The 288,358-nt window shown below is 39.3% G+C and overlaps 4 protein-coding genes across 25 annotated transcripts; 2 read left to right on the top strand and 2 right to left on the bottom strand.

Annotated features, from left to right (window-relative positions):
• Nucleotides 1-42,427: 42,427 nt before the first annotated feature.
• ERMARD (ER membrane associated RNA degradation) lies at nucleotides 42,428-61,751 on the bottom strand. Of its 4 annotated transcripts, none has more exons than XM_054063592.1 (18): nucleotides 61,517-61,751; nucleotides 60,256-60,424; nucleotides 59,408-59,547; nucleotides 58,790-58,891; nucleotides 57,841-57,930; nucleotides 56,661-56,758; nucleotides 55,926-56,062; nucleotides 54,493-54,607; nucleotides 53,852-53,954; nucleotides 53,375-53,404; nucleotides 52,779-52,847; nucleotides 51,837-52,007; nucleotides 50,859-50,942; nucleotides 49,970-50,049; nucleotides 49,052-49,180; nucleotides 47,397-47,606; nucleotides 46,531-46,644; nucleotides 42,430-45,882 (listed from the first exon to the last, which is right to left on the bottom strand). In XM_054063592.1, the coding sequence occupies exons 2-18, from the start codon at nucleotides 60,422-60,424 to the stop codon at nucleotides 45,723-45,725; spliced, it is 2,001 nt and encodes a 666-aa protein (XP_053919567.1). In that variant the 5' UTR covers nucleotides 61,517-61,751; the 3' UTR covers nucleotides 42,430-45,722. The 4 variants fall into 4 exon arrangements, with proteins under 4 accessions (XP_053919569.1, XP_053919567.1, XP_053919568.1 ...); XM_054063593.1 differs by having other exon boundaries at nucleotides 61,541-61,751; XM_054063595.1 differs by lacking the exon at nucleotides 61,517-61,751 and adding an exon at nucleotides 61,330-61,388.
• A 6,414-nt stretch (nucleotides 61,752-68,165) lies between these two features.
• Nucleotides 68,166-87,050, top strand: PHF10 (PHD finger protein 10). 5 transcript variants are annotated; one of them, XM_054062391.1, is made up of 13 exons: nucleotides 68,166-68,694; nucleotides 71,219-71,325; nucleotides 71,881-72,011; nucleotides 72,790-72,873; nucleotides 74,253-74,386; nucleotides 74,501-74,650; nucleotides 75,808-75,917; nucleotides 77,466-77,619; nucleotides 78,051-78,104; nucleotides 80,048-80,203; nucleotides 84,916-85,024; nucleotides 85,286-85,474; nucleotides 86,913-87,050. In XM_054062391.1, the coding sequence occupies exons 1-13, from the start codon at nucleotides 68,260-68,262 to the stop codon at nucleotides 86,996-86,998; spliced, it is 1,899 nt and encodes a 632-aa protein (XP_053918366.1). In that variant the 5' UTR covers nucleotides 68,166-68,259; the 3' UTR covers nucleotides 86,999-87,050. The 5 variants fall into 5 exon arrangements, with proteins under 5 accessions (XP_053918366.1, XP_053918368.1, XP_053918367.1 ...); XM_054062393.1 differs by lacking the exon at nucleotides 78,051-78,104 and having other exon boundaries at nucleotides 68,167-68,694; nucleotides 72,796-72,873; XM_054062392.1 differs by lacking the exon at nucleotides 78,051-78,104 and having other exon boundaries at nucleotides 68,172-68,694.
• A 1,208-nt stretch (nucleotides 87,051-88,258) lies between these two features.
• On the bottom strand, nucleotides 88,259-90,383 carry C3H6orf120 (chromosome 3 C6orf120 homolog). Of its 2 annotated transcripts, none has more exons than XM_009567079.2 (2): nucleotides 90,045-90,383; nucleotides 88,259-88,867 (listed from the first exon to the last, which is right to left on the bottom strand). In XM_009567079.2, exon 2 carries the CDS (start codon nucleotides 88,824-88,826, stop codon nucleotides 88,269-88,271), a length of 558 nt encoding a protein of 185 aa, XP_009565374.1. In that variant the 5' UTR covers nucleotides 88,827-88,867; nucleotides 90,045-90,383; the 3' UTR covers nucleotides 88,259-88,268. The 2 variants fall into 2 exon arrangements, with proteins under 2 accessions (XP_009565374.1, XP_053918372.1); XM_054062397.1 differs by lacking the exon at nucleotides 90,045-90,383 and adding an exon at nucleotides 89,785-89,982.
• Nucleotides 90,384-93,086: 2,703 nt separating this feature from the next.
• WDR27 (WD repeat domain 27) lies at nucleotides 93,087-210,634 on the top strand. 14 transcript variants are annotated; one of them, XM_054063229.1, is made up of 24 exons: nucleotides 93,094-93,424; nucleotides 94,453-94,594; nucleotides 96,714-96,838; nucleotides 97,317-97,430; nucleotides 99,445-99,496; nucleotides 100,319-100,392; nucleotides 101,262-101,376; nucleotides 102,721-102,853; nucleotides 104,865-104,968; nucleotides 105,411-105,478; nucleotides 106,659-106,792; nucleotides 108,173-108,249; nucleotides 110,830-110,908; nucleotides 111,405-111,476; nucleotides 112,670-112,773; nucleotides 114,076-114,165; nucleotides 118,980-119,101; nucleotides 119,824-119,957; nucleotides 124,492-124,589; nucleotides 124,882-125,003; nucleotides 130,752-130,849; nucleotides 141,310-141,412; nucleotides 152,924-153,022; nucleotides 190,765-191,178. In XM_054063229.1, the coding sequence occupies exons 1-24, from the start codon at nucleotides 93,242-93,244 to the stop codon at nucleotides 191,170-191,172; spliced, it is 2,850 nt and encodes a 949-aa protein (XP_053919204.1). In that variant the 5' UTR covers nucleotides 93,094-93,241; the 3' UTR covers nucleotides 191,173-191,178. The 14 variants fall into 14 exon arrangements, 11 of the variants coding, with proteins under 11 accessions (XP_053919209.1, XP_053919206.1, XP_053919204.1 ...); XM_054063235.1 differs by lacking the exon at nucleotides 190,765-191,178 and adding an exon at nucleotides 209,914-210,633 and having other exon boundaries at nucleotides 93,100-93,424; XM_054063230.1 differs by having other exon boundaries at nucleotides 93,100-93,424; nucleotides 100,322-100,392.
• The last annotated feature ends 77,724 nt before the right edge of the window (nucleotides 210,635-288,358 follow it).

Genomic DNA, 288,358 nt, shown 5'->3' with positions numbered 1-288,358 from the left:
GTGTACTTGCAAAAGCCAAAAAGGTGTGTATGTCTGGGACTGGGGAAATTGGAACCTTCCAACCTTCCTGTCTTACCTTGGCTCAGTGTGACATTATTTCTACTCAAGTAAAAGCAACAGCTGATTATATATAATAAAGATAAATGCTACATTGCCGTACTGTGTTTATTAAATCACTGCATTTGTAGAGGAGTTCCTTGGCATTGTTTGTCCGTGACATAAATATTTTAAGTCTCTGTCGGTAAGTGAGGCTGGTGTGTATATATTACATAGTGTACTCTCTTATCCAGTTAAGAAAAGCAACAGATGCAAATTGTCCAAACAAACATTTTGTTTCTCTCTGCAGCTGACCTGATTGTCATTATTTCTTCCAACCTCAGGCTCCTTCTCCACTCTGGGTTGAACATTTTACTTTTACAGGTGCAGGCTGTGCAGTCTGAGTGATCAATTTCTCCTTTTCCCCTCTGCTCATGTTGTCTCCAGCAAATTTAACTCACTGCTCCACTTACTTATAAAGCCAAGGCTGCGTTCATCTGCAGTCCTCCACTACAGCCCATTTTTTGGTCCTATCCACAGTCAATATAGAGAAGTGTTTATTTCCTTCCTCTTTACGGTAACCACTTATGTAGATGCATTTATGTTATTGCATCTCCTCTCAGTCTTGTCTTTATTCTAAACAACCTCGGTTCTTTCAGCCCTCCCTCACAGGTTATGTTTTTGAGCTCTCATCACTATTCCCTGGACTGTTTCCAGTTGGTCCACACCCCTCTTGAAGTGTGGTGCTCCTGGCTGAACACAGCACTCCAGCGGAGCCCGTCAAGTGCAGAGGAATTATTTTGCTTCCCTTACTATGTTCAGCATTCCCATTGTACGTCACATTTCACACTGCAAGGACAAAGTGAAATTATCTACTACCAAGGGGAAAGCAAGCTTTCTCTATGTCAGAAATTACTGTTTCCCTACAAAAAAAAAAAAAAACCAAAAGAAGACCACACCAGTTGCATCTGAACTAAACTGTAGTCCTCTGTTACAGGTTACTTTAGGGTTCTCAGCACTTCACAGCCCTTGACAAGCCACTTTTTAATGAAACTGGTATGTGAGATACATTGACATTTGGGTGTTATCCTGCTCTTTGGTGACCTGGTAGCATTTCTGAGTCTTTCCTCAGTTTACAAAGAGAGAACAATGATAAAGCTGAGAAGAAAACTCAAGGCTGTCAAAATGACTGGCAAATTTAACAAAGAGAAGGGAGATGGTTGTGGGCAGTGACTGGTGGGGTCAGAGCAGCTACTGGCAAAGGACATCCTAATCCTGAAATGGGTCAGAAAGAAATGGACTTGAGGAAAGGTGAATTTCACTCAACATCACACAAATGCCTGTAAAAGGTTTTTTTTCTGGTTTTGGACACCATTGCACAGAACTGATCACAGGAAATAAACACCGTAGAATTGGAGAACCCCGCCACTAGAGACTGATGAAGAGTCTAGCAGCACTGACAGATGCCCGTGCTTCTACAACCCAGTTGTCTCCAAGTCCATAGAACAGATTTCATGTTATCAGAGAAAAATAATAGAGGATCTAGATGAATTTAAGGGTCTGAATGAAATGCATGCAGAGACAGACAAGAAAAATGGGATGGAAATACATTTTAAATGGATCACTAAAGATCTGTGAACACAGATGATTGGCATGTGATACTGAAAAAAAATATTAGCGTGAGCATTCTCTGTGTTGAAGACAAGGCTAACACGGGGGCTGTAAGATCAGGAGTGTCCCTGCTGGATTAGCAGCTGTGAGCTCAGGGTCCGGGGCGCAGGTGCACACAACTAGGTCAGTTCCTCATCTCAGAATCACCTCCCGCAGCATCCCCAGCACTGCTGCATCCCCAGGGCATATGGTGTTGCTTTATTTTAACAGCGCTATTTGTTTAACAAATGAAAAGGCACCAGAAGTACTTTGGGGCAAAGATGAGGAAGTGAACACTGTTTAAACAGTAAAAGGTAGCTTATTCTCTAGCTGCTGGAAACATATTTTCTCCTTCAAGATGTAAGCAATTGAGAATGACCTTCATCAACGTTTAGAACTTTAATTGAATCATTTTTCACCTTCTTATGTTATTAGAAAGCAGATTATTTTGGTAAAAAGCCAGGTGTCAAACTTATGTGAAGTCATAAACCAGAACCATTTTCTTTTGCAGGAGTGATTAAGAAAGATATTTGGCAGTGGCTACTGTAGCTAGAAGGCAAGATGGATTCAAGAATTGTCAAAGGAGTGGCCCAGGATCATTTTACTTCATTCATTCTGATTGTTATAAAATAAATCTTGATGCACGTGACACACTCTGATGTATTGGGAAAGATCTTAGTGTTGTATCCATATTAAAATTCTAAATTAGACAACCTGGTGTGACATACTGGAATGGTTCATATAAGAGGCAAGCAAGAGCTGAAACTTCATTACTGCCATTACCACAATCAACATCGGCTGACAAGAGACAGGTTTTACCTAACTAGTCAACTTTTAGACATCAAAGTTTAGGTAAACCACTAGATATTTTTTAATTCTGTTTTAACCAACAAGGGTGAAAGTGTTGATGAAATTAGTAATTCATTTCCCTCTTTTTTTTAATGTCATTTTGACTAAAGAAATCACTATGGCACAGAGTGAAGGGTCAAAGTCTGTTTCCTCCTTCGTGTTACCAGCTTATCACATTCTGAGGAAGTTTACAACCAGCAGGAGACACTGCTTTCTTTCTTTGGCTAGGTTATAATCTTCAAAACCTATGTTCGAACTTTTCTTTCTACCTCATGAGGACATTATAACTGTATTTGGAAAATGCCTCTAAAGTTTTCTCACTAACAGCCTCCACCTGCATGTAGCAGCCGGTGTCCCCAACCAGTTTCCAGCTCACGAAGGCAGCAGTGTAGAGAGGTGGTGACAGGTATCCTGTGTGTACAACAGTGCCTGCTAAACTCCTGAGGCCAGTACCCTAGAAACAAAGAACTAAAAAGCAGAACAAACCATAAAATTCTGGCAAAATCAGGATACTACATCTGTCACCCATTGCCAAGTATTTCTCAGCAGGTGCGCTGTTCAGTAGGTTGAGGAAAGTAAGTCTAAAAAATCAAGTTGAGGAGAAATATATTCTTGGAAGGGGTAAAAAGCTAATCCATCACCTTATGCTTCATTTTGGGAGTGACAAATATACCAGTGATTACTATCCCAGCACAAGATCACATGAGAGCATCTCTACAGTTAAGACTTATCATATGCATAATAACATGATGTCATTTGTCAACTCCTGAGGTAACATTACGTTTTTTTTACTCATGCTTTTGGCAGTGACTGTGCTTCCTCTGAACTTTTGCCATTAAAAAAGAGAGAAAAAATCAGAATGGGACATTTAAAACATAGAGTTATTTTAGAAATGAATATTATGCTGTTTTAATTGTGCTCATCATCCCAACTGTTAAAAGCACTTTGGATATAGCAGCTGCATTCAGCATTTGCTCAGCAGTGGCTTGGTGTGCAAAGCTTTTCAAAACCTTCCTGCAGGAGGCAACATGACTGCATTGGTAAGAAGTGAGTGATTGCTTTGGGGTAAACCTCTATGAAATGTGTACCTGTGTTATCACTTCTCTATTTGCAGATTGTGCCCGACCTGAACAACGCGCGATGTTAATGCACAAGCATGATACACCATAAGCCACAACAGCTGCTTTGTATTAGCAATCTAAACAGTGTCAGGGCCCATTCTGTGGTCCTGAGGCCAGATAACAATTTGCAGTGAAGTCAGTGCAGCTAAACTCTCCAATTGCCAAAAGCTGCAGGTTGCATCTGAGCTGCCTGTTAGGAACGGCCTGTGTTTCCTGCCAAGCCCTGGGTTATGCCCGGGACCTGTCTATCACACCAACACCTTGCCAGGTGACAGGCTAAATATTTATCGGTGTGCTTGTGTTCCAGTGTACTTGCACCCTGAGTCATTTCATATAGTGATATAGATGCAGTCAACAAATCCCAAACCTTAATTTAGTTACTATTGTGACTCAGCATCGTTAGAGGTACATAGGGATGGGAAGCCTGGAAGGGAACACAGCACGGGTCCTTAGGAATGGGCTGGTGCAAGGCTTCACTCTGCCAGCTCTTCCCTGTGGGAACAGCTGTGGGAGAAGATGCTAAGTTAGATTAAATGCTATCAAGGGAGAAAGAAAAATAGGAGAAACTAGAGAGGACATGGGGAAGGAGTAGGCAGAATGGGCAGTCTGGGTGAATGAGGATGAGAGGGGAGAGCAGACAGCCGATCAAGGCAAATTATCCCATCATGCTGGAGAGTAGTAGGAAAATAAAACAATAAGCCAAAGAGAACGACAGAGCAAAAGGCCAGGAGTCTTCAGCATGTTAGTACTTCATTAATTCCAATGGCCTTCTGCAAAGGTCCTACTCACTTTGGCTTTTAGTGTGATCCAATCAGAAGTATGGTACTAGATCCACTTTAACAGCCTGCAGCTATTTTTTCATATCACTTTCAGGCCGGGCAGCTATTGTACCAAGTCCCATGCAGAGATATGAGCTGAGGCTGAAGAAGGGAAAGGTCGTAAAGCGATGCTGGGAAGTGAGCCCTGTGTGTGGGAATACAGCTGCAGTTCTCTTGTTTAGTAAATAGTTCTCCTATGAAAAGTCAGTTCAGTCTCTTGCATTATTTCTCAGTCCATGACACACATTACCAACTATTATTGCTGGCAAAACTGTTCTTTAATTGCTAGAAAATACGTTTAACACTGTATTTTGTATATTCATTCCTGTTCTTCAGTGGATTTTATCCCCAAACTACATCAAGTTAAAAGAGATAGCTGAGTCTAGGTCCGCAGCTGACATTTGGATGTCCAAAATGATTTCCCTTATGCTATTCTTGGCTGCCAGCATGACTACATGGAGAGTGCTGGAAGAGGGAGTCCAGGCCATGTCCATGGCACAGAGATGGAAGGTTTGCTCTCAACCTCACCATGAGCAGGATTTGGTGTGGTGTAATGCTGTGGTAATTTGTCAAAAGTTTAGAGGATAGGCATCCCATGTGCAGCTTGGCAGGGATGTGAGGGCAGTTCATGTCAGCTCTCACCCCTCTGATGTTTCACTTCAGCTTTGTAGGGCAGAGACAGTGCTGGACAGGCAAGCCCAACTCTTGAACAAGAACACAGCAGACAATACAGTTAACATCCTTTTAGCTTACACTATATATATATCTTTGCATATATTATGGTGTTCCCTGGCACAGCCTTAGATGTGTGCAAATGCTGGTTGTGGAAGATTTACGTAGTTTTTCACTTTGCCAGCTACATCAAGCCAGCCACAGTTTCTGCCTCCACTTGAACTCCTCCTTTAGCTGTGTTATATGGAATTCTTCAATCTTTTAGCTGAAAAGGAAAGATAGAGCAAAGATATGATATGGTCAGGTCTCTGAACAAAGCTACAATAGCTGGAAATGTAAATAATCTGACTCTAGTCTCTTCCTCTGAGTAGTATTGGTACTACTTAAGTAGATTGTGTATGCTGGGAATGTCTTATAGAGAGTTTTATTCTGATTCAGGTCCTACTGAGCTTCCTACCTTGGTGGAATACCATGCAAAATTGAACGATACCTCCTCAAAGGGAAGTGAGTACTACGTGCAGCCACTGCTTTTCTTGTTCCCAGGAAAGTTTAGCATTAGAGGTATCCTGTGTAATAAGCAATGCACATCTTACCAGGCATTTCCCAGGAATGAATGTTGTTCTCAGAGGATGGCTTATTAACAAACAGAAAGCAGCCTGACAAATTTTGCATTCACATAAATCGACATAGGATTGTAACAGATGGGGTCTGTTTAGGTTTGGCTTTTTTTTAACAGCATGAGGAAAGGTTCTCAACTAAACTGCATTAGATGATCCATCAGCAAGTGGGTTCAGTCGAAAGGACTGAAAGGGGAGAAAAATCCCATTCATTTACAGCTACAGCCATCCAAGTTAAAGCCTCTCTCGCCTGACAGCAGCAAGTGGCAAACTTAGGGAAGCAATGGGTCATGGGAAAGGTCCTATTAGATCAGTGGGAGCACACACTAAACAAATACAGCCACATGGATGCACACATTTAAATACTGCCCAAGGGAATATGTGGACATATGTTCAGTGTGGCTGAGAGAGGCAGGCTCTAGGCATCAAGAAAGCTATGTTTAAAAAAAAAAAAAAAAAAGAATTCCATCAATCAGTCCCTGGGCCCTGTGAAGTATGAAGATGAAAACTGCAAAGGAAACATGTGCTCAGCTCTCTCCACCAGCTGCCCCATTAAGCAGCGCTGCTTCGCAGTACTGCCCTGGAGACCCCATGACTTCAATTCGAGCTTCCCTTTAAGCCCAAATGAGAGAAAGAGGGAGAGAGGACAAAAAGCAAGAATTACAAAAATAGACTAGTATCGTTTAGCTTTTTGTGTGACCTGCTTTTTCTGCCAGTGATAATGAAATTTATTTTTTGTGTTGGTCCCTGTCCTTTTGAGTGAGCTGACTGAGGCTTATATAGTAATAGAAACACTATTAGCACGGAAAAGCAGGAAAAAAAAAAAAAGACAGACAAACTTGAACACGATAATCTGACTGTGCCAACTCAGCTGGTGCCAGCCGGGGCTTTGTGATGCCATCTGCAGCGATGCTGTCACTGGGGCATTTCCCTGCTTAGGAAAACCAAATCAAATCAAAGAAACAGGTCTTCATCCCACAGCACTGTGCCACTTGCAAATGTTATTGTAAGAGTTGAGTGTGCTCCCTTGCTTTGCACCACTCAGGCACACTGCCCCCGTGTGCACAAGGACACCTCCTGGGTCTGCCCATGGGGCAGGCAGGGGAGGGTGGCCATGTGCATGGGAGAAAGGACAAGGTGGCTGTATCTATGGGGCAGGTAGGACAGGGTGACAATGTCTGGGTGTGGAGGGGCAGGATGGCAGTGCCCACACATGGGCTTCAGCTGTGTAACGTGGACCTTGCTTATTCCCATGATGAGGTGTCAGTGTGGCTTGGCTTGGAACAGCCCTAAATGATTGAACCATACAGTTCCGTATCCTTCTGGTGCCACAGGAAAGCCATGGAAAGAACATGGGGTGTATCAGCACCAGTTTTTGGCAGTAGTTTCAAAGGAGCTCCCTTGCAGTCAAAAGACTTCATTCTTACCTGGCTTGACTACCCAAATTGGACTCAGGGTTTGATTTCTTAGCTTATTCAGGCAGAGGAACCACCTCTGCAGCAGTAGGATGATGTCTGAGGATGCTTCAGACAACGGGCAGCCCCTAAACATTAAATGGACACTTTGAAGGCTGTCTTCTTGTTTAAGGGAGTGCCCACCCCTATATGCCTGGGACTACCTTCCCCGGGGAAAGGAGTACCCTGTCTTGTCTTTTCAGACCAGCCTTCCTGGTGCTGTGCACTATTTCTATTAAGAGTAATTCTCCACATCAGGACAAGGTCTTGATTGAGGCAAAGCTGCCTCGTGGGGCAGTGTGGTGGTAGGAGCAGCAGAGGGATCACAGATCTGCTGCCCAGTTTGTCCCTGCTGGAGCCCTGGGAACACTGCTGACCCCGTGAGCACTGGGAAGAAGCAGGATATCTGCTGGAGCAGTGCTGCAGGGAGATTTCCTTTTTATAGCATGTAGGAAAAGAAAAACCTAACCTTATTTGGATAGCCTGCAACTCTTCAGTCCCCTCAGAAATCTGTGGGAGCTATGTGGTAGGGGTTTTCCAACAGGTTCAGCTCACAGTGCTCAATGCTGCCATGGATGCTGACAAAATTGCACTTGGCTTCCACAGGACCTTTTCTTGCTGAGAAAACATGCTCTGGACTGTAGGATCATGAGGTGCAAAGACCAGTTTTCTAGGTTTACTGTGTAGAAGCTTGTAAGGAACATGGGAGGAGGTGGGAAGGCATTGTCAATGAGAGAAAAAAATCAGATCATGGAGAGTGATGGAGGGTGTCCCCCTCCATGTTCTTGGTGCTCCATGCCAAAGAGATTTTCAGGATCTCTCTCCTGGGAATGGCATCGGAGGGGTGGTTAGAGGATAGGGAAGACAGGTGTGTAGTAGGCAAGGTTTGGGCAGGTTAAAATTTGTCATTCTGCTTTACATTGACCTCCCAAAAGATTTCTCCCCCTCCTTCCCCAACCCTGGCCCCAGCTATTCAGAAGAAGGGAACCTCCAGTGTGGCTACCCTAAGGCCTTTGTGCTGGAGCACACAGAGAGAGATGGCCTGAGTCCCATCTACAGCACTGGGTACCCATCTTCTTACTTCAGGAGGAGCTAACCCCAAGCCTAAGATTTCCCACTATTTGACATTTTCCGTCTGAAAGACAAGAGCTTATCTATTAAGAAGAAATAAGCCTGCACTTGCTAGACTGCAGGCAGGAATACACAACTCACCTCCACCACAGACTTACCAAAATTTTAAAATAAATAAATTAAATAAAATCCATCTGTCTAATTTATACATGCTTAGAAAACTGCTTACAGGTAATTATCACTCCCATTACATACACAAGAGCACTGCTCCCCCCCCCCCATGCTCAGAGCCCTTCACGCACAACAAAGAGCTAGGCAGAAGCCTGCATTTTATGTCCCTTTTGACCTACAACATGGATCTATTCCAATCTAGCAGGTAATTAAATGATGAGCCATCTTTTTAATCCACATTTTATGTTCACAATCAGGTCTTTGGGGTATTGATATAATTAAATCATGTGATCCCTTATAATGAAATCCTTAATTAGGGAAAATATAATTAAACCGGGTTTCTTAAAAACTGAGTGTCACAGTGCTTAAGAGTGTTTTTCTTTTAAACACGCACAGCATTTTCTTTTAAACATGCACAGCAATCAGGCTAAATCTCCTGCTGATGCTTTGCTGAATTTTCTGTTTAAAACAGCACTATCTGCATTTATAAGTTTAAACGGAACAAAAAGATTTGAAACTAATTTTTAAATACAGCTTTTATTTTTTTTTTAATGCAAGATTAGCAGATTCTAGGTTTTTTACTTTGCAGATTAGCTGCAAACTCAACCCAAGCTGAGACCTGTATTTGGCAAACCTCATGCTCATAACGTTTATGCTTTCAATCATGAAATACTGAAAATGAGACACATTTTTGGCTTCTTTGTTTGCTTTTTAGCAATTGTCGCGGGAGTTATTCCTTCCCTGGTCCCTAACCTCATGCTGTAATATTATTCAGCAAGTTTTTCAGGTGGAGGCAGAGGAAGGGACTGCTGCTTCTTAGAGTTTCATTTTCTGAGGCAGAGGTGGTCCTTTTGTCCTGTGTTTTTACAGCAAATGGCACTGTACCAGCCTCCTTCATACTTGGGCTTTGTGGCTTCTCGGGTTGTGGGACCAATGACATCCAAGCAGTACTGAGGGACATCGGTCCCTGCCACAGGCCAGGTTTCTTGGTGGGTGCACACCTGATGCACACCTGATATGTAGCAGATGAGCACTGCAGAGACCTAAGAACGAGGTTTCCAGGGTAAGCTTGTGAGTACCCCAACATGACAGGAGAGAGACAGCCCTTCATGCTACCTGGCACATACTGTGCTTTCCTGAGAGGATATTGAGAAGGGATCCTGTTTGGGTTTTTTTCCATTTATGCTAATACATGGCAGGTTGGTGACAAAAAAGCTTTGAGTGTTCCAGAATTGCTAAAAAGATGAAGACCCTAAGTTGATAAGTTCTAGTTGCTTAGGGCTGCAGGATTTGCTCTGGGGCTGCTGATGCCGGGAAGGGGTTTGGTACCACCTAAGTAATAAGCAAGCAAAAACCCTGGCTGTACCTTTTGCATCCTACCCTAGATGCCATTAGACCTTTGCTGCCAGTCCCTCCCACAGGGACTAGGGGCTGATGGTGACATCGTGGCTCCCAGTGGGCCAAGAAAGATCTCTTTTACTGGTTTAAGTAGGAATAGAGTAATGGATAAGGCAGCAATACTAATGCCTTTGTTTGTGTCTAAAACTGGTGGAAAACAGTGTTTGAAATAAGAAATATATTTTTATGCTACAGTTGTGCAGAAAGCAAAGAAAGCTTTCTCTGTTTCTATTGCAACAAAATCAGCAGTAGCACCCTTGGTAATGAATGATATAAAAAAATTCTGTTCTGTTTTTGTTTGATAGCCAGTGAAATGCACTTTCTTTTCAATTAATTTCTTCATAAAGGCAGTTGCTTTGTCACTTTAAGGCAGTGTTTGCCTGGTTGTTTGGGTGCACGTAAATCTGTTGAGAGGATAAACATCACATTTTAGACTTGCCATTGACATTCCCCGAGGAACTGAGTTTGACAGAAGCTCTTTGTCGGTGACAGGTTTTCAGGTCCCACATTCTTCCTGACTCCTAAATACAAGCACAGAAAATATTTGCATTATTTCTGAGAATAAATATATACTTAAGAGAGCACAAGCTGCTGACCAGTCTCATGAATGAAGCAGGTGATACCCAAATTGGGTGTTGATGCTGACACTTCAAGCAACACTTATATTTTAGGATTCATTTTTCAGGAAAGCATTAACAGTTCTGAAAAGTAATAAACTTAACAAGACACATTATTTTACCCGAATCACTTCCTGACTGAAACTTGCAGCAAGATTGGCATTTCATCTATGGCTTATCCACGTCACTCTTCTCCCAAGGATGGGACACCTGGTTTTCCACTGACCTCGTCCCAAACTCCCCACTGCTTGCTGTGTGGCTGCTCACTGTTGTCGTTTCTTAAAGTGCATTTGCTCACACTATGTGGTGCTGCAGCACACTCCTAATGCCTAATAACCTTCTCAAGGCAGATGGAGAGAGTCAGGCTTCCCAGACGTCTCTCTGAGCTTCAGCAGCTTCTTGACAATGCAAATATGTAACAGTACCTATCTCAGGTACTTTCACATTTGTGTTTCAGTTCAAATCTGTAGTGAAATTCTGAAGTTAATTTTGTGGTAGTCCCTGTTTACCATGCTTCAGTTTGTACCAGAGACCAGTGCCAGAGATCCCAAATTGGGTTTGTTTTGTGCAAAACTAACTCAGGAGACACATTGCAAGAGCACAACCTAATTTTTTCTGACCATTAGTGGGCATTCAGTCCCTGGGATTGAATGAGGGCTAGACTCAAGAAACTCCAAAGAGCATATGAGGTAGGGGTCAGGTCGTCAGCACCAGCTACCCTTGCCTGTTAGTGCACTTGAGGAGGTGTCTCTGGGATGCCTGAGCAGGAAATGCAGCCAATGCTTCTTCCCAGCTCTGAAACACCCTGTCATTGCAGCTGGAGAACCTCTTACAGTAACCACAGACATGGCGTAAGGGTGCCCAGGAATGGGGGACAAGCCACATTTATGGGAGCTTGGTAATTTGTAATTAGAGAGTTTGAATGAAGAAAGAGGAGTGCAGTCCCAGAATCACAGCATAATCTTCCACCTGGCAACTTCAAGACTTGAAGAAAAACCACTGGCATCTGTGGTTTAGTCTCTGGGCCACAGGAAAAAAAGAAGTCTATTGTGGTTATATCTGCCTTTTACCACATTGCACCATCTCTGTGGTGCGGTATGAAAGAAAAGTGGCTTCGTTGCAGCTACGAGGATGGAAACAAGCAGGTGATGACAGCCTTACCTTAGTACTGGCTTTGAATGGAGTCATGCAGTGCTACGTGTTAGCCGAGGCTTTCCACATCTTACGGCTTCTGTGGTACTGACCATCAGCAAGTCATGGAAACCATATTCACAGGCCAGCCAAATATATAGCACATTCCTAATTGGGGCAGATGCAGGAGAAGGAGGCGATGCTTTGTTTTAGCAGGCTCATTCTTAACAGCCCCACAAGGCCAGCAAGAGGAGTTTCAGCATATTTCATTTTTTGGACTTTTTTGCTCTTCCCGCTTCTCCCTTCTCTGGTGTCATTGCAAATTAGGATGCAAAATACAGAGAGGAAGAAGAGGCAAGACCCAGCTTGCTTGGACTCAAATTATCAAAACTGGATCCCCTCCATGATGGTCTTCCTCTTGTCACGTTGTCTGCTCAAACCAGAAAAAAATAATACAGTAAACAGTAGCATTGCTGATAACACAAAGTGGTTACAGCACACCTCAAACTGACCAAACAGGGCAATGTTGCTTTTCAGAATTTTTTCTCAGAAAGTGAAAAACCACATCCTCAACTAGTCAACACACTCATCCTACCACAACCACTGAACATACTTATTTCAAATGCTTCTGAGGTGTCAGTTGGAGTAGTTAGCCTGACTTCGGGCTCTGAAGGCAGGTACTAGGAGGCAGGCCAAAAATATGAAGTTCAGAAACAACAAAATGCTGCAGAGAGAGGCTGGCAGAAAAGAGTCTGCCTCACCAGTGAGAAAAGAGAGTAAAACAGGCTACAAGGAGCATATCCCAGTGTATAAAGGGATGTTGTTTTAATGAGTGTGATGAGCTATTTCCCACCTCCGTTAACACTGTGACAAGATTAACTCATTATGGAAGCAACAAAGGAGATATAAGCAATGCAGAGGGAAAATATAATAGTTAGAAAGGTATAATAGGCTCTTTGGTTTGGTACAGGCATGGGTTACGTGATTGGAGAAGGGTAGCTTGTGAGACCAAAATCCTCCTCACTGGCATATAAGCAGAGGCTTGGGCAAAGCCATAGCCTCAGGGGAGCAGAAGCAGTCACCAGCCAGGAAGGTGGGCTACTGGGGATCCCAAGCTTCCTTCCACTCACTCATTTCTGTGGGTCTATACACAAGAGACCTGGAAAGAAACAGGAAGTCTGATTAGGTTTTTAGCATATGATTCTTATTTTCCTGCTGATTATGAAAGTACCAGTCAGGAATGGTGATGGCAGTTATTAGCATATTTAAAGAAAACTAACAACCAAAGTGGATGTATTTGGGTTATTGTTATTTTTAATCAGCACTACATTTTGGCAAACAACAAAATTTTTGTTTTCATGGAAAATGGTGTTGAGAAAGCAATCTTTGATACATTATATGTACCATCATGTATTAAATTAAACTGCTTTCATTATACACTGTTATTCATCTCTTACTCTAATTGTTTGTGTATAGCAAAAGGCAGTTTGAAGGCTGTTTATCCTCAACTCTGATTTGCAGCCTGAAAAGAAACAAAAAGCTTTCTCATGGCTTCATATCAGTTTAGCCAATTGAGTATAAAAGATAGTAAGTTAAATAAAAGATTCAACATGTTTCTCTGCTCCAAAAAGAGCATTTTTAGCTCGTGTAACCAAAGAGAAACTGTACTAATGCTTCTCTTTGCATTCTACTTTCCACAGAAAACAAGTTTACTTCAACAACAGGGAAATTTGTTTTCACATAGCAACACTGTTGACTGCTAAGGTTTTGCCAAGGTGCTCCACCTGTGGATGAATGTAGTGGCTACTATTTGTTATTTTGTTAAATCATCTCCATTTACAAAGTACAGACTTATTTTTTTGCTGTTGACTGCTTTATGATTTCTCTCATTTCTGAGGAGGATTTTAAGTTTCATCATTTTTCAGATGATGAAACTTTTCTACCAAAGAAAGAAAATCAACTTTATTGTCATCATCGTTGTGTACATATTGTGCTGATTTCAGCTTAATGAAACACCATGGCAGAGCAATACTTGGACAACAGCAGCATCCTCCACCAAAAGACCAAAACAGAGTCTCTTGTTGTTTGCAAATTTGAAGATCCTAGAGGAATGAACAATCTTTTTTTTCTCCAGTCAGCACTATCTTTAGTACCATGAGATGAAAAGTGTATGAAATACCCAACAAGTTCACAGGAACGTGACGCCTAATGTTAGTTTTTATGACACTGAATTGCTGCTGATGCACAGTTTTCTTCCATGGAATCAACACTCACAGCATAGTTTCTACACTTAACACATTTTGTGCAATAACTTAATGCAGAAATATTAACTGCTTAAAGGGATTATGATGCCAGGGTTCCAACTGCACCCTTGAGCTTCTTCACCAAGTACAGAACAACTTTGCAGGCTGTCAGCTATTTGTTTGATAACTGTCATATGCTTCAGGAAGATGTATTGTCAATAGTTGTCATCTCAGGAGAAACATTTAACAAGAATACACTCTTGTTTAGTAAAAGTAACAAAGGCTTGAAATGGAGCCCTCTTATAATACGCATAGCATCCCCCAGGACCTCATCCACCAGATTTGCTTCTATACACACACATCCCAAGCACAGCACTCTGAAGTTTTACAAAGTTTTCTCAGGCATTAATTTGATGCAACTCACAGATTTTTTTATTTTTTCCCCCCCTACTATTCAAAACTTGCTTGCTTTACCATTTGCTTCACCACCAACATGTTTGTGGCTTGAAACCGTATCCACACTGTTCTTCTCCTTCAAGCATTTGCTTCCAGCTCTTTACACTGTGAGATGCTCTTTAGTGGCTTCTTCATACATTCCATTCTCACAACCAGCTTCACATTTAATTAAACATACATCTTTTTTGCATCTAAACAGCAGTGTTTATTGACTAGTTTGTTCTGGCAGGGAGGGAGCATGGTGGAAGAAAGCTAAATACAAATTATTTTATAAGCAAAAAAAAAAAAAAAGCCCCACCACAGTCCATCAATGAGTCTTCTAGCAGGAAAATGCAGATGGAAAGAGGATTACTTCAGTGCAAATCACAAAAGAGCTGTATACGGGAGAGTGTTTATATTTATCTTTCCCCTGGAATTCCCATAGAAACAGATTAAGTTACAGTACATTTACTCATGTCTTCTTGTCAAGAGCCTTCTCCTCCAAGCAGTGAGGAAACTTCAAAAACTATGTAGCTGAACAGAGGATACTTTAGGGGCTCACCTGCCATGGTTGCAGAGAAGAGAAAACATAGATTAACTGAAACCTTCAGAGAACATGTCCCCTTCCCTTCTCACTTCTCCCATTTTCTAATCACACCCTCTTTTCCTTAGTATTTCTTTTCTTATGCACTTTTCCATTGCAGGGAAGAAACACCAGTAAATTGGGTGGGATCAGAGCTGTCAAGAAAGCTGCCACTGCACATTCCTAAAGCATCTTCCAAGACCCAGACAGCTTTACCTCTAAGCATCACATTTTTTTCAAGAGTCCTGCAAATAACTCACTTCTATTCCTCAGGAAACTTGCAAGCTTTGGTCCCACATCCTCTGCCTCTCATCTTATCTCCCCACACCTTCCTTATCCAATATACTCCTTCATTATGCGGATCTCTTTCATTATTGCTAGAGTCAACAATCTTGTGTCCTGTTGATTACATGAAGATAATGTCACAGATAAAAACCAAATAAATCTTTCCTTCAGCTGCAGCACTACCCTCCCCAGCATAAAATCCTCTTTGGTCCCCAAAACCGGGGAGCCTCCCTGTCCCCTATTTATCTGCACCTGTCCAATTAGCACCCTATTAAGAAACACACCTGCAGTGGCTTTACTTCCACCCACTGCACCGTAACCATTAACTCTCTGTGGTACGTTACATAAATAGCATCCTCTGCTCCAAAGCCTCTGAGACTTTTTATTGCCTTTTTCTTTTCTTTTGTTTTGTTTTTAGTTGTTAATTGAGAATTAACTTAGTCTGAGACTCCTACTGTAATAAATACATTGTAACTCAAACTCACACCTGAGTAACTCTGGAAATTCATGTTGGTGTGGTGAGGTGTCAGTCTGGGGCTATAGGCTGTTTCATGAGTTCTGCATATCTCAAACACAACCTGTCCTAGTGGTAATGCTGCTGGAAAGGGTGGAGGTATGCTATGTAGAGGACAAAGACACAGGCACCTCTAGGTACAGCAATGTGAAATTTCTTTTCCTTTGAATTATTTTCTACACGACAGCACTATTTTAAATTCACAGGCAATTGGAAAGGACAATAGTCTTGTATGATGAATCTCACAGGCAAAAAAGAAGAAGATATTCTCTCTGTACTGCTAAAGACATGCAAGTAGCGTTGTCTCTGATCTTTATTTTATTTTATGTTTTTGCTGGTATAGCCTCTGAGAGGGAAAAGCCAAGGGAATTTGTAACAGTAAAACCTGTGCCAGATCACATCACAGCTGACATCGTACCTCCAGCAGCGGCCTCCCACTAGATGCTTCAGGCAAAGACAACAACAAAAAGCTCCAACCCAAACCTCGCTCCCAGTGGGCAATCCGTCATCCTTTAGCTACAAAAATACCAGGATCGCAAAGATATCAAGGCCACTACTAAATAAAACTGTATGAGGACTTTGCTGATAGAAATTCTTAATAAAACTGGTGCCTTTCATGAAACAGGCTTAGGCTCAGCTCCCAATGAAGTGAGGGTTCTGAACGCCTCTCAAGGCATTCATAGAGCATGTATCGCTCTTTCTAAGATACCTGTGGGATAAATTTTCTTATTAAACCCTCTAGCAATTCATGCGTACCCTACAGCAAGGTTAGCTTATTATGCAGATGAACACAGTATCTCCTACCCTTTTTTATTAGGATCTGTTTAAAAAAAATTAACCGTTTGATTATTTTGCAGCCAATGTAGGTTGACCATCACTGTATGAATTAGCTTTTTCTTATTTTTGGCCAAAATTTTCTCCCCATTTGTTTAACATGATAGGTGCCAAAAAAAATCTCCAGGAGGAATGAAGTAGCCTTCCTTCCATATTTCTCAACTATCCCACAAATATTTTTTTGATAAATGAAGCTGAAATAAGCTGAATATTTTCACGTGTTTGTCTTCTGTTAAAATTGTTTTCTGATCAAATGTATTCATAGATTATGAAGCTACTGCCACTTTCATCATCCTGCCTGACCTTCCCTGTGACACATCATGTAAAAGTCCTCTGAATTTTTGAGTAAAGCATGTCTTTTTTTGAGGGGTAGGGGAAAACATGAGGAAACTCTGATATGATTTAAAAGTCTCCAGTAATAACAGAATCCATCACAGCTTTCAGTAAGTAATTTCAGTGGTTTATTACCCTCTGTTACAAATCTAGCCTTGATTTCTAGCTTGCACCTGCCTAATTTCGACTTCTTTCTCTAGATTGTATAATACTTTGGTAGACTGAGGAGTGATACATTGCCAGATTTCTTTTCCCCTTCCGATACACTGGAGAGAAACGCATTTCCATGTTTTTTACTCAAGTTTGTAGCTCTGCCCAGCTGCCTTCCCTGAAGCCTTCTCTTCCTTACCTACCTCCCTTGCAAACTTTGCTCTCTGCCAATCTTTGTACATAACATAGCTTTCATTTTTCTTCCAGATCACTGATAAAAGTGTTAAAAAACTTGGTTCAACAACACACCCTTTGAGAATCACTAGAAATATATTTTTTAGTTTTCTCTTATCTTTGGAGATGTATCAGCAGGTTCCTGTTCAATCCATTTGGTGCATTTTATATCTTTCTAGCTTCTTCATTAACAAACCTAGCAAAACCAAGGTTTCCTTACACAGCCCAAATGCCTTAGTCACCCAAATACACAAATTCATCAAAAATAAACCCAAGAGAATTCACTTTGCTTGTATTAAATCTGTTTTCCTTACTTCCAAATTTCCTGATACAGACTATTAAACTCCCTTCTAATTCCCCATTAAGTAAATATTATATTAGCTATTGACTCAACATGATTTGTTTGTTGCCACAAGAGAACAACCTCAAAAAAATTTAAAGGTCCAATGTAGGTAGGAGGCTGTGAGGAAGAAGAACATCTGCTCTCATTAAAAGCATCTGTTTATTGCGTAGCATTGATTGCCAGTAGCAGGACGATGCAGCAGTGCTTCAGAATGTAACCACCCAACACTTCAACGTTTCAATATCAGCACAGACCTTTTAAACAGCTGCAGGCAAAACGAAAATGCTTTTGCTTCTCTTTGCCTGCGTGAATAAACTTTCCCAGCAACGCACCTAACATGGAAAGCAAAGGGTTGCTTCTCCGGGAAATCAGAGGAAAAATAAACTCTGTTCAAACAACACCCAACATAGCCTTTTTCTCTTCTTCTTTTTCTTCTTTTTTTTTTTTTTTTTTTTCTCCTTTTAAGGGGAGAGGGAGCTGGGAGGAGGCTCAGGCAGAGACAAAAGACAAGATTTGTCTCCAAATAGCAGCACTTAAATGCTAAGCCCCAACCACAGCAGGTGTTTCAATCCTTGATGAGCAGGTGCAGCAAACCGGCTATTGGGCCTTGCAATGCCCTCCAGCCAGATTAGACCATTCATTCAGGGAAAGAAAAGGAATGTGCAAAGCCATCGGGGATCTGGCCAAACCCCGGGTGACTCTCAAGACGGCCACAGCTCCTAAAGCGCCCAAGGCCAAAATAACGGGAGCCTACAGTCTTGATGCCTGCCTTGCATCTGTCACCCTGTCTTCCCAAGAGAGGGACACGGTGAGCCCACTGCCAGCCACGCTGAGCCTGTACCACGCGCGGCCTCATCCTGCACACTATCTCTTCCTGGGGAGGAGAGCAGGAAAGAGGGCATTGCTGGGATGCTCCCTCCTTTCTCCTTTGCGGATGAGCGATGGGAGATGGCAGGCCTGGGAAGCATCCTGCATGCCCTGCCTGGTGAACGGGGTGTGTGGGCAAAGAGAAGAGCTGCACTGCTGGCCTGGAGGGCATAGCATAGTGCAGGACTGTGCCCACAGCACAGGCTTAGCCACTGCAGCCTCTGCATCTTGGCTCACCTAAAATTTTGGTGAGGGTTTTGCTTGATTTGCTTCAAGCCCCTGGTTTCCACTGGAAAAGAGTCCTGCCGTTTAGCGGGGCCATGAAGGCACCCCTCTGATGCATGGGCAGCCCAGCTGGGGTGAGTATGGGGAGAAGAGCTTCCCAGCATCACCTCCTCATCCAGCAGCTGGAACAGGCATCCAGCAGCTGGGACAAGCATGTCCCTGTGTGGTACAGTGGTAATGGGAGAGACACGCTTCTCCTAAAACACTCCACAAAATGCAAAGCAGCTGAGTGCTGCCTGTGCAGAGTGGCCAAGCCATCAGCAGCCAGCTGTACCCCACAGAGCTTCACGGCCGCCAGTGATAGGCAGGATGCCACACACGTGCTGAGGGGAAGCGGTGCCCTCACACAGGCCAGGGGGTTGCTGAGTGAGCATCACTCCTCAAAGCACATGTTGCTCTTGACCACATCCATGGGTGGTCCTTTTGCCCCTTTGCCTCCTCCTCGGCTGCTGGCCCCCATGCAGCTTCCTATCTCCCCTTACCTGACTGAAGTGAAGTGATAGGGGACATACTTAAGGTAGACCCCACAATCCTGCTGCTTCTCATTTGTGGATGGGATATGTGGTTGCCCAAAAGCCAGCCAAGAAATCAAATCCATTGGCAAAGGGCAGGATCCTTCCACCTCCTACTTATTAGCTTCACAGCTACCATTAAAACAGATACCTCATTAACAGCTAGTAATGAATGCCAATAAAGCATATGCTGGTAAATAATAAATATATGTGGTTACCCATACAGCAATTACAAGCATAGCTGATGTTGCTGGATGTCTCAGTTCTGGAATTTAATGGTTGAGCAGGACTGCACTAGCTAATCACAGCTCAGTAGTGAGGACCCAGTGGTTTCATGAGGTTTTCCTTGCCCATGGAGGATGCTGCATGCTTTCCTTCCATCCTTACTGGTGACATGAGCTGGGCTCAGTGGGCGTGATAAACAGCACATTCTCTGCTGTGGATTTGCACAGAAAATATCTTACTGTCTGTAATCTCAATCGTGCCAACATACATCTGTGCCGCAAATCATTTCTGCGAAGAGTCAAGGTATATAGCTAAGATCTTGGAAAGCCCTTGGCAGCACACTGAACTTCAAGCATCAGTTGCATCATTGCAATGGATGTAGAAGGAGGCACAGCCTAAATGTTTGCAGGATAGGGGCTGAGGCTCCATAAGTGCCTACCAAAGTGCAAATTAATGTCCCGAGTTCATAGGTATATAGGAACAGTACTACTCATTGTTTAGAAAAAGTCACCCAGTCCCAAGGAAGTAAAAACCTAAAGGACATCATTGCAGGATATCGCAGCAGGGCTGAGTGCAGCAATGGGTGATGGGCAGGGGACAGGCAGCAGCATGGCAGCTCCCTGTGTTTGGGAGCCAGCTGGCTACGGTTGTCTGCTCCCTGCTCATGGTTTGTCCTTATGGTATAGCTCCTGGAGGATTTTAAAAATTCCACCTGAACTTCCCAATGTGGAAAGCACAAAGGGTTGTTCTGACAGTGACTACACGGGGAACTGAAACCTGAAAGCCACATCTGTTATTCTTTTAAAGGCACTCTCCTGAGCTGTTTCTGAAGCAGTCATCATCTGGGTGGCTGCCCTGATGTCGCACATTTCAGGTCCATTACCTTTACTGGGGAGCACAGCATCCTGCCAGGCCTGTGCAGCTGCACAGTTACTGAGCACACTCAGGTCAGGGCAGGGCATATTCAGAGGCAGCTCAGGACAGATGCTTTTCCCCATTTTTCAGGTAACGGCAGAGGGAGCCTCGAAGGACTATTAGAAACCTGTCTCTGCAGCTATTGCGGCAGGCTTCCTATAGGCACAGACATGAAAGAGCATTTTGCTCAGATCCCACCACCTCTGAGCATTCGTGTTCTGTGAAGACTGCCTGTGGACTCTGTTTGGTGTGGAAGAGACAATCCATACTCAGCCTTCATTTTACCATGTTTTTACCAATCCTGTTTAAATTGCACCTATTCTGCCAACCATGAGATTGCTGGCTTAGAAAAGAGGGCTGAATTTGTCCCAGCTGGCCAAAGTACTATGAGAAAAGTTATTTCCATAATCTACCCAACAAGTCAGTGCTAGAAAACCCTTGAAGGAGCCTGAATGACTGCAGTTTTTTGTGAAGCTGCCTCATCAAAGTGAAAGGCTTTAAAAAAATGAATCACAGGCAAAGTAGCCTGCCTTATTCTCTCTCATGCAGGGGCAGGAGAAAAAGAAAACTGGTTATCCTCACAGCTGCCCTCCCAAACTGACCCCAGAGGCTGAACAACCGCCCCTAGAAGGGTGGGAGGGCATGAGACAAGGACAGTTCAGATCAGCGTGTGTGTGACAGCAGTGATCTTGTTCTGCAATCATAATAAGTATTCAGAGACAGGGGAAAGGGAAAATCAACAAGCTTTCATAGGGCAAACATACATCTCAGTCTGGCAGCAATGCACCACAGCCATATTCTCTCAGGCTCTTTGGGTGGGCATGTTTACAACAGAGAGCACAGAGCATGAGCAGGGGCATGAGGAAAACATCACAGCTGCAGTAAAGAAAAGTTTGGTTAGACCTCCTGAGTTCATCAGAGCATTCTTACTTTTGGGAGTCAGATGACACCTCCTATCTAAAGCAGGCGAGCCCTCATACACACAAGGTTTGGCAGTCCTGTGTCCTGTGCACCACAGCATCACCAAGCATGCAGTCCTGATCTGCTGACCCTTCATCTGCCTTGGTGCACAGCCTAATGCACACCTTAAAATGCTTTCCAAACGAGCTTCCTTGTGCAGTAGTGAATGAAAGGTGCAAAGTGGCACGTTTCCCTTTCATTTCTCATGCTCAGAAGACATCTCATAGTTCACATTTTGGAAGCATCTTTTACATGTTTCTCACCTCTTTCACCTACACAGCTTTTCATCTCTGTTAATCTTTGTTCAAAATGTCAAGATTTTGGGCAGCTCTCTTCATCCAGACAAGCTGTTCTGGGAGGCTAGGGAGGGAATGGAAGAGGGCAAAATCCCACTGAGTCAAGTTACTCTACGCCATCCAGGACCGTGGGATGGATGAGCTCTGTCATGCCTACAACATGCTGGGAGGCTGCAGGTCCAGACACACGATGACCTGGGTAATTTCACACAATCAAAAGGTGGTTGACAAGAGTGAGCTCAGATTCCTGCTGGGACAACTTGCATACTTCTAGGCTGCTCTCTTGCAAGCATTTTTTTTATCTCCAAAACAGTGTGACTAGAAAGTGAGACCAAAGAAACCCAGGGCTTGGAAAAGCTTGACACACTATCATTTTCACTGCCGGTGCTGCAAATGCCTCCTTTGATATGTTCCAGACGGATGCATTATTCGTGCTGTAATTTGGCATGGATTTTGCTTCCCTATTTATATAGTGTGCCAGGTGCCTTGCTGTTCATGAACCCAGCCCCGCTGCTACTAAGGAGCCAGGAAGGCAAACAAGCAGTGGTGACATGCCAGTGGTAGGAAACGCTCTCATCTCTGAAGGCCAGCAGCGAGGGCAGGGGCGTGTGGCATGAGCTAATATCCGAATGCCAGCCAAGAGTTTGAATGAGTCTTCACATTTCCTTTGCTTCAGGAGGTTAAAGGTGGGCCTTTCATGTTCCTTAAGCGTAGCTTTGGTTTTGATGACTCAAACTAATCATACATGGTTGGACACCCATATTTATAGTGGATTGCATCTCCTGGTATTTCTCCTGCCACCGCAGAGCTCTCTACACTTTCAAGGCAGAACCAGGAGTTATCAGCAAGTTGATACTCATTTTGAATTGTATACCCATTTCAAAAGCTTTATCCTTTTTTCTTTTGGCTGCTTGCTGCCAAAAGCCCGTGACCACTTATTTCCTCATCTTGCATTACCCTCTTACTTGCACGCTGCCCCCAGCTTTTTTGGCAGTGAGCTCTGCAGACACAGGACTGTCCATGTCCTCCTCCCAGCTCTCCCAGTAACCTTTGCAGGAAGAAGTGTCCCATTAACTGTGAGGTGTTAACTGCTCTCCTGCCTACATATTCCAAGATGTTTCCTGCTCATATTTCAGGAGCGGTCTGCAATGTTGCAACCCCCACTGGGGCCGTTCTGTCAGTCCAAGCATTTAATTAGCTAATTACAACCTGCTGACATGAATACACAGAATATGGTGTTCGAAGAGCAATTTTTTTTTTCAATTCATTTATTATTAACCCCCAGTAAACATCTGATATGCTCTTCCCCGAGGGGACAGAGTGGTAATTGGTCCCTTGAACACTGAGTTCCCTTTCTAATCTGCCTGAGCTGGAGCAGAGTGTCACCATCTGTCAGTGTTTGCACATACAGCCCACTGCGCGTTTCACATGGTGAAAGAGGAGAAAGAGAAAAAGGAAGAAGGAAAATCCCAGGGAAGGATTTTGAATGTAGTCAGGTCCAAGCTTCTCTGCCTGTCACTCACTGCTCACACATCTGCACCCAGCCTGGCGGGCGGTATGGAGAGCCCAGCTGAAATGCCCTGCCCAGGGTGCTGCGCTAATTGGGCTGGCCCCTGTTAGCCTTGCTTTCTTCTGTGCTTCATCGGGCATCTGTATAACATCTGAGGTAGGTGTGGAAATGACTCTCCCCTCCAGTGCTCTGACCAAGTGCTACAAAGCAGCAATAGCTGGGTTATGTTTTTGGAGGGAGCAAGGGTGCCTTACAAATGTAAAATGTTATGGGCATCTGATCCTGGGTGAAGCACCGTGGCTGGAGACTATCTGGTGAACATAAGATCTACTAAATCAGGCTTGGCTGGTCCACTTGGTGCTTCTGAAAGGAGAGTGAATGATGTTTGTACCAAAACAGCTCTTATGGCCTTCCTTGATCCTGTTATGCTCAGTGCTATGGAAAATGTCTCACATGGAGGGAGACAATCCCTGTCCTGAAGAGCCAGGTAGGACATGGGCAGCAGCGGGCAGGCAGGAGGGAGGAGCAGGGGTGTTCTACCACAGCAGGGTGGCTGCTGCAGTGTGCACAGCACATACAGTCCAGCTTCCCCCTCAGCTCAGCCACCTTGCTCCCATCATGCGAGGCTGCTTCCCCAGTGGTGTTGGAAAGACTTAAACCAAACTCTCAAGTATTGACATAAAAAAAAAAAAACCTCAGAAAATCTGCCAGAAGACTTGTTTATGGTGTTTTAAAGCACCTGGACTTCGTGTCACTCTGTTACCTTCTTTCTATGAATGCAGCACAATTACCAAAACAAAGTAAATGCTAAGAAATATCTGGAGAAAGTGAACTTTAAGACTTTGATTGTGCCAGTAGAGACATGTGATAAGGAGTCTCTCCAATAGGTACTTTGTCAGCAGCATTTTCTCTATAGCACTTGTCAGGGTCCCACAGTCAGACAGCAGTGAGTGGCAAGGTGGAGACATGGAAAGCAGCAAGTGAATCTGAGAAACCACAGGATAAGGGAATTTTCGTTCTAAGTAGAAAAACTTAGCTAATGATCTCATCAAAGGTTTTCAAAATTTTGCATCAAAGGTTTTCAAAATTTTGCATCAAAGGGTGAATAGAGGAAGACCGCGCATATCAAGCTAGTTGGCTGACAGGCAGATAGTTTGGCCGTAGACAGCTTGTCTTGGTGACATCCTGTGCAGATGGGGAGAGGGGCAGGGGTCTATTGGTTAACCGGAACTTGTCCTCTACAGGGTGAATCAAGCATGGGCAGGTGCTTGATTCATCTCTGAGCCTGAATAACACCCACATGTTCAACCCCGGGAGCAAAAAAAAATTATAGCTTAGTGGCTGGATGATTTAGAAAGAGTCTAACTCCTAGCTAGACGACTTCTTTGGCTCCAAACGCTGCCTGTACCAGTGTTCTGACTCTGGCCCCAGCATGGCTTTCTTGTGGTGGGCTATAAAGCATGTAGCATAGAGTCTATCACAAAGCCATTTAACGGTGTTTTCTAATGCAATATAGTAATTTCTAATTACTTCTAATACAGCATATGAAAAAAAAAGATCGTGTGGCACAAGATCTCTGCTTTAGAAGACCTTGCTCTACAGGAAACCTTGGGCTACTGTTCAGGTGACATTTTGGCATCCTGAAAGAGTGGTAGTGCTCAGGAGGAAAACCTAAGATGTAAAGCAGAAGGCTAAAATGTTTTTTCTACCCACTATGTAAGAGCAGAGTCCACTTCAGCCTTTAGAACTGTGAATCAAGCACGAAATTAATCTCCCTTCAGAAACATTTGAAATTGAATCTGGTCCATCTCCTCCTGCAAAAGAAAAGTTCAGTTCTTATACAATTCTATGCATCTGATCCAGTACATCAAAGGTGTATACACGTCTTTGGGAAATGCTTTCTCTTCAGGTGCCTACAGAGAGCTGGCAGAAGCCTCGGCGAGCAGGCTGGCAGCAGCCCCTCCTGAGAAGAACCTTGTAAAACCTTTCTTTTGGGTGCTGGGGCATCCCCTTGCATGTGACCACAGGTGTCCCATTTTGTCCTGCAGTGGAGCCTGATGGACACTATTCATCGTGAAGAGAGAAAGCTGCATGTTTATCCCCTGAGGAAGGTGGGATGGCTGTGGCAGTGGGTGACGGCAGAGGGCTGCCAGCAGCAGTACATGGGAAAGTGGCTGCTCTTGGCAATTCAATTAAAGATGCCAAGGGTGTTGAGGCATCCCTGACACAGCTCCATGGCCCCGCTGCTGCTCCTTTCTGCATACAGCTGCCCCCAGGGCTAAAGCAAAGCTGCCCTTCAGAACAAGGCTTGGGCAGGCACCAGGCACTCCCAGCTCATATTTTTTAAGCCTTCCTTCCATGAACTGGGTATTTCCACACACAACCCTGTTCCTTCTGGATGAGCAGAGGGCAGGGATCTTGTTGTGGGCCTGGGTGCATTTCTGTTAAGTGGGTTTTGGGTAGGTGCCATGCACAGATGGATACAAAACATTTCAGCTGTTCCCTTGTTGTTTGCTGTAACAAAGGGATGCAATAATTTCTCTGAACCCTGCTGACAGTGTAGAAAATGTTTCTCTTTTAGTTGCCCTGGTCTTTTTCTCTCTCCCTCCTTTTTTTTTTTTTTTTTTTTTTTTTAGCATTGTTCAAACAGGTTGGCTACTGACAACTGAGATCATGATAGCAAAGATAGTTTAAAAAAATATCATGAATTAATTATTTTCTCCCATGCCCAGCTGTATCACTTATCAGGCCTTCAATGGGAGCACTGGCCCAGCTCTCTTACCACGTGCACGCTAATGGCTTGCTCCTCTATTATCCCTTTTGATCAGACACAGGTGGACAACAAGGCCTCCTCCTTGTCTGTTGAAAAAGGTGCACACTGTTGTCAGGGTGATTATATCTAATTACATCCTGGTTAATTATCAGACATGAATAGTTATGGCAGAGCTACTCTCCTCCAGAGATAGGTGCATCTTCCAGATGTCACACTGCAGTCTCCACAGGGCAATTTCCTGAGACCTTTTGTTGGGATGTGCTGGCTGCAGGAAAGGGCTGCAGGGGAACCACTGAGACACATCAGAGACTGAACAGTCCAGTGGTCTTTGCCTGCCCTCCCTGACCTTACAGCTAACTGGGCTGGTTGCTTTCTGTTATTTCTACTGGTAATAAAGAGTCTCTACTTTTCCCTGACTGGGTTACATTCACTGATGTCATTGTGCTGGTATATGCCAAATCCTCTTTCTTTTACATTCCTTGTCTTCTCATGTTTCCTTTTTCTTTCATTTGATCCTCATCTCCCAAAAGTCACCTTCCCCTCTACCCATAATACTCTCAGCTTCTGCCTATGCTGAACGCAAAGAGAAATGTACATGAAGAAACAAAAATTGCTCCTGGGAGGGTTTGGGGAGAGTAGAATGGATATCCATAGCACCACAGCTGCTGGGGAATCAACCTACAGGCAAGGAAAAATGAGTGCTGGCTAAAATACTATTGCATAAACCTTCTTCTCTCACATTCCCCCTCCCAAGGTAGAACAGACCACAGTATCTCACCCATTTAAAAATAGGACTGTTACAGCCTCCCATGGTTTTTGGAACCCCCTAGCAGGAATAGGCATGACAGGACCATAATAGCTTTTTCCTGATGGGTTTCAAAGTCGTAGGCAAGACTGCAATAACCAAAAATCACCTAGGGCAGGAAGGGTGGAGTCCTTGTACAGCTCTGTGAGGCTGGGGCTTGCCAGAAGGGCACTCAGGATTCCTACAGCACCACACTGCAGCTGTGGGGTTGTCCAGTGCACGCACGCCTACCATCATGTTCAGTGCCACTGTGGGGGCAGATGCAGGAAGGAAAATATGTCCTCACCACCAGTGCTACACAAATGTCAACACACGGTTGGGCTGGCTACTGCCCAGTGGCTTGGGCATACACAAGTCTCATATCTGTCCCCTGTCTCCAAGGCAATGCCCATCTGAGTCCAGCACAGGAGGTCTCAGGCCCTCTTGAGTAAGTGGAAACCTTTCTTTTCCTGACAGAGTCCTAACACAGGTCTAACCTCCCCCAGTAAGACTTCTGACACCTGAATTATTGTGCTGGCTTGGCTATCAGAGCTGAGACGCTTCTTGTCCCTCCCGGTTCCATTGGTTGGTTGATAACTCATAGTGGGTAGATGGTTTCAGAGTATTATTAAGGCAAAATCTAAATAAGGAACAAATAGATACCATTTACATTAAGAACAGAAATGCCTACCTCCAGTTACATAAATTTAAGGTTGGGAGAGCTGTCACTACATGCGCTTGTCAGGTTAACTGAAACACAGTTCTCCTCAAAACATGAACCCATTTTCAAATGTGTTAGAGAGCCACCTATGGTGCACATACTGAGGTGCCTGTTGTGTTCTGGGTATTTGGTGCGTGGCACTGCTCCCACTCTAGTGACATTTACAAAAGCAGTCCTAATGTGTCTGTCTTGATGGACTAGATCAGGTGGCAGCAATCATCTCAAACCTTACTTGTTCATATAGTTCATATACTCCACTGTCCTACTCCTCACCCTGCAGCTCATTCTGTAGGATCTCCTCACCCTGGCTCTAGTTGTTCTGTGAAAGACAAGAATATCTCTGACAACATGAAAATGGCAAAACAATTTGTTTTTTAAAAAAAACCACCTATTGGATTTGGTGCAACATAGGACTGCCTTCACTTCAAAGGCCGCTCCAGAGTCTGCCTTGTGGACAAGGGCAATAAAGAAACAGTGATGCAAGAAGCTCCTAGGAATTTCTGAAAATAAATGCACATTAAGCATGGACAAGTTTATCAAATAATTTGTATTAAACATACTTAAATATTTCATTTCATGCCATAATTGACTAGATTTGTGGAGACACTAGAGAATTCTGTCATAAGTGTCTTTCTTGGTCCTTAAGCCAAAACTTTACATCCTCCTTAATGTAAAATAAAATAAAGTTAAATAAAATAGCTATCAGCTTCCAAATTTCTTTAGTTTAATTCTGGTATCCTTTTTAGAGTATAAATGCCAAGCCCCACTTTGAGTCTTAGTATGTTCTTGGCCTCAAAATCTACATCTACATTAACATTTGAGACTGGATCTGAGGTATGCTTTTGAATAATTTCTCCCCATGGTCTCCATGTATTTGGTTCACAGTGTGAAGTGTTCATTTCTATCTATCTGGTGCATTTGCACCAAATAAACCAGATTACGCACCCAAGGAGCACAATTCATGAGTTGCTGCTGATGGATGTTTGGTCTGTGGGATCAGCATAGGTCTAGTCCAGTGTAAAATCCCCAAAGGCACACAGCGTGGATGGTGAGTCCCTAGCACCAGCCAATCACTCTAAAAGCCCACTCCCCTCATGCCAAACCACTTGCTGCTACAGACTTAGCAACTGATGTCTGGTGCCACTGAAACCAAGAAGTGTGCAAAACATTAACTGTTCTTAATCAGCGCTGAAATTGCTACTTTTTCAAGTCATTCATTTCTCTCTTGCCCTAAGTTGTAACACGGGCCAAATAGGCTTTCTATTTGCTAGCTGTATATCACAATCTGCGTTTACATTATTTATACAATATTACCTCTTTTTTTACCTTTTTGAAAGATAATCTGTCCAATATTTTCAGTCTCTTCTCACATGAGAGATTTCACATCTACTTTTCCACTCCCGTCACCTTTCTCTGAACTCTCTTGCTTTGGTACAGGCATCTCGTGAAACCCAGGGAGTACTGGGTGTTTTTCCAAATGTGTTCCAAATGTGAATGCATCACCGACTTACATTATTAATTGTTTGTATTTTACACATTATTCTCTATCCTGTTCCTTTTTCAGTCTAATATCTTGCCTGACCAATAAATTAGAACTGTGCTCTGCATCCAAATGATCACTGAGCACATGTCCACAGTGACACACAGCTGCCTTTCCCAAGCCACTGCAGGTAATTGAGAGCCCTGTGAGGCACATGAGCACATCCATTTTTTTCCCCCCTTCAGTGTGCAACACTTTGTCTGAACAGAGATGAACTTTGTCTGACACCGTGTCACCCATTCATCTAGCTGGATTAGGTACCTCTGAAGTTTCTCACAGCCTTTTCAGAATTTGACTAATTCTGTATTCTTTGCAGGTTTGCTGGATTCACAGCCACCTTTTTTTCCAGATCTTTCCGGAGTATCCTGAGCAACCCAAGAGGCAGTATGGAACCTTAAATAACCCAAAAAGCAAATTTTTTGCGATGATGAAACATAGATGTTTAAATCCACTTTTTGTTTCCTATCTCAGTTAATTAAAACTCTTCTTTTGAGCAAATCTTATGTGTAACTTTTTTTTTTCTTCCTCCTTTCTCAGGATCCAGGGCTGTGCCACCCATATAGGTACAAGCAGAGAAAGCAAGAATCCATTAAGGTTAGCAAGAGAGGGAATCTTTTGCTAAGACCACTCCAAAACACTAAGAATAGCTGTGGCTCCTACTAACAGCCCTACGCCTCCTAGGAGAAATTTCACCATATTCTATTGTAATTAAAACCCCACCATTTTCCTTTATTCCTCTGTCAGCTGATATTTGCCTGAGGTTTCAGGATTGCCTTGTGTTTGTCCCTATTTTTACTTCTCTTTTATTTTATGGGAAGAACAGTGCATGATATGATGCTGCCCAAGAGTGGCAGACTCAAACAAGGCAAGCAAGAAACGGATAGGAAAGGTGCCAAGCACGAATTAAGTCTGCACTCTGCCAGAACAATGCTGCATCATACAGACGTGTCCCAGAGCACACAGCACCCTAGTGATAATTTCACAGAATTAATTTTCCCAAAATGAAAAAAAAAAAGCAACAGCACAGAAAGGATGAGGCAAATTACCAACACTAATCAGTCTCCTTCTCTCTCTTCCCTTCCCCTTGTATGATAATTATGATAATTAACAAGCTAACAAGCTTCTAGTAAAAACAGTTCCAGAATTTCAATGTATAATTAATATTTACATCCATAACAAGTTGTCATTTGTGGTGCATGTTGATTTTCTTTTTTCAAAAGAAACTGCATTTTATACTCAGAAGAGAAAAATCCTTCGAGAACACACACTAAAAAGGCATACTAAATTCAGAAACCTTGTCCTTATTTGCTATTTATTTATGCAACAATATGCAAGTGTTTTAACATCTGGGTTTATTACAAATTACAAGTACACATATGCAAACTAGTGCAGTTTCCTTCTTTTTCTTGATAGAAAAGAAGTACTCAAAGTCACAAAACAGAAACATTCACAAGGCACTTGTGTTTCAGGCAGGTCCTTGTATCATAATTTAACGACCTGTAAAGCCAAGTTCAGATGACCAGTCATTTACAGAAATTATGAACCCTTACTATGTGAAACTGTGCTGCTTGTTTTACATGTTTTTTTCCCAGGAAAGCTGGATATGTAGTTTTCCTCCTGCCAGGGAATACAAAGCAGGAGGCAAATAATTCACTAAAATAGGCTCAAATTTCTCAGTGCTTATGCAGGGTTGTAGCCATGCTCAGATATCACAGTGACGATGGACAGGAGTTGCATAGAGAAATAACAGTCAACAGCCACTTCTCTTCGGGTGTAGAAGCATCACCTATAGGCAGCTTGATAAACTGGCTGCAACAAACACCTCAAAACTGCATCTTTTGCTTTACAGTTGAGAGATTTAAACCTGAGAAGTAAGAACGGTACTATTTCAGGGCAGGTATTGATGGGGTGCCTCTTAACCCATTTGTATGCAATGGTCCCTGTCTCATCCTATGGCAAATAGTTGTTCCCAGACTCTTACAACATGATGGCACTTCAGTAACTGCAGGAGACAGGACAATGATTTACAGACATCAAAAAATAGGTTAAAAGATGAAGCAAATCAATACAGAGAGAGGAGAAGGAGAGATACAGTCAAGAAATATTCTGTGAAGGCTCATTGTCCTTAATCATTAATATTTGACCCAACAATGTATGTTCTTTGGACAGCTGGTTTTCATGTTTTGTACTCCCTATAAGTGCAATAATCAAATTTTCAAAGGAAGCATGGGCGGTGGGGTGAAGGGCTTGTTCCAGCAGTCCAGCCCTGGGGATGGGACGATGCTGCAGCAGGGTGGGAGCCAGCTCAGCCTCCAGCTCCCTCCGGTGGAGGGAGAGAAACTCATAGAAACAGACAACTTTAGAAAGGAGTCAACATCTGGCATTTAAGTTGAAACCAAAGATAGATTTCTATGAAAGTGAAGCTGGACCTGAATTCTGGCACTACTTCTTTGCTGGATGAGATGAAACGTGGTCTAGATATACAGTTAAGTCAATAGACCCTGAAGTAATTAAAACAATTAATTAAATCAGCCACTCACATCCCAACTGCAGAGGTGTGTGTGAGCATTCACCTACGCAATGATTTCGTACAATATTTCATGACAGTCATGAACCTTTGCTTCTTCCAAACTACTACGCAGACAGATCCCTAACAGATGTTGATAGTGGAGTCATCCTGCGTCTGTTTCCCAAGTCAGTGCTCCCACTGACACACTTTAAATAAATTCTCTGCAAATGATTACAGCCACCTTGGTCAGATACTTGCACAAAATTCACTAAACATCCACAAAAAGTCTGAACAGAAATAGGTCTTGTGTACAAACTTAGAAGACTACTCCTAAACACTGATTCCTGTAGTTATTTCAAGCCTGAAGGAGGGTACTTTGCCATAATGAAACTTAGAAAAAGTATTGTACAGAGGATGCTCAACAGCTGTTGGACCACACATTTGATTACTAAGGGCAAAATAATGACACGGGAGACTTGGATTTCTTCCACAAAGCATTTTACCTGGTACCATATGGCATTTTAATTAAGAAACTAGGACACTAGAAGATAAAATTTCTTATATTAAACTCATTCAAAATTTACTGATAGTTCTTGAAGTGCAATTTGAAATGGGAACTCTTCATCATAGGTATCAATCTAAGCCCAAGACTAACAGCAATTCTTTTATTCTCTGCCAGTTCCCATTCATGCTTTTTTCTCTTTCCTTAATTCTCTGAGACGTCTCTCTTAAGTCAGCCATCCTTGCTGTTAAGTTTCTTTAAATTGTAACCTCAGAGATCCCAAATGCGCAGATACCCTTTGAACTAATTTTCCTATACCCGTTCCATTTTTGCATTCTGAGTGTACACATGGCTCTTGGTCACATACAAAAAGCACACACCCCCCCCCAACAAATGAGCTTTCACAAGAAAAGGAGTGCAGGGATGTGTCAAAGACATGGCTGTAGCCCCCAGCGCCCTTGGCCAGGTTTCCCTGAATGCAGGCATGGGCTCGCTGCCTGCCTATCCCTCTACAGCAGGTTGGGCTTTATGGCATTTTCTCTGCATGTGCATGGAAGGAAAAATGCCCATCGCCTTGCCTTCTCACAGGCCATTCACATCAGGGAAATTATGAGCTTTGCCTTTAGTTGGGGCACGCCAGCATTTGAGTCAATGGCAAACCTGATTTTTTTTTTTTTTCCTCTCAGTAGGCAAGAATGTGCTTCTGTGCAGAGTAACAGAAGATATCTGCCACCACCTCCTCCTCGCTGCCTATTTGTTTTCTCCCAGTTAAGTCTGTGAGGAAATCCTCTTGGTAAAGCCAGTTAATAAGATTAGATAAATGTCTTTGAAACCAAAATGCTGATATAAAAATCAGAACAACAGAGCACCAGCTGGCTTTTCTTTTGCTCATTCATATGCAGCTGGAATGCTACAGCCAGTAACATGCAAACTGGGAGTGATAATCAATAAGCAGTGAAACAAGAGCGAGATGCCTCTGGAGGAATTTTCCCTTGGTGAGAAAGATGGATTAACTCTAATTCTCAAGGCAACTGAACAAAAACATTTGCCTAGAATCAGACGTAATTTAAATACTGCTCCAGAGAAATGTAACAGCCTGAAATAGCAGTTGAACAAGATCCTCCAGTCACAGCAAAAGATGGTATTTATGTTTGTACTGGGCTTTTTTTTTTAATGCAAGATAGTCTCTGCACGGTACAATAAGGAACACACATTAACAATGTATTATGATTAAAGGCTGTTTAGTTAAGGACACCAGGTGAGAGAATAATATTGCTGACTATTGCAGCTCAGTGCATACAGAGGCACACAGTTCTGGGCAGCTTATCCTGCAGGGTGCTGTGTACACAGCAGGCTAAAGACAGAAACATTAACTAAATCACAAGATTCGGATCATTTATCTTATCGTTGCATGGGGGAAGTTTATCTTTCAAGCAGGCACACCTGCTCTCCTTGTAAAACTTTACCCATGCCATTACCAAGTGTGTTATTGTTTCTTGTTCAAACATGCTGCTGCAGGAGCAGGACGGTGAACCGATGAAGTCTTCTTCCTCCAGCTACAGAAGGCTTCGCGCTCGCAAGCTTTCATCCTGGAGTGCATTGAGGATAATTTCTTAGTCCAGCTGATACAGACCCCTATCCGAGGAGATGCAATACTGGACCTTATGGTAACCAATACAAACTCATCAGTGACATTAGGATTGGAGGCAGCTTGGGCTGCAGTGATCATGCACTGGTGGAGTTCAAGGTCCAGAGGGATAAGGGACAGGTGAGGAGTATAGTCAGGATACTAAATTTCAAGAAATCAGACTTCCAGCTCTTCAAGGAATTACTCAGTAGGACCCCCTGGGACACGGTCCTCCGAGACAAGGGAGCAGAACAGAGCTGGAAAATATTTAAGGAAGTTTTCCATAAAGTGCAAGAGCTCTCAGTCCCTGTATGTAGAAAATCAGGCAGGAAAGGGAAGAGACTGGCATGGCTGAGTTGAGACCTGCTGACTAAACTAAAAAAAAGAAGAAGGAACTGCACAGGCAGAACTGCACAGGGGCAGGGAACCTGGGATGTGTATAGAGATGCTGCCTGGTTGTGTAGGGATGAAGTCAGGAAGGCCAAGGTGCAGCTGGAGCTGAACTTGGCAAGAGAAGTGAAGACTAGCAAGAAGAGCTTTTACAGGTATGTCAATCAAAAGAGGAAGATCAAAGAGAAAGTACCCCCAGTGATGGTGGAAATGGGGATCATGTATCAACAGATGAGGAAAAGGCTGAGGTACTTAACCATTATTTTGCCTTGGTCTTCACCGACAACTGCTCTCTTCACCCCTTCTGGGTCATGGGACAGCAAGGTGGTGACCAGGGGGGTAAACCCACTCCCACGGTAGAGCAGGATCAGGTTCATGACCACCTGAGGAACCTGAACATGTATAAGTCTATGGGACCTGATGAGATGCATCCCAGAGTCCTGAGGGAATTGGCAGATGTGGTTGCCAAGCTACTCTCCATGATATCTGAAAAGTCATGGCAGTCAGGAGAAGTCCCTGGTGACTGGAAGAAGGGTAACGTTGTGCCAATTTTTAAAAGGGTAGAAAAGATGACCCTGAGAACTACTGACCTGTCAGCCTCACCTGTGTACCTGGGAAGATCATGGAACAGATCCTCCTAGAAGCTATGCTAAAGCACGTAGAGGGCAGGGAGATGATTAACGGCAGCCAGCATGGCTTCACCAGGGGCAAATGCTGTATGACCAACTGAGTGGCTTTCTGTGATGGGGTAACCACAGCAGTGGACATGGGTAAACCCACGGATGTGATCTCTCTGGACATCTGTGAACCCTTTGACACAGTCCTCCACAACATCCTTCTCTCTAAATTGGAGAGATATGGCTTCTATGGGTGGACGGTATGGTGGATAAGAAACTGGTTGGATGGTCATATTCAAAGAGTAGTGGTCAATGGCTCAAAGTCCAGATGGAGATCCATGACGAGTGGTGTCCCTCGGGGGTCCGTACTGGGACCAGTGCTGTTTAATGTCTTTATCAATGATATTGACAGCGAGATTGAGTGCACTCTCAGCAAGTTTGCGGATGACACTAAGTTGAGTGGTGTAGTTGCCACATCGGAAGGATGGGATGTCATCCAGAGGGACCTGGACAGATTGGAGAAGTGGGCCTCTGAGAACGTCATGGGGTTCAACAAGGCAAAGTGTAAGGTCCTACACCTGAGTAGGGGCGATCTTCATTTCAGTACACGATAGGAGATGATGTGATTGACAGCAGCCCAGCAGTGAAGGACTTGGAGGTGCTGGTCGATGAGAAGCTCAACATGAGCTGGCAATGTGTGCTCGCAGCCCAGAAGGCCGACCATATACTGGGCTGCATCAAAAGAAGTGTGGCCAGCAGGTCAAAGGAGAGGATTCTGCCCCTCTATTCCTCTCTTGTGAGACCTCGTCTGGAATACTGTGTCCAGTTCTGGAATCCTCAATGTAAGAAGGATATGGAGCTGTTGCAAGAGGTCCAGAGGAGGGCTACAAAGATGATTGGAGGGCTGGAGCACCCTTCCTATGAGGACAGGCTGAGAGAGTTTGGCTTGTTCAGCCTGGAGAAGAGAAGGCTCCAAGGAGACCTTATAGCAACCTTCCAGTACCTGAAGGGGACCTACAGGAATGCTGGAGAGGGACTGTTCACAAAGGCTTGAGGGGATAGGACTGGGGGGAATGGGTACAAACTGGAGAGGGGCAGATTTAGACTAGACATTAGGAAGAATTTCTTCACCATGAGAGTAGTGAGACACTGGAACAGGTTTCCAAGGGAAGTTGTGGATGTCCCACCACTGGAGGTGTTCAAGGCCAGGTTGGATGGGGCCTTGGGCAGCCTGATTTAGTGGGATGTCCCTGCCCATGGCAGGGGCGTTGGAACTGGATGATCTTTAAGGTCCCTTCCAACCCAAACTATTCTATGAATCTATGATTCTATGACAGAGCCAAGGGTAGGTGTCCATCCCTCTTTGAGCAAACACCCAGCCCTGCATCTGCACATCCTCACTTGTGAGGTAACACCTGCTGTAGCTTGGGCCACCAGTGCATGGCAGCAGCAGACAAGCTCCATTACCCACTCAGCTTTTCTGCGAGAAGGGTGCCAAGCTAAAATCAAACACTCTTTAGAGAGTCTTACAGAAGCAACACACTTCTCATTTGTGCTTCATCCTATGGGATAATGTGATGGGAGTTAAATTTGGGAATATAATTAAATTTGAGAATTTAATAGGATGAGTTAGTGTATTGAACTGGGTTGAAAAATCTCATTGACCTGGATTTCAGAAGAAACTTAAAATGTCTTCAAGACAAAAAATTTATGTGAAATGTCAGACTTCTGACCAAAGTGACAACTCTGTAAGGGTGGCATCAAACCCATATGGATGAATCATCACCTTTAAAAACATACTGAATTAAGAGAAAACCACATAAATAGATGAAATTGGGATTGGCTTCTGAAGAAGTCACTTTAGGGATGAGAAACTGTGCCGAAGTTGAAATTATTCCAGTTAATATGACCTTGACTTTATCCAACAAAACAAAGTAAAATAACCCCAGGCATTAAATATTATGAAAACCATATAAAATTAGGCTCTTCTGAAACTAAAGACATCACAAATGTTCTAGTATAACCTGAAATCTAGATGAAGGCTTCGCCTTGTGAGGGAGGGCAATTTAAAAGGTGGAAGCAAAGGTAAAATGGCTACCGGGAAGGAAGCTGTAGAGATGGAAGCCACCACAAAAAAAAAAGCTAAAAAGCTGTAAACTAAGAAAGAGACTGAGGAGTCCTGAAAAAAAAAATGCATCATGGGAAGCTGTAAGATGAATGACACTATCTTTAACAAATAATTCAAGAAAGGAAGAGGCAAGGGAAATCTAAATAGGTGCATGGCATTGCTCCAGAGTGAAAAAACAAACCCTGCATGCCTACTTAAGGAAGACCAACGGGAAAAAGAATTTTGTTTATTAGATGATCATAGAATGACCAGGACCTTTAACATGATATTTGCAAAGGTAGATACGGTGCTAGAGTGTAGCATGTGAATTAAAGCCAGCATAGGCAGGCAGGCAGATATTTCTGCTGTTACACTAGATGGCGGTGCATCCTCCTTTGCAAGACCAGCAGGTTTCTGCAAGACTGCTTCCATGGATGATGAACTGAAACCAGAACAGGTGCCAGGAAAGGCTGCTGGATATATCCAGGGAATAATGAACCTATTTTATGAGGTTGAGCTTGTTTAGCCTACAATATAAAGACTGAAAAAGGATATGGTTCCTTATACGTACATCAAATTGATGCATAGACATTAGACAGAGAGAAGAACTACTCAATAAGGGGACCATAAGCAAAAGAACAAATGAATATGAATGGGCAATGAAAAAAATTTGATGCTAGAAGAGGCTTTCTAATCAACATGAGCAAGTTCTGATACAGCAGTACAGCAAACAGAAGAGCAGGAGAGACAAATTATTTTTGGTGATACAGCTGAAAAAGATAGTGTGCAGCCCCTTCTAGTCCTATCCTTAACATGTCTAAACAGTTTTCACTAATTGGAGGGGAAACTCCAAATACAAAGGTCAAACTCAGGATCTTTGGAAAATTTTGATAAAAACACCTGAATAAATAGAACTTGTACTAGGCCACTCTCTAAAACTCAAAAGGAAATGATAGCTTCCTCCTGATTGCTAACAGCTGCAAACCCAGCCATCCAGCAAGGGTGTTGGTAAGTGAATCCCCACTGTTACAGACCCACCGAGTACATGACCGGTGCACACATGCTCACACCCTGCTTCCCATGAGCCCGCAGAAGCAACAGCTATAGATTACTGTACTGCAGATGCAGAGCTCCTTCCCACTTGTGTCCTGTCTTCCCCACGGACAGGACTGCACCTTGTTTGAATGTCGATGAAAATAAACTATCAAAACTCCCATAGCACAGCTCTGACACAGTCCATGTTAAATTAATCTTCGTAAACAGAGTATCTGTATTTGCAGAGGTAGTTGCTCACTCGTGATTAACACACAATGAAACTGAGAAATCCAGTTCAGTTCAGAGGTTATAACCTCACTTAGGACATCCAGTCACAGCCACAGTGAAAATAATAAACAAAATGCAGTTTTAATGGTCAGGTCCCTCTCCTGAGATCAGTAATGTTTCTCTTTCTTCAGTATGTTAACCTGGTTCAAAGTAAGGGATGCTAAGAATCTCATATTACCTGGAACAGAGAGTCTACCAAAAAAACACCAACAATAACACCACCACCATCTCACCCCCCCACCCCGGCTTTATACACATGCAAATCACATGGGAGACTTCAGCCAGAAGGAAAAAAAAAGAAATAAAGGAAGATTATAGATCAGGTTAAATTGGCCAGTATTTCTAGCATGAATAATAGATTGTAAATAAATAAACAACAATGGTGTAATAAAGCTTTAAAGCTCACAATGTGATTGCTCATGTCAAGCAACTACTGATTAATCTGAATAGAAATTAACAGCAAACTGGAAGATAATTATGCAGCAGCTCCGTCTATCCTGGATCCAGAGCGCAGGTGCTGTGCCACATCTGCCCCTGAGGATAGCAGGGAGACCATTATTCTTACCTAGAAAACACCCTGTCCCACTATTACAGCAGAAGACTCAGGAGGACAGGGAAATGCTATCAATTTGATGATGATCAGTTCTGTAATCATTCCACAGCCATCTCCCCAGAGATGTATTTAGTATCAGATGCATTTTTCAACCAAATAAATATTCCAGACTTCAGTGTTAATACACCATTAAAATGACACCATGATGCTACGTAGAACTATAAATTAGACCCTGAATATAATGGGCCAGACAGAAACAGCTATTACTCTTTCCCCTGCCTCATTTCCCCCATCTCTGCCTACCCTCCCAGAGAAAAATGCTTGGAAAGGAAGCAGAAAAATTGCTTCCTTGTAATGTGACTTTGAGACAGACACCCTCTGCTGATGCAGATCCCTAAATACAAAGAAATAAGAGGGCCAATCAAGAGGGCCAGCTGCAGGACGTTTTCAGTTCAGAATACAATACTGAAGAGGTAAGATGGGTTTGCTTTATCTTCCCTCCTGCCCCTTTTACCCCTCCCTTTTCCCTCACCTCATCACTCCTTGCTCCCTCCCTTCGGCACTACATAAACCAGAGGGCAGGGCATCCAGCTGCTTCCACAGCAGAACAATGTTTGGGCAGAGTCCATGTTGACACAAGTCCATTATATCCTGCAGGGTCAACGGCAGCTTTTTTTGTATTTTTTGCTTTTTCTTTATTGACTGTGTAGAATTAACCTTCCACTTTTGCACAGATGCCACTGGTCCAAAATTTATGAGCTCATCTAATTGTCATCTCCTATCATTGTATTATCCTGCTGGTTTAAGTGTATTATTATTTTCCCATTAAAACAATTAGAAACCCTCCCCTTCCTTAACATTTAATAAAATTTAAACCTAGAAGATGTATGTATGACTGATTAGACAACCAAGACCGCCTTCTCCCACCTTGGGCTATCTTGGGCTTTTCTGAGGAAGGATTATCTCAGCCAAAGGTCAAACACAATTCCATGGTATACTAGCCCATGGTCCAATTGCTGGCTAACTTGCTACCTCAGTATCTACACCCTTGTGCAGTGGAGGGCTGTTCCAGGGCTTGGTAAACTGCATATAATCCCTCTCCACCGAACTCCTATGCTATTCAGTTCTGTGGTCCTTAGGAGTAATAAATTTTACATGGGAGGGCCTACCTACACCCTGTTTGAGAAGTACCTTGGTAAATACACCTTCCTAAATCTCTGAAGAGGCAAACAGCTTCAATAACCTAGAGGCAACAGACCAACCAAAATATTTTGTTTGACTGCTACTTCCAGGAAGCAGAAAAGTTCCTCATCTTTTCAGAAAACATCCCACTCCACAAAAATACACTTAAGGTTGAGTTTAGCTAAGGGAGTTACTTGCAGCATATCAGACAACTCCACCAATTACACAAGGAAGAAGCATTACTGTTAAAGCTCCACAGACTAGGGACAAGAGGCCCATGATTATTCTACCTATTCTTGGCATATTTTCTCCACACTCATTTTTTTTTCCAGTGGCAATACCCTCCACAGTCTAGTAAAAATGGACTATTGGATGGTGCTTAAATTTTCCTTCTCTAATGAGATCTCTACCGAAAGCATCATAAGAAACACGCCCACCTCACTTCAATACTGACTCCATGCCAATAGTTCAGTGTCCAGGCATTTCGGGTACATAACAATCCAACAAGTTAAAGGACAGGGTTTTGTGTTTTTTTTTTTTTAAGAGCAACTTCCACCATTCGTTTTTCCAGGCAAAGTCTCTTCCAAAACACAGTGCTGTGGTATCTCAGAGTTTCTGAAGTGGCAGTGCGGGCACTGTACTCTTATGTTTCATTGAGTGCAAAACAGCTGTATGTTCTATATAAAACGTGTTTACATAGTAAATGTACTTCCTGTAGACACAAAGAAACGTTAATGAATAACCATTCCTGCATTTGAAATTTTGCAGGGCTGTGGGAAGGATCAGTGCATGACAAAATAGTTAATGTTCACCCAGTTTCTGGCACATGAAATCTGTTACTACAACTAATCCCTTCCAGAGAAAAGAAAACATGGAAAACAAACCGGCACTGGCTGGTTCTACTATGCATTTTTTACTTTTTAAAAGAAACTGTGAGATGCACATACATGGGAGAGGGACAGAGGAAGTATTCAGTGGAGAATGCCAGAAGGCATGGACTTCTTTTGGTAAGCAAGGCTGTTGGCTTTTATTGTATATATTGTCTTGGATTCTCACCTTCAGATAAAACGCCAATTTGATCTCACACAGTATTCCCTACCTATATTTACATCCTATCGCCTGGGGCCCCTAGAAGGCAAACAACAGGCATTTTCCTTTCAGTCCATTTGTATCTGAAAATGTATATGGCTTAAATAACTCCTTAAATAACAGATCTGTGTTTATCCTTGAAAATTTTTAAAAAGCAAAAACCAGGTGATCACACATATAGAAAGAGCCTCAAAAAGAAAACTGATTTCTAGTCTAGGTGAAGTTCTTTCTGAAACACAAAAATATTACAGAATTTGGTACATAGATGGAAATCCCACACATGATCCCCACTTCCCTGCAAACTAAGCCACTAAATTAATTAGGTTTACTATACAGTAATTTTATCTGAAACATGTTTCAGTTCCCAGAATATACACAAGCCTGAAGAAGAAGCACGGATAAGTATCAATTCATTTTGAGGGAAAACCAAAGACCATGCAGCATTATCCTTAGTAGAGTAAAGGATCTGCTCTAAAGTAAATGTGACAGGAGTAGTTTGCACCCATCAGGAATCTACTCTGCATCTGCAGACCAATTTCTGGGGGAAAAAAAGGGTGATACACCATACATGGACCAGATGCACTAATGTAGCATAAGGAAAAAACAAGTTCTGCTGGGGGATGTTCCAACATTTCTACACAAGATTTCACAGTGTACAAAAAGTACTTCATGTGAACGAAAATCTTTAACTGCAATCTCTCTGCATGATTTTAAAGTGATACTGCGAACAAAGTTTTCAAAGGCCACCCAACAAGCAATGCTCAACTACGTCTAGTTCACAGGGAGGCATATGAATAGCACATTTCAATGTTAGTAGACTGAAATATCATTATTACAGCAATAAGGCTGAGATGTCAGAGCAATTTGCTCGATCAACACATTCCTTGACTATATTTTTGTTCAAAAGATATGTTTTGCTTTTAAGATTTTTTTGTGATATCACAGCAATTATAGGAAAATCTGGATTTTTTTCCTTTAGGAATGTCAATACCTTCTTAAGTTTTGTAATAAAAAATACCTTATTAAAATAAACTGTTTGTTAAATTCAAATAACTCATTCTCTAAAACTGCCTGAGCAGAGGGGGAGTTGATGATTTTCTGGCAAATCTGAAAAGTCACCACATTCCTCAGCAAGCAATGTGATGAACTTCCATATAATTATTTAAATGCTGTTGGCAAAATGGTTTTTTTTCAGAGGTGTTAAATTTATCAAAAAATCACCTGAAACAAATATAGAGAAAAAAGTTTCACCAAAAGTAACGGCCACAATTAAAGACACATGTAATGAAGCTGATGAAATATGAAGAAAACTTGATTCCTTTATATAAATTCTAAGAGCTAAGACATTAAGTGTCGAGATACAATGCTATTTTGATTTAGCAAACACTGCCACCGTGTGTTCATTTCAAAGATTATCAGGCTGCTTGAAAACGGCTACTTAAGTATTAAAAGATAAAGTAAATCAATTTTTTTTGCTCTATTTCTTACATAAAATGTTTCTGTATAGTGCAGTAGTGTAGAAAATCTTGAAAGGTTTTAAATATTTCTAGCCACTTGTGTTAGTGTTATAGTAACATATGTTATAGTAACATTCTCTAACATCATTTGGAGAGCACTAACTATACAATGACAGAGAGAAAATAACAGACAAGCTTTTTTTCCACAAACAGATACCTACAATAATCAATATTTCATTGTGTTTATGCAGTGCCCAACTTAGTAAAATTCTAGTTTATCTTGGTAGTCCCTAGCAAGTACCAAAACCCCACAAAAGTTCATAGAACATCATAATTCTTTCAGAGATGGTTTTCTTCAAATGTTTACACGTATCAACAAGACATTCATATAATGATGCAGACAATGGATTCAGAGGACTTCCTACGAAATTAATTTTCACTAGTTCTACTATAAGCAGCAAAGGATGTCTACTCTTCCCTGAAAACTTCCAATTTAATTCAATTCCATTGAATTAAAAGCATTCAATTTCTCATTAATACAATCTTTCACCTGAAAACTCCTCTTGAGGTGGAAGGCAGGCAGAGGAACCACATCTCACTACTGAAAATCTAAAATGATTAGAGATGCTCCTTTTCTCATTTAGATGGGCTATTCAAGAAGATGCAATGGAATTCCAATGACTTAGCCAAAAAGATGGACACCTGATTTTCTTTGAAGTTTCCAAAATTTCTGCCATAAATTCTTTGAGTTGGAATGCCTAACATTAACCTGTAAGACCAGGAAGTATTAGAAACAAATTCTCAGCTATTATTAATTAATATAGACACATATAAATTGATTAATTGAACTCGGAAGAACTGACTGAAGAACTATCACTCCCTCCTCAGCATTATCCAGCTAAACAAAATATTTCAAAGGTCTGCATAGGTTCACTGGGTGAATATTACCTCCAGGAAAATCCAGACTTCGGGAAGCAAGGTCAAAAACTGAAACAGGCACAAACAATACTTGGATGTATATACCACACTTGCAAGAAAACATTTTGTTGCAATTTTATTACTTGAAATTTCAAGAATGAAAGAATTTGAAAAATGACCGAAGAAACACATAAATGTCTAATGGATGACTATGCAGTTTTGGACAGCTCAGCTCCAGAACTATTTCCCTTCAGGACAACAAAAATCAGAACACTTGTATTTAAATGTGGTGTGTGTTGTCAGCATTAGTCATGCATGCACCTGCTGGATACCTTTGGTTATTCCAAGCTTTGTTTGCTCTCAGGAACATAGAGTGTTCAGAGTCAAGATTCTTTCTAACATCTTAAAACTCAAAAGGGGCTCCAAATAGGTGGCAAAGATGAATAACTGAAGTGGAGAAATCATTTCAAGTAACTGATAAAGGACAAAGCTTTGCCATGTCTCTTGTCATTCGTTCTTTAATGTACATTGTAGAATATACGTTTATTCTGCAGCTCTATTCTGCAAATCTTAAGAGCAGGAAGAAACCACAAGGGCTGCATGCAGCTCTACTGGCAAATGACAGCAACAGGTCAGAACAAATTGGATTGTCCCAGTCTGTTCTAGATTTGTCTAAGAATAGATGGCAGCAGCATTCCCATCAGAGAACTTCAGAGGTATGAAACAAACAAAACTGCCAGAAGTCCACCATGTTTCTTACTGAGGATTTGAAGGACTAAACCACATCTATAGCACCAGGCTGTAAAAGAGAAACTGTCATGTGCTCTGTTTTAGGTAAAAGCATATGAAGAGCACAGCATGCATGATCATTTTAGCAAAAATAAAGTACAGAAGAAAAAAGGAGAATTTGTTGTTGAAAATATACATCTGTGGTCTATAAGGTTCCTTTCAGTACATGAACATACTTTCAAAAGGAGAAAGTGTCAGCTGTTTATGTACTTTTAAGCCATGATTCTATGTTTTAATTTATTGATCTCTTTTCTACAATAAATACATAAAGCTTAAATATTTTTTGCCTTACAATAGCTATCTCTCACCTGCTTAAAATATGTTTCACCATCAAAGCCAGTCTCATCATAAATGTCACTACCAAACTATACTTAGCAGAAGTTAACATTTCTGAACAAAGTCAATGGCTACAAAAATAAGCCTTCAAAAATATAATTAGGAGTCGTCAACTCAGATGTTACAAAAAGCTGAAATTTCAGACTGTGGCAGATGCACTAGATTTGATTCAGTATTCTCAATTTCCTAGTTTTAGTCTTTTTTATCTAGTTCACACTTCTTCACATCATTTAGTCCCATGGTAACAAATCCACCTTGGAAAGTGATATAGTTAAATTTCACACACAATATAAAGAGTAGCATAAATAAAGCAATATGATCCTAGTTTACATATATCCATCCCCCATGCCAAATAAACTGAACTAGTAATTCTCTCATTGTGATTTCCAGTGAAGAAACATTGCAAAGAATCTTATTAAAAATGTAAATTGAATCTGTAATCCTCTGTAGAGCCAAACATTCTCCAGACATTATCCTCTGGTTTTACTCTCCATAGGAAAAAGCAAACAGATAGAGATTGATGGTCTTCTGTGAATATGTTTTTCAACTGATGCACTCCTTTGTAATTATGCTCCTTAAGGATGAGAAAGGGGCAGACTTTATTTTGAAAAAAATTAATCATTCAAATGAATGCTGTGTCCAACAAGAGGATACATTTTTGAACCACAATAAATGTGTCTGTGAGCACGTGCATATGTTTATCTTTAATGTGCATTAGACTAACTCACAACTTAACTAAACAGGTAGTGGGAATGAGCATATGAAATTAAATAGAAACACACATTCTGCAAAAGTTTTTCCGCCTTTCCTCCTTTAATTCCCAGTGTATAAACAACTGGATACTGTGTTATCAGCTCTACCTCAGTATGAGACATGACTATTTTGAACTAATAACAACCACCACAGCCACCAAGGAATGCTACTTGATGCCAAGTGTTCATCATTTCTCAACCTATTGATCACAGTGCCTGACATTATTTTCAGCATATTTCAAAGTAAAAAAATAATTTTTGAATGTGAAATTTTTCAGAGTTTTTATTTACATTCTTATGTATCTTCAGTATAACAGAAAACAACCACCAAAAAAAAAAAGAACCAAGCTACAAAACACATAATATACTTCAAGTTGAACTTGCATTACCCTCATTTAGCTCATAGTCAATCTTTTTCACTGGATTTGGTAAACAGTCCATTGTTTGGAAGCTTGATTACTCACCTCCAGTCTCAACAGCCACCTTCTAAGAAAAAGACTAACTTTTGCAGCCCAAACTTGACAATAAGTGATTAAGTTTGTCTTTGAATTACACTTGTCAAATTTGAGGACACCAGAACTCTTAAGATATAATGATGCTCAAATAATCTTAAAACTACTTAATTTATGTAGCTAGCTGTACTAATGTTAGCTTTCTGTCAAGGATTTTTCTGATTTTCATCAAAGCCTTGTTTGCAAGTTCCATGGTTTCCTCCCACTTGTTTTTCTCGAGGCTTGTGTATGTCACCAAGTTCTCAGTATACTGCAAGACTGACTTCAAAAACCTACAAGAAATAAAACCAAAAAAGAAAAACTCATTGAAGGATTTTAAAAAGAAAAAAAAAAAAAAGAAAGAAAAATATCTCAGTGCCTGATTTAAAGCTGCTAAGGTCTCCGTATTTCCAAATCTCCCTAAGTATTATCAATACACTAAGGTTTCTTCTACTTCTGGAAGAGACTTACTCCCTTATTCTCACAGTAAGAAGTGATGATTTTCAGAAATGCGATTAAACACTGTCACAGAATGAATGTGGTGATAAAACGTGTGATAGAATTTTCCCTGAACGGCTTCCTCTCCTTTCTCAGTTAAATTTTTCAGAGAGCCTATGATAGCCAACCAGCTGTTAATTGACACACAAGTAACATATTAAATTCAGCTTTAATGTATTAATATTTTTTGAGTGTGTGATCATTCTCTATCTATACTAAGGAAGAATCTAATAAAAATTTAAAATGGTAATAACTGGACCATATATCTCCAACTAAGTTACTTTTGTTTGTAAGTGAGCATTGTCTGAGATATAGTGATGATTATAATGATAGAAAAGATGATGATATACTAAAAGTCATGCTGTTCCTCTTTTTTTTCTCTACAGATCAAAAATGAATGTGTACAACTTCCTGTTTTCATAAAGTAAATCTTACATACTCACTTTAGATACTTCTGATAATCAAAAGGAGTCTTCTTACAAACCAAATGAATGTTGACTAGTTCCAGAGTAATCAACACCAAGATGAGCCGCAATACCGGCGACAAAAATTTAATGCTAGAAATAATAAAAAATATTTTAAAATAAATCAACTAAACCCAAATTAAATAGAAATCATTGATATAAAAAAAATCTTCAGACTTCTGCATACATCATAGTTTACTACTGCAGGGACAGAGGAAAGACAAGCTATGAAATATCCTTCAGCAAAGAGTAGAGCAAGTATCAAAACTCTAAGACTATAAATTACGAGATCTCAAAAAGAGGGAAAAAAGGGAAACACATATAGTTAAGATTCCACAGGAAACTCTACCAGCACCCATTACTCCATAGATTATTATCAGTGGATAAGGAACTGGTTGGATGGTCGCACCCAAAGATTTATGGTCAACGGTTCAATTTCCATGTGGAGACCGGTTACCAGTGGTGTTCTTCAAGGCTTGGTACTGTGGCCAGTGTTGTTTAACATCTGTTCCACAGACATGGACAGTGAGGGCACCCTCAACAAGTTTGCAGACAACACCAAACTGTGTGGCATGGTTGAGACACTGGACAGAAGACATTCCATCCAGAGGGACCTTGCCAGGCTCAAGAGATGGGATCTCTGCGAACCTCGTGAAGTTCAACAAGACCAAGAGCAAAGTTCTGCACCTGGGTCAGGGCAAACCCAAGCACAAATACAGGCTGGACAGAAAATGGATGGAAAGCAGCCCTTAAGAGAAGGACTTTGGGTGCTGGATGAGAATGGTGCTCTCATAATCCTAACCACAAACTAAATTAAAAATCAACCTGTTTAACATTCAGCCAACCTGTTTAACATTCGCAGATAGTTATGCCTCTGGCGAGAACGTAGAGTCTTGTTCATCCACTGCTTGTATCTCAACTCAGCGCTGGCAATAACTTGTTCAGACACTTGATGGCACTGTGTTGTTACTTTACGGAGTACCGCAACTATTTCCAGAACAGGTCTCGGAGCATAAAGTGTGCACATACGCATATCACAAAGTTCAATCAACAGTCTTCAAAACAGGAAGGAACTGTTACTTTGAAGCTTTTGTTACTTGGATTTAACATCAGATACATTTCATATTCTGTGTAGCTTACTTCATAAAGTTTTAACTCAGAAAACCTGGAATTACTCTACCCTCATGACTGAAAAAAGTAAGGATCTATGTAGTAAGGGTAGTGATTGTGTTCTCTATCACTTTACTGAATACAAATTCAAAACTGCTGGTGATGAATATGTTTCCAATTTCAGATCAAAGAAATACAACCACAATAAACAACATTGCCTGGCTGAAGTGATACAATGAACATATCAAATCACAGCAGTTTTGTGGTTGAAGCCTCCCACCATAATTTAATTCACAATGAATTAACACCCACCATAATAAAACTTACTCAAACAAATGGTATTAATTAGTACTCCCATTAGTGTGTGATCCTTCTTCTGGGCAGAACAAGCAGCAGACTTGAACATTTTGTAAAATGCAGGTGGTGAGGCCGTTGTTTTAATCAACACCTCACCAGATTATGCTTTGTTAAAGCACCCAAATATCTTTCTGCTGTCGTATTCTAATCTAGTAATCTCATGTGGCACACATCACTTTAAACACTCTGTCTGAAATGTTTCTTAATCTCCCTCATGCTCAAATTATCTCTGAGATAGCAAAACATTAATGACTAAGAGTGATACAAGCAGAAAACTCTAAAAATGCTTTAACACTTCAGTAATTAGGCTTCTTTTTCATAAAAGAGAAAAGTGTAGATTGACGGGCAGGAAAGAGAAGGCACACGTACTACATAAGTAAAGCAATAGGTAAATCCTCTTCGCATTATCCTGCTCTTGCCTAATGTGTTTGATTAGGAGAGTCTTGCTCCAACATATTCATCAAGTCATGGGACTCTAGACTGCTGTAAGAGTGCCAATTAAAAGTCAAACTGTTTTGACCATTTTTCCAAGTTGGATGTAATTGGAACTAACATATCTCCAAGTCTGACAATAAGTATAACAAGATATCTTCTATTTCTGAATCTTGACACTAACACACGTAAGAACAAAATTATGTAGTGGCATACTACTAACTTAAATGCCATGCACAGCCGTGACAACAAGCACACAAAATAGATTAACTTCAACTCAATCTAGTCAGTACATAAATATTTAAAACATTTTGCTTCTCCAGTCTGAAAGAGGAATGGTCATTTTTTAATGTTAATTTCCATGTCAAATCTCTACTGCAATAATACACCAAATCTACAATGTCTCATCTTCATTTTGAAGATCACGTTCAGTTGCATTCTTAAGATTTTTAGATTAAATCAGCAGCAACATTAGAAAAGTGCATGCAATATTTCAAAGATTGTTCTAAAACCAGGAAAATGAATAACTTAGATTTGTGAGGTTTTTTGTTGCTCTGCATGGAGAGGGTGACAGCGGGAACCAGTAGGACATTAAACTCACCTCTCCGTCAGGACACTGTTGATTAGGTCATCTGAACTACAGCAATTCTGGGGCATATATTGCCGCAATTGAGATATAATTTCATATATCATCAAAATTAAATTATTAGATTCAGCATTTCCTTCCAACCTTAAAAAAAAAAAAAAGAAAAAAAAAAGATTTAAGATGATGTAACTATGTAGTACTTATTATTTCTCAAATGGTATAGATCAAGACTCAGATTTTTTGGATAGCAGTGTATTCAATATCCTCTCTCACTATGTGATATTGTAGTTCTTTCCCCTTCACTATATAAGCTTGATTTTCTTTGTCCAAATAAACCCAACCTTTTCTCAGTCTCAGCAGTCTTCTGAATCCCTCTTAATCCTCTATTGATTCATCAAAATCCTGCAGCATATTGCGTATGCCCTGGATTTTTATCTCTCAGATCTAAACAAGTAGTTTCCTCTATTGATGTTATCAATGACTTCTTTTCACATATAAAGAGAATGCTACATTACTTTTCTAAATAACATCTCATGTAAAGTTGTCCATTGATTTGGTTATCAAGTGCTTTTCAGAATAAGCAATTGTTTTCTGGTTTGCATCTGGTGAGCCATCTGTGTGTTTTAATTATGATGGATCCAAGCTCTAGTTTAACTTCCTAACAGCCCCTTCTCTTCAGAAATAAGACTAAGGAGTCACTAAGGAGTCACAGGTATTTTCTCATTCCCTTCAAGTTAGCACACTGTTTATAGCTTTTATAGTATCTGTACTGACATATACAGCACAGATTAGGCTAAAAAAGAACAAAAGGATCTTTTCACAGCCCCTCTATCATCTTCCTAGTGAAGTACTTGAAAAGACATTTCACCATCTCAAATCTCATTCCTCACAACTATTTTAAGAACTATCTTTTTTTTTACTAAAAATACATACCCTTTAATTGTTGGAACTTGGTCCTCAGGCACCGTTGGCAATTCAGGCCATAAGTGAATGCTCTTTATACATTCCAGCACCTCAGAAACATAACATGAAAAACGGTATGTAAAGCTTAGCCTTTGACAGACAGGACAACACATTTTACTGTTTTTGGTGTCTACCTTAGAAAAACTGTAGCAGGCAAGTTACTTGTTCAGTAGTCATAATTGTGTAAGCCAATCTCAATTGTTAAGGTTCATGTTTGGGCAAAAAATGCTGACATACACTTTCATGCTAAAATATCATCCGAATAAACTAATCTACTATCATTTCTTCCATGTTTTCACATAAAAAATTAACTAATATGACTTCTGTAACATATAGTTTGAATGCTGTTAAACCCAAAAAGTATTATACTGTCTACTGCAATCTCAAATCAATAGAGGAATATCTTCAAGCAGTTCAGTAATTCTTAAACTGATCAGCAGAGAACTACCATGACACTTGAAAACAGACTTTGCTACAATGATAGAATCTCAGTCAGCTGGATTTCATACAATAAAAGCCTTAGATACACTCTAATCCAAGATTCCTAGATATTTGACCAGTGTTCCCGACACAGAAAAACAGAGGAAATTATGAAAACTATACAACAGCAAACATTTAAGTAAGAATAAAGCTATTCAGTGATCTAGAGCACAAACACAGCATCAATTGCATCAACAGGAGTGTGCTTAATGACATCTCATTTTAGAAATTATAAAAACCTGTGCATTCCGAAAGACAAAACTAAAAAAGCTCATTGAAAGATTTGTAAACTTTTAACTTTTTAGGACAATCAAAGCATAAAGACAATAATGAGACTAATTTTAAGGACCAAAATGTTTGCACAGTTGGAAATACCTACCTGTTTCTTGAGTCGGGAAATTGGATGAAATCGAGAACGGTAGCAATGTGCACAGTTCATCAGTGGTTTTATGACCGTGTGTTCCTGATTTACAAAATCATAGACAATACAGAACAGTTTCTTTAAACTCTCCTAATCATATGCAGTCCTAGATTTACACTTAATTTTACGCAAGCCACCTATAATTCTGAAGTCAATAGACTTCCAAATGTCTGAGGGCTGAAAGCAGTAATCAGCAGAGTGAGTGTCTAAAACTTGATTTTATTGATACATTTTAACTATGAAACCTGACAGCAGCTGAAAGAAAAGCAACCACGCACCCTCTTAATGCAGCAGCATGCATTATATCTTGAGAAACCAGCAAAAACTGCAAGTAATAAACAGAAGATACATCTCACAGGTTGCTGTATGCTACTGAAAGAAGTAATCCCAAACAGGAAACTGGGGGCAGCAAATATAATGGCTAGTGTTGAGAAACATGTATTGCTAGACAAAGTGATCACAAATCCACAGTATAGAGTGTGGATACGAATCACAACTTCATTAGTAAGTCACCATTATTCATAGTGCCTCATAGAAAGAAAATCTCAAATATTACCTACCTCAGTGCCTGAGCTACAGCTGCTCTATATACCTTCTGGATAATTCAGCTGATAAAGGTAGGTATTGTTACAAATTTGGCAAACAACATTAAGTGGAATCACTATAGTTTATGGATCAACCATGTGAATAAGGAGCAGTAAAGCAAACAAATTAAGGTACAGTAAAGGAAGGGTAAGCTTTCAGAAAATGTTCTGTACAGACTTCACTATAAAACTAGAAAAAACATATTTTCACAATTTTTTACTTTGAGAAATGCTTAATTTCCACAAAAAGCTGCTGTCAAGAAAGATTCAGTCATAAGACTCTCTAAGATCAGATCTGGCATCCAAGACAAATGAAAAAAAAATATTCCGAGAGAGTAATATTGATCATTACCTTAAAAGCAAACACGTCCTCATCTGAGAATCTGCAGAGAAGAGTAATTGCAAATGCAACTACCTGATTAGCTACTTCTCTGGGAAATGCTTCTAGATTGATCTCTCCATGGCTTAAACGATCTCTTATACGTGGACCCTCCTGATGGTTCAAGAAATCCCAAAGAAATTCCTGTGGAAACACACACTGAATGCATAGAATTCTGTGTACAGAATACCTCTGAAAGATAAATACGTGATCATGTCTGCAGGAAAGGAGCATTTAGATGGTCAGAACAAACTGCATACTACGCCCATAGCAAAAAAAGAAGGCAACTTATCCATCTTGGTAGCTTCCGAAGAAATTGAAAACTAAGGTGTGAGAGGTAACAACGGATTTCCTTCAGCCTTGTGTCCCAAGTCCTCCAGAACCCTACTGACACTGACAACAGGACAACAAAGTCAATTTTTCCCCCTACAGTCTCAAAAAGCCTCTAAATCAAACACTTCCAGTTTTCATCTTCACTGTCTGTTTGGGTGGCAAGATGCAGGATGTGCTCTGGTAGGTTTGCAGCTATGTTATTGTGCCATCTCCCCAGGTAGTGCAAGATGTTCCCAAGAACCAATCAGGAATAAGTTCTAATTTCTCCTGTATGAGGCATCAGTTTTCCTTCAGCTCCATTCAGCTGATCTTCAGAAGTCTGAAGAGAAATATCTCCGAGACTTCTACATTTCAGAAAGAAAAGAGTCTTACATCCTAATCCCATATGGTTTGTCAGGCACTACTTTCTATCTTTCACAGCTGAAAAACAGTAACAAGATTCTGGTTTTAAACTGCTAGAGACAAGCTATGCTAAATAAATGAGCGTTAGGTGTGATCATAAACATACTACTGAATTTAAAAACAAACAAAACATCATCAAGAAAAAAAGCCCACAAACCAAAAAACTTTCAAAACATTTACCATGGCAGGTTCTTCAAGAACTGCAGGAAGTTGGTTGACTTCTTCATTATCCAAATGCTTTGCTAGCATCTAAAATCAATTAATTTGAATAGAAACTTATTATTGAAAGACAAACAATCAAAGAAAAAGCAACAACTAAAGTAATTAGTTTCCCTGATTTTAACGAATTAATTCTACCACTGAAGAATCACGTTGCCTAATTATTCCTGACAATCTGAGATAATTAAAGAGTTATAAAATTGAGGATTTCTGCTTGCAATGTTTATTTGTATGTATTCTGAATAATGGAATCTAAGAAAAATGACAAGTGCTTGTTTCTGCGAGATTAGGAATTTCAAGATAAAAACATTTAGAAAAAATTAAAAGTCTGTTCATTAAATTTTTTATTAATTACAATATTTTGGGGGGGATTCCAAATTTAAAATGTTTACTGTCAAACATCACCTTCTGTTTGGAGAACATTTAGTAACAATGTCTTATCCAACAAAATAAAGTGCTTTCTGGTCTCTAATAATGGGAAACATGCAGGTGTTTAAATTCTGACATTTATATATATAAATATATATATGTTAAAAAAAAAAACAAACCACAAGTACCTCATCAAAAGTGGTGTAGAGAGCGGAAGGCTAAAACAAAAGACAATTAACATTATTTGCTTTTCAAATGAAAACAATTAACCAGACACATATACCAAACTTGTATTTATTCATTTGCAGGGGATACCAGAGATGCAGGAATCACAAAAAAAAAATCCCTTACAAATAAAAAATGGGACTGTTGGATTATGTGCCAGTTTTTTAAAAATAACTAGAAGATGATCCACTTCCCACCCTAAACTACTGCTTCTGAATGCTAGCCTTCAAGTACTTTTTAAGACCTCTTTTACTGGAAGACATCTTCAAAAATAAGAGCCACTCATGAAACTCTACTGGAAATTTGTAAATAATGTTCCAGAATTGATTGAAAATTTTTGGGGGGTAATAGATAAATGTTTAGACACTATGCTTCTAGAATAATTATTTTGCAAACATCGTTAGCACTAAATCGTAACTGACTTTAGACAGAAATTTTACCTCAGCTGTTAGCAATCGATTTGGACATTTATTAGTAGTAGTGAAGAGCAATCTAAGTCCAGCCTCCAGCTGAGGAAGTAAGAGAATCACACAGTCAGCATATCTGCAAAAAATAAGAAACCCAAAGGGATATCCCCCCCTTATAAATATAATCCAAATACAAATTAAAGCCATCTCAGATTACCCTCTCAGGAAAAACAACCCAGCCCCAAATTCCTTTTTAATGTACTTTGTAAACAAACAACAAATGACTATCTGTGCCCAACAGAAGCTAACCACCAAAACCAAAGCAGCTCTGAGATGAGAATAACTTACAAGAGGTGGAGTTTTTTAAGTCAACATGTTAACATCTAAAGATTTCTTTCCACTTGCTTTGTAACCCTCTCCATTTTGGTTACAACTGCAATAGCTATTTTTAGGTTTAAGCATATTGTTTATAAACCTAATTGGCACAACATAAAATAACATGCCCACAAACTTCCTGAGAGACCACCATAAGAATGCATAACTATATGTTGCTAAGCAGCAGATCTAGCAAAAATCTTTGGAATCTACAAAATTATTCTATAAAGATAGGATATATTTTTAATAGCAACAGTAATAACAATAATAATAATAATAATAATAATAATAATAGTTACCTGCTCTGCTTGAAAGCTGTTAAAGCGGCCATCCAAAATGGTAACATTGTTTTTAAAACAAAACTGGACAGTTCTACTAGCTCTTCAGCTAAGGAAAGTGTTTCATGATTAAGATCTGCAAGTTAGCAAAACAATGCTGATAAAGCACATGCAATCTACAGTTTACTAATTAATTCTTACTATTTCACTGGAAATATAAGATTGTTTCACCATTTGTAAAGGGGGAACTGGAAATTATCCAATTCATTTTAACTATGCAAAGATAATGATAGTCATATTTAAGATAAGCCATTAGAATGTGTAAGATTGTATTTTTAGTGATAATGTCAATTCAGAGTAAAAAACAGTTAAAAAGACATTGCTGCTTTTTACTGAGACTAAAAGACTACACAGCAACTAGACCTAGCTTCAGTTGAGTTGTTCTCCACTCACTTTGAATACTTTAAAAAAGTGTAATATATATTAGCCATTTTAATTCAGTAAACGTCAGGACAGTATTACGAATCTTTGAACATGAGCACATTGTTCCTACTTTATCAATTCTTCTGTTATGATATTTAGCACAATAAATTAACACTTCATACTTTGATGATACGATATTATGAAACTCACACTTATGATTTCACATAATAAATATCTTTTCCAAAAGAAAGCTTGAAATTTCAAATGCAAGTTGATTGAAGTAGGTGTTTTTTCAAAGCATATCAACAGCTACAGGATTTATACTACATGACGATTGGAATGTTATTGGCTTGATCTGGTTCCCAAAAGCCCTGCCTCAGTTTCATGAGCAGATGTTCTACTGGCAAATTATGTAGCAGAATCTGACCATGACCGCCACTGACACCAAGATACCCCATATGTTGCTGTTGCTTTAAAGACAGTAGGAATAAGCAAAATAAGGTCTGTAGCCAGAGAGATGAGAAGATTTTAATTTGACACTTCAGGTCCTTCCCTGAGAAATGCATCAGTGTACTGAAGATGTGCCTCCATTCTTTACTGTTTCAGCACTACCTTTTCTGCAAGATGCAGGACACTCCTGGGACCCCTGCAGCTGGAACCCACTGGTTCTGGAAAGAATTAGATTTTATAAAGGCAAACTAGATGACTGCTACATGAAACAAACTCCATTATCAAAAAAATGGAATTTGCAGTTGAAGTCTTTTAGAAGCAGTAACCTTACATGTTTCAACGTGTAATAATTATTTTAGAAAGCAGTATTTTTTTATTCAATAATTACTGGAACTGCATACATATTAAAAAGTTGTCCTATGGGCATGACTGATTCATCTAATGACAGTGTATATAGGTAACTTAAACTTAAGATTCTATTTTAGAACTGTAGAAAATGCATTATTTTCAATTGCATTTTTGGTCAATGAAACAATAACAAATACAGCATAATAAAAACTTAATAATCATTAAATACTTGCCTGGAAATACAACAAGCTCCTCTAAGCTAACGAAGATCATATAAGGTCGATGCACTAAAATGCATTGAGTTTTCAGAAGATATGTCTGTAACAACTGACCCAATCCTGCAGTTAAAAAAAGCAGCATAGCACAATATCTAGGGAGAATATCATAATATATTAGAAAAGCTTATTCAGCTAAATCTTTTGCAAAGAATCAATATTTATATGTTAGAGACTAGAGTTTGGTTTTTTTGATATTTCAAAGAACACTCAAAACCAGTGCTTCCCATATTTTTTGAATATGGACACTTAATAATTAATTGCATTCACAGGAATGAAAAAACAAGATAGAATTAGGGAAAAAAAAATAAAAATCACTGTTTTCTACAATAGCTGCTGTTGCTCCTCCTTCTATGCCATTCCTCTGCCTTTTAATCCTGACTGTCCTGACAGACAAGGTATCAGGTTTCAAAAAAAGACCTTAAGCTTTCTTGCTTTTCCTGCTAATAAAAAAACCACCGGTCTTAAGACTGATCAGCTTTATAATGATTTAAATATTCTATGGAAATCCCTTTCCAAAAGAAGTGGCAGCAGTAGGAGAAAACTGTCAGGATACTGCCAGAGACCTCTGGACATTTTCAGTTTTTTTAAAACTTTTTTGAATAAGAGCAGTAAGTTTTACTAACAGCTTTTCAAGCACATTTCAAGCACCAGGTCCGACTGGTAAGAAAAAGATTCTTTTTAGTAACTTACTTTGCAGGAATTTCTTGTGGGGATGCAAACCCATGCCACAAAACATTACGAAGATTCAGACCATATGGAGATCCAATGAATACCTTCAGTACATTCATCTAATTAATAAACAAAGAGATAACTGCTTAAGGAAATCTGTTACTTATTACATTGTATCTTCCCCTGACAGAAAATTTCAGAGTTATCGAGAAACTACACAAGTCTACTGTCAAGATTACTGGCCACAGTTTGTCACAGAAACAAAGCCTCACTATTTGCAGTTCCCAGTATTCTCTGAAAGGAAACCTTTCAGCTTACTTGTTCATGCTATAGAACACAGGAAGAAAAAAACTAGTTATACATTCCAAATAGTTATGACAAGCAAACAAACGATATCGAGTTTAGCTGTTACTTCTCGTAGTATGAATCCACAATAATTTAATACAAATTAACATAAAAATCAGAACATGAATTCAACTGAACCACTTCCAAAATCTTTGCAGATTCACGGATTACTATGTAATACAAAGGGAAATTTTTTAAACTGTAATAATAGAACTATTCCACATGCCATCGAAATTCAAGAAATAATCATTGCAACTCTATTAGTCTGGCTAACAATATAAGCTTCTACAGTTCATATTCAATATTTCGTCCCAACAAAGAATTTAGATTTGTAAAACTGCATGGAGAAAGACCATCTCTTCAAACAAGAGCACAGATGCAATCAGAGTTTTGTTTTTATTATTCTTCCACATGGGGAAGAACAAATTAGTTTCTTCTATTTTGAAAAATTCTAGTATAGTAAATGTTGTAGAATATCTTACTACGGTGCTGCTGAAACAGAACACAGCCTATCAGAAACAGCCAGCGCAGGAGCGTATTTTCAAGTAGTGCAACTCAGAAAATAGTACGAAACTCTGCAGCTTGCTCACTTCCTTGACAGATATGTGAAATTTCACATATATAGGTTTTTCAGGTAGAAGAGCAAATAAAAGCTTATGAGCTTACCTTAAAAAACATTTCCATAAGCAATATTCACTATTTTTGCCATATATGCCCCAGGATGTAACATGTATAAAATGAAATTTTTTTTTTAATATATGACAGAATTTACAAACTATTCTTCTTGGAAACCTGTCAGCTGGCAAGAAGAAAACCAGCTCAGTATTTATTACTTATTTCAAAATTATGCACTTACTACAGGTAGTCCAAAGACAACTGCAAGTTCCTCAGAGGCAAGCAAGTCTCTTAGAAGGAAGGGGCAATCTTTACCGATCAGCAAATATACCTATTTAAAAAAAGCAAAATAGATAACAGCAGTAAGTCAGTTAACTTCTTTGTATTTCAAACATGCAACTTGTCTATTTCACCCCATAACGATTTTCATTATTGTAAAAACACTAATCAAACAAAATCCACCAAATCTATAAAAAGGCTTTACATTCTGTAATTTCATAACAAATCAAAATTTATGGAACATATCAGGCAAGAGTGCAGTCAGAATCCCTAACTGTAAGTCCTACTGCATCTGCAGTCCTTGCCTTGCGCTGGTCATGGAGGTCCTGCAGTATTGCTCTTTAAACTTAACATAAAGTTATTATATCATCAGATCTTGGATATTAGGAAGAAATTTTTTACTGTGAGGGTGCTGAAGCATTGGAACAGGTTGTCCAGGAAAGTTGTGCATACCCCATCCTTGGCCAGGCTGGATGAGGCTTTGAGAAACCTGATCCAGCGGAAGGTGTTCCTGCTCGTAGCAGGGGAGTTGGAACTAGATGATCTCTAGGGTTCCTTCCAACATAAACCATTCTATGATCTTCTGTGGAAGGTATGCTGCTGTTTGAGTTAAATAAATATGTAACATGTATACCAATTAAACAAACTTTGCTCTTTTTTAAACTAAATTGGTTAGTAATAGCACTCACACAAGCAACTCTACCAGCACAGGTGAAGAAGCTCCAGAAGATGTTTCCAGCAGCACAACTGAATCCAGAAAAGAACACCTCTCCAATTCAAAATGCAGCTGGACTATTTATGAACAACTACAGTACAGGGTAATCTCACTTTATCAGCATGCAATTAAATCCGAAGCTCATTCCCATCTGGTAAAATGAAACTTGAAAAAGACTCCTCATGCTGGCACTTACATCACCCAAGGCTCGCTCCATGCATGATGTTAGTTTCATTAAGCCAAGAGCAACTTCTGTAGTTTGTGAATATTGTAGAACCTCAAATACTTCAAGAAATAACTGTACGATGGGAGAGAGAAAGAATGTTGTGTTCAATATTTAGAAGGAAGAAACAAATTTTCAAAAGCACATAGAAACCTAAATATTCTTCCGTGATAGTTGATACGCAAATATAGAAAGAAAACCATGCTAAGGAGACAAAACCATAGATGCCTGAAAAGAAACTGCCCTATAGCACCTCTTGTATCTTTAGTTGCAGTGTATCTAAGCGCTCTACATCTATAAAAATTATCAGCAATAAACTTTACATAGTAAAACTTGAATTAAACACAGATTATTAGAAAACCAAAATTCTACCATCTTTGATTAGAATAGGTCTAAAGCACCTCTTGTTCTCTTTGTGATAACACCTAAAATCTAATAACAAAGTCAGGAAAATTAGGAGCAAAAAAAAAGGACAATCAGTTACAAATTCTAAGCATTCTGGTTCATTGATATGTCTTTTGTCTTCTTATATTAAACTTCCATAAAAGATTCACATGCCAAAATATAAATTGTCAACAGACATTTCCATACCTCTGCATAGTTTGTCCAGTGGAACCACAACGCATACTGAATTACAAATTGCTCCTTGGTCAGAGATTTGAAGTGCAAATTAACAGATTCACATACAGGTCCTAAGGATCGTATGCTTTTGATATAATCCACACTTTGATCTTAAATTGACAAAAGCAGATGGTGATTAGAATACCAAATTTGCTGAAGGTCCAACATTTTAATACAGTTTGTCTACATATTTAGCTCAGAGAATTTTATTCAAACTATTTTAGCATGACTAATACACTACAATTTACTGCCCCAAAGACAACACACACGAGATGTAGAAAAGTAAAAGTGTTGTGTGAAACCAGGTAAAATCAAATATCTACTTACTCCAAATTTAAAAAAAATGCAAGAAACTTAATGCAAGAAAATATAGATTTAAAGAGGTTTATTATGTTCTAGCTTTGTTGAAATGGGAAGAACCTACTAGAGTACACAAATTTCACATAACGTAGCTGGAAGCCAGTGCAGGCTCCAAGGGCTCTAAAGGAATACAAAGAACACAGAAGAAAGCAATTATGAGGTAGGAGAGAAGTAGAACAGGCACATGAAGTTTGCAACCTAGATGAATGAGGAAGCAAGGGAGCAGCTACTTATGTAGCGTAGATTACATGAACCTTAGGAGCCAGCAACAACCAAATACCAAATGTGAATGAAAAATTCTAAGCTCCTTGTAGATATGAACCATATGTACTCTAACCTGCAGCAAAGCTAGTGCTGTACTGTAATAAAATGTTATTACTAAGTTAGTATTGCTATGGCTTGTACTGAGATTCTGCCTCAGTCTTAATGTATCACTGCTAAAGCAGGTAAACACCAACCTGATTCAAGGTAACACACATGCTTTGTAACAGCTTGCCAAAGTATTTCACCATTTTCAGACAAAATGTTACTAATATCATAGATGTCTTCTTTTTCAAATCCAAGTTTGCAAATCACATAATGCACAGGTGGAGAAAGACAAGTAGTGACTGAGTTTGACAATGCCATCTACAATTAAAAAAAAAAAAGTCTTTGTGTTAAAAAAGTAAATGAGAACAAAGAAAATTATTATTAAAGCAGACCCATAAGCACAAATAGACAGATAGCAATACAGCATCTATAAACAAGTCGTTAAGTTTTGCAATGCAACTTCTCAACATCTATACACATGATGAAAGGAATTCTGAGCAGAATCACCTTGTGGAAAACAGAGAAGAATGAGGCCGGGAACAATAGTTCTGCTTACATAATGTCAAGATGGTAACTTTCTAAATGGTTATATCTACTAAACTGATGCCAAGACAGACTGAAACAAAAGATCTCAGTCTGTATATATGTTCTTCCTAATCTCTGAGCTTGCAGGGAAACTGATGCTACTTCAAAATCAAGAGCCTTAGCCCTTACGACCAGAAAAATCACTGGTGGGGATAGGAGAAATATGAATTCTGCATGAACTGGTAGTAACAGTAGAACAATCCAAGCATAAATGATATTTGCGTATTAGTCTAAACAGAAAGACAGATTCAGAAGCACACATTTAAATTAAAGATTTTTCAAAGATAAAACTGTTCATTTTAACAAGGATGAATGCGCTTTTGATTTAGTACAAAAAGTCACGCTTCCTTGTTAGTCAAACAGAAAATAAATTGCTTGAAGATGAAGGATCACAGCACGTATAAAAATATTCCATTAAATTAAAAACAAAAAAAAATCTTCGACCAGGTGGTGGTATTGGCCCTCGCAGTACATAATTCCTGAACTCGTAGCTTTAAGGATAGACTACAGACTTATACGAGTAACAGCACAGAGCACATACGACAGTTTCTATAATGAACTGATACATCAGGAGCACCCTAGCTGCTATTTAAAAAATAATCTAAATAGTTCACAAAACATAGAATTTTGCTCTTCACCTTATTTTGAGGCGCCCCATGCTTCACTGTCAGAAACAGGAGGCCAGAGCAAAACTGGACCTGGCGCAGCCACCCTTTATTATTTAAAACAGACCAGAGAAAGAGCAGGGAGCTGACTTTTTGCAATATTAGTAGCGGGAAGGCACGCAAAATGTTTTTTTTCCCTTGAATAGTGACATTTACCTACCGGGAAATAAACAAGCAACGCTACCTATCGCAAACAAGATGCCCCCAATCAGAGGAGGGCAGCAACGAGACGATCTTTAAGGTTCCTTCCGGCTCAAACCATCCCATGATTCTTTTACTAGGGAGAGCACGTGACAACACCCCGGCTTTTCCACCCATGGCAACGCCGCACGGCAGAGGCGGGGCTGCCCCCGCCGCAGCGACCCGCTCTCGGTGCCGGCGGAGGCGGTGCCAGCAGCAGCCTCACCCCTCCCCCGGCTCCGGGTCACGGAAGGCCCGCCTTCCGCCCCGCCTTCCGCCCCGCCTTCCGCCCCGCCTTCCGCCCCGCCTTCCGCCCCGCCTTCCGCCCCGCCTTCCGCCCCGCCTTCCGCCCCGCCCCCTCTGACGTCACTGCGGCGGCGCGCGCGGCCGGGGCGGGCCTCCGGCACGTGGTCGCTGCCGCTCGACGGCGGAGCGCGAAGTTGGCGCTTTCCTCAGCGAAAGGGACCTTGTGTGGAAGGCGGCCGCGAGGCATGGAGGGCCGCTCCAAGGCGCTGAAGTTCGCCGCCGCCCCCCCCGCGGAGGAAGGGAAGCCGCGCCAGAGCGTGTCGGATAAAGAGAACGTGAGCGTACGCCGAGGTGGCAGCCCCGGGGGTGGGGGTGGGTTCAGGTTCCGGAGAGAACGGGCGCATAAGCCGCACGCACGATCTGCGCGCGTGGCCTCTCCGGGGTCTGGAGCCACTCCGCAGACGAGGGAAGGAGGAGGGGGATGGGGCTTGGCCTCGAGGGAAAGACAGTGCGGGGTATGGAAGAGCGTGGGGCAGGGGTGTGGTTAAAGGGCAGTGTGATCTTGTGGAAACTGGTTTTGGAAGTACTTTTCTCTTTTACTGATGTCATCTGGTTTACATCCGCATTGGGATACTTCGTACCCTTTGGAGAGAGTGGTCAATGGCTCAATGCCCAAATGGAGATCCATGACAAGTGATGTCCCTTGGGTGTCCGTAGTGGGACCAGTGCTGTTCAATATCTTCATCAATGATATTCACAGCGAGGTTGAGTGCACCCACACCAAGTTTGCAGATGACAGCAAGCTGAGTGGTGTAGTGGTCATACTGGAAGGATGGGGTGTCATCAACAGGGACCTGGACAGGCTGAAGGAGTGGGGCTGTGCGAACCTCATGAGGTTCAGTAAGGCCGAGTGTAAGGTCCTACGCCTGGGTTGGCGCAATCCCCATTTTTAGTACACGATGGTGGATGATGTGATTGAGAGCAGTCCTGCAGAGAAGGACTTGGGGGTGCTGGTTGATGAGAAGCTCAACATGAGCTGGCAATGTGTGCTCGCAGCCCGGAAGGCCAACCGTGTCCTGGGCTGCATCAAAAGAAGCGTGGCCAGCAGGTCGAGGGAAGTGATTCTGCCCCTCTATTCCTCTCTTGTGAGACCTCATCTGGAATCCTGTGTCCAGTTCTGGAATCCTCAATGTAAGAAGGATATGCAGCTGTTGCAAGGGGTCCAGAGGAGGGCTACAAAGATGGTTGGAGGGCTGGAGCACCTTCCCTACGAGGACAGGCTGAGAGTATTGGGCTTGTTCAGCCTGGAGAAGAGAAGTCTCCAAGGGGATCTGATAGCGACCTTCCAGTACCTGAAGGGGGCCTACGGGAAAGCTGGAGAAAAGAAAGAAAAGAAGCTACATTGCTTCCCTTATTCTCAAACTCCTGTGACTGAAAGATTTGTGAGCCCCTGTATAGTTCATCTTTTCAAATATTTCTCAGTAGACTTTTATATTACCTAGAAGTGTGTGATTTTTTTCCCATACTTATTTGTGTAAGCCTTGTACCGTGGTGCTTTATCACTTCTCATACTCTTTTCTGCCCTTCTGAGAAAGAACTCATGAGTTTCTTTCACCTAGGTTTGTAGTCAGGAAGCAGAACAAGGGGCTGAAGAGTCAGCAAAGCTTAGAAGTAGTTAGTTAGAAGGTAGCTGGTATGGAATACTACTGTAGCATTTGTTATGATCTCATTAGTTCCATGTGCTTTTCTCTCTCTGCCTTGTTTTGTTACCATTTTACAGTTGTGTTTTAAGACAGCCATGGAGGACAGCAGGTGACATCTATATGCATCATCAGACTTGCTGCTTGCATTCATAGAAGGCCAAATTTTGTTGTGTGTGTTGAAGAGATGATGTTACTCAAGCTGGATGGGGAGAAAGCTTGGATCTTCAGAGTTCTGATGGCAAATAATAAGAAATATTACTCTGTTCTTAACTTCCAAGCAAAATTACAAAGCTTGCAAATCAGAGCGTATTTATTCCTTTTTTTCTAAAAGAACAAATTAAGTCATTAGTACATAAAGCATTTGTTTAGTAGCTTCACAAGGAATGTAAGGACAAGTAAAATTGTGTAGTAAATGAATCAAGCGTATATGTTTGATGGTTTGTGTAGGCTGCTTGATTGAACAGCTTGAAGGTGTACTTAACTGTATGGGACATACATTTTAATATCTGTGGTTTTTTACTTGGTGAATGGAAGGGATTCAGAGTGTTAGTATGGTGCATCTGCTCAACTGAGTTTAAATGAGTTTAAATGCAAACTTCATCTGGATTTAGGGGGTAAAGAAATTAAAATTGAGCAGAAGCTAACCACTGGCTTTTTTTTTTTCCCCAAAGAATGGTCGTGTTAAAACAGGCAGAAGAAAATATACTGATTTTCTAGCTTTTCTTTTTTCGTAATGTATTCCTAGACTGTTTTTTTTTCCTCTTAACTGTATGCAGTACAGTATTATTTGGAGACTGTTAAAAGCTAAAATATTGGTGTGTGATGTGGTTGTTTTTATTTGCACAGATAAAAGGAAAAAGGACACAATCATATTATAAAGCAGAAGAAGAGCATTTGAGTGATTCAGTGAAAGCTAAGCTATTGGCATTCAGACCTAGTAGGGTGAAGATGAGATATGCTAATACATACAGACTGGAGCCACAGAATAAATTTAGGGATTATTTAGTCAGAGACAAAGCTCAAGCAATACTAATGGTATAGTATTTTTAAAACTAATTGTTTTATTTTAAGACAAAATAGCTTGTCTTGCAAAGATTATATTAATGGAACAGTTTAAGTTGCATATATTGAAACATATGACTAAATCTTTGTAGGCTTCAAGTTTTGGTGCACAAATGTAATTGTGAGTGTGCTCTGTTCTGCAAAGTGCAGAAGGCCCTCTGCAAGGTCCCCACTGAGCATGTGACTTCACAATTTGAAGTACCCTAGTCTGCAAAATATTCAGTTATCCGGAGATCCTGACCTTGAATTTGTTGACACCTGCTCCTTCAGTTAGTGCCTCTAGTATAACATGACCTGCATAGAGTATACTTTGTGTCCCTGACAGTCTGACTGCTACATACAAAAATTAAACAAAAATGAAGAACAATCTGTTGAGATAATATGTAGCTGTTAGTGATACCTTGAATAGTTATAATCAACCCTTTAATTCTGCTGTCTAGAAGACATGCCTTGGATATTTGGAACAGATATTTGTAGCACTGTTTTCCAGTGAACTGAGCCCAAATGATAAAGAAGAATACACTCGTGTTTTTAATGGAGATTGGCTGGATGTGTTTTGTCACTTAAACAGATAGAATATTTTAGAGTAAAAATAATGCAGCCTCTGCGCTTTGGGAGCATCATCTATATTGACTATTCTACTCACTAATTCTTGTAATGGAAATGACTGTAAAAGTTTTTGTTGGGGTTTTTTTTTTTTTTTTTTTGCAAAAAGCTAACAGGAAGAAAACTAAGATCTTTCAAAATTCTTTTTAATAGAATAAACTTCAACAAGCTACATATGATGGAGTTTCCAGTCCCTCCTTCTGTGCTTCAATCTCAGAAGAAATATTAAATGCTGTGAAAGTACTGGACTTTGACCGTTATAAGTACGTGGTGTCAGTACTAATTGTGGAAAAGGCAGATCAGGGAATTAAGGTGAGCTAACAAATTTTTCATAATGTTTTTTGCAACTAGAACTGTATGTTATCTCCTAGGTGTTATCTGCATTCAGCAGTTTAACTAGTTTGAGGTGGTCTTGAAGCTTTTGGATTATTTATCAGGGAAGGTTTGTCTTCTTTTTGAGTTCAGTAGCAGTGGTAAGCAGCCCATGCTGCTCTTCCCTTTCAACCAGTTCTTTCTGCTGTGTGCTATGCCAGTACAATTCACTGCAGTGAATTTTCTTTTTCTAACGTACTTTGATCTCCAGTTGAGTCACATTCAGCGCAAAATACTGTGCAGTCTGAGTGCGGGATGGCAAGGAAAGGGATGGAAATTGTTTCAGCTAGCTCCCACCAAACAGATGCTTCTGGGACTACAAATTAATATTAGTGATCTCAAGTTGGCACACCAAGACCAAAAGTATTCTAGACCTTCCTGTGTTGTATTTAAATTTCCAACAAATTACAAACTTCCATTGGCATTTGGAACATTTTGAGGTATGTTGCTGAGTGTCAGAGAGCACTTCTATTTAGGAGTGTTCATCATCAGCTCTTAAAACCTGATCAAACCATACTTGTTTTTAAGTGGGTTATGTGGTACCGCATTTGAAGGGTGGTCAGCTTCAGTAATGAAGCCAGTCTGTGAGGAGCCTGCATCTACCTACTTTTCTGGTGCTGTATTACAGTGCGCTGCCTCCGAAGTTGTACTTTTAAAAGCTGTAGGTTAAAATGAATTACTGAAATGGGCCATGTGAACTTTTTTCCTCTGAGGAGTCAGTTTATTCCAGCAGTGAATTTACATGTTTTAGATTTCAAAATGATGTTATCGAAAGAGCTGAGAGCCCAGCAAATGGTCACGAGTAGACTGGGGTAAGTTGGAGATGGAGGAGTGGGGCATATGACTTAATTGTGTATGTTCCCAAAACTAATGTCCATTCATATTTCTTTTGAAGAGAGGCTGTTAAGGTATGCTAATGTGCTAACAAGTGAACATGAGAGAATAGAGTTTTTTGTGTAGAGGTGTTTGGATCTATCAGGGTGGAAGCTTTACTGTGAAGGCAGAACATGTGTTTTAACATCAAATAGGGCTTGTTAATTTTCCCTGTAGTTTTGCAGTTCTTGTTACTTGTAAATTTCTTAATGCCATTGTGTCAGTACTTATATAATGCTGTGTGGTTTTTTTTTTTTTTTTTTAAATATAGAAACTGTGCTGTATATAGATTTACAAATAGCTGTTTCTTTTCTTTCCTTTAGGTTGCCAGCAGATGGGTCTGGGATGATCAGAGAGACACTTGGGTTTCAGCTAAATGTGAAACCAAAACATTTATTGCGCTGGCTTTGGTAATGGCTTGTTATTACGAGTAATACTCTGATGCACAGAATCAGCTGTGGCTTTTACAGTACGTTGTGTATTTGCAAATTTTCAGAGCATCATTATTTTTGTCCTGATGCTGTTGGCACGTTGCAATGGATACATCGTTGAGATAATTTTGCTTGTTTTTTCAGTTTTTTTTTAAAAAAAAAAAACAATCCCCCAAAATGCTTTTGAAATGTATATGGTTGAGTACATATGGGCTTCATCTGTTGTAATGCTTTGCAGTGGAAGTTGAAGCAGCTGGTGTAAGGCCACACTTTGCCAAATTTTGAATGTTGCTCGTCTGTTGCATGCCTAGAGTTGTTAATGAATGTTTACAATAAACTGCAGGTACTGCTAGTCTTAAAAGCAGTTCTTTCTAAGAAAAGGCAGTGTTTGGGGTTTTTTTTGTTCGTAGTACCCCTGATAAAATGCCGGTTTGTGTAGACACATGGGTGGGAGCGAAGCCATCTTTTGCACACTGAGAAATCTGTGCAGATTTCCAAGCGTTTGCAATGAATTAAGTGGGAATTGAGTAATTGACTTGCAACCCCCCCCTATAGCTGGGGGGTCGGAACTAGATGATCTTTAAGGTCCCTTGCAACCCTAATTATTCTATAATTCAATGATTAAATAGCAAGGCTGTTCAAGCCGGTAGTTAAGTACTGAACAGGGGGACTTTGGTCATTTCAGTTGCGGGGCTTCTGCTGGTGAAGGCATGAGGACAAAAGGGTGGGTCACAATGATACCGCTGACTGGCGAGAACGGCCATGATTATATTTTGAACAATATAGACTATGGCACATCCGTGAGGCGTGTAGCGGCTGCATGTGTGGGAATCGAGCGCCGATGCCTTCTCCTTGGCATTTGTATTGTCAAGCGGTGAAAATAAGCGTGCGCCAGCACAGACGGAGGTGGCAGTGCTTCCGAGCCCCAGGACCCAGGCATGCCTGGAGCCCGCGAACGAGCGAAAGGCGCGGGGCGGCTGCCGTGGCGAGACCCCGTGGGCGGTGGCCGGGGCGCGGCTTTGTGCTTTGTTCGCCGGGGCGGGGGCGGCGCGCGCCCACAGAGCGCGGCTGCGCGTGGGAGCGGGCGGGCGCGCGCCGCCGCCCCAGGTCCCCGCGGCGCGAGGGTCCGTCCGTCCCGGCGGAGAGGGGGGTGCGCGCCCCGCCCTCGCGCCTCAGCAGCAGCAGCGGCGGGAGCGGCATGCGGCGCCGCCGGCTCCGTGCGCCCCCCGCGCAGGGGCGAGCGCGCCGGTGCCGGCTCCTCCGAGCGCGCCCCCCGCCCCCCGAGCCCCCCTCCTGCGGGGGCTGATGGTTCACAAACGTAGCTCGGCTGACGTTCCCGGAGACGGGAGCCTGGCGGCGGAGCAGCCCAGCCCTGCCGGGCGCTACCTCCCGCGCCGGCCGGCGGCTCTCGGCGCTCACCGCCGCGGGCGATGCTGCCCCTTCGCTCCGCGCTGCCGCCCAAGCGCTACCGCGGCGCCTCGGCTTCGCGATCGCGCCCGGGCCGCGCCGCCGCCCGAGCGGCCCTGGCGGCTGGAGGAGGGCGCGGCGGCACCGGCTGCAGCCCGGCTTTGGGCCCGCGCGTCGGGGCGGGCCGGGTCCCGGTCCGGCGGCGCGGGCCGGGGTCGCCGCGGGCCGCCCGGAGAGGGGCGGAGCAGGAGCCGCCGCGCTCGTGCGCGCGCTGGCCGGTAGGGGCAGTTGCCACCCCCCGCAGGGGGAGGGGGGGCGGAGCCGGGCGCGGCGCGAGGCCCGGGCGCGCGGCGGCGGCGGCGCTTCTCCTCGCCCAGCCGGCGGCGGCCATGGCGGCCGTGCTGTCCCCGCGCCTCTGCGACAGCGACCCGGCCACCCCCGGCGCACAGTCCCTGAAGGTGAGAGCGGGGGGCGGCGGGCCCGGCTCGGCGGCAATGCCTGTCCCGTCCCGTACCCCTCCTCCCTCGCGGGCTCGGCTGAAGTTGGAGCGCGAGGCCCCGCTGTGCACCTCTGGGCTCCGACCTCTCCCCTCAAAGTCCTCGCGGGGGCGGTTCCGTGCCGACCGCAGCGCCCCCGCGTCCCGCCCGGCAAAGTTTGGGGCCGGAACGGGCTCTGCAGCGCGGGGGGTGAAATTGTGCCCGCGGCTGGCTCGGACCCGCAGTTACTTTTGGAAAGACGTCTTGGCCATTCAGGCTTTGAGATTGTTTGCCCGTCGCAGGGGGTTTGGAACTGGATGATCTTTAAGGTCCCTTCCAACCCAAACTACTTTATGATTATATAATAAAGAATCATTACGTAGCTCTTCTGAATTCCTGGTCCCTCTGTTAGTTACAAAGTAACGTTGCTTCTTAAGGGCTAACAGGTGTTTTATAGAAACGTGCGTTTTCAAGAGAAGAATGGGCTAGTTCGGGCAATGTTTGACTTTTCACGTAAAGGAAACCTAGTTGTTATTTTCGGTACATTTCAACACTACGGTGTGTCTTTGGTTGCAGTGCACATGTTTTCAATTTTTCTGCAAAGACCTCTGCAACGCGTTGTCTCGTTTCCTTATTCTAGTCTGTGAGCCTGCGTGGTTGCATTTGATAAAGTCTTCCAAGTAAGAAAGGAGAGATATAAATAGAGGACATGCATCTCGTATTTTGTAACTGTTTGATTTAATGAAAAAATTTCAAAGAAAAAAGGAGGGAGGGATGTGAGACGCTTCCTTTTAACTGTTAGGTTGAGAACTGCCTTTTAAAAATGTTTTGAAGTCTCGTGGTAGCTTTGCTATAGCAAAGCATTGTTTTGGCCCTGTTCATGTTTTTGTCTAGTAATTGAAAAGGTTTGGAGTGCACTAATGTTCTGTGTGGGAAGTAGGGATGAACTGCTGATGAGACATAGCTGTATCACAAAATACTCTAGTGTTATATTGTTTTGATCTGGGACTGCTAATTAGTTTGTGTAAGTTTATAAAGGTATTCCCAGCAATACTAGGAAATAGTATTATTAGTAATACTAGTGGAGGTGCTGCTTACCTGATTCTTTAAGTATAGCTGCATTAAGAAAGTACAGTTAAATGTTGCTTTTAAGTTTCTGTTCTTACTGTATGAGAGAGACTCCTTTCGCTGCCCCACAAGAAAGAAAAAAAAAATTGCTAAGAATTGGGGAAAACATGAAGTAAACGAAAAATACAGGGGACAGATAGTTTTTCCCTGTGACCTGCCTTGATTGTAGTATTGTGAAATGTTATATAACCAAAGTAATGTATTCTCATTTGCTGGAATAATTTTTTTTTTAAATGACATTTCAAGTGATATGATGTGTAAAACGTACTAGGATGAAAAACATCAGCTAAGGTAGACCTAATAATTGTTCTTGTCATTATTTAATACATTAACTATAATTGCAGGCTTGATGCATTTATTTCTGACAGGTTAAATCTTTTTTCTCAAACTTCTCACAAAAGTTATGAAGTGTGAGTCTTTCCTAATTCTCCCCTTTACAATTTGGGTTATTTAATAGAGCTCTTGTTCTCGGCTCTACTACTTGTGACAATAAGCAATTAATTTGAACACTTCTGCCTTTTGTTTCTCATTTATAATGATGCAAGGGTGATAACTAAACACTTTGAGAGTTGTTGGTGATGAGACCTAAAGAGGAGTTGCATAGCATTGTTAGGAATTAAAGCAGTGAAAAGCACAGGAAGGCCAACGGAATCATTGGTCTGCTATTTTTAATTTTTTTTTCTTCACCCTTTCCCCCCTTTTTTATATAGATCTCATGAAATCTGAATAGTGACACCTGTAAGTTAACTTCTCAATGTTCCCTTCTAATAGCTTTGTTCTGAAGATGAAATTTGGCTTCTGTATCTGTTGCAATACATCAGTCCACCCCCTGCCCCCAAAGACAAGTGTTTGCTACTTGCTGTAATCATATGTTTTTGTAAACTATATACTATGCCTTTTATTTCAACTGTATGTCCATAAACTCCTATGTTGGTTTTAGTAGTATTTCCCTTGATTTTATAAACATCAACTCTCAACAAGGGCTTCGTGTTCTTCCTCTGCCTTTGTTTGGCTTTTGAGAGTTAGCCTGATTAGGTGAATTAGTCTTGTCCTTGACTGTCACCAGTGAGGGAAGTTTGCTGGGTCTACAGCCACCTAGTTGTGCTGATGCCATAGGTATTTTACAGCAAGAATGATGAACTTGGTGATCAGAGCCACAGTTCTGTCTATTCACAACAGGTGAGAAACTACCCAATTCTCCTGTGCCAGCTAGTTTATAACAATGAATGATTTGCTTTGTAAACTGCCCTATGAGTTGTTTGTGAAGAGAGTTAAATGTCTCAGTTGGTCAAGTATTGCTTTTTGATGTTTTACATTATCTGCTGAATACCCTTAACTTTTTTTTTTTTTTAAATATTTATTTGAATTTTTATTTCAGGATGACATAGAAGAAAATTCCAATGATAGCAGCCAGCCATCCAAAAGACGACGTATGGGCTCAGGGGACAGTTCTCGGAGCTGTGAAACTTCTAGTCAGGACCTTGGGTAATACTTACAGTTCCCACTTTTTATTGCTAGTCTTATTGTGTTGTTCGAGTTACTGAAGTATTAGCTCCTCTTCTTGCTTTGCTTGTATGTTCTTCATATATCTCTGAATTGAGGCAATGTTCTGTGAGTAGCTAGCTGTCTCTTTCTTTCAGCATATTTTAAAACATTTTATTTTAAAATGATACAAAATGTGATGCATCTTAACTTGCAATCAGAAGCACAGCTTACATGGTTTTAAAATACTGCATATTTTTTGAATGAATTTTTGCACTGTGGTACCTGCTTTTGCTGGTGTCCTGTCTGCTGTTACGGGTATCCCTTTCTTCATGTTCTGTCTCTCGGTATATTGATGAATGCTGGTTTAGAGAAATATGTATGAAGTGGGGTATAACTAAATGACTTTGAAATGGGTTAACGGAAGGCAGTATTCTAAAGTCCTTGTCCAGCTTCATAGGTATTGTTCATTTAAATAATTAGGAATTAGTGAATTTTTAGAAATGTAAGAATTCGTAAGAATTCTTTAATTTGTTTTATTATCATTCTTCTATTTAGATACAGCTATTTTCCTGCTGAAAACTTGATAGAATACAAGTGGCCACCGGATGAAACAGGAGAATACTATATGCTTCAGGAGCAAGTCAGTGAATATCTGGGTGTGACTTCCTTTAAAAGAAAATATCCAGGTATTTATGTTTTTAAAATTTTTCTGCCAAAACATCTTTGTCTTCATACACTTTGTCTTTTTGACTACAGCATGAGCCTACTGATTAAAAAAAGACCCTAGCAGAAGTAGATCCGAGTTATGTATGTTGTACTTTTTGGTTTTGCTACTGGCATATTGAAAAGGTATCTTACAGTTTTCAAAGTAGTTTAAGACTGTTTGGTATTGGCACTGAAAATCTATAAACAAGTCTTACTTGGGTGTTAAATCAGCAAGTACCTTTTGAGAACTGACCTCAGTTTTATTGTTTAAGTATTTTATTGGTGTTTTACTATATAGCTATGTCTCCATTTTGTTTCCTGAATTGTGGCAACATTTCTACACTGTGTAAGAATTAGAAAAAAAGAAGAATTATAGAATTTGAGCCTTCATGATTCAGAGTTGTCAAATCTGCTTCTTCTGTTATGAAACTTACTTTTAATGCCATATTCAAAGAAAAAAAAGTACCTTCGGTGCTTGGTAGTGTGTTCTGCATGCAAGCTCTTGTGTCAGGTTTCTTCAGTATTTCTGGAAATTTTAACTGTGGGCAGGATACTCAGGAGAAAATGGCCAAGTCCCTACAGTGTATATTAAATTTGGAATTATTTTATAAAATTATCATGTTTGTAGGAAGTGATATAATACAGACTCTTACTGCCGGGAAATAAAATTGTCAAAATACTTTGACATTGTTTATGGGGGAGTTTGAGTAACCGTGCACATTTTTATTGCTTTTTTTTGTTTGTTTGTTTTCTTTGGAGATTTAGAAAGACGAGATCTATCTCATAAAGAGAAACTCTACCTCAGAGAACTAAATGTTATCACAGAGACTCAGTGCACGCTAGGTAAGTTAAATTGTTAGATTTCTTACTACATTATTAAAAATACAACACCCTGAAGATGTGATTCACTTTGGTAGAGAAGAATTACATCACACTCAACTGAAAACACAAAATAAAATCTGGCTTATATTTAATTTTTGCTTTGTGTAGATTGGCTGTGAGAGATCAGATTTTTTATTCAAAAAAACCCAAATTTTGGATCTATTCTGATTACTTAGCAAAATCCCTTCTATGCTGTAAGTTAACTTTTAGAACCTTTTTCTCCTAGAGAAGATAAGACTGTAATTTTTCAACTAAGAAGCACATCAGTCTTGTTTTTGTAAGTTAGTTGTAAGTCAGCAAGCAGTGCAGTTCGGCTTATATGTCAGAAGTTAGAAGGGTGTACGTTAAAGCACTTGGGTGTTCTTCAAGTGAAACAATGTCACTGACATGGCTTATATTGAAAGAACTTACAAGTATTTTTTTTTTCCTTCCTCTGCTAATACATGTGACTTGGAGCACATTAGAGATTAAATGATGCCTGTCACGTTTTCTTCTGTGTATCAAGGGTCTGTGCAAATGTTATGTCATTTTACATACTAATGGCCTTTGGCATAACACCTTTGTTGCTCCCCTGCTAACTCTCTTGGTGGTTTTGTGGTTTTTTTAACTTAAATATACGGGAAAGAACAGTATTTGATTTTTATCAATAGAAGTGAAATGCTATATTCTACCTTATATATCCAGTAGGTATGTGTGCTGAGTTAACTATCCCTGTTTTTAAGGTTATATTTATAATCAGTGATAGTAACATAAATGAGCCTCCATTCTGCTTTCAGGGCTTACAGGTTAGTTGTGTTGGAACTTCCAAAGGAGTTCGGCAGTGTAGCTGCAAACTGAGGCATTCTGAGTTCTTAATTTCAAATATTGTAATCAGGAGTCAGAGTTCTGTATGCAGTTCCCTGCTCTGAATTGCCCTTGTAGTGATTCCTCCTCGATTTGTATAGAGGTATTATATAAACCTCATAATTTCAGTTAAGGTTTTGCAAGTTAATGAAATGAACAATTCACCAAGATTGGAAATGGAAGCTGACAGTTCACCAGGTCCTGCTTATAACAAAGGCTCTGCATCACAGGGGAGTTCAGTAGGTAGCCGAATCAGTGTAGAGGAGCCTGTAGCTGTAAGCAGGAGATGAAATGAGCCTTGGCTCCTTAGGTAGAAGCAAACTCCTAATCAGCCTTGAAAGCAAAAGGGCACAAGTTCACTCCTACTTGAGAGCACTGTTGTGCATGGCAGGTTGCTGTCTTTAGCTGCCCAAAATCATGAGTTGATCATTGTAGGATATAAATAACCTACGGTTAATTTTACCAGATAGCATCATTATTACTTTTATCTATTTTAGGTCTAACAGCTTTGCGTAGTGATGAAGTAATTGATCTTATGATTAAAGAATACCCTGCCAAACATGCTGAGTATTCTGTTATTCTGCAAGAGAAAGAACGTCAGCGAATAACAGATCACTACAAAGAGTACTCAGTAAGTAACAAGCATATAAGTGAAACAGATCAGTAAAATCTGGAGTATAAAAAAAGGCTGTTCTCAAACTGATAGTGAAATGCATGTGAATTAATGGACTTGTTTTTATTCCAGCAAATGCAGCAGCAGAACACACAGAAAGTAGAAGCCAGTAAAGTTCCAGAATATATTAAAAAAGCTGCCAAGAAAGCTGCAGAATTCAACAGCAATTTAAACAGAGAGCGGATGGAAGAAAGAAGAGCCTATTTTGATTTACAGACACATGTAGGCAGATTTAAATTTCTTACCAATGTCAATAGGTAGCTCCTTGCTCCTTTTAGTAAAGTTGGTTTTGTTAGCATTTTAGCTAATTTATTGTCAAGAGTTTTGATTAGTCTTTTTTCAGTCGTATGGTGACCTAAATGATTTTGCTGTTGAATGGGTAATGCTGCCAAATATAATAGTGTTAAATATATTTAATGTGAAAACTGTTTTTAACTTAAAAATAATTTTCTTAGGAAGCTTTAAAAATTTCAGTGTTATTTTTTTGTCACGTGTTTGACCTACTGGGAGTAGCATAAAGCTAAGAGGGATGTTTAGGTTACTGAGAAGGTTCTACTGCTGTTGTATCTATCCGTATAAATGGCTAATTCTTTTTTGGAACACCTCCAAAATTTTGCTTGAACAGTTCCTAGAGTAAAAAAAGTAAACTGTTTATCCTCTAAGAGAGTGCTGCCTGACTGTGTTATACCCTTATTTTTGTATTGATATATTTCATGCTTCTGTGCCTGTTTGGAAAAAAAAAAAAAAAAAAAAACCGCAAAAAAAATCCACAAAACCCACACATTTTGAAGTGGGACAGTTCTGCTTGTGTAAAGACAGTAAAGCAAAAATGTTCTCTATGAAAATTATTACACGGCAGTCTGTTACGTTGAGTATGTGTTTTTTCTGGTATAGACCCATGTTAGAGACAAGATAGCGTAGTCTTACTTTTTTCTAAGGGAAAGAAGTCTTCTGTGTAAGCTGCTTCTTTCCTTATATTTGTTATATTAATGGGACTTCTTATACTACGGTTGGTTTTCAGACCAGTATGGACTAATGGTGATAATTCATGCTAAAGAAGCCACTCATACGTTTACTGTTTCAATTGTTAGATTTTAATTTTTAATATTATTCCAAATAATGTGCTGTTAGAAGTAGTCTTACCTAATATTCATTCAGTTCACTAGGTACTTAATGATTGGATTTAATCCCTAATGCTATTTTGTAAGTTCTCTTACCATTTTAATGAGTTAGATGTCCCCTGGGAGAACAGGGGTAGTTATTCCAACTCAATAAAACTGGCTAGTTAAAAAATATTGGACAGTGATGTAAGTGGTGAGGAAGGCTCAAAAGTTTCTATATGAAACAAAAATGTCATTGTTTTGTATTAAACAATACAGATTATCCAGGTGCCTCAAGGAAAATACAAAATCTTACCTACGGAGAGAACAAAGGTTAGTCCGTATCCAGTGGCTCTCATACCCGGCCAGTTCCAGGAGTACTACAAAAGGTATTGTAAAAGCATCCTAACTCTTGATTCTGTTGCACTCATCTGTTTTCTCTATGTCTAGGAGATGGAAAACATTTCTGATTATTTACTGTAAGGTTTTGAATTTCATATTTGGGATACTTGCTAGTGTAATAGATGCATAGAGTGACAGCTTTTGTCAACAAAATGGTACTGGCTGCAGGAGTACTGTCTGTGCTTATGTATTGCAGTGCCTGAGGCTTGGTCTACTCAGATACTTGCTATGGTAAAAGGAGATACTGATTTCACTCCTGCTCTCTCTCACATGTTTACTTATCACCTGCCTCTGCATGTGTGCTAGGATTACCATTGCAGTATCAAAATGTTGTAGTATGGGGTTCTGACATATGTGTTTTCCACCTGACAGTCTTACTATCCTTCTTTAAATTGTTAGAAAGTTTTTAATTAAAAAATTGTCTTTTGGGCTGAGTTTAATGTAGGGTTTTTAAGTGAGAAAGAAAGGTATTGCTAGTTGGATCTTTATATTTCATGAAAAATGTGTACTTTACTGTCTGTACAAACTTAAGGCTCTACCTGGTGGCCAGCTCCCAGTTGACAAATACATACTGATTTGAAAATTGTTGCCCAAGTCTTGCCAGCTGTACAGCAGAGATGGTACTCATCTTGTACGTGCACAGTTTTCTTCAGAGAAGCTCTTTATCTGCATATGCCTTGCTCATTACAGTGTGTGTACATATAGCCCATCCCAAATTTATGTGTTACAGGACATTCCTAAAATTCAGCTTTATGAAATTAATTAAGCTATAAATATTAGCTGTCTTGTTTATTTTGCACTTAAAAGCTGCAAATGAAACTACTTGTTGAATTTCTAATAAAGGGCACAACATTTGCTGCAAATATGCAGCAATATAATAACCTACTCCTTAACAAATCTTGTCCTTAATAGTATGAGGACTTTCACTTTTTTTCTTAGTATTTAAGGTTTGAAAAAAAAATGGATGGATTACATATGTTAAGCTATATCTGGCTATAAGCAAAGTCGTTAATTTTCACATTCTTCTGAAATTATATTTTTGTACGTATTTTTATTCTCCTTTAGTAATTGAGGAACTTGGGACATATAGCTATATTCTTATTTTGCTTTGGACGCTAGCTGTTTGCATACCCTGGGTTAGAATTGTTGTACACATGCTATGTGGGCACTGTACATTTTTAAAAACAGTGTATAGTCTGTTGAGCATAGTAACATGGATTGGTTAATTATTTGTAGGGGTTCCATGGGCTCTTATGATTATGTAGATTTCGAACATTTCAAATAAACTTTTCCAGTGTTATACAAATGTCTGCTAAACAAAGAAGACAAGTACTAGATGGTATCACATTTGGGAGAAGGAATGAGGAAGAATAATTGTTTCTTATGTTTTCACAACTGCATGTTTTTGTGTGCCTTTCTGAAAAAGGAGTTTTTCTTACTCTTTCTCCTTGAAGTCCTTTTATGCTGTGTGACTTAATATTTAAGCATAAAGTACGCATGAATTAAGTTTTTGTTTTGTTTTTTTTTACCTTTAGGTACTCTCCAGACGAACTTCGTTACTTGCCATTAAACACAGCTCTTTATGAACCTCCTTTGGATCCAGAGCTGCCTGCGTTAGACAGTGATGGAGATTCAGATGATGCAGAGGAAGGAAGAGGTGATGAAAAAAGGAAAACCAAAGGCAATTCGGTGAGACAAATTGAAAGTATCTTCAGCAGAAAAATCCTTTCCCTTCACTTCTGTTAGTTCAGTAGTTTCTTAGTAGAGTCTTTAGCATTTACAAAATGAAGAAGAATCACAAACTAAAAGTGTACTCCTTTTTTTAGTACTTTTTATATTATAATACTACTCTCCAGCTTTCTATTTGATCCAGTTTTAAAGTAAATCAAATATTTGAAATGCCAGGCCCTTTTTTCCTTCTTTTTAAGGAAATCTTGGAGAATCTTTTTAACCGCAGCTCTTTGTTATGCCCTTTTCCCCCTGGGGAAGCTGCAAGCATTTCTTAGGGGAATGAACGTTCTAGTTCAGGTCACAACCTATTTTTCTATTTAAGTGCCATAGAATCTGTTATTAAAGCAAAGGTATTGATAGCCAGATAACTCTTTCTTCTTGTGACATAGGAACAGGAAGTACTCAATGCAGAAACAGTTACTTTGTTCCAGTTTAAAGAGAAGGTAAAAAAGCACTGTTTTTTCACTTTGCAATACATCTTTAAAAAGATGTTTATGTTCTCTATTTATGCAAATGCAAAATTAATTCTTACTGGAATTTAAGGGGAACTTCTATATACCTAGCTTGGTAGTGTTTCAAGTGCTCAAGAGCAGCTGAGCTTCAAATGAGTCATCTGAGTGCAAGTAAACCGTTGGTCTGTTGGTAGAGTTGGTATGTTAGTCACAACCGCTTTCCAGAAGTCTAACCCGAATTTTAAGAGAAACAGAATTTAAAATCACAGATGCAATTAACAGTTCCTAGTTCAATTGATGAACCTGTTAGATGTTGATTATATGTAATGCTAAATTTTGCTATATAAACATTTGTTTGAATATTCGTGAGACACTCATAATCAAAGAAGAAAGGAAGGGATCAATTTGTAGGCTAACAAGGGGGAGAGAGCTGTTAATACACCCTTTCTGCTTGCGTATTTCGGAGAAAAAGAAATAAAAACTTAGCATGCTAAATGTCAACTCAAAATTTTGGTTTATTCATACTCCAGCATTTTCACAGTTGGTCTTTAACCGTTTCTTCCCACTTCACTTTTCCACTGACTTACGTAGCCCGTAAATGTTAAGTAACTGGACTGAGCAGGTATCCTTTAAATTTTCACAAAATTGGTTTTCAGAATTGGTTTTAGTGACAGAATGCAGACAGGAAAATGTCCTTGTGTTGGAAAAGCATAGGGAAAATTTAAAATGAGATTCCTGTGAAGTGGGTTTGGCTATGGCAGCAGGAGTTCTCTGCTTGTCATTTGGGCATGTTGTAAGGGAAAAATATCTGTTGAACACAAAGGTGGGTGGTTGTTAGGCCTCTTTTCCTGAGTTTTTGGCTACCTACCAGTCATCTCTCTGGCGAGTCTTACAAATGCTTTATGCTTTTTCCTTTTCGCCTTCCCAGTTGTTGGAGTCAGGTAGCAATTTCTCTGTTCTATAGTGTTTCAGTAGGCCTGTCCTAAATAGCCCTTCCCTTAAAATAACAGTGGAGTATAACATTTCTTGTTGCCGCATGGTTAGCTTTGCTTTTGTGTTACACTCCTCCCTTTGCCCTGTGATTGTTTTGTCTGTTTTGATTTTAGGCTCTGGGGCATAGGCTGATTACTGTTATGTTTGTACAGAGTGCCTTTTACTGTAGGAAACCATTGTTACTTGACCTTTTGTTTTATTGTAATAACTGTGATGAATCATACTGCTTTCTTCTGGAGCTTTTTTGGAGGCCTTTTATTAACACTTTTCCGAGAAAAATCTATTATTGCTGCTCTTAATTATGCTTACATTGATATCTCACTCTCCTTGAATCTCTTCCCCCTTTTCTTGCCTCCCCCTTCCTGGGGAAAAAAAAAAAAAAAAAACAAACCAAAAAACTTTAACTGCAGCATAAATTCTGTTGTTTGGTTCTTTGTTGAATATTGACATGTGTTTTGCCTTCGATGGGATTCTGCTGCTGCAATCCAAATGAAATATTTAGGCTGCTCCTGGTAAAAATACTAATGAGAGTGGCAGAAAAAAACCCCAACTTTGTTTACTTCAAGGCAGTGCTATATGGTAGTACACTTTAAAAGAATGGCAAGGGCACTTTTAATGGTTTGCTGGCCCTTTACTTTGTAAACAGCATCTGCTGTATAGTGGATTTCTTAATGTTTAAAGGAAAATGGTTCAAAGAATTGCACTGTCGTCTCCCTGCTCTGGTATCAAGACCAACTGGGAAACATGACTGATATTGCTAATGCCAGTCTTTCGGCAAGAGAAATAAATGAGCATAGGTGTTTTAGATTGTGACGTACCCCATGGTTTTGCAGAAGGAAAAATGTATCCTTCTCCTACCTTAGCTGGCTTTAAGGGGCATAGGAAAGACTTGTCTGTCTATACAAAAAATAAAAAATATAGCTATGCTATTTTTATTATAGGACAATTCATCTGGCAATGTATCTGAAGGTGATTGCGCCACAGACAACCAGGAGGATTCTTTTCAGGGAAGACAAAAAACAAGAGACAAAAGTGCTACTCCAAGAAAAGATGGTTCCAAACGTTCTGTATTATCCAAATCAGTTCCTGGGTACAAGGTAGAAGAAAAAAGCCCCTGACTGAACTTGTTTCCTGACCTGCCTCTCCTTGAAATACTTCAGTTTTCAATAATACGGAACTTCTGCTTGCTGTGCTTCACTAGCTGCTCTCCTGTTGTGTGCTCCACCCGTTTGCTTCTTTATTTCCTTTTTGCTTTTAGTTGTGGGGTTTTCCTTTACTCCAGCTATACAATGGCTTCCATTTCTGTTAACTTTTCAGATTCCCAGGCAGTAACGCCAGAAAAAAATCCATTGAGGATTTATCATAGGAACCCTACATCTTTCTGTCTGACTTAACATAGCAGTTGGAATTACTTGACAGTTCAAAACTAGCATCCAGTATCCATTTTTTCTACTATTTCATATGGCAGCATAGCAAGAGATCAGTGCTGTAAAGTGCAGTTATGTGGCTGAACATCTTGTTGTTATGTTGGTTTTAATTACAGTCTTTCATCATGAGATGTTACAATGTATAGGATGGAAGGCAAGAAGCTTACTAAAGTTGTATAGGTAACACTACGTAACCACTTTAACAGTATAGGGAATATAGCTTTTTGTGTAGATCATACTATGTATAAACACTTGTGGACACTATGCTTTTAGCCACACGAAAAACTTGATGAAGACATTAAGACATTTCAGTTGTCAAGCAGTGATTGCCAGACCTAAGACCCAAATCATCAGTATTACTGTATAATAATTTCAAAAATTAAGATAAAAATAAGATTAAGATAAAAATACTTTTCAGAAGAAATGGGAATTGATATACATTATTTATGTGTTGTAATTCTGCATACTAAGAGAGGATCTGAATATGGTAAAACACTTTGAGAGCACATTATTGCCTAGTCCTGTCCCACTGAAAGAAATGAGAATTTTTCATTGACTTATGTGGGAGCACGAATAAACCTATAAAGAATGAAAACACTACATTAAGATACTATTTAGCAATCAGGATAGCTTGATAAGAGCGCTTATGGAAAAACGAACTTTTTTGTCAGTGGCAAGATTGTACATATTGAGAAACTGCCTCAGCAGGAGAGCTGTTGATGGCTTACATTTTATATTAATAAATATTTACTATCTGTATTTACCATGATAGCAGTAGATGAACTATATTTACTCTAAGCAGCTAATTTCCAGCAAGAATTGAACAGCTTTGATAAAATTTCTCTACATACAGTATCTGTACAAGTTCATAACGGATAGCAGGCTCCAGTTGCATTTTCTGTTTTCTGGAACTTATTAAGAAATATGCAAGCTATGAAGATTTAGACTATGGTACCACATGTATATTTTTTTACATGTAACTTTGCAAGTTGTCATAGACACAGAGTGCGTACCAATATTCCCATGAACATGAAATCCAAAGATGGAGCTTGAAATTTTTTTTAGCTTTGTTTAACTCAACTTTAGAGATTGTGTGCCACTGGTTTACAGAAGTTTCACTTAGCTGTGAGATGCCTGAGTGTTTGGTTAGTCCAGTCTATTTGATGGCCTCATTGAGTGGATAAAAAGAGAAGTGATGGAGCAGAACTTTCTGCAGTGGGTTTTTTTTGTCTGTTTGTTTTTCTGTAATGGTCATATACAGCATTGCATTTCTGTAGCAATTACTGTTTCAAAATCGCCAGTTGTGTTAGTAAACAAGGTATTACTGTAAATTTACAGTGCAACATCTTTGCAATGTCAGCCTACCCTGCCTGCATGAGCCATTGCGCTGTTGAAAAGTCAAAAGTGGTGATGCAGTATTGGGAGGGAGACAGGTTTGGCTTTCTTGTCTGTGGGAATGTTTGAATGCTTTCAGTAAACCCAATTATATGAGCTGTTTTAGCTGATAAGACAGAAAGATTCTTGTTTGTTAGTCTATAAAACCACCAGATAATGATATGCCATATGTGCCTAAATGTTAAGGCACTTCGAGCTGAAGACTTAACTGATTTTAAATGGTGTCCCTGTGAATTCTAGATCTTTTTAATACTTTTGTTCTGTATTGTCCTCAAGCATGTCACTATTTTTGTAGGACAGCAATCTTTTGGTTACATGTAGTTAAAACTGAAGGATAATTGCTATGGCATAAACATGCAAATGTATAGTTATAGCCACATTATGAGTATTACAGGATTCACACATTTCCACTGAGTTATTTTTGAGTAAAAGAAATGTATTTTATATGGAGGCATTTTTATTGTCAGTTCTTTATCAAAGAACGGTTAGCGTGTGTTTTACATTTTGCCATGCTACAAGTAGTGAGTCTTTGTTGCTGCAGGACTGGCTACTACAATTGCACACACAGGGTACTGTTAAAAGTACAGGAGATTTTTTGCACATAAAACTGAAATGTATTGAGAAACTATATTTTACAACACTTCTGTTTCAGGTCACTGTATATGAAAACGGAACGGTTTGCATTCAGAATAAGATCTTGTAAAAATGGTGTAGTTGGAATGCTTACTTTGAGACCTGCAACACAGCAGCAGCATGGAAGTCAAAACTTACAGAGCAGGCAGTCAGAATTTTTATCCTGCATTTATTTTCCTTCCCTTCCTTATGAGAATAAGATGAGGATGTAGAAAACAAAATTTACCATAATCAGATGGGGATATTGTGACTTCCCATTTGGATTTCTTAGACTTTTTCCATAGCATTTCTAAAAGCCATTTATCATGGTAGAACTTGAACTGTTTTGAAATGTGAATAATCTTTTTTTTTTATTTTTCATTTTTGTAAAAAATACTTCCATACTGTTGGAACTTTATTATTGATAGGCTGTGATCCTTACCCCCTGACATGCACAATTTCTAATGAACACAATTTAGTGAAGTAAGGCTAGATGGAAGCATTATCAATACATGCATCTGTATCAGTGTATAACTTTAGAATTATGCGTATCAGAGTGTTAATTGCACGTAGCCCAGTGCAGGTACAGTGACCAAGAAGTAGCTCACCTTAGTTTCGCTAGAGCGCAAGGGAGTATGCTGCTGTGTATTAAAGGCAGTAAAATACAGATGCATAACAAACTAGAAGTCTGATTAGAAAAGTGCACTTGTTATTCTAGAAAGGATTGGTTTTCTTAGAAATAGATAAAAACACAAGAAAAAATTAGAATGTAGCCTGAACAATGAAAGTGTAAATGCTGCAACACTGACTAGGTTTTAGCATGTGCCACTTTGGTTGGGAGCAGCAGGGTATAAAGGTATACATGTAGGAGACATAGAATAGTTAACAGTAAAAGAGTTGTGTGGGTTTGCTTCCATTATATTTATTATTTTGTAGAGATGTTTGTGATGTTAGACTTCTTTTATTGTTTTATTATATTTATGTATAAAACAGGTTGACTCTGCTTTTTTTAAATAAATAAGCAAAAAAAAAAAGTCTGTATCAATGCCTCTGTCATCTTTTGAAGGAAGTTACCTATAGTGTTTTGTTTTCTTAAATAAAACTCCTTAGACCAGACGGTTTGAAGCAGGCTGTTAGCCATGTTTTCACTTAAGAAGGAGATTGAAAACTTAAAGCAATGTATCCTCACTACTTAAAAATGAGTCAAGATATGAATTATCTTGCTAGGTGCTAGAAAAAAAATGGCTGGGGAAATAGACGCTGTTAAAGATAGGTTGAATTGCAAAAGATGGTGTTTTGGTTTTTTTTCCCATCTATATATGTATATATATAAGTATAGTTCTGATTTCACTTTTTATTTATTTTAAAACTAAAGTTCATTTTTCTCCCCACATGTAGTTAGTAGATGACTGGAACTCTCCTTGCTTACTGACAAGCCATTTAGTTCCTTAGTAAACAGGACATGCCTTGAACTCCCTCTACGAGCTGCATCTTTGCAGCAATGTCTTTTTTTTAAACTCTGGCACTAGTTGATATAACATCGATAAGTATCATGTTAATTTTAAACTGCATTTCTCACTAATTTCATTATGCAAATTCGTATTGCCTTATTTCTCCCTTGGTCATCCGCATCAGGATAAAACCCCTTTGAATCTCTTGGGTTGGGCCACAGAATACATGCACAAACATTACTTGTTCTAACAGCCTGCTGTTTCTCTCTTACCTTTTAAATGGATCTCGTGGACCCACATACACTCCAGTTGATCACTTAAAAAGATGCTGAATGTAAAACTAGTTAAATGTAGCACATGTATTTCTTACAGTGATAATGACTGAATACAAGAAAGAGTAGTAAAACAGGTAGCCACGTACAGCATGGCAAACCAGATATTTTGAAACTAAAGATAGAAAAAATTGAGTTTATTGCTTTTGTAATGATTTTTCTATTTTTAAAGACAAATTTAATACAAATGGAAAACTGTATTTAATTTCTTCCATAAATGGGAAAACAGCATGGAGACTCATAAAGAAATAGTCTATATTGGAAAAAAATACTGAAATCTTTAATGCTCGGTCACATTTAATTTACGTTGAGGGGAGCGTTAGCTGGTGAATTCATAGCAAGAAGAAAGTATATGCTTCTGTTCCAGTTTGATTTACATATTAACTCGCTATGTATGCCAAACCCAAAATTTTGTGTGGTGAATCTAGAGTATTTTTTCAATGCCACTGCTCACCAGTTATTATAAGTTTTAAGGGTCACACATCATAACAGGTGGCTCACTAATTTTAAGAGTTAAGGCAATATATGACATTTCCTGTTAAATCTGTCAATTCTTCTGGAATGAATTTATAGCCCTCTTCTACCCTTCCAGCCAAAGGTCATTCCAAATGCTATATGTGGAATTTGTCTGAAGGGTAAGGAGTCCAACAAGAAAGGAAAAGCTGAAGCTCTTATACATTGCTCCCAGTGTGACAACAGTGGTAAGTATCTGCACACACTAAGTGGATTCCTAAGGAGGTTGGTTTGACAGATCTCTTTGGAAATATTTAGTGTACTGCAGTTGCCCCTCAACAGTTCAGTTGCCTTTTCTGTCCTTAACGTTACACATACTGGCACATTCATTGCACTGTGGGATCTTGCCAAGAGGTGAGCCAAGCTTCAGCTTCTGTAAAAACAATCAATCTTAACTAATTTCACATTTTGTTTCAGACACAAAATTAATAATATTGGTTTTAATCTAGGCCACCCTTCTTGCCTTGATATGACCCCGGAGCTTGTTGCTATGATTAAGACCTATCCTTGGCAATGTATGGAGTGTAAAACGTGCATTATATGTGGGCAGCCTCACCACGAAGAAGAAATGATGTTCTGTGATGTATGTGACCGTGGTTATCACACTTTTTGTGTCGGGCTTGATGCTATCCCTTCAGGTAATAAAGTAAGAGTTAATTGTTCCCTTCCTACCTCCTCCGAGTCCTGGACTTTCTCAGAACTAATATATGTGTTACTTTTAAAAGAATAATTTAAAACAAACGTGAAGGGTAGAAGTAAGCAATACTGTAGGCACGCATTCACACTGTAGGATCCTGTGTTTCGAATAAGCTTTATTTCTGAATATTTGGTTGTGCACAGTTTAATCTGGCAGTTCCTGTATAGGAAATGTAATTATCTTTTACAGCAGAATGCAAACAGACTCACTCAGAACTAAGTGTTTTGGTTTAGGTTTTTTTTTTTTTTCATATCTACAGAATACTGAGGATAATTTCTTCCTTTTCAAAAAGAAACCTGTAAAGAGGCTGTATTGCTGGAGTAGAGTTTTCACATTAGTAAAGTGTTTGTGCTAGTATTTCAATTTATAAATGAAAACGTATGCTCAATTTGATACTTGAAAACATCTTTTTAAACCCTTAAACCTTTTTTTCTTAAATGTTAAAGCTGGAGGTGAAGTACCTAGATATCAGGCAGCCTGTACCTTTAAATTCACTTTATCACCTGGCCAGCTCAAGGCGGTGTAAAGAAAGCTTCAGACATAGATAACTGGTAGTACTATTGCTTTTTGTGTAATACTAAATCCATGGGAAGTTAGTTCATAAATAAGTATTCAGTGGCTGCAAGTTCTGCACTAACAATATTGCCTGTAACTACAGTACTTCAAATGTCCTGCGTATTCCTATTTTGGGAAACATTGGAGTCAGCTATCACTTTAGTACAGGTTCTATGACTGATTTAACTTTCAGGTGGATTTGGGCACAGAATCTAAACAAAATAGATGATATGCCCACATAACTATAAAACTACCAAAGCAGCCTTTATGATCTCAGCTGTTGTAATAGAAACAGTTAAATGCTGCTACTCTTTACTCAACCCTCTACTGTTCCCCCAGTAAATGCGTTTTAATAAAAGGTCTGGTGATGAACCCTTGCCAGCAGTTTCATCTGTGCTGCCTGACTGCACTGAAATCACTGATGTTGGTTCTGGTACCTGTGGCATTGCCCAACCACCATTCATTTCTTCTCAACTCAGCTGCCCAGAACCTTGAACTGTGGTCACTCACATAACAATACAACTCCCAAGCTCAAGCACAGTTTGTCAAGTTTTTTCCTAAAGACCACCTCCTTAGCAATACTGAGGTCCATAGAGATTTCTGTAACCAGTTGTTACATGCAAGGAGTCTGCAAGGGAAGGGGAATTACTTGTGCTACTTATTCCTTTTGTAAAAGATGCTTAGGTCTTAAAGGATAAAGCACTAGTTGTTTACATTAAAGGAAGTACTGCAAGCAGATGAGCACCTATTAGAATGGTGAAAGGTGCGTAACTAGATGAGTAACAAAGGTAGTTTCCCAATAATTGATAACTTTCTTTTCTTAGGTCGCTGGATTTGTGATTGTTGTCAGAAAGACTCTCCTGTACCCAGAAGAGGAGGAAGAAGGGGGAAAAACAGCAAAGAGGGCTAAACAAACAAAGAAACAAACAAACCAACCACCTTGCTGTCGAAAACTTAATTGCACAAATTAAAGTGATACTTTGGTGCTATTTAACCAACCACTCAAAGAGGAACAATACCACTGTCTTTTTACCAAATAAACTTTTAATTTTGCCTATATAATGATTTTTTTGTGATACAAGTCACTAATTATGTCCTCTCAGATACCTAGATACAGACAGACAAGCCAAATTCCCACTCAAAAGAGGCTTTCAGTAATGAAATTTAACTTGTAGATGCACAGTTTGTATAAAATTATAGTAACGTACTTATTTCAGTGCACGCATCAGTAAGCTCTGTGAAAAGAAAACGAGAGCACAATTTTAATATACACTATTTGCATAGCAACCGGTTATTTTGAAAAACTCAATCAAAGCCAAAAATAGTCCTGGAAAGACTTAACTTTTGAGGAAGAGTGGGCATGACCTGACCTTACAATGTACAGCAAATTCCATTCAGCACAAATTTTCTTTGTAAGCTCATGACTTACAAGAAAACAAGTTCAATATAGTGTATGCTGCATTGCTTTCAAGGAGGAATGAAAATATTGAATTGACAAGTACCAACAGCTGACGGCTCACCCTCCCTGTAATAGTGGTGAAGCAGCAACATCCACTTGATTCAGGTCATGGATTTGCAGAAGTGATGATTGATGGGACAGATGTCTGCCTGACAGATGGCTGACTTAGTGTAGAGTACAAGCAGTCAAAACAGAGATCATCTACTGCCTTAGGGGATGGACTGGTGTTTCCTCCCCTCACTGTAGGCTCCTCAACCTGAATACACTCGAAAGCCATTACCAATTAGTTTTACTGGAGATGCTTGCTCAGAAAAGAAGTAATTTTTAAATATGCTCAAAATTAAGAGCGGGGCACTGAAGCGCAGCATTTTGTTATTTTACTCTTCTTTATAAAAGAAAGATAGAAAATACTGAATTGGTGTTGACTTTCCTAAGCACCTCTTTAAAGTGAATTTAACACGATCCCAACTGTACATTCATTTTTAAGCCCTGATATCTGAAGAATGCTGTAAATACTGTGCTCGCTGCTGATTTTACAGATGGGGAGGATTTACAATATAAAATTAGATATGGCTTTTCCCCCCACACTTCTTTTCTTGTTTTGGAAAAGTAACCTGAAATGCCTCTTCAGGAAACATAACAAAGAGTATTAAATATTACAGAAAGTCATTCATGTCCAATTTCACAGGCTGAAGTGTCACTTAGTCCAGTGTGTATCAATTTAAAAAAGAATTTCGAGTATTAATTTCAAGATTCCAATAAGTATAGTCCAGAAGATAGACTCCTCCTCCTGAGATTCATCTTCTGTAGTCTGTGAGTATTTCTGGTTTGCCTCCATCTCCTGGGGGTTGTAAGAAGCCTCACCAAATGGATACTGTACAACTGTTCGATCGTAGAATACTTTCATTTCAAACTCACTCTCCAGGTGAGAGGGATGACCATAAATCCCTATTCCCACTGGGCGGCGGAAGTGTGCAGGTACGTAGACAACATCCTGACCACAAGTTACAGACTGTAACTCGTATTCATCAAAGCTGGGGTGAAGCGTCATATCAGAGACATACAAGTCTGCATCACCTTTTAAACTCCGCATCTGAAGTACTATCTTTCCTTCGTGATTTAGTCTCAAATAGCTGTAGTTTCCTGCTCCAATCTGACCTTGAACAACATGAAGAAGAATCCATTCTTCAGGTACATCCTCTTCCTCAAAGGTATTTACCACAAATAGTACTTGAGCTGCCACGAGTGTTATCAAGATTGTTCTCCAGTGTGCTGCCATGATCTTAAGTTATATTCGAAGTCTGTGTCCTGTGCACGACCCTGTGGGTAGAGAACATAGTTCAGATTTTAGCATCTTATGTTCTTGGAAGGAATTTTTTTTTTTTTAATTTAATAATTTTTAGAAATCCCCTCTAGTTCATACAAAGTTAAGCAACTTCAATTATGTATCTTCATTGACTTTTCTTCCTTTTTAATAGTTACAAACCCCACTGCTAAGATTTAGACCTCAGCAGAATTAAAATGCCATGAATTTCTTAAAAGAAATTGAACAGAAATTAATCAAGGGGATGTTCTTTCATCCAGAAATAACAGAGACTTTAGTTTCATTCAGATAACCAGAAGAGATGAAACCCTATAATGATTTTAGACTCAGTTTAAAAAAAAAATAGTTAAAACTGAATGTTTTTGCAGACTTGAAGAAGCTTAAGTTTGTATCAGGGATCCTATTGGGCCTACAAGAAAGCTGGAGAGGGACAATTCATAAAGGCTTGTGGTGATAGGACAAGGGGGAAGAATGAGTATAAACTGGAGAGGGGCAGATTTAGACTTGATATAAGGAAGAATTTCTTCACCATGGGAGTGGTGAGGCACTGGCACAGGTTACCCAGGGAGGCTGTGGCTGCCCCATCCCTGGAGGTGTTCAAGGCCAGGTTGGATGGGGCCTTGGGCAGCCTGACCTAGTAGGATATCTCTGCCCATGGCAGGGGGGTTGGAACTGGATGATCTTTAAGGTCCCTTCCAACCCAAACTATTCTATGATTCTGTGATTTTTCTCCCATCCTCTTACTTAACTTCAGATGACAGTAACAGTGCAAATTGAGACATATGCATGAAGCAGTATGCATTCTGACTTGCACTGGGAACAGAGCTAGAAATAAGAAAGATTTATCTAGTTGGATAATAGATTATGATTCTGCTTTGTGGGTTGTTTCTAGGACTAAACTTGGCATAGTTACCCTGAATAAAGTGCATTTTCTTTCCTGAAGATTTTTTCAACCATGCATATACTCAGCTATTTCAACCTTCTGTTTTGTAGGCAAATGCTGTAAGTTACTGGTGCAAGGAGGGGAGGGAAAGGACTGCTGCAAGATTAAGGCACTTGCACCCTTTCCCTCCTCGTTGCGTGCTCTCCATCAGGCAGCCTGAGCACGCCAGCAGTGCTCCACTCCTTTGAAGAGTTGCACTAAGTGTGTGTACAAAGCAGCGAGCTCCAGACCTTGCTGAAGGCTTCCAAAGCACACAGCCGAGTGTACGTGACGTGCAAATCACAGTCAAATCCAGGAGACGCAAGGATCTGCTGCTTTCAGATGAAGATTCTAATGCTCTCATTCCTTGCCCAGGGAGGTGGTGGAGTCCTCATCCCTGGAGGTATTTAAAAGACGGGTAGATGAGGATCTCAGGGACATACATGGTTTAGTGGCAGACAGGAATGGTTGGACTCGATGATCCTATAGGTCTTTTCCAGCCTGGTCATTCTATGATTCTATTCTATGATTCTTCCATGCGGACACTACAACTCCGTTAAACATTAAAGGTATCAGTAAGTCGTTTTGTACCCAGCTGACACGAAAAAAAACCTCATTGCTCCCACTAAGACGTCACTTAAAAGATTTCGCAGTTCAACAAATCTAGGGAAAACACGCACAAGTATTCCTGTAGTTCCCATTTTTCTGCCCCAGTAGCCTTTATAATAAACACAAGGCCACAATTCGGCAAAGATGGCATAAAGGCAGGGCAGCAGCGGCAGAACCCGCCCGGGTGACGGCCAGGAGCGTCCCCCCCGCCCAGCGGCGACAGCGACACACCAGCCTCCTGCCGCCCCGTGCCCCGGCTCCCTGCCACTCGGAAACGGAACGGGGATGGAATATCCGAGCGCAGGAAGAGTCCCGCACCAGAGCAGAAAATAATCCGGTTACCTCGGGACACACAGAGCCCGCGGAGGGATCGTGGGAGACCTTGGACAGAGCCAGGGGCGCCTCCGCCCGCCCCCCTCTGCCTCCCGGCGGGCGGGGCGGCTCAGCTCCGGCGGGGCGAGACGGAACCACTGCCCCCAGAGCGAGCGGCGGGCAGGGCCGCACCCAGCCCGGCCCCGCTCCTGCTATCGCGAGAGCGGCCGGCGGCGCCGTCGTTATAGCACCACGCGTACTCGCCCCGCTGCAGCTCCGCCCCCGCCTGCGGCCCGCGCTCCGCCCCGCCCACACACGAGCTCCGCTCCCAAAGCCCCGCCCTCGCCCCGCCTCCTCTCCGTACCCCACCCCATCCGTACCCCGCCTGCACCCAAGCTCCGCCCCGTCCGATCTCCGCCCCCACATCGCCCGACCTCTGTGCCCGCCCGCCCCGAGCTCCACCTCCCGTCCTGCTCTAGCTCCGCTCCCTCTCCTGAGCTCCGCCCCCCGCCCAGCCCGAGCTCCGCCCCCGTCCCGCTCTAGCTCCTCTCCCTCTCCTGAGCTCCGCCCCCGTCCCGCCCCTAGCTCCGCCCCCGTCCCGCTCCTGAGCTCCGCCCCCCGCCCAGTCCGAGCACCGCCCGCCCGAGCTCCACCCCCCACCCCGTATCTGAGCTCCACCCCCACGTGCCCGAGCTCCGCCCCCCGTCCTCAGTCTTCACCGCTCCGCCCCCTCCGCTCCCGAGCTCCGCCCCTGGCTGTGGGCGATGCGGAGCTCTGCGCTGGAGGGTCAGCGGCCCCCGCGCCTCCCGCTTTCCTGGGGCGCTCGCTGTTCTGCAGGCGGAGATGCTGCCGTCCCGGGGCGTTATTAATGGGCAAAAGCTCTCGCTTCAGGTCCCCGCGGGAGTGGCGGTGAATCCCCCTGGCTGCTCGGGAGGGTGGGAGCGATGCAGGCAGGGCTCTGCCGGGACTGGGGAGGGGGCTTTGCCTAGGAGCAGCGCAAGCTCGTGTGGGTTTTCCTGCCCTGTCACCGCTGAGGTCACCCTGGGCTTCGGGAGGTGCCTTGGACTATGACCCGGGAAGAGGGATCGTAGATTCACAGAATGGTTTGGGCTGGAAGGGACATTAAAAGCCATCTAGTTCCAACCCCCCTTCCATGTAAAGGACACCTCCCACCAGATCAGGCTGCTCAAGGTCCCATCCAACTTGGCCTGGGAACACCTCCAGGGATGGGGCAGCCACAGCTTCCCTGGGCAACCTGTGCCAGTGCCTCAGCACTGTCGCAGTAAAAAAAAAAAATCCTCCTTATGCCTAATCTAAACCAACCCTCTTTCAGCCTGGAACTATTGCCCCTTTTGTCCTGCTCCTACAGGTCCTGATAAGGAGCTTCTCCCCGTCATTTCTGTAGCCTCCTTTAAGTACTGGAAGGCTGCTGTAAGATCTCCCTGGAGCCTTCTCTTCTCCAGGCAGAAAAGTCCCAGCTCTCTCAGCCTGTCTTCATTGGAGAGGTGTTTGCATCCCTTCTCTGGATCCACTCCAACAGGTCCGTGTCTATCCCTTGTTGGGGTTCCCACAGTGGGATGCAGTGCTCCATGTGGGATCATAGAATCATAGAATAGTTTGGATTGGAAGGAACCTTAAATATCATATGGTTCCAAGCCCTCTGCCATGGGCAGGGACATCCCACTAGATCAGGCTTCCCAAGGCCCCATCCAACCTGGTCCTGAACACCTCCAGAGATGGGGCAGCCACAACCTCCCGGGGCAACCTGTGCCAGTGCCTCACCACTCTTACAGTGAAGAAATTCTTCCTAATGTCTAGTCTAAATCTGCGCCAGCTTTCCCGTAGGCCCCCTTCAGATACTGGAAGGTCACTATAAGATCTCCTTGGAGTCTTCTCCAGGCTGACCAAGCACATCTCTCTCAGCCTGTCCTCGTATGGAAGGTGCTCCAGCCCTCCGATCATCTTTGTAGCCCTCCTCTGGACCCATTCCAACAGGTCCATATCCTTCTTATGTTGAGGATCCTAGAACTGGACACAATACTCCAGGTGAGGGTATCACAATAGAGGAATGGAGGGGCAGAATCCCCTCCCTCGACCTGCTGGCCACGATTCTTTTGATGCAGCCCAGGACAGGGTTGGCCTTCTGCTCTGTGAGACCACACTGCCGGCTCATGTCGAGCTTCTCATCGAGACCAGCACCCCCAAGTCCTTCTCTGCAGGGCTGCTCTCAATCACATCCTCATCGGATCCTACCGGGGTGGGTGGAGAAGAGCGACGAGAATCGCCTCCCTCCACCTGCGCTGCTTCGTGTGCACCTCGGCGTGCGGCTTTAGGGGGGCGAACATCCCCTTTGGTGACCCCGCCGTGCTTTGGAGGAGGAGCAAACAGCGCCGAGCGGGCGGCGCTGTCGTTGCGTTTGCGCTGAGTCGTTGGTGGCCCCGGGCGAGGATGCGGTAGCCTCGGGCGCCCCGCGCTGTCGGGCGCTTAGGACGCGGTTCTCCCCCTCGGGACCCTTCCCAGCCGGAGGATGGACAGTGACGGGGAGCGCCGTTCTGCTGGAGGAAGCCGGAATCCTGATGTTGTCTGCGAAAAAAGCTTGTTTAAATCCAGACTGTCTGAGTGTCTTGTTCAGCTGGCGTGTTGTCACCGTTGGTGCGCTTTCCCTTGGAATTGTAATGAGTTATGCATCTGGAATACAGTGACTGCTCAGGTAAAATCGGGATACGTCTCGTTATAGGCTGCCATTTCAGGGGACTAAGAAGGGAGATGTAAACAAAGCGTTTGAGAATAGTGTAGGAGCGTCAAGTTTCACTTTAAGGCTGGGAAGATGCTAACATTTGTTATGAGCTTTGTGCTACATCTGAACACCCGCACTTCCCGGCCCCCGCACGTGGAAGAGCAGGTGGTGGCTCATTAAAACCACCATTCTTAAGACAAAATATGAAGGACAGTTTATCTGCCCTTTACAGCACAGTCTTTGACCCTTTGTTATTGTGATGAGAATAATATAAGCTACTGTGGTGAGTTGACCCTGGCTGACAGCTAAAATACCACACGAGTCTCCTGCTCACTCCTTCCCAGAAGGGTGAGGGAGAGAATTGGATAGGTGGAAGTGAGGAGTCACAGGTTGAGGTAAAAATGGTTTGACAGATGAAGGGAAGAAGAAAGAAATGGTACAATGACAACCACTCATCACCTCCTACAAGTAGACCAATTGCCAGCCAGGCTTCGAGCAATGGTCAGCTAAGAAGATGGCCTCGCAATACCTTCTTCATCTAACAGCCCAATTTTATTGCGGAGTGCAACATCATATGGTAGGGAATATTCCTTAGCTGCTTCAGGTCAGGTGTCCTGACTCTTTCCCCTCCCGGTCTCTTGTGCAGCCCTAAATTATTTGCTGGCTAAGGGGGGAGCACAGGGCAGGAGCGGAAAAAGAGAAAGCTTTGGTGCTGTGCCAGCACTGTTTGGCAACAGCCAAAACATAGGCATGTTATCAATGCCGTTTGCATCACAAAATCCAAAGCACCACTCCATGCAAACTGTTAGGAAGAAAGCTAACTCCATCCCAGACGGACCCAGTACAGCTACATTGCCGTTGATTACATGTTTTTTAAACAATAAAGACATAATAGTTATTGCTTTGTTAATTTCACATCCATTGTCCATTTGTAATTTTATATAACTCATAATCTTAGTTTGAAGTGACTCATTTAACTCTTCTTTATCTGCATTTGTCAGCCGTTACATTTGTTTGGACATTGTAACTCAATTTCAGCGGTGTCATTTGGAACTAAAACCAATCCACTACTTGTCTGCTCTGCTTCTCGTGAGCGTGTGATAGTGTGGAATCTTGATGAATGCACGCAGAAGGTGCAAGAAGGTAGAGTATTATTTATATAACGTATACATAGTTTATATATATATGTAAAGAAGTGGTGCAAAGGCAATCACCACATCCTACAAGCAGACGAGTTCCCAGACAGTCTCTGAACAGCAACCACCTTAAAAGACATGTCCCCAGCACTTCCTTTTCTTCTACTACTGTTTCTATAAAGAGATGGTTATTTTTGAGTAGTGTGCATTAGCCACTCAGATTCAGCAGCCCTAACAGTGATAAATAGTCTTTTATTTCTCTGTTGCCCTCCTTCGGCAATGCCAAGCCGAATCAGGGCAGTATTCTAGCCAGTCTGGTCATCATACCTTCCTAGAAGATCCCGGGTTAGGGAGCGCCAGGCTCCCAGGTGCCCAACTGGGAAAGACAGGGAAGTGCTGCAAGGGCAGGGAAGTTCGACCACTGCGGAATGAAAGGGACAGACAAATCTGAAATTGTAGTGATACTGCATTTTTTTGCAATGCCAAAATAACTAAGTGCTAACCCTTTCTGGAATATCTGTAGAACTAGTGTTTTGCATCCTGTTTTGTCTGGTTCTGCCTCTGTTGTCATGTGTATGAGTGAGCAATGTGAGTATCTGATTTGGGAAGGAGAGTTATGATGGCGTAACACAAAAAAAAAAGCAGAAATTCTGGTATCCTGACCATCTTGCTTTGGAGCCTCAACCAGCAGAATTAGTTAGATTCTAGGGAGCAGTGCTGTCGGTCCAAAAGATATTGTTATGGCATGACAGCTGAGGGATATTACAGTCCTTCTTTGGTGCCAGTATTAAGAGTTGCATGGCATTGTCCAGCACTATTAAAAGTTTCCTCCTTGTTACGTGTAGTCAGAGATTTACTTATGATGTAATATGTGGGAATTGTCTCTCATACTCTACTCCATGCTGAATATGCAATTCTACACATTATGAAAATTAATGTTGTAAAGAAAAGTGAACATTTGAAGTATTTTTATAATAAATGTCACTATTACATTTTAGTCCATGTAAGAGTAATGCAGGCAATCAAAGAATTCTTCAAGGAGTGGGCATAAAATGGAACTATGAATTTGGAGGAGACAAAAATGGAAGTTAGACAGTCGGTAGTAGATGAATAAAGAGTATGTGTAGTTTTAATACAGACATCTGAAAGCCAGATTCTCTGGTGCCAGATTTTCTTCTTTCTCTTTTTCTCTCTATCCATAGGCTCTTCAGCAGATGCTGTATAGTCTTTCTCTCCCCAAACTATGCTCTGCACAGTCTTGGCATGTTTTCTCTGACCATATTCTTATCAACTATGTTGAAGTAGTTCAGGAGTTTTTTATGTGATCCCTCTCTCCATCCTGATTGATCTTGACAGGGTAATCAATTGCAGAAACACTCCACGGCATCTAGGATAAAGCCTAGAGAAGGACACCTTTTGCCTGTATCCTGGTTAATTTATTGCCTACGAAACCCTAACATTTAATGAGAAATCAGAAGTTTCCTCACATAGTTAAAGGTAGCATTGTAAAACGGGGATCTGCAGAAACCAGCCTGCTTGAACCGGTGAGGTGACTAGAATGAGGCTGTGAAGCAAGAGCCTGTTCTTAAAGCTAGTCGTATCATTTGACTTTATAGTGATATTTAGTGACGTACTTACCCTTTCTGCCCTTTCTCACAGAAGAATTAAAACCAAGAGCAGGAAAATACCCCTTACTTCGTGGCTGAGTGACTGGGATGTTCTCCTGGAGGAAGCATTTTTCAACCCCCTGTTTTGCTGGGTTTTAGTCATGTTTTCTTGCCTCCAAAATGAATGTGTCACTGGGTTCCTTGGGCACATAACCCTACTTGAAAAATCCTGTCCCTGTCAGTCTTCGATGAAAGTATGATTTGATGGGCACACTTATTACTAGTGTCTCAAAGAGTACTGGATCATGTCTAGACAACCAGGCAGATGGAGAAATCCTGCTCGTGCATAGTTCTGTGCTTTGCTTTCCAATTGCCTGGTAGAATTAAACTTCTGTACATCTTCCTGATAGAGACTGGGATAGTTCATGGTTAGATAACTGCTATGCAAAGTTTCTAAGAATCTTACTGCGTCATAGTTTTTTATTTCATTGGGTCTCAATAACAATAAAATTGCTGCAGGGTTAACACCTCGAGGAATTGTTATAGGAACTCTTTTGGGAATGGTGCTTCATGTAAGATTTAGTCCGGACGATCAACAAGTGGCAGTATGTGCTGGAAACCAGATCTACATGTTAAGTGCAAAGGTGAGGTACCGTTCTTTGTAGCCATGGTACTGGTATTTCTTTAACTTATTCACTTTCAAATAAAATCATGACACGGAAATGTCAGAATTATTAGGCAAAAGCATTATTTTTTATCATATAGGTGAAAATGAGTGCAAACTAATGATTGATAATGCATCATACACCACATAAAAAACTAGATTAAAAATTTGAAGTGAAATAATATGTCAACAACTTGGAAGAAGAAATCATTCTGAGGACATCTGAAAACATACTCCTATATCATTAATTCTGAAGAAATAAATGTAATGTGTAGTGGTTTTGCCAGCAGGATGATACACAGGCCTGCAGTTTCAATAAGAAGAATCTTATTGTAATAGTATTTTGAATCCAAATCTGACAAATTTTATCTACAGATATTAATTATTAAAACACTTAACTAATGGTCATTTTTAGTTTGAAATCTGTTCTGTTTTTATTTTGACTTGACTAATCACAGAAAGAAGCTGTCCTGGCTGAACTGAATGGCCACCTTGCTCCAGTGACTGCTGCTGAGTTTTGCACACGGGAGAAAAGTATGCTTATATCAGTGTCAGAAGACAGAACCTTTAAGGCAAGGAAATTGTAGACCTGTACTTTTAAAAATATTTTTTAGTGAATATGGGCATCTTTTTTTTTTTCTCTTTAAATATTTTCTGAAGATTAAGCAAAAGTCGCCTTCGACTCTCCAGAGATCAGGATGTTGTTCTTAGAGTTGCTTGGGAAACTATTGTAAAAATTTATTACTTTTAAAAAAGAACAATGCACGTTTTATATATTCAAAACTTTCTACAGGAAAGTGTTAACTGGTGACTATTATAATTAGTGAACAGAAATAAAATATTTTGATCAGTTTGGCTGTAACTGAAGTGTTGCAGTATGCTGAATTCAATGAAAGCATTTCACTTTGAGTCTGCTGACATTAATTGGAAATTTCCCTTTTGAGAACGTTAATTTGGGTTATTGTATGCAATGGCTGGGTTGTTGCATACTGGTAAGATTTTTTGCCAGGCAACATTTTATGTGATGACACCATGGATTGCTGCTGCTGTACATGATGACAGTTGAAGGTAAGTTAGACAGTAAGGGGAAACAAGGAACCTAAGTGAACTCAGGTATATATTCCAGGACATATTTGTGTGGATACCTTAACCTTAACTAGATACAATTTAGTCTACTACCAGTTGTTGTCTATATGATTCTAAACATTTCATTCTACAAGCTAATGTAAAATTAAAGTTTCTATATTAAATGTTGATTTTTTTTCCCCTTAAGTTTGCTTTTTATGTAACTCTTTGTTCTGGAAAAAAATGTGGTTTTGATTTTTTGCCCTGCTCTTGGGCAAAAAAAAAAAGGGCTAAGATTGAATTGGAATTTTAGGAAATAATAATTCTGACTTTCTGACTTATTGTTTCTTATTTAGTTTATGTTGATTTAAGAAATTAAATCAAGATAAAAATGACTGAAGGAAAAGGTCTATATCTTCCCTCATATTAATTTAATGAAGGCTTGATACATTATGACTTGATAAATTATGCAAAATCCTAATGAATAAGTTTTGGTTGTGTTTTTTTTTTAAACCTCACGAAATGTTGGGAATAAAATGACAATCAAATTGAAATACTTGGTAAGTCTCTCAGATAGTTTAGGAAGTCTTCAAGTTTTACTTTCTCTGCCTGATTCTGCAGATCAGGGGTAATTCTCTTGAGAGTGTTCTATGATAGTTGGCTCCTGTGATTGCAGGACTTGCAGTGTCCAAAACCTTGTGCTCTCCTAGCCTTTTTACTTGGGTAAAATGAAAAGGGAGATGGGCATGGTGAAACAGATGAGAATCTCTTCACATAAGTTTGTGAAACAAGATCTTAGGAAGAAACTTTTCAGAGAATGATGTTTAAATTCAGAGAGGAATGAAATGTGAACAAAGAGAAAAGCTTGGGAGCTGAAAAAAGCCTCATGACCATGTTCAGAAAGCAGCGACTGTCTGGCTCTAAATTTTTCAATCCCATCTGTGATAGCTACAATAAATGTAGTGGAAGTATTTGCGAAGAGAAGTGCTCATTGAAGTAGCAACATGAGAGGAAAAAAGTGATTTTATTTAGCTTTCTGAACTAACTATTAAGCATAGGATGCATCACTTAGAAACAGTCACGTTAATAATTAAAGTTGACTTATATGTGGGTTTATAGATCATAATAAGTAAAATTGTCATTAATAATGACCTCTTATCCCAGAGCCCAGTATGAAAATGGTGAAATTGTGCAAGCTTTCTCTGTGAAATCTAGAACCAATTCAGTCAAGCCTTTTATCATTAATTTGGCTTAGGTAACTCAGAGATCAACCTAAGCAAAAATGATAATAATTACTTGTAAGTACTTTGTGTATCCATACCAGATGAGTTTCACTTTTTTTTCACTATGGATGCTTATACATTAAACAAAATCCTACGTAGCTAGAAAAAAATGCTGAAAAAAATCCTTACCATATTGCATCACTATCAATGGCTACATTTCTCCACATTATGACCATTAAAATTTCTGTCTTCCTTAAAGATCTAAGTAGATGCCTATCTTTACTTTTTTTTTTCAAAGGTGTGGGACTATTCTACTGGCCAGTTAATGTATCAGTCAGGAGTACTAACAGGTGAGTTGTCTTGTTTATGTATACTTTTTCACAGCAAACAAATCCTCTCTCTAAACAATGATAGAAAATTATTCCAGAAGTATTTAGTTGTTTAAGTGAGAAATTTCTAGTAGACTAGGTACTAGTAAACATCCTTTAAAACCAGTAATAAATATATTTTCCTTTAAAGCGTGCTTCTGGGTAGATACTTTTAGTGTAATTTCATAAAAAGCTCTTTTTGTTTACGTTGTGGTCTAACTGTTGTTGTTTACTGAGATATACATCTCTCTCTTTTTTTGTAAATACAGTTCCATTGCCTGAGTACTATGTGCCTGTTTTCTTTTAAGTCTTGTATATGACATGGAAGAAAATACTTTAAGTATACAATGTGTAAATTTATTAACAGTGTCTGTAGCTCTCTACATATATTGACTTTAAAGGTGGGAAGATGAGAGCAAAAGTAGAGAAGAGGAGGAGGGCAAACGTCATCTCCAGTGCAGAAGGAACTCCTCCATCAATAGTTTTCCAACAGGAGCCATAAAAGACCTGCTCAAACTCCTTGTTTGTTGTTTCTGCTTGTGGTGCTCTTACTGGTGACTGGAGCACACACTGGGGGCATGAGCTGCATAGAGATTGGTTGCTAAGCTTTGTACATAGGTGTTATTAGATGACTTCATGTGAACTAAAAGCTAAAGCCACAAAGCATAGTGCAACCATGACAATTGCAGTAAGGGATTTTATCAGACATCTTTATGAACAGGAGGATTCAATTTTGAATCATGTATTTAATTAAATATCTGATTTTTGTCTACTCTGGAAATAATTTTATTGTTTTTTTTTAAGCAGCATGTCCTTTGCTAAGTCTGCTAATTGATGAAGAAAATAAACAGATTATCACTGGATGTGCTGAGGGACAGGTAAGTGTTACGCACTTAACTTAATCCCTATATCAAAACAGTCTACTACTATTAATATATCTGCTTAAAAAAAGCTTCACAATCTTCATACATGTTTAAACAACAGTTCAAACAACAGTTATTTTAATAAACATAATTCGTTTGTGCACAAACATATGGTATATGAGACCTCTATTGCAAAATGGAAACTTTTTCCTGAAAACCAGGAAAGTTTTTAAGAACACAATCAGTTATTATATGAGAAGTACACTCAGAAGCTATAAATATATCTCTTTTAAAAGAAAAATGGAGGAAAAAAGAATTCTCCTATTTGCGCCAAGGAATGAGACATGAGAATAAATGGAAGTGACTGTGATTTCACTATCTTGGAATTCTAATCAAAATTTGATAAATGTGAATATGTATTTCACCTCCTCTTTAATTTAATATTAAGAACATGAGATTTTCCAGTTGTTTTCCTTCAGTGTTACTACTCAGGGAATTGTGAAGAAAACTAAAGATTTGCATATAGTGATGACCAAAAATGGAAATCACGTTCTTGACTCAGCAAGGAATTTCATGCAGGTTACCTGTAATTTTTAACTATAGCAAACAGTTGATGAGGAGTTTTTTTCAAAGATATAAATTTGTGGGAATTGGATGTGCAGTTCAAACTAATAATGGCTGCTTTCAGTAATACTGAATATATTGTGATTATATGATATATAATTCAAACCTGTAATTGAATTTCTGGTCCAAGATGAGATTCTAGGTACAAAACTTTATTAGTTACATAAACAGTTTTAAACAGTGGATGTTTAGTCTGCATTCATATAATCTTTATGTTTGGTGTCAAAAGGTTATTGCAATTGCTTTTTCTTTTTTTGCAGCTTTGGATCTTCAGTTTAATCAGTGATCATAATTACCGTTTTGTGGCACGTATCAACTTAAAGAAAAAGCAAGAGAAATTCTGTAATAGAGTGTGGAAGTCTGGAAAAGAAATAGGTAGCACAGCACTAGAATTCTGTTTATGGTCTGTTCTAGTTGCTAATGGCTACTGAGTGTGTGGGTTTTATACCTTGAGTATGTATTATAAGTGATAAAGGTATGAGTCTCAGACTGTGATGTGGAAGTCTTACTGAAGCTGATGTCAAGTTGGTTATTGACATATATGGAAGGAATTATGCATGTATGTCTGCTATGTGTCTGCTTATAAAACATTGCATGATGCGAACTATTAAGTATTTGGGTTTTATTGAGTTCATTGCCCAAGGCTTTAGCGAGAACAGAATCAGTGCCTCAAAATTCTTCCATTGTTTAAGTGAAGTAGCATTTCACAGTTACCTTTGAAGCTTCTAGGAATCTCTCTATTTTATTTTATTTTATTTTATTTTATTTTATTTTATTTTATTTTATTTTATTTTATTTTATGTATTTATTTATTTAATTAGTACCAGTGCCTCCACGATATGACATTTCCCTGGCTGTGGTGTTTCTAGTGGTATAACACAGACTGCTTGTAAGTCTTTAAAGGCTGCACTAGTAACCTCAGTAAGGTGATTCTGTGTTCCCAAATGAGGCAATCAGATTACATGCACTCTAGCTGAAGTGAGTTGAGGTCCTCTTAAAGGCAAATAAGAGGGAGCTTTCTTTAGGGAGAGGGAGATCTGGTTTTTCCGTGTTTGCTCTTTTTCTGGCTTCAGTGACTGTTCTATTCTTAGCTGCCTAGTGGTCCAGCTTCAAAATCCTAAGGTCCTTACCTAGTGAGAAAGACTGCTACATTTCTTGTCATGCTTTTAAATATTTGGAGATCACTTTCATCTTTGGGTGTTTCAGAGAGTAATGTAGGGTCTATGCCTAACACTGAATTCAGTGCTAGTAGTTCCAAGGTGTGAACCTCACATGCATGGTGGATTAGAGACTCCGTGGGAAGATGAAACTGAGATGGCTTTACATCTTGGTTTTGGATTACTTTGTAACTTTAGTGTCAAGGGAATTTTCAGACTAAGAAGTGGAAAGGTAACCAGTGTTTTTAAAGGTTGTTGGAATATGGCTTTCAGAGTCACTATTTGAGTTGAACATAACTAAATTCTGCCTAAAGTCTTTAAGCAGGCTCTTTAGGTTTTATATATAGGTATTTGAATGAAGATGGTGCTAAAAATAACATAATAATTAGGAAAGGGATTTCAGGAGGCTGACTCTTTGGATATATCCATCTTTTGAAACAGAAAATTCTGGAGTGTAGTCTTAGTTTTTGCTACTTTACTACTTTGATTCTCCCTTAAATCCTGTCTGTTTCCCTTATTTAATTGTTTTTTGATAGGTAGTATTGCTGATTGTCTTTCTTAGGTAAAGAGCAAAATACTTCCAAGCTTTGCAAAACAAACAATGTGAGACCAGAAGGATCAGTGGAAACATCATTGCCTGTCCTCTTAATTGAACCCTGTGACTTTTTAGTATGTTTCCATAATGAAGAAAACAAGTAAGTCCTTTAAAATACCAAGTGTTTGGCTGGAATATTTTCCTAGCTTTCCCTGTTTGTTCTGAGATTATTTTCACTTCTATGTACTATTTTCAAAAAAAATTGAACAGGAGAGTTAGAATGCATTTAGTACAAGTTTCTGTGGCCTGCTTTTAAGTAGAAAGTATACACAAACATACGAAGTTAAAACTGACTTCTATCAGAGAAATAATTTTTGAAGATGGCATTGGGAATGTCCATTTTAGTATCTATTGATAGTAGTTGATCAGGGAAGATAAATTAAAACAAATAGTTGAGAAGCAAATTAACATTTAAAAGCCCAGGTTATTTTTAATTTGCTTTCCTAAGGAAATAAGTCTGATATAATCAATTTGCCTGTGTCAGACGGCCTTCTAAATTTAAATAACTTTTGAACTGCATAGCCTGTTCTAGCCAGACTTCTGTCAGAGAGACAGACATTTCAAAGCATGATGTTTTTACTCCTTCCCATAGAATTGTTAGGACATGTGGAGGAGAGATGCCTAAATTAATGCTTATATTACATTTCTTTCCTGAAGAGGAGTTTAGCTATATTATCAGATACCTGTGAATCTGTCCAGGATAGTGCCAGATACTTAGAATGACTTGGATTTTTTTGTTATTTATGATGGTCATTTTCATAAATTTCTCAGCCACACCGTATTTTAGGAAACACTTCTATCACCCTTTGCCCGGTGGTGGATTGTATGGGTATAACTGCCTGGTTAGATATATAAACATTTTTTGGTAAAAAGGCAAGGAAAATACCCAGCAAACTTAGATAATTTTGTTTGTCTGTATGTGAAACTGGATTTTTAAGATGCACATCTCAGATATACTTTATTGGAATGTTAGAGCTCTAAGGCCAGAATATGAATTATTACAGTCAGTTTTGTTGCTTGTATAATACCACTCTCAAATCACCAAAACTTTGTCTTCATTCACAGAATCAGAATCACAGAATCACACAAGGTTGGAAAGGACCCATTGGATCATCGAGTCCAACCGTTCCTAACACTCCCTAAACCATGTCCCTAAGCACTTCATCCACCCGTTCCTTAAACACCTCCAGGGAAGGCGACTCGACCACCTCCCTGGGCAGCCTGTTCCAGTACCCAATGACTCTTACTGTGAAGAATTTTTTTCTGATATCCAACCTGAACCTCCCCTGACGGAGCTTCAGGCCATTCCCTCTAGTCCTGTCCCCTGTCACTTGGGAGAAGAGGCCAGCTCCCTCCTCTCCACAACCTCCTTTCAGGTAGTTGTAGAGAGTAATAAGGTCTCCCCTCAGCCTCCTCTTCTCCAGGCTAAACAACCCCAGCTCTCTCAGCCGCTCCTCATAAGACTTGTTCTCCAGCCCCCTCACCAGCTTTGTTGCTCTTCTCTGGACACGCTCCAGAGCCTCAACATCCTTCTTGTGGTGAGGGGCCCAGAACTGAACACAGTATTCGAGGTGCGAATTAAAACTATATATTAAAACTATAGGTTTGATTTGAACTACAGGACAGCTTTAAAGATGGATAGTTTTCCAAAGATGAAGAATCCACCATGTCCCTAGTTAAATTGTTCCAGCAAGTGACTCATTCGATTTTACTTCTGATCTGAATTACCTTCTTGTATAGTTATTGGCTCTTAGTATGTTTTTCTATACTGATAGTCTAGAGCCAATTACTATCAATTCCCTCCTTGCATAGCCAATTATAGCTCACGAACAAGTTATCTCTACATGTCTGGCTAGAAGAGTTTGCATCTTGTATAAGGCATGTTTTCTGTAATATGTTATACATTTGCTTTTTCTGAAATTCAAAGTAATTTCTTTTTCAATGCCCTTTTTGGACATGGTTGCCACAGTAATAGATTAATTGTAATAATTGTCTGAATTGGCATGGCATCACTTTCCAAAACTCACCTCGTACTGCCTGGCATTGTACATCTAAGGACTATTTACCCTTTCAGCTATCAGAATAAATTTTTTCTCCTTTTTTTTTAATAGATCTTCTGCCCTAAATACTAGCTATTTTTGGATAGGAAGCTCTACTGGCTTGTTAATAATTAATATGGCAAACTTTGAATTAGAAGCTTCTTTGTCTTACAAAGGTATGATTCTAAAATATCTGGCTATACCATGAAGTGATTGCTTTTCTTTATTATTTGATATAAATAGTATAAGTATTTGTTTGTAAAATAGCAGACTACAGTAGAAATGAAGTGTTTTTTAAAACAATGTTTTTTTCTAATTAATTTCTGTATGTTTTTCTGGCATTACTGACTTGTCTCAGAATATATGTCAGCACTAGATTTCTGTAGTGGCTAGCAATGATTTTTTTATCTGATTTTGCAGTTTATGAATGCTAAATGCAAGGAGTGTTATTCTGTTCCTACTTTACAATGTGGGGGTAAGCTAGAAGGGTATACACCGAAGACAGCAGGTTATGATGGTGTCAGATTAGTATGAGTAATTTTTTTTTCTGTTTTAGTGATAGTTTTTTCTTTCAAAATGCAAATACAATTTTACAGCACTATGTTCTTTATGGTAAAGATTACAGTGACCTCAGCATTCGTTTTGCTGGATCGTGTGCATTGACAAGGAAGGCAGTTGATGGAAAGGTGAGTATATAGTAGACATTGATTTAATGGAATGTTTACATTTCCATTTACTTACAGATTAATGTACACATTTGTTTTGCTTTATGTGAATTACACATTTTTTTCTCTGAAGAAGGCTGATTCTTCTTTATGGAATCTACTAGTTTAAACAGTTGGGTAGTTTTAAAGCTCTCACAATTTATATACTGTCCAAAGCAATGAATAAGTGAAAGGTGAATTTTTTTTAATGGTGTTCAGTGTGTACCTTGAAAGCCAAGAATGACCATTAGAGGAGCAGAAGTGATCTTTTAGGGAAAAAAAGATATAAGCATTGTTACACTTTGTTTCTCAAACAAAGGGAGTTGTTTAGCCTGGAGAGAGGAAGCTGAGGGGAGTCCTGATTGCTTTCTACAACTACCTGAAAGGTGGTTGAGAGAAGGGAGCTGGCCTCTTCTCCCAAGTGACAGAGGACAGGACCAGGGGGAATGGCCTCAAGCTGCGTGAGGGGAGGTTCAGGCTGGACATCAGGAAAAAAAATTTCTTGGACAGGGTCATCAGGCACTGGCAGAGGCTGCCCAGGGAGGTGGTTGAGTCACCATCTCTGGAGGTGTTGGTCCTTTCCAACCTAGTGATTCTATGATTCAAATGATTTCCAAGAAACCTGTGAAAACTATTTGAGCTGTGAGAAAATTTCTGTGGAAAGTCACTAAAAGTGCTTTTGAAGAAATGAAAGGCATTCTTATTTTTATACTCCATTTTTGATGTTACAATTTTCCTACAGAACTGAGCTAAATCTAGGCCTTTCTGCATATTTAATGTAGGAGTGCTTTGTTTCAAAGAACATTTTGTTTTAAATTCTCTTCCTAGCATGTTCTCAGCATGTCTCTGAGACCAGTCTTTCTTCCATGGTTGCTTCTTTTCTCACAATGCTTACTGCAGAAATAACTCCATCGTAGAAAGTATTGGAATTCTTGTGACTGTTGGATGTGCAAGTCTGTTAAAACACATAATTATGCAACATAACCATATTTTTGAAAGACAGCACTTTTTACCATTTAATACTCTGCAAGACTATACCCATGGATATTTTTTAATAATTTTCATGAATGACAGTGATTTTATTTTCCATTACAAATGCTTCAGTGTGAGAACTTAAATTTTGAAGGTAATGAAGTGTTATGCTATGGTTTAATTGCTGCAGGTTTTCTGCTTGATCACCTCAATGTTTGAAGATATGATTGCTGTGTTGGAAATCAACCTTGCTGCATTGGTGAGAACTCAGCAGAGTGATTTTCTCCGACGTGAAAATGAGAACAGTCTGTCAGTTATTGCCAGGTGCAGAATAACTTTAAACTTTTTTTTCCTCTGAGTTGGATTATGCATTTGTTTTCCTGACACTGAAGTGCATCACATGGTTTTGTACAGTGCTGTTTGTTGACACGGTTTTATTTTGCTTGTTTTCCTGTCAAGGAAATGCTTTCCTTTTATCAAGTGGAAGAAATCACAGAATGGTTGAAGTTGTAAGGCACCTCTGTAGGTCATCTTGTCCAACTGCTCAGCTCAGGCAGGGTCACCTAAAGCCAGTTGTCCAGCACCAAGTCCCAACAGTTTTGGAATATCTCCAAGGAGGGAGACTCCATACCCCCTCTGGGCAACCCGTGCCAGTGCTCAGTCATCCTCATGGAAAAATGTGTTTCCTGGTGTTCAGAGAGAATCTCCTGTATTTCAGTTTTTGCCAATTAATTCTTGTCCTTTCAGTGGGAACTGGGCACAGAGCCTGGCTGTCTTTATTACAGCCATATGCTGGTGCTTGGGGTTGTTCCTCCTTAGGTACAGCACTTTGCACTTACCCTTGTTGAACTTCGTGAGGTTTCTGACAGCCCGTTTCCCCAGACTGTGAATGTCTGGATGGCAGTGCAACCTTCTGGTGTATCAAACACTCCTCTCAGTTTTGTGTCATCAGCAAGTATGGTAGTGCTAAACTCTGCTCCTTCATCCCTGTTATTGGTGTAGATGTCAAACGGAGTTGGAACCCATATTTACGCTGGGGGTACTCCACTAGCTACTGGCCACCAACTGAATTTTGTGCCACTCATCGTCACCATCTGGTCCTGACTGTTTAGCTGGTTTTCAGCCCACCTCACCGTGCGCTCATCCAGCCCATACTTTGTGAGCTTGTCTGTGAGGATCTTATGGGAGATAGTGGGGAGAGCCTTACTGATGTCAAAGTAGACAATATCCACTGCTCTCCACTCATCTACCAAGCCACTTATTTCATCATAGATGTTTATCAAGTGGATCAAGCATGGCTTCCTTGATGAATCCATGCTGAGTTCTGTTTTCTTGTTCTTCATATGCCTGTAAATGGTTTCCAGCAGTCTTGAATCAATGAAAAAACCCTACAATATACACTGAAGTACAGATTTCAGTGTTTGTAATAAAATAATTAGTGAATATTTATGGGAATGATATTTAACATGTAAATGCAATGGTCTGTGAATATAATAAGGGCCAAGGCTTGTTTGTGCTGTTGGGTCTCTGTGCTGATAACTAATACACTATGCCTGATTTATATTGATAAAAACTGCACTGGTATCACAGGTATACATAGACACATGTAGGCAAATAGATAAAAGGAAGTTCTGACACCTTTGCCTAATATGATGCTTTTGTTTGTTGCATTGATCAATTTTTGTGCTTGGGTTTATAATTTAGGTGTTCTTTATTGACAAATTCTCCATTGTGCAAAACCTTAAAGAAAAACGTGAAAGAACCTTCTACTAAAAAACTTGGTAGGTATAAACCAACCTTGAAATGAATTAATAAATTATAATTTAAATGACAGTAACTGACTCACCACTGGCTGGTACCTAATAAAATCAAAATGTTTATTTCTGTTTTAAATATATATTGTATGACATTTTTATTTTAGTAAGAAGAATTTTATACTTCTAGTAGTAATTCATATCCTACCTATGTGTTTGTATTGAGAATGATAGTTATAGGATATTATTCTTCTTTTAAAAACAGTTCTCTGGGAACTTTCCGTGGATGTTAAAAAAAAAATAGAGTGTAGAATGTTTACATTTTTCATGAGTCATTCTTTTTCCACAGGTTGTAATCAATTTTTCTGTATAATTTGTAATTTTTTTCTCAACTTTGATTACCTGTTTTAATTAATTTTATTGTCCAGAATAGTCTTTTGTCAATACAAGTTTAGGAAATTAATTTTTGCCTCAATGTTTGGAAACAAAAGGTCTGACTTCCAGTTGCTGTTCAAGCACTTGTATATTCTTTGCTTACCAACAGTAAAGCAAAGTCCAAAAAAATCTGCAAAATATTTTTTTCTTCATCACCATTTATTTAGGAAAGATATAAAAACACTGGTAGCTGTAGACATATAGAAATAGTCTGGTTTTACTATACTGATTATCCTTGTTGGATCTGTAGAATGTCAAAGGCTTGTCTTTAGTGTTGTATGATATTACGAGAATGCATCTATATTGCTTTAGCTAGAATTCCAGACTGCTTTGGGGACACAGCACTGATCACAGAATCACAGAATCACAGAATCACAAGGTTGGAAAGGACCCATTGGATCATCGAGTCCAACCATTCCTAACACTCCCTAAACCATGTCCCTAAGTACTTCATCCACCCGTTCCTTAAACACCTCCAGGGAAGGCGACTCGACCACCTCCCTGGGCAGCCTGTTCCAGTACCCAATGACTCTTACTGTGAAGAATTTTTTTCTGATATCCAACCTGAACCTCCCCTGACGGAGCTTCAGGCCATTCCCTCTAGTCCTGTCCCCTGTCACTTGGGAGAAGAGGCCAGCTCCCTCCTCTCCACAACCTCCTTTCAGGTAGTTGTAGAGAGTAATAAGGTCTCCCCTCAGCCTCCTCTTCTCCAGGCTAAACAACCCCAGCTCTCTCAGCCGCTCCTCATAAGACTTGTTCTCCAGCCCCCTCACCAGCTTTGTTGCTCTTCTCTGGACACGCTCCAGAGCCTCAACATCCTTCTTGTGGTGAGGGGCCCAGAACTGAACGCAGTACTCGAGGTGCGGTCTCACCAGTGCTGAGTACAGAGGGAGAATAACCTCCCTGGACCTGCTGGTGACCCCATTTCTGATACAAGCCCAGATGCCATTGGCCTTCTTGGCCACCTGGGCACACTGCTGGCTCATGTTCAGTCGGCTGTCAACCAGCACCCCCAGGTCCTTCTCTTCTGTGCAGCTCTCCAGCCATTCTTCCCCCAGTCTGTAGCGCTGCATAGGGTTGTTGTGCCCCAAGTGCAGGACCCGGCATTTGGCCTTGTTAAACCACTTCCCATTGGTCTCGGCCCAGCAGTCCAGCCTGTTCAGATCCCTTTGCAGAGCCTCCCTACCCTCCAGCAGGTCGACACTTCCTCCCAGCTTAGTGTCATCTGCAAACTTGCTAAGGGTGCACTCGATGCCTTCATCCAGGTCATTGATAAAGACATTGAACAGAGCTGGACCCAGTACTGAGCCCTGAGGAACTCCACTTGTGACTGGCCTCCAGCTGGAGTTAACTCCATTGACCACCAAATGATGCCTCTACTACTCTTGTTGATACTTCACACTCAAGTAGATTAGGTGCTGTAAGAAAATCCTATGGTCTTTTATAGGAAGTGGTACTGGGAGCTTCCCAGGAAGGACTTTTTTCTGCCTGGTTGCTACATAAAGAGAAAGGATAGTTGGTGGGAGTTGAAGGAACTTCTATTCTCAGCATAGTAAATGTGCCCATGACATCACTCCCCATGCACCTGAAGTTTTCCCTGTGGGAATATCAACAAGATTTCCCCCTTTACACCGTTCATTTAATTATGTTGTTTCTGCTGATATGAAATGCTCATATTTAGTTTTGGGCTGGAGGCTGCCCTTCGGGGTTCTTGTTTAGCAATGTGAATGCAGACACTGATAATGTGTTACTTAAGCCATGTAAAACCCCAAACATTTATGTGTACCCACCAGCCAGTTTGTTAATGACCTTTAGATTCATTTCGTATTCCAAAACCAAGGTTTGAAAATACTGTAGGTAGTGTGTGTAAGTCTAAGCATAAAATAGGCAACTACAAAACACATCTGTGAACAAATGATGAAAAAAGCTCCTCAGAGCAATATTCATGTTTATTAAACGTTTAAAGAAGTTTCTACTCATTGATGTTATTGGAAGATAGTTGTTATGTAGTGTAACAGTTTGTATTTTTTTCGAGGTATCATTATTTTAGATTGATTGATTATAAATGTGTTTTGTAACACACTATTTCTACTGCGGTAGCTTAACTAAGTATCTACCTTCACTGTAAAAATATAATGTTAATTTAATGAAAATTGAATTATTTTGCCACAGGAGTGAAAAGCACAGTGAAAGATCAGCCACTGGTTTTCCATAATAAAATTAAGTCATCAGGTTATACAGCAGTACCACAGTGAGTAGATATTGTCTGTTTTATGGAGGTATGATGTATTGTCACATAACAGAGCCATGTAGTCTCATGACCCGTGGAAAAAAAATGCTATTATAAACCAAAAAAAATTAGAAATGTCATAAACCAAAATTTTCACAGCTTCTGGTTAGTGTTTGACTCCTTTCAAAATCTATACTAGACATCCTATCTTTTTCATGTAATTAAACTCTTGTTTCTTGAGCTTGCAGAAAGAAATCTTAAGAACTTTATATGAATGGATTTTGACCTTCAGAATGCATTATCCAACTCACAGAAAGCAAAACCTAGGTGCAAACTCGAGCAATAGATAATTACAAATTTATATTGTCATCAATGTGTACATTATCTCACCTACTGACATTATTAATAGACATAATAATAATAAGAAGGAAGTAGGATTGCTTTTTTTTGATGTGAACTATTTCTCTCATGCAACATGTAATGTTTCATATAGAACAGTCTATGTGCTTTGTTGTAGAACGACCATGTTTTCTCCAAATAGTAACCTGAAGAAAAGTGAGGTATCAAAGAGGAAGACCAGTTGTAAATGGTAGGTAATCTGGCAAGTCTGTTAGGGGAGGAATAAATTAAAATGAGGATAAATACAGTTCTGCTGGAAAGATGGCTTGTAGTTCTTTTCTAATTGGAACTTTTTGGCTAGGAGTATCAGTGGAACTAAAAGTTTTTGTAAATTTGAAATAAAATGACTGTAGCAAGTGATTTGTGTTATCACTAGCAATTAAATTTGAGTAAGTCTTACATAGAAAAGAAAATGTACACATCTATTTTCTTGGATTTTTGTTGCTAGAAAGCTAGAAAGAATAACAGGTGCTAAATATGGTTGGAGTCTAAGTTGCAACATGTTCTTGAGCTGCAGTTCTAATTAGAAATACAACTGAATGTGGCGCAGTGAGACTTAGCTGATTCGTGTCATGACCCTAAAACCACTTTATATTAAGCTAATGCAAACTTACTTTAGTGGATTTAAACAGATTATACGTAATGGTACAATTTGACCAGGCGATTCATCATGACTCTGGACATTTGTGCTAACGGGTGAGGTATGTTAAATAGTGATATTACACATAGTTTTTTCTCTTTGGATTATATAGTGTCTTTGTTCTACATAATACAAACATAAAAGTAAAGAAAGAATAATGCCATCATTTTTCTTTTTTTAAAAAACCCTGTTTCTTAAACACCTAATAGCTCAAGACTGAGTTTTTGTTATCCCTGCACACATGGGCGAATCTTTAGATGAGCACTTCAGATGATTTCAAGATTGATTTGTGCTATTTTGTGATAAGTTAAGCTATTTAGCACTTTAAGTTTTGTGTGGGGTATTTTTAGTATCTTGTTGAATAGATGATCAATGTAATCCTTATTTTTACATATGGAGGTATTTTTCATATTGTTTATTGTCACAGCAAGGTAGAATTTGCATTCTTTAAATACTTTTAATATAGAGGTGTGCAACTTAAGAAGTTTGATTTTATGTGCAAGTCCATGTTAATTCTTGACCTCATGAATTTGTAACAGTTGGTGATAGGATTAAGTTAAGGATGAATTTAAAATTCATTCCGCCTCTTATTTTGGATTTAACATAACTTTTCCAGGAAATATTTATGTAACAATGTTTTGAATAGCTCCCAAAGCACATTTATTTCATAACTGAAATGAAAATGTAGTAGATTTAGATATCTTAATATTTTTCCTCTTTTTCTCTTTTTTCCTTCTTTGAAGTAAAAATAAAGACTATCCATTGGAAAGTTCTCCTCCGGTCAAATGTGAGAAAGAGATATCTGTTACTTGTAAACCAACCCCAATATGTTGCATCCAGTACTCTGGTATGTATAGGATTTGTAAAATGCACAGTTGTGCCAGTGTTGAGTAAGAAGAACAGTACTTATGTGACATGCTTTATTAAGGCCGTTGATTTACTAGACAAATTACCAGAAAACTTTCTGGCAGTACCATGTACTGTTAGATCATAATTTTTTAACTTGCAAAAGCATTCAAGCTGCTGACACGTATTGGATTCTGATTCTTCTCTGATTTTGTGTCTTGTTTCCTTTTGTACTTATTCTATGGCTTTCCCACTACAACTTGAATATTGGTAGCCTAACAAGTTCTTTCACTAAGGAATTTATTTTCTGAGACGTTTATTCAGTGTCTTTAGTATTAAAAACTTAAGTTAGGTTTCAAAAGAATCATAATACTTCTATTCCTTATGTCAAAATTCTTCAGTTTTTATATATATATAAGTATAAAAAAGGGAATTCTTGCATATAATCCAGAGAATGGTTTTTTTCATAACTGCTTTAGAGAAGTGAAGTCAAGCATGACATATTCCCTCTCCCTTTGTAAAGGTGCTCAGGAGATTTATGAAGGGGGTGTTCAGGTCATGTCTCTTTCAAAAATACTTTCCACAGTGAACCTAGTAGCATTGATTTGAATTCTGCACTTCATTTCCTTACTTCCTCTCACTACTGTTTCCTCTTCCTCCACCCTCACTTATTATTTCCCATAATTTCATTTATCTGCTCTTTATTCTTTTATTTTTTCAGAAAAAAATTTAAGTGAACAGTTAAATTTAACAAATCACTACCATTGTCTAAACATTAAGGGAGTTTATCCTGTTATTGTGTGCCCCTGCTGATTACCAGTATAAATGAAAAGTCTGACTGCACTTGGGTAGCTTTTGGGATGAGCTTATGAAGAAATGTACCATCTTTAAGAAGTGATTCAGAATGACTAATATGTGCTATTTATTCTTATGTGTACGGAAAGGTCATGTGACTTTAAAAAGATTGGAAAAAAAAAGACTGTAAAGAAGCAGTTTTAAATGACTGACTTCTAAACATTTCTGCACTTAAATTTCATAGCACTTTTTTCATGTAAAGTGAATTTCTGCCTTGTGATGAATAGCTCTTTTGAGACTATGTTAAGACAAGCAATGAATTGTGCACAAATTCCTACCAAATTATGCAGTATGAGTTTGTGATGTTCATACAAAATATGTGTTATATTAAATGAATATCTGGTCTATGTTTTGTGTAGTGGCATATATGAATTTTATGATTAAAAACCCCAGCATATTAGGTCCTTGTTTCTTTCAAATATAAATCATTATATACTCTTCTGTGTAGGTGATGGAGAGATGCTGGCTTGCGGCCTGACTGACAAGACTGTACTAATATTCCGTTCTGATCTCACTGATACCTATAATGTTTTTTCAGGTAAATGTATAAATCAAATTATTCAAGCAATAGTGTATAATTGAGTTTAACCTAAAAAGGCGTAGTAATTAAAAGGTCCCACTTACATCACCTTAAGAAGAATCAGGGAGAGGGGATACTTCTGCTTCAAGATGTATAAGTTGTTTCTCTGATTGGTTAATTTTATTCTGGAATTTAAGTGCCTACCAGGTTTTCCCATTTCTCATTTTCTGGGAGTCAGATAGTAATATGTCCTGATATATATTGCAATCTGCATCATGTGTATTGTATTCTGCATTGTGTATATAGATATTACAATAAGGAAATAAAAATAATAAAGCAAATATATGGTAATGATAATATATGTGCATATCGTAGTAATATATTGTAATAGATCATTAGCCAAAAAATTAGCTGTGATGACTTCACAAAAAATGTGTTTCGTTTGCTTCTAAAGAACGTCTCTCTGAATAATAAGGGACCATTCATATGGCGAAATTAGTATCTGCAGAAGTGTATGTGTCTGCAAACATGTGCATTACTTAAAAATGCAGATATGTTAAAAATGAATTCTAAATTTCTACACGAACTATTTGTTCAGGTTTTTATAACAGTATATATATTATGACTCAAAATTCATATAGCAGGGCTGATTTACAGTAGAAGTTCCTAGTAGAAGATGACTATTATCCACCAGCAGGCCTTGAAAAATATAAAAGTAGATTTTTTTAAGTTATTTTAGAAAATTATTTCTAATTAAAAAATCTGATAACCGATTTCTGAAAACTGGAGGATTTTTTTGAGTAACTGTCATTATATTTTGTGGAAGAAGCTGTGGCATTGTAGCCACTAGTGTAAGTAACATTACTGATACTTTTCGTATTAGGAACTCAATGAAAATATACCGTATGGGCAGGGTAGTTGTGTCTTTTTTTTCCACAACAGAAAGTTCATAAACTTTAAAAAATGTTTTTCTTCATGTAGCAACCAACTAATTTGAGCAAATTCACAGCGCAAGTACATAAACTGCAAGCAGGAATGAAATTTTCCAGTTTTATTGACATAATTTTTTAAGTTAACATTGTTTTAGATGATCAGGATTTCTAAAAAATGCAATTAACCAAAATAGATCTGATTTCTGTATTTCCATCCCTTACTTGTTACAAACATCCATAAAAATAATGATAGAGTACTGCTACAGTATTTGGTTTAATTAGTTTCCTTAACTTTTTCATTACTGTCTGGGTTTTTTTTTGTTGTTTATTCTGTCTTTTTTATGATGTATAGTTTGAAAAGAAGCATAAACCACGTTCTACTTCAGGCTCTTTAGGCAGCATAAGAGTGGACCGTGTTCATGCAGTTCTTTTCAAAAGCAACATAAATGTGGAACTGTCAGATACTGTGGATACTGTACTATAGGGGAGTAGGAACCACAAACCATCATTTCTGTGCTTGTTTCAATCATGTAGTTCTGTACAGTTCAGGTTATCATGAAATTATGTATTTATTTTCTACTTTAAATGCCTTTGGCTTTGAAGTGTGATAATAAATGTATTTTCTTGTCATTAAAAACCACAATGCAGTGCTCTTATAAGAGCTGCAATCAATGGCAATACAAACCTTCCTTTTTCAAGGAATGACAATGATATCTGTTGTGTTAAAAACTTTCAATTTCAATGCAGCATTAGCATGTGAATTATCAAGATCATATTGATTATCAAGCTGGTTATCAAAAATCATATTTTTATAATGCACCGTTAGAGAGGAGCAATTTTGCTATGAGCTTAATTTATTGAGTTTTGTTCCCTGAAGTGCTCAGTTACAGTTTTAAGGAACTACTACATGCATTCTTCTTCAGCGTTGGCTCTTCAAGTGTCGCTGTCCCATAGTGAAGCGCATGTAATATTGGCTGGCTTTGAAAGACAGCCAGCATGGCCTTTTTGAAGAAGTCTTTTTCAAAACCAGCTGCTGTCTTTCTCAATATGCGTCAGGACTGGAGAACCCTGAGTGATGCCTGTTTAGAATCTTACTGGACTTTTGCAAACCATCTGGCATCTCCTTGACTATGCTTTGCGATTTGGGCACCTGGTGTGCAGAGACTCTTAAGCTTTTTGCATGGCTCTTCTAATTTTCCAGACCTCAGATTTTCCTGAAATTTCTCATGTTCCTTAACACTTTGAAAACAGTTTTGTAGTATGTTCTGGTAAGGTTTTGTTTGTTGTCTTTTGTTTGTTTGTTGGGTTAGGGTTTTTTTTGTTTTTTTGTTTGTTTTTTTATGTAGATAGTTCAAAGCTTCCAAATGCTTTTACAAAACCAAAGCCTCCAAATAAGTCTTTATGTTAAGAATAAAACAAGTATAGTACTTATAAATGTACTTATGCAGTACCTATGCAGTTTTCTGGTGAAAATTCTACAGGTCTTTGGTAACTAGGAATTGAAATATCTTGCTCATAAGCCTTTTATAGATATTTGTTGTCATAGAAGATCTTACATGCTGAGATAATTAGATTAGCCTTCCTGTAATTTAAACCAATCAACTTTTTAATAGAAAACTTGAATTTGCTAAATTGAAAATGTGCACAAGAGGGCAGCATAAGAACTTTGAATGTTTTAAGTCTGCGTGAAATTATACAGACTTCATCTGGAAAAATTAGAATAATATGGGCGACGGTTTGTTAATTTTGTTTGACATGCTTTCACCTTTTTTTGACCTTTTATATTGTCTTCAATATAATTTTAGATCAAATTATTAACTCTAGATGGATGATGTTTCTTCTTTTGAAGTTCTTTCTTTGTAAGTTTCTAATCTTGCTTTTAATTGTGTGACATCAAACTGTGAAGTCTGTTTCTCGTAGAAGCTTTTTGCTTCTATGAGACTATTTTAATGATATTTGTGCGTGATATTATGGAGATCATAATACTTTATACTGTGAGTTTTACACAGGCAGTTAAATTTTGTTTATCTAATGAGACAGTCCTGCAGAAGCTGTTGTAGTAGCAGGTTCACTGTGTTGGCAAAAACAGTTCTCAGTAATATAAGCCTAATAAATAAAATAAAATATTGCAAGGTCTCAAGTGGTTTCCAGATCATGTTTAATATATTATAAAATTCTATTGTAATATAATACTCAGATTCGCTTTTTAAATAGTGTATCTTTTCTTAAATATAATTTTGAGGATGTGTCTTGAAAATGTTCTTCGAATAACTTCCTAAAATTTGAGTTAGAATTGTTATTATCTGTAGATACATTAGTTTGATGATTCTTCTGTAATTGCTCATATTTTTGTGTTTTAAAACACTGAACTTTGTCAAAGTCAGGTGTTCGCTTGCTGAGATTGCTACAATAATTATTTACTTGCCATAGCTATGGTGAATTCCTTTATTGCTTTATGTGATAAAATCCTTCTGCATCTCAATAGCCTTTTCTTCCTTCCCCTTAAGGCTTCATCCCATCACTTTGCAGCTCTGTAAAAATCAGTTTTGAAGCACTTGAAGTTAAGCATTCAGAATAAGATGAAGATCCTGAAGGCCTTCAATGCTTAAGTAACTATCCTGGGATTCAGGATTTTTCTTTGGGCTCAACCTTCCCACACCAGTACATTTCTTGCAGGCCCATGACAAAGTATAAACCAATCTTTGCAAGCTCCAGTGTGCTAACTGCAATTTTGCTAGACTTCCAACCCACTGTTACTAGGAATGTGCAGAAACCAAGCTCTCTAGGATGAAAATCTCAGGACATCTTACCAGTCAGAGCTAAATAAACACAGGAACATCAACACTGTGGGTTAGATGCCCAGTTTTGGGCCAAATATTGGCTAACAAACAGATGCAGAGCACTGTGGACTTATATGACAACCTTCCTGTTTTGCCATTTGGGTGTAGTAGCAAGTCATCAGGATCTTAATCCTTCCAGCTGTGCTTTGAAATCTTTGTTAGCTGTGTTGTCAGTGACAGTTGTTTTCTTCACTCTGTTATCAACAAAAGGATGAAATTAGATGAAATTATTGCCTGAATATTCCTCTTTGGGTAGTCTTTTTCAGACTGATGTTTGGACCTCTGTGCGTCAGGAGGCAGCTTTTCCCCACCTTAGAAACTTAATTAGAAACATTAGGAATTGATCAAACTTTTATTTTCTGTGGAGTGCTTTGGCACACTTTGGAATAATTTTAATGTAATTCAGCACTTCACTCTGAGATAGTCAGTATTTGATGAAAAATATCAGAAATAAAACTTCTGCAGTAAGACGCACTACTAATAACCTTATAACAACCTCTATGCTTCAAGTTCTATTTGGTGTGGAGGCAGAATTTTTTTAATATTATTGTGACAGTAAAATCTGTGAATGTGGTTTTGTTGTTAACTTGAAGGAATTTTATTTTTTTATTATGTATTTGTTTAGAACTCTTTTGTAGGTCTAGTTGAGACAAATCTGAATTGCAGAAAGCTGAATAAAATTTAGATACTAGCTTTTATTCTTTTAGAATGTGAATGTGTCCTTTATATTTATTGTGACATTTTCATATGAATTCCCTTTTAGTGAGGAAGGTAATGTCATACAAATGCATATGAGATTTCAGATAGAATAACTTGATATTTCTCTGACCTTATTTAATTTTGAAACTTGATTATTAATGAGAGACATTTTTCCATATTTTTTGATGGAAGAAAAAAATAACTGGTTTACTGTTACCAGTTTTAATCCAACCATTTGAGACCTGTATTTAGCATGTATTTTAATACTGTATAAAATTATATTGAAACAATACAATTAACTCTGGAGAAATGTAGAAATGCAAGAAACTAGTTTTATGGTATTTGGTATTATTTTTATTAGGTCATGACGGTGCAGTTAACTCTGTTGGCTGGAGTCATGACAACAAGTGGTTGGTTTCTGCTTCAGAAGATAGAACTTTAAGGATCTGGTCAGTCTGCAATAGTGAACCTGCCCTAATTCTGGTAATTAAAAACCCTGTGAGTTTTGTTTCATAGAGGATACTGTTTTGCACTTTCACCTACTTCCATTTTAACAATTCTATAGAATCACAGAATCACAAAATAATTTAGGCTGGAAAAGATCTTTAAGATCCTTGGGTCCAACCGTTAACCCAAGTCCACCACTAACCATGTCCCTAAGAGCCATGCCTATACATCTTTTAAATAACTCCAGGGATGGCACTTACAGACTGATTTTCAGACCTTCTGAGTGGTGGTGATTCAAATTCCCACTATGATCTGGGTGGTATCCATTGACTTCAAATTAGTCTTTTATTGTGACAATTTATGGGAAAAAAAAAAAAATCAGTCTCTAGACAAAACTGTTGGGCATTTCTGGGAGTTTTAGTTTTATTGTCTGCTCTGTATATCTTATTTTCATTGGCTCAGCTCTACTTGACTTTACAGTCTGCTCCACAATTCAAATGGAAGTTTAGATTATGAAGCTAGATTATATTAGATTCAATTAGATACTATTAACTTTGCTGCCAACTAATTTAAGCAGAAAAAAACCCCTTTATTTTTAGATTAATAGATGTCAAAACCAGGAAAGGCTTAATGTAGTAGGTTAACCTCCTGGCATACAATCAGGATGGAAGGGAGGCTATGCATTAACACCAGGAATCTCAGACAAAAAATATTCATAATCTTAGAATCCATTCTTACTATTTTTCTTTGTATTTCAGGGGAAAGAGAAGTTCCATAAGACCGTACGCTTTGCACAGTTTTATTTTGTAGATTCATTCATACTGCTGTGTTGTGGAGCTGAATTTCAGTTACTAAGTTTCCATCTAGACACAACCAAGGATGACATCAAACGGTGAGTAAAATTTCTCAGTAACAGACTAGTGAAAGATCTGGGAATCTTTGTATGGTGAGGTGGGGTGAAGGGCAGGAGTTTTACAGAAGAAAAAAAGTTGAATAAATAGTAAAAGCTAATTGTAAAAAGGTCTTTGTTCTGGCATAATAGAAAAAAATTGAAATATGAAATAATTTTTCATTGTGCAATTATTATTTGCATTTGGTGCAAATACAGCTTTACTATTACTATTGCCATTTGGGACCTTCTGAGCTCTACCTTGTTGTGCTTGTTTACATCTTAGTATGCATTAATGTCTTATGTTTGAGAAGTTGTTGCAAATCTTCCTTTTGTGGGAATATTTCTATATACTTCTTTCAGGGACTCCAACATGACATGACTGTTTTCTTCCTTCTCTGTCAAATGGAAGTAGATCACTTTCATAATTTTTGCTGACTTTCCAACTGTTATATTGTGTCTAATTTCTTTTCTTATTATCCTCTTTTGTCATTGTGTTTCTTCATTGTTAGGTATCCTTTTTTTCCTAACTTGCGATCAGTTATTTTATTAAATGTCTGATATACTTTTCTATTCATTTAGTTTATAATTGGAAATAAAACTGTATCCTTCTACTAAGTTTATCTGCTTTTCATTTGCTTTTGCTGATTTTCAGCAGCATTTGTGTATATAAGACTTTTATTACATTCAAAAAAAATATATGCGCATGTATATATGTATATGTTTAGACATAACAGTGTTTAATAAAACCTTGAAGAGATATTTTTCTTTGTGCGATAGTATGACTTTATATTTTTAGTGGAAGAACAAACAGAATTAAGGTTACGACCTTGAAGTCTATTAGCTGGTGTTGTGAATGGTGTGTCCTATCTGTTCATGTTATTAAGTAGTATTGTCCTCCGTCTTTAGGTGGGAAAAGCTGGTCTATTTCCTTGGTAGTTTTGCTGCAGTACAGAAAACCATAATAAGCACAGGCTTAAATATGTTTTTGAGTAGGAGTGCTTTTCTGGATTGAGGCAGGAACCTCATGGAACTTCAATGAAAATTTAAGCATTCATACAGGAAAAAAACCAGAGGAAAAAAATGCCAAATTATAATACACTTTAAAAATACACTTTTTTTTTTAAGGATAGCAATTCTTTCTTATTTTGAAAAGTAGCTAAGGATTATGATCTAGCTTCTGTTTGTAAATTCTTCAAAATGATTAATTGTGGCATTCAGTCACGTGCTTGGTTTTATAGTTAATCCACTGTAATTTGTGATTCTTTTCCTTCTGTTTCTGGTCAAAATTCTTAATAGAGGTTGTTGCTGTGGCTCTTACTTGTATTATTTTAGTCATATACTCTGTTTGGAATAGTAGTAAAACAAATAGACTGAAAAATTAAATATAAAGGAATACAGAATTTCCTGCTTTGATTTTGTAGTATATACATTACATTAGGAGGGTAAAACTAATAGAATAAAATGAAAGGAAAATACTGAAGTACAGACATAAGTTCTTTTGAAGGGATTCCCCTGCACCCTCCCGCCCTCATAACTAGTTCAACAGAGATCTCATGTTCTGAAGTGCTTACCCTGTAGCAAAGTGTAATAGTGCAGAAGGAACCTGGAACCTGGAAGGCGCAAAAAGTGTTTCCTGTTCCTACCTTTGCTTGAAATCTGTTCCTGGCCCAAACAAACAAGAGACTGAGGCAAGGAACTGCTTCTCTCATAACCGTTTTTAACTCTTAAAATTATACAGGCACTCATGGAGGAACTTAGAAAAAGAAGACAGAGAACAATATTCTGCTCTTCTAGATCCCTCCCTCTTCTGTTTACTTTAAGTTCTAAATGGTAATTCAACATTATATTTTCCTTCAAATTGTGGGGCTTAGGCTTTAATAGGGAACTTTTATTGTAGTATATAATGTGCTGGGTCTAGATATCTCCTGTTTTAACAAATACCCATGCCTCATAGAGGAAAGTATCCACGAAGCTGAAGAAAATCCATACTGCAGTAATTGTTGTGGAAGACTGGTCTGAATTACCTTCAAGGTAGTTCAGAAACTGAAGGCACTATGGAACTTGATGTAATTGTAGAATGCACTCAAGCAGTTTTGCAAAGATTTGGGCACTGAACTTTTACTGTGTTCTGTGTTGCTCCAATTGTTTTGGTAGAAGCACATAATATCCTGGTTTAAAGCTATTAAAAGTATGTATGTAAGATTGTACTTATAGCAGAATTTTGTTATTACGATGCAATCAATAATTCTTAATGCTTTAACACTAACGGAAAAATATGCAATTAGACTCTCTTGGTTATTAGCACCAAAAGACCAAACACACAGTTGTAGACATTACAATGAATCTATAAGTCAGTCTGAGACCTGGTTATTTAGATGTATTAAAAAAGGTCTTAAAGCTTAATTTGCTCTCATGTTTCCTTGTGAATTCCCTCCAGTTCATGTCCCAGCATTTCCTTCTTTTATGGAACACTACATAATTCCTGCTGTTTCTTGCAGCTCTCTCATTCAGTCTTCTGAGTCAAATTTGGAAGAGTGCTTGAATGGAACTGATTCAAGATGCTAGATATAACCCCAAAGCATTCTTAATTAGGACATGACAATGCACTCTGGCCAACCAACAGATGGCTGTTGTATATCAGAGGTGAAAAGAGTACAATGACAAAGCATATAATTCTTTCTTTATGCAATGTTCAGAGTAATTTAAATATTAATTAACTAAGCATCACAAGAACTTAATTAAATAGTTAAATGTTGATTCAGTGTTAAAGATGAAATTGAGATGTGGAAATAAGAAAATGAAGGTTATATTCCTTATTAGATTATTTAAACATATCCTTATTTATAAATGTTATGGAGGATATCTATTGTAGAATAGACTAAATATCTCCTGACTTCTGCGTCTATGATTAATCTTAAAATGATTCATGACCGAAACAATTTTCTTCACCTTCTCGAAAACTACTAACTCCTAATTTTCCAGTAACATCAGTAGTTGTGCATGCTAATGTGAAGTGCAACTGTTTGCGTCTTCGTTTTTTTAAATTTAAATTCTTAATTACTTTTGTGTCATGTAATAATAAGAAGAAAAGATCTGTGGGTTGTTACTTCATTTTTATAGTTTTATATGTTGCTTTAAAGATCAGCACGAGCAATTCAAAAGGAGTTTAAAAAGGAGAAACAGTGGCTTATAAAGCCATTGTATTTAGCAACAGGTTGTAGTAATCATACATACAGTAACGGAAGGAATGGTGAAATATCTACTGTAATGAAATGGGAAAGTATACCGGCACATATTATAGATAGATAAAGCAAAGGTCATGGTAAATAGGTTTAAACTTTAGCATGCTAATGACGTGTAGGATAGTGTTTGTTTCAGGTGCCTCTAGGAAGTTAACGTTCAACAGGATAGTTATTTTAGTGCAAACTACTTTAAGCCAGTTTAAATGACTTTCGGCAGGGTAAATTAGACCAGAGGAAGCATCCTGCTGTCTTCATTAGATTGTTCCTATTATCTCAGCCAGCTTATTTAAAGTTAGCTTGGATATCTTTACTCCAAAATCAGTTGTTTCTGAAGTCTAGAGCAGTTTAATTTTATAGTTTAATTGAATACTTATGGAAACCATAAAAGGTTTAAATTGCAAAATGCTGTATTTTACATTCTGCCTCACCATCACTGCTGAAGTAGATTTAGTGTCTACCTAGAAAAGCTCAGGAGATCATTGTTTGAGTGTGACAGAGAAAGGCAAAAGCAAATCATAAACTTTTTTCTTTTGAACTGATCCAGGTGATAAACTTATTGCTTTTGTCAAATTATCTCACTTTTGCAAACTTTTAGCACTGTTGGAAAGAAACAGTATTCCTGCAAGTGTATCATGCATGGACTTTTGTATTGTCATTAGACAGGCATGTTGAAATGGGTATATAATACTTACCATTACATTGGAATTATTTTACTGTCTAGAAGTGTCTGAATTTAGAATACAGTGTAGAAATTCTGAGTTGTTGTGGTGTGTTGGCAGCTAAGCAGTCACCCAGTTGCTCACTCATTCTGCTCTCAGTCGTATCCCCCAGTGAGACGGGGATGAGAATTGGAAGGGCAAAGGTAAGGAGAACTACTAGGATGAGGTAAAGACTGTTTAATAAGTGAAGAAAATAGAGAAAGAAAGAAAACGCCAAGTGATGCAAAAGTAGCCATCAGCAGACCAGTGCCCAGCCAGTTTCCAAGCAATGGCTGCTTTCAAAAAATTCCTCTGCCTTCAACATTTTCAGTAGAGATATAGAATTATTTCAGTGTTTCATGTTGATGGAAGATCTATCTTATGTATGTGAATATCATGTTTCTTTTCATCCAAGAGAGTTTTGTTACCAATTTTTTTTAGACTTCAGCAATGATTCAAAAAGTCTGTGGCTTTAAGTTTTCATAATGAAAGAAAGTATTTTGATTTTCTTTGTGATTCCACTGGGAGTTTACTGGGGGCCATAAATCATAACTTATTCCATTAACACTAGCATTCATTCAATATTTTTTGCAGATACAAACAAAGAAGTGTTTGCAAATTGGTGCAGAAATTTCCCATGGCTTCAACAGTGGAGATTACCAGCCTTTCAGCAGTTAATGATTTCTACTCATGTATCCTTTGTATTTCTTATTTTATTTGTAATTATTTGAACTCAACTATATGGCAACAACTTCAGTTAAAGAATTAGCACTTGATTCTTTACTACTCTTTTTCTGTTAGAGTAGAAATGCTTTTTTTTGTGATACTGAATTTCAGATTTTTTAGGACTATAAGATATTTGGTGCTGTTCATTGAGTGGTAAATACAACTGAGTCTAAATATCTATTTATCTGTCTTTTTGTCTATCTATATGCTTTCCCCCCCTCTTAGGTCAGTTTAACTTTAACACAGAGAACTGTACAGATATTGTGCTTACAGCTGGGAGCAATCGGGCCTTGGAAGTTTTTGACCTCAATGCTGGCTGCAGTACAGCAGTGATACCAGAAGTTCATACAAGATCAGTCCATCAGATCTGCCAAAACAAGGTATATAATTTATTGGATATTATTTGTAGTACCACTAGAATTCCATCAATAAAGAAACTGGAGGCTAAAAATATAATTGATAGCAATCAATGAGAGTTTTTTATATCTTGAGGAGGATGGGCAAGGTCGTAAGTCTGTCTAATAAAGGCACCTAGATTTCATTTGTTCTCTGCTGGAAAGCCGGGAGTGGTGAGAGTGACTGAACAGGCCTGCTATTAGGGACGTTCATATTACCCTTTGCCTCACTTGTGCCAGAATGTAATAGTGTAGTTCAGCAGGAACTTTTCCTTATGTAACTGTTCTTCTCTAAAGTTGAATCTGAAGTCATCATGATTTATTCTGAAACTTCAGAAACAGCAACCAAAAAAAGAAAGAAATTGCTCAGCACTGCAATAGAATAGGTGACTTAAAAAGCTAATCCTTGCTCTTCTTTTTATTTAACTTGAAGATTGATTTGATTGTTTGGAGGTCTTCTGATACCATACATACTAGAATGCCTGCTGCGTTAGGTTTGGCTGAGCACGGTTCCTCATTTCAAGTTGGAAAGTCCTTGCTTTTGTGGGTTTAAAACAGTTTCTTATTACTACTTTTGTGTAACTGTTTGTGGATTTTCCTGAGATGTGATCTGGTAAAACACTTAAAATTGTGCTAACTATTTCAGTACTATTTGTAACACATATAGGCTTAAAGATCTGGCTTTTCTTTTTGCTTGGTCAGCTTTGTGGCTTCAGGTTATTTAATCAAGAAAAACTTTGAAGCTGTGGGCAAGTATTCACTTCGCGGGGAAAAAAACTAGAAGCATGTGGTATAGCAAAAAATAAAAAATTGTTTGTTTTTTAAAATTATAGATCAAGGTTCTTTATTTTTTTCAAATATATAAAATCAATACTTTAGATCAGTCAATAGGAAAATTACATACCAACAATTTTGTTACAGTTGTATAGTTTAGAACTGTTAGAGTCAATCAGTGCATTTACATTGAGATCGTGTGCTAGAATATTTTGTAGACATAAAAATATGTAGAGTGCTATGTGTAAATTACATCCTGTTTAAAGTGCAAAACACATTGGAATCTAAGGTTAGTCAGTGATGAGGCATGCTGCGATAGAAGCAAATCAGTGGAGTGAAACAGTTGATACTGAAGATCCAGAGCCTACACTGTAAAATTTATGAAGGCTTTCCTTTGGACTAGCCCGACTCTTGTCTTGTAGACTGAACACTCATTAGTGATTGAGAGAGAGATATGTATTCTTAAAGTGCATTTTTTTTGTTTAGATTCATGCAAATCTTGTTCCAACACTATTTTGCAATGCTACCTGGACAGTGGTGAGTGGGGATGATCACGAGATATGTTCTTTAAATTATGAAAATAAAGAAAATTATTTAGAACGTCTTGTGAAATACTAAGGAAGATATGCTCTGATGAAGTGCATAATCAGAAACCTGATTGCAAATTATGAAATGCATAGGTGAACAGCAGTGACATTCTGTTATTTCTGGTTTTGGTCAGCAGCAGCTGTAAGTAGGCGTATATAATTCGCAATGTAATTACTTAAATTTTAATTTGTTCTTTTGATTTGTTCTAGAGGTTGTCTGCAAGAATTGGCAAAGTCTGAAATTGATCTCAGTCTTCAGTGTATTTGATTAAGTTTATTATATAATTTGGAATATTTTCTATTCACAGCAGACATTGTTTGATGTATAATAGAACATAATAATTCTGAATCTTCTGCCAGAACAGCTTAGCAGGAAATATAGCACACATATATATGTATTATATATTCATATAAAATACTTGGTTGCAGTCTTAGAAGAAGGTGGGGTGGAATATCTATTTTAATGGATGTCTAATTCCTGTTTCCTTTTAGAATTTTCGTACTCTAAAAGTGAAAATGTATTTAGAAGTTAGCAAGTATTGCTATGTCTGTGTGACTGAATAATCAAGAAGCCCTTCTTTAGCTTATCAGAATTTGCAATAATTAGAGTGAAGCCAGAATAGAATTCTTTATGATTATTCCTCTTGAAATCTGCCCAAAATATACTGGCTAAAGTCATAGGGTTCACCCACCCTGCCTCAAATTCTCTGATGACTGTAGGTGGTCAGAACCAACACTTCACATTTAGTAGAGTATAGCGCATCCTTTGTTGCTGTGACAGCTACGAGTGTGATGGAGCATTGATTCAGCAATGGTACGCTACAGATGATAAACCACCCTACTGAATCATTACTTGCCACAGTTTATCTATCCTTAGTAAGAGTGTGCTGAATCTTCCTGACTGTAATTAGGTTGTAAAATCAGAGAGTACCCATTCCTGAGATACTCAATCTGCAGCCAGATTTAAGTACAGTTGATGAACACTGGTCCCTTATCTGAAGCTTGAATTATGCAAGGTAATTTCTATTCTTATTAACATTTTGTGAAATATTGCAGATGAACGTAGAGTATGTACTCACACACTGTACTTACATAGAATAAGTACACAGAATATTTGCTACCATACTTAGGTTACCGAAGTCCAGGAAAGGAAACCGCAAAATATATGCCTAGCTCTTGAAGCTCCATATATGATTAAAACTTTCACAATTACATTGCTTGCAGAACTTTAGGCATTATGCTGCTTCCTTAGAACCTCTATGATCTTGATTTTATTGAGCACATGAATGTTTATTATTCCAAACTTCAGTGTTTTTGTTTCCTTAAAAAGCATTTTGGCACCAAATTCCCCTGAAGTGCTTGAGACATACCAATGCAATCTTGTTTTTGTATAGAGATTCTACCAGCAGTAACAAAACTAGTTAAGCATCCATTCTAAAGGTTTTAAGGCTGTGTCCCTAAAGATTAACTTCCAAATCCACCACCAGAAAGCCGATTTGATTACTCTGTTCTTTATTACTTTCACTTCCTCATCACATGCACTTTCAGGTTCATTTCCTATGTTTCCTAAACACTCCTCCCCTATCACAACATAACCTTCCTTATTACTAAGGAAGTATTACTAATTGTGTCCTTATTACTAGTTGACTGAGAGGCACACAGTATGGTGTGTTCCAAATTACTCTTGTGTTGGCTGGTTAATGGCTTGTCAAGCAAAATCACTTTTCTTAATGACTGTGCTGGTTTGAATTTCTGTCTGCTAATTTTTGGTTTATAAGTATCTTGTAGAAATGTAGTAATCATAAGACCTTTATCTCTCTGTCAGATTGCATTTAAATAGTGAAGCAGGTTAAAAAAATTCTCGATGGGAATCAACAGACAGGACAGTTGCATAAGAGTAATTTCATCAGGAAACTGAGCTTTGCACCTTGAATACTGTGTTGCATCTCGAATACTGTGTTCAGTTCTGGGCCCCTCACCACAAGAAGGATGTTGAGGCTCTGGAGCGTGTCCAGAGAAGAGCAACGAAGCTGGTGAGGGGGCTGGAGAACAAGTCTTATGAGGAGCGGCTGGGAGAGCTGGGGTTGGTTAGCCTGGAGAAGAGGAGGCTGAGGGGAGACCTTATTGCTCTCTACAATTACCTGAAAGGAGGTTGTGAAGAGGAGGGAGCTGGCCTCTTCTGCCAAGTGGCAGGGGACAGGACAAGAGGGAATGGCCTCAAGCTCCACCAGGGGAGGTTCAGGCTAGATATCAGAAAAAAATTTTGTACTGAAGAGATCATCGGGCACTGGCAGAGGCTGCCCAGGGAGGTGGTGGAGTCACCATCCCTAGAGGTATTTAAGAGACAAGTAGACAAGGAGCTCAGGAACATGATTTAGTGGCAGATAGGAATGGTTGGACTTGATGATCCAAGAGGTCTTTTCCAACCTGGTGATTCTATGATTCTACGATTCTAAATACATCGTCCTTTGGAGATGTGGTGGTGATGCTGCTGCAGGTTCATGTAGTAGCCTACTTCTTAGAGTGTTTACTTAGAAGATGAAGGAAAGAAGTTCATTGTTAGCCTGAGGAAACTGGTGGAAATTTCCCACTTTTTGGTGATAAGCTGGTGTTGAGGGACTCCCCACTCTTTTTCCCTGAAACTGTGTCTGGCTTCCAGACCCTACTCTCAGAACTGCTTATGATATTTTAGTGCAGGGTATCACTAGACCCAGGTGATGTCATTAAACTTCTTCTGAAGCAATGAGCAAATGTAGCCCTTCTGCCTGTAGTAGCTTCACCTCACTCTGATAAGTAGTCCTTAGCCATCTTATGCCAAGCCTGACAAGGAGAATATCGTAAGCTGATAATAGAGGTTTTACGTGGTTGTAAATTGTTTTATTCAACCAGTAATTTCTAACTTGATGATTTTGGTTTGATGTATAAGATGTCCTAATGAAAACTGATTATCAATGACTACCGAAGTATTGTGTGACTTTTCATGGTTCCATTGTTTTCCATGCTAACTTTTAAGAAACATAGTAAAATATCAATTGAAATATCAAAATTGTGTTTCTGTCTTAGAGTTTTGGAATCTTTGAGATACAGAAATAGATGGTAATTCAAGATCAGACCACAAAGATTCAGAGCTTTAGTGTTAGCAAAACATTTGTAATACTGCAAAACATGTTCTTTGAACAGGAATCTATCAATATCAACCACAAATATTTGGATGGTGTTATTTTCTGCTAGAAAACACAGTAATAAGTTATATTAATTTTCACAGAAACAACAAAGTTTCTGGTTTTCTGCCCACATCTTTTTGTTTCAAAATGATGGATGCATTAATAAGGAAATGTACGTTGTTGAATGCGAGATTAAAAGCAAGTTTGAAGCAGAAGTAGGGATGCCTGTTTCTGGCAAATTTCTCTCTCTCCCAGCACCTTGTGAAATGTCATGGCTTATCAGTATCCTCTAGCTGGAAAATTCGATTTTTGGTGAGCACCCCAACCCTTACTTGCTGCAGGACGCACAGGCCTCTTGTGGATCTCTGTATAGTTGCTCACTCTTTGAATCTCCATCTACATGTATGCTGATAAAGAGTCTTTTCACTCAGAAATTCAATAGGAAGACAAGAAAGGCTATGCTAATCCAGGACAGAGCATGGCCAGATGCACCGACCAGCCGTCTGTTTACACACAAACAGCTCATTTTATTCCCTTTCCCCTCTGTTTCTGTGACATGTTCTTCCATAATCCACTTTGATCCCTTCATTTCCCCAACTTTATTTCCTCCCCCAGACATCCAGTAATGCCTTGTAAAAGAATCTGCCCCTACATCCCATAATGGATCTCATATCTGATAGGTAGTAATCCCCGTCAGTCTGTTAGGTGACCCAGACAGCCTCTGTGGTGGACTTATCATGTTGGATGTCACCTCTGAAACAAAGGGCTCATGGCTGTCCTAGGACAGCACTAAGAGGAGTCGAGGCAGTGCTCCATATCTCTGACTGGGTTATGGGGGTTCCTCCACATGCCAGATTTCCTCTGTGCTCCTTTGTGTATGTGCAGACAGGCTATTTATCACATACCCTAACAAACATTTATTTTTTAATTTTTAAATGGACTAAATTCTTCACTGAGAGGCTGGTTGGTCACTGGAACAGACTCCCCAAGGAAGAGGTCCTGGCACTAAGCCTATCAGAGTTCAAGAAAGATCTGGAGGATGCTCTTTGTCATATTGTTTCGTTTTAGGTAGTCCTGTGAGGAGCAGGGAGTTGGACTCGATGATCCCTGTTGATTCCTTCCAACTTGAGATATTCTCTAATTCTAAGATTTTATAAATATTTAGTGCCACAAGAATAGTTATCTGAAACTGATTTCATATTTTTCAGGGGTCATCTTTCAGTACTCAGCAACCCGAAGCTTACAATCTTTTTATGACCACAGCTGCAGGTGATGGCATAAAACTGTGGGATTTAAGAACACTAAAGTAAGACTGAATTAAGTACCTTGGAATAAAAATACATGCTTTCTCTTTATTCAGAATTGTCATACTTGCTGTGATATAGCGGTAGAAACTTGGATGTGGAATCAGATATACAGTCGGGCCTTTGAAAAAAAAAACTGAAGGCTAATTGGAATTTTCTAATTTTAAGAGACCAAACAAAATGCTGGTTCCTCAGTTGTAGTTAGTTATTGTTATTATATTAATGGAAGCCATTAAGTGGTCAAGATTTATCACTCATGTCTTATCACTCATGTCTTACCTACCTTTGTAGATCTAATCGCATATATAAAACAACTTATTGAACTGACTTCTAATGGTATTTCCAAAACAGCATGTCATTGCTGCTAAAGGAGGTGAAAGTTATGATCCAGCTTTCAAAATGCAAGTGTAATTATAACAACATTATTACAAATCATGTATGTAGTGCAATAAATTTGCATAATATTTTATCAGAAACTCAAAATGCAATGCTACACTTTTTCTAAAAATGCTTCAGTGTTGTCCTTGGGAAAGATGTGAGACAAAAGGAAAGATTGGAGGCAAGGAAACATTATGCAGGAAGAGAAATATTTGTGGCAATCTGGATTGTGCAGGCTAACAGAACTGTATTTAAAAGAAAAGGGTCGAACTGGGAGGATGTTTAAATTTTAAAGAATAATTTCATATTTGCTTTGTCTATGTAAACATATATTTATTGAAAGATGTAATGTAATTTTTCTAGTACTAAATTTTCTGTTTAGGAAATGCTTAATGATCTTTTCATTTATTTCCATTTTTCTGTGCTAAGAATATGTTAAACCTGTAGGGGTTATATTAAACCTATAGGGGGCGTATATGTCCTGGCTGAAAGCTGCTGTATTGCCTGCACTGAATATCAGAAAGTAATGAAACTAGAGACTGCTAGGGTTGGAATCTGTTACCTTCTTATGTTTTTCTAATAAGCTGCTCGAACTGTGCTGCTGTAGAGTAATGAAAAAGTAGAAAGCTTTTCACAGATCACTTATCTGTCTCCTTGTTTCTAAATACTAATATAAGTAGAGCAGGTGAATGGTAAAATAGTTAAAGCGTAAGATCTGGGCAATCATTTAAATGAATATGCCCTGAGAAGAGGGGAATAATTTATGTATGTTCTTGCTGTATATTTAATTTGGCAAAGTTGTATTCTAGTGTCCACTGAATTCTGTTAGCCAAACTTCAAAAAAGTAATTCAAGTTCTTAATGACACATGCTTTAAGGGTGCTTATTAGGTATTATATGTATGTCTATGCTTGTTGCACATTACACAGTGATGAATGGTACTAACTGTTTTGGAGAAGAAATAGAGCAAACAAATAATTATTTTTCACTTGCTAGTATCTTTCAGGGGTAACTCCCCCCCCAGTTTTAAAAAATGACATTTTCTCTCGTTGCTTACATCAGAGACTGAGTCCTCTATATTTTAAAATTGATTCTTGAGCTCTCATACGGAAGAAAACTGTTCACTTTTTCCTAATGGGTTCACCAGATGGTTTTCACATAAATAAATTTGAAATGGTGAAGTTTGGAATGCTCTGTCTGGGCTTGGAACAAGTCTCCACTGAAGTGTTAGGTCTACTATACAGTTACACAGACTGAACATTTTCCCTATTTTTTTGTTCGTAGGTCTTGTCCAATCAAATCCAGTCCATCCCTTGCACTGTTGGGTGCTTACAGGAGAGATTAGTTCCTAAACAATCTTATGGTGGGCCAGTACCTTTAATCTTTTGAAGCTGTTGATGTGTAAAGTTGGTGCATCAGTCATTGCTGTGTTTTGAATGGTCCCTCTGGAATGACCTCTTTATTTCTGCATTGAGTTTGCCAGAATAGGGTTTGTTTAGTGATATCTTTGGCCAGTGTTCTTGAAATATAGCAAAGGTAAATCCACCTTCTCATTTATACTGTTTACAGTGTCGTGGGTAGTGACACTAACTGCAAGATCCCAACTTTACTGTTTGTTGATTTTGTTCTAAACATTTGCCCTAGACACCCACGGTGAAAACTATTTTGCTTTTGTCTAATTTGCTTGCTGCCCATAATGAGTTGTATCCATTGTTACTTTATTTAACAATACTGTACCATACAAAATTATGGTTAAATAGGAAAGAAGTCCTCCAGCATGGTGCTCTTGAAAGCTGCAGTTGAAAGCATGGGAAATAATTTTCAGAGGAACTCTGCACAATTTTCCTCATTCTTAGTTGTTTCTTTTATTTGATTTCTTGATGATGGTTCCTTTTTTTTATTCTTCTGACATGCATTCCTTCTCTCATAATTGACTGAGGAATGATAGCAGAATGCTCAGATTCTTTTTTGATCTTTGCTTAGGTAAATCTTCACACATGTTATCCTGGCCTGCAGCTTTATAGATTTTGAATATATTGATTGTTTTTTGCTCTGAGTTCCACAAGATTTTTTTCCATTCAGTCAGGGTTATCAAATTACATTTTTTTCCAGTGAAAATTCATTTAACTTATATTTCCTTTGTTCTTAAAGTTCATGAGAGTATTTTGCAACTTCCATTTTCATCGTCTTTGCTGGATAAAGCTGTGAATTGGTCTGTTTCTTTCACTATTGATGATCTGGAGGCATTCCAGTATTGCTTCAGAGTGTGCCAGAAAGTCTGATGGGTTCCTCTGAAGGTGGTACAAGAAAAGGCATTTCAACTTTCTGATGTTGTCAGCCAACCTCACACAGCCAGGTCATCTTGCCAATAAATGAGGGAATCTTGGACACTGCTAGTGACTTTTGGATTTACTCAGACTCCTACTTATTTGCTTTGAAATGCATGGATTTGTAAATTTTCATCTGAAGATTTTGGATATTTTTTATACTTCTCCTATATTCTCCTCATTTATAGCTGTAGCCAAGAAAAGCTTTAGACAACCTACACAGCAGACTTACGAATAAAGAACCAAGGAGAATAGATCTTTCTGGAAGAAGAACCAGCTCTGGCTACTTTTCTTCCAGGATAGGATAATGAACTATGAAGCTTTTTGAATACATACATTAACATAAGATAATGTTACGACCAACTTCTGAGACATTGTGAAGAGCTATTGAAGTCTGTTTTGTCTAAAAGAATGACTACTTGGAGAACAAGTAAAAATACTTTCTTCTGGGTCCAAGGTGGAAGCAGTGAACACAGGAATCAGACTGAAGTGCAATGGGAATCTGAAAGAGAAGAACATTACAGTTATGACCTTCGGGGTTACCAATAGTCATACAAACATTTAATGATCAGGAGATACAAAAAACTGATGCATGCTTAATTTTTTCAAAGGCTGTTAAGTGTTCTTTATGATGAAATATTGTAGACTCTTAATTGTCTGTAAGATGCAAGAAGCCGTCATTCTGCCTCCTTTTGCTGTCTTTCTTTTGAAGGCATTTTAAAGACATCACAACTTCTTCTGAAGTCAGGAATCTATCAATGATTCATAGGGATCTGTACCCGTTGTTTTCATCACTTGCTTTCAATCTTTTAGGAAAGACTGGGTTGGAATGACACAAGCTGGCGAGTGCTGTAGATCACCCAAGCTAGATATATCAGGAAATTCCAATACACTAAGCCTCCTTATCTGCCGGTCCTGCTTGTGTTTAGTGACTACGTTCATGAACATATAGGGCAGTGAGAGACAAATATATTTCAACATCCCAGTACTGTAAAACCAATGCACAGAAGGAGTGCAGAAACTTAGGAATTGAGGAAAATTCCATTCCCTTACATAGTAAACCCATAACAACCCAAAATCACAGACTACACTAAATACCAGCTGCTTTAGGATGTTCATATGTCATTTAAGTTTCACATAACAAATTTTGAATCTGTTTTACCAGACTGGATCCCTTCAATTTCTTATTTCCTCCCACTTGTAGATTAGATAATTCTGTGCATTAAAACGTTCAGAAGAAAGGAAGTTTCTTTCATTCATTATGTTAGGAGGAAACTATCTATTCTAAGTGTTGCCTTCTTCACTTTGTTAAATGTATTTAGAATATTGACCAACCACTTAGTTGTAGCACCAGCTCACATTCACTGGCAAAGTTACATGAATATTCTCATCTTCATGACTGCCTGATATTGATAAAAATCAGCTGTGCAAATTTCTGCAGGAGTTTACTGTTTCCCTTGCATGAGTCATTCCAAAGAATCACTTGCCTAAGAGAGTTCTACTTGCCTAGAACGTGAAGTAGTGTAAATTTTTCTTCCCCAAGGCATATTTTAGGTCTTCTGCAAAGCTTTTAGGCATGACATAGACCTTCCTTGCTCATCAGTAAAAGGTGGCTAAAGTCACGGTGCAGTAAAGTTCCATCCTTCTCTGTGACACTAATTGTATGACCTGAGTTGGTCTCAGATTTTCAGATGTATCTTTACTCAAGCTACAGACTGCACTGAGAGTCCTGAGTGCACCACAGGGCCCTAATTGCCCTGAGCAGCCTTGGATCCCCATCCATGCACATGCTGTTCCTTGCTTCAGGTACTCCATCTAAGCTTGGGACTTGCCTGAACTATGTTTCTATTTACCTGTCTCGAGTCCTGCCTCTCACGTTGTTTTCCGCATGAACCTTGACCCACATTCTAGGTAGTTTTCCTTGAGTTCTGTCTCCAGCAGGCCCATGTTGCCTCTAGCTCTGTATCTAGCTCCATCTTCTGCTGCTCCTGACTCCTGGATGGACCTTGGACCTGGTTCATGACCTCTCTTTTCCTCGTACTGTTGATGGACCTCATTATCAGCACACTACTCTGCCCACACTATTCAGATATAGTGGAATGTTGCTCTGGTTGGTGAGGACACTGTGCCGTGATCACCATTGGCTTCTCATACACTTTCTCTTTTGTAGCAGCCTTGCTAATGTTCTAAGCAATTCTCCTAACTTTCAAGCAATTACTTCCACTTCTGAAAGGGGTAGTAACATAGGTAGTATAAACACAGCTCTTTAATGTATTATATAAACAGACTAAGATAATACAAGGTCAGTAGATCTCTGCAGGGAAGCCATGTGCTGAGTAATTTACTGGATGGTGAGCACACTCACCATATGAATATGCTGATCATTCAAGCAAGGTGAATAATTGAATAAAGATTTACTGAGTTTGGAGAAGTTATCCCATAAAAACATTTTTGGGTGACTGAAGAGCTGCTCGGCTCTTTTCATATTCTAAGACATGAAAAAAATACCCTGCCTATGCTCTTTTCAGCCATTGCCTTCCGTTTGAAGGAGGAACACCTGTATCAACAGCAGACTTCTTAATCTGAGACACTTAGCATATGGCAGAAAATGAGATGAAACAAGGCATGAGTTGTCTCTGTAACTGCAGTTTGGGAGGTTTTTTTATTTTGCCCTACAATATCTGTCCAGTAGTTGTTCAGATCTCTAGCTGACCAAAAAGATGCAGTTTCTATAAATTTCTGAGGAAATTTCTGAATGGGAACCTCAGAGGTGTCAATCAGTGGTGTGAAATCTAGTTGGAGGTTCACCCCAGAGATCAGCACTGGTCCCAGTCCTGTTTAACATCTTCATTAACTGCCTGGATGATAAGGCAGGTAGAAACAAATCTGTTGGTGACAGAAAATTGGGAGGAATGTCTGATACACCAGAAGGTTGTGCTGTCATCCAGAAGGACCTCAACATAAGGAAGAAATGGGCTGACAGGAGACTCTTGAAGTTCAACAAGGGGATGTGCAAAGTCTGCTTGGCGTCAAATGCAGCCCCCAGGTACCAATTTACGCTGACATTGTGACTAGCTGGAAAGCAGCTTTGAAGAAGAGGACCTGGGGGTACTGGTGGACACCAAACTGAACGTGAGCCAGAAATGTGCACTTCCAGCAAAGATGACTAATGGTGTCCTGGGCTGCAGCAGGAGAAGTGTTGCCAGCAGCATGAGGAAGATGATGCTTCATTCTGTTTAGCATTGGTGAAACCACACTGGCTCTATGTGAGCAGGGAGGTTGGATAAGACAAACTCCAGACCTGCCTTCCAACCTCAGCCATGACGTGACTCTGTGATTCTATGAAATTAGCATTTGCTCTTCTCTACTTGCCACAGACGGGAAACTTGCTGGAAGAACTGATTTACTTGAATAAGAGCTGAAACTGGGAATTAGTCTAGAAGGAAATAATGGGACAATTGTGCAATGATGTCAGATGTGCTCTTTATCTACCCAGAGGTGGAAAGAGCAAGGAAGAGTTATTGCTGCCCAGATTAGAGGTCTGCTACTACTGTCAGTGTGGGGAGATATGTGTGTCAGCTGCTATATTACTGCAGGTAATGAGGCTGGCAGAGGCAAGGTGTTGGGAGGCGCTCCCAACCACCTCCACACTAACCTTTAGTGGCAGCAGCAGCCTACCTCTGACCCACTCAGAACGGTTGAGGAATAGAAGTTCAGCTGCACTATCAGTGTTTGCTGCTGAAATAGCCATTCCTCATCTCTTTCTGGAAAAAAGGCAGTGGGTGCTTATTGAATCACAGTGAAGATCTTTGAAGAATTTCAGACTGCTTGGACATACTGAATTTCTTCTGCAGAATACTCAGATGTATGATAATGCTTTGAGGCACAATCCCAGGGAGAATCAGTTTCACCCTCTTTCAGCCTCTGTAAAGATTTGCCAATTGCATAAAGATAGTTTTAGGACATTAAGGTAAAATCTCCACTAGTGTTACGATCCTTTGCAACTAGATCACAAGCTCCCCTGGTAACATATTGTAATAGAATTCCTGCAGCCACGTGGAACTAATCTCATACATTTTCTAACAATTACACTTTGAGACCCTTAGGTTCAGACATGCGTTTTTAATGAATGGCCCTTCAATTTTCAAATACTTTTCAGTTTGTGTCTCCATTGTGAGGTAACTGACACCTTCCTGAGCAAGATACACATATACATATATTTGTATATGCTTATCCTTGGTTTTTTCCGAGTGTAAGGGTCCCATGATTTGCCATCTTTTTTTCCCTGGAGGTCTCAGTCATGATATCTTGATCTTGAGGGAAAAGGGCTTAGAGAAGTGATTGGAGCTCCTCCAAGTTCGGGATTGGGGATGCATGAAAGTATACAGGATGGGGAACATCTGGTTTCTTCTGGATGCGGTTGGTGAAAACATGCCGAGCTTCTATGTGAAGGGTTTTGTGTGTATTTAAAATGAAACCCATATGCACAGAACATCCAAGGTAGCTACTACTGTCAAATTATATTCTGATTTTGTAGAGTCTCAGTGGATCTGCCAATACTGAAGGGTTTCTGAGCAAACCCTAGAGCGCTGGGACAAAGGAATAGAATAGAAGGAAAAGTGGTTAAAAAATAGAAAACTTTGGTTCACAGTCAAGATGTCTTTTAGTGCTGCAACTAGAATGAAATACTTATTTGTGAGAGTATTACCTGATTTATAAAGACATGCAGCATTCTGGTACCTTTCTCTTACAATGACAGAAAGCATGTTACTTTTTTTTTCCTAATATTCTGCAAGTTGTTTGTGACATGAAAAGATACATATTTTGGAATGTAGACTAAAAGCCATACATTGGAAAACATAGGAAAAACTAGGCTGTTTGCTGTCCCATGCATTTACCAGATGTTTGTCATGGTAACCCCTGAAAAGCTCTGACCAAAAGAGCATTCTTGCGAGAGTGGGCAGCATGCCAGCTGGCCATGTAAAGCTTGCAATGTCCAAAATAAGTTTGATCACCACCTGTTGTTACTTAAAAAAGTAAAACAGGAGGAAAAAAAAAAAGCCTGAAATAAGAGAATTCCTAGAATAAGCTAAAATTATATGCATAATATCTATGTTTATTGTATGATTTTTTTATCCATTTTTTTCAGTTGCTGTGATACCCGGACATATCTAGAGTTAATAGATTGCATAACAAAGTTTCTGCTGGATTCTGTGGAAAACTTAATCGGAATAAATTTTTTTAAAATGTGTTTCTATAGCAGGGTTTTGAGGGGGTGGGGAACTAGCTCTACTTGTAATAGAACATACATCCCAATTAGAATGGAAAAGTTGAACAGAAAGACAATTAAGAAAGTAGAATCCAGGATGTTAATTATTGCTGTGGCTGTGCTGGTGTAAGGAAATGTGGCACTGTCCTATGACTAAGGCATTGCTTTATGTTGCTGTGGCATAGCAGAGAAAAGATCATTGAAAGTCTTGGAATCCTGTTAGATTTTATGCATCCATTTGTAGGTGGAGTAATTGAATTATTGGTCACAAATTCAGAGGAGTCCAAATTCTTTTGAAAGGAAGTTGTTTGCAGTGTTTATTAGGAGACTATTCTGTGAGGAAGCACAGCCTCATTGAGGAAGTTAACCTTACAGGCCCTGAGAATGAAGTCTTAAACACTGTGAACTATCCATGCTCACAATAATGTCTTTGCTGCTTGATCACAGAATCACATAATTATTGCAGCTGGAAGACACTTTTGGAGGTCATCTTGTCCAACTCCCCTGCTCAAGCAGGGTCACCTACAGCTGGTAGTCCAGCAGCATGTATAGATGGCTTTTGAATCCAAGGAGGGAGATTCTACAACCTCTCTGGGCAACCTGTGCCAGGGCTCAGTCATGCTGACAGTAAAGAAGCATTTCCTGATACTCAGGCAGGGCCTCCTCTGTTTCATTTTTTTCCCATTGCCCCTTGTCCTGTCAGTGGGCCCTATGGAATAGATCCTAGTTCTATCTTCTTTAAAGCCTGCTTTCAGCTCATTGACAGCTGATGTCATTTGGAGGCCACTCGCAATTATCTTCAAAAGATCATGGTGATCAGGAGGTGTCTGAGGACTGAAGGAAAGTAAATATCACTCCTATCTTCAAAAAGGAAGAAGGAGGTTCCAGGGAACTATGGTCAGCCTCACCTTGATCCCTGGGAAGGTAATAGAACAAATAATTCTGGAAACCAGTTCCAGTGACTGAGCATAGCACAGGTTGCCCAGTGAAGCTGTGGAGTTTTTCAGCTTGGAGATATTCAGAAGCCATGTGGACCAAACCCATGTGCAGAAACCTGTAAATTTTTACACGTTTTTCTGTTTAGATGCTTTACGAAGTGATCGCCATTGCACTGGTCACAAAATGATATTATTGTTTAAGTATGCCCGTTTCACCTGAGTGAATAAAATCAACTTGGCATTCGGTGCATTCTTACACATGCATGCACATCTAAAACAGAACAATGTAGTATGAAAATTTAGAGGTTTCTCCACATGGGTTTGGTCAATTGAATTAACACAGCACTGTGATTTTGGTGAAAATGTATGTAGCACAGGTATTGGCAGGAGATGTTACTCTTTCAAATTTGTTCCTGGATCTAGCAAATGAAAAAATGAATGTGTGACAGGTGTATTATGGTGATATATGTGTATTTGTTTTGTAAGGAGTAGAGCAGGTTGGTAGCATTCATAATAAAGGCAAATAATACAGATTGTTATAGGTCTGTTTTGAAATGATACCTTGTGTATACCTGTATAAATGATCATTCTGAATGAGGTTGACACGTGTATTAAAAAATCTTTTAACACTGAAGCAACTCAAAATACCACTTTTTTTCCTTAGTTTTCTACTGATTGCAAAGCTGTCACAGGTTTTTACAGCCATGGCTATTTTTTATATGGATATTAATCTTCATAAAAAAAATTTTAAATGGGCCAAATGTGCTCAGCTGTCAAAAACTTGCTCCACAATGCTACCTTGCTGTATTAACATGAAAAGTGGGAAATTGATTCCTTGAATTAAATTTAAATGCATTCTCCTCCTTGAGATTTTATTAACACAGATAGGTAAGAAGTTATCTACAGTTGCAGGACAGATAGCTAGATTTATCAGTTTGGACTATCATTTGGATACAGCCTTTCTTGGATTTACACAATATAATAAATTAGTGCATGTACTAGGAATGTAAATAGAGCAACAGAGATTAAATTGCTGGATTTCTGTATAAGAAAGGCAAGAAATAATAATTTGTTATGATTCCATATTCTGGATCTTCATTTGGTAGAAATTACTTGAGGAAGGTTTCTAAAGCTTCACTGAGCACATTGACTTTCACAACACGCTCCTCTTTCCCTAATGGATTCCAAGGGAATTTGGCTTTCCCTGCTGAGTTGGCTAACTAGGAGTAGGTAACGGTAGGCATCACACCTCTTCATTTCTAAATATTAATGAAATTTCTATCTTTGTAAACTAAACAAGGCCAAGGCATGGTTCTCGGTGTTGTCCTGGGGTAGTTTTTTGTGCTCATTTTATTTTTAATTGTTAATACTCTTTAATGTCTTTCAATTTTGTCAAAATTCTACTGTGGGTATTTAAAACTTTATTTGTGGATTTACTTTAGTAACGTGTTGACTAAGATAAACAGATGAAATTTCAGGAGGTTTTCATGATAATGGTAGTACAAGAGCGAGTTTTCAGTTGGTGCTAATAAGACCAAAATTTCTCTGAAGGTGTGAACGTCGTTTTGAAGGGCACAGTAGCCTCTGCTATCCATGTGGAATTGCAGTATCTCCTTGTGGACGGTTTATAGCTAGTGGATCAGATGACAAATGTGTAAGTCATGGTTTTGCTTATTTCCTCCTAAACTATAGGAGCTGATCATTTTGTAAACAGATTAGTCTTTTTATGCATGTTTCTATGATTCAGCTTAATGTGCAAAACGATTCTATTTTACTTTCATATATTCATTTATATGCAGCAGTTACATATGATTTCTGATCTGCATGTTGTTTATTTTGCCTGAAAAATCACTGAACAACCAAATCTTTGTGCTCAAAGTATTTGCTTAAAACTTGTTTCAAGAAGTTTTCATAGTGCTTCACTCTCAATTGTCATGTGCTGTCAAAGAAGAGAAGGATGATATCCCCTGTAGCACAGCTTTACATAGTATGTACATACCTGACCACTAGGAACTGTGTAGCAACTACATGTTAATTTACTTAAGTTCTCAAATATTCATTCCCTTGGAATGGATCTTTCCTTACTGTTTTCTTATGAACCAGTCAACTGAATACAAAATGAAAAGTAATTCAACTGTAACTAGAACTTTTAATGTTTCATGCTGTAACTTTGTGTGTGTTTCCTTCCTGGTTCGGTTCTCTTCTCATTCCATGTCAACCATATTTATATTATCACAAGTAACATAGATCCTAAATAAAAGTATAGCTACCTTTTTGAGTATGGACCTAATTTTAATCTGGTAAATACTATATTGTCGGCACAATGTTTTCTTGGTTGTTTCTAAGAGATAGGTGGTTGCTAGCTCGTAGCATGGATCTACGGCATAGATCTGGGCTGGAGTTGGATCCATTGAAAACACATCCTTTCGAAACAACTGGGTGGGAAAGCTGTTTAACTTTCTTCTAGGTCTCTCTAGGTGACTCATCATGACTATGACACGGTTTCTGATCAACTTCAATTTCAGAACAAGAAGAATTTGTTGTTGTGGCTAGTAATGAAATACTGGCTCCAATCATGTGTGAAGCTTAGAGATTTTATTGGCAAATTGCTGGAGGTTTGGCAATAGCTAATGTGTTCTTGACATTTCCAAAATAAAATATGTTTTTCAAGTTTCTGGTAATTTAAATTTCAAAATGTAGTTTGCAATACAAAAGAAGGGCTTTTTGCTTTGTCTGTGAAACAAAATGCATCTAATGTTGATCTCAGCTCACGGTGTATATGATATAAATACATTTAGTCAAGATTACTAAGTATAGTTGGTTTTGAATATATATATATAAAGTATAAATATATATATAAAATATATATATAAAGTATAAAAAGAGGTACAGTCACAGGAACTTTTATCTTCTCTTTTGTTTTAAGGCGATTGTTTGGAATTACTGCTGATACAAGAAAACAAAGGCATAGAACATGTCTTTGCCCTTACTCTTAATCTTCAGAACATGGTTGCTCACTGTAGGAAGCTGAATAGCTGGACTACATCCTGCTCCAGTTGGCATGTGGTCCCCTGGCACAGTGCCAGTTGATACTTTTTAGTGTGGCTTCTGGGTTGGAATTTTGCATAATTTGCATTGTACATCTGTTGAGAACTTTCATTGTTCTTGTTGTTGCCTCAGGAAAACTGACTCAAGTTTCAGACTCTTGCTACAACTGTAGTGTTAAGACAAGATACAGTTGTGGGGCATGTTTAGGAGGCTTCTCTTTGAATTCTTGAGACTGGATATACTTTTGTGTTTCTTTTGAAAATGAAAATTGAACATGGCACTTAATAGTCCATTCATATTATTAAACTAATAGCATCCTGACAGATGGACTGATGTGCAATTGAAACAGTTTTGAAAGTATCAAGAAGCTACATATTTTTGCATGTTGTATTCTATGAGAGAATGTCCATTGGAATCCAGTAATCTGCATAAGAATTCAGCGGTGTGGATATGAAGTATTGTTTTGAAATAATGCATTCTGGAAATAAGTTATGTAACTTTCCACTGACGAGCAACTGCATCTTCAATCATCTTGGAGTTTAAGTGCAGTGCTTGCACCCTGTGGTTAACAAACATGACTGCCAAAAGAGGCAAAATTGCAATATAATTGAGAGACATTAATCTGAATCTGCCTTTTATATTTCACAATATCTGAAGTGTTTGAAAAGGGGAATATGTTGGCTGCATTGATAAATAGCAAAATCAAAACCATATTCCTGTAGGGCATAGAATCAGGAAACCAAAATATGTTATTGTAAACAAAGATGTGCAATTTCTTTCTGCCTTTCCACCTATTTACAAAGTGTATTGCCTATTCTATATGAGAACAGCTTGGTATAGCTTCCATGTGACTGCAGTAGCCACTTAGTTTTATTTGAACAGCTTTTGTGCATCTTAGTATGAGATTTATACATACTGTGAATCATGGATTGAAAGTGTTCCCCTAACTGATTACTGCAACTTGTTTATGAGAACCTTTGTCAAGACATGTGTAGGACTTGACAGTCTGATCAAACAGGTATCCACAGTATCCTGGTTTTGAACTGTGATTCCTGTTTCCATAATTCATTGTTATTAGAAAACTTAGAAAGTTAACAGTTCTAGTATCAGATCTCCTTTTCATCTTAAATAGCCTAAGGTTGCAAGTGACATGGGTTTACCTTTTCTTCACTGAATACACATAATATTTTAATTTCTAGCTATTTTACAAGTGGACAATTTGAGGTTTCTGACTGTCAGACAGTAGTAGTAAGGATGTTGGACAAATACTCTAATTGGGTTTAGATGTCTGTTCTCCTGGACTCTATACAAAAACATCTGGCTAAATATTTGTTGACTAAAGAAATCTTAGTCTAAAAGGACAAATGTATCTATGAAATGGGAAATGCTGCTTTCAAAAATAGAAATAGCTCATCTTCTCCTTTGATCCTTGTAGTTCTAGTTAGATGGTTTACTTTACGTCTAATTAGGTTCTTAATTTTTGTCTTTAAAGACCCGAGGGCTCTCTGAGTAAATTGCAAGTTTCCAGAAATGAAGTAGGGAATGCAGAAATAAAGATCTAGCTATTTAATTGTTTTCAGATTCATTCTTCCTAGCTCTCCTTTAACTGTAGACTTTAAGGGGCCTATTTTGACCCCAGTGCTGAAATGGAATTTGCTAACATAAAACTCTGTGTCCATGTCAAATCTCAAAGCCTGGGTACACAGTTCACAGTGACTGACATGTATTGCAAACCTAGAAGGTTTTCAGCGTAACATGTTGCTACTTCAATGACAAAAATACATGGGTAATGTATGAAGTTGTCTTCTGTTTTATTTACATTTTTCATCAAAGTATAGGATTTTTCCTGCAACACCATCTTTGAAACACATTCTAAACCCAGGATCAAATTTATGCCTTTCAGGTGTGAACACACCAAAGCTAGAGAGAGTAGGAAGATTGTTTCTCCTTCTCCAGAGGGCATCGACACTGAAAAGAATAAAGGAGACACAATAAGGCATGTTAACTTTTGTTCAAAATTGGGTTTAGACTAAATTCCCAGGCTGGTCAGGAGGTATATCCAAAGAATTCTGCAAATCTGTAAGTGGTGATTAGTTGTAAACCTGGACTTGATAGTGTTTGCAAACTCTGTTGTTTTCAGAGACAAGATTCTGCATCTGGCATAACACAAACTGTAGAATTTGTTTTATTTGACACCTTAGTTTTTAATAGTTACAGAAGTTGGTATTCCAAATAGGATGTCAGTCCTATTGAGCAATTTAAGGTATTGCTGCCAGATATTTATTTAGTTGTAAAATTCAGTGTCTCAAATCACATACTATCTTTATGACTTTCCCTAATGGATAAGACTAATAATGTCTTTGAAAAGGACAAGAAAAGATATGTATTATATAACAGAACTCTTACTTTTATTTTTATCTGTTCTTACATCAAGGTGGGTAGCTTTAAAAATATTATCCAAAATGCGATGCTTCTATAAAACTCATCGTTTACTTTACTTGGCCACATGTATTTTGGCTTTGACAAGCCATAGTGAATGGAGCTCTATAATTTGAAGTAGTTTAAATTTTTAAAGTTATTCCCATCTTCTCTAGTGCATTACTTGCAGTGCACTGTTGCGAAGTGAACATCTGCTTTTTAGTTTGGATAAGGAATGTGCACACCTCTTTACAGTGTGCTGTTGCTTTTCTGTCTCTTTGGGTACATCTTTGAAGATGACTGAAAATCTTAGCCTTGGTAGATTACTTTATGAACTGTGCAATTATGTGAGCATGAACACATTAGCAACTTTTGCTTGCTTCTTGGTCAGTTCATCTTGATCATCTATGCCTCTACACCTCAGACTTGACCACCATAAAACCAGACTGGCAGTTCAGAGCAGTGGAGGATTTTCTGCTGGTTATAGATGTGCTTCTTTAACTACTACAGAACAACTTTTTTCTAGCAGTCTGTCAAACTGAACAGGATGAAGACGCAGTGTGTTACTATGTTAACCTTTAAGTTCGGTAATACTTCTGAGAGCTGAGTGGAAATATGAGAAATTAGCCTTTTAGATAAAAGAAAATAATTTTGTTAATACCCCATATTCAGATGTGGGCAAAACAGGAAGCCAAAGTAGATTCATTTTGGAGTGCACGCAGCAGTGAAATGCTGAAAGCGGATATGTATAGATTAATACCCACAGGGCTTGTGTTTTCATATGTGTACTCTTAGTCTACAATTCTGACAGCGGTTGAATTTTTGTATCATTGGTATATATGCCCATAATCCTACTAGTTGACTGCATTGTGCTTGCGAACTTATTAAGACGTGGTAATCCTTTGTAAAGCTAATGAAGTGCACTGTAATACCTAAACATCTCAATGAAGATCCTTCGCATCGTTTGAACCTTGCAGTATTTCTGTTGAACAGTCAACACCACTACACAAACAGGGAATGCAATTATTGGTATAGTTGATACAGAAGAAAGTCTTAGAAGCAGTCAGGAAAGAGCTATTTCCAGAGTGGGTGTGATCCAACCATGCTGCTTCATAATAAGAAGTGAGATAAATTTTCTTAGAACAAAATCTTCAAGTAATAATTCTGTACTCTGCCAAACCTAAGTACATTATAAAAGTAAAACCAGTGTAAATACAGCAGTGTTTGCTACTACATAAATTCCACAGGCAAACAAATAAAAACAGTCATATACATGAGGCTTTGAAATTGGTTCATTAAATAGAAACTAAAATCAGGAAAAATATAATTTGGAAACTTCTAAGAAGGATGACTTAAAGATGCAAATCTGAGATATGGTTTGTGTCTTTTTATGTAAACTTTTTAGTCAGGAGAATTCAAAGTTAGCCATTACTGTCAGCATACTGATACATTCAGAAAGTATCCCTGCATCTTGAAAGGTGACAGATCTTCATAATAACTGTTTCAATAATACAGAACATTATCAATTTTCACTGTTACTCCTTTTGTAGTTATGTCGAAGGAACTTTGGTGGAAAATGGGATCTTACTGTTGAGGACAGTTTCCTGGGACTACCAGAAAGAAAGCCTCCATAAGTGGTGTTATAGGGGGTAGGGACTCCGAGAGTGCATACTGTATTCAATGTTTTGGTGACATGCTTGAAGAGACTTTCCATGCTACCATGTGGAAAGTGTGTAAGATATCTTGGGACTGAAAAGCATTAATCAGTGCTTAGGCTACTTGTGAAATCTATTTTATTATGTGTGGATTTGGCACTGGTGCCTATGGTTAACGTAGTCTAACACTTTCCACTCTAATTCTGTTTTCAGTTGCTTATAATTGAGAACATTTTAGGCTGAAACTTTCCATGCTGGGTGTCTGCTTTGAGCTGATTGCTATTTTTCATTTTAGTATTAGTCCAGGTACTTTTTCAGTTTAAGATTGAGGAAAAATACATGGTTCAATGGAGATGTACGCCAGTGTAAACAGGGGATGGTGAAATGCAAGCCAAAAAATTGTATAATGTAATGTGGGAACATGCGTCAGATTTGATGCCACTAATGGAGGCAAATGGAGACTAATGCCCTATTAGTAAATCCAGATGTCTTTCATAAAATTGTAAGTAAGATTATTTATCTCTTTTTCTATCAAGAGGCTTTAATACTTCTATCTTCTGTAGCTCATTTGAACTATTAGAAAAAATAGTTGCAGGAGAGGGATAGCTTTGGCCAATCCATGCATGACTTCTGAAGAAAAAATGTCTATTTTCGTAAGGTCAAATTAGGTTTGTTAGATACCAGTGTCTTTTATTTCTTCTGTCATCTTTTTGTAAAAAATGTGCTCCCTTTTAAAGCCACAGCAGTTGCAAAGGGTTTTTCTTGAAACTGGTGCTGCTTTTATGGTCCCTGTGCAAGAGCTGATAACGAGGGGAATTTTTATGTTATGCTTTCAGTGTTTCTTTTTCTGATTTGCTTCCCTCTCTTTCCCTTCCCAGAAGGGAGTAGGAGTGTAAGTAGTTTAACTCAAATGCATGTGGCCATGGGTGGCACTAGGGGCGAATGGGAACAGGACACATTTGCTTTGAAGACAGAGCATAAGAAAAGAGGGAAGAATTTATAGTGAAACTCCACAGATAGAGAAAAGATTTATTTAGCATACTTTCTCTATTAATGCAGTAGAATTAAGTAGTTTTACATTTGGATACAAATTCTTCCCCTCAAGGAGGGATCTTCACCCTTCTTCCCTCTCTATTGCTGCAAATATAATGAAAGCACAAGCTTGTATATACATGTCAGGTGCTAAATATACTCTTACATGAAAACTGACTATTCCGAATTTTCTTGAGACTTCAAGTGAAAGGAAACACAAGTAAGTATGTGGTTATGGGTTCAGGAAGCTTGTTTGGAAGCTATTGGTACAGGTAAATGAATTTTACTTTTGACTGACCCTTGGACAGAAAAGGAAAGGAAATACCAGTATTTACTGAATCAGTGTTTTTATTACAATAAATTGGTCTTAATATTAAGAAGGGATTAACTTTGGCTGAAGTCTTTAACAGATTATTACATTTGGTTGTGGAAAACCTGACATTTCTCTGTCATTAAATGAATATTGTTAACTTTTTTTTGTTCTTCTATAGCATTTATAATTCACTTAATGTTCTTGTTTTAGTAGAAAAGAATATACTAAAAATTCTAGTCAGTATAGAATAGAAAAAGTTTGAATGACATCAGAAATGTAGTAAAACTGGAATGATGGCAGACTAGCAGAAGAATGTTTATACTGTTTGTTTTTAATATTGCATTTAAAAATAAATGTATTGGAAAGTTTATTTTCAAACTTGCACCAAGTTAAGTTTTATTGTCAGAATTTATCTGTTACTAGATTTACTTAAACAGAAGCTGGTTTTGTACACTTTTTAATGGCAATGTTTTTCTTCTAATCTCATTTTATTGTGTTGCATGTCAAAATTACTCTGACTTAAAATACTTACTATTACTTTCCTTGAAAGCACAGTTATTTGAAATGAAGATGATAGCTGCCACAACATAATAAACTGGGATGTACTCGGGGACTCTGACACTTTTCTTTTGAAGCTGAACCATCACACCTAAATATTTCATATTTACATGGCTAGGAATACAGCATCAGAAAGAAGCTCAACACTCATTTTGTTAAGATAGAATTATAGGAATGAAGTACAGTGGGAAGGTTTTGTTGCCAGCCATGCTCTTTGTGTTTTGTCTAGGAGATGTTCAATATGAAAATAGTCTCTATATTAAGGATCGGAGTAAAGGTCTTTCCCTTGCTGATGAATGCTTCAGTGGTTAGCTACAGGTGGAGTGCTGTCTGTACTTGCTTATCATTACTTTTCTCTGACACAGCAAATATTGCTACACGATGTGACGACTCAGAAGAGCGCTGCATCTCAGCCTAACCTCTGTCTCAGGGCTTAGAATAATTTCTTGAAACGTGAGAGATAAGAGTTTCAATGCTTTTTAGGCTGAGAAATGCGATTAGCTAATATCACTTTTTAGGCAAGCGAATATGCACTTGCTAGGTTCTACGGAAGCTATGCAATTGCTTCATAGCATTTTTTAAAAGAAAGGTATGTGCTAAATGGTTGATTTGGGAACTGTGTGGAAGATCATACATTGCTAGAATACCTGGGTTTCACAAATGTTGGAATTTTCTTTTAAAAAACAGTGGCATACTACTATCACATCTATTTTATAGAGAGAAATGGGGACATACAAATTAAGCCAAAAATGAATGTGTTGCTCCCCAAAGAATGAATGTGCTCCTCCCCAAATTAAACTGAGAACCTGGAATGGAAAATGATTTCTTATTGGATCAGTTTAGCAAAGTTCTGCAAGCCACTAGAATATGGTGGAACATTTTCAGCTTCACTAACTGTGTTTCTCTTTGATATGTTCTCTTGGTTAAAACATGGAGACGTTTCTTCTTGGTTCAGAAATTGTTGGAAGGCATTGTAGATCTGTAATTCAGAGCTCTTCACCCTTACTGTTTTTGACTTTGCATCTTCTTTGCTGCTTCCATTAAAGGGACAAAGGAGAGTAGGCTTGAAGGGGAAAAGAAAAATGACAGTAAGGCAATTTGGGGCCAGAAAGAGAAAACATGAGTGATAGGAAACACAGTCCTGTCTGCTGCTTACACTTCTCTGCCAAAGACTGGTCTTAGCGTACGCAGAACTGATCCAGGCATTTTGAAAACTTGCAGTTGCAGAGTAATTAGCTTGTGAAGGGAAAAAAATGCTTATAATAGGAGTTTTGTAAATCTACTTTACTAGCTCCCCATGTGTCAGTTGAGTGGAGACCAGAGTACTTACTGAATTATAGAGTTGATTTTATTCTCTCCAGTAATTTCCTTTTTAAGTTCTACTCTTTATAAGTTCTGATATCTAACAAAGTTCTGTAATATGTTAGGAAACATGACGTATTTATCCTGTTTTGGTAATTCCCACAGTTGCAAAGGGGATAGACATGTTTACAATAGCTATGAGGACCAGGATTTGAATCGTTCACAGTACGAACACCTAAAAAGTGTCATGGTATTACTGAGTAATGTGATACTGTTAAACTCTTGACAAGAGGTCCACAGGAATTGGTGGACAGGGGTGTGTATTTGCTAAAAATAATTTCTCCCTGTTTACAAATACTCTCTTCAGTTAAATGCGGAGGACCATCCTTTTCTGGATGCTGCAGTGCAGCTTGTAATGCTTCTTGCTCTCCTTTTACTCAGTTTACTCCATTTCTTTCTGGAGTCTCCCTGGAATATATACTACTACAGCATCTCCTCTCCTTTTCTTGAGACTTGCAGATTCTCATTAACATTGTGAGCATGACCACTGTACTCTGCTCTGGCACTGCGGTGGTGGTGAAGTACAACCTGACTGTAGTCTCTACACCTCATCCTTGCTGGAGTAAAAAGATCATTGCTAGCACTCTGTTCTTGGAAGGAAGTCCTATGGGACATCTGGACAGTAGGGCTCAGTGATATACAGCGTGACAAAGCTTGGCTATGAAGAAGAAAGCACAACATTATAGGTACTGAGATTAACATATAGGTGTCAGCATTTGATTATTTTGGTACCAGTTGAGTCATAGAATCAGAGTAGTTTGGGTTGGAAGGGACCTTAAAGATCATCTTGTTCCAAGCCCCCTGCCATGGGCAGGGACATCCCACTAGATCAGGCTGCCCAAGTCGTGGCATAGTATCATCAGAGTGAAGAATGGAGAAAGCCAGTGTTGAAGAAGGAGAATGGATGAATGTGGTCCTATAAAGTAAAGGAAATTTTGAAGGGAATTATTATGTTAGAACTCTGAAATCTGCTCTATTTAAGCCTAATTACTTGGGAATATTATAATCTGTTTAGGATATGGAGTAAATAAAAATACCTCTTAAGATTTTTACGTCAATAAAGAGAAATCTGACTGGAGAGAAAGAAACTGTGTCATTTCTGTATGGAAACAAGAAGAACTTGGGTATTCCTGTGTACAGCCTAAATTTACTAATCCATGGCCTTGTACTTTCTATCACAGAAAGTAATGTCATGTCCACAGATACATCACGTCTTTCCTTTGTGTCATTATACCACTTTTATCTCATTTAAGTTCTCCTTGCCTATCTGTTCCCTTGTGACCTGAGTATGTTCTAAGTGGTATAAGTCACAGTGGGTGTAGTATGGCCATATGTTTTAAAAAAACCCGTCGAAATACTAAAATACTTATTATTATGACCAGTTTCTGGGATGTTTAAAAAAATAGGGAGGAAGGGCTTATTTTTTAAGGCTGAGTTTCCAGTTAACAAGCATTTGCTCTGTGCCTTTGGGAAGGATGTAATGATTTTAGCACATTACTGGGGAATCTGCTACTTTTCCAGTTAGCATGGCAATATCTGTGTGGAATGTTACAAAAAATCCAAAGGTTGAAAATGGATACCTACATTTCTGTCTGGTTTTAGATGCTTCATTTATGCCAGTAGAGTGTTTTAGTTCCATATCCTGGACTGAATCCAGACTATGTGAGGTGTATAAACTAGATACAATTAAGTAGATTTACAGGTGGCCTCAGTTTGCTTCTTAGTGAATATGGTTATGAATGGAATATTTGACACTGAGGACTATCCAGGCTTTCTTCAGTGCTGGTTTGAACTAGAGAATCTTTGGTGTTGACTGATAAGATTAGTTTTCTGAGTGAAGTATTAAGAGTTTTTCAGGACCTACATTGGTCCATGAGTATTTTCATAAAGTGGGAAGACTGAGTTGCATCCACAAGTTTTTGGGACATATATCTTGTAGCAGTTTGCCTTCTGCTAGGGGAAGCTTAGCTGCCTTGGTTCTGAAGGAGAAAACTCATTTTAGGGTGCTATCAACAAAAAACTTATGACAAATCACAGAGTAATACATTGTTATAATAGCTGTCTATGCACTGTTTGGTTTAGTTTATGTTAGGCTGTGCCCTGAATTCCATGTTCATAGTCTTAACTGCAGAGATTTAGTAAAGACAATAGAATATTTTACATTTTATTGAAACTGTAAAGTTTGGTTTATTGTCTTTGACTGGTTTTGCATGCTCTACAATTTATTTCTTATTTTGGGATACACATTTTATTTATAGTGTACCAAATAAGTCTGCATATTTTCTACATTATGTGTCTTTTTTGATATGCCTTGTGTATACTGTGTATGACTGTGTCATAGATACTGAAAAATTTTATTTAATGTAGCGACAAACTGTAAGAGTTTTTAAATTTAGAAACCAAGATTTTAGATTCCACATGTTTCTACATAAAAGAATGGTTTTAAATTCTGAAGAACATCCTTAAAAATATATTTTGAAAGGGTCATTTTTTACCTGCCTACTTGACGTATACCTAATGTTTAGTTATTTAAGGGGAAAAGCTTGCATTACTGTTTCTAAATGTTTTTTTTTTTAATTTGAATTAAGCATTTGCTAAATTACCCTGAGTTATAGAAATAATTTCTAAGTTGTTGATGACTTTTATATCTCTTTAGCTATTATGAAAATTTTATAACTTCTCTGTAGGCTGAATCTTCTTTCTTCCTATACTGTAACTTAGTACTTCCAGAATGCGATATATTTTTTCAAAGTGAAAATATAATCTCATTGTTTTTTAGGCTTACATATATGAAATGCGCTCAACTACTTTTTTGCATAAACTGAGGCGACACACGGAATCTGTCATCAATGTGGCTTTTAGTCCCTCATCTCTACAGGTAAGTCATTGGTATTTTCCTCTTTGTTATTAAAAGATGTAAAATCTTCACTGTAAGCTTGCTTTTTACTACTCTTCTATTTCCCTGCCAATATGCTCTGCAGCTGTAAGGCTGTTCATCTACTTCCAGTTATAGTGTGTGTCAGTTATAAACTCATGCAAAATGTTTCGTGCTACAGAGATGAATGCTGTCACTAACTGCCTACAAAAAAGAGTTCAGGAATGGGAACTATTACGAACCTGTACTTATTGTATGTTGGGAAAATGTACATCCACCTCAAATTACCTAAGCAGAATACTAATGCAGAGAATTTAAGAGAGAAGTAAGTTGGAGTAGGGAATGGTGAGGGGCTCAGGCCTAATAGTTACTCAAGGGCCTGAAAGAGTTAAAGGCCAATGTAATTTTAAGCACGTAGTGTCGGAATAAATAGAAAAATAGTTTTATTACAGTGTTTTGAAAAACTATTACTGTTGTGTTTTGAACCTTTCAGATATGTAGAGGTAAAAAGTACTCCAAGAAGTTAGGCATTGGGCAATGACAGTTCTATTTTTTATTGGTCTTTAATACTATGCTAACAGCATTATATTTCAGTGCAATGGTTTAATTATATTGCAGCAATATATACACAGGAGTCTGTTTTTTAAGTTTTATTTTGAAACCAGAGCTTCCCTGCAGCTAGTTTTTCATGTGAATGTTTTGTATACTGTTTTAAATCCTATAGACTTACCTTCTTTGTTTTCATGCATTGAAACTACATTGAAACTTTCTGCTTTCTACATTTCTCCTTACTTTAAGGAGACAACAATGGTCACTACATATATAAGATTACACAGTAGCTTGTCTATACATCACTACCTCCTTAATGTTGGCTGAACTTGCAACTGTTAAATAATATTTATGAAGTAGATATAATTTCTTTATATGTGGCGGTATTGTGATGTTTATACATTGCCTTCTATTTATAAATAAAGATAGAAGTATTTCTGTGATTATAGAATTTCTGGAAATTTTATTCCTTGTGCATATGTTATTTGATTGAAAAATGTTTAATTGCTATTTTGTGGTGAACATTATGTACTTCTGGATTCAGCAATGCTGTATTCAACCAAGTGGTATAGTTTATTAAATTTTGCACCTACATAAAGGCTAATTTCAGGGTTAGCACTGAACATAGTTCTGCAAAAAAGATGTTGCATACTGAGGAATAGAACTGACTTTAGTCTTGCTGTATGCTGATCAGTGGTCCAGCTGTTGAAATGTTGGGATTGTTTGAAAATGTCTTATTAGAGTTTAACTGCTAAAAGTCTAGAGGCTCTGTTGCAATAATACCGTGAATCAGGACTTAGAAGCAACTAATTTCAGGCAAATTAGTTTTTGGTAAGGGTGGACAGAATCTGTAAATGGCGTAAAATTATCAATCTGGCTGTGGATCCAAACCAGACTGGTCTGACTCTGAAAGTGTGCCTTGGGGCAAAAAGCCTTCCAAACCGAACTTTATGACACATCACACAGTGAATTTAGTATTACGGTTAAGAGCCAAATCTGAAGTTCAAAGACCAGAAACTCTTTTCTTGAAGAGCTCTTTCCTGAGGAGCAAGAGCTGTGGGACTGACCTGGTTTCCCTAGTGGTTCTGAGGGAAGAATTTGAAGCTGATGTTATCAGGAACGCTTTACCAAAAAGCAAGAAGTGTGCAGATACTGCTCCTTTGAAGGATCACAGCTGAAATGTAAGATCTGTTAACCAGTAGTTCTGTATAATGAGCACTCCAAAATGCTTTCCAAATAAGCTGCGGAACAAAAAAAAAAAAAAAAAAAAAAAAAAAAAAAATCCTGGATTTTCAAATATAGGATTTAGTATGAAGTTAAATTGAAAGGCACTGGGGGAAGGCCCTGGGAGAAGAAGCTAAGAAATACAACAGTAAGCTTTTCTTGTAGAAAAGAAGAAAATGATAGATGAATCAGAAAGGAATAATCCCATGCCTTGAAAGAAAGACTTTATATTAGGCAGCCAGAGTTTCCAACACTGGAAGATTTTTATACCTATCACTACCACTAGTTAGGGATTTAAAACTGATGCTATTCTTGTTTCATGTAGAGTTTGAATGAATACAGTTTAGAATTATATTGTGTTCTGAATAACCTCTGCACAAAGCCCCATTGCATTCAAAGGGAAACACTGGCAGGGGAAAGAGAAAAGGATGAAAAAAGGGAAGTAGCTGATGAGTGAAATTCGAACATTACGGTTAAGCCTTCTACTGTGGAAAGATCCAGCCAAGAGTGAGGCGAAGTGGCAGTGCTCCAGTTCAATGGTTGCTTGCCCAGCACCTGTCCATGAAGTAGCTTGTTCCAACCATTATTATAGCTCTCACTTGCACAAATGTTCTGCCAGAAAAGAGGGAAAGACCCCGGATGGGTATAATGGTGATTTTTTTAATTGACGGGGAACATTGTTGCTTTTATCATATGGTCACTCTGGAATGATTTATAAAATGGTTGCTATGAAAGCTGGAGAAGGGGCATTAGATAGAAGCTTTGCATCTTAGGTTTATTTTGGAGATGATTTCTCTGTTTTAGCTTCTCATTGTCACTTTCTGGTTTTCACTGTTCAAAACTTACATAGTGAAAAGTGTTTCTCTTATCAAAAATATTAATTGAATTTCAATCTATTTTAGGGAATATACATTAAAAGATATTTCAGTGTTTAACTAGAATAACTATAACTATTAACTGTAAGATATTTGAGTCAACCTAAGTTAAAATAGTTTAGGAGTCTTATCCTCCAAATATGGCAACAATAAATTGTGTCTCTTTTAAATATTTTTGGAGCAGGATAAAAACAAATAGGGACACTATTGTAATCTGCTGGTTTTGTTGTGGATTTTGGGGTTTTGTGTAGTTGAGTGTTGGTCTCATCTTTTTACCAGCAGGGTTGAACACTGCAGGGCAAAACCATCCAAGTGCACTCATATTGTTGTCCTCATTATTAGTTGCTAAAAAAAAAAAAAAAAAAAAAAAAAAAGCTGTACGCTCATCCAAGCTCAGAATCATGACTTTGAAATTAGTATGCATTGCTACCACTCTGATACACTGAGAGGTAGCTTCAAGAGAGAGAAATTCCCACCCCAAACACACTTGAATAGAACAAGCCCTGAGCAGTTTTCTTGAAGTTCTCAGAAGGCTACCTGTCTCAAATATACAAATAATTAAACACATGCTGAATAAGTCAATGTAGGGCATTTGGAGAAATATAACCAAAAATATAATCTGAATTGGATGAAATATGGCAAATCTGTTCCATTCTCTTTGTCTGTAGACTTAAAAAAAGTAAATATATGGCAGTTTGATATGACCACCTAACTGATATACTGAGAGAGAACTTCAGGAGGAAAAAAACCACAATCTAAAACTAGACTATAATGGAAAAAGTTCTCAGCAACCTGGTTTGAGTTAAATGTTGACCTTTGAGTAGGTTGAATGATAAGATTTCCTGAAGTCCCTGCAAATTGAATCATTCTCTGATTTTATGATAGCACACATGCTCCAGAAGTCTCTTGTCACTGAAGGAATGGTAATTTAAAACTGCCATGTAGAAAACATTAACAACTTTTTATTACCATGTATGTTCAACTTGTGGTCTGTTTATTAGTAAAATGTCTAATTTACACGTGTGGAAGGAATAAAAACTGTTGCTCAATAGAATATGCATTTTTTAACATTAATTTATAAGTCTAGTTTTAGAAGTACAGCTATATTTCAAATAACATTGATTTCTGGTATTGTGGCATGTTTAGATTAGATAATAAATAACATTAAGTGCATTACTTTGCAACTGGAGAAAAATGAATAGTAGAGATCTGGAAATATCTTTCACAGCTAGATTTGCATGGGAGCCACTGAAAATTTCATGTTAATTTTCTGCTAACCAGCTTGAAGGGAGACATATAAATGTTCCCAGTAAGGACATTTACTTGTAGATCTCTGATAGTAATACAATAGCACTAAACCCACTACTTTAGTCAGAATTGGCTACAGGTTGCTTTGGATGTGTCTGGAACTCTGAGTTATCTTCTTCTACTAGCTACTAACAAAGCATACTTTTCCTGGTGGTCACATCTGGATATTTCAGTTTAGAACAAATTATATGAAAGTTCCATTCTCTTGCAATTTTGGTTCATTGTTGATGGTTCATTTAATCATAAAATTTTCCATAATGGAGGTAGCTTTTGTAGGGATAGAAAACTGTTTTTCATAGAATCGTAGAATCACCAGGTTGGAAAGGACCCACTGGATCTTTGAGTCCAACCATTCCTAACACTCCCTAAACCATGCCCCTAGGTACTTCATCCACCCGTTCCTTAAACACTCCAGGGAAGGTGACTCAACCACCTCCCTGGGCAGCCTGTTCCAGTGCCTGATGACTGTTTCTGTGAATTTTTTTTTTCTGATATCCAACCTGAACCTCCCCTGGCAGAGCTTCAGGCCATTCCCCCTTGTCTTGTCCTCTGCCACTTGGCAGAAGAGGCCAGCTCCCTCCTCTCCACAACCTCCTTTCAGGTAGTTGTAGAGAGCAATAAGGTCTCCCCTCAGCCTCCTCTTCTCCAGGCTAAACAACCCCAGCTCTCTCAGCCGCTCCTCGTAAGACTTGTTCTCCAGCCCCCTCACCAGCTTCGTTGCTCTTCTCTGGACACGCTCCAGAGCCTCAACATCCTTCTTGTGGTGAAGGGCCCAGAACTGAACACAGTATTCAAGGTGTGGTCTCACCAGTGCTGAGTACAGAGGGAGAATCACCTCCCTGGACCTACTGGTCACACCGTTTCTGATACAAGCCAAGATGCCGTTGGCCTTCTTGGCCACCTGGGCACACTGCTGGCTCATGTTCAGTCAGCTGTCAACCAACACCCCTAGGTCCTTCTCCTCTAGGCAGCTTTCTAGCCAGACTTCTCCTAGTCTGTAGCAGTGCATAGGGTTGTTGTGCCCAAGTGCAGGACCCGGCATTTGGCCTTGTTAAAGCTCATGCCATTGGCCTCGGCCCAGCGGTCCAGCCTGTTCAGGTCCCTTTGCAGAGCCTCCCTACCCTCCAGCAGATCCACATTTCCACCCAGCTTAGTGTCATCTGCAAACTTGCTGAGGGTGCACTCAATGCCTTCATCCAGGTCATTGATAAAGACATTGAACAGGGCTGGACCCAGTACTGAGCCCTGAGGAACCCCACTTGTAACTGGCCTCCAGCTGGAGTTAACTCCATTGACCACCACTCTCTGGGCCCGGCCATCCAACCAGTTTTCAACCCAGGAGAGTGTGCGCCTGTCCAGGCCAGAGGCTGACAGTTTCTGAAGCAGAATGCTGTGAGAAACTGTGTCAAAGGCTTTACTGAAGTCCAAGAAGACTACATCCACAGCCTTTCCCCCACCCAGTAGTCGAGTCACTTTGTCATAGAAGGCCATCAGGTTAGTTTGGCAAGATCTACCTTTTGTAAACCCATGTTGACTGGGCCTGATCACCCAGTTCTCTTGCATGTGCTTCATGATAGCACTCAAGATCACCTGTTCCATGACTTTCCCCAGCACTGAGGTCAGACTGACAGGCCTGTAGTTCCCCAGATCCTCCCTGCAACCCTTCTTGTAGATGGGCACAACGTTGGCCAGCCTCCAATCCAGTGGAACTTCCTCAGTCAGCCAGGACCACTGGAAGATGATGGAAAGGGGTTTGGAAAGGACATCCGCCAGGTCCTTTAATACTCTTGGGTGGATCCCATCCGGCCCCATAGACTTGTGGGTGTCTAGCTGGGCAAGCAAGTCTCTAACTGCCTCCTCTTGCATCATGGGAGTCTCATTCTGCTCCTCTAACTCCTGGGTTTGTATACAGAGGGAACAACTTTCCTTGCTATTAAAGACTGAGGCAAAGAAGGTATTAAGTACCTCAACCTTGTCCTCATCCCTTGTCACTGTTGTTCCTTCTGCATCCAATAGGGACTGAATATTCTCCCTTGTCCTCCTTTTCTTGTTAATGTATTTGTAGAAATATTTTTTATCTTTCACGGATTTAGCCAATTTGATTTCTAGTTGGGCCTTAGCCCTCCTGATTTTTTTCCCTGCACAATCTCACTTCCTCCCTGTAGTCCACCCAAGATGCCTGCCCTTTCCTCCAAAGCTCATAGACCTTCTTCTTTTTCATGCATCCCAAAATCTCCCTGCTCAACCAAGCTGGCTTTTTCCCCCGCCGACTCCTTTTCCAGAACACAGGCATGGCTTGCTCCTGAGCTGCTAGGATTTCGTTTTTTAAGAGCACCCAGCCCTCGTGGGCTCCCTTGCCCTGAAGGGCTGTCTCCCAGACAGACTTTAATTTGCTGAGTTTTGGCTTTAGTATTTAGTATTCGAATAGCCTTGTCTCATTCCGATGCAGGGCACATATTTTCCAGTATGATACTCATCCTTGGTACTCAGGACTATCTTGCCACAGATTAAATCATGTGGATTTAAAACCTGTGACCAGCTTGACCCCTAATATGATCTCACGGAAGTCAGGGAACCTCTTTCACATGGTTCTTTTGATGCTGTTGTTTGGCTTGGTCAATCCCAGTTGTTCTCTCTCATAATCCACAAATACATCAAAACTAGATGTAAATGGAATTTGGTATTTTTTTTTCTTTCTCCTGTAATTTTATCTCTGAGGGGAATAAACAGCCAGCTGTCAGCTTTTCTGATCTTCCATTCCAGGAGATCAAATTTGAAGGCTAGAAAATGCCATCAAGTTCTAAAAATTCTAGTTTTTCATTTGCTTTTCTGAAATGTACTTTCAAATATTGATTCTGCTGGAAGATTAGAGTAACTTTCAAAAATCAAGATTTAAAGTTTTTTTATAGACATTTGTTGAAAAAAATATTTGGTAGAATCCTTTGCCTTATTTATGGCCTTTGGATGGAATAACCTTTCAATTTATGAAAGAAGTAGAAACAGAAGGTGGAAAGTGAGCTGACTTGGAGATCCAAGGAGAATCTGTAGTAATGTCAGAAAAACCTCCGAAGGAGTATATCTGTGAGCGTGTGCGCTCTCATAATGAACAAGAAAGCAGCGAGGAAGCAGCAATGAAAAGGGTTGAGAAGAAGGTCTGAGGAAAGCTATCAGGGTAATTTCAGGGCAGACAGCTCTCTTAAATTAAAATCTGGCAACTCGGTGGCAGACAATATACTATCTGAGACAATAAGAGCATCCAAATCTATAAATGCTAGAATTGGTTTACTGAAGCCTCAGAAAGCTAGAGACTGAGAAGTAGGAATGTAGGCATATTTATGGACAAGGACACCTGGTAAAAATACGAAGAGTGATTTTCTTTTGGATTTTAATTAGCTTCAGAAGCAATAGGTTTCTGCAAATAACTCAGAAAAAGCAATTTCTTGGAATTCCAAGAAATTCAAAGATTGTCCTGAACTGAACTAAATATGCCTCTACTGTGAATGTTAAAACAATTACAGTTAATTTGCTTATAAAACAGAATTCTTTAAATGTAGTGATGTACTGCTTATGGATTATTGAAAAGAAGAGGAAAAGAGATGCTTTTCTTGATCAGAAATGGACTACTGAATTGTTAATTATTCTTGAATGCAAGAATTCCCAAACTCACTTGTTACACTATAGAGATCTTTTTTTACCCTAGGCCTTTCTGCTGTAGATGCCTTCAAGCGTCTGCTGTACTGTGCTGCTATCTTAAGGTTTGTACTTACATGCCATTGCAGAGGCAGAAAAGAAAAAAAAATGTTGGCAACTGCAGCAACTCTTTGTTCATTTTACTAAACTTTTCTCTTTCCACATACTATTTTAAGCTGCTGAGGAAGAAATTTCATCAGTTTTCTTTATGAGCAGTAGTGTGCAGTAATGCAGGCTTTGTATGAACATTGTCTTTGCCGAAGATTCTGCTCTCTGGTGAGAAGTTATTTCCCCTATCCACATTGAGCCAAAGAAGACAGCTGGATTAAAAAGGACTCAAAAGAGTGTTGATCTCATATACATGCTTTCTGAGGTTGATTGTATTTATCTCCTTGTTTTCCTCTTGAACTGTTAGCCAAATCTGTGTAACTCTCATTAGTGTAATCTCAGTGAATTGAATGAGGATTTGGAGTGGATATCTCTTAAATTTACTGAACATATAAGTTGAAATTTTAATGCAATTTACTGAAATAGCAGTCTGTCTAATTTTTATTAATGTTTTATTTTCATTCACTATAATGTTCAATATCCCTCTTCTTTTATCCTCAAATGAACAGACTTATTACTATGTTATTGATCGTAAAAAAATTAGGACAGCCGTTAATGCAATTTATCTTAACTCTCATTGGTTAAAGGCTGTCCCAGTTTGATCAGCTTTTAAATGGTATCAAGACATTTGTGTAATGTGGTCCAAGGCAGCTGTATGTGCCCTTTGTCATTCTTATAAAATTCTAAGGCTTATGAGAGGGAAAAGTTGGATTCGCTTGGCCAAACATTGGAATAAAAAGATTCCTTAGTGCTGTTAAACAAATGAATTACTGTGATAGTGAGCAAGACCTATGTTTTTCTAAGACAGTGCCTTTTTAAAAAAATGATTACCAGTCATTGACTGATGCAGCTGTGTAGTTTACAAACTCATTTCTTGCTAATAAACTATGAGATACTCTTCACATTCAGAGAATTGTTTAATTATTCAACATTCAACAGTTAAGTGAATTTAGGAATTCAGCCAAAGCACAGAACCACAGGGTGTCTTTTAGGTCTTTTATCCTAAACGTATTCGTAGTAGGGTAAAAGAGAAGCTTCAGCTTTACCCACCTTTGGGCAATTCTCAAAGTGGACTTAGTTTCCTACAGTGCCTAGTTTGGCTGCTGCGTGTAAGTCTCGGATTGTGTTTGCAAATCTTGGCCTTTGCCTTTTTAAGAACTGCTTCATGGAAAAGAATGTAGAGCTTTGGGTTGTACCACACTCCTATTAAGGAGGTGGTTGAGTCTGTGGAGAGCTTATTAACATGACACAGCATGTAGTCCCACTGAGTTTATTCCAGTCCCTGAGAATTCAGCATCAGAGTTTCTCATTGCACCATTGCATCTACATTTCTCTGTGTATAGCAGGAAGACTATTTCTTTTGCAGTTTTTAACAAAACCCAATAATGCTTTGTGCCAGTTAATATAGGATTTGATGTTTTGTAGGGGAAAAATTTGATTATACCAAAACAATTCTTTTAAGTACATACAAAAACTTGAAAGGATGGTGCATTTTAAAAAAGAAAGAAAAAGCCTTCTGTAACCTAGAGTGAATAATACAATTCAGATTAATCATGGGATACTCCAGCCATTCTAAGTGTGTTGCCAGCAAACAACAGCTGTACACTATATGATTTTAGATAAATATGTTTGCAATGGCAAGCTTCTCAATTCATAGCACATTTGTCATAAAATCTTCACTGTACTTCTTACAAGTGTAGATATTTTATTGAATGGCACTATTAGGTTGGAAGAGGTGGTAGCAAACAATTGGTTATTTGGCCATTCAGTGTGAATTCTTTTTACCAAATATCTAGACAGGCAGGGGGAGTGGTCTCTTGTGGACTAGAAGGAGATGAGATTGACTGGGAGTAGGAAGGAAAGGCACTAACTGTAGTCATAGGAATAATTTTGAGAACATACAGCTTCTTGGAAACCATCAGATAAAAAATGAGACTGAAGAGGGAATGGTGGAGATTAACTGTAAGAACTAGAGGGAAAAGACATAGGTGTAGAAGTGATGATATTGGAGAGATGAAGAGAGTGCCTAGAGGGAGGGAATGAAAGCCCTGTAGAAAGAAGTAAAAGAAGATAGCTGCAAGGTTAAGAATTATAGTTTCTGCATTTTTAGTTAAGCTTCTTTTTTCTGAAAAAGATAGCAAATTTGAGATGCCCATTGCTGTGTTTTCAGAGTTGCTGAAAACCAGTTTGCTCTTAACAGTTCTGAAAATCAGAGTGCTCAATGCCTCAGAAAAATCTGCTTCTCAAAGGGCATGAAGAGAATCTGCCAGGTAAAATAAAGCTCTTTTGCTCCCTTCACACACTACAAAATTGTCTTACAGGAACCAATAATAAAATACTGAAGGGGATAAGCATAGGAGCATCTACTTCACGCTTCATGAAGGTTCAAATATTTTGTGAAGTATAGTTTGTACTTTGAATACAGTCTCCTCCTCTGTCCTGAGAAGCTCAAGCGAGGAAACCTTGCCAAACAGGAAGAACTAAAGGACTAATCATTAGGTGTTTTTTCAGCTGTTTCTTATATAGAAGTAGAAGTTAGAATTTAATTATCTTAGATAGTCCTCCAGGAAGCTGTCCTTAAGATTTCATTTCTTTTTCTTGCCATCTTGAAAGTGTTACTCTCGTGCCTTTCTCTTGCTCTACAAATAATATCCATAGAATGCAGCTGAACATTTGCTGATACTAAAAACCATTCTGTGGGAGACTTCAGTTCTAAAATTCCTACCTTCATGTAGAACAGGTACAAAGCATTTTTTCCCACTTTGGTTAAAATTCAAACATTTGCATTCCAAAGAGGTTATCCATTCTTACATGGCCTTTAAGAAATATATGGCCAAATCAATTGGCAGTTTTGATATAAATGTGTATAGGATATATAACAAAACAGAGACCAGCCATTAGAAATGCAGTTAGATGAAATATAAGGAAAATTAAATATGGGATAAACTGCATGCTAGATGAGCTTTTGGAAAAGAGAAAGCTAAGTCTTAGCTAACAGATTAAATGTGAAAAGAAAAACAGACACAACTTCTGTGTCAAATTAAAATAGCAACATAAAATGATTCCAGCTGTCAAATGGAGTATGCTATAGCCACACCAAATATTTTGGCCCAGCTCCTGGTTATATCTGAACTGTGTACAGGATAGTGTGGGGAAGGCAGGAAGCAGAAATTCTTTCAAGTTGTTTTTTCTGCCCCTTTTCTTCCATTCCACTCCATAAAATACAGCAGGCTCTGGAGCGCTTGATTCTGTGCTCCCTGACAGGTTTTCTCTGTGCGTTGATTTGGCAGCTGGAGAGGGCCTTCTGCCTTTCAGGCCTGCAGTATATGCGGGAATAGGCAGGGAAGAGTAGGTGCTGATAAGGAGACCCTTTTTCATATCCCATAGGAATATTCAACAGCTGGGATCACCATTGTTCCTAGCTGCTATGTTTCTGAAGAGTGGTATATGAAATGTTTAACAGTTATGGTAATTCACGCATTAAAAAGCTGGCCTTGTAATCTGAGGGGTTTGGTTCACCTATGCTTTTTCATAATTCAGTCTCAACGTATCTGCTTTGGAATATCATAGTCGCCGAGACACTTTTTTTTTTTTTTTACAGAACTGTAGCTGTATTGTGTCCAACTACTTGTTGCTTACTCATTTATGAACCTTTCTTGAAACAACATTTTCCCACTGACATACCGTACCATACCATACTGTACCAGTAATCGTCACTTTTCCACTGTCTGTTTTCTCTTTGACCCAGTAGTGAGTGACAGATACTGTGCATTGAAGAGAAGAGTTAAGTCTGGAGAAAGATAAATGACAAAGCTGCACATTATCTTTTAAAATGTCAACTCAGTATGTGTGTCATTCTTTAACCTGAATGCAGGTGAACCACTTTTTTACTCAACTAAGGACTCTGAAGAAGGATCCACAGACGATGATGGCAGTAGCATGAAGTTCTAGGTTGACTGATATCAGTGGCTTTAGTAATTTTACTCCTGTTTTTCCAGAGAAAATAAACAGAACACTGGTTCATTGCCTGTTATTAATGGAAACAAGAAGAGGGTGGAAGAAAGAATTATGAGTGAATTACTTGAGACAAGATATACATTTAGGATTCTTCACAGATTGTTATTAAATTAGATAATGCTTTAGTTAATTTTATTAAGATCACAGGAATGTTTCCATCATTTATTTTATTATAAGGTTCTTATATTATCCTGTTGTATACCATAATAAAACATGAGACATTTCTGCTTAGTTGACACCTGCCGTGCAATAATCTAAGATGTGAACTTAAAGCAAAAGAATGTGTTGTAAAAAAACTGGGGCTCAGTTCTGCAATAGTTGCTCCTTATAGATGATCAGTGTTGCCTTGCAGTTTCCTGGAGTTTCTACTCCTTGTTTATTAATTGCCCTATGTCATATTACAGAACAAGTAATTAACAGAAGGAGAAAAACACTGACAATATAGTCTGTTTTAAAAGGCATAGAATTTAAAGTTGGATATTTTATATCCTTACATCTTCATCCTTCTGCTGTTGATGCAAACGTGGGAAAACCAGACCCTGTATAAATTGTCCTATGACTGTGACAGAAAAGTGTACGTATTAGGTGAAAGCCAATACAGATGGAGAATGCTGAGGAAGTGGTCAAATGGCAGGCAATTCTACTTTACATTCAGTCATATAAGAAATGCGGTTGAATTTAATATAAATCAAAACAGTTTTATTATAAATCAAACCAGAATAACAATGTGTTGAGTGCCTGAAGTCTTCCTGTGTTTTCCAACACTGACTTAAGGTCTTCAGACTGAGGGAAGAATCTGGATCTTTACTTTTAATTTATGTTAATACTAGCTTTCTGTATGACATCTAGTTTTATTTACATTGTTTCCTCCTCCAGTTATGCATAGTTATCTACTGGTAATGTGCTTTTCATGTTTTGGTTATATACCTTTGGAGGGAAGCTACCTTCCACATGTTCCAGATGATCTCTCAAAGGTATCGAAAAATGTTTTTTCTAGATGTTCAACCTGAAACCTATAGTCAATTACATCTTAGTAACTCTAAAGTGTCATAGATGTGGTGCATGAGCAGCAGGCTGTGACCTAGCCGAAATGGACCAGAGGAAGCTCTGACAAGTGGTCATGCTCAGTGCTGCAGAGGAAGGCAAAAAAACACTTGGGACCAGTGCCGATCTGCCCCGGGGGAAAATTCCTTCCTGACCCCAGAACTATTCCCTAAGTAGGAGAGTAAAACCTGCCTCCTCTGTCCCAGGGGTTGGTCATGCCTTCCAGAAGATACTCTCAACCTGGAGCCATCTCAGGGGCTTCCAAGACTAGGCCAAATGCCCCCAGCCTGATTGATCTTTGGGTCAAAAATCCTTCTCGTGCCTGGTGGGACTCAGTGGGTGCTCCAAAGCACTGGGACTCCTAGCAACATCTGTGCTTCCCATATCTTACGGCTGCTGCTGGTTCCATAGGAAATGAGGATAGTAAGTTCACCACTGCTCCTTAAGAAGGCATTCCCTTGGTCTTGTCACTGCTATCTAGGTAAAAAGGATTTCCATCCATGAGATAAGCTTTGAAAGTGGATCCTCAGGAGCTGACCTTACTGTAGAGAACCTCCAGTAGCCTCATCCAACCTCCAGTCTTCCTCCCCCAGCCCCCTCTGTGTAATTCACCAGTTCCTCTTGGACTTCCTCTTGGATGTCTTTAGGCTGCCCATGGGCCAGCTGTATCTTGAAGGCAGAGCTGGGCAGGCTGGCAGTGGGACACCGGAGGTTGCCCCTTTTATCCTGCTGCAGGGCATTGTGACTGCTGTGTTTCTGGGTTTGACTGGGGGATGATGGGCCCCATTGCAGCTCCACTGCCACCCCTCTGCCCTTTGGAGGAGTGCCTTTGGGCTGCTGGCCCCAAGGTAGTCTCTGTGCTCAAAAGGCCTACAGAGATGTCCCTGCCCTTCGTGGCCATGCACTGGGCACAGCTGCTGGAAGTCCCTGGCATGTCCTTTGCTGTTTGGCTCCGAAAGACAAACTAGTGCTGTTACTCTTCTCTCAGGCCGTGGCAGAAACCAGGATATGTGGGAATGGTTCACAGCTGTGCCAGGGGAAGTTCAGGCTTCACATAAGGAAACTTTCCTTAAGGGAGAATGTGGTCAAACCCTGGAACAGGCTTCCTAAAGAAGTGGTCAGTGTCTCATGCCTCTCAGTTCTTAAGACGCCTTTAGACAATGCCCTTAAGAATATCCTTTAACTTTTGGTCATCCCTGAAGTGGTCAAGAGGTGGAACTATACAAGCATTATACTTCCTTCCCACATGAAAATCCTCTCTCCTCTCCTCTCCTCTCCTCTCCTCTCCTCTCCTCTCCTCTCCTCTCCTCTCCTCTCCTCTCCTCTCCTCTCCTCTCCTCTCCTCTCCTCTCCTCTCCTCTCCTCTCCTCTCCTCTCCTCTCCTCTCCTCTCCTCTCCGAATTTTGAATAATTGCTCTTTTCTCATTTTTGGAAGCAGAAATCTTGGAGTGCTTGTTTGTCTTGTCATGAGTTTAGAGTATGTTTTATATGTCTCAGAAACTCCCCTTTGATAAGCTTTTAATTTGTGTTTTATCACACTGACACATAAACACCCTGGGTGTGGGTTTCATACAAAGTTTTTGGAGAAAAATGACTAGTTTTCATTATTTTTAAAGTAGGCTGTCATCACCATAACCAGATATTTATACACTGCATCTTAAGAATCTACTAAAACATATGTTAATTACATTTTTACGTGTAAAAATCATTTGGAAAGCTGCTTATTTTTGCTTATTTAATCTTAGAACTATACACAAAGGGTTCTATGTTTATGGTGCCTTTAATAAGTACTGAAAATAGAGCAAGAAAACATTTTTGCTATTTCAGTGTACTTCATAGACATGCTTCAGTCGTATTCTGAAAAGAAAAGGTCTTTAATTTCATTAACTGTTCATTGAAACCCAAGATGCCTGCTAGGCTAAGTGCCTTGCAGATGTCCACCCAACGAACCTAATAACTAAAAGGAGAGATTTCCATACTTTCTTATACATGTTCCTATTGCTTAGATTTCTTAACTAGCCTCATAATCTTCAGATTATTCCATTATTCTTACATCTCATGCAGACATATAAAATCTTTATATTGTAGTCAACTTTTCTGAATCCCAATGATGTGTTAAAATTTATTTCTTCAATATGATTAGTTACTTAGAACAACTTTGTTTAAGATAAAAAATGCAAGCTGAAAGCCATATTTTCTGTTGTCATGACTCCATAGACCTTGCTGCCATGGAGACTGTATCTTGTGTCTTACTGAGGTGGAGGAATTATTTCTGCATCAACAAATGATTAAGGATGAAAGGGCTATGTTTATATCTAGAAATTTTGGGACAAAGTAGAGGCTTTTGCTCAAGACTGCAGCTCAAGCTTCCATTTTGAAAATAACTTATTCAAGGGAAATACAGTTACTGTGGTGCAGAGACTTTGAGAAATGACAAACATAGCTAAATCCTGAAGGAATATCTGGAATTATTCTGTATCCATATCTGTCTGAATGAGTGTATGTACTTACCAACTCTATCCATTATTACTAGACACATCAATATTGCATTTAAAAACTAATGAAAGAATCACTTTGCTGTTAAACTTAGAAAGTTGTGAAATTCTGCATTGAATTGCTAGTACCAGAAAAGCTTAACCCCTCCACAGTTGGCCTTTGTACTTCTAGAGGAAATCGACCTTGATTAGAAATTAGTTTTATTAATATTCTTAAAATATGTCATGTTCTTTTATTTCAAATTTATTGAGCTAATAAAATATGAATTTTTGAAATGAATGACAAATATAATTACTTTGTTGTGCATCTTTTACTGATATGGCTCTTAAAAACTGACTAGTGAAATATGAATCTCACTATTATGCTGACAAATTTCAGGCTAAAGCTTTTTAGTATATCTAAAAGAGATAAAATAACCTCTTTTCATTTTAAATCTCAAATTATAAATCTGTATATTCAGCAGAAGTAGATTCAGTTTTTACTTGCTTACTGTCAAGACAAAATCCTCTCTGGTCTTGGAGTATATACCCAGAACTCATGACCATAAATTCAACAGTATTTGTTAGGAATAGACCTTGTGTTGTAATTATATAATATAAAGTTTCCTGAGTTGCAGCACAAGCCTGTAAAGTATGACATTTGTAGGCATAAACTATGTGAATCATCTAAAGATTTAAGGAAGCTCCTTCTTGTCTGTATTCCATCATACAGATGTGGTTTTGCTCACCTTTTGAGTTGTTGGTGCGTGTTTTGGTTTCTCTCTCTTAAGAATTTGAAAAAAATTGAGAGGGACCTTTCAGAACATTGATGTTCGCTGGAGATATTTTAGCATTCCTAAATTTCATGGGGAAGGTGAAAATTAGTAGATCTACTATTGATATGAAAAAGCCCTTCACCAATAAAAAAGTTGAAAGTAAAATTATTCATGTGCTCATGGCATGTTACCGAGGATGAGTGAGCAACTCTACAGAGAGAATTGTTGCCATATATCTACTGCAGTTCAGAAGGTTTTAAAGCCAGCCTTTCTACATTGGTTTCCTCCCCTAGTTCTATAAGGTCTGGCATACTGCAGGCAATGAAAAATTATATATAACATGGACACTTTTATTATGAGCAAAGGATTCTGGAACAGATACTGATCATATGTAGGCACCTTGAGTCCATTAGCCTTTGCTCGCTGTCTCAGCAGTAGTCACCAGTTGGTCCTCGCTGATTTTAAGGAGTTTACACTGAAGTGTAACACATGCCATTGGAGAATGAGATTATGGTTTTTATTTTAACTCTGAGATATCATGATGAATGTAGTATAGGAGCCTTTATAGAACAGAATAATTAGAATTTAATTGCCCGGTTTGAATTTGAACAGAACACTGGGGTTGAGAAACCTGCAGTAGTGAAAAGCAACATCTGATTCCAGTTATCAATTTAGTTAACTTTCCAACATTAACGATTATGTTATATAAATTTATTATGCCAAATACAATAAACAGTATAATAAAAAGAAAAACAGAAATAATAGAGCTATCATTCTAAGAAAAGGCATAATGTAAGATTACAGTTCATACACATTTATGGAGAGTATGACATATTACTGTTTCAAGTTTACATATTTGTGTTAGAATTTCTTAAGAGCAGTAGATATAGAATCAACAGATTAATCTTGAGAGCTTCCAAGAAGTTGTACTGTAAAGCAAATATCACACTACATCTGGCAGCATTTTACTGTATCTGGAGCACATAGCATTTTCTCCTGTGATTCCAACTAGAAGGTGAATTTCTTCCATTTTCTTTTCAGTTCTGTTTTAATGGCTGACACAAAATTAAGAAACACCTTTTTTGCTTTTGCATGAGAAGCAGTCCAAAAGTCTGGAAGAATACATGAAAGATAACAATGATGCCTATAAATGCCTGTCATTTGTAATTTACTTACTGTCAAGTCCTAATAGTTACAAAAAAAGTAGATCACTTTTTCATTAGACTATTTAGTTAAATAGCTAGTAGGACCCATTTAAGTTGAAAAATACCTAATGAGGGACAAGGAAGCTGCCAGACATTACAAAATTACAAAATTAATAAGGATTTCCAAAATTCTTTCTCTGCCTTGCAGATTACTGTAGTTTTAGTGTGAAGTATGAAAATGGGCTACTTTTTTTTTTAACTCGAAATCTGAAAGTTTTGAATAGATTCCAGCTATCATCTGAAATATTGACATCTTCTCTGAAATTAACCTTTTGAGGTTCTTCCATCAATAACGTATGTGTACGGTTATGCTCCTTATCGAGTGAAGTGTTTTTCACTTCTAACTGCATTCTCTTCTCAGGTTTCAAATTTACTCTATATTTGAAAGTTGGAACAAAATCTGTCTATGAATGACTCAACTTCAAAATGTTTGGTTTGCACTTCAGAATATGATACACTTTTCATTGGGAAGCTGCTAGTCTCGCAGGTTTAGCTGGTTTTCCCACCGATTTACCAAGTGTTATGCAAGCATTGTGATCCCATGACTTGAACAGCTCCTGTTACTTTTACTTCAGATAGAGAAACAGAGTTTTAGAACATCTTGTAAATAATAAGGTCCTTCGATAAAGTTAAGTGCATTATTTCGAGATTCCTATAAGGGACACAGAGGTCTGTATGGAATAAATATGCTTCTGCTTTCTTAAGTGTGAGTTATATGCCTTCGTTATTTTTAAACAGAATAACCTTTTCTCTTGAAAATCTTCAAATATGCAGTATGTTATATAAGGCTATGGTTTGGCTATTGAATTTGCTATGATCTGAAAAATATTTTCCTCAGGAAAACGTGGATTACCCAACAATAAAATGAATTTTCTTCCCATGGGTAAATAGATACGGAGAGGAATAATTGAGAACCAAAATATATTTTGAGTCCCAGGCTATATCATCCAGAAACATGTAAACGTTATACATCTCTCCACCACAGACGATGAGTACCATCCAGAGGAAAACAAGACCTTTAAAAAAAGGAAAACAATACTGAATTAATAAACCTTGTTGTTATCTAAGTGATTCAGATGGAAAGATGAGGTTTTATATTAACTAATTTAGGGGTGTATTAGAATGGCACAAATGGTTCTTTCAAATAGGTATTGTAAAAGGCAAATCACTATTAACGTTTCATGAAAATATGCTTATTATGTAATGAATTGAGCAATGAAAGGGAGTTTTTTACACAGTGAAATGACCAATATTCTCTGCTGTTTGAATGCAAGCAGAGCTACTGCAATTCCCTGGACTAGAGCTAGCACTTCTGGCCTCTTCAAAGAGGAAATGCAAACAAAAGAGACCATGTTCGTGCATTTGTTTAATTACATCATTAAGACTTGCACTAGAAAAGAGAGAGGTTTTTCTAGAACATATTGCACCACATGGGAAATTGTAAAGAAGCAAGATTTTTTAAATTTATTTAATTAAATAATTTTGTAAATAAACTATATGATATCAGGTCAGGAATCCGTTTGACTCACATCATTATAGACGGCCAGTCTGTCATAGTGATTATGACTGAAGTGAAAAACAGTCATAATTTTTAAGCTCCCATTTCTGTAAACTTTTTCTGTTCCCTTGAGTTATTTTCAGACTTTACATGTGCAATGCTTCCAAAGAAGTGCTGCCAATAACTAGAGTATAAAAAGCAGTATTGAAAATCACTTACTTTAATTTAATAGAATATTATATACTAGATGGCAAAGTGCCTTTCAACTTTGCTATGTATACCTTTTTTTCTGATATTATTTGATTTATTAACTCTTTGCTCTTTTGTGCCTGATGAGCACAAAGTGTAGCCTCGCAGATCAAAAGGAGAACAAATGAGAGGGTCTATCAGATTTACATTCAAGATCTAGAATGCAAGTCTTCTAAAGAGCTTAAAGTAAGTTACAGGTCATTGATATTCAATGCACATCCACTGTGCAGCTTCTTGTTTCATTTTCATTTCCACTATGCTTCAAAGTTACAAATTTCTAGACTTTAAAAATCAGAATAATTTAAAGGTAAAAATAAAGACTGCCTCAATTAAAATTAAGAGAACATCAAAGTGGCTGATATTTATACAGTAGATGGTAAGGACAATATTCTGTAGGAAATGGAATTTTGGAATGTTTGACAATAGGTCAAACAGCAACATTCACGATAGCAATTCTCAAGAACAGTGACACTTTTAGTGGTAATATTGTAGGCTGGAAATCTAAGTAGGTTGTAAAAATATGCAACCCATATTAACGTATCAGAGATTTTTGTACTTTTCCAGGATTTTATGCATAAGTGTCAGGTGTCTGCTGTAGATGTTGGCTTATGAACTGAATAGCAGGATATAAAACCCCTCAAGTCATTTAGGCTTCTGAGAACTTACAGATCCTTTTTGAAGATGGGATTGAAACACTCTGATTAGTCAGTTATTTTGTTACCATTTATTCATTTGTTAGATCTTTTATTCAGTGTTTAAGCTTTTAGTCCTTTAGCTCAACTTATAGATGCTCCTACTGTTTTTGTTGAATGGCCTGAGTTGCATTCCTCAAGCAAACCCACAATGGGTGGTCATAATATGCTGGCAATCTGGGAGACTCCATCAGTAACAAATAGCTCTTAAACTGCATGTATCATGGGTGGTCCAAGAGTTTCCTGGGAGGGACAGTTTCAGGAAGACACTGTGGCTGGAATGGGAGTAGCGTTCTCCGTTTATAGATGCACTCTCCATTTCATTGTGCTAAGCATAGCTAACATTGTGAAAGACACTGAACTGGGAAGGAGAGAGGCATCATAGAAAAAGAAGATTCTGCATATATAATAACTCCATATGAAATGGTCTCATAGGTCACAGTCTCATTTCAAGGTTTTGTTAACTGGCTTTTTATTTTTAGGTGAAAAAAATCAGAGTTTACGTCTCTAAATTTATAACTGTGGAGGCAGGTATGGTGACTGGACTGTGGTAAGGTAGAGAAAGATCAGAACATCTGATTACACATCTTGTATTATCTTTTAAAAACTCTTTATGTTAATTAATATAGTTGCATTCTTCTGAAAGGATACAATTTTACTTCGTAGTACTGTATACAGTTTCACCCTTGTGCTGCTCTCATGCCAAATGACAGAATTTTTCCAGACCTTGAAGTTGAAGGGAATTTGCTTGCCAAACTGCTGTAGGGAAACACTGATTTGAATTAAATTTACTTAGTATGGGAGTGGATCACTTTGATTACCTTGTTATTAGAGCAGACTTTCTTTCTGTTAATGGTTTCTTAAGAATGACACTACCTCCAAGAGTACACATCCTTTTGATTAAAATATCAGTGGTGCTATTGCTAATGTTTTCAATGCCTTCTCCATATGTCAGTGCATTTATCTTAGTGGTTTATATTAACATGCCTATGTCAGAGATGCTAACCTACTAAATTTAGCCATGAGAAATCTGAAAAGTAGACATTTTTTTTGTTTCCAGTAGTCTGGGTAATATATGTTTATTATGCATTAAATGCAGTCTTATGTCTGTCTTTTCCTAAAATGACAATCCTGTAATCAAGAAAAAAACAGAAAAATCATGTTACTATAAACGTCTACTAGAGTTGAATCATATTAGAGTTTTGTGAATGTTTTCATCTTAGCATGTCAGTAGTGTATTAATTTCTGACATTTTTTTCACTTTGGACAAGTTATTAACACGTTTTTCTTCTTAGCTCAAGAAAAAAGTGTTTCAATATTTTTAAAGTAAAAAGTGAGCTTATAATTTGTACTTTTTGTGTGCTTGTCCTTGTCTGTCTTGAAGAAAACTGTGAATACTTCAGCAGCATGAAATAGATGATAAAATCAGAGCAAGGTTCCAATATTTTCATGAAGTATCTGTCACTGATTTATGAAAAGAGATGGTTGCAGTTTTCTGCTGCATGTTGCATTTCTACAACAAACCTGACTTGAATCTCTATGCTGCTTAATTTAGTGGGAGAAATAGGATTTCAAAGAAAGAAACAATAAATTACACTGCTTTAGTGTTACTTAACTCTGGCATGCAAAATGGCCTTAAGGTCAGTTAGAATGAGCTGTTGGTTATTTTATGCTTAGTTATGCAAGCATATCAGCCAGTTTTTTTAGTTACTGAAATATGTAGCATGTCTCCATTTGTTCTTATCCCCCTACTTCTCTGGTAATATAAGAATAGAAACAGATGAGTGAAATCTTTAGAGTTGTTTTGTCATTTGCTATTTAAAAATCCATAGGTAATTAGACTACAGAAATGAAAGGTTGTTGCAAGATCAACATTCATCATTGATTTTGCGAGTGCAAATTTGACACTGTGTTTGAATTTACTGCAAGTTTGCTTGATGAAGAATTCAGAAAAACTGGCTCTTAGTTTCTTTTGTGTGTGAAATTCCTAATGTGAATCTGAAACCAGTTGTTGCCTAACAATGGACGGATTTACGGATTTCACAACTGATTTCTTGGATGGTATGGTCACTCCTCTGTATATTAGTGTTTATATAAGAATTTTTAATCTTTGATTTTTGATTTCACATCACTGTTGTTTGGTACCTCAATAAATAAGACTTTCTGTATGTACACACGCTCATAGAGATCAATGTAAAATCTAGAAATGACCAACTTATTCTGAAGAAAGCTTTGGGTCTAACTGATATTGCCAAACTACAGATGTTCAGATATGTTCAGAGTTCTTAAATGGCATTTGAATGTTCGTTGAGCAAAAATATGTGTCTTTCACTGAAGATAATGAAGGAGGGTGGGAATGCAGTCTTGCAAACTAAAATTCTTTGTAGGAGGCATATTACTGGTAAGAGAAGAAAACAAGTTGTGATATAGCTTATTAGTAGTCCATTTCAGATCCTGAAAGTGTTGACCTGATCTATGATGACATTAGCCTCATGGATTTAAGCACGTTGATAAAGCTGCTGTTTACCATGTGTACTTGTGTACCTTTAACCATTTGTGGCTGCCATTACAGCCTGATGCTAAATGTGATGCTATAAATATTTTCACTTGTCGTTCAAGATATTTATTCATTCATGCTACTTAAGAAATGCAGGTATACTTAAGTTAATTAATTCTTTGGGCTAAATTAAAACCTATTTTTCTGATGCATAATAGCAAAGAAAGCTTTCATGGGGTTGCAGAACATTACAGCAAATTAATGATCTATTTGTGCTTTAACATCCATTTAAATATTTCTAAATAGGAAGTCAATTTAGGCAGCAATCTTTTTCTGTCAGTACAGCTGAAAAAATATTGTTACACAGCTAGTTCTCATATATGATCTGTTACCATGCTGACGTGGACAGGCAGAGGATAATTAAATCTTGCAGAACTGTTGGCTGCACTTTCTGATTTCCATGCATGCTTATCTGAGCTGCTTCTTCTTCATTTCTAAGTCTCTGATTTGTTGGTGGCTCTTCTGGACAATGCATAACCTTGGCCTGAACACTGTTTTAGTTTTTAAATTCAGCACTGATGGTGTGCCTTTTTTGGCTTCTTTTGTAAATAATCACAAATACTGTGAAATACAATTTAAAAAGAAAGTATGTATTGGCTTGCTTACCAATATCAGCTCCTGATCATAAGTGTCCCTGTTTAAAATAAGCTTTATAATCTTGCCTGTGGTAATGATGTGCAACATACTGTGTGTTTCAAAGACTGTTCATCTTACAGAAATCTCCTACTAGTTCACTAGTGTATTTTTAAGAGATATCATGCTAACAAATAGTGGGTCTCATAGACCATGGATGCTGAGGATGGATAATGAATGGTAGCTTGATGCTATCAACAGTCTGTACTTTCGTTCTCTGCCTTATATAATTTTTATGGAGCTAACAGTTTTGTTTTGTTGCAAATACCTTTATGATTGATCTATTTCTACCTTAGATCAATCATAAAGGTATTTGCAACAAAACAAAACTGTTAGCTCCATAAAAATTATGTTACCATATTCTCAAGAAATTTTTCTCTCAAGAACTTCATGCTTGTCAAAACCTTTGACAGGACAGTGAGATTGCTGGAAGTATACTCACCATCTAGGCTTGTGCATAGCATCTGATCTGCAAGGAAACTGCTCTTTGGAAAAACTTCATGGGTGCTGAGTCAGCAGTGGAGCTAGAGAGAAGCTGGAGGGGAGTAGGCTGATGAGAGTGAACGAAATGTAGGTAAGGGAAGACTAACAAGGGAAAGGAAACAAAGGGAATCATGAGAAAAAAGTGGACAGAATCACCCATTTTGACTGAATTTCAGACATTTAATAAGGATGCATTTCTTTGAGATGAGCACTAGGGAGTTTTCTAAACCTCAAACAGATGAACCAGAGACTTTGCAACAAGGCAAAAACATATATATTTTTAAAGAAATGACTCAATGAACATCCATTTTGTGTCTGCTTAATTCAGAAAGTTTATTACCACTATATGTAGTTAAAGAAAATTCAGAGACTGCTTGCCCTGCCTTGTTATAGATTCTCTTTGTGCTGTAGAGGGATTCTATGGTCAATGTGTGGGCAGCTGTGAGTATTCACATCAGACCCACATTCAGCATGCCCAAAGCTAAATAATCCAACTTCCAGAGAAATTTAATCTGTGTTTGGCATTAGCAGTTTGTGTTGAGTACCCATTTTAGGCTATTTTTTTTGAGACATGCAAGGCGTATTATTTTAGCTAATGTAATATGGTCTTTTATCACTGAAAGATGATGTAAAGAATAATAGTATAAATATAGATCAAATGTATTGAAACTAGTACATCTTTTTGATTTAAATAATTTTGATATTAAAGAATAACAGCTGTCTCTCATTTTGCATTTTTAAATCAAATTCATTTTCTTCCTCTGCCTGTGAGTCTTCAGTATGTTGCCCAGAGTAAACGTATAAGAATTTCTGCGGATTTGTCTATCTGTAAGTCTGTATGAAGTCTTTGGTTGTTCTGTGAAAGAACTTTATCCAACATCGACATTTTCTATTAATAACTTGCAAAAATTAATACTCTGGAAGAGTAATAGTACACCTTACATGCATGTTTTCTCTTACTTTGTATTACCATAATAGTAAACCTCAGAGATTACTACAGTTATGTTTATAATCTTTTCAGAAGTAATTGACTTTGGCATTCAAACATCATCTTTTTGATTTTTCCATTTTAGCTATTAATTTAGTTTTGAATGAATTAGTTTAATTTCTATTGATGAATGTCAAAATAGATCAATGTAACACTAATATACACTTTGCAGCATTCCATAGTAACTCTTTTGTTCTTTTAGATAGAAGGAGAAGCTAAAGAATTCATTGAAAAGATTCCTGATACAGATGAGTTGTGCTTCTGTGTAAGCAAGATCCTTAAAGCTTGATGCAGAAACAAACTTTGCAGATTTGATAGTGAAAACAACTAGTTTAGGCTTGATGCAGTGAAAAAAAGAAGAGAAGGTGGTGGCTTGTTCAAAGTGATGAACTTCTGATTTTTGTTTTGAATCAAGAGGTGACAGTATTGAGGAAAGGAAGGGTGAAAGCAATTAGTAAGCTGAGGAGAAAAGCATATTGCTGCAATGAGACCTAGATGTATATAAAAGTTTTAGCTGTTTAAATGAATGTGGAAGACCATATCCTTGAGATCTTAAACCGAAAGAATTTGTAGCACTAACACATGATCTAGAGGTGATGATGTAGAAGGAAACTAAATCGTAGAATCATAGAATAATAGAATCGTAGAATCACTAGGTTGGAAGAGACCCACTGGGTCATCGAGTCCAACCATTCCTAACACTCCCTAAACCATGCCGCTCAGCACCTCATCCACCTGTCCCTTAAACACCTCCAGGGAAGGTGACTCAACCACCTCCCTGGGCAGCCTGTTCCAGTGCCCAATGACCCTTTCCATGAAAATTTTTTTCCTGATGTCCAGCCTGAACCTCCCCTGGCGGAGCTTGTGGCCATTCCCCCTTGTCCTGTCCCCTGTCACTTGGGAGAAGAGGCCAGCTCCCTCCTCTCCACAACCTCCTTTCAGGTAGTTGTAGAGAACAATAAGGTCTCCCCTCAGCCTCCTCTTCTCCAGGCGAAACAACCCCAGCTCTCTCAGCCTTTCCTCATAAGACCTGTTCTCCAGCCCCCTCACCAGCTTCGTTGCTCTTCTTTGGACACGCCTCAGAGCCTCAACATCCTTCTTGTGGTGAAGGTGCAGATGATCTCCAAATTATTTTGTCTGTGACAAGTTGCTGTCTACAATGATGGAGAAGGCTTGAGCAAAAATTGCAGGGAATGAGAAATGAGGATCCTTGTTCTAGTCTTGTTGAACTTGAAACAATGATGAATCCTTGGACCAGCATGGAGATACATCTGGAGCAACAGTTTAACTGTGAGTCATACTTAGAAAAATAGTAGTTCGACTTTATCTGAAGTTAATAGTTAATGGGGCAGCGGACAGAGAAAAGTAAGGGCAGTCTTCTGTATGATGCTGTAGGGAATTGACTCGGGTATGAGAATACTGTTCTGAAAGATAGATTTGTGAAGCAGAAAAATAATCAGGACAGAGAAGAATCAAGGAAGCCGAAAGATAGCTAAACTCAAGGAAAAGCGATTTCAGCTGTAATGAAGGCCGTTTGATAGGTAAAGGCAAATAAGGATGACACATTTACTTTCAATTATGATCATTAGAAGGATGGGCAGGAATAATTTCAATGAAATTCAAGGACAAACAGTATGTTAGAGAAGAGGACTGGAAAAAAACCCTCACCAAACCTGACTGAAAACAGCACATTCCTTGTTATTAAGTAAATGAGACATGATCTGTAACTGGAGAAACAAATGTGGACAACAGTAGGCCTTTCAAGGACACAGAAACTAAGGAATGTTTAGCTTGGAAGGAGAAAGAACCAGATGACATTGATATGTTAATAAATAAAGGAAATAAGTTAATGTGTGAGACTGAACCTCTAGGCAAGAGAAGAGCGGAAGAGAAATTTCTCATCTGACAAGGAAGCAAGCGTTGGAGTAATGGGGAAAAAAAGAAAGACGAGTTGGAAAATATTGTAAAGAAATAAAGATCATAGAATGATAGAGTGGTTTGAGTTGGAAGGGACCTTAAAGGTCATCTAATTCCAACCCGCCTGCCATGGGCAAGGATACCTCCCACTAGACCAGGCTGCTCAAGGCCCCATCCAACCTGGCCTTGAAGACCTCCAGGCATGGGGCAGCCACAACTGCCTTGGGCAACCAGTTCTAGTGCCTCACCACCCTCATTGTGAAGAAATTTCTCCTTATGTCTAGCCTAAATCTTCCCCTCTCCAATTTATAGCCATTTCCTTTAGTCCTGTCACTACATGGCTTTGTAAAAAGTCCCTGCCCAGCTTTCTTGTAGGCCCCATTCAGATACTAGAAGGTCGCTATAAGGTCTCCTTGGAGCCTTCTCTAGGCTGAACAACCCCAACTCTCTTAGCCTGTCCCTGTATTGGAGGTGCTCTAGCCCTCTGATCATCATCGTAGCACTCCTCTGGACCCGTTCCAACAATTCCATATCCTTCTTACGCTGAGGATTCCAGAACTGGACACACTACTCTAGATGAGGTCTCACAAGAGAGGAATAGAGGGGCAGAATCACCTCTCTCAACCTGCTGGCCACGCTTCTTTAATGCAGCCTAGGATACAGTTGGCCTTCTGGGCTGTGAGCGCACATTGCCAGCTTGTGTTGGCCTTGTTGAGCCTCACAAGGTTCTCACAGACCCACTTTTCCGGCTTGTCCAGGTCCTTCTGGGTGACATCTCATGTTTCCAGTGTGGCAACTGCACCACTCAGCTTGGTGTCACCTGCAAACTTTCTGAGGGTGCACTCAATCTCACTTGTCTCTATCATTGGTGGAGATATTAAATAGCACTGGTCCCAGTATGAACCCCTGAGGGACACCACTTGTCACAGAAGATGATTAGGAAAGAAGCAATGATGATTACAGACATAAAATATCATGCTAGAAAAGTAGCATTATTTAGCCAAGGTGGTAACCATACCAAAAACAGAGAAAGAGAATTCTCAGAATCTTAACTGAAACACTTGTTGACAGTTTTTACAGTTAAAGGTGTTCTGTTCATCTGCTCAACTGAAGCAGCACAGTGGTTATTGGGGGAGTTTAAATTGGGTTTTGTATACTTGTCTATATTTTGTTATTTTTCTTATTAATATTATCTTCCTTTTATTAACATTGTTTCTTTAAAGCCCTTTTAGTGTTGGTTTCCAAACCACAAGCCTTTCTCTCTCATTTTGCTTTTCCTTTTCCTGTATGTGGCGGGTATTGGGACTAAAGGCTGCCCAGTTTCTGCTACTGACGTGGCCAGGTGTAGGGTTTGAGGTGCTGAACAGTACTAAACAAACTTTATCTGTCATTAGGGCAGGGGGTTTTTGTTCCATTTTTTTTTTTTCTATTTCAGTTCTTGGCAACCTATATTTTATCTACAGTAGAATTTGTCTTTGAGATCTGTTCTCATGAAGGCAGAAGAGAAAACCCTTCGTGCAATATGCAGAGGTGTTTACAAATATTCTGTTTAATCTCTTTTGGTGTTATGTGTCATTGACACATGGTGTCAATTTGGGTTGTGCTATGCAAGGACAGGAGTTGGACTTGATGATCCTTGTGGGTCCCTTCCAACTCCGGACAGTCTGTGGTTCTATGATTACGCAGAGTTCACTGGCAGAGGCTGCCCAGAGAGGTGATTGAGTCACCATCCCTGGATGTGTTTAAAAGACAGGTAGACAATGTGCTTAGGGATATGATTTACTAGTAGACAGGTACAGTTGGACTTGATGATCTCAGAAGTCTTTTCCAACCTGGGGATTCTGTGATTCTATGAAAGTACTGTGAAACTTAGGCTTTTGGGGAAGAAGTCATCTTCTTTAAAAGTCCCTAGAATGCTTTTCTCTCAATTTTTAATACAGATCAATTTGACCCTCTTTAAAAATAACTTTATTGGCTGTGCATGGCAATATAATATTCCCTAGGATTAAACTTTATAGGAATGATGGCAATTTGAGGGTATGCAGTTCCAAAGTGATCCATCTGTCTTTAGGTTTTGACTTTTCAAATAAAATAAGAACCAGGGGAAAGGATTTGCTTTATGAAGACAATTCATACTAGTGTTAGCTTATGCCATTAGTAAATTTCAAATAATCACATGTCAAAAGAGTTATACTTTATGTACTGCCATATGAAATACTAGATTCCCAGAAGGCTAATTGCACCATCCTACTCTACACTCATATATGGAACACATTAATCTGTTTGCTTGTGTTTATTCAAAATGAACCTTTGAAAGGTGAGGCATTAGCCCTGTGCATGGAGAGTTTAATGTTCTTGACTTTGTACTGACATGTTAAAAACAAAGAAAAAAGATATTACTTGTTTTGTCCCTGAATGAAATACATCTAGTAGGTAAATATGTCACAAGATTTCTTTCTGTTTCTGGTATGTCTGTAACCAGAAGGAGAAATCTCAGTCAGGCAGAACTACAGAGAAAAATGTATTTAGATCACAGGTTTGTTCTTTGGTATATATTGGAACATATTTGACACTGATTTGACTTAAAATTATTCTTCAAAAGAGGTATTAACAGTTAAGCTCATCAGAAAAATAAACATCATGTGAAATAAGTGTATACTACTAAACTCACCAAATGTAACAAAAAAGAAACATAAGTAGAATAGAATCTGGAAAGAAAGAAATGAAGAACAATTGTATATTCACACAAATGCAAAGCTTTAAGTGCAGGAAAGGGTAGAACTAATGTTTATTTTAATAAAGTGGGAAGTTCTTAAAACATGAAAGGTTAATGAGAAATTACTAAAAAAAAGAACAGTAAATATGAGGTCAATAAAAAAAAGATATATCTTATTTTTGCAAGAGAATTACTTTAGAAGTGAAATACATTTCACCAGAAATAGTAGTAATTAAACACAAATTAAATTTTGCTCTAATAGCCACGTGGTGTAAGTCTGTGTTATGCAACAATGGGTGGTATGTTACTGCTTACATATAAAATGCAAAGGATTATCTGTATCACTGTGCATAAGGATGGACTAACAGTAGTAGTAGTAGTAGTATGAAAGGTACTTTTGCAAGTAGATCCAATTTTCCAGACTTGCAACTTGAAAAATATAGTTTCAAATCCCAAAGTTCTGGGAAGGAAATTGTTTTAGTAAGTATTCTAAATTAAAAGGTAACTGCGTATTATTAATTTATACCAGAGCCATTTTCTAATACATGTTAAAATTTAGAAAAAAACCCCTAGAAAATAGCTTAATTAATTATACAAGGAATTTCAGTGCTTTTGAATGCAAAATCTACTCACAGTGTGGAAAATGCTGGGTTTGACAAGTTTTCATCAGATTTTTATAACAGATCCACAGTGCTGTTTTCTTTGGCTGTGGAGTCTGCTTTTCAGGCCAAGAGCTTGGGCTTTGATTGGCCTGAATAGAATATTATACAATATGTGTGGTGAAAAATCTTGATATTTGGAGATATGATCTGTCTCAATACTGGTCTTTGTTTAAAGGTTAATCATTTTAGTTGTACTTCATTTTACGTTGATTTGAAAATATAAGCAAAGATGCTTTCATGTTTTGTGTCCTCCAAGTGCATTGTTGAAACTATAGACCTTTCTCTGATTGACATTAGTGGAAACAACCCTCTGACAGTAGTGGAAACATTTGGAGCAGTATTGTGTCCAGAGGCTGTCATGAAATTATGATAAATACTAGCAAAGCCTACTAGCCTAGCACCTAAAGCCACAGTCATGACGTTATATAATAATAATCGGGGAATCCAAATACACAAAAGAACACAGTTTTTGTGGAAAGGTGCATACATAGTAGTCTTTTTCAGGATTTATTGAAGAGAATGTTAAAATCTTGGAAGTATGAAGAAAGATTCTTGTAATTATTTTTCTGTGTCGGTATCCCACACATGCAATGGGACTGATTTCCCAAGTAATCTACTAATTAACGACAGAATTAGATGTGCAAGAATAAATTTAAAACCTGGCCTGGAAACCTTAGTTGCAAACAAGACTCCAGACTTTTATATCCCCTGCAATACCACAGGATATTCCCAATCATGCATCATTTACCGTTTGAAACTCTTGTAGCATTCAAGGTCCAGTACAAAAAATGATGCCCATCTAAGTTAACACAGAGCTGCTTATAATGCTGCCAATGTTCGAAGCAATTATGTAGATAATTTTCTGAAAGGCTGTTAAGGATCTCTGTCATTTTTGCTTTCACTGACAAAAAACCAGATTCCTTTGAGCACTGACTTGATCTTTGGGAAGAAGTAGTAAAAACTGCTTCAAAGACAAAGCGTCTTGGGCTGGCACGTTGTCTTGATGTTAACTTGCTGTTTCACTCTTGCACACCAACATTTTCTGACTGATGGTAAGAAAACATCTATATTTGAACACACACCCGTTCATACTGAGTGAAGTGATCGGCTTGAGACTTGTCTAACTGTGACAGGTTAGGAAATGTTCTGTAACCATCTCTTTGTCTCGCCCCTCCCACTCTTGGTTCCAGATCTATATTGTTAGTATCTCTTCTTACATATCTAGTGGAGGTAAAGCTCTTTGGCTGGCGTGCTTTAGTTATATTCTGCATGTTTATCTTCTACATTAGTTACTAATTTTTGGTTTATGTGGCCTGTGCTGATGTGTTAGCTCTAATTTTGTGATTTTTTTTTCATTGTTGGCCTCTGTCTTCTCCTAAATGAATTGACTGAGATTCACTTGTGCCTCTATTCTGGGGGCCCAGTTCTGCTCTTTTTTTGTAAAGAAGGAACACCTACTGCTAAGTGTTTGGCTATCCAGTCCCTGAATTAGGCAGAATTATCAGGAAAAGCTCTGAAATTCTCTCTACTCTCTGTCTCATCAGTAAGTCATGGATGTTCATTTTTGCATTCTTATTTAGTTGCTGAGAAAAATTTTGGTGTTTTCAGTAGAGAATTTGATTCTAGATTTCAAGGATTTTTTTGGTCCAGACATTGTAAAAAAGGGCATTCTCACCTGCGTGGCTGGTGTTCTACAGAAGGAATTCAGGCAGCTCATAATAACTTGGATCAAAAACTGGTGCTTCTATATGTTACATGTGAACCATACAGGTGAGTACAGGGGAAAGAAAAAGTACAAGAGCTCTGTTTCTCCTGAAACAGCCGGTGTCTACCTGCAGTGGCCTGAGGATGTAGTATTGGGTTAATGCCTGGAGCCTCTCCTGCCATCCAGGGCTTGGCCCCATTATCAACCTTTGCCCAGTTTCCCTCTGTTGCTAGCTCTTCTGTTAGCAGGACCACCTGAAGGAAGATGCCAGCTTTTGTGCAGCTGGAGCAGTACAGGGATCCCTGTTGGATCTATCTTTTGTCTTTATCTCAGACTGTAATACACGTCCTTCTGTTTCTGCTTTTTCAACCTGTTTCCCTCTAGTACTGTAAATACAGAGGAAAGCAAGGCAATGTGTTTCCGAGAAAATTACTTGACATGCATGATAGTGATAACTCTTGATTTCAGGACCTACTCCGCTTACAGTGCAGTGTTTGATTTGGTGACAGATTTGTCTAATGACTTGGAATGAATCTTCCAAACAAACCTTATAAATCCGCTTCAGACTACAGGAATATTGTAGGACTCTGACAGTTAAATTAAATTTACTTTGAAATAAATAATAATGGAAAGGAACCTGCAAATATGTAGTGAAGTGGACTGGCATTCTAATATTGAATGAAATCAGATCATTTTCAATTTCAGAAGACCCATTTCCTTCCCCATTAGTAAAAGGAATTCTGTGAACTGTGTGAAAATGCACTTAGCATGAGTCTCTGCTTAGTACTTTTGTGGAGGAGTATTTATTTTTTTCATATGCTGTTACCCTCAATTTCTTTGAGCAATTGACGTTTTCTCCCTCTGGAGACCACATCAGAGAGAGGGTTATCAACTTTCTGTGAACTTTATGCCTGTACCCTCTCATCTTTGTCTTTTAATGAAAATGACCTTTTGGTAACCATTATCTTCTCTGGAAAAAATGCATAGATTCAAGCTTTTTTAGAAGAACTATCACAACTTATTTTGTTTTCCTAATATGGTTATGTTTAAGGCTTTCACCAAGTTCCTCTCCAAAGTAGTGCCAGCTTTGTGCGTATCTGCTGTGAAGGTCCTGGAGAGAATTACGAGCAGCAAGATGTCAGCTCAAGCCAACAAGACTCCCAAGAAAATTCTGGAAATGTTTCTAAGCTGTGAAGTGTACACTCGCTGTCTGAAGATTGCCCCATGTTTTATTACAAATTGTGCAACTGCTAAAGTGAATATGTACTTCTAGTACCTCTGAGTTTGTGTAATCGGTTAGGCTAGGAACGATACTGCCTGAGGACACCCGGAGCATGAGTATGCAAGCATAACCACCTGAAGGAAAAGATTGTTTCATTAAAACCTGGGGAGGGTTTCTTACGAAAGTGTTGTCCATAGTCACAGTTGCAGTCCTTTTCTTTGATTCAAAGTCCTTTTTTTTTCAAAGGAAGAAGTTGGGTTTGCAACTAAGAAGGTGGGAGCACTCAGCAGCTTTTATCTCATGTTCAGACAGCAGGATGAGGAATGAGGAGGTACAAACCTTATGGATATCCCTACTCTAAGCTGCTTGGCTGCACATGTGTACACAGATGGTGTACAGAGAGTGTGTAACTCTTTAGAGTTACTGATAAAGGGACTACGCTTATCAGTAAAGACTGAAATCCTCAGAGCAGTAAGGACATATTTATGTAGGCGTGCATGAAGAATTCAGCCTTGCTTTATTCACACCAGAATTAAGCTCATCAGTTTGTGGCCTGGGACAGTTTAACTCTTTTATTCCAGTGCTGTAGAAGAGCTAATAACTCTTGCCAGTCTTACTAACTCACTGGAAGGTGATACCAAGCTAACTAGGCTGTTTTGTCTATGAACTAACACAAGCAGGGCTACATAGCACTACATAAAACCATATGGTCATATTGCCTTAGTTCTCTGTTGACTGAAAAAGCCCAGCACCACGGTCCATTTCACAGTATAGGCATACCCTAAACTTCATACCTTGAAGTTCTATGGTTTAGTTTCTGCTATAATATAAATAGCAGACCTCTCCTCCTAAGACTTACAGTTGTTTTAAAACTTGGGTTAAAATTTAATGTGTGCATTCCAACCACCCCCGAGTTACTTAATGCAAATGTTTTTATATGCATATTTGAGGTACAGCACACTGAATAAGCTTGTTACTTGACATGCTACATTTAAACTTCTTGTTTGGCTGTACAAATCGTGCACTTAGGAAAAACAGATTTTAAGAAAGCTATTAATCCAATTTCTCTTCTGTTTTTCTTTTGTGAGCTAAGGAATTCCAGGAAACTAACTCTGGTTAGTCTTCTGTTAGTGTTCAGAGTATTTTGTGAGTGTGTATTTTTTTAGCAGTTTTTTTATTCCAAACTGCAATGTGGCATTGCAGTTTTTCCTGCAGAATATTTCTCCTTATTCACAATTTTGAAAAGTTAACAGAACCTGGTGAATATTCAATGCTCTGAAAATGGAAAATATTATTTATATTGTTTGTTCACTGTGTCACTTGCGAGCTATACAGAGTATTTACTTTGGTGTATGTTTAGGGACTTTCATATTTTATAGCATTATAGGAAAAAGCATATGCAGGAATGTGCATACCTGCCAAGGAAATGATAGATAACATAAATAAAAAAATGATCTTTTAATTTTTATTTTGAATTTTATGGAAAGACATCTTACATGATGTTCACATGAATAATATTTTATTTCTCTCACTACCATTGGATAAACAATCATTAACAGAAGTTACATTAAAGTCAAGAAGAAAATATAATTCAGTGAGTCTGTAACATCTCAGTTTGAAAAGAATAGAAAACTGTAGAAAATCACAAATAATTAAAAATATGTGTAGGGAGCCAAACTGACCCATTATGTAGTTTCTTTTTTTACTTCAGAGAGATTATGTATGGTAAAATATTAGCTTCCTGTATTAAATAATAGATTTTCCCAACTACAGCATTCCAGCAAAATTTTCTTTTAGAAATTAAATATGCCCTACAAAAACTATTTTATTTTCTCTTGTAAAATAACAATTTTAAGACATGAATCTTTGTCTTAGTGATTTTTCTGTGAATGCTGATATTTGAAGTCCTTGGGCTTTGGCCATGGAAGTTGGTTCAAGTTATTCTTCACGGTTGTTGTTCTCGTATCTGGCTAGTGGAAGCTATTTGTTACTAATAATCTGGAATGCACTTAGTTCTTCATGTGCTGAGTACTGGGAGTACTGAAGTCACATCTGAGGAATGTGTCAATTGAATAGCAATCTTCTGTTCTGAGAATTTATTTATGGGCAGTTTATACACTAAGTACATAATACGCCTTCTTGTCATGCCCTTTTTCCCTCTTTTCGGTATATATAATGCCTTTTCAAAGTGCATGACTTCAGATATATTCATTGCAATTTTCCAGTGTGTTATATTATATAGTCTGTCCAAAAGTTAGTGAGGAACTGATAAACAGCAAAGTGTATCATTTGTAGGGATTTAAAATACAGTCTTTTTTTTTCTCTAAATGGCAGCAAAAATATGCAAACTGCACGTGAAGGTAGTCTGAAGAAATACATCCATTTGTAGTTACTTTCAATTGAGTCTAGATCTGCCAGGTGCAAATGCCTTCATTATGCTGCTCTGTGCCTATGCCACCCGTAGTTAATATCTACTTTTAAAAAACATGTTGCTCTTTCTTACAGCTTTTATAACACATGAACTTTATGCCAGTTGGAGAAATTTTGTAAATACCGTATGTGGTTACAAACAACAGTACTCAAGATGAATCATATTGAAAATTTCCATTTACTCTTGCATTTTGTTTTGAAAATGTTGAAAGAAAAAGTCATAGAAGTTCCTTTATACAGAAGGTTTACTGTTTTGATTGTTGTCTTTCTCTTCTGATACATTTCTCTTGTGATACACGTGACTATTTTAAATGCAGAAGTTGTATGAGACTGTCAGGGTTTTGAGTAAAAAAAAGAAAATATATGCCGTAATTGAGAGACGGGAGGCAGCTTCATGCAAGCAAAATGTCGTCTTTATGGCGCAGCTAACATATGTTTATAAGTTACAGATAGCGTGTCCGACAATGATTGGCGGTTACGTCAGATGAGGCGAACATAGATTGGCTAATACAAAAGGGTCTTCCCCCTAAACATTTGCCTCACTTAATGACAGTTTCCTGCCATTCAACAAGTACCCGCGATCAAGCCAGCAATCTTTGTTCAAGTTCTTATCTCCCTCCCTCCCAGGGCCTGTGGCCGACAAGCTCCTGCACGTCCGCTTTTATCAACTGATCCGTGCTGGGGGTTTTCTTGAAGCTAGACAAATCCTGCCCAACATCTCCCCCTTCCTGTTGCACAACAAGAATCTTACAATATTCTTTTGCACACTTTACCTCCATTAATCAGAGAAAAAAATTTTTACAGGCAAAGCAACTGGAAAAGAAAAAGAACGTGATACTTTAGGAAAGATATGATACGGTGGAGCTGGTGGCTGTTTCGAGCGCTGGGGCGGTGGGCAGCTTGGCGACGAAACAGTCAGTACTTTCTCTTTTTTACAGCCTTTCGAATTTCTTTTATCGCTTCATAACTAACTGATTTCCAGCGAAGATCTGGTGGTTCCTCTACCACGCCATCTTCTTCCTCCTCTGATTCCTCGCTATTATTTTGTGCAGCCCTGTTCCGTCTTATCTCTCCAAAGGCTTATGATGTCGGGCGGCAGATCCCTTTTGGATGATCCAGGCGTTCGGAAAGGTCCTGGATCAAAGGGATCCTCCTCAGGAGGATAGCCGATGGTGCACAGTTCTGGTAGCGTGGAGGGTCCATCCTTTACTAGTGGTAACAGAGGGATAACTGGAGAGTCCTCCTCCCCTTTCACCTTGTCTCGGGGGCTCTTTTCTTGTACTTTTAAAGTCTCAATAATACTCCACCGCCACGGGAGCATACGCTGTGCTTCAGCATTCCCTGTCCTTGCTGCATCCCACAGTTTAACCCCCCACATCATCCCAAAGTTCCCACGTAAAAATAGTAGACTCAGTTACAGTGGGTGTTTTTTTGCCTGTACCCATTTAAGTATGATCTTAAGGTCATGCCCAGAAAGATTCCTTCCGTGGTTTCGAAGGAGGGCTTTCATAAGTTCATAAACGTCTCTTTCGAGGGAAGACATCTGATTCCCCATGTTTCCCACGGCTCACCTCTATTCTCCAGAGGGATTGTTCCTGGCCAGGATCCTGGTTCCTTTCAGCAGCTCATTCAACGTCCCGAGGGACTCGCGGCATGCCACACAGATAGATGGTTGTAAACCTCCTCACACGGGGTCACCAGTTGTCGAGATCGGCGGGAGAAAAGCAGCAATCAATACGATTGATCAGCAAGTCTCAAAGTTTATTCTCCTCAGGCTTCATATTTATCACATGGTTAATAAGGCTCATATATATTGCAAAAAGCAAGCTCATTATTGGCTACATCGTTAAAGGTCAGCTCCTCCTAAGATGCATTTTTATGGTTTCTTGTACTTCTTTATCTACATCCTGTTGTTCTATAACAGCTGTGCTCAAGGGCACTGTGGCCTTGCTTAGAAGGATTCTACAAAGAAACTAGTGAGAAACTAGCGGCTGCCTACGTGTCCTGTTTTATTCCTGCTCTATCAGCTGTGTCATGTCTACGTGACCCTTTTGTCTAAGCCACCCTTCCACACTACACTTTCACAAATATTTTAAGTTGTTCAAGAATTGAATATGATCTTTTACACTTGGGTAATGGTGTACAAGAACATTGGTACAAGTGCTGTGTAACAGTGCTTATTTTTATTGGCTTCCTTCAAAAGGCCTCCCAGTCTGCTCACGATTCGAGTATGTATAGCACATATCATTTCTGAATCCTTTTGTGACAGGTCTGCACTTGCTGAAGGAGGCTTATACAAACATCCTGCTGTGAACACAAAGATGATCGTGATGATTTTGCAAGCAGTACTTATGCCCATCAGACGATAAGCCATTCTTTCATTGTCATAAACCAAACAGGCTCCTTTATTTTTACATTCATTAAAATCCCACAGAGTACAACTATTGTCTATAGCAACACCAAACAAAATTGGTCCAGGAATAGTACCCAGCAGTCGCAGAAATACTTCCTGTACTCCAAGAGCAAACGAGTGCTATTTATCTGGCACACACCTGAGAATGGCCACAGTTGTTGGAGTAATAGCCATACATGTAAAAACAACAGCAAAAAAGAAGAAGGTCAGGAAAAAAGGTAAAAGTTTGCACTGTGTTGGACATTTCCCAGGGACAGCTTCATAAAAGAAGTCTTCTGAATCACTTTCTCTTTTTGGTTTCCCAATGCAGGAACAGTTGTGGTACGTCTTTTTCATGTCGTTAAAGAGATGTGACGCACATCCTGCGAAACAGGGAGAAAAGTACTGGACTTCATCTCTGCCACAAATTGGGTGGTACCTGGAATGCAAACACCTGCAGTTAGCATTACATGGTGCTGTTAAGTCACAGAGCACACCTGTTCCATTATATGTTTCAGAGACACCTGCGAAGGGTTCATTCCCACATTTAGCAAATAAAACCACTGAGTTGAATAGTGGGGCCACTGAACAAGTGCCCGTCATGAACGTGGTAATGCTTTTGCAATCCATTTTGCACTTGGAAACCAAGATGCCACTTATGATTTGGCCTAGTGCTGCTGCTGGAACTAAAACAAGCCCTCCAAGAGTTGCTGAAAAACTTGACGTCTTGCCAAACTGATTTTCTATAAACTTTGGTAGAAATGTGACAAAGCCAGTGGCAACTAATGCTTCGGAAGAACTGGCTATTATTAGACTCATAAGCACTGGATTCTTCAACAGTATCAGAAGTGCCACAGGAAAGTCTTTAAAACTTTTTCCAATATTCTGGTTCTCAACAGGTGCCGCACTTCCATCATTATGGGTCTCAGAGATTTTTTCAGCCTGAATTTTTGTAGTTCCTGGTAGGTGTTTTGGAAAGCATGAAAAAGGTATTATAAGAAGCCAAATAGCAATAGAACATGCAAGAAATGGTATCCACCATGCTCCAAGCCAACGTGGGTCATCTTGATCCAACTTTGTACTTTCTGAGATCTGGATATAAATATAAAAGTAGCTGCCCTCCTAAGACAAAGCCAATAGCAGGACCCAGCACTGACATGGCATAGCCAATTCCTGTGTCGTAGTGAACTACCAGGGACCTGGAATGATCCCCAGTTTCCAGCGGGTGAAACTCCACTGTTACTTGTGAGGCTTCACCAATCCCAAGGTTCCCAATGGAGGGATCGACAGAGAAAGGGCTGAAACGTCGCAGTAGACTGTTTGTTGATAGACTCTGGCTTCTTGGGGTTTGAAGATCACATTAATTTCAACCGAAGAATTTGGCAAGACATCTCCCTCCACAGGGTCAATGGTGAAAACATCATTTGAGAACAGCATGGAGTCTCCTTGCACTTTTGCCCTCTGGTTCTGGAAGCTGTGGGAGAGAAGACGAGCGTGTTCTCGGAGAGTGGGGACCCCTGTGCACTCCTTGAGGAAACGATCCATCTCATTCTCCCGCCTCTGCAGCCTGTGGCACAGCGTCAGCTTTTGCTGATCTTCCAGTTCCCGAGTAGCAACAGCCTTCCACTGGAAGTGGGCTGTAATTCCACTTCGATTGTGGAGGACCACAGAGCTGCAGTTTGCCATAGTTAAGTAAAGTCTTCTCAGTTGTCAAGAAGCTCCTCTTCAGCCCAATGCTGACAAATATATTTTAAATAAACATGTTCAGTCACTTGACTGTGGAATAATAAAAGAAGAAATGTGAGCCTGTTAAGCTCTGATACATGCTTCAGTTTTAGGAAGTGAAATCTATTCTTGTAGTGTATCAAGGATAATGAGGGGTATAAAACAACTGCTTTGAAGGGGACTGCCAGACTATGCTTTTGTGGCTAGGTTTACATGAAAGAATTTTGGTTTGTTAGTGTATTTTGCTGTGAGCTAATGCCCAGTTTTTGAAGTGGAATTTGAAATTATACACCTGAGTAGGATGCTAGTAAAAGCTCTTTTACATGTTTCCCTCAGTTTTTCTCGTTACTGAGTGAAGAGACAGGATTGTAATGATGATGATGTCATGCAAATATTAGCAGCCTCATAGATTAAGGCAGACTTTTGAAGAATGTCTAAGATTACACTTAAGTTGCTTCAAACCCATCATTGAAGAAAATTATCTGGAAACAATTCCTAATCATTTGTCCAGTCATGGGAATAAAAGTGTATTTTGCAGACTTTCAAAAATTGCTGTTGCAAGAGTATAATAAAAGTGGTTTCTACATTATAAAATAGTTCATTAAATGTTTTCATACCACTAATTATATATTTTTGTTCTTTTGAATTTAACTGAATTTTCATAGAATCATAGAATCACTAGGTTGGAAAAGACCTCTGAGATTGAGTCCAACTGTACCTATCCGCTACGAAATCATATCCCTAAGCACTTCATCTACCTGCCTTTTTAATACCTCCAGGGGTGGTGACCCAACCGCCTCCCTGGGCAGCCTCTGCCAGTGCCAGATAACCCTTTCGGTAAAAAATTTTTTCTGTCTCATCTGAACCTCCTTTGGTGAAACTTGAGGCCATTCTGTCTTCACAGAATCACAGAATCACAGAATCACAAGGTTGGAAAGGACCCATTGGATCATCGAGTCCAACCGTTCCTAACACTCCCTAAACCATGTCCCTAAGTACTTCATCCACCCGTTCCTTAAACACCTCCAGGGAAGGCGACTCGACCACCTCCCTGGGCAGCCTGTTCCAGTACCCAATGACTCTTACTGTGAAGAATTTTTTTCTGATATCCAACCTGAACCTCCCCTGACGGAGCTTGAGGCCATTCCCTCTAGTCCTGTCCCCTGTCACTTGGGAGAAGAGGCCAGCTCCCTCCTCTCCACAACCTCCTTTCAGGTAGTTGTAGAGAGTAATAAGGTCTCCCCTCAGCCTCCTCTTCTCAAGGCTAAACAACCCCAGCTCTCTCAGCCGCTCCTCATAAGACTTGTTCTCCAGCCCCCTCACCAGCTTTGTTGCTCTTCTCTGGACACGCTCCAGAGCCTCAACATCCTTCTTGTGGTGAGGGGCCCAGAACTGAACACAGTATTCGAGGTGCGGTCTCACCAGTGCCGAGTACAGAGGGAGAATAACCTCCCTGGACCTGCTGGTGACCCCATTTCTGATACAAGCCAAGATGCCATTGGCCTTCTTGGCCACCTGGGCACACTGCTGGCTCATGTTCAGTCGGCTGTCAACCAGCACCCCCAGGTCCTTCTCTTCTGTGCAGCTCTCCAGCCATTCTTCCCCCAGTCTGTAGCGCTGCATAGGGTTGTTGTGCCCCAAGTGCAGGACCCGGCATTTGGTCTTGTTAAACCTCATCCCATTGGTCTCGGCCCAGCAGTCCAGCCTGTTCAGATCCCTTTGCAGAGCCTCCCTACCCTCCAGCAGGTCGACACTTCCTCCCAGCTTAGTGTCATCTGCAAACTTGCTGAGGGTGCACTCAATGCCTTCATCCAGGTCATTGATAAAGACATTGAACAGGGCTGGACCCAGTACTGAGCCCTGAGGAACTCCACTTGTGACTGGCCTCCAGCTGGAGTTAACTCCATTGACCACCACTCTCTGGGCCCGGCCATCCAACCAGTTTTCAACCCAGGAGAGTGTGCGCCTGTCCAGGCCAGAGGCTGACAGTTTCTGAAGCAGAATGCTGTGAGAAACTGTGTCAAAGGCTTTACTGAAGTCCAAGAAGACTACATCCACAGCCTTTCCCCCATCCAGTAGTTGAGTGATTTTGTCATAGAAGGTGATCAGGTTAGTTTGGCAAGATCTGCCTTTTGTAAACCCATGTTGACTGGGCCTGATCACCCGGTTCTCTTGCATGTGCTTCATGATAGCACTCAAGATTACCTGTTCCATGACTTTCCCTGGCACTGAGGTGAGACTGACAGGCCTGTAGTTCCCCGGATCCTCTCTGCAACCCTTCTTGTATATGGGCACAACATCAGCCAGCCTCCAGTCTAGTGGAACTTCCCCAGTCAGCCAGGACCTCTGGAAGATGATGGATAGGGGTTTGGAAAGGACATCCGCCAGTTCCTTCAATACTCTTGGGTGGATCCCATCCAGCCCCATAGACTTGTGGACGTCTAGCTGGGCAAGCAAGTCTCTAACCGCCTCCTCTTGGATCACGGGAGCCTCAATCTGCCCCTCTAACTCTTGGATTTGTAAACAGAAGGAACAACTTTCTTTGCTATTAAAGACTGAGGCGAAGAAGGCATTAAGTACCTCAGCCTTGTCCTTATCCCCTGTCACTGTTATTCCTTCTGCATCCACTAGAGACTGGATATTCTCCCTCGTCCTCCTTTTCCTGTTAATGTACTTGTAGAAAGACTTTTTGTTGTCTTTCACAGACTTAGCGAGTTTTAATTCTAGTTGGGCCTTGGCCCTCCTGATTTTTTCCCTGCACGATCTCACTTCGTCCCTGTAGTCCACCCAAGATGCCTGTCCTTTCCTCCAGAGCACATAGAGCTTCTTTTTCTTATTGACGCATCTTGAGATCACCCTGCTCCACCAAGTTGGCTTTTCCCCCCGCCGGCTCCTTTTCCAGAACACAGGGATGGCCTGTTCTTGAGCTGATAGGATTTCATTTTTCAAGAGCGCCCAACCCTCATGGGCTCCCTTGCCCTGAAGGACTGTTTCCCACGGGACTTTGCTAATCAACCTTCTGAACAGGCCAAAGTCTGCCCTCTGGAAGTTTAATGTGACTGCTTTGCTAACCCCCTTCTTAATCCCACCTAGAACTGAAAACCCTATCATCTCATGATCACTTAATCCCAGGCGTCCTCCAACCGTCAAATCCCCAACAAGACCTTCCCTATTCACAAACAGCAGGTCTAGGAAGGCACCCTCCCTTGTTGGTTCGCTAACCAGTTGTGCAAGGAAGTTGTCTTCGATGCACTCCAGGAACCTCCTAGACTGTTTCCTTTCTGCTGTATTGTACTCCCAGCAGACATCCGGAAAGTTAAAGTCTCCCACAAGGACAAGAGGCAGAGATTTAGAGACTGTCCCCAGCTGTTTATAGAAGAGTTCATCAGCAGCTTCTTCTTGGCTGGGTGGTCTGTAACAGACTCCTATCACAAAGTCCCCTTTCTTGTGGGCTCCTCTGATTTTAACCCATAGGCACTCGATCCCGTCCTCACCGTAATCCAGTTCGAGAGTTTCAAAGCACTCTTTGACATAGAGGGCTACCCCGCCTCCTTTCCTACCCTTCCTGTCCCGCCTGAAGAGTTTATATCCCAACATAGCTGTAGTCCAGTTATGTGAGTCATCCCACCACGTTTCTGTGATGGCAATGACATCATAGTCACCTTGCCCTACAACAGCTTCCAGCTCATCCTTCTTATTGCCCATGCTGCGTGCATTGGTGTAAATGCACTTCAGCTGGGCTGATGAACCTTCAGCCCTCATAAAGGGAAGAGAGTTTATTCTCGATTGACTGGTCCTTGGAATAACTAATTCCACAGACCCAGTTTTATCCTTACTGTCCCCACTTATACTCGCCCTCACTTGCCCTGTTGTGGTGTACTGGTGGTCCTCTCCAGCACACCATTTCTCAGCCGCTGGTTTCCCACTTCCAGGCTCATTCCCAACTAGCCTGGTCTCCTCCCCTTCCCCCTTCACATCTAGTTTAAAGCTCTATTTAAGAGCCTAACCAGATTTTTAGAGATAACTTTAGTTCCCCTTCGAGACAAGTATGACCCATCCCTAGTAAGAAAACCTGGGGGTGGGTGGGTCACCCCATGATCAAAGAAGCCAAAGCCTCTCTCCTCACACCAGGCTCGGAGCCAGGCATTAATCATCTGTACGTTCCTGACTTCCTGCTCCATATTCCTTAGTATTGGGATGGAGCTAAACACCACTTGCGCTCCAGAGCCCTCAATCATCTTCCCTAAATCCCTGAAGTCTCTTTTGATGGCTTTCAGCTTTCTGCGCTGTAAGTCATCATTACCTATTTGAAATACTAAGAGGGGATAGTAATCCGTTTCCTTCACCAAGGAAGGGAGTTTTCTATTGATATCCCTCACTGAAGCCCCCGGCAAGCAGCAGACCTCCCTGTGGAGCGGGTCCGGGTCTTGTCCTATTGCCTATCACTTGGGAGAAGAGACCAGCACCCACCTCTCTACAATCTTCAGGTAGTTGTAGACAGTGATAAGGTCTCTCCTTATCCTTCTTTTCTCAAGGCTAAACAACCCCAGTTCCCTCAGACACTCCTTATAAGAATTGTTCTCCAGCCTCTTCACCAGCCTCACTGCCCTTCTCTAGACACACTCCAGCACCTATATCTCTTCTTGTTGTGAGGGACCCAAAACTGAACACAGCATTGGAGGTGTGGCCTCACCGATAGTGAGTACAGGGGCAGAATCACTTCCCTGGTCCTGCTGGCCACACTGGGCACACTGCTGACTCATATTCAGCCAGCTGTCAACCAACATCCCCAGGTCATTTTCTGCCAGGCAGCTTTCCAGCCACCCTTCCCAAGACTGTAGCGCTGCACAGGGTTGTTGTATCCCAAGTGCGGGACTTGGCACTTGGCCCTTGGCCTTGTTAAGCCTTACATCATTGGTCTCAGCCCATCGTACCAGTCTGTTCAGATCCTTTTGCAGAGCCTCCCTGCCCTCAAACACATCAACACTTCCTCCCAGCTTAGTGTCATCCTCAAACTTACTAAGAGTACATTCAATCCCTTCATCCAGATCATTGATAAAGATATTGAACAGAATTGGACCCAACACTGAGCCCTGGGGAACACCACTTGTGACCAGCCTCCAACTGGACTTAACTCCATTTACCACTGCTCTTTGGGCCCAGCCATCCAACCAGTTTTTAGCCCAGCAGAGGTTGCACCTGTCCAGGTGTCAATAGCAGCCAGTTTCCCAAGAAGAATATAATGAGAAAAGTTGTCAAAGGCTTTATTGAAGTCCAAGTACACTATATCCACAGCCTTTCCCTTGTCATAGAAGGAGATCAGGTTAGTTTTGCAGGACTTGCCTTTCATAAACCCGTGTTGACTGGGCCTGATCACCTGGTTGTCTTGCGTGTGCTGTGTGACAGCACTCAAGATGACCTGCTTCATGACCTTCCCCAGCAGCGAGGTTAGATTGACAGGCCTGTAGTGCCCTGGATCCTCCCTCTGACCCTTCTTGTAAATGGACATCATATTTGCCAACCTCCAGTCAAGTGGAACTTCCCCAGTCAGCCAGAACTGCTGGAGATGATGGAAAGAGGTATGGTGAGCACCTCTGCCATCTCCTTTGGGTGGATTCCATCCAGCCCCATAGACTTGTGAATGGCTGTTTGGCCAAGCAGGTCTCTAATCAATTCCTCTTGGATTGTTGGAACTTTGTTTTCCTCTCCCTCCCTATCTTCTGACTGAGTATCCAGAGAACATCTTGCCTTACTATTAAAGGTTGAAGCAAAGAAGGCATTAAGTACCTCAGCTTTATCCTGGTCCTTTGTCACTATTGTTCCCCCCTGCAAAAGATAGAGGTTCTCCTCGTCTCTCCTTTTGTTTTTAATATATTTGTAGAAACAGTTTTTATTTTCTTTCACAGAATTGTCCAATTTAAGCCCCTCTGATTTTCTCTCTGCGTGATCTCGCTTCATCCTTGTAGTCCTCCTGAGGCGCCTGACCCTTCTTCCAAAGATCATATGCTTTTCTCTTTTTTCCTGGATCCAGCCAAGCTGCTTTCTGCTCAGCCAAGCTGGTTTTCTTCCTTGCTGGCTCATTTTTTGGGATGGCCTGCTCTTGTCCTTCTTAAAGAACATCGAGCCTTCTTGTGCTCCTTTGCCCTTTAGGACTGTCCCTCAAGGAACTTTATCATCCAGCCTTCTGAACTGTGTTGGAGGTGTAGTTATAGAATGAATCCTGATAATATATGAAACAGATCAAGATTGCTGGATCCTTTTTATTCTATGTCCCATACCCGCTTTGTGGGGAAATGTCAGTGCGGGTTATTGTTTGGTTCATTGTAAGTGAATGACACTGAAAAAATTCCTGCACACATAACTGCAGCCGTGTGCCATAAAATATACTGGAATTTCTCTTCCTAGCATCAGTGTCTCTGATGCAATATCAGTTCTTTGATAGTACCCAAAGACATGATATTCCTTTTCCAGAAAAGCACGCTGTTTGAATTATATATATATGAATTGAATATAGAATAAAACATTCAGAAACTAAACAACCACATTCCTTGTGAATTGCAGTAGCTAGCTAGCCAACAGTTCCAGCAATGCAGACTGAGAAAAAATATTTTCAGGAAAGCGCTCTAGACATGAATTCTGAATGAAGTGAGCTTCCCACTGCCTAGTCCATGGCCAGGCACTGAACCACTGGAAGTGACAGAAGTTAAGGCATACCCTTGATCTCATAATTTCTCTGTTGGCAAACTTCTCCGTACTCAGCATGCTGCTCTTACGAATTCCATTCTGAGATGCATTCCTTTACTTATGTCCTTTTGTGGAGACCTGAGGTGACCATCCAGAGAACTAATTGTATGGTCAAATTTCGTGGTAGAAGGATCATTTGCAACTGAAATGTAGCTGACTATGATATCAGTCAAAAGAATGAATATTTGGAGTTATGTTATGGAAACCAGTAGAATTACCCAGTTTAAATCTGGTCAGAAATGAGAATCTATTCCAATGACTGTCAGTGTTCTTACAATTGAAAATATTTTTGTGACATTCCTATTCTACATTTCAATCTCTTCAAGACTTTTAAGCGAAGATAATGCTCTGTGAGTCTCTTTGTGACTGCAAAAGAGATGCAGCAGTTGATATGAATACCTAAAGCAGAAGTGGTAAATTTTGTTGGTGATATAAACCATGAAACCCCTAGAGATTAATTCCAGCTTTTTGGAGTTGCTAGTTACTTTCCTTTCTATTCCAGTATGAGTAGGTCTTCATCCAGGAACACAGACATTCTTCACTTTTCTGTCAGAAAGCAAAGAAGCACTGATTGTGAGTGTGAACTCTCAAAGGAAGTCTCAAATATGAATGTTCACAGGCTGTTTAGATACAGTAAATTCTGAACAAATAGTATAGGTTTAAGCTGTGTTATTCTAATAATGGATAGATGTTTTCATTCTATTTCTTTTATGTACGTGAATCAGTTGAGTCAGAGATTTTTAATTCCCTCAGCACAATGTCCTGAGGCAAACCAGCTGTATTTTACATTATATTGTATTTTTTTACATTTAATTGATGTGTATTTATAAATACATGGTAATACTAACACAGCATTCTTGTTTAAATGCAGCTTTCTGGATCTTTGTGGGCTCAGTAAGAAACGCTGCGAGATGTTCTTTATCTGAAACACAAGTAGCCCATAACCAGTGTCTGAAGTTTGAAGAAAGTAAAAATAAACACTATATATGCAGATGGATATGAACTCATGCTTATATGCCCACATAAACATGCATTGTTAATATATGACATGATTTTACTAGTGGTGGGTGGTAAAGCAGGATTATAGTAGAAGTGGAAATATTCACTGTATACTGCCTTTTTTTGCCTATCAGAGCACATAGGTATATTCACAAAGTGACTGGGTGTTCCATTGACATTTGAAGGCAGAGACTTTGTAACCTAGGTTGTTTCAAGAGAGAGCACATATATTCCACTCCGTAGGACAGGGTGCATCAAATGAAGTATGACATCATATTAATGTGAGATAGCAAACAATTTTTACACTTTGTCCAATCTGTGTAAGTGCCCCTAAGTTATCACATGGGGCATTGTAACCAGTTTTGGGCATTGCAGTCCAAGAAATATTTTACTAGCCTCAACAAATAGTGTCTCCTATTGGACTCCAGTAGATTTCATGCAAGCCCAAGCTAGCCTTTGTCAACCAAGGCCAAACTTCTGTGTATAAGGAGGCCAAGAACCATATTTGGCAAGTAGAGAAACAGTATATGTAGAATAATATATCGCAAAGTGCATCACTAACACAAGTAAACCCACAAAATCACTCCTGTCAGTTCTTGCAATATGAAGGAAAGAATTTTGCTGCTTCTTATACTGTCTGCAGCAATTCTGTCTCAAGCATCGGTAGTATTATGCTGTTTTCTCTGTGCCCCTCCAAAAGCGTTTGTTCTAGGCTGAGTTTGCCAATGGGGCCCTTGCACATGAATAAGCTGCACTACGTGTGGATTCCAAGAAGGAAGGATTGCTGTGTTGCTATGTTTCAGACAGATGAGTGGACAGAAATCAAGTGGCACATTTGCCCTCTACTGTAGAATCATTGTGGACTGTCATGTAGTTAGGGGCTGGGCATACCATAGTATGGGTTATGCCACTTTCTCAGCATGGGAGGGCAAGAGTCCCCATGGATGCAGGGGCTGTATGGAATCCTGACCAAGCTGTATTGAAGCTTTGCAGTCTGCAGAAATTAGAAATGTCCTTGCTATAAGATTTTGTTGTCTGAGATGTGTTTCCCATTTGTTTTCTGAAGCTACCTCAACATAGTTTTTTATACAAATCAAACTACTTTAAACTCTTGGACTTTTCATCATGTTTATGCAAGATCCATTTCAAGTCATGTTCACAAAACTGGAAAAATAGATTTTTTTTCCCTGTCTTCCATCAATCCTATTCACTCAATATTTACTCCTTATTTTCTTCTGTATCTAGATAATTTGAAGAAAATTTCCTGGAAATGTTTTCTTGCTTGTGACTGAACTGAGTGGTATATCAATGTATGATTTCACTATAAAGTCTAAAAGCTGAGATATGCACTTGAAAGGACTGGATAATTCTGATGGAAGGCTACTTCAAGAATTTATATATACTATATTTACCTGCTTCCATTGCTGTTGTCTTTTAATTAAACTAACGACAAAGCCCTGTATATTATACTTAAAATTTTCAACAATTATATCTGTGATTCCAAAACAAGGGATTAAGGTACATCTCTACAATGATAATATGTAAAACTTAAATACCTCTGTGGTATGAGAGGTGAAGTGTGATGCTCCCCTGTTTACAAGACATGGCTTTCAGAGAATTTTTCCTTTTAATCACAAAACAGAGTAGTAAATTGCACTTCCTTTCATTGCTGTGCTTCAATACCTTGACCCTGTCCTGGGTGTATCATTTCGTACAGACAAGTGTAGTTCATCTTCTAGTCTTTAATGTATTTCCTCAGTTTTGCCATTTATGATTTTTATTTACAAAGTACAAACACATTCCTATTGGCAGAATGAGCCTTCCCACCACCTTTCAAATGAGTAAGGGTTTGTGTTTAATCAATACCAACCTGAAACTGAATTAGCTGCTTCAAAGCGTCAGGCTCTATGCATTCTGTGAGCAGTCCCCTGAACCATTCTCCAGTGTATCCACTATTCACCCTATGTTTTTATTAAGTCGGACTAATTTTTATTTTCAGTTATTTTTAAAGTTGCCTCCTTTCATTTGCATTTAGCGGGTGGGATTGGATGTACTGATAGGTATTTAATTGTGCAAGGAACATTTGCCACTAATTTGTCTTAGTCCTCTGCACACATGAGGGTCTGCTGCCAAAATGGCATGCTTTCCGGAATGGAAACACTTAGTGCGACCTATTAAAAGAAAAAAAGCATTTGGGGGCCTGTGTTAGTTGTCATTAATAGCATAATAACAAGCAGTGAAACTAGTTTTTTGATTGCTGAGAGTTATAAAGAGTAACTATAAATTACTGTGTTGTTCCAATTATTGGATTTTTACATTAAGATCTGATTCAGTGCCCCTTGAAGTATAGAGGAAACTCTTGCCGGACTTAACAAGCGTTGGCTTAAATCTTAAAGCTGGAAAATGTGCAGGACTTTCCATAAAATCCTGTTCTGGATCACATTTATTCTCAGAACATTCTCATTGCTGTATGTTAACCCATCTTCTAGCAGAGGTATAAGACTTATAGCTACCTTCTGTCATGTATTTGTTTCTTCATTAGCAGAAAAATATGAACTGGATTGTACTCTTTAGATGAAGGTACTTAATTTGGTTTTTATTATCTTGGTGATTAAGGATTTTTACATACTTATGCAGAGTGTTATGTAAGTTTGAGAAGACAAGGTCAAATAAATTAGATCCATTACAGGAATTTTTAGTTATTTGGGGCAGCTTATTCCTTCAGCTTTCCTTCATCAATATCAGAGTTAAATTAAAAAGATTTCTTGCTGTTATTATAGAAGCAATAAAATAGATTTAAGATTGCTTCACATATTACATTTAGGTCAAGTAAATTTCACACATCAGAAAGACTTATTGCAAATTACTGGTTTTACTTGCCTATAAAAATGTCGTGTTAAATATAGATAAGAATTTTAGGGTTTTTGAGTACATCAGTGATACTTACTAAAAGCTTACAGCAAATGAAATGGGAAACACATTTAAAAATACGATACCATAAGGAAACTGCCTAGGAGGTTCCAGGACCATCTGCCCAGAAAAGATGAACTTAATCTGAGTCATAAAGAAACTAAGGTATTAAAACTGAAGTTTGGGATTGGGATGACACTTCTGTGAAACATCAAGGTGTAGAAATTCCCTTTCACAGATGTGTCAGTAGGAACAGCTAGATAATAGAAGTTATACTACTAAAAACATAACTACTGATATATTTGCACAAATATTAAGAAGTAAGATGGGAAAATGGGATGGTCAGTGCTGAGTGAAGACAGCTCTGGGTGGTGTGTTAGGCTTATCACTAATCTGTTGGAAGAGAGGTAATCAGTAAGACACTGCAGTATGAGGTTACAAAATGTATGGGGAACATCATAGACGAAACTTGGCTGTCAGTGGAGGTATGCTTTATGTTAAAGACAGCTTAGAAGACAGACATATTAATAAACTTCAACAAGTAATAAGGAGTCCTGCACAGTCTGAAATTCCAGGCCTGTATAGGAAGAACAGAGTATTGGACTTACCTCCTAATAGCAAGAACAGAATGGCAAAGCTGTCTTTGTTGTGATAGATCGGTGAGGACAGGAAGGTCCATTACCCCTGCTGTGTTGGGATGTATGCGGAGATCAGATTTTAGATGCTAAGAATGACTGTTTCACATGAGGGAGATCACTAGAGTCAGCCCTTGACTACATTACTAAATATGTAAAAATCAGGCTCAGGAAGTCATATATTCGTTTAGGTTGGGAAAGACCCTTAAGATCATTGAGTCCAAATGTTAGGTTTCCTAATACTGAGTGTAAGCACACCTGGATTCAAGTTGAAAAAGTATCTCACTCCAAGATGGAGTCTAGCTAGATGGATATTTGCTCCAGTATATCAGGTTTGCTCCAAAAAAAAGCACTTGAATAAATACATTAAGAGTCTGGACAGAAAGTTCAAATAAATATACTCACATGGTTTAGCTTTGCTGAAATATCTATTTGTTGTAACAATTCTAAGAACTTTAAATTACAAGAAGCCCAGGAGACATAAAATTAAGATCTGTTGCTTTCGTATCTATGTTTCTTGAATACTTTCTTTGGTGAGAAAATTGCAATAAAAATATGAGGTTTCAAAAATAAAGTTTTGCCATGAAGATTGAGAAGAAAGTTGAGTTGGATGATCTCTCTAGGTCATGTTATTATCTTTTACTTTAAATGTATCTGATTTTCTTGAGTGACTAGTGAAAATACTATATACAGTGGATCTGTTACATTATTCACACATTTTCTGACAGGGTTTTGCATATATAGATGGTCTGGAAAAATGTCTTTAGTTTTTGGCCTCTCCACAGCTGCAGCTTGCCAACAGAGGCATTGTTTGCCGGCTATAAATTCAATCTGTTAAATAATTTGGCTTTCTTTACCAATTTGGCTTTCCTACCAATTTTAGAAAAGACTTTCTCCTTTTTAAGGTCCAAGACCTACCTTGAACATCTCTATATACACATCATCAGTGATTTCTTTAAGAACTATTTTAAAGTCTTATTCATGCTGGCCTCTGAACTTTGATCCCTCTAGATATGCAAACCATCTCTGATATGCGAGGTACATTAAATATAGATATTAAAGACACTAAAAGTTAGGTGAGATGAATTCCACCTAACATTTCAACCCTTCTGATCAAAGCCATCTGGAATTGTTTTTAGACATGCTTGGATTCACTTTCTGGCAGTCTTCCATTCTTTGGTGATTCCTGTCTGGAAATCAGAGATGTGGATTCCGTGTTTGAGGAAAACAGAAATAGCGCAATGTACTTTAGTGTTTTTAGTGTATTTAGTGTACTTTAGTACTTTATCTACCCTATCCACGCACTGAGCATAATGGGAGGAAAAATGTGAGCGTATAATCTGTGGGCACTATGAAGACAGAAAAGTCCTCAGACTTTGAAAGACACTACATGTACTTATTTATTATTATACGATTATTTGTAGCTATGCTACACCTCAAGGAATAACGGTTAAAAGCTGCTAGCCTGTTTTTTGTATTTTCCCTCAGCTGTCATTTCTGAAATATGACAGCTATCTTAAAAATAAAAGACTCTACTCTGTCTTCTGTCTGCAAAAAGCCATGTGGCTTTAATCTGACTGACTGAATGCTTAAAGCGTAGCTGTCAAATTAGGCAATCATCTTTCAAGAAGACAAATCTTTCTAAAGTGCAACTTAAATGTCTTCTGTTTTGGGGTTAAACCACAGGACCAGAGTTGGTAAAACCTTCATGTAGTGTAGATCGTCAAGGATAAAGGTGGTGAATGCTAAATTGTTTAGACACCACTTTTAGAAGAGGAAAATATACAATAAAAGTTCCCTAATGTCTCCTTTTCCTGTTCCTCTTGATTGTTGCTAGCTATCAAACCGATGCAGAGTTTAAAAGCAACAGTAAGTACTACAGTGTTAGTGCCTGTATTTTCATTGATAAACATTAATGTTTAGTGGTAGTCGTATAAATTTGATTTCAGCCATATCATTTACTTTCTAGCAGTTTTGTATTGCAGTTTTGAGTGTGCCACTTGTAAATTCCGAGATTACGTCTATCTGTTCAAAGATGATAAAACCAAAAATCTGTTGTAATAGGCATGGACTATAGGCACTGAAGAGAGATCTGAGTTGGTTCCTAAAATGAGTATCCTTTCAGGTATGGCAAGCATTGATTAAGAACCCGGAGTCTTATAATATTGTATAAGGATTTATAGGTATTTTATATAAAAATAAATTCAAATATATACTTAATTGAAGTTAAACATCATTACAGTTACAACAATTTTACTTCTGATATGAGCTTACTTGTGAATTAATTAAAATTTTCAAGTTTTTAAAAGTCTTGGCACATAAAGAACCTTATTGGCATTTGACGCTTATGGTTTTGAAAAAAACCCAGTGGTCAAGCTCCTGCGGGATTTACAGCACTGATTTGGAATGTGGCTTGTTGCCAGCAGTCTGTAATTGAGATTTATTGTATCAGTGAGTAATGTTTGTCTACTGTAATGTGTGAAATAAAAGATGATTGTATACCACACTTCAAACCTCTTGAGCAGTGCTTTTTTTCCCCTGAATACTCATAATGAGCTACAAATCATGAAACTGAAGATACTGCTGCATGTCAATAGAGAGATATATCTATATATTATCTCTGTGACTAGTTTCAAGTTCATTTTCAAAATAAATACTTGCTAAAATGGTATTTGGTTGTTCATAGTTCTGTGTAGGTTACACCTGAAGACACATTGAGAGGCTGTCTTGTGTTGGGTTAGCCCATTTGAAAAAGGCAGCGATAAGCAAAGTCTGTGACACACCGAATAGTGCAGAAGGTCCTTAATTAAAAAAAAAATTAAAAAATGAAAGAATTTGTTAACTTTGCTTAAAAAGTCTCCAAAGAATCTCCAAAATTTACTATATCACTATGACCACAAGATGACTATATAAATACATATAAATGAACATTATTTATTTATATGTATAAATGAACCAGGTATTTTTTAGGTTTGAAATTAATTTCTATTTTACAATTAGCTCTTTAGACCTGTCTCTGGTGCTCTGATTGATAATACTGCAGGGGCTGCTGCCAGTGCCAGCAGTACCACTTGCTGGTGCATGTTCTGTGCTGCCAGCTGTGCCAGTCTGTGGGGTGAGTGCATGCTCTGCTGCAGGATGGGATCCTATGGCACTACTGCATACTCAGTGCTTGCAATAGGGTCAACCAAAAAGCTGCAATTGCAGACTAATTTGGTGAGTGAGTTTTTTATCATTTTTTCAAAAATAGTCCGCTTGTAATCAGAACAATTCAGTACGTGATGGACTCTGGCACAGCACTTCTTGATTCTATGAAAAATAAATTATTGTGGTTTTGAATAGCTCTTATTGGTATTATTTTGGTTTTTATGTTATTTATACAAAATCAGTTGAGGGGAAAATAATAGGTACTTTTTTTGAAAAAAAAAAAAAAAAGATGTCTACCGTTTATTTCTGTGTAGCACAGTAACTGGTAGCTGGGAAGCAGTTACATATGACCAGTTTCAAAAGTTGCTAATTTGGGAGGCTATGGAAGATTACTTTAAACACTGAACTTACTGCCTATGCTGTTTGATAGCTGTGTAATGGATTAGCACTTTGAAAAGCATATATTTCTTGTTCAGTTAGGTTTTTTTGTTTTATTTCAGCACTGGCAATGGCAAGCCTCTGTAACAAGTGGAATAGGAGCCAAATAGTGTTAAAGAGATGATCTTGACTAAAGTCTGTAATGTAAAAATTCCACCAGGACATTCAAAATCAGATAAAAAAGTGTAAATTAAACTATAATATGTATGTCTTCATCTAACTTGGTACGATTATTTTATCTCTCAAGTACATGGTGGAATTCAGAAAGGCCCAAAACTTCCATAATGGTCCATCAGCAGTTTCAGACTCTTCTGCAAAAGTTGGAGCTGCAATTGGTGCATCAACAACATTTAGGTTATTTTTATGTAAATATTTCTCCAGTCCCATATGCAAGTATTACTAAATAACATCACAGTATGTAATACTTTCATTTTGCTTTTTCCTATCATATCAATGTATGTCACATAAAAAAATGAAGGGAACAGTAAGATTAACCAACCAGCCAAACCGGATGCTTTGTGGTCAGTGATTGCTACTTTGAAAATGCAGTTTATGGTGGCTTTTCCTATAAATTACATATAACAGCTTGATCTGAAGAATTCTTTATCTTTTTGAAGCTCAAGGAATGCCTTTACAGAGACATATTGGTCCACATCATCTGCTTCTGGCAGTTCTGGTTCTACACGTGCCCTCCTATTTTCAAAGAATTGTTTGAATATTGAAAACTAAAAATAGCAACTCCCTAAAATCTATATTCCCATCTGGTCTCCTGCAATACTGGATTTTTGGCAAGATGATACATTTTGCTGTGCAGCTAGTGGACATTTTCAACATTTTAATCTCTGTTTGCATGTTATGCATATTTATGTATTTAGGCTAATTAAAAGAAAAATTATATTATGCGCCTGTAATGTGAAACTAGCTGGAATTGCTTTGATTCTTTTTATTTCTTGAAGTACAGTACATCTTGAAGGTTACACTGTATACACATGAGCATGTGGAGTGAAACAATAAAATAAAATGTTTGGTATATACAAAGCCAAACATTTGTTTTTTGTAAAAAAATCCAGCACATTTACTTCTGTGATATCAAAACCCTTCAAAAATAATCATGAAATATATACATATAGTGTTGTTACAAATGAAAATTCAGTAGGCAATGTTTTGACATTCATTCTGTTAATTAGCTGACAGCCTTCCAACACTGCACTATTTTATTGTAGTAAAATTGTATCTTCTGCAGCCCATCAAGTAGAGGATGACAGTGTTCAAGAACTTGTTCTCCTCCTGTTCTGGAACCAGATGCTAAAGGTCATAGGTGTTTTCTAAACCTTGAAGCTTCTATAAAAAGATCTAAAATGCACAAATGCACATCTTCTTTTCTGCGCTACTTGAAGGTCTTTTCTTCACTACTCATAAATGCATGAATATGCTGTCATAGGTCCTCTACTATTCCATAATGTTCTTGCATTTGTCCCATAGGAAATCTTTACATAAGTTTCAAATTATTCACAGAACTGATGCCAAAATTTGAGTAAGGAACAGTAAGACAGATATTTTTTCTTTGTAATTTTAAGTAGCATATTGACTTAACTCCTATAGAAATTTCAAGTACAATCTTAAACACAGTTTTGCAGTAGCACGTTTTGTGAGCTTAGGACTTTGAATGAAATAACATGCTTGCAATTTTGGGGATTGTGATATTGACATAAGTTGAACATTAATTTTTTCTTTAAAATCGTATTCAGATTTCTATGGATTCTGAATATAACTGAGCACATACTTCATAGCTCTTACGTGCAGTTTTCAAGAGTAACAAGGGTCCTAGAGGTTTGATTTTTAGTAGCTCTTTTGATTTCTGTTGATACAGATTGCAATTAACATTGTACTGTAGCTGTATTACTATTGTACTACTAACTAAAATTTCTGTATTGTCAGAAATGTCACACACTGTAGGACTGTTGGTATGGGCAATCTGCATTTATCCTCAGTCACTTCCAGAACAAGTTGCCACTTATACAAGTGAAAATGCTTTTTTAGCAAGCAGGTATAGAAATTTGTTCTAAAACCTGGATGACAAATTGGACTCCCTGTGAGTGTGTACTAGCAAGTTAATTTGGATCAGAAATGCACTTTTGAGGTGAATCTCCCAGTTGTCCCCGCTTATCTAACTTTGCTTCTCATTGCTGTATATTCACTTGAGGATGTAAATTGGATTTGTCTCTGATCAAGTCAAACCAAAAGATGAACCCCAAGGATGCACTCAGTGTGCTAATACAGTTTCAGTCCATGGGACCAGAGCAGAGATAGTCTATATTAACCCATGTGGTGTCTAAAAATAACCCAAGGGAACCCGTCTGAAGAGGAAGAAAATCTTCACCATCACCGTTGTACTCCTCCGAGGGAAGAACTCAGGATCTCACAGGGAAGAACTGCGTTTAACATCAATAAAAATCAGAAAAATGCATTTTTTGGTATGCCTGATTTAATTAATAGCATTTTCCATCTTTGTTTTTTCCAGTTCTTTTTTGTTTCCTCCAGAGTCCCTTTTTGAGTCATACACAATGAAATCTATTTGACTTTCTATGTGGTTTAAACATATGCTTTGGTTTTACAGACTGTTGATGTGTTAGTGGATGTTGACATGAATTTCAGAATAGTTGGAAAAGCAAATGCTAAGTAAAATGGAATTTTCAGATTAGCGTGCTGGAGAAGAGTCTATAGGTTAAGTTGTTCCCTTTTTGAAAGGAATCCTGGACCTCTTTACACAGAACTAATTTAAATATCTTCTTAATGACCATTCAGTTTGTTGCCCTAAAGCAAATTTCTCTCACTGGAAAGATTGTTATTAAAGCCATATGTTCTTTTCTTTTGAACTGCAGCTCATCACAGCCACCTTGGATGGCAAACTCCAGTTGTTTCTACCTTGATATTTGCCACCCTGTGGAGCTTTGGCCCTGGTACTCTGAGAATAACGACTTACTGAGAGAAAGAAGACTGCTAACTGGCAATAAGCAAGACACATAATATTCTCTTTCCAACTACAGTTTTCTGATCTTGTTTTCTTCAAATTCCTCAGGCTGTTCTCAAAGATCTTCTATTGTACAATCTGTTAGTTTATTGCAAAAATAAAGGCAAAACATTAAGAAAAGAAAGAGACTACTCATTCTGACTTCATTGTAGCAAATCAATACTTAAGTGGCTTTCAGAGAACTTCTTGAGTACTTATAGTTAGGTGTATTCTGTAGTGCTTTGCTATACTGAGACCACTACCCTAGAGTGAAAATGCAGTTAAAATAACCACTGTTCCATTTTTTAAAGCTAGACCTTGCTGTGACCAAATATTTAAATTAATCTAAAAAGTAGAAGAATTCTATGTCTTTCTGAAATGCCATAAGAATCCTTCTGTTACACTCCTCTGGGGTTGCTGGAATCAGTATGTGTGTTGTTTGAAGACAGGATTTTACTGATTTACCCTATATACTGCATTTTGGAGATTTCTTAGGGAATATGTGAGAAAGATCTCCTCTTTAAAGTATTACCTTATAGCTACAGTCTGATATTACTAAAAAAGCTTCAAAGCTTCAAGTGTAAAGACACGATTTCTGCCTTTTAATAACTGTTTTAATATTTTTTTAAAATTGTAAGTAATATGAAAATAAGGGAAAAAAATTGTTTCTTGTATTCTTTGTACCTTACTTGTCTTGATTTTAGAAAAGATTTGTTAGATAACTTTTTTTTAAAAAAGTAGGCATTCTACATGTTCATTGACTCTGGGTAAGACTAGAGACCATGTATAGGACTCGTGGAAGGACACAGATTTTTTCCTTTCCCTTACAAAATTGTGCTACAATTTCAGTTAAATTTGCCAGAGCATAAGAATCATAGAATCAAAGAATGGTTTGAATTGGAAGGGACCTTAGAGATCATCTAATTCCAACCCCCTGCAATGAGCAGGGAGACCTCCGGCTAGACCAGGCTGCCCAAGGCCCCATCCAACCTGGCCATGAACACCTCCAGGGCTGGGACATCCACAGCTTTCCTGGGAAACCTGTGCCAGTCCCTCACCGCTCTCATTATGAAGAATTTCCTCTTTATGTCTAGTCTAAATCTTCCCCTCTCCAGTTTATACCCATTGCCCCTAGTCCTATCACTACAAGCCTTTGTAAAAAGTCTCTTCAAACTTCATTTAGTTATTTCTCATCTGCCTGCTCTGGACTCTACATCAAAAGTCGCGATTGGAATACAGGAGCTATACTTGCAAGGAAAGTGTTCCTGAGGCCTGGTTTGCAACTTCCTTAATAGTGACTGACTTTTCAGAGATTTTGAATCATCTTTTGAGGAGCTCTGTACTGTAATTACTATTTATTTTTAAAGCACCGCATTTTTTAAAGAGAGGAGTAATATACTCAAGTCTGAAGGCAGAGGACATACACAGAAAAATTCTGAACCCTTGCTGCAAGCATGGAGGTTGCCACAATCCCCATGGGACTGAAGTAAAAGGGAAAGACTTCTGTTTTCTAAATTTCCTACTTTCCAGGAGTAAATCTTGCCGGTCCTCAGTTAGCCAGTGTGTATCTCCAAAACTCCTCTTAAACTTGGGCTAGTTTGATTTTTGCAGGAGGAGCTGGTGACGAGGAGGGTAGACCCCTTCCCACAGTAGAGGCGGATCAGATTCGTGAACACCCAAGGAACCTGAACCATGGGACCTGATGAGATGCATCCCAGAGTCCTGAGGGAATGGGCCGATGTGGTTGCCAAGCCACTCTCCATGATATTTGATAAGTCATGGCAATCAGGAGAAGCCCCTGGTGACTGGAAGAAGGGTAATGTTGTGCCGATTTTTACAAAACATAGGAAAGATACCCTGAGAACTACCGATCTGTCAGCCTCGCCTCTGTGCCTGGGAAGATCATGGAACAGATCCTCCTAGAAGCTGTGCTGAAGCACATGGAAGACAGGGAGGTGATTAATGTCAGCCAGCATGGCTTCACCAGGTGCAAATGCTGTCTGACCAACTTAGTGGCTTTCTGTGATGGGGTAACCACAGCAGTGGGCATAGGTAAAACACGGATGTGATCTATCTAGACTTCTGTAAAGTCTTTGACACAGTTCCCCACAACATCCTTCTCTCTAAATAGGAGAGATATGGCTTCTATGGGTGGAGGATATGGTGGATAAGAAACTGGTTGGATGGTCGTATTCAAAGAGTAGCGATCAATGGCTCAAAGTCCAGATGGAGATCTGTGATGAATGGTGTCCCTCAGGGGTCCATACTGGGACCCGTGCTATTCAAAGATAGAGTGCACTCTCAGCAAGTTTGCGGATGACACCAAGCTGAGTGGTGTAGTCGCCACACCAGGAGGACGGGATGTCATGCAGAAGGACCTGGGCAGACTGGAGAAGTGGGCCTCTGAGAACCTTTTGAGGTTCAACAAGGCCAGCTGTAAGATTTTGCACTTGGATTGGGGCAATCTCCGTTTTCAGTACACAATGGGAGATGATGTGATTGAGAGCAGCCCTGCAGAGAAGGACTTGGAGGTGCTGGTTGATGAGAAGCTCAACATGAGCCGGCAGTGTGCACTCGCAGCCCAGAAGGTCCACTGTGTCCTGGGCTGCATCAAAAGAAGTGTGGCCAGCAGGTCGAGGGAGGGGATTCTGCCCCTCTATTCCTCTCTTGTGAGACCTCATCTGGAATACTGTGTCCAGTTCTGGAATCCTCAGTGTAAGAAGGATATGGAGCTGTTGGAATGGGTGCAGAGGAGCGCTACAAAGGTGATTGGAAGGCTGGAGCACCTTCCCTACGAGGACAGGCTGAGAGAGTTGGGCTTGTTCAGCCTGGAGAAGAGAAGGCTCTGAGGAGATCTTATAGGGACTTTCCAGTACCTGAAGGGGGCCTACAGGAAAGCTGGGGAGGGGCAATTCATAGAGGCTTGTGGGGATAGGACGAGGGGAAATGAGTATAAACTGGAGAGGGGCAGATTTAGACTAGACACTAGGAAGAATTTCTTCACTATGAGAGTGATGAGACACTGGAACAGGTTGCCCAGGGAGGTTGTGGATGTCCCATCCCTGGAGGTGTTCAAGGCCAGGTTGGATGGGGCCTTGGGCAGCCTGATCTGGTGGGTTGTATCCCCACCCATGGCAGGGTGGTTGGAACTGGATGATCTTTAAGGTCCCTTCCAACCCTAACTATTTTATGATTCTATGATTCTTCTAAACCTCTCTTTACTTAAAGTGAGACTCGGCTGACTGGCGCTTTCTGGTCACTTTCATTGAGGACTTCTGCTGGACTGAAAAGCCGTTTGGTTATTTTGGCCATGACCAAAGTATAAGCAGCCTATGCTGAACTGAGACTTTCTTTTGTCCAGGATTTGCAGATGTACAGCTCTTTGGTGGCGCAAGAATCTGTTAACCCCTTTTCCCTCACAGAATGAAAGAGAACCTGCTCCACCACAAAAGCACTGGAACTTTTCAAATGGAATACAGTTTTTTTCATATTTTCAAAAAACAATATTTTTTTCCCTGTGTGCTCCTCAGAAATGCTTGAATGCTTGTGGTTTTGAGAATGGAAAACTGTAGCTGACACACTTCATATTTGGCAAAGTTAAATACTTGAAAGCAGGTTTTCTAGTGGCAAATAGGAGGAAAAACAGTCATGAATAGTGCTACCATCTTATTGTATTTAAAATTTTTGTAATCACTAGGTTTTCCTTCAGGTATCTGTTTGATAGAAGGACACATTACTAAACATAATTATTACAGAGTTATAGTCATAAAAGATTATTCTTCAACATACTGCTGTACCCACAATAGCACTATACCTTTGGTTATAGACAGGCAAACCTGACAGTTCATATTTTTACTTTCTGACGTAAAGACAAGTGTATTTGTAATGAGACAGTCTGTCCTGGTTTGAGCTGGGATAGAGTTAATTTTCTTCCTAATAGTTGGTAAAGGGCTGCATTTTGGATTTAGTATGAGAATAACGTTGATAACATGCTGATGTTTCAGTTTTTGTTAAGCAGTTCTTCCACTACATCAAGGACTTTTCAGCCTCTCTTGCCCAGTCAGCAAGCAGGTTGAGGGAGCAGAAGTTAGGAAGGGGCAGCTGACCCAAAAAGGCCAAACTGATATTCCATACCATACGGCATCATGCTCAGCATATAAAACGGGAGAAGCTCCCTGGGGGACTGCTGCTCTTTCAGGAAAAAATATGAGCAAAAATTTCATATAAGACTTCCAAAAAATGTAGGGATGTGCCTGATAAATAAAAAGTGATGTGTGATGAAATTGCTATTAATATAATTTAGGATTCCTTTCTTCAATACGTCAGCTGCAGTTCATACAAACAGAAATATAAGACTAACATAGTGTCTACCGTGAAATCCTTGCAGGCTTAAAAAAGTAATATTACTTTAGGGCAGCAAGATGTTGCACTAGGAGATACTAATCTTATTGTCTAAATTGGATTTCTACCCACCAGTATTCCCATGATCATGTAAGACAAACTCTGCTTTTCAGAATTCTGCACTTCAGTAAAACAAGAGTAATTCTGCTGACTTTTATGACCATGGTGCTGCTGGGAGTAAACTGTTATTTTAACATTTTAATGTTTTTCAGGTGAGAATAGTATACTTCTATCAACAGTAAATTTTTGGTGATGGAACAGTGTAGGCTCTGAAAGCTGGGTACACTTGAGAGACCTACAGGAGTTATTGATGACAAGCAAGTTCTATGTTAAGTATTTTAGGTTAAGTCTTTGTATGTTTGATGTGAATACATTATCTTTTCCTGAAAAATATATCTTAATCCAAAAGGTAGTGTTTAGCTGAAGACCTTTCTTATTTATATTTCCATGAAAGACAAATATTGCTCAAAGAAATGTATTGGACTAAACAGAGTAAATAATGTGGCACGAATGAGCAGAATTATAGCTGATTTGATTCAACATAAAGTGATATACATTCCATTCCCAGATTAAGAGCATTCAGATTAATTTTACGTTGTGGTCAAATTTCAGTGAATCACAGTGAAACACTTGCACTGTCTTAGTTAATGTAAAGAAATGAACCCATGTCCCTTCCATTCAAACAAGAGAGTTTGTGATTTGTTGAGTTTTGTTTTGCTTTGTTACTGTACAAAAATCTGTTCTGAGCAGAAAAGTGCTGCAAGATAATGTGACGATTAGGTTGATACTGTCAACCAGCCACAGAAGGAAGATGAACCCTTGAGGAGTCACCTCCAAAGACCAACACAATAATCCATTTATTTGTAAATCATTTTTGGCAGTTGTCTAAACTGTTCCTCAAATCCTCTGCTGACAGAGATTCCACAGCTTCTCAAGGTGGAAAATGCCTTTGGTGCAATTTAAACCCCTTACCCTCTGTCTTAATCCGTTAGGCACAAGGGATAATTCATTACCTTCTCTTTGTAGCAACCTTCTCTATACTTGGGTCTCCTGTCAGACTTTTCTATTCTAAACAAACCCTAAGTCTTCCAGTCTGTCTTCACAGGTCAAGTTTTTTAGGTCTCAGTTAATTTTTTTTTTTTATTTTCCATACTTTCTCTAGTCCCATGTTCCTCTTTCTGGAAGTGCAGTACACCACTACATGCTAGGTCAGTACTGTGCGTGCTGAAGGCATGGCTTTTGGAAACAGATAGGGAAGAAAAGGGTTAATACTTTGTTCCTTGAGATATCATTTTCTGTTTTTTTTGGGTTTTTTTTTTTTTTTTTTTAATGCAGCTTTCGTTTAAAGGCTACAGTGTTCCAGGACTGGCCATTCTGTGAGACCTACTGGAGGCCCCTAGCTGCTGTTTTTTTCATTAGCTGTGTCAAGTACGGGGAACTTGGATATTATTTGCATAATATTTCTCTGAACAGTTGAATTAACAGAAGAAAAGAATTATACAATTTTCTTAAGGCCAGAAGAAAAATGCAGACCATCTGAAGTAAGCATTTTCCCTATTGTTTCAGGCTTTTCGTGTGGCAATTAGTAGCAAGAAAAATAAAGGATCAAAGTTAACCTGATTTTGCTGCACCTTGCTTTAATTTTAAAACAAGGCAAGATTTTAAAGTTCTGGCCATTATTAGTCTTAAAGACCTCTTAATCCAGTACCTTTTTAGTCTCTACATAAGAAAAAACTTCTAATCCTCCACTAATGTCACCCAGCATCTTTCTGCTTGGAGACTGTGATGCGGACAGTTGTGCTGTGCTCTGCTCCAACAAGGAATAAGTTTACGCACTGCCAAATCTTCATGGCAGATTCCATTATTTTAAGCCACAGGAAGACAGTAAATAAGAAAAGGCAACTATAGCTTAAATGCAGGCCCAAATGCAGGGTTCATTGGAATACTGTGATGGCAAACTCATCCTAGAGCCACCTTGCAACATGAGCTGTCAAAACTAACAGCACATAGTAGTGTAGCTGTAGTTCTGCTTCCATGCTATTACTCAGAGATCTGCCAGAATGCCTGGATTAATCAATCTTTTTTTTTTCCCAGGACAGTAGCTGCCCTTAAACCTGCTATTTAAGCTCTCATGTTGGAAGTGAGAGACGTCTGTATATAGTTTACTCTCCCACAACGCCCAGAGGTATCTCATTTTACGTATTTGTAGACAGAACTCACAAGCAGCTACCAATCCCTGGGCAGAAAGAGTTGCCTCCCGTCTGTGCATGCTGGCTAGTCAACCTGAAAGCCATGCCTCGGGGGAGGATGCTGGTTTCAGGTGGTAATGATCCCAGAAAGAAGGAGACCAGAGGCTAAAAGTGTTTCTGGCCCAACTCCACACACTTGGCTACAGTTACACCAGGGGCGAGCTTGGCCTAATGAATATGAAACACATTCTCCACAACTGTAAATAAAAAGGCATCCTGAGGAAAGGAAATAGAAGCTGAAAAAATGAATGAAATGCCTTCTACCATGTGTGATCCTAGGCTATGAAAAACTCAGCTGGGAGGAGATTTTTTCCCTCCTCTAGGTGAAACCACTGTGATCAGCAGTCTGACATGGTGTTATGCTTCCCTTTATCCATTCTTTGTCTTTGTTCCCACCCATGAAATCATGACAGAGAATACATTCAGGTGATGCGTGGGATCCGGTAAATGCAAATTACCTTCTATCCTAACAAAGTAGTACAATTCTCTTTCATTCACTCATCCGAGGCTTTTTTCATCCACTGCAGTTTTTTGATTTCATGACAGTAAGCTATACTGAAATAACTTTAGAAAACAAAGTTATGTGATAAGATAGTTGTAAAAATATTGTTTCAGGTTTCATTCAAGAGACATACCAATGTACTTTTATTATTATTCTTTCGGAATATTTTATGCTTCCACACTTTCCAGATTACCATTAAATACTTTAATACAAATAATAATCTTCTTTATTATCTCACTTTTAAGCACCTTCTAAAATCATCTGCATGCTGGGAACAGTCAGAATAATCTAATATACAGTAATTCAAATAAACACTATAAGGATGATGTAAAAACACATATAGCTTGAGTGGAGAAAACGAGATTCAAGGCATTTTCCTTCGAAGTATGAACCTTTCATTAAGAGTAATGAAGTTGTACACCCTTTATATATATCATAATATACACACACCATCATCATCCTACATAGTCCTTTGGAAGACAGACTGGAAAAAAAATTAAAGTTAATAAATGACAACTGGAATTAACACCCAGCAACACCCCTACGCATTTCATATTTATAGTATGTATTTAATACATTACTTAAGAAGACGCCTATGGTGTAATCAGGAAGGGAAATAGCTTTGTCCCAGAGGGAAATCTCTAAGAAGGGTGAGGCTTCCCCTTCTAGTGGTTTTTTCCACATTCCCTTAGAGTAAGTTGCCAAATTCTGTGAAAGACAGAAAATCTTGAAGTCTCAGCTTTTTCTAAGATTCACTAGAAGGAGATACTCCCTATATGTTCTCTAAATGGAGCACAGGAAACAATATCCAGAAAATGAGCCTGGATTAAGTGACTAATTTTAGGTATTTGTTTTGGTCTAGTTGGTGTTACCAAGGCCATATATGATATCAAAAACTAGAGCCAAATTAGAAAGGGTGTTTTGGTAAAGATACTGTCTCCAGGCTCATGGGTCTCTAACATGAGGTAACCCATTGAAGAGTCTTCCCCATGAAACTGACCTTATGTGTGATAGAAAAGAGATGCTTCTGTAAGAAGTATAAATAGAATTAAATTAGTTAGTATAGCCATTTCCTTTCTAATCCTAAACCCTTCACTAATATTTGGTTGGAAAAACTTCCTGACACAAAATTCTGAATTCAAAAGTATTGTCAGGAAAAGACATTCTGAGTTTTCCTCGGTCTCTTAACCCTTCCTCTAGATGCTTGTTTTCCTCTGCTTTAGCAATTTGCTCTCAGTGCTAAAAGGACTCTTCAAGCCTTTATTTTGAGCCAAAGAAAAAAAAAAAAAGCTTAAATTAAATGCCTCAGACTCTGAAACTTATCCTTGGTGTTTTTTCCTAAAGGAATAGAGCTCTGCAGACATTTAAAGTTGCAGTCACAATTAGCTCTGCTTCGCTTGCCTTTCCTTTGTGTGCACACCTCAGGGAGAGAGGGAATGTGTATCTGGCTCCCATCTGAAAGGATATCAACAAATAGCCCCATCCGTGGTGTTGGCAAAATGAGATTTTTTTTCCCCTGGGAAATGTTGCTGTTGTAAAAAGGGCATTGTTTTTAATGAGGACAAAATGTCAAAGTTCAGACTTTGGGGTTTATTTCCCAACATGGAGAGATTTCCAGGAAATTCTCACTCATGAAACAAAAAAATGAAATGTTCCGCTCTCCTTGCTGCTCCTGCCTAATTTGTAGGCAGACAGGCTGCCTGCCTCCACATTTTCTTGCTTTTCAAGATAGGAGGGATCGTGGAAAGATGGATAGTTGACATCAGATGCCTAGATATGGGACCCCCAAAGTCCCAGATGAGCTCTAGGATCCAGTGAACTCTTATTCCCAAGCAGTGCTGGGAACAGCAGAGCCTGAGAGTGTGAGAATTCAAATTGCTGGATGGGCAGGGAGCTCAGAAAAGGAGTCTATTGCTTGCTTGCTGGGCTGGTCCATACGGTAAAGAAATAAAGCTTGGGGAACTGGTGAGGTGCTTACTCAGCTTGGAGTAGCCTCTGAAATCTGGGAAAACCAAAGGCCTCTACATCCCTGGCATCTTCTTGGGGACCCTGAGCTTTTGTAAAAAGGTGAAGACCTCAAAAAAGCTATCAGGTTGGATATCAGAAAAAAATTCTTCACAGAGTCATTGGGCACTGGCAGAGGCTGCCCAGGGAGGTGGTCGAGTCGCCTTCCCTGGAGGTGTTCAAGGAACGGGTGGATGAAGTGCTGAGGGACATGGTTTAGGGAGTGTTAGGAATGGTTGGACTCGATGATCCAGTGGGTCCTTTCCAACCTGGTGATTCTGTGATTCTGTGATAGAGCCTACACTTCAAGCCAAGTGGCTAAATGAAGCAGTACGATTTCCCATATGTTATGTGAACTTCATCATCATCCTTCACATTTGAAACTGGAGGTGACATTCTTTTTTGTATGCATTGCTTTTTTGGCATTTTTTATTTAATTCTTCAGAAAGAATGTCAGAGCAAAACAATTTAGAGGAGTGTCTTCTTATCAGCCTTTGAGAAGGGAGTTTTGAGAAATAAGATATTTTCCCAAGCAGAGACAGCACAGCCCCACTATACCACTAATGAGCAACACAAATACAAGAATATCCAGACAACAACACTGTTCTATTGTGCTTTTTCTGTACTTTGGGGCAAATCTTATGTGATATATCAGCTCCAACTGTGCTGTGCAACATGACGTCTCTGAGTTCATACGCAGTGTACCCAACCAGCCTGAAGGCTCAATGTTAGACTGATTTTCAGTACCAAAGTCCAAACAAAATCTTTGAATCATTTTTCTGTCTGGATCTCAGACGCAGTGGAAGAGGAGAGAGAGGAAAATGGCAAATGGCGGGGAAAAGAATGGGAACAGAATGTTATCCTAATCCATGTATATACTTTGTTCCCTTCTGGACTTTTGCAGTCCTGAATCCTGCATCAGCTTGAGCTTACCTGTGCTGCATTTCAGGTAGGATAGCTATGAACATGATTATTTTTTTCACTGAGATTATCCTAAAGTATCCAAGATGCCTGACTGAAACACCTGCAAGCCTGGTCCTACTGTATAGAAAAGTTAAACTGAATGCAGAAGAGCTGACTGGATTTGGAGGAAAACCTGGCGCTCATTAATACTGTTTGATTCTTCAGTAAGACAAGCACAGTTCTGAGTCATTCACTTAAAAATGTTTCTACTCTGTGAGACACAGAGGTGGGTCTCAGTGGCTTCTGTCTTAAGACAATCTCAGTGAAGTGGGGTGAGGTAGCTGGGCAGTTCCAAAGCTTCCTGGCTCACAGATACATTTCTCTAAGTTCCCTCTGCCCATCAAGAATCTACTCAGTCTAGACAAAAGGAATTCAAAGCAGTTAAAACCTTCTAGGAGAGAAATTTCAAACAATTTAAAATAGAACGGAGAGTAATCAATACCATAGCATGCTGAGTTCAATACATGACAGTAGTAGTACCAGCAAGTACTAGTCTCTAGTTAACTCCCTGGTTGTCTTGAGGTCAGGGAGCTCAACAGACCCAAGAATTGTAACTCTATTAATCACTTCATGTCTACCAGTATAAAAAATCACGTCACATATCTCTGTGCTATGAATGTCCCTTGCTTGAAAATGAATGAGAACCCCAAACCTCAGACTTATATGTACTCATCCTATAGATAAGACTGGAAACAGAAAATCTGTGTGGTAGGAAACTTAAAATAATATCAAGAAGAATGTTATTTATAGTTCAGATTACATTTAAAGTCTGTCAGCAGAGACCTGCTGCTTTTATTTTCCTACAAAAAAGGTAGTATTGAACATTTCACCTCTTAATTTGGATTTTCAAAAACTCTCCAGTGCTAGAAAGGGTAAATGAAAGTGATCTAAGGCTGTAGGCTAGAAGGACTTGAAATATGGCTTTCCCTTCCTATTTAAAGACCTGATCATGGCTATGAATAAATCATTCCTGGATTTGGTTGTTAGTTACAGACAAAATTGTGTTTTTATCCAAGAAGCACAGACATACCACAAAACCCAATCAAACTCATAGAACTAATATTCAAACATAAACTTATTTATAATTTCTGGGATGCAAACAAATTCCTCTCAGCCACCCACTGAGTTACCCAGAAGAAATGGCATTGGAATTTCTTTATTCCACTTGCAAGAAACATGAGCTGCTTTTCTGTGTACTACATGTGCTTCATTGCTGCCACAACTCTATACCATAGGTGGCAGAAGTTGTCAAACCTGACTACTATGAGTAATTTTGAATGTAGTCCTTCAACCTAGCTGACAAACACTTGGGTAGCATTTAGGCTAGGACAATTCTGTTAAGCTGGAGTCTGAAATGCTTTCATCCTTCCAAAAGGCTGTTTTGTCCACTTAGCTTATCACTAAAAGTATTTTCCAGCCTTCATGTGACTAGTTAAGCTCAGCAGTGCAGTGATATTTCATGCCTACCTAGCTCATCACAGAATCCCAGTATGCTTGATGTTGGAAGGAACCTCTGGAGATCGTCTAGTCCAACTCTCCTTGCTCAAGCAAGGTTCCCTAAAGCAAGTTGCCCAGGATCTTGACCAGCTTCTGACTCATCCCGAGGCAGAGCTCCATGCATTCCAACAATCATCTCATCTATAAAGCTGACACATTTCATAACCTAATGTCTGAATTTTGTTTTCCAGACCAGAGTAAGAACCTTTGGTTTTGCATAAGAGAGATTTCTGAGTTGGATTTGGTATGGGGCTAGGTATCCTATCATATTGCCTGGAAATTACATCTAGGTAGAATGGAAGGACTTGAGACATCTGGCAGACATCCCACAGACCTTCCATAGCCTTATCCTGACTAGCACTGCAGGCAGAAATCCTGTGCTTGCACAGACCATCAGGGTGACATGTCAGTACTTACACTTCCCAACACACTGGCTGTCTGGTGCAATGGGCTGAGCAAGCTCTGTCAATCCTCTGTGGTTTGCAGTCTCCTGGTAGAAACACAGAAGCCTTTTATGAGCAGATCCTGGAATAACGTAAGTGTAAGCTCTCCATGGCAAGCAATTGACTTTAAAAATGCAGTTAGACTCAAGGAAAGCCTTGTGTCCCACTTCCTGCTTTGTTCAGCAAGACAAAGTCATTACAAATTTGAAGCTATGGTTTTGCTATTCAGTTTAGGCCACTCAAACACAAAGTGATCTACCAGGTCCGGCAGCTGCCCAGGGGCTTGCACTGAACAAATGAACTTCTCATAGTCTGAATGTGCCTGGAGATCCCATGTGGTTGCTCTGCATTAGTATGCAACCTGGATCTACTACTTTCACTGGGATTTTGCCAGTTAGTCTAGTCATAACTTCATATTGAAATTTTCATTGAAATGAAAAATGTTTAGCAGACAATGATTTATGAGACAAAAATGTGAAAAATGCAATCTTTTGTTCTCCTGCAAAATACAACATGGAAGTGAAAATGGGCTGATGAGCGTAGGCTATTCCCAGCTTGGAAATTCAGGATTTCAGGCCATCTAAGAGAATACTATCTAAGAGAAAGGAAGGCAATTAGCTTATTAAAATAGCATATGGATCAACAGTGTTCTGAAAGAGCAGAGTAGCAGGACTTCTTTACTAGTCTGTATTTGCAGGTATGTCCTATCAGAGAAAGTTGGCACTCTAGTTCCCAACTCCTCAAAATCCTGTACATTTGCTGATACAGGACAGGTAACTAGGTCTGGTTAATGTTTTTCCATTGAGAAAATTTTCCATGGAAAAAGGGTAATACTGTCGAGTATGTCAAGGGAGGTGATTCTGTCCCTCCACTCCTGTGAGATACACCTGCAGTATTCTGTCCAGTTCTGGAATCCTCAGTATAAGAAGGGTATGGAACTGTTGTAACAGGTCTGGAGCAGGGCCACAAAGACAATCAGAGGGCTGAAGTACTTCTGTTATGAGGACAGGCTGAGAGAGTTGGGGTTGTTCAGCCTAGAGAAGAGAAGGCGCTGGGAAGACCTTATAGCGACATTCCAGTACCTGAAGGGGCTATGGTTCTTACTGTGCAAACAATGCTCAATTGATCCATCAAAACAAAATCTTAGCTGTATATAATAGTAATGATAAAATGCTTATTCTCCATGGTCACATAACATATGGCTTTGTGCTAGTATGTACACAATCCCAAAGGACATTATATGAATATAAAAATTGTTGATTCATGATTCCCTAGTTGTGTTCCCTGGCAACATCTCTTCAAGAACAGAAACACATACACAAATGTAAGGACTCAATGGGATGTTATTTCCTTCAGCTCAATGTATTACTGACAGCAGTGTTTAGGATCTTTATTAGCAAAAATAGACATAACATTGAATTCCACATTGCATCTGTGATCTAAGAAGCTGTATTGAAGCACGGGTTCTATATGTATTTAAGCAACTTAAAACATGTTTTCTTTTTTTCATTATGTTTTGTGTGATACTGATTTGTTATGACTTCACAAATAATAAATAAAGAATGGGGAAAGAACAGCTTGCTTTTGTTTTATTTGCTTTTGTTTGTACAAATCCTCGGAAATACTGTTTGTGTCAGCCACAGACTTTTCAAGCCCGCATCCTCTTACTGTTTTGGCTGCCTCTTGAGGAATTTCTTTATTCCTCTTTGCTTACAGTCCAGCCTTTTCTTGCCTAATTCCTTTTATCTTGTGCCTCTGTTCCTTATAATTCCTGTTAGCCCTGCTTGGCAGCTAGTAAACCTTTTATTTGCTCAGTCAGGATGGATTGTGGGAGGGGTCCCCAACAGTTTGCTTTGCCTGCTTTCTCTTAAAGATCTGAATCGGGAGGAGTGTGAGTTCTGCTGCTTTCCATCAAATTGGGGGTGCTTGAATGCAGAAGCAACATGATTCTCACAGCGGTCTAGGCAAGTCAGCAGGGGTGCCAGGGGATAGGTATGGTACAGAACTAGGGAAAGAGGAAGGATCTCTTCTGGATTTAATAGATGGCAACAAGGGTCTGACAAACATGCTATTAGTAAGCGTACAAAGCTACTGAAACTTTCTACCAGGAGGGTGGATTGTGTCAAACTTCCTTCTTTGAGATGGGAAAAACTGTCTGAATGGCTACACGATAGTCCTGGCTGCTGAATGCTGCTCTGCGTCTGCCTGCACCCACAACCTCATGTTCACCCTTCTTCTTTCCACAGCAGATTGTTATTTCCGCAGGCATATATAACACTCGAAGCACAGTGTGGGAGCATTGCTGCATGTTTTCAAATGAAAGTTGGGTTAGCAAGATTTACACAATAATTCATATATAAGCTTTTGTCCTTGCTTTGTTAGCTATTCATCCTGAAGTGTCTCAATCTAAATACAGGCACTGTATGGGTGTACTTGGTTTGGGTTTTTTTTTTGCATTACTATCTATGTATGCAAGCAATATGTTTGAGTATGTGGATGGCAAATGTGACTAATAAACTGTCACCTGAAGCTACTTCAGTCCTTAGTTTGAATGAAAAATTAAATTTCTGTGAATTTTATGTCTTCCAGTACAAATAGTAAATGCTTGTTCTAGCTTAGAAGTCTCTCTGTCTGATTCACATACGGGTTTTAGCAGGAATAAACAAGTACTAGGTGAAGACTTGCTTCTGTGGTAGTCGGTAGCAGATTGATCAGAAAATATGGATACTACAAAATAAAATCCTGAAGTTTACAAAAATATTTACATAATAATACTCAACAGTTTCTGATTATGGTGTTATTATTCACAAATCATGTTCTTATTCTCTAATTATGTTCCTATTAATCTGCCTACTCCTATGCTTTCTGTCACCTGCCTTCAAAATGCTCTGGAGAATCAACGAAGTCCTTTACTTGCCCTGACTGTGCCAGTTTAGTTCCTTCACAGAGGTATAAATGGAGGCACCGAGCTAATATTTCATTTACACAGCAAATCTGTAGCAAAGGATGGAGGAGAACCTTAGATTCAGTATTCTCTGTCCAGATGTTTCACAAGCTGCCTTATTTTATTGGTATCTCAGCTGCAGGACCATGGGCTGTGAATTGGCCATGTCATTGGGAAAACAACCTTGATAATTTGTCCAGGAATTAAAAAATCCCATGCTCCACAGCTGTTGATATTTTGCTTCCTGAGCCAGATTTAGCTAATATATCAGTAGTCTATAAAGTAAATCTTTTGTCTTTCCCACCTCCATTCAGCTAAAACTGTAAACAGGACACGTAATGTAATTTTTCTAAGCTGAGCTGAGCTGAGAGTAGCTGCAGCTGTTAATCAAACTGAGTAACTGTAAACATTTGATTATCTTAAAGCACTGAAAGGACTGCTTCAGTTTCAGTTCCAGTCAGCAGCACTGACCTGCAGGAGCATTGCAATGTGTCTTCTGGGCTCTGGTCTGAATTGAGAGGTATCAGATGGATAGAAACCCAGTTCTGGGGTTTGGCTCTGAAGTTAAAATCAAGGCTGCAGGTGAGGCAGCAGATTAATTTCCCCAGAACTTTCCAGTTCACTGGGTAAAGACTGAAGGTCCTCATCTCAGTGTAAAATGTTCAACTGCTAAGACATAAAACCATGTATGATGTGCAGACATCTAATTGGCAGGCTACAGTAACATGCTAGCCAGGTCAGAGATTTATACTAGCCTGCACCATGATTAAGTCACTGGCAACCTGTGGAGACAAAGCAGGTTGTACTACAAAGTAAAACACTTGCTTTCCAGGTTCTAAGGAGAGGACTGAAGTTTGCCAAAACATTCAGAAATCTCAGAAACAGCCATGTGGAGACTGACATAAATTCTTTATCTGAGAAGTTTTATATTGTCTGCCAAGTCGCTAGCTCCTGAAACAATGAAACTCTGTCTTTGTTCATGCAGAGCATGGAATCTACAGCTGAAAGCCAAAGATGACTTTGCCCTGTCTAGCTTCTCACCTCTGTGTGGCTGCCAGGTGCTTCCCAGGGCCACACTCCCGGTGCTGACTTAGAGCCAGGGCAAGCCTCAGTGAAAGGAAAGGGCCATGAGCATGCAGTGGTACCAGAGGTGATGGAGGCAGGGAAGATGCTATTCCACACAAGAAGTTGAAGACAACTAATTTTGGGGCTAAAAGTAGATGGTATTGGTTTTCTTCATGGCTGAGTGGGACCATTCCAGAGTTGAATGGAGACACTCAAGGAAAAGGGCTTAAGGGACCCCTTTGGTATAACATATCTCTTTCACTGTGGTAATTGCCACCCTCACCATTCTGCTTTGCGGAGGATGTTCTGATATATAGCCATTCACAGTCTGAATAATTTTTCCCTTGTTATTTATCACTTTTTCATCATGCTCATTATTTTACCATTGTTGGTTTCCTTCTCATAGTTTTCGAAGTGCTTCCAGACAACCTTGAAGCTCAGCACCATCAGCAAACATACTGATGTATTCCCTTGGAGCAGCTCCTGTGTACACTGTTTAGCTGGTGTTGGCTAGTGGATTTCTCTACAATGCACATTTGAGATGATTCCTCTCTCTTTGGAAATTTTCCTTTCCTTCTGAGACGTATTTACTGAGTTTCTCCCCATGTTGACAGTCAGTTGAAAATGCATTTGCTTTCACAAGGAAGTTGTTTGTTATTGTTTCTCTTTTGTGATTGAAGGCATATGCTGATTTCACAAGCTGAATCCTGTATGGAACAGCAACTTTCAAGCAGAGAAAATAATACTGATAAAAATTATGGAATTGGAACTCTGCATTATGAATCAAGTTCTATTTAATGGATGCTTTTGGACAAGTCATGCTGTATAAAACAATAGTAGATTCTACTCAAGAGCTAGACAAATGTTATTTAGAATCTTATGTTACATTTAAAAATAATAAAGGAAAATATAAATAAAATAAGTTCAGTTGATCCTCAGAGCCATTATTTCTTATCAACATTAGACTGTCTAAGAATTTCAGATCTGGAAAGTACTCATCTTCCTTTCTGTAAAGCCTTCAACAAAAACAGTTCAACCAGCCAAACACAAGAGCAGCCATGGGTGCATGGGTCATTTAATACATAAATATCAACTGGGTAGTGATTAAGACTGGCACTAATACTTATGTAAAAGAAGCTTAAAAGTTAAAGTAAGAAGTAAAAATGAAACTTTTTCATCCTTAAATCATTAACTTTGAACAGGCAAATGTACCCCTAACACCACAACAACAATGGAACATGCTGTCTCAGGTCATTGTTTCCCATACACAGCTCCCCAGTCAGATGAGCTGAGTGTTGCTGAGCACAGGGTAGATTTAGAACACATATGCTTGTAGTTTCTCAAGAGGTTTGAGATGACTACAAGGCTTATTTCTGTATCAAAAAAAAGGATATCTTTGGCCTAAGCCCATGGTACAGTGGCAAACTCATGGCACAAATTAAAAAAATATAATAAGCAAATATATAATAAGCAGTAATTGTAAGAGGAGAAAAATATATCTTTATTATATTCTTATATCATGAGACACAGATGACTTCTGTACAGAAATGCTAAAGCTGAGAAAATCTTTGGCCACCTGATACTAATTTTAAAGAAGCCTTTGAAAACTGAAAACATTTCAGAAAGTTTGTTTGCTAATGTTCTGCCAATATTTAAGAAAAGTACTACACGATGTTCAGATGAGAAATACTTGGTCTGAATTAGGTCTTGGATAAAACAACAAAGAAATTGATACAGATGTCAAACGACGGTTAAGTATGGGGTTATAAATTATGACAGCATAATGCATGAAAAGTTATTTTTTAAAAAAGTTGTTTGAATGTTTTATTGTTTCTAATAACTAATGTGAAAAGGCTGCATAATGGAGTGTATTAGACTTTGTAAAGCAATTTGCTTTCTATGGCATGATATTTGAAATAAGCACTGCATAGTACCATCATGTTTCAAATGGTTTCAGGACTGCATGTGAGATGAATCTTACAAAACAATAAAAAAGAGTAATTGTCACTAGAGAACCATTATTAATTTAATAGATTAATATTTAATTAAATAATTTAATTAATTTAATTTTATTTCAGAGGCCAGTCTCCAATGAGCCATTCTAGAGCTGGCAATCTTAAATATAACCGTAACATGAAGGAGAAAAAAGAAATATCTATAGATAAAATTAACCACTACAGCAAAACTGACTGTCACATACAAAATGAGAATATGGCAGCTGGTAAGAGGATCATCATGGACTTACAACTGATTATTAACTTGCAACACAGAATTGGGATGCAGCTGAGGAGACCTTGAAAAGTAGCAGAGTGATTTTGGTTTGAATACGTCAGACATTAAAAATTCAATCCTGTTGTAAACCAGTCATCACAAAAATTGAAAACAAATTGTGAGAGAATGTATAAAGAACACCAGAAACAACAGAAGAGATGGAGAAATGATTTGGGTATAGATCAAGAAATGAGTATTTTAACTGCTTCAACTATTTAGATTATCAAAGAGAAGAACAGGCTTAGTTACTCTATTTGAATACCTCCACATCTGGGGAAAAGAAAGTACTAAATTTTTCTTTAATCCAGGCTAGAAAAGATAAATAGAATTTGTGGCCCTCTGTTTTCAGTCGTGCATGATGAAAGCTATCAAGAGAAGTGGTGGGTTATTCATCTCATGCAGTCACCAAGCTGAGGTGCCTTTGTCAGACTTTGTGGTGAATCAAGTGACAGGAATGGGGGAAAGGATTTCTTCCACAACAGTGCCAAGGGACCTGAATTACTCACTTCCCAGACTGCCTTTAAATTCAGCCTAGAACTCTGGTTGTGGGGAAGCTGCTTGGCCACATTTATTCACTCAAGGTCCTTCCTAGGAGGCAGTCAGTGAACTCTGGAAAAATCTTTAACAATGATCTCTGACTTGTTCTTCATTCTTCTCTACATATACTAAAAGTGGTAGATCAGGAATAAGGTTTCAAGCAGAAGGTCTTATGTCTGCTCCCACATCCTTGGCTCTCCAGCTGCTGGTTTTCGTTAACTGCATGCAGTTATATTTGCAAGGATGATCTGGATGCTGGTGACATTCATGACCAACACTGAACTCCACATCTGGGTAAGTATCCGGCACAGCGATAATACAGACAAAGGAGTTGTGAGCCACCTGCACAAATTTTAATATTGTTGTCATTCTGGAGAAGTGACAAGGCCATTGGCATCTTCTGCAACAGTGCAGAAGACCAGAAAAAAACCCAGAGGTCCTTTCCTATCCCCATCCACCATTCCTGTCTAGGCTGGTGGGTCTGGAAAGGCTGATATAGATACTGAGGTAGTATTTTCTTTAAGTGACAGAGTGTGGGGGTCGATGCAAAGACCCAGAGATATCCAAGAGGTTTGCTTGAATAAAGTAGAGACCCAGTTATTGTTTAAAACCAAAGAGATGCCCTTGGGATGGATATTTTGCAGCTGGCAGTCATCTGCCTCATAATTCATGACTAGACCCAATTTATTATTAAAGGTAAATCAAGCAGTAGAGGATGTATTGAGTGTTGGATAATTCCTGAATCATTGCTATGCAGTTTCTTTTAAATAGAGAGACAAATGTCAAAGCTGTGTCTGACAGCTACTTCAGGGTCATAGAGAAATTGTATGTCTGGGCCTTCCACATGGACAAGAAATTTTAATTGAATTTTTGTGGTGATACTGAAAGAAACAATCCTAATAGAAGTCCATTCTCATCCTTGAGGTTATGGTTATGTGGAGAAGTGAAGTCAGAAGAAAGGGATACCTTAAGGGAATTTAGGAAAGCTATGTGTTTAGGATTGTCAGTATTTCAAGCCCTTCAGAGGAGGTGATGCATAGATTTGAAGACAAGTGTGCTGACTGTCTGGGAGGCTGCAGATCTGTTGTAGAGCCGTGGGCCTGGTTTAGTTATGTCTTAGTCCAAAGCATCCTTGAATACTCATGTGTGTGTTTTGGAGCTGCTGAGAAACACATTCTCCTTCAATATCCAAACTAAGTATTGCAATCTGTCATGTCATGGGTACAGTATATGCTGATATCATATCTACCTTGGGGTATTCTGTTGAGCGGTGCCCTTCATGGAAGGATGGTAGGTTTTTAATAGTCCTTGTACTGGGATTTAATTAGAGTACTGTGGGATACCAGACCTGTGCTCATGCTGTCTGCTCTTTTTTTCTAGCACAGGTGAGTCACTAGTTAGGTTAATTCTTTCTGGTTAGTTCTTTCCTTATGTGGAGCGTTTGAAAAGTAAATCTAATTTTTAAAGTTTTCTTGACAACAGAAATGATTAGAGTTCTTAAGGCCACTTGCAACATGTTTTCATGAAGTGCTGTTATTTTAAAAGTTTTGCTTAGTGTTAGCTGGCACATTTTTCCTCCAGTTTTAACCATTTTACAGGCATTTCATGGGTTTTGGTCTCTGTGCAGCATTCCCACAGGGACATTTTTGGTCAAAACTGGGAATAAACACAGAACCAGACTGTATTTGCCACCTCCTAATGATAGGGTTATTTTAAGGAATTGTTAAATAGTAGGGATATGTTGCTGGTTTTAGTTGTTTCTGTGAAAAATGAAACTTATCCTTGAGGAATTTGCTCTGTTACACAGAATTACAATAGTGAAGACATGATTTACCCATTATTTTGGCCAAGTCATTCCCCACAAAACCATCTCTGAGAAGTGGTCAATAACTTCAGACCTTAACAGGGCTTCTTTCCTGTGGATGACATAGAACAGAGAGCACGAGGGTGGTCTGCCAGGGCCCATGCACCAAAGCCAGGGAGTGCTGCACGTTGTGCGGTTTCCCATACAAAAAAAATTAGGATTATTGAGAAACAGGGATCATTTTACCATCAATAAGCATGCATACACTGTTATATTGCTGTATGCTCTACCAGCAATTCAGAAGGTCATTTCTGAAGAAAGAAATAGTTAAAGCCTCCATTCCTCACACCTCTGTCAAAAAAACAATAATAAACAACTAATGGAACTCTGCAATACTGAACTCGCTTCTCCCCATCCACATGAATTTCTGCTCTCCTTTCAACCTTGTGAGAAAGTTGACTGGGACCACTGTTAGGTAATGTTGGTTTTAGACAGGATAAAATGTGAAGGAACAATATGGTATCAGGTGGGAGCAAAGCCCATACAGAAGAGGAAGAATTAATTTCTCCCCAGAGCAAATGTACAGAAAATTAAGTTTGCAAATTAATTTACTTTAATTTCATAATAAAAAATGAAGCCAGAGGTAATGTCATTTTTCCAGTGATTCTCACTGAACTATGGCTCATTAGTTATTTTATGTTGCTTAGCAAGGTCTGTTTATATCTACAGAAATTCGTCTAGTTCAATGAGTCCTTTCTCTTTGCACAGACATCCCAGTATTATTGCCCATCTGCCCATGCCCTGTGGGTTTGCCATCCGTGTGCTATACAGAGTTGAACACACATGCTTATTTTGATGAGGAAAACCAAAACTGTTGAGATCCATCCCAGATAAATTGGCACGCACCTGGGCTATTTCAGATCAGGCCAGAAAATATTTGGCCATGATTCACTATACCTTTTCTATGTTTTTATAAGCCCAGAGACCAGAATCCTGTAACTCGGGTCCAGGACTCTTGGAAATGTCATATTCGAAGAATACTGTTGAAATCTCTTTTTGACTAAGCCATGGCTCTTCCAAGCACTCTATTTTGACACAGATTAAAATGACCTTTCCAAAGTTGCTTCTTACATATCTCATTCTCGAGGCACTTTTCTCCCACTGATACCAAGCACATGTTGTGCCCTTGTGTCAGACAACAAACAATGGAGCATGTTGAGGGAGCACTTCATTGATGTGAAACCTTGGGACCAACGTGCTGGATGGTTTGAAGGGACTACAGAAGACCATATGTTAGTTGGCGAGTAGATTGGAGTTGTTCAGAAACGGTCCAATCTGATGTGGGCCAGGAGTGCTCTAAGCCTACACTCACCTGCTCGCTCTTCTGTGTGATGATCCGGTGAGGTCCTAGTGACTCTTCCTTAGCTAATTCACATGTTAATTGCTGGCACAGGTAAATCTGCTCATAATGCCTGTTTGCTTTTTTCCTAACTTCAAGTCTTTCTCAATGCTGATGGTAGGAACTAGCCATGGTATTTCATAACACATTCTGTGCAGACACAATAATAGCAATATAAGTAGGTAGATAAATAGAAATATCCAAACTCATGTTTACATAGTAATTTATGACTTTCAGGAAAGATTTGAGTTTAAGTAAGGAAACTTACTTGTGATCTCCAAATAACTTTCCAGTGTGATTTCTTTCAGACATGATAGCTTTCTCTTTAACAGGAGAATGAACCATTGAGACATCCCAGAATATAGTCTTACCCAAACCAGTGCTTGGTATTATTTCCATCATAGAATTCAAAGTACACAAATCAAAACCATAGCTTAAAACACCATTCCAGGTACACTAAATATTATGTTCACTTTGTTCAAGACATTTCCTCAGCAGCACAGGAATATAGTCTTGACTTAGTCTCCTGTTTCCATCAAACTCTTTGTTTAAATCCTTCCACAGTATATTTTGTAGGCAAGGAGCCAGGTGAGTAAGTGAATGGATTGCTGGCAAATTTTTGAGTGTAGTGAATGGTAAATGATTTTAAGGTCTCAACTTCATGCCTATTTTCAGATCTTTACATGATTTTTATGTAAACTGGGAGGACACTTAAGAATACCTCCTCCCCCCCACCTCTGTGCGCGCGCGCGCGCACACACACACACACACACACACACAGACACACACATTTCCAGGATTTCAGGTCAATATTTCAGCCAATGAAAGTTCAGGGAAGCCCAGCTCATCACCTTAGGAAAATACCATGTGTGCACTGGACTATTTAACACGAGCAAATTCTTATTACAAACCCACAGTTTGTTTCACCTACAGCATAGAGGATCCCCATACATGACATCCTCAGATTTCAATGATGCTGAAAACGCAGCTGTTAATAAGACAAACAAGACTCTACTCAGGAAATGGCTTGCTTTCTTGACACCAGAACTCCCATCTCTTTTCTACCTCACAGGTATTTGAATCAGATTTGTAGATTTGTCTTCTAAACTGAAATGACATATGGAAAAAAAGATGGAACAGTACCTTTTTTTCCTTTCCCCACCGCCCCCCAGCAAAGTTCCTGTACATAGCTGAATGAGGTAAAGGGAGAAAGCACAAATAAGCAATTGGGAATTGAATTAATTGACATCCTGAGATAAATAACTAGGTTTCAAAAATAAATAAAACCACCCCATTGAACAGGAAAGAATAACATGATTTAACTCAACTAGCACCCCAACAATAACAGCAGCATCTTTCACAGATTCTGGGCAAGAAAAGTTCAAGCCAGAAAAATACTTTCCAGTTTATAAAAGTTTTAAAAACTGCCAGGGGATATGTCCTGGCCTTCCCAGCAATGGAGCAAGACTTAGCTCCAGCAGATCACATGGAAAAAGCATAAGGGGAGCATATTTTCCAGGCATTAATTCAGTGCAAAAGGGGGTTTCACTTCCAATATTACAGAGCACTGATGTGTTAGTGGTCTCCTTTCTCACATCACTGAGCCCTGTTGGATGGATTACAGGAGGTCTTTTTCCAAATACCATTAAGTCCAAAGAAAAGGAAATTTCTCTCCTCTCTGGTATCAATCAATTGAGTATTAACAAATGGATATATAGAAAGTTATAGGTTTTGCTGGAGGTATGTGCTGCTGGAGAACACGAGAATATTTGCTATAGGCATTTTTGCACGTAGTCCTTATGGAAAAAATACGATAGATTTTAATGGAGTGATAGTCTTCCTACAGAATTTATAAATGAATTTATGAATTGTATAGGAAGGATACAAATATTGGATAAAGAAATTTCTATTGGACCATTTAGGCTTCAGTCTTACAACGTTCCAAAGTTTTTGTTTCCATAAGGGAATAAAGCTGAATATAGTGTACTGGATGCATCTGCAGTTTAACTACTGAAATAATTCTGGATGAGCTTTTCAGATATAGGTAGAGTAAAAAGTTGCAGTTACTACAGTGTGCCTTCATGTTTCCATGAGTATAGAATCATAGAATCACTAGGTTGGAAGTGACCCACTGGATCATCGAGTCCAACCATTCCTAACAATCCCTAAACCATCCCCTCAGCACCTCATCCATCCGTTCCTTAAACACCTCCAGGGAAGGTGACTCAACCACCTCCCTGGGCAGCCCATTCCAGTGTATTGTATAGTATAGTATAGTATAGTATAGTATAGTATAGTATAGTACAGTTTTCTTGTACTGTATTTTCGTGTTCTTTTCATTTATTTGAAAAAGCCAAACAAATCAGCAAATCATAGAAAAAAGAATCTGTGCTTCTTGTGGTTTGTGTATTCTTTTCTTTTTCTACTGACTTTATTCAACTACTTTCTATTTTGTCTCACTTTACAGCTGGGGAAGATTTGCATAGCATACTTCCTAATAAGAAAACTTATCCATTACTGAGAGATTTTATCCATTACTTCGACACCTATCTCCTTCCCAGTACACAGGAAAATGAATTGCAAGTCCTATTGAAACTATCTATTATTCAGATTACTGGCTATTGACAACAGCAAAGTAATTTTCCTAGTTTACAAATAGAAAGTTTTCATGCATTTATGATGTTGTGAGATACTAGCAAACTCCACCAGGCAATCTCTAGAAGTGTGCTCAGCCTCTCACCTTGGCACTTTGGTGCCTTTGACCATGACTTCATTAGGTCCCTTACCCCTATTATATCTGCTCTGTTGTTGCTAAAGCTGTTTTGTGAAGTAACTCTAATTTTCCCAACAGCCTCTTATAGTCTGGTATCATTCATACATGTATTGCATTAGAAAAGAGCAGTGTTTAGTGCTTTTAGTTCTCCTTTAGAGGCAAAACAGACCATATGATCAGTGTTTGCGGAGGGCCATGAGATTACTTTGTACAAGAAATGCTATTTAGGCTTACAGTGCTTACAGTACTAGTGAAGCCCTGAGGTTCTGTCATAGTTGTTTTCTTAGACTTCATGCTCACTCTGCAGCAAGCCTGATGCTGTTTCCCTCCAGCCTGCTCAAAGAGAATGTTCTGAGAGTCCAGAGATGAGCTAGGGAATAGTTAACATTTCCATGCCCTCAAATAGATGTTAAGCACCTGATTATGCTGATGGCTTTCAAAATCATGAGTTTTTGGACAGAGACAGATGGCTAAGACCAGTGAAATGAATCATCCTGTTGTCTGTGGAAGATGTATAGATAACTTACTTAGATTGAAGGTCTACGTTTTTGAGACCCAAAGCTAGATGTGATGAACCCAGCCTGAAGCAGAGACAGATGCCACCAGTTCTGGAGGAACTCTCCAGAAGGAGGAGCTCTCTCAATTCAGGAGGAACTCTCTATAGAAAAGTATTTATTTTTCTCAGCATTTAAGAAAGTAGACTTTTCATAAACATTGTACTGGGTGGTAACTCACTCCCATCCCATGGGATGGGGGACAGAATCAGAAGAATAAAAGTGAAGAAACTCACTTTTGAGATAGAGACAGTATATTAGATAAAACAAAAGCTGCATGAGCAAGCAAAGCAAAACAAGGAATTAATTCACTAATTTCTATTGACAGGCAGGTGGTCAGCCATCTCCAGGAAAGCACAACTCCATCACACATAACACTTACTTGGGAAGACAAACGCCATCACCCCAAAAGTCCCCCTTTCCTTCTGCTTCCTCCAGCTTTATATGCTGAGCTTGACATCATATAGCATGAAATATCCCTCGAGCCAGTTCAAGTTACTTGTCTCAGCCGTGCCTCCTTCCAGTTTCTTATGCACCACCAGCCTACCTACTGGTGAGGCAGTGCAAGAAGCAGAAAACACCTTAACTCTGTGTAAGCACTGCTCAGCAATATCAAAAACATCCCTGTGCCACCAACATTATTTTCAGCATAAATCCAAAACATAACCCCATGCTAGTGACTATGAAGAAAACTAACTTTACCCCAGAAAAAAACAGCACAATTTTCAAGGCCATTAACAAGCTAGAATACATTTTACAGCTTAAATGATTCTGTTATTCTGTGATATTTACATCTTAACCCTTGTTGGATCACAGAGCCCTCTCAGCATCCATGTTTTTTTTTAATTTTGTAAGAGTTCGGTGAACAAAAGGCAAATTCCAGCTTCAGTTCTGGTAGGGTTGGGAAGCAGACCGTTCTAACCCCTAACCTCAAATTTCCTATTTGCAGACCAGAATGAAATCTGTTAATAAAATGTAAAATTAGAGAATTTTCTTGTTGCTTGTGTCCTGTGGCTAAAGAGGAGTCATGAAGGAGCTATCTTTCCCCTCCCATTCAAAATAAAATTGTCTTTTTTATTTTTAATTTTTGTGAAATACACCAAATTTGGCTTATTTCTCTAGTTACCTCTGTCTCCCTAGCAAATCATGTGTACTGGGAATGTCCAGGTGCAACTTCTGCAAGGAGAATCCTAGAGAGGCATGTTTCTTCTGTTCCTTGAAGAGTTAGGCAATATTGCTATTGCTGTTGGTTGACCTTTCAGATCACACAATCACAGGTTCTGACATGAAAGTCATCCTGGACATCCATCACACACACAAAATCAAAAAGTTGTCATAAAATTAGCAAGGCACAAAGCAAATGAGGCTAAAGAAATTCAGGCAGAAGTCATGGATTGTTTTCAGTTCAATGTGGCATCAAATCTCTTTTTGTTCATTTCTGGTAGAAGCATAAATAGGAGTTTGTGTTTTCCAGGAAAACAGCAGAGCTGGAAGTTTCTACCTCTTGAAACTATTCTGTCTTGGGTGATGTGAGAGTGCCTGGGACAGCCAGCTAATAGGGAATGAGCTAAAGACTCACAGATCTGCATCAGGCTCCTTCTATGCTACGTGTTGCTGACCAGGTTGGGACAGTCCGAAAAGAATGATGTTCTTTGTATTTGCCTTCTTAGTTAATTTAGGGTGAACGTTTTTCATCCATATTCTGGGACTGTACTGCAACCAAAGAAAGTGTTTGAAGATCTAGAAGATGCAGAGTTTACCGTCTTCTGTCAACTGATGCGCTATAACAGTTCTTTTTTGCTAATCATCTAAATGGTCCATATTAAAAAACATTACATTTTAAAGATCTTTATCCTTTTTGCATTTTCAAAATGAACACAGAACAAGTTTCTGTTGTACTGCCTACTTCCATTCTATTAGCATACCTAACACAAGAGTTTACTGGTAAATAAATTAAAAGTATTTTCTTCTTTATAAATAGGGAAAAAACATTCTCTGAAATAAAAAGTTGAAAAGAATTCAAACTGGTTGTAAATACTTCAAGAAAGTTTGTGCAAAATGTTCAGCATTTATTTGCGTATTGTTTGAAGACTTCCTGTTGTTTCCCATTGAAAACTGATTTTAACATCTCTACCTGCAAATACCTCATTGCAGTGTAGCTACTTTGATGTGATCATAGAATTAGCAATACTGGATGATAGTGTGGTGGGGCAAGACTCCACAGTATGGAAGGTACAAAGTTGAATGCTTAGCTGACCTTCACACAGATGTGTCAGAAGTCATGTGAAAAGGCCACTTTAGGAGAGATTTATGATGTTTCTTTTTACCAGTCAGTACTGGGGGAAAAACTCATCTGAGGGAAAGTCAGAACTCCAGGTGGGTGGATCTTGACAAACCCCAAACAACGAACCATGTCGTACACTGTTTCTCCCTTGAAGCAACTAGAAGTCCCAGGTTTGCTTCTGTTTTTATTTCATGCAGGAAAAAATACTGCCTGCCAAGTAGAATACTTGGGGACTGCTTCTGCAGTTTTGAAACCACTTCAAGTGTCACTGTTGACTTCTGCTCTTATTGCATCCTTGTGTGTGATGATGATTTCTACTTTTCTTTTTGCTGTGGAGAAAGCAAGACAAATGGACAAATGGAAATTGATCATTCAGCTTGCAAATCTGTCCCTGAGACTCTGGCTAGAAAGCAAGAGTTATTTCTGGACCAGTTTTTGCTGCTTAGGGTCCGTCGCTGTAAGGACTCTGACTATGTGCCATCTCTATTCTCTCCTCTCCTCAGAAGAGGATTGCCTGATGAATCATTGGCTCTGCATAAACTATAACAAAAATAAACTCAATGGGTCTGGGGTGATAATTTTCCTCCACCAGGAAATGCTTTTGTAGCAGTGGAAATAGAGCTGAACTCAAGGAAACAAGATCCCTTATCTCAGGATTTGAATCTGAATTTAGGAATTATTTATATCAGACAGATGGATGTGTGTGTCCTTGTGGTGTGATTTCTGCTGCTGCAGATGTTTCTTTTTTTAAGATTTAGAGCAGGAGTTGATAGAGTACATTGTTACTGCAGCAGATGCTGCTGTTGTAGGTCAAGGAGGGCCGATACAAACTCAGTAATGTAAGGAAACCTTTAGGAAACTGAGCAGTGCTGTTACCTATTGAAAAAGGCTGCATTACTCGCTGTATAGGAATATAGCGAACAACCTCCACTCTCAAGGAGAAGCTTAAGGAATTACTACGCTGAATTGCAAGACACACGCACACCCCTCAGCCACACAATGCCCACAACAAGGTGTGAAACAGGTGCAATTGCCCTCACAGTTCCAATCTCATGTCCTAAAGGAGCACGGGTTCTAAAATTGGAAGGTGGTACCTATTTTAGATTGAATGCAAACGAATGGAATTCAATTTCCAAGGCTGGACTGAGCACCAGATCTTTTCGTGGTTGGCTTTGCAGCAGAGTGTCTGGGAAATACATATTTCATTTTCTGCAGGATACCTGCTACCCAGGTGTGAGTTCCAGCATCTGAGAAGATTGAAACAAAAGAGAGCCTCACCATAAGCCTTGCAGGAGGCACGGGCACAGCCAGGCACAATCTGCTGTTGACAGCAGCTTTTGCACAAAATGAGACTGGCTGTGCTTTTTGGGGAGGGGCCAACCAGGGAAGCATTTTGTTGCCCTCATATAGTGTAAGCACTGTAAAGAAACTACATGCTGCTTATTTTCTCAGAGCAGAAATGGAGAAATCAGCTCTGTTTGCTTCTTTTTAGCCTCTTCTAGCATTTAAGGCCCATCAAGGAGAGAGTTCAGATCAAGCTTGGTCAGTGGCTAAGATCAGTGAGAAAAGTTTCAATAGACAAGCCTTTTAAGCAGCAAAGACGGACTTTTTCACAAAAATTGCTATGAGATGTTTTCAGACACTCTAAGCACATACGGTACATTTCCAATTAAAAAAAAAAAAAGGCTAATCACTAAAGAAATCTGACACATGTAAAGCCAAACTCTAAGAATGATAGACTTCCAATACCCAGCTTTGCCTTTCCTAGCACCCTCTGGGGAGCCTAATCAGCCAACAAAAAGATGGGGACGGGAGACATTTGCAAATTTCATGCTGTTTTGAAGAGGACATATTTTTTAAAAATAATCTTCAGAAACAATAAAATGTCCATAATTTGTCTTGTGTTTATTTTTGTCTCAGAGGCCCCTAATTTCTACTTAGCAAATATCTGGATCAGTGCAGTACATGATTTAGGGGAGAAAAAAGTCATATAAATAGAAACAGAATGAAGTACAACAGCCATGCTGAAATAATTACCTTGACAGGAGTTAGTGAGACAGCAATGAGGACTAGGGTACACTGATGTACTCCCTCCAAATCAGATTGAATTCCTGCTATTTCGTACCATTTAAGAACACGTATGGGAATTGTTTATGGCCAATGGAATGAAGCAGAAGGGAACATAGAGAGTGATCTCCTTTGGCTGGCCTTTCCCAAGGAGCCTGATACACTTATGACTCAGAGAAACAAACACAGTGAAATCCTCAGCCCAGTCCTTGTTTTGAAGGTTGTGTAACCAACCAGCCACTCCAGTCAAGTTGTCGCATTTGTTTTCTTTATTTGCTTATATTTCAGTTAATATCAAAATGATTCTGTGCTGTATTTTGACATTTGTTGGAATCTCTTTGTTTTCTTTTTACATATATGTTTTTAATCTAATAAGTTCTGAAGATCAGTTGAACTGAGGAAGTTCTCATGAGATACTATACTACCTGACACTGTGGAAGGCTTGAAGGTGTCAAGTCTGTAAAGTCCAGTATGGAAAGTAAATGAAAAAGAAGGTGTAGAGGGCAGGTTTTGTTCTGTAGCCACAGGGGCAGATTTTTGTTTCAGGACATGCAGGAAGAAGTGGCTGTTTCGGACAGGGAAAACAGACCCACTGTAGAAACGCTGTTAGAACTTGACACCAAGTAGCTCTCTTTCTGCTGTGCCCTGGCCATAGCGGTGAATAAAACAAATCCTGCCTCAGAAGAATGGGAAACAGGGTGTCAGGCAGTCCACTCTCATGCTAAAAGGAGTTTCCTTTGCTTCTTCTGATGTCTGTAAGATTTTGCATCTTGCTTGAGATAAAGTGTGACCTTCAAATCAGGTGTGGCCAGAAATGAAGATGACATTACTTGCTGATGTCCAACACTTTTATTTGCATTTCTGCTTCATGTTCATTTCAGAGACAGCTCTGGAATGGTCTCAAACAAGTAAATGCGGAAGGAGTCTTCCAGGAAGGATGATGAGACTTATAGACGGATTAGGAGAGTCCATCCCTTTTCTGCTTCTTTTGGTTCTGAGAGGTACCCGGCTGCACGGGAGCAGCTCCTGCTCCTATCCTGCAGCCACTTACTCATTTGAAGCAGACTGTGGGACACATGAGCACTATCTGCAAACTCCCAGGCTGAGGTGAGACCCCTACTCAGCCCCTTGTCCTGTCTGAGCCCCAGGAGAGCAGCCACTCTGTGTGTCTCCTATGGAGGAGATCAGTGCCTAGCTGGGCTGGAAAAGCTCCCAAGGTCATGGGCTATCTCTGAGCACAGAGTTCATCAAAGATTCCAGCGAGGTCATGTGGTGAGAAAAACAATAAAATGACTCATAACAAATAGCCATAACTTCAATTTGTAAAACCAGTTTACTCTTCCCCTCCTCCCCTCACCCCCTTCACTGCCTTCTCTGCTAATGTGATGAGTGCACTCACTGTCACTGTCTTTTGGGGGTTTTCAGTGCGTTCTGGCAGCAAAGCACTCTGAGTCATAAGCAGAACCAGATTAATATTAATAGCAAATGTCCACGATTAAGCTATGAACGTTACCCTTCCCTAACAGATAGACTCTCAAGATGTGTGCAAGTTGGAATTAATCCAAAATTGCTACTGATACCCTGGATTTAGCCTGCATCCTATCTCCTTTCAGGAGTATAATAAAGCTATAATGTTCCCATTATAAACTTGATGGCTTTAAATACTTTGACACTCTGGGAAGAGGGAAAGAAAAGCAGCCTTGAATCTTGCAGTGAAAGTTCTTTGGTTTAAAGCTTTTCTTTTATTTAAGTGATGAACTATCACTGGGTACATTTAATTAGAAGATATTGATAATACCGCATATACTCTTAAGTCTAACAGGCCAATTAGATGTTGCATGACATGACAAAGGTTTTGCTTAAAACTCTTATTTACACACAAAATAAGCACAATTTTTAAAATATTTAAGTGTAATGTAAAACGTAGTGGAACTGAAAGTAGAGGAAAAAGACAATGAAAGACATTCATGTCAGCATTTCCTATAAGGTTAAAATCCTGCCAGAGGCAGTGCTGTGGTAAGGCAAGGTATGCTTTGCCAGAGATAGATAGCTTTTCATGGAAGATCATAGAATCACAGAATAGTTAGGGTTGAAAGGGACCTTAAAGATCATCTAGTTCCAACTCCCCCTGCTGTGAGCAGGGATATCCTACTAAATCAGGCTGCCCAAGAATATAGGGTGAAGAGGATGCTTCTGAAGCTGATGGATGGATCCTTTACTTACAGTGTGCTAGACAACACCAGGATTTCCCATACGTTGACACTTGTAAAATTTTCCTCTGGTATGGACATAAGTTAAGGTGACTCCTTGGCTCTGCCCTGTCACAGAAGGTTCATTCCTGCTCTTGTGCAACAGCTCACCACTGCTTCAGGTGTGCTGCTTCAGCTATTCGGATGCCCTTCAGGCTGTGACCACTAACATGCCCCTACCCAAAAAGAAACTGAGGAGGACATGGGGAGGGGAAGACTTGAGCGTTGATGAACTGCAGCCTGAGGTCAAGTGTGAGTGATGGGTGTGTGATTAGGGAATGGGAACATAAGCCATTTTTGCCATTGCAAGAAACTTTTCTTATCTGTCAGCAGTTGCTAGTACTCGATGAAATAGAGGAAGAAAACAAAGATATGCTGAACAAAAAAGGGCAACAACATGCTATGACACCACAGACACCACAGACCCATGTTACCCTGGAATCCATTTCTGCCCTGACTATGAGCCATTTTGTACCCTGAGCCAACACATCTGGTTTTCCTTTCAGATGGTCCAAGACTCCCAACCCCCTACCCCAAGAAACTGCTCATGGTGTCCAAGGAACTGAGATTTGTTTCTCTCACACTATTCTTTCCCAGTTGCCTTGTCCTCCCCGTCCCCATGTCCTTCCAGGCTCCCAGGTGTCAGGGGATCCCTAAATATATGCAGGCAGCCAGGCAGCTGAGCCACCAGCATGATCCCTCTCTTACATTTGTGGCCAGAGGAGACAGCTCAGGCTGGGGACTGCTGATATTTTTCACAGAGCAAAAGAATGGTCCCAAATGTGGGATCCTCCCACCTCAGTCAGAAGCTTTGGCTGCTCAGCTGATTTAATTTTGTAGCTGAAAATATTATTAGTGGTAATAAATTGTCCACCCTTTTGGAAATCCAGCCAGTGAACCTTTACTCTTTTTGTAATGGGATGTAAAAGTATGGGGAAGGGCTAAAATCCTAAAAAAAAAATACTGCACCAGAGAGCTGCAAATATTACAAAACACCAGTCATGTGAGAAGAATGTTTACAATCATCTCTTGTGTCTGTATCTAGAAAAGCCTACTGAAATGATTCAAACAGAAATAAACATACAGACAGAAGTGGTATCATGTCAAATTCTGACCTCACCAAAAATTAATAACAGGCAACCTGCAGTGGCTCCCTTACGCACCACATCTCTCCACAAGTGAGACCAGACTTGATCCTTAGTGAGGAAACTTGGAGGATCTATATGAGTCTAAACCTCAGTCAGACTTGCACAGCAGTGTGTTGTAAGTAGCAAACAGCTCATATCCTTCCACAGGCTGCCCTGTGATGTTCCCTTTCCAAGTGACATTTGCAAAACACAAGTGTGTTTTTTTGGCATGTAAAAGTGCAGGACTAAGTAAGAGGGACTTGGAGATCCTGGAAGCATCTTTGTGCATTTGCTGGCTTTTCTTTTCTTCTTTTTGCTGTTTATGAGCTCACAAGGCCCTCTGACACATTTGCAATATTGCCTCCAAATCCTTTGACAAGTGATCATATTTGTGAAGAGGAGAAAAGGGCAGAAGATCCTCCAGAATGATAGTTTTATCATAATAATAGTAAATTATTTCAATATATAGCTAATATAGAAATTGTAATCATTCCATGTGACTTTCTAAGCCAGGAATAAGCCTGCACCTAAGAAGCAGACCCTGTCTTTGTAGTAATGATGGGATCTGTAAAATAGGAGGTGGTTGCTCCTCTGCATGGCAGGCGACACAGACTTTCCTGCACCTCCCGGGACTTCAAAATAGCACAGGCTACTTGCTGGAGCTTTCTGCAAGCCTAGTGAATTTGCTAGACTCCAGTGCTGTCAAACAAGCCTCTCTGCCGTGTTCACAAAGGAGTAGCCTTCTCACGTTCTGCACATCCTCAGCTTTTCTTCTTGGGAGAGGTGCTGAGCCCAGGTCGTGCTGCTAAGGAAGAGGAACACAAATAGGCTGCCCTGCAGGTGAGTTGTCAAAGCAGTCACAGCCTCATTTGGAAGAGGGCTATCTCAATTGTATATATGTTGCTGTTGCTTTTAGCCATGTTTTTGTTGTTGGATCTCGGATTATGGTTTTTGGTTTGGCTTTTTTTTTTTTTTTTTTTTTTTTATGAAAGGAGAAAAGAAAGAGAAGTGAATTTGTAAGATCTGTGACAGATCCAGCATTTGGAGATGAAGAAGGTTTGTTTCTCATGAAAAGTCTTTTGTTGTTCAAACTGCAGACCTGCTTACCATGCTTATTGGTCTGATTCTAACTCTATTTTTCAGCTTGTTGAGACACTTCACAGACATGGAATTTCCTGAAAACAAGATCTCAAAGAAACTAAATGAATTGTTCTGACAGAAATGGGGAAAAAAAGGAAAAAAAAAAAAGAAAAAATAGATAAAAATAGAAAAAATAGAAAAAAAATAGAAAAAATAAAAAAAAACCCCAATGCCTTGCAGGTAAAACATACTTGGAAAGTTAAGCCCAGATCTGCTTAAAGGAAACATTTTCCTCCTAAGATATATAATCTATTTCTTATAACTGCAAGAGATATTTTTTGGTAGAATAGATTTTTTTTACTTTGCTGAGGGTCAAACTTTTGCATAGCATAAAGATAGGATTGATTAGAACTGAAGATCCAGTGTTATCAGTGGATGGCTTTTACATTGTGGGCCCTAATACCCACAGCACCAGCTATTCTCACAGGCAAAGTTTGGCAGCAAAGGCGTTCTCTTAGTGCCTCTCGTTATCAGAAAACTTGGTGTCTTGATGTTTGTTCTTTTAATAGCAGGGGGAGTCCGGGTACAAATCATCAGTGTGGGGAACTGCTTTCAATACAGTGGCATGCTAAAAATGGGTCTAAGGAAATGGGGATTGCAACTGTTTTTTCAGGGGGTAGACTTCCCTCTTTGATTAATAAATATCTGCACAGCTGAAAGAACTAGTAGTATTTCTAAATGAAACATTGAAGTCACTGAATCGAACTACACCTCAAATCCATATGACCCCATATTTAGTTTCAGACTGTGGCCAGCACCAGAGAAACATGCGAATAGCTTTGTAGAAGGCAGGTGGAAGTTAGTCATCCACATCAGTTCAAGTCTGGCTAAGAATGACAGCATTGAGGTTTAACTTTTACCTTTTTTTTTCTTGTGGTAATTTTAATTAAGCCTTGTAACTAATCTGAATGTCTGATTGGAGATCAGACATAATCTGAACTCATAGACTTTTCTGTTACCGGGATACACAGAGATTCTTAGGCAGAAATAATTCTTTCCTGCTCCTAAAGATGTCTGGGCAAATTCCCTCTGAGTGAACTTGGGTGAACTTTGCCGAGAGTAGGATTAGCTACCACAGAAAATTCTGGATGCTTACAACTAAAAAAGTCCTGAAAACATGTAATGTTTCTTCCCAAAAAGGCATACTCTAAAAAATTATTCAAGAGCAGGTCTGGCTCTGACAGCAGATCTGTCATTACCTCTACAGCTTCAAGTCTGATAACTCTTATTCTTCAGCTTTGTTCCAACAGTCCAGTTCAAGACAACCACTATCTTTAAAGAGTAAAAATATCCCTTCTCTCATAATGTTTCTTTCCTTCTCATGGAGGTGGAAAGTCCTCCACAAATCATGTTAAAGTCAAACCTGCTGCATTTCAGAGAGCTGCTATAGGCAATGCAGTTGCTGGTGCATTTCTGAGGAAAGATTACAAGAATCTGTGTAATGGAGGCAGTTCAGTCAAGGATTCATTCCCCATGCACCGAAATTGGCCTTTAATAGCCTTTACTACCTTTAATAGGTAGTGGTACAGCAATCTACACGAAACTTGCCGAACTATTTTTGGACCAGTGACACTACAGTTCCAGGCTGCGGTTGCTCTCTTCTTACAATCTGAATGTATTCTCTGCCACTTTCCTCAATTCCTTTTTTTAATTTGGACATCTAAATCAATCTGGCTTTTGCCTAGAGAGAAAAAGCCATTAATAATGGCAACAAAAACCAATATGAGTCCTCAACAGCTTGCAAGTTTGCTTTTGAATAAGTTTATTGCATTGAGGATTCATTCACATTAGGAAGTAAGGTGAATATACTGCTGTGCTGACCAGACTCTGAAGCTTGTGTGCTGAAATCAATTCTATTAAGTTGTTTTCTGAGGCACAAAGTGTTCCCTTCCAGGCTGAACAAAGACAATGATGTCTCTTTCCTACGTACGGAGACAAGAAAACTATCATCATATCTGAAGCTGGAATTACTTTACAATTACTTTTTGCAGTAGCAATGTCAAAGATCTTGTTTGGTTATGTTCACTTGGCATTAAATGCCTTTTTTTATGCCAGGCTCAGAAAAATGACTGAACTCATGTCTTATGATTGATCGTCTTGCACATCAGAGGTTTTCTAGGACAACATAAATCATCCAGAAGATAGTAATGTGATGCTAGAAGATAACTCATAACTTAATAAAAACACTGTCTCTGTGATTGTTTTCTTTTCCGTAGAGCAAATGAAATTTCTAACACTGATAGTGTTTTTGTATACCAACATTAGCTTTGTCAGACTTTGAGGCATTTGACTCCTTGTATGACAGGTGATCTTACCAAAAAGCTTTTTACTGATATGAGAGTCACTTGCTAAAGTCACACTCTGCAATTAACTTCTGAGTTTTATTTGAAAATCTATATTTCAGAACATGATGAGATGCATGATGAGGTTTTGCAGCAGGCTTGTCTCCCCTCTTTTTCTCTCTCTGCTGGTACAGCACACTTTCCACTGCAAGGCAAGCCCTTACAGCTGTTCTGCCTTGACAAAAATGCTACTTTTCTTAGTCTGAAAAGTGTTTTCACAATCTTTGAATCCATGGGGATTCTTACTATTGAAGTAGCACTGGACCATCATCAGGAACATGTCTTTGCAGTGTTCCAAGGGTGTTTTCACTGGTGGTATGTCAGGTCAAGTTTCTTTATTGACAGTTTTACCCATAGCTTGTTTCAGAGTGAATCTTAGAATCACTAGGTTGGAAAAGACTTTTGAGATCATCAAGCCCAAACATACCTGTCTACATATCCCTAAGTACTTCATCTACCCATCTTTTAAACACCTCCACGGATAGAGACTTAACCCCCTCCTTGGGCAACTTGTTCCAGTACTTGATAACCCTTTCACTGAAGAAATTTTTCCTAACCTCCAATCTGAGCCTCCCCCAGTGCAGTTTGAGACCAGTCCCTCTAATCCTATCACCTATTGCTTGGGCAAAGAGACCAACAGCCACTCCTTTCAGGTAGTTGTGGAGAGCAATAAAGTCTCCCCTCAGCCTTCTCTTCTCTTGGCTAAACAACCCCAGTTCCCTCAGCTGCTCCTTATAACACTTGTTCTCCAGCTCCTCCACCAGCTTTGTTGCCTTTCTCTGGATGCACTCCAGGACCTCAATGTCTTTCTTGTAGTGAGGGGCCCAAAACTGAACACAGGATTCGAGGTACAGCCTCACCAGTCCTGAGTACAGGGGCAGAATCACTTCCCTGGTCCTATTTGCCACACTATTTTTGATACAAGCCAAGATGCTGTTGGCCTTCTTGGTCACCTGGGCACACTGCTGGCTCATATTTAGTCAGCTGTCAACCAACATCCCCGGGTCCTTCTCTGCCAGGCAGCTTTCCAGCCATTCTTCTCCAAACCTGTATCGCTGCATGGGGTCATTGTGTCCCAAGTGCAGGAGTCAGCACTTGACTTTGTTAAACCTCATCCCGTTGGAATATTTGCATCTACATGCTTGTGACATTGGGGGATATGCTTGGCCCATAAGAACTAGACTTGTGCTCCTGCTGGAGTTAGTAACTGCTAGTCCAGCACTACTGCCCACTTCGAAGAAACATTCAAAAATCTAGTGACTAGTGACTAGTTTTGGGGTGCTCCAAATGAAAGTACAGCACTTGTTAAGGACTGTTACTGGGTATTTATACATTTGGACAATGCAGTATCTGTGTGACAGGTTACTGCTCCCTCTCTCTTTAACAACTTCACAGTTTTGTAAATTCTCACATTGCTATTTCTCTTCGTGGTTATCCAGTCCTCAGGACTATAGGCCTGTTCCTGATAGTAGACAATTAAGTTACTTTTCAGCTGTAAGTATTGACACTTGATGGTTTTTAACTTTGTTTGTGGGCAGTTTGTGGTGGATAAAGGTTTTAACTACCACCCTTCTGCAATCCTACTTGCATCTGAACTTAACTTTAATGCTCTTAGAAGCCACACAATGGCCGGTTCACATTCCCTTCTATAAGATGGGCAAAGCCCTCAAGAAAAACTTGGGCATATTACTGGGTGACCTTGTCTCAGAGATATTTTGGAGTGTTGGCACCATGAACATGAAACCACCAAACTTATTCCCAACTAGGGTAAACACTCTTACACTGGTTGCACACTGCCAGTAGTTCTGTAGCAGCTGTCTGCTCCTGTGACAGCTGAAGCTGCATGAAATCTCTTTGCAAGGATGAAACTGGTAAATGTGTGCTTTGAGGTAGGAGAAACAGAGGTAAGATTTAAAGGAAATACAAGGAAAGCAGCATCTCTGCTGGTGTAATTTTCTCCTGAGTAGAATTGTAGAATTATTTGGTTGGAAAAGACCTTTGAGAGCATCGAGTCTAACCACACCTGTCCAATACTAAATCATATCCCTGAACATGTTGTCTACCTGTCAGAATGGAAGAGCTCTAGTGGCCCTCCAGCTTCCTTCTTCCATTATTCCACCAAACCAAGTGGCCATTCCTTACTATCTCCCCTGTGATGCCCATTGGCCTTCCCCTGCTTCCTCCCCATCATTTCTCACTGTAATGATGCTTTTGTTTCTTGTGACTTGGCTCTGATCACTCTTTCCCTTTCTCTCAGGTTTATGATTACATAAAAAAGGGACTTTCTTATAAGAAGTTTGGACATGAAACATGTTGACCTAGGTTCTTCAGATGTGCTGAGGGTGATTAGGCAGCCAGATGCTTTACGGACAGGCTGAGCTACTCAGGCAGGAGATGTATCTAGGGCCCTCCAACACTCCCTGAGCTGTCAGGAAGAGTCAGTCTGAGCCAGACATAACACAAAAGGAAGCTCTGGAAATCCTTTCTACTTCTGGAAATGGACATGAGATAGATTATTTTTTCTTTAAAATTTATTATTATTGTTATATTTTTAAAAGGGCTCATTCTGGCATCTGAAAAGAAGTAGCAGCTCTGCAACCCAGTCCAACCTGCTTCCTGACTTTCTGGTAAAACTAGTACATGTCTTGCCTCTGTTTTTTTGCTAGCTGTGAGTAACAGGTTACTGGTAGTTTGTGAATAGAATCCCTCAGCCTATTTCTGAGAAAAACATACAGACATTGCATGGACAAATATGGTAAACGAATGCATCTTTTCATAGCTTTAAATTGTGGGAAGAAATCTTTTACAGGACAAGTCACAGGGGTATTTGGGAAGTGTGAAATATATTGACTTGGACAGCCACTACAGCCAGTAGGGAGAGAGGAACATGCAGAAGGTAGTGTATCTCCACTGTCGTGTAAACCTAACTGTCATACTTGACCTTGTACATTGGTAGTGAATACATTCTGTAGCTGAGAACTTAAATGCAATGCCAAAGTCTACTGCTGAGCTTCAGGCTGTTGGATGCCACGTCAGCTATAAAGACTTTGCAAGCCCCAGGGATCTCACTGACAGGTCTTTATTGCTCCACAGGAAGTTTCTTGGGAAAATCACAGGGAAGCCTGCTGAGTTCATACATTACAAATGACCAATGGTCTTGAGCCTTGCAGGGTGTAGACAGGAAGGGGCAGCTATGTTGACCATGAGTCTTTTAGTGACAACCACAGCCTACCCAAGCAGGCCTCGTGGCCATTTGAGACTGATAACGTTTCTCATTTCAGAGTTTTGCTCATTTCCTCTAGCCTCAACTATTTGTAGCCAGATCTCTGGAGTGTTTTACACTTTACTAGAATATTTTTCAAATGTATTTATTCCCTCAAACCAAAATTGTCCAATTATCCTAGGAAGAAAGCCTTTGTAAACATGCCCATCAAGCTGAATATATACAGAAGAATGTGTCTCAAGTATGATGGAGACACACACCCTTGGGCAGAATAAACTTCTATATTATTAGCTTGTGTTTCAAATGATGGGTTTAGCATTCATGCCTAGCCACTAAATAATTTGGTTTCCGGAAGCTTTTTTGGAATAGGACACAGTAATTCTAGTAGCTGTATATTACGTAATGTAAATACTGAAAAGCCAGCCCCACAGGATGGAAAATGCCCCATGAGCTTATTGTAGCTTTCCTCCTTTTGGTATTGTTTTCCATTTTGCTACTTAGTACATGAAATTCCTACCCTTACTGAACTGAAAACAGGGAGTGATTGTGGTATTCTTTCAGGTGCTTGGAGATACAGTGAAGGGCTGTAAGACGCCACTTTCTTCCTCCTCAGGGCGGCCACCAATTCATGTATCTCTCCAAGCAAAATGGAAAATGCAACGTAAACTGTTCTGAAATCTGACAAAGATTTTTTCCCCTCAATAACCTCAGTTTTAATAAAAGATCAGTTTACACTCTGTTACATTTATTAGTCCTTTGACTCCCAACCCCATAAAACTACCTAAAAAATCATGGCAGATCAGGCTACATGGACTTCTGAAAAAGTAGAGTTGTGTTTGAGTGTGTGGAAACTGATTGGCAACACATGAGAAAGCCAGAAACTGCCATTGTGCAAGCTGATGGTTTTCTTGGCATGTATCTGCCCTCTAGCCAGGTTGGTTTTACGGTACAGTCTTGAGCAGTGATTCAGTGGGAACTCTTTACGACCTTATTTATGCCTTTATGTCCCTGCCTTTCTCCAAACCACATTCACAGAGCTCCAGTCTGGCACTCCCAAAGCCAGGAGCACACATTGAGCACCACCTGAGAGATGACTGGCTTAGAAGACTAAATGTGTCCCTTGGGCACACTGAGAGAAGGGAGGAGATATGAGTCTAGCTCTGTGGCATCATTCAGCTGCCTTAGCCATGAGCTCATCCTCTCCTGCCTACAAAACGGCAGGCACAGTCCCCTACAGACAAGTCTCTTACTGCACTGTCCTGACTTCTCTCTAGGGAGAACATCTGTTCATTTAAAGGCATGTGGTGAATTAGGAAGTACAGGCAACCCTATCCAATTATTACTAATTTTGGAGAGCTCAGAGCTGGAGCTTTACTCCTGGATTTGTATAATATATTATTATTTTATATATTAATAATGTAATGTAAGGTTTGTGCATGCATGCACTTTGCATGTATACATTCAGTTTCTTAAGTCTTTAAATAATCAAACTGAAAACCAGAATTTTGACACATCTGCATAGTTATCATTTGGTACTTACCTTTGACACTTGCCACAGGCCCCATCCTCAGCAAATTCCCATGAACACCCACCCCAGCCCAAACGTAGCTTACTCCCAGTTTCTCAGTGCTGCTGCTCAAGCCTGTCTATTCCCATTTTCTGTCACAACTTCCCATGTGAGCCACAGTCACTTTATGTCTCCACAGGTTTTGTCTCCCATGGCCTCAATATAATGTCTACTCCTACTGTTTCCAGCCTTACTCTCCTTCATTTGGCTCTTCTGCTAATTTCATTCCTTCTTCTTCATTCTCTGTGTCCTCTTGTATGTCTCTACATGTCTCTACGTCCTCTTCTGCCACAGCTCTGGTCCTCTTGCTCCTCAGCTGCTTCTTCTTCACAACCTCAAGTTTCTCTTCCCCAATTGATTTCTTGTGCTTTTCCTACCTCCCTACCCGAGTCCCTTACCTAACTGATCATTCTCCTCATACATCTGATGTTTGCCTCCTTCCGACCTGCACACCATCCCCAGCGTGGAAGACTACATTCACACATATCCTAACTCCACACTTCCAGGTGATCTTCAAGGGCAGGAAATACCATCTACTCCCATCCAATCTGTTGCACACTGCAAAACTGCCATTCACTTTCAGCGGTGTCACCCTTGGTAAACTCCTCTGGTGTCAAGGCTTTGGCCTCATATTAGGAGAAAAGAGATGGCCTGGCTGGACTCCTCCAAAAGATGCAGGAGAGGTTTATAGGAAAAGGAAAAAAAAAAAGCCTTAGTGAAAAAAACCAAAAAGCTTTATCGGAATGATTGATGTGGCCAAGCTCAGTGAGATTTTCTGGGAAAATGTGCCTCACTAGATGGCACTGCAGAACAGTTTGGCAGCGTTTTGCGGGTGCTTTGAGAGGGAGAAAGATCAAGGGAAGCCTGATGGGGTAGCATCCTGTCTGATCCACGAAAATGCCTGGGTGAAGTCTGAGCAGCCTAAACATTTTCTCTGTACAGATGGAGGTGTGTCTGAGAGAAGAGAATGGTTTCTATCAGGCCTAAATTAAATTTGAAAGAGAGTTTTCCAGCTTTGGGATCTAACAATCCTGAAGGAGGAGAAACTGAAGTATCAGAGGGTCTGTCTCTGAGCATCCTGATAATTATCTCTGCATTCTGGCTACAGGAAATACTGCAGTATGGACTCTTACAAGCCGGTATTAGGTGCCTTGAAATTCCCAATTCTCTCCTCCTTGTGAGTGGCCAGGAGGCCAAGGGCTTCTCCCAGATTTTTACTGTACAGTGGGGTATGAATTCCCCTTGGAGAGGTGACAGCTAGAGATATTATATGTATGTAGGCTGAAATAGAACCATCAAATAGAAAAAAATCTGTCCTCTGGGATTAAAAGGAAGCTCAACGTACTTCCCTCTTCAAACACATGACTGAGGGGGCTGGCTTTGCAGTATCTGTTTGGGTCCTGACTAGGTGACAAAACTTTTGAGGCTTCACTGCATCTAAGTAGGGGAACAAGGGCAAGAGTGAAGAGAGCTCAATGGAATGGAATTTTTTCACGTTGATAGTTGTTGAAGACCAAAGAAGGAGCATCATCTCCTTGGTGGCCTGATCATCTTGTGCATCTGTCAACATGCATTTCCATAATATGTGCTGCTTCCATGGGTAAGGTCATATTTTGGCTCCATGGCTGTGAACTCACTGCTGTTCTCAGTCACAAACACACACAGCACACTACCTAAAGCAACCCATATGTAATAGTGATCTGGGGAAGTTTATGTCGAGTCCTAACAACACATGAAGTGACCTTCATCACCACAGTCTGTGACCTTGGTGGGTTTCAGGCGGAGGAGGAGGTTTCACCAGCAGCTGGAACCTTGGAACCAGGTGACAGTTTCCCTGGAATAAAGTACTTTTTGTGTCTTGTTTTTTTTCCTGCTGGTCAAGATTCCTCACATAGCAGCTCTACTTGGGGTCCCTCTCAGATGTGCTTTTTAGCAGACAGTGCCCTGGAGGAGGGAAGACAGTAAATTAACTTTGCCTACTGCTAAGTAAAGCTAACAGCAGCTTTTTTTTATTTTCAGAAAGAAAGGACAGTTGATTACCATGTGGTAAATAAGATTGTTTCCATTGATCTTTTTTTTCACTAGAACACCAGGAACTAGAGACTTCGTATGGCCTTTGGGCTTAATAATGCTGTGAATGAACATATTGCACTATTCGATGCACTATGATTCAAGATTTTCCCCACTTACCATGTGCTGTGTTCCTGGGAAGCTTACCTGGCTTGAGGAGTGCGTGCTGGTTCTGCAAACCTTGTTCCCATCTCTGTAGGCGTTACAGCTGTCTTCTTCAGGGAAAGATGACAGTAGGAGGTGGTTCTTTCTTGCTCCTCTGTTTCTGGACTAGCAGCTGAAGACAGAGGGAAGTCTCACTGTTGGGCTATTGTTTGTTGTCTCTAACAAAGACTGTCTGGGCTGTGTGTGGTCAGTGTGCTGCTGTCAGAGCCCTGGGGCAAAACCGAGCAGTACCACGCTTGTGCTGCTCCGCTGTAGACTGTTGCTTTATGACCTTCAATCTCAAACATGCAAATGCCCTGCCTTTCGTTGGGTTAAGCTTCCCAAAAATTATGCTACAGTCATAAAACCCCTGAGCTTAAAATAGCCCTGAACTTCAAATAATCCCATTTGTGTTTGCTTTATTGCCCTTTCGTCTTTTGGAATTTAACGTTTAAATACATAAAATTCTTCAGTTTTTCTCTGCAGTGATAAGGGCGAGAAGCTTTATAGGAAAAAAAAATTCACACCATCCTTGTCTGTAAGGCTTGAAATAAACACTAAACTTGTGAAATGCAAGAAATATTCCTTGACTCAGAATAAAAGGCTAAGAGTTGGTAAAGTTGCCTCTTTGTCAGAGAAAGAATAGCCTATGGCTGCTTTCCCTCAGAAGCAAGGAAATTACCCCCTGCTTCCTGGTACTCACTAAACCTGAACTGAGTGCAAATTATCTGATGCTATGTGTCATGGCTACATCAGCTAGTTTGTTATGGGAGCAAAAACACTGCCAATGCAATCTGTAGCCAGAAAGCAGGTCCCTGAGGTAAGGAACAAATGAAAGAGAGTCTCAGAGTGATGCAGACAGGGCTGTTGTGGAGTTGTCTCTTTTTGTTGTTGTTGAAACTCATTAATATAATCCAAACTACAGGTTAACTTGTTAGCTTTATTTTTTATCTAGCCATGGGTTATAATTTTTCAAACTTTATTTGATGTAATGTTGTCTCTACAAAATAATAGCACATTTTGGAGTGGTAGCAGCTTGATGTCCCCTGGAGGGCTAAACCAATCTATAAGCACTTTTAATGGTCGTAACTAGTATTATTTGTATTCTGTGCTCCTATTCTTGAAGAAAGGGAATCAAACAGCAAACAGATAAACCTCCCTAGCTCAGGCACCTGAGCTGGAGCACTACTGCCTGATTTTCAAAGCATAGTTCTGTCTTGTTGAAAATATTACTGCTTCAGATATATCCATATGGCCAGTGCAGGAATAAATTGCATTGCAAAACTAACAGTGCAGTATTTCATCAAATACTGAAAACCAGCTGCGTGGTAAGAACCTATCAGCTTGCGCAGCAACACCATAGGCAATGTCATCAGAATAGCAGGTGATCTCTTCTTTAAAATTTAGTCACACGAGACTGGATCTTTTTTCTGACATATTGGTTCCTCTGTCCTTGACATCTCCCTCTGAGATTAAAGAGTAAGGAACTATTTCATATAGACACATGCCTGGAGCTTAAGAATTTAGCATGTTCCTTAACCTAAACTTTAAATCACACTGTTCTGTCTTTATTCACACAGAGTAGTATGAGCTTAAACTGCATTTTTATGTTTCAAGATACAATTAGATAGCACAAATGAATCCTTGCAGTTGTCTGCCTCCAAAACATTAAAGAAAGTCACTATCACCATGATTTAGCGTTGTATTCAACTCATGAATAGTCAAATACTGAATGAAAGGCAGAAATAGATCAAGAAGGCAAAGATGAAGTCACCAGCTCAGGTGTGACTGGGCAAACCTCTTTAGCTTCACTTGCTCAGGTGTAACATAGAGGTAATAACTACCAACATAAAAACCTGCAGATGTATTAGTTAATTATTTTTTAAGAAATTCAAAGATTCAAATGGTGTTTTTAAAAGAACAGGTTTTGCTCTCTCTCTCTCTTTCGCTCTCTCGCTCTCTCTCTCTCAAAGTGATAATTTCAAATGTTTATATAGGCATTTTTTTTTCTCAGCTTTTCATATTCTAACAAGGTGGAAGCTACTTTTTGCTACACCAAATGTAGTAGTGGAAAGATGAATACAAGATCTGATTTTTGTCATGGAGTGAAAAAGTGAGGAGTTCTGGCATATGGTTGTATGATTGTGTTAAATACTGACGGTGCTGCAAGAAAATTCAGTGAACATGTCCTTGGAGGTCCTCTGAAGACTTTGTATATACTGCTAAGGTGGGCTATACTTTCTATTTGATTCCATGTAGAATACCAGGTGTTCACAGCTTCTGAAGGAACATTCTTATTTCCTTTTTTCACAGTGCCAAAATTGTGCTGGGCATGTACCATACTGTTTCAAGATTAATGAGGTTCATACCAGATGTGCCTTAGCACAGTAAGCTCCAGTTATTTCTCTGGATTGAAATGGGTATTTAACTGTTTGAATAACAGTCCATTGAAAGCCTAATTCAGTACTGAGAAATTCAGGTGTCCACAGCAAAATAAAAGTGAGTTACTCTGCAAGAAGAGAGGCCTGGATCAGCAGACCATCACCCAGTGTTGGGAGTTTTCATGGTTTCATGCAAAAAATTTGCACAGGATTTGGGATAGGCATGAGAGTTACAAAAGTGTCAGATGATCTGAACTCCACATCAATAGCAGATGTACACTGAGCTTGTTAACAGAGATTCAAATGTAAATGCTTCTGATAGTGCTGTAATAACTGATTAGCTAGGACATGATGTTATTGTAGTAAAGCTATACAAACAATGTCGCACAGGCTGTAGGTTTTCTGCTGTTCCCCTTTCTCACAGGTCAAGTTTCTTCTTGCTCTAACATGAATGAGGGTGTCACAATCCAGGCTGGCATTAGTCTGTTCAATTAAACAGCAACAGACATCACACACAGCTCAAGACCTGCATGTCTACATGCTGGAACTGCAGCCCTGTACAGCAGCAGTTCTTCAGCAGATGTGCTACTGAAGTTTTCTGCTATAGGCAAAGTCCCTGTCTGGTGATGCAATGTACTGTAAGCCTGTGAACAGCTATGTATTTCTTAATCACTTTTCAGGTACCCATTGCAAATGGTCTTCAGGCATCATAAAAAAATTCAGATCAAAAATTCATGTTTTCAGCTGGTGCAGTGGGGTGCACTAGTTACCTGTGTGTAATGGGCATGCTTCTGGGAGCAGATAGCCCTGAACATCTACATGTTTAGCAAAAAGAGGTAAATATGGTGTGCCGTGAATTAGAAATAAAGTGGAACAGCACCTGTGGGGTCACTGACTGATGCTTCTACAATTGTCAGATTTTCTTTTTTTTGCTGCCTCTTTTGTATCACTGAAAGGGGCACTGACCCTTCTGTCTGTGAAGGACAGGCTCAAGCTGAAGCTGGTCCCCACTTGCCTTTCCTTACCAGCTAAGCCAGCTAGATCCATCCAGATCTGGGCTAGGATGCAAGCCAACACATAGCATACAGAGTTTGACTGTGTTTTGATGTATGCAAAAGACCTGATCTAAGGTGGTAGGGCAGAGCACATGGAGCTTTCTCCCAGCTGTGTTGAATATTAACATATTTCTGTTCATATGGCTCACAATGCACGTGTGTCTTTTACCGTCAGCCTCAGTTATATATACAGACACAGATGCAGTGATGGATTTGCTTCTCAGTGAGTAACACAGATATTCTCTGCATAAAAGCAATCATTTGCTGCTTGATTTTTTTTTTTAATGTACTCAAGAATTCCTTTGTGTCTAGCTCGTCAGCCTATGGGGACATGCTTGACTCATTCAATGTAATCAGTAACTAGGACTGGGTGGGATAGGCTCACAGGTGACAGCTGGTAGTAGCCTCAACTGTACTGGAGTTTGCAGGCTGCAGATAGCAGGAAACAGACCCTTTTATTGTAGGGCAGCAGGAGAAAGCAGGAAGACAGTCTCAGAGCCCATACGTCAAGTATCACATTCAATTTGGTATGCTGAGGTCAGGGGGTGATTTGTTTTTGCATATGAGATCATTATGTCAACAGGACGAGGAGGCAATGAAAAGCAAAACAAAATTCCCAGTCCTGGGAATCTTATCACTTATCTCACAAGCCAGACAGCTTAGAGTCCCCAAAAGGGGAAGCAGCTATACTTGCAGAAAAGTGCCTATGTTCTTACATACCGTTTTTATTTTCAAACATAAATAGTCCTCAGAAGAATGAAAACATATCAGCTCCGCCACTGTGACCACCTTCTAAGCATGAACTCTCATCCACACCGTCTGCATCCAGCAGCCGTCACTCAGCTGCAGTGCTTCAGAGCAGGACTAGCAGAAATCACCCTTTGTACCCAGGGACCCCAAGCCAAGGCTCCTCCTCCAGAACTCTCCTCTGTGAGGAGCTGAAAGCTCTGCTCTCCTCAGTGCAGTGCAGCCTGCTCCAGACAGCAATTTTACTTTTCCCACTTAGCAAATGCTCTGGAATACTTGCCTTGGAAAGGAGTCTCTGCTTTTCGTGCATCCCATGTCACACTCATGGAGTCTGTATTCTCCACTAAATGCCAGCGGACTGAGCTCTCAGTCCCCAGCACTGGGGCATGTTAGTGGCTCCACTGATCTAAATAGAGCCACGCTGGTAAGACAAGCCCAACTGTCTTTTCTCCCCACCCCCCCCCCCAAAAGACAACCCACAACCCTCATATCAAAAAATATCTACAATATAGTTCACGTCAATTTATACTTGAATTTACACTTGTGCCAATATCAGCAGAATTGAGTCCAACAGCTGTCAGAGTATCAGGATGAGTTTAACCAAGTTGGTGCTTGATTTTGTGACCTTCTAAGGAGTAGGGATCTGCAACTTCATGCCAGGAGCACTCCTGTTACCCCACCACTTCACTCTGCATTGTTCCTCATCTCTCCTCCCAGTCGAGCAGGGGAGGGTATCTGGCACAAGGTGCAGTGCAGGTGACGGCTGGAGGGACACAACAGCCCTTGTGCTGATGGGAATACCTCCCAATCATACAGGTTACACCAGCAGAGTGGAGGAGCAAGATGGGAAGAAATCCCTTGTGCTGCTTCCTGAACTTGCTAATATGCACCTCTGCAGGAACGGGACAGAGTCTGACCCTCAGTAAACCGGTTCCTTGGGGATGAGAGGTGCTATGAAAGTGAGACAGCAAGCACTCAAAAGTTTGTTGCTCTCTTTTTCCCCTTCCCTTGATCCTTTGTGGATTTGGCTAGTTGGACCTGTGCTGTTACTGTGTCAAGATTCAGAGAGCAAGCAGCAATGAATTTCTCACTGCTACTGCTCCAGCTCTAATAGCAAACAGCTGAGTGAAGAATGAGGTCCCGGCTGAAAAATAAACAGAGCTTTCCCTCCCCTTGCTTCGGCTGTTGCTGGAGCAGCAGCAGCTCGAGTGTTATTGTAAGCCCTTGGGGTTAGATGCCAGTTCTGGGTCTGTAAGTGTGGTTATATTTAGCCTGCTGCTGCTCTATTGCTGGGGAATGGCCCAGACTATACTGCTTTTTCTGGATAGGTAGAGCCCAAATCTCCAGCCAGGAACAGTCAAATTCATTTTAAAGGTAGTTTCTCACATCCCATTTTACTGAACAGAAAAATCACATGGCACAAAGAAAACAAAGCAGTGTTTTATTGAAAATGTATTTGTATTTTTTGACTTTTTTTTTTTTTATCACTGGTAGTTTTCTGAAGAGGTGAAAGTAACTTTATTTTTTTTTTAAAGCTATCCAATGTTTTAGAATGGCTTACCTTATTTGAACAGAATGAAAGTTGGCAGATTTGCTTCTAACTCTCAGCCTCATCGACTTCTTGGGCTGCTCTATAGTAGTTGAAGTTATGCCAGCCTTTCCATTATAACATTCCCCTCTCTTCTCATTTTTAGAGGTTTCAAAGTTGGCTGTAAAAATTTGCTCCAGCGTAAAATCTTGGCACCCAACGTCCCAGCCCAGGTGTGACTTCTTAAGATCACTACGGGCCAATCTCTGAAATTAATCCGTACTTAGTCTTACAGCATACAGCTGTACATTCACTTCAGGAGAGCTCAACATAAGAAATTATAGGATACAAATTAAAGGAAGATTACATTTCCTTAAGGGAAAACTAACTAGAATAAACACATGAATGTTTGTGAGATATATGCCTTTTGTACTGAGGATGTACTATCACCCAGGTTTTCTAAAGGGCTCATGAAGATGCTGTTTGCTAACTTCCCACAGGCCTCACAGCCACATTGTGTAGCTGTACACAAAGTGAATAGCCTGCCTTGTGCTTTCCACAACTCTTGGCAAAATGTGGGAGGAAAGGCTGGCCAGGGGCTAGGTTTGTGCAGTCCTCCATGCTGTTTCCACAAGGCCAATCTCAGCTACAATCTGTATTTCACAGCCCACCTGGTGGTGCACCGCTGCCTGGAGGCTTGTGCAAAGCATCATATCCCTGGCCTCCGTACGTTGTTCCCTGACACTGAAGCAGAGGTCCCTGTTTCATAAAGAGGTCACAAGTTTGGTGTGATCCCAGTTGAACTCAGCTGCACCCAGAGAGCATAATGCTAACCCATTTCAAGGCTTTTGTGGATGTTTGTGGAGAGGGATCATAGAAGTACCAAAGTGCTAAATCCCTGAGGGAAATTAATCAGGTCGTATAGGCTGCCCGCAATGCTCAACTCTAGTCCCAGGAAGAGTCAGACTTCTATTGTTGTAGTCTGACAGAGAAATAGTAATTTGCTTTCTTTGCCTAAGTATGAGAAGAGCAGGTTCTGATATTCAACCCAGACAGCAGCACTCCCATATCTGTGGTATCTTGTAAAGCATCCAGTCTTTTGTGGAGTGTCCAAGGGAACTGGGGTTGTTTAGACTAGACAAAAGGAGGCTGAGGGCAAACCCTACCACTGTCTGCAAGTACCTGGAAAGGGATTGTACCGATGTGGGTGCTGGTCTCTTCTCCCAAGTGATAGTCTATAGGATGAGAGGGAATGGCCTCAAGTTGCATCAGGGGAGGTTCAGACTGGACATTAGGAAAATAATCTTCACTGAAAGGGTTACCAAGCACTGGAACAGGCTGCCCAGGGAGGTTGTTGAGTCACCATTCCTGGAGGTGTTTCAAAGGTAGGTAGATGAAGTGCTAAGGGATATGATTTAGTAGTGGACAGGTACAGTTGGACTCAGTGATCCCAAAGGTGTCTTCCAATCTAGCTATTCTATGACTCTGATTCACCTAAATGCTCTTCTAGCCTTCTAGTCCCTAACAGCTAGTGGCTTACACACTTCTTCACTAGTGCATAGAGTCTTTGTATTTAATGACCTTCCACATTTTTTTTTTTCATTAATTTGTTCAACTTTAAACTCATATAGACTCTACAACAACCAAGAGTTCCGAAGTACAATTACACACTGTGTGAAAAAAAACCCTAACTTTCTTTGTTTTTACTGGACCTGTGACTTAGAGTTTCTTGTAGTGGAAGACAGTGAGCAGCTGCTCCCTGCTCATTGCCATGCCTTTATTTACTACTGTGACCTGTGTCCCTACAGCTGGCTAGGGTGTAGCTGTGTGATTGTGCAGGTACTGTAAATTCTCATCGTGAATCATGGAGGCTGTGTACCCGAGTATGCGATTATTGCTTTTTTCCACTTCGGTTGGTAAACTTCCTACCATTTCTGATTTTTAGGGAGCTTCTAAAAGAGCATTGTATAGAATCAACTACCTCAAAGAAAGTTTGTGTTGCGATATAGTGCTCAAAAATGCTTCAGAATAACTATGTGGCACTTCCAAAAATATTCCTGCTTTGAGAAGAGAAATGAAAAATGCAGAGGTATAATTATAAGGGAGTGATGGACAGTTAGGCCATTGCTGCTTTCATTCTCCTGTTCCACATGATGGCTTTGGAATATGTCAGAAAGTCAAGCGTTGGTTGTTGTTGTCCCATAAAATATTTGCCAAGCATCCTCCCCTGCAGATTATAATTTCAAAGAAAACAGATTCTTTTGCTCTGCTAGTTACTGTTATGGTTATCAAACCTTTGTACTTCAAAGATGTGACAACTGGAATCATTCAGAGGCAATTTGGATCTATGTTCTCTAACCTATGTAAACCACAGAAATGTTTTATATCACCTGCTAACACTTTTCCATAACCTCATACTTTCCGTAGTTGTGTCTTTCTTGTGAGGGAAAAGAAATCTCTTCCTCCACCCACATTACTACCGTATATACCAGCCGACACCAGACAGCAGCTGTTTCTAGTTTCAGCGAAAAATATAATAAAAAACAAAAAGTCTAATGTGGTATGCCAAAACCCCCCCCCAAACCCGTGTTGTTCCAAATTACCAAGAAGTATGAATATTGTTAGAAGGAAAATATCTTTTTCCAATTAGCTTTCTGTGAAACATTCATACTCCACAACTTTCTATTTATGACCTGGTGCTCATCACTTCTCTGTTTGAGTAGGGGAAAAAGCTGCAACAGATGAAAGTGAAAGGATATGTGCCTGTTATTCATCTATATGACACCTAAAAATCTTAGGGGACACATGAAAGTATGTTAATAGGCATATACCCAACCTGACAGACGGCACTGTAGGCACAGAGAATTAAAAAAATGTTATGAATAATTTTAGGTTGGTGAGAAATCAAGCTTGTAGTATTCATGTCACTTCAGAGTTTCTTTTGTTTATTTTCTTTCCAGCTAAACTTTTAAGTTGACAGTTTTTTTTTCCTCTGATAGTGGGTAAGGTTGCTCTACTGGCACCTCCTTTTCATAGTTGTGTATTTCTTTGTGGAAAAGTTAAGTCAGGAATCAATTACTTTTTATGCTCAGCTGGTAGCTTCTGAGAATGACTCTCATAATTTCTTTGTTTCTTGCTACATACAAATGAATAATTGTGGAGGTCAGTGAATTCCAGTTCCTTTACTTTGATCCCATCCACTTTTACAGTGAGCCAGGATCTCTTCCTCTGGATGACTAAATCTAACCAGCTGCAATGGATTACTGATTGGCTGGAGAATGCCATCTTTGCCATGATATTTATGAGCCTGACCTTTGATACTGATGACGTATCAAGATCCACTGAAACACATCTTAATTGCACAACCACTTTTTGTTAATTTAAGCACTAAATTAAATATATTTAAAATTAAAGGAAAGTTATTTACAGTAGCTTAACGTTCAAAGTAGGAAAAGCATAACAAGAAGAAAGATCTATGTGGCTAGGGCCAGATTTTGAACCTTAGGTTTTAGCTACATCTAACATAAACTGAAAATCAAGAGATTGACTGAAAACAGGACTTGTGTGTGAGCCAGATGAGGGTGGAGTATAGCTCGTACTAATCTTTAAGGTAAACATAGATGAAATTTGTGTTCTTTGTTGATACTTTGTTTTGTATAAAGAAACCTGGAAAAAAATATGCTTAAATAGTCATTTGAAATATTTTCAATTACTTATGCACCTATATCAGGATGCTTATGTGGAGACATGGAACAGTGTAGGCCTTATGGTTCAGTTTCTCCAGGATAATTCTGATGGATTATATCTTAATATAAAGATAATATAGTTTCCTGTGATTTAATTTTACCATTTTTTGAGACAGACTGAAGAAAAAGTTACACTATTCTACCTGGTTTTTATCCCAGGAATGAAGAATCCTTTGCTCTGGGGAAATAACTGTAGGATTTTCCTGTGCATGCTAGACATAAGAAACCCACAGCTGCCTTTTTATATCAAATAGATGACACGTAACAGGAAATTCAAACAACTGAAGATATCCTCAGCCAGAAACTAATAAATATTGTGAGTATATGAACACATAGAATATCCATTAAATGCTAATGATAATCATAATGCTTGAAAAACATCTTGAAAAGGAACAGAAAATCTCTTGTGAAAGACAGTTCTTCCAGGAAAGGAAACATTCCTTTGGTGGTCACGTCAATCTGATCTTTTGCAAACGCACGTAATACATTATGGTTGACTGTCTCCTCAGGAATGCATCACGAACAGGTTCAGAGAGGTGTTGTAGAGGTCAGGAGAGAGGTGCTGGGGCTCTGCTGTGTGCAGAGAAATTTGCACAACTCTTCCCAGATTTAGGGCACTTCTGTCTAATAGTGGCAGTTTCATCAAGTGAAGAACACCTCTAAATCCCTACTGTAAAAATAAGTGAATAATTATTCCACCCCTCACATCCTTAGACAAAGAGTTTCACTATCAGTGAAGAACAGCTTATCAGTTCAACCAGACCTGGGATCCGCAGAAGACAATATTCAAGGCTGTCCCAAAGCATTTGTTGTATCACTTTCTGCCTTTTAAAAAAAGCGTAGGCAGCTTTGAAAACCAATGTTACTTATGGTTCCAAGAATTCTTTTACTTTAACCTTGAGCTTCAAGAGAAAAAAAAGGTTTATTTTATGCAGCTAAACAGAAAGGGAAGGAAATTTGAGCCCTGAAATTCTCTGTTTGAGATTTCTATTACCTGTGGAACTACCTTTTATCACATTGTCTAATCCGGGAAAACTCTGTAGCATCTTAAATTACACTTTTTACAGTTCTTTGAACTGGATCATGATTGAAGACAGTTTCAAAACACATTCTCTCCCTCACTCATGTTTTTTAAAATCAGCTACCATTGTCAAAGACTGTGCCGTTTATTTCCTCTCTGGAATGAGGCTGAGGGTAAGAGACTGTATGTGTACCAAGATAAAAGAATACCAAAAATTCAAACCTGGCTAGCATCTTGCTGGAGGCAATTCTGTGGCACCTGACTGTAACTACACAAGCAATGGGAATTGTTCCTAGCTTTGGAACCTGGTGCCCAGCATAGCTCTCAGTGGTTTCAGTGAGGAGAAAAATGCCTCCAGTATATTAATACTGTATGTGGGTAGGGACTTAGCATATCATATTATAATGCAATTAGCCTTACAGTGCTTGAAACTTTTAAGCGATCAGAAGTTACATCAGTTTCACTACTTTCCTCAAAGGCACACATCCCCATCTACTCTCCGCTGCCTATGCCTCTAGCTTTAACCTTTCCTATTTCCATATAGCTGCCTTAATGTGTTCACAACAATGATGGTGTTGCAACAGGACAAGGGAGCTTTCACATAAAGGTTGGTAAAGGGAATAATTAACAATTAAGAACCCTATTAAGATACTATTGGGCAAGACCGAGGAGTTGTGATAAATTTCACACTGCTCCTCTCAGTAGTTTTCTAGTACAAAATAGCAACAACAGCTCTGATTTTGGATTGTAGCATGGGAGAGGTGCTGGTGGTGTCTGAAACTGAATGAGCCAAAATGCTGATATATTCTGATATATTCTCCCTTCCCTCATCCCTCCATCTACCTGAAAGATATTTCACTGGTTAATGTGGAACAGAAGTCTATTTCCAAGTGATCTCGGAGTTCATCCTCACCTTAAACATCTTGCAGTCGCTGGGTTTCTGATCCTCACTGTTACCTCCCTTGTCAGCTGCAGTTGCATGTGATTACAATTTTACCTTTATCCATTGACAGTCCATGTAGTTTGAATTTGTTTGATCAGCTATTATTTATATTTCTGTGATCCACGAAAGGTCCACCTAGGGTTAAAGCAGTGTGAGTGTGCATAAACTGCAATGAACAATTGCCCTTAAATCCGGTATACAGCTTTTTATCGATATGAGTCAGTTGTGAAGGAAAATTGCAGATGATGTTAATATTTTAATAAAGTGCTAAAATCTAAATATTTGCCTGTGTGTACATAGCATGAATAGCACTTCATTGGGAATCTGATCTGTACTTAAGTTTAATCCTGTGCTCAGGACAGTTAGTGGGAATCTTTCCACTGTTTTAAATTCACATTTCACTATTTATTTAGAAGTCGTATTTCTATTTGAAAAATAGTTTAAGGTCAGGACACTCTTTCTCCTACTTAGACTAGATCTATACTATATCTAAATCTTATAATTTCTACTGCATATTGTCCTGTTTTACATACACATTCCCTCATAGAACACTGCATAGGATAAGAAGTGAAGAAATCTCTTCCAGCAGAAGCTGTGACAGTAACTTTGAAGACTGTGTTTATTCATACTTGGAATTTGGCAAGATAATTGGAATAATGTCAGATACAACACAGATCGAAGTTCTATTTTATAAAATTCCTATCTTAAGGATGGTATATCCCAGGAGAGCAGAGTGTGCAGTAGGAGTTGTTTTAGCACCAGAAAGGATTACCAGCAATATTGCCTATGGCATCTGGTTTCCTTTGCAGGCGTTCAATCTAAATACTATCCATTCCTTATGTTATGTTTGAAAGCCACAGAATTTAATGGCAGCTGAGCAATTTGGTCTTAAGCATAAGATCACAGTATATCAAATTTCGTTCTATCACTTTCTGCTGGCCTTGAGCTTAGTCTAATAACTTCTGTTTGGTGAAAGCAGCTTTTAGAAAGATGGAAAGTTTCAAGCTGGAAGCATGAAAAGTCAAGAATTCCTTGGTGCTCTATTCCAGTTGCTAAAACCAGAACAACTACAGCTTCTTTCTCAATTGCACTTGGCTGACCCCAGTCATCAAACACTGTTTTTCTGTCATTGCTTTCTCTCCTATGTTATATTCTTATACTTTATATTTTCTCCTCGTACGGACTTTATACTCACCATAAATAAGGCACCTACCGAGTTTCTTTTTGCAAGACAAATGTATTGTTTCTCATCTCTCATAATAAATCACTTTTTCTATCTCTTAATATTTTTGGTGACTTTTTCGTGAACTACCTCTTCTCAGCACTGACCACAGTATTGATTCAATTCCTGTCTTTTAACTTGTTTAGGATAATGACACCATCAAGTCTTCTGGAAACTCAGGATACCAGTTTTCTGCACCTATGAGTTGCATTTAAAGACAGATTGTCATAGGAAGAAAACATCTTCTTAAAAACTGCTCAGATGGGTTCCTGGCCCTAGACTTGAGAAAAACGTCATTTGAAACTTTTTGCACACTTTTGATGTATTTGGCCTTCTGCTTGAAAATTGGTCCTAGCTGTCTAAACGGGCTTGTTACTAATAGGCATCTTGCCTCAAAGGCAGGGGAATAGACCACCTGAGGTCCTTTTCAGAAGCTTCTTATTAGCTTCTTCCTTTCTTTGTGTTTAATTTTGTTGTGACACTAGCTGAACATTTTTCTTGCCCCTCTGCAGATACTGGTTCAGTGTTAGTACTCTTACAATCTACTGGATTTTCTAAGGAATATGAGATAGGCCACATACAGTGTGTGGAATGAAAGGGAGAAGGGGGGATATAAATTTTCAAATGGAGACTTCTCTGTCTAAATAAAATACAAGCAAAATACTTCTTGAATCAGAACAATTACTGCAGTCCTTTCATTATTTATCTAGATTTCAGCAGTTTCTTGACTATAACCAGTTAAAATTAGCATTTGGATCAATACATCTCTACAGGCATTTTAATTCTTTTTTTTAAAAAAAACCTTATTTTTATTAAAATGGAAGAAACTGGTAAAATCTGCTGTTTTCAGTTACATTTTTTCAGATTTTCTGACAACACAGGAGGCTGCTTAGGAGGCAACTGCAGGGGCTAAGAGCCTTGCACTAGAAACTGAAAATTGAGACTAACTTCTGTTTACTTTGGCATGACATCCTTTTTTTTTTCCCCTTTATTCTAATGCCAGGAAGTACAGCCATATTCCGATTCTTTGCCATGACTTTGGTAGAAGAAGTCTTATAATAGAAACTGGTCAGCTTTGCATGTGCCATAGCCCAAAGAGAAATGATGGGCTGATGTAGAGACTGCTGGGTGCCTTTCTACCTACACTTTGCAACCTCAACACCCACTTCAGAAATCCACTAAACTGGTATAAAGAGGGAGTAACATGATTACAGCAAACAGAAATCCTCCCAACATACATCAGTGCAATTGAGAACATAATTCAGCTCATCATCAATTTGCCTTTAAGCATTGCCTCTTCCAGATTTTTACATGTGACAAATGTTCAGAGTTATTCTTTTATAAATGAAGACTGCACTTATACTGCCAGCAAGCTGTTTTCTTTCTGCCACTTCTAGTTTGCCAAAAGAACAGTGGGAGAGAGATCTTCTCATGACAGCAGATATTTTTGAAATGTAATGTCTCCGTAATGGTGTAGTCTGCAGGAAAGAAGAAAGAAAATGTCCATAACCATACTTTAAGTATTGTGTCAGCAGTTTCCATCAGTGTCTAACAGCTTAGGCATATGCCATTCTGGTATCACGGGACTGTTCTTAGTTTTAAAAGTATACTGGCTCAAATTCGCTGATTTAACAGCAGCATTTTATATTTTTGTATCCAGCTTTTCATCTATTTTGCTTTTAGACTCAAGAAATCTTTAGGAATATTTTCCTTCTGAGAAATTGCAGGTGGATTCGTAATGCATCCTTGACAAATCCACGTGTTGACATGATATGTATACTGTGTGGAACTGTAGGAAATAAAAACTCTATAAAACTTACGAAGATAAAACAGCATGTCCAGTTAGAACAAACTCCTTTTTCCAGGACACAGATGGAGAAACATAGAGTCACTTTCTTATATTGTATGTTAGCAATTGCACATGTTTGCAAAGCAGATATTCATAGACACAGAAGTGCACTGTCTATACCTGCCTGTGTATTAATATATCTAGATCAAATCTGAACACAATTATTTTTTAATGTGATGTAATTTAGATTTTTTCAAGTCTCATTCTTGTAATAGCAATAAAAAGAAAATATTCAATAATGGAAGTCTTTTATCCTGGTCTCTTATTTTGTTCACCATAAAATGAAATTCTTCTAGACGTTATGGAGTCTGATCTTTAAAAATGCCAGGTAGTCCCTGATACGCATCCTTTTAATATAAAGCAGTCGTATGATTAGAAATATATGGCATGTTTTTCTTAGTAACTTTTACTTTAACACTGAGGGATGCAAAAGACTGTACCTCCATATAGGTCCCCTTATAAAATGAAAGAAAGGCAAAGAAAATAAGTGTTAGCTAAAAAAAAAATTGGACTTGCAGTGCAGTCCAGCACTGAAAGCTGTTGATGCATTTCATGAAGCCACTGAAAGGAGAGACCCTCAGAAGCTGAAGGCTTTCTGAAAGCAGCCAGAGATCACTTCTGTTAGGCAGTAAGTGGAAAGTGCCTCAGTTTCCTGCCAAACTTCCTTGCTTTTCTGCCTAAAGTGTTGGGCCAAGAGACTGATGCTACCTTTGTTCTCATCTTACACTGCTTCAAGAAGCATCCATTTTGTGCAGGATGATAAAGGTCCTTCTTGTATTTTCTGCTTTTTGTAGCTGAGCACTCCAAAATCATGCAGATTGACTACCCACCTCCCAAGGGTCTGACTCTTTGGACTGTGTTTTTATAAGATGTATGATTTTATTTTGGGTTTTTTTTCATGCTTTTGGATGTTTTCCTGCAGAAAGGCAGTTCAGGGTGCATTTTGTCCCCAAAAATGTCTGTTGAAATAGCAGTTCATATGAGTGACTAAGATCTGCCACCTCCAGAAAAATTAAATCAGCAACCTTAGCTTACAGCTGGAGAGAAAAACATTTGGAGGGAAACTGCCTTTCTGAGAAGAAATTAAAGACAGTGTTGAGGCTTTGTTGAGTGTCCAAATTGGAATAGTACAGAAACCCTGATCCTAGTAACACTAAGTCCTGCATACTGAGAACTTTTGGTACTTGAACCAGGTCCTCTCATGAAATTTGGATTTAAGAAGAATTCTTCTTGCTGGCCCATCACTTCCAAGGGACTCTAATTCCTTGTGATAACAGCTGTTACCTGCACCTGCAGTAATCTCTCATTCATTATCTGCTGGAGTATTTGTATGGTACGCCAGCAAGACTGTGTAGAGGTGCCTTGAGCTGGGTTAAGTATCTATGTTCTGTGCCACATTCTGTTGTGAGTTACATTGATATCAATCGAAAATGACATAATTGCTTTTCATATCAGGACAGTTAACTAAAGCTGAGGGAGATTCTGTCCCACAAAGAAAAAAATACTGTGGGGGAAGAGCATATTTAAAAGGTTAAGGCTTTATTGCTGTTGTTAGGAGCAATACTAGTAAAAACACTTCATGGCAAAAATAAGAAATCAAGATCACTTTGACCTTTGGCACTGATTTTTTCTGTCTATCTCAGCATTCATGAATGGCTGCAAAGCAGAGGTCTTGCAGAATGTGGGGTTCATCACCAGCAGCAATCCTATTTTCTGCTAATACAACTTGAAAGCTGGAACAAAGTCCCAAAAATGAGTCAGGGAAGGATGTATCTGGAGCTTTGCTCAGGACAAGTAGCAGCATTTTTTTTCCTCACCAAGTGATACATACACATGCAATATAAACTGAATCCATCAGCTTTGAAGGCTACAGCCTTACAGATCCCTTTCACCCACAGGCAAATCCTCCTTTAGTCATTCAGTGCTTTTCAGTCAAAGAAGGTCAAAGCTGTGGTGAAACATTCTTTTCTTACATATTGTACCACACTATGGTCATATGTTAACTAGTCTTTTATGAATATTGTGTTAAAATTAATTATACTACTTGCATGTGGTCCTGGATGTGTGCATGAATAGCCCTAGAGGATCTTTTACATCACATGCTTCTGCCTTATTTTCTGTACATACTCATAATTTTGTGTGTACAAATACCACATTCACTAAAACAAAGGTATTATCTTTTCATTTGATGAGGAAAACATTCAACACTTGCCGCTTCTGTAAAGAAAAAGAGCTTCCAACAAGCTTCTAGTTAATTTTTAGTCAATTGCCTTACTAACTGTATGACCTTTCATTCATTTCTGTGCCCAACTGAAATAGTTAATGGCCTATAAAACTACCCCTTGCTGAATGTGCATCTCTTCCTTCCTGCATTATTATATTTGAATCTTTTCAAGGAAAATCAAAGGGACCTGAACAGTCTCAAAGAAAGATTCTCAGCTGTGGAGTTATTTGACAGATTGTTTTGACAGACCGTGAAACAGTGAACCTTAAAGGAAAAGACTGTCATTTGTTGCAGTCTTCTCTGAACAGAGAGAGTGGTTGGAACAGCAGTTTTTGAAAGCCATGGTCTATATCATAGAATCATAGAATCACTAGGTTGGAAAGGACCCACTGGATCATCGAGTCCAACCATTCCTAACAATCCTTAAACTGTGCCCCTCAGCACCTCATCCACCCGTCCTTTAAATACCTCCAGGGAAGGTGACTCAACCACCTCCCTGGGCAGCCTGTTCTGGTGCCCAATGACCCTTACCATGAAATTTTTTTTCCTGATGTCCAGCCTGAACCTCCCCTGGTGGAGCTTCAGGCCATTCCCTCTTGTCCTGTCCCCTGTCACTTGGCAGAAGAGGCCAGCTCCCTCCTCTCCACAACCTCCTCTCGGGTAGTTGTAGAGAGCAATAAGGTCTCCCCTCAGCCTCCTCTTCTCCAGGCTAAACAACCCCAGCTCTCAGCCTTTCCTCATAAGACTTGTTCTCCAGCCCCTTCACCAGCTTCGTTGTTCTTCTCTGGACACACTCCAGAGCCTAAACATTCTTCTTGTGGTGAGGGGTCCAGAACTGAATACAGTATTCGAGGTGTGGTCTCACCAGTGCCGAGTACAGAGGGAGAATCACCTCCCTGGACCTGCTGGTGACCCCATTTCTGATACAAGCCAAGATGCCATTGGCCTTCTTGGCCATCTGGGAACACTGCTGGCTCATGTTCAGTCAGCTGTCAACCATTACCCCCAGTCCTTTTCCTCTAGGCAGCTTTTTAGCCAGACTTCTAGTCTGTAGCACTGCATAAGGTTGTTATGCCCCAAGTGCAGGACCCGGCATTTGGCCTTGTTAAACCTCATGCCATTGGTCTCATCCCAGTGTTCCAGCCTGTTCAGATCCCTTTGCAGAGCCTCCCTACCCACCAGCAGATCCACACTTCCTCCCAGCTTAGTGTCATCTGCAAACTTGCTGGTGGTGCACTCAATGCCTTCATCCAGGTCATTGATAAAGACATTGAACAGGGCTGGACCCAGTACTGAGCCCTGAGGAACCCCACTTGTGACTGGCCTCCAGCTGGAGTTAACTCCATTGACCACCACTCTCTGGGCCCGGCCATCCAACCAGTTTTCAACCCAGGAGAGTGTGTGCCCATCCAGGCCAGAGGCTGACAGTTTCTGCAGCAGAATGCTGTGAGAAACTGTGTCAAAGGCTTTACTGAAGTCCAAGAAGACTTCATCCATAGCCTTTCCCTCATCCAGTAGTCGAGTCACTTTGTCATAGAAGGTGATCAGGTTATTAAGTTTTGAAAAGTGTACATCTGCTTAAGGCACACACATGAAATGCATTTTATTAATAAAGAAATGTCTTCTGAAGTATAAATCTTGAAGGAAAGTATTCTATGTGGCATTTTCTTCTGCCCATGACTTTCATGTGTTTCTAGGACACAGTAACTCACCTAATAACACCACAAAATTTGAATTCTATTTGGAGATACATTTATTTAGGTTACAAATATTGCTAGCATGATTTACTTCACATAAATGCAAATGCACCAAAATGCAATATGAAGACTATTTCTTAAATTCTGTGTGGATCTGGGAAGGGGCCCTTTGTTACTGCTTTCAGTTACTTTGTTTCTTGGTTTCCTCCACCATTTATGTGAATGAAGCAACAGATTCTACTTCAGTATAGCAACACTGTAAAGGAAAAATGATTAATTGCCCTTTCGGAGGTAATATATGTCCAATACTCACAGGCAACTGGTGACATTTATTGATCACAGCTCTGTTAGAAAATCATAAGCACTTTTAAATCAAAACTATTGGGAAAACTTTGCCAGACTTTTCAGCCCATACACTTAAGCTAAGTATCATTAAAAGACTATTTTTAAAAAAAGAAGGAGAATGAGAAAAAGGAGAAAATTGGGAAAGGTTTTTTCACCATGAGGGTGACTCAGTACTGGCACAGTTTGTCTAGAGAGGATTCCTCATTCCTGGAGATATTCAAAAGCTGTCTGGACATAGTCCTAAGCAACTGGGTCTAGTTGTTCCTGCTTGAGCAGAAAGGATTAGTCAAAATAACCTCCAGAGGTCACTTCCAACCTTCTTTTTATGACTGTATTGGCATCTGCACAGATTTTACCTACTTATGCAGCAATTTCATTGTCATTCCATCAGAGTAAAAGTGCATCATGTGAGACAATTAGGTACACTTGCAGTACCAATCAGCAGTTTCAACTAACAGTCAAAAAGATGTTAGTGGAGTCTACATAAACAGGGGTTTATGTTATGCTTGGGTATTTAAGAATTAAGATTTCCCAGGCAGCCCAGAATACACCATATGGGGAGGAGAGAGCAGCCAGTTCTCTCAGATGAATCTGCATGAAGTTACGTTTCTTGGAATAATACCAGGGAATGCAGTAAACAAAGCATAATGTATATATAAAGATACTGCTGTCTAGACCACTAAGGATTAGGTGTTCCTTCTTATTTGTTCAAAGCAATGCTGCCTTGTCTGCAATATGAAACTCAGTCCCGAATATGTAGTTAGTGGCTGTAAAGAAAACAATTTCCTGTAGCCTTTATCAATTGATCTTTTTCTGAAAGCAAAAGCAAATTGAGCATGCCAGATCTTAACCTTATGAGAGCTCACATTCATTTCTGTGTCTGACTTTCCTAGGCCTTGTGTGCGTATAATCTGACACCACTGATTTGCAGAGCGTGTACAATTTTCATTCTGTTAGCTTGCTAAAGGAATGTTTTTCATAATCTTCAGTAATTAACTGAAACCCAGGTCAAATTAAAAATAACTCTAGAGGAAGTTGGTTTTCTTTGGAGTAATCTTGGAAACTTCTGTAGAATTCACAGCTCCTTGGTGGTTTGTGTTGGAAAGGACCTTAAAAATAATCTGATTCCAACATCACCTGTCGTGGGTAAGAACACCTTTCACTGGATTGGGTTGCTCAAAGTCTTATCCAGCCTGGCCCTGAACACCTCTAGAGATTGGGCATCCATGACTTCTCTGGGCAACATGTTCCAGTGCCTCACAACCCTCACAATAAAGAATTTCTTCCTAAAATCTAATCTAAATCTACCCTCTTTCAGTTTAAAACTGTTACCCCTCACCCTATCACTGCACTCCTTGAAAAAGAGCCACTCCCCAATTTTCCTGTAGGCTCTCTTTAGGTACTGGAAGGCTGTTATATGGTGTCCCTGGAGCCTTGCCTTCTCTCAGCTGAACAAGCCCAGCTCTCTCAGCTTGTCCTAGTTTGGGAGGTGCTCTAATCCTGTGATCATCATACCCTAGATACCCAGGCAATGTGGTTGCTGAAGCTCACACAGAAGATCCAGGTTTTCTCAAAAGCATAGTATGCATTATACAAACTGGCTGGGCTTTTTGTGGTTTTTTTTTGTTGTTGTGTTTTGGTTTTGGGGTTTTCATTTTTTTTTTTGGTTTTTTTTTTTTTGTCCGTGTCCCCCCCCCCCCGTCAACAACTTAAGAGCGTTATTGGTTCCTGCCCTATGCCTAGCTTTGAGTCTTTTGACTTTGCCTCTCCTCACTTTTTTTTTTTTCCCTAGAAGAAAATAGGTCTTGATTTTCTTCTTCCCTTCCACAAATCTAAGGACTGCTTCCCACGAAAGTGACTAGGCTACCATTGCCTTAAAGAGACATGCCTCAGGTTAGTAACTGTAGCTGACTTCTGACAATTTCATTTTCTATAAGTGATACTATTCCAACTCACCAATGTTTATCAGCTGTACTACAAGAAGTTAAATAAACATTCACAAAAAGTCTCCAAAACAAAACAAAATCCAGAAAAAATACCATCCTTTCTATAGTCATTTAATGAAGGCACCATCTGAAAGCTGGTATTCCAATGGCTTTGCAAACAAGAAATAACCAATTTCTAGGCAAGGCAAGCAGCTCTACACAAGTAATTGCCAATAATTAACACAGTGAAGTAAACACACTTCCAACATTCATTCCCAGAACTTCAGGCTTTTTTTTTTTCCTGTTTTTTTTAGTAAAATTTGCCAATCCCTCTTTTTTCCTGCTGTTACTCAGAAACTCAGACTTTTGAATTCCATCACTGCTCTGTTAAAACAGCAGTTTATTGAAGCAATCATTACAGCAAACATAGCAGAACATAATTAGTGAATTAAGTGAATCCTTTAATAAATGCCCAGAGTAGTCATTGCAAGTTACACTCTGTTTTTTTGGTGAAGTTTCTAAAATAATTCCAGATACAAAATATTGTTGTGGAAAGACTTAAACTGGCAGATTCACCTTATGTGTACAATGTGAGTAAAGCAATTGTTAAAAGCTGAAACAATCTATACTTAATGAGGTAAGACTGAGTTAAAATTCAGAACTACTCATAACTTTCCCGCTAGGCATACACATATAACTGAGTGGACATCCAACGATATAAAATTCAGCATTTTAAGCAACACAGTAATGAAGAAAAGATTATTGTAGATTGATTTTGCAGCTTGTTCTGGCTTGTGAATCAATTTTCTAACTTTTCAGCTTAGTCTTGTATAAGTAACTTCTTTTTCTGAAAGTTAACTGAGTGCTTTCAGACGGTGTCTCTCTCTAAATGTAATAACACTTCAAATTTATCATCACCGAAGTAAAGGGTGATATGCATTGGTATGCAGAAAGGCTATTTGCTCACATTTCTGCCTGTGGAGGTGAAGGTCATCCTCAAGCTGATGGAATGCTGCAGGGGAAAAGGGAGAAAAAAGGTCGGACCTGCAGGGAGGAGTGGAAAGGGCAGGTGACCCAAGGCTAACCAGCAGAGTATTCCAGCCCATATATGTCATACTTTTTGGTATAAAACTAAGGAATCATGAGGGTCAATCCCTCTTCTTTGATGGCTCATGTCTAAAACACACCTCATATCCTTTTTTTCACCCCTGATCCTGGGTAAATGTGTTCCTGAACCCAGTTCCTGACTCCAGCTCCCACCTGCTGCTGAGTCCGGCTAGAGACCTTTCCCCATGCCTGCTCTGCAGCATCGCTAGTGACCTAGTCATCATGGGGGGTTAGGAGGGGAAAGTTTGTATATTTGTACGTATTTTATCATATCTCTTATTACCACTATTTTTCTTATTGTTGTTATTGTTCATTAAAGGTGTTTTCTTTTTAATTTCCAACCAACAGGTCTTTTCCCTTTCCCCTTTACCTGGGTGGGTGAGGGACTGGGATCACAACTGTTCACATTTCTGGGCTGACGCTAAACCTTGACGCAACTTTAGTGTTTGTGAAATAGATTATTCAGTCTGTAGAATCTTGTGGAATGGAAGCAAGCTGGTTGAAACTTTTAGTAGCTGAATGACACTTTCAGTTTATGTAAATACTTAACAACCTGATCTCTACTGGCACTTGGAACATGAAGGTGGAATTATTAATTTTGTTTTATAGTACTTGAAAGGTACTTACTCAATTAACTTGTAGACTTAACATTTTAAAAATGGAAAATACTCAGCTCATTCTCAGAGAATGCAGAATAGCAAACTGGCCAGACGTTTGAAGACCCTGGCTCTGATAATTTTCCTATGCAATATTTTTCCCTCATGTTAGACATATCACATCATTACACCTTTTTTTTTTTGTATTTTCTTTAACAACATCCTTTCAAAGTGCATATACATCTTGGCAATGGGGTCACACTGAACATGGTGGAAATAAAATTTTTAAAGAAGAGATTGCTGTGGGTCTTTCAGTAGTTGTACACTCCCTTCAAATTATCCCCAAGTAGGCATTCCTAGCTGAGGATTTTTGTTTGGAATTTTTTACCTTATAACTTCTTTTGAAAATCTGAATGAGTAGGTTCTTCCTAGAAATCATCAGAGAGGCACAGAGGGTAATTCAGTGCATGTGACAAGATCTCATAACTATGCAGGATAAATCCCTTCCTGAAGTGCTGATCTCTGACAAGTGACCACATTTTTGGGCAGACACTAGTGTTTGGACCAATCTCATTGATTAGGTACCAAGTCAAAACCTGTACCTTGGATCAGGCACAGATGGGCTCTGACAGACCTGAAGGTCCTTCTCAGGAATATAGTCTTGGGTTTATGAGAGATATTTCCATAGAAACATCAAATCATTACTCTGTAGTAGAAACAAAGCTGTAAATCAGATATTGTGAGCACATAGGAGTCGAATAGAAAACAAAGTAGAGAACATCATCACACCACTCTGTAAATTTACAATTCATTTGCATCCTGAATGTGGTGTGAGATTTTGATGCTCTCATCAATATTAGAGTAAAAATGTTGTACAGAGAAGCTGTGGAAACTCCACTGTTGGAGATAACCGAATGTCAACTGAATCGACCCTGGTCTGATCAGGCAGCCGGACCTTAAGGCATGTAGAGGTCCCCTGAAACATTAATTATTCTGCAAAGAAAGATAAACAGCACCTATATGAAGACCACCAACACAAATTTAGTCTCTTTTACTTAAAAAAGGGGCAACATTGTGCTGCACTATAAAAGTCTAAAAAAATGAATAGCTTATAGAGGATGGATGGAGGGTCAACAGTTTCACTGTCTTTTACACTCTAACAGGAGGGACCTTAGAGAAAGTGCATACAGTCATTTTTTAAATGAACAGGAAGAGAGATTTCTTCGTGAGAAGATAAAAGATCTGTAGAAATCTTTTCTAAATTATGATCTCGGAGTTAAAAAATTACCTTAGCTTAGGGAGAGACAACACGTATTTGGGAGATGCATTCACTGAAAGTTACTAAACATGCGTAATCACATTAGGTTAAAGAAATCAATGATCTGATCCTCACTGGAGACACAGAAAGTAGTAGGAGGAACTGTCATATATAATTGCTTTGCTCTTACTCTTGCTCGTTTGCTGATGACCACTGTTGGTGACAGGATTGTAGGCTGAACTACCCTTGGTTTGAAGCAAAGCTGTCACTCTTACATTATTTTAAACCAAAAGTAATGAGACTTTTTTAGCCGTTCCTGGTAAAATGACATTTTTATAGTGACAGGCACCAGTACTGAAATGTTTGCTAGTTTTTGGGTGAATTATCTCTTGAGTAGTTAAAAATGTAAATCCATTTAAAACTTTTATATTTGGGGTATATACACCCCCAAACTTCTGTAGCATATCTTACATATTTAACTCAAATATATATAACTCATATTTACCTTGAAAGTAATTCTACCACTTATTTTTTATCCTTTGGTTTAGAACCTGCTATTCAGTATAGCACTTAATGAGAAAAAAATTATCATTTTTCTGCCAGGTTCCAAAAATCGGCAATGTGCTAACTAGGTTCAAAACCACTTGTATATAAATGCAGGTGAGATCAGGCACAAATGAAGTCTTCTGTAGGCCACATCAGAGAAGGTGACTTTGTGAATAACAATTATAAGAACATGGAAGAACACATGGTATTTTCACTAGCATTACAGAAAACACCTTTTTGGTACATTTTGTTATTTCTGGACATGATTAGTAGACATCTGTCAGAACATTTTGTTCACATTACTTCTCTTCAGATAATAATTGTATTTAACAACAGAAAAGGAGATTAATAGGTTTGGAATGATCAGGCTATAAACCAAATATTATGCAATATTTTATTCTGATTCATATCGCCATAAAAAAATCCTCTTGCCATTTATTGTTTTAGGAGGAAGTCATTTCCAGGACAATATATTTTCTAACTTCCATTAAACGCATACCTGTGAGTTTTCAGACATAGAACCATCTAACTGTAACACTTCATATGAAAGCTATAAATTTCTTGCTGTCTCCCAAACATCAGATTTTAATCAACTAAACTGTCTCTTCTTCTTGTGATAGAAGAATGGACAGAATGACACAATAAAACTGTTACAAGACCAGGGAGTCAGTTGGGCACTCTGACCTCTCCCGCTGCCTCTTCAGTAGCCTGTGAACAGCATCACCATGCTTCTGGTTGCTGGCGCATGCCAGCCAGGACATTTTCTTTATACAGACCACTTATTGGCTCCTTGTACCCTGATCGGACCTAAACCTTGCAATTTCTGCCAGCTTATCTTTTCTAAGGCATGGTTCTTTTATAAGATCCATTCAAACTGAGACCTCATTTTTTACCTAAATTAATAAAATATCTTTTTTTTCCCAACCTAGCCAAAAGGAAGATTTCCTTATTGATACTGCTCCAGGACAACTATTGCAAATTCCTGTTTTCTTAGACAACTGTAAGTTATCTCTCTCTTTACATACATTTACTTGCTCTGTTTCCATATCCTATCAAATATAGCCTATGCATCTTCCCTTTTCATGCCCTTCATGGTCAACCTTCATTGCCATTGTCACTTTAATTCATTGCTGGGATTTCCTACTCCCACTTCTAATGAGGCCTGCTCTCATCACCTGTTAGGTTTACTTCAAATAGGATGATATTTCTGCCTTTTTTCATGCTAGTGCTTTTCCCTGGGAGGACCTCCCTATAAGCCAAAGCATTGCTTTCCTGCAAGTGTCTCCTTGGGATTCTTCTTTGTGATAATACCTGCAGAAAACCTGACACTTCCGCAGCCAAGAGGGTGATTAATATCATCCTATTCTTGTCTCAAGCTCTCCTACATCTATTTTATCTTTCACTGAAATATTCTATATTATGCGTCTTTGGCATAGGATTTGTCGTGTTCTGTCTCTGGTTAACTGTCTATGATCAAGACACTTCATAATTTAAAAAACAGGCAGAAGTAAGCAAAGAAATTATAAAACATGAATGAAATACTGAAACACAAATGTTAACTTTTCCACATACAAATTTTTCAGCATTTCTCCACATCTTAGAAGACTGGTTTCGAAGGGGTCTGAGAAATTTCAAAGCTGAAAACATACCCAGAAATATCAGCTTTTAAATGGAAGGCTTATGAGAATATGATTTAAACTATTTGCATTTGCAAGTGCACACTATGCCAGATCTTATAGTACTGAAGTAGGAGTTATGCAAAGAGCTAATAACCAAACCAGTAATTTTTAAAGGAATGTCTTAACCCTTATTTTAACCCTATAGTTTCTTTTCCCAAGTTTCTTATCACTAAAGGAGCCAGATAAGTCACCATTATTTTTATTTGCTGCTAGCACTTCAGTCTTGCTTCATAAACATTTCCCCCAAAGAACAGTTGTATGCATAGACTGATCAAATACTAAGCTAATGCACCCCTGTGCCACAACATTCCACTTTTTAAGTGTAATATAGCCCAAATTCCACCATGATGTAATTGATAGCATCATTAGAGAGCCAAGGAAAATAGATGATATATCAACTGATACTCTTAGGTAAAAATAGACTTAGGAAAAATTCTTTGAAACAAGATCAGTAAAGCAAAATGCATTCGCTATTTGTAACATGTCAACCAAGTATTTGTTCTGCGTCACTGCACACATTAAATGTAGATCCTCAGATTATTAACTTCCTCCCAGTTTTCACTGGTAATCATGTGATGTTACTTTATGGTTAAATTCATTATAGTTACATGTGTTCTTTCTCTTTGAAAATGTTCATCTGGACTAAATGCAGTGGTAAAAAAAAAGTCTTAGCCATGCCACCACCAATCCGTCTTTACAACAGTCAAGCTAAAGATAGGAATTTGCTGTCCTCCCTGCCACTCCTTTCAGAGCTCACAAACATATCTTCACCCTGCTGTCCCATCCCAGCTGGGTACTCTGGCCATGATAGGCTTTGGTGTAGGGCACCCTTCTGAATGCTCTCTCTCTGCTTTCTCTGGTACAATAAGTCTCACACTCACAATTTTCAACAGCAAAGTTCTTGGAGCAAAGAACATCAATGATAATTTGTGTGCTTACATGATTTTTTTTTTTTGATCTCATGCTTGAACATATTACAAAGGCCTGAGATTTGTTTAATCATCTTTTATTTTCTAGTTTCATAATATTTCCAAACAATTTTCTATTCCTCTGTTCTGCGAGCTCATCCCAAAAGTATTTGTCTTGGCTGACAGCAAAATTAAGCAGCGTAGCTGACATCTGTCATGAATTAATGGATTGAAAAGTTGCAAGAAACAAATTTGATTATCTGTAACTGGTGCCATTTGAAATGTCTTTTCACTTCTTTGGGACACTAGCTGTCTTGTGCCTCTAGCTTTCCAAGGACATAGCTACTTCATATGTCTGATGTTTCCCAAAATGATACCACCGCAAGTAAAATATGCAAATCAAATCTATGAACTAGTTATTGTGGAATAGAATTTCTTTCCTTTCTACTCAAAAAATATTTGTGAATGATACATTTATCATCTCATCATGCGACAATCCTTGTATAGATCAGAGCAATGTGTGCTGGGCAACACAGAACAAGAACATCCAATCCACAGTACATATATAAATGGAGGAACACGAGTAGCTTTATTGACCTCAAGGAGGGTGTGTAGGTTCATAAAGACATGCAAACTTGCACTGAGATCCAAATAAGACAAACTATGAACAATGTTGAAGAATCCTTGTTTGCTCTTTTTCTTGCACAATTCCTGAGGGAAAAATAATGCTTATCAAATTGCTACTTTACAGCTTTTTATTCCTCTTTGGTTTTTCTTCATTTCTGTTTCACAGTTTCTGAGGAAAAATATCTTAAAAGAACTCCTTTCATACTATCTTTTATAGCAAATCCATGGATTACTACGGGAAAATCAGTTCACTACTCTTATAGACCTGTAAAAGCCTTAGGAAAACTTTCACAGAGTGGTAAAACATGAATTTTTTCAGTAAAGTAGGCAAATATAATTTGTGACACACATAGGGATCAGAGCTGTAGAATAAGAAGCTACTGCACTGACTTTAACTGTGATTTAAGATCTTTGAAGAAAAGAAAAGCAGAAGATGGGATAGAATATTCAGCTAGGATTCAACTATGATTCAACAAGAGAGGACAGCACAGAGTATGGAACATATGAAATGAATGTACTCAGACAGGGCAAAGGAGGTCAAGAGAAAAAAAAATTTAAAAAAACCCTGAAAATCAGAACAGCATCGAAAACTTGAAGTGATCTTTGATTGAAATTGTTTTGAAATCAACAAAGACCTCTCTTGACCCGTTTTCTGTGAGGTTGATTCATAGTGGAAGTCATGGTAGAGAGAGACAAAAAAAAGGCGTGGCTGAAAGTCCTTAAATTACTTTGAGGAGTATTTCATTTTAGTTTTGATAAAGAAAAAGAAGATTTTGTGTGATAAGTATATTGGAAAATAGCATGAATGCTGTTTTTACAGACATACGAGCGTGACACTAATCTGGTGCCAAATACCATTGATAGACATTGTGGATGGGGTTAGTTGAATATAACGTTAGCCATTTCAATTTAAACATCTGGCTCAAACTAATTGTATAGGCTCTCTGCACCATCTGAGCAACAAATACCTCTAGAGGAAGATTTAACTTGTCCTGAGTCTGGTCTTTAAGATAATGAGATCTTTCGGAGGTGCCACTCTTTATCTTTTGCATATAGGCAGAAGTCTAGGCATACACATTTGGATATTTAAGTCAGGAGATAAATTCCACTGTTTCAGTCTACATTATCAGTCCTTATAACACTCACCTTTCTTTAGGGAACTACATGTGTGATTGTCAGTATTTATCAAAGATTTGTTACAATCACAGACCAAATACAATTTTTTTTAACTTTTCTGTTGTGGATAGTTAAATTTTAACAGCAATAATGAAGCAATGTTGGGAAATTACTCAGGAAGCTGCAAACTTCCTTAGAAAGAGTTTGCACAATAACTTCAGACAAGTTGAACAAGTAAGCTAAGAATTCAGTTTTATAATTTTCTTATTCATATACATGCTCTGCAAAAGTCTTGTTCTGAGGGAAGTTTTACTGCTATTTTCTTGAACTGTAAATTACAGCTCTCTGTTAAGTGCTTCGTGACACATTACATCCGTCATGTTGACATGCTCTGTGACAAAGGACATAAGGTGCCCTTGTTTGTTTCTGTCCACTTTCTATGATTTCATTTTATTTTTGAAATTTTTTTATTATTATTATTACTTATTTTGCCCCTAAAAAAGAACAATACCACAACATTGCTTATGAATTTGGATATATAAACTGTGGCAAGAGCATTGACGTCAGCCTTATTGTTCCATTTATCACTTGTTATTGCTTCCTTAATGCTAGTTGTTCACTCCATGGAATTTTAATAGTTTGGGCAATGAAAACAGAGGAATAGTCTTACTTTCATCCCTCGCAGATCTGTCACCATTTCATTACTTGATATCATCCCAAGAACAAGTCAGTTTGGTATCCTCTCAGCTCCTACTTCGCCAGTCCTACTGTACTGGGAGATGGATTGAGGTCCTGAGCATTTGTAACATTTACAAAGGTTTGTCACTTTTTTTTACCTGGAACATTACAGTAGCTCTTGCTTTAAAGGTTGCTCTCTCATCAGCCTTAGAGATGGACTCTCACCAAAAAGTTAAGTGACAAAATGTCACACTGTCCCACAGTGGAATCAACAGCCTTCTTTTAGATCCTGAAGTGTTGACAGCCATTTATTTGTTCATGTCATCCAATCATTGTCTTCTCAAATGAGTAATAAATGGTTATTGCAATAAGAACTAGACCACACATCCTTTTCCATTGATCAGTTCCCCATTAACTGGGGTGCAGAACCACATCCCTTTTGTATGTTTTACTTCTGGAATGAAGATTCAAATTGTTGAGGGAACAGTTTCTGAAGGAAAGGGTAGGATGGTGATGAGCAGTGGAGACTTCTCTACAACACAGCCACTGCACTCCACCTCTTGCGCACCTACTGTCCTAGGTCAGTGCTTAGGATACTCGTGGTAGGATTTCAATCTTTATAGGTTGCAGAAGGGACTAAAACTGTATCTTCCGCATACTGTGTTGTTTGGGGTTTGTTTTTGAAACCCAAGGCACTATAAAAAAAGAGATTTTCCTTCCTGCTTGGCTTTAAAAGAAAGTACCAGCCATCATTGCATTTTTTATGGAGCCTTTAGGCATGCATGATGCAAATTAACAGTATTGAAATCTTAAGGTACTTAAGTTGTTTAAACAAATAAATACCTATTATTTTTACTCTGACCACTGTGAGCCAGACACTTGAGAGTTCCGCACAGTTCTTTCGTGACATATGAGCTACCTAGGAGTTTTGTAGCCAGCTTCTGAAGTTTGCCTGCCTACAAGTTTGGGTAGCAGCTGGAGTAGAGGTTTCCAGGATCACAATTTTGGATTTATGTCCCATTTTGGACCACAAGGTCCCTGAATAACGGCAAAACACAAAGTAAGCGTTGATACCACTGGTATTTCATGAGACTCGTGACACCAGTTGTGTTCTCTGAAGTCCTTCTTCCCTACTGTTACAGATTTTGAAGACAGTTGATCTGAATCTGTAGCTGCCTTTTTATCTGACAGTCAATTATAAACACAACCATTGCCTGGAATGTTTTAGAAGAATCATGGGAAGACCACAAGTTGCTCAAAAGCCTGCAATTCAAGTAATCTGAGGACTCTGAAAAAAGTTTCCAGAGAAGTGTGGTTAATATTCATCGTTATGTGCATTTTTTCCAACATGACTAAAAAGCTTTTAGGCCAGTCTTGCATTCCTGCTCACCTAATCCAAATGATGACACTGTGGAATCAGTCACAGTGAGTGAAGTATGATTTGCAAGCAGTCAACAGTTCTTGTTTCTTCAGCCCAATCCAGGTCCAGTTGTCATTTACCTGCTGAGAAATATAGCATTCCTCTTGCTGATTTCTGCTGGCTATCTCTGCTTGGTAAATCCCATCTTGAAAGTATTCTCTGATAAGTACATTTATCTCTGTCACTGCCAAGCATTTTGCTTGTGATCATTTTTAGTTTTGTGTTATCTTTTATCTTAAAGATATTACTACAGAGAGCTGAATATACAAAGTTATTGTTACTTTTGGAAGAATAGGACAAGTATGTACTATTTAATACTGCCTGAGAGAATTATAATGGATGCCAGTGAAAAATACTCTGAAATTGCTGGTAAAGGACTGGGCAGAGCTGAAGCAGAGCAGTGCTAAGTGAGAGAGGACAGCCAAGACCCTGCTGGGTCCAGGGGTTCCTGGGGATCAAAGGGAGGTCCTCACTGGGGGTCTGTCGGGGCAGAGCCCAGCAGTCAGGGCCCATCCCAGTCCCAGCCAAGAGCAGGCAGGTGGGGCACTAGGGAAGCCCTGGCCCCCGCCATTAGGCACCTCCCTGGGTGACAAAGATGGGATGAGGATGGGGGCCCACAAGTAGGTGGGTTGGGATTGGGGCCCACTGAGGGGAACCAGGGTCAGATATGGCTGCAGGAAGACCCAGCAAGGCAGCTGCAGCAGCCCCAAAAGGAAAGTGGTCCAGTCCTGGCCGGGGCATTTTCCAGCTATTCCCTTGTAACAGCTCCTGCTGTGGGTGTCTGCCCTATCTGCCACTGGTTGAACCTCTGGTAGGGGTGTGCTCAGGACAAGTCCCAACAAGGAGGCCTTTAACAGCAAATAGCAATTTCTCTGTCGACAGGAACATATATAGTACCACCACTTCTACAATGCCTTAGGTATGTGAGGCATTCTCTTGACAGATAGTGAGATAAATTTAGGTATAATGTGTAAGGCAGGAGATTTCACATAGCTGAGTGCTATGGGCAGAGCTCCTCATGCAGTGGTCTGTGGCCAACCTCCATCTGCGAGGCACAGCCAAGCAGCACCATGCTACAGTCGCCAACTAATGAACATGGAAAGGAAAAGGCCTCTGGCCCCTTAAGGTCAACACTCAAGAAGTTCCTGTGCTATTGGCTTATCTGAATCTGATACTGATTTGCTGACCTACTCTGCCTTCCTACTCTCAAGGTGCTAGTTGGGGAGCCAGGGTACATGGGCACGCAGGTAACCCTGGGAATATCTCATTCTGATGGACAGAGGAGGCTGGAGGTAATATCCCAGTTTCTCACAGTTTCTCACAGCATTCTGCTTCAGAAACTGTCAGCCTCTGGCCTGGACAGGCGCACACTCTCCTGGGTTGAAAACTGGTTGGATGGCCGGGCCCAGAGAGTGGTGGTCAATGGAGTTAACTCCAGCTGGAGGCCAGTTACAAGTGGGGTTCCTCAGGGCTCAGTACTGGGTCCAGCCCTGTTCAATGTCTTTATCAATGACCTGGATGAAGGCATTGAGTGCAACATCAGCAAGTTTGCAGACGACACTAAGCTGCATGGAAGTGTGGATCTGCTGGAGGGTAGGGAGGCTCTGCAAAGGGATCTAAACAGGCTGGAACACTGGGATGAGACCAATGGCATGAGGTTTAACAAGACCAAATGCCGGGTCCTGCACTTGGGGCATGACAACCTTATGCAGTGCTCCAGACTAGAAGTCTGGCTAAAAAGCTGCCTAGAGGAGAAGGACCTGGGGGTAATGGTTGACAGCTGACTGAACATGAGCCAGCAGTGTGCCCAGGTGGCCAAGAAGGCCAATGGCATCTTGGCTTGTATCAGAAACGGTGTGACCAGCAGGTCCAGGGAGGTTATTCTCCCTCTGTACTCAGCACTGGTGAGACCGCACCTTGAGTACTGTGTTCAGTTCTGGGCCCCTCACCACAAGAAAGATGTTGAGGCTCTGGAGCGTGTCCAGAGAAGAGCAATGAAGCTGGTGAGGGGCTGGAGAACAAGTCTTATGAGGAAAGGCTGAGAGCTGGGGTTGTTTAGCCTGGAGAAGAGGAGGCTGAGGGGAGACCTTATTGCTCTCTACAACTACCTGAAAGGAGGTTGTGGAGAGGAGGGAGCTGGCCTCTTCTCCCAAGTGACAGGGGACAGGACAAGAGGGAATGGCCTGAAGCTCCGCCAGGGGAGGTTCAGGTTGGATATCAGAAAAAAATTCTTCACAGAAAGAGTCATTGGGCACTGGAACAGGCTGCCCAGGGAGGTGGTCGAGTCGCCTTCCCTGGAGGTGTTTAAGGAACGGGTGGATGAAGTGCTTAGGGACATGGTTTAGGGAGTGTTAGTAATGGTTGGACTCGATGATCCAATGGATCCTTTCCAACCTTGTGATTCTGTGATTCTGTGATCCCCCTTGGACCATTCCATTTTGTCCCTAGGTGCTGCTGCTGTGCACTGCAGGACCTCACTGCTGCTTGGTCCTTAGCTTCCTACTCCAGCCATTGCTAAATGCCTTGTTACATCAGCTACCCATTTGGACAAGGTTTCAGGTGCCACGGGAAGATGACTGCATAGGTGAAGTAGGAACAAGAGGGACATCTCACCAATGAAATCATTTCCAAACAAAGCAAAGCCACTGCCTTGCTTGAGCATCATGTCACTACCAATGGTATTAGTTCATCCATTGTATAACACGAGAAAGAAAAAAAGAGAAGATATGCTTCTGATCTCACTTGGAACTGGTCTCAGAATTCACAGCTCCTTCTCCAGTCTAATGTCTGTGAAAGTGGGACATCCTACCACACAAGAAGATAAAATCTGAGCTCCCCCAATGGCACTGACTGCTAGATTACATGAGTCTTTGATTTGGTCAGATATCAGATGCAACAATGCAGATGCTAGGGAAAAAGACGTTTTCCCCATGGCTAGCAGTAACTACCAGTTTCTGTTATATTCATACCCAAAGGCAGCTGACATTCAAGAGCATTTGCCTATCATCAAAATTTACTTCCAACTAAGAAGAACGGCAGTTAATAGACTGAAAAACACTCTTTTACCTGAAATCAGAAGAGCTACTGCAATCCAGATTCCACTGTCATTTTCACATTAACTGAGTGAAAACAAAACATTCCTTTATTTGAGTAATCAACAAACCCCACATTTTTGAAAAATTAATATGTTCATAACTTTTATGTCCTGTGTTCTTGAATTAATTACAGTAGATCAACTCAACTGTATGTTTGGAAATTTAATATTTTTGTCCATATGAAATTATTTACTGCATAAAATAAAGTCATAAATATTTTTTTAGTAGGAAAAATAGGAAAATACTGTGCATTAGTAACAAGATTCATATGTATGAAGAGAAATGGCTTCTGAGCATCTTTTTTGAGCTCTGGCTAAGGAACTATCATACATCTTTTTGAGAAGCAGCTGCTTTCAGAGCATCCCTTCTCTTCTCTTGGTAAAAGAGTATATTTACCCTATTTATTTGTCACCATGTAGCTTGTAAGTTCATTTTATAAGTTCTGCACAACTTAATCCAAAGTACCTGAGGATCTAAAGTAAATTCTTTCCCTAGTGTAAATAGACATATCTGTTAAAAACAATGTAGAAAACAATTATTTTTGTAAAATTTCGCTATGATATGTAGAATTTATCCTATCACAATCTTGATGATCTTTGCCTAACATCATAATGTATCATTCAAAAGACAATGTAATAATGTTTGTTCAGAGTTAAGTCTGTGTTGTAATATTCATCCCAAACCACAGTGGAAATCTGTAAGAACTCATTTCTTACGAGTTTCCAAAAAGCCTTGCTGAGTTCTACCTCCTAGGTGATAAGGAAACAGTGCTCCAAAGCTCAGCTCTTTCACTGCTTGTTCCCTATAGTATGCAAAAGCTTTCTGGCCAGTGATAAGCTGCTTCTGGGATTTCAAATAATAAATGCTAAGACAACAGAATGAACAGTAATAACCTGGAATGTGTTCATTTTTCTGATTCAAATGAATCAAAACCCTTTCAGTCTGTTATCTTCATCCTTCCAAGTTTAGTGTTGAATCAATGATT

Source organism: Cuculus canorus, chromosome 3 (assembly GCF_017976375.1).
Source record: "Cuculus canorus isolate bCucCan1 chromosome 3, bCucCan1.pri, whole genome shotgun sequence".
Classification (NCBI taxonomy): domain Eukaryota; kingdom Metazoa; phylum Chordata; class Aves; order Cuculiformes; family Cuculidae; genus Cuculus; species Cuculus canorus.
Note: the sequence above shows the minus strand (reverse complement) of the source record. Positions and strands in the feature narration are given on the sequence as shown.

Bases quoted from the DNA above. Each gene is read 5' to 3' on its own strand.
- C3H6orf120 (XM_009567079.2), bottom strand. From the start codon at position 88,826: ATGGCAGCACACTGGAGAACAATCTTGATAACACTCGTGGCAGCTCAA.
- PHF10 (XM_054062391.1), top strand. From the start codon at position 68,260: ATGCTGCCCCTTCGCTCCGCGCTGCCGCCCAAGCGCTACCGCGGCGCC. The intron at 74,651-75,807 runs GTAGGCAGATTT...TAAACAATACAG, and splicing joins ATTTTGATTTACAGACACAT to ATTATCCAGGTGCCTCAAGG. The intron at 85,025-85,285 runs GTAAGTATCTGC...GTTTTAATCTAG, and splicing joins CTCCCAGTGTGACAACAGTG to GCCACCCTTCTTGCCTTGAT.
- WDR27 (XM_054063229.1), top strand. From the start codon at position 93,242: ATGGACAGTGACGGGGAGCGCCGTTCTGCTGGAGGAAGCCGGAATCCT. The intron at 96,839-97,316 runs GTGAGGTACCGT...GACTAATCACAG, and splicing joins TCTACATGTTAAGTGCAAAG to AAAGAAGCTGTCCTGGCTGA. The intron at 111,477-112,669 runs GTAGGTAATCTG...CCTTCTTTGAAG, and splicing joins AGGAAGACCAGTTGTAAATG to TAAAAATAAAGACTATCCAT.
- ERMARD (XM_054063592.1), bottom strand. From the start codon at position 60,424: ATGGCATTGTCAAACTCAGTCACTACTTGTCTTTCTCCACCTGTGCAT. The intron at 52,848-53,374 runs GTACTTGTGGTT...AATTGATTTTAG, and splicing joins TCTACACCACTTTTGATGAG to ATGCTAGCAAAGCATTTGGA. The intron at 49,181-49,969 runs GTATGTATTTTT...TTTTTTTTTAAG, and splicing joins CAAGTTCCAACAATTAAAGG to GTTGGAAGGAAATGCTGAAT.